General features: G+C 43.8%; 2 protein-coding genes and 4 long non-coding RNA genes across 9 annotated transcripts; 5 read left to right on the top strand and 1 right to left on the bottom strand.

The window, feature by feature from the left end:
- The first annotated feature begins 12,833 nt into the window (after positions 1–12,833).
- LOC120752441 (uncharacterized) lies at positions 12,834–33,185 on the top strand. Of its 4 annotated transcripts, none has more exons than XR_005700707.1 (6): positions 12,834–12,894; positions 18,532–18,851; positions 19,586–19,742; positions 25,746–25,878; positions 28,678–28,767; positions 31,273–33,185. It is a non-coding gene; the product is annotated as an uncharacterized LOC120752441 (long non-coding RNA). The 4 variants fall into 4 exon arrangements; XR_005700709.1 differs by having other exon boundaries at positions 28,675–28,767; XR_005700708.1 differs by lacking the exon at positions 25,746–25,878.
- Positions 33,186–34,140: 955 nt separating this feature from the next.
- Positions 34,141–168,599, top strand: TMTC1 (transmembrane O-mannosyltransferase targeting cadherins 1). The gene is made up of 20 exons (XM_040061107.1): positions 34,141–34,448; positions 46,023–46,200; positions 47,815–47,888; positions 49,049–49,225; positions 51,162–51,368; positions 85,023–85,104; positions 86,071–86,174; positions 96,524–96,713; positions 108,312–108,433; positions 121,314–121,478; positions 129,658–129,771; positions 144,917–145,060; positions 151,445–151,553; positions 156,513–156,615; positions 159,571–159,706; positions 160,466–160,610; positions 160,723–160,860; positions 161,243–161,365; positions 162,531–162,608; positions 163,330–168,599. Exons 1-20 carry the CDS (start codon positions 34,141–34,143, stop codon positions 163,468–163,470), a joined length of 2,838 nt encoding a protein of 945 aa, XP_039917041.1. The 3' UTR covers positions 163,471–168,599.
- A 950-nt stretch (positions 168,600–169,549) lies between these two features.
- Positions 169,550–186,738, top strand: LOC120752276 (uncharacterized). Its single transcript, XR_005700657.1, has 4 exons — positions 169,550–169,672; positions 183,885–183,950; positions 184,937–185,009; positions 186,595–186,738. It is a non-coding gene; the product is annotated as an uncharacterized LOC120752276 (long non-coding RNA).
- A 3,978-nt stretch (positions 186,739–190,716) lies between these two features.
- On the top strand, positions 190,717–195,181 carry LOC120752277 (uncharacterized). The gene is made up of 4 exons (XR_005700658.2): positions 190,717–190,900; positions 193,766–193,889; positions 194,493–194,633; positions 195,061–195,181. It is a non-coding gene; the product is annotated as an uncharacterized LOC120752277 (long non-coding RNA).
- A 4,516-nt stretch (positions 195,182–199,697) lies between these two features.
- On the top strand, positions 199,698–211,493 carry LOC120751965 (uncharacterized). Its single transcript, XR_005700560.2, has 3 exons — positions 199,698–199,850; positions 204,113–204,237; positions 211,402–211,493. It is a non-coding gene; the product is annotated as an uncharacterized LOC120751965 (long non-coding RNA).
- Positions 211,494–219,165: 7,672 nt separating this feature from the next.
- Positions 219,166–234,814, bottom strand: SVOPL (SVOP like). The gene is made up of 11 exons (XM_040062528.2): positions 234,743–234,814; positions 234,514–234,638; positions 233,204–233,267; positions 231,686–231,811; positions 230,220–230,348; positions 228,539–228,612; positions 225,788–225,993; positions 225,128–225,239; positions 224,643–224,724; positions 219,738–219,827; positions 219,166–219,371 (listed from the first exon to the last, which is right to left on the bottom strand). Exons 1-11 carry the CDS (start codon positions 234,812–234,814, stop codon positions 219,210–219,212), a joined length of 1,242 nt encoding a protein of 413 aa, XP_039918462.1. The 3' UTR covers positions 219,166–219,209.
- Positions 234,815–240,211: the final 5,397 nt, after the last annotated feature.

Raw genomic sequence — 240,211 nt, 5'->3', positions numbered from 1 at the left:
AGCCTGGCCAAGGGGGAATCTATGCACAAGAAATACCCTAAACATTGATTTCACTGGAACAGCAAGCATGGAAATCACTGTAAAGAAGAGTGACTACTCCAGAATATTTATCCCAATGTACTGTTAATCAAAAGGTTTACTGGTTACATGAAGGTAGGACTAAGGTAAAGAGGTTGCAAATACTTTCCCATTGTGCTACTCTGATCTGTAAGTACTTTGGAACCCAGGGCTGTCTGAGCCACCAGGCTGAAGGCTCTAAAGGAACTTTCCTGGCTGCCAAAGGTTGTTCTGTCAATAAGAGAGAATTCTGCACAGTCTCAGGCTGCCTCAGTTATTGCAGTTGCTTCTTCCTAAGTCTGGTGAAGGCTCATTTAATTTTTTGGTTAGTGGGATTTTCTATTGGTAATTTATATTCTTCTAATAAAATACACAAACCACTGCCATTGTGTGGCTGAAGTAGCAGCTGGTTTTGGTCACATATCATACCTGGCTGCCTGTCGCAGAAGGAGTGCTTGTGTTCATCTCTTGTCTGCTCTCATTAGGCTTTGTTACCCTCTCACTTTGCTGTCTGTTCTGTAGCTTCACAATGCAATGATCTTCCAGGGCATCAGAATGTTGTCTTAGATCTTCAGTTTCTGCTTTTTGGAAACACAGAAATCTCACTTTATTGTGATTCTGGATTCCTCCATCCTCTTCTCACACATGCAGTTCTTGGGGGTTTGTGGCTCTTATCTGTTGAATTAGGAAGAACTGTGGAGTGGTGCTGGATTTTTCTGTCAATAGATACTCCCATAAAGCATGGATCGTGAGATTCTCCTACTGTTATCTTTCTTTCTTTAGATACAGTTTCATGTAAAATGTTTTCAAGTATATTTTGTGCAATTTTTTTTCAGTGTTTCAGGACCACATTACTGAATCCTTATATGATGAAATTCTCTAACTGTACTGCAGGTTGGGGGAGGTACAGAAAACATGAGGAAACACATCCAAGATTAACTGTGACAAGAAAAAAAGAGTATTACTTTGCTTATAAGCAGTAAATACTTAGTATTTATATTTAAAATAGCTCCATATTTTTTCTCTGATCCAGTTTTCGGCAGGGGAAGATTTAATTTGCTTCTACTTTTTATTTGGGTGTGGAGCTGTAGTTGACTTTTAACTCTGTATTTTACTTTATGACAGTATTGTGCAGGAAAATATAGCACCGGCTCACCGGCTACTTAATGTCAAGGAATGTGTGCTAGTTTATTTTGTTGCCATTTTTGTGGCTTTTATCCAAAGTCACTTGTGTCATGGGACACCTGAGTCCAAGATCTATTCTGCTGCAGGAGATTGCCTAGCAGTATGCTAACAGTTCGTAATCTAAAGAATTTTTGATGCTATATTAAAGCATGGGGACACATTTCATCCCTCTCTCAATGGTTTCTGTTTCACAACATAACTTTGTACAATAACATTTTCCTACTTTTTAAAAAATATCCCCCTTTTGGTTGAGGAAAAAAATAGAGGGCAAAAATCAGCAACTGTGGACCTTTGAAGATATACGAATGAGCACTGGGATATGGAATGCTAATAGGTAGATAAGGAAAAAAATAAGCACACTACCTCATTTTAGGCACCTAATTTAGATTAGGAGTCTTATCTTGTTGAGTTTTTGTGGGAGGGTGACGGATAGCCTGAGTTGTGCTCCTAAGGCATCAGATGCTTGAAGTCATCCTCTGGCAAAGCCTGCTTCCTTCTCATAAAGCAAGCTTAGGGAAATGGACCATCCATGTTGGGTGGGGAATTCTGCTAATGTGAGTGCACCCCCAGTGGGTTTATTTTAAGGGGAAAGAGAAACACTCAGAAGGATTATAACCTACAGTAGTTAGAGAAGAAAAGATTCCACATCTTGTTTGCTGATTGTGTGCAAGTGGATAGTTGGTTTTGCTGATGTTTGTGCATAAGAGAGATTCTGAAATATGACTAATTTGATGCACATGCTTTGTCTTGCCATAGTATATTAGGACCTTTCCTTGCCCAGGAGCTGAGCTGTCGCTCTTCTTCTTGATTTAAAGTGTTATTGTGCCTTAATTGTGCCATTTATCATGACTTTTTGGTGCTTTTTAATTTTGCTTTTTACTGTGGATTCTCTAACCCAAGTAAATGATACTACAACATTCGGAAACTTGGGGGGCATTCAAGTCAGCACTTCATCAGCTCTCTGAAAGATAATCTATGAATACCAAAGCTGTAGGATGTTGAAGAAAGGCCATTGGCATGAAGAGCTTGGAACTCTGTGGGACAGAAGCACTTGAAGGTATGTAAAGTTCTGATTCTGAGTTACTGAAGGTGTTGAGCCCCTGGGCAGGTGGTGTCCAGATCTTTTGGAATTAGGGAAAAGCCCTAAAGAAAGGAAGCAGAGCCCTTGAAAGGAGTGTTACAGAGCTGAATTTTCCATCAATTTCTATTACTATCCTTCCTGGAAGACTTAGAGCCAGACCTTAGTTCAGGTTAGAAGGGAGCTTAGGAGATTCCTAATCAACCTGCTGCCCAAAGCACAGCCAGCTAGGAGATCAGAGAAATGGCTCAGAATTTTATCCAGCCAGTCTTTCTGCTCTTTCTGTAGGATGGGCGGGGGGTATCCAAGGGTATCAGAATGGTTTGGTTGGCCTGTGTGGGCAGAGATCATTAGGAGGGCAGGTGCTTGACTTGATCAAAATGTGATAATGGTGATAATCTTGAATGAAGTGGCTCTGCGTCCAGCAGACGATAATTAGCCTTTGCATTTGAAAAGAAATGAGCAGGAAAAGCAATAAGCATTAGGCATGAGTCCCACTGCCATGCAGTTTCTAACTCTGGAAGCCACAGCTTGCTTCAAGGAGTGTTGGCTTCAATCGCAAGGGTATGTCACTTGCTCAGAGCAGGCCAAAAGCTGAAGCACGAACTGTAGAGTTCCGTGCCATCACAAACTATAGAGCTGTGGGGGAAGATGTAAAGGCAGAACCCACATGAGAAACCAGTGGCTGTTTTGACTGCAAAGTGTCAGCAGGTGTCTGGTATGTCCTGCTGGCTGAGGGAAGCAGGTGGCTTATTATTCATAGGAGAGAAGAAGTATCTCTCTGACAAAAGATCTAAGCATGAGAGAACCAGATGAACTGAGGGACCTCCGGAGGTTTCAAGGAGATGGGTTGTGATCCTCATGTTCTTTTCCAAGAAGACAGAGCATATTGGTGAAGGTGAAAAATCTAGACAGGGAAGTACTGGCTTTTGAGGGCTGTGAAAGGCACCTGCAGGCATTTACTTTGTGTAACTGCCAGGGAAAGCATAGGCACATTCCTGACCCTGACACTGCTCAAAATGTACCATGGAGATGTGCCGGTAGACCAACCGTGTGTTCCCAGTCTCCAGATTTGCTATCAGACTTCACTGCTCTGCAATGATCCCTTCATGAGAGATGCAAGTACATACTGAATATACTTATATAATTGCTATAATGTTTATTTGTACAATTATTGCCTCTTTATGGATGGACTGAAAAGCCAAGTAGGAGAGACTGGGCTGTGGGAGAGTCTGGATAACAATGTGGCATGGAGGAAGGGGGAATACACAGGTATAGGCAAGTTTAGGGAGTTTATTGGAAACCTATTAATACAGCTACAGAACCTGTTCTTCTTCCGGTTTAGAAAACATCTGTAACTCCTCAATCCTAGTGGGGGAAAAGCTTTCCCTCTGGTACCAAAGAGAGATCTCCACCAGCAAGCCAAAGCCTGCCACGTTCAGGTCCAGCCAAGGGACACGACACGCGTGGGGGGCAGTGTGGAAAGCCTGTGCTGGGATGAGGCGGAGTGTCAGCCGTCTGCCAGCTGTGTGGGAGGGAGGGAGAGGGAAGGTGAGTGTCAGACACGCGTGGGCAGTGCGGGAGCACCCGTGCCGCTGTCCGCGGTGCTGAGCACACCACGCCGGGGCTGCCTCTGTTGTCTTGCCTCGTCTTGAGAAGATGGGCCGCTCAATTATCTTCCTGCCTGTAACATCTCTGTGTTATTTCACAAATGGTGTGGCCCACTGGAACGCAAGGATTTTCACCGTGGCAAGTAACTGAATATCTCCACCTAGAGCCACGTTTCCTATTTCCTCACAGAAAGCTGCTGTTACAGAAATAACTGTCTACTGAGCTGAGCACAGTGGAGTGTTCTCAGGAAGATGATTCTTCTGAAAATGCCTGTGAAATTTTGCTGAATATGCTACACCAAAGCAAGGAGCAACTCCTCTCTTACCATCCCAGCACATCAACTGACAGACTTGCAAAACCTGAATCCTTAAAATCCCGACTGAACTGATGTAGCTGAGCTTCTGTATGCTGTTGATTGCAATACTTGATTGCCTAGAACTGCTCACAGTACCTAAAAATATCTAATATATTCAAACTATCAGCAACACACCCAGCATATAGTACTTGGTGCCACCCACTGGCTTGAAATTTTTTTTCACCATGTGCCTGACTTGCTACAGGAGCCAGAAAGCTGCAGGAGTGACATTGAAAGGAAGAGTGTCCCTCATTACTTAACTAACATGTTGAATATGTTTAGATTTCAAACTTCTGTAGTACTAAAAGCTCTTTGTGAGGTGTGACTTTAAATGGTTGCAGTCTCTCTGATAGTGTTGAAGTGCTGCTTTGAGTCCAGCAGTTCCTAGGAAAGCTGATTGCAAAAGACAGTTCTATAGGTTTTATTACATACTTCTGTCATGGTGCTCCATGTTGGGCTAAGCTGTACCATTCTATAGGTGAGTAGCATTTAGAGATTTAACCTTTTTAGAATAAGATTTACTTTTCACTAGAATGTGTTCTTGGGTTTCTTCTGAAAGAGTATGTATGGCAGTCAGGCTCACAATCTCAACACTCATCATCGCCTTGATTTCCTAGGCCAGCTGAGCATCCAAGGAAGGAGTATGTGAAAGAAGATCTTTCTGATGCTGTAACTTCTGTCAATCATCCCTTTTGGCACCTTTCTGAAAAGCCATTGCTAGTAGTCTAGGACTATTTTCCCTTCTGTTCCTACATTTATCTTGCATTAGGTCCTCTTTCAGCTTAACGCGGGGAATGACAGAATGTCTTTATTTGGATTGGCAAAGCCTTGGCTGTAGGAGTCACAGTGTTGATTTGCAGCCTTTGATGTATAACAGCTTTATTTCTGTATGTGTTGTTCCTTGCACTTGCAGGAAGGAGGTGATGGTTCATCTACAACAATCTTACTTTCAACATAAGGACTTGTCCTCAGGAGTATTGTTAGCATGGGCCTCTTTTTTTGTTATATGTTAGATTTCATGTGATTCTAGAAATCTCTACTTCATTTTTCCTACATGTTCAAGTAGTGGTTCTACAAAGGAGGCTACTCATCTTGCCTGCATCAAGCAAGAACTCATTTCAGCAATTGATGTACCATCACCCAGTCTTTGCCTGCAGGACTGTGTTCTGCATAGGGAGAGTCAACCGTGGAGGAAAAGCTCCAAGAGTGGAGTACAACCATTTATAAACCTGTGACAAAAAGCAAAATGTGTTTCCTATTAAAAGCTGTGCCTGAGGATGCCTAATGTATATTTTTTTCATCCTGTGATCTTCAAGAATGATGTACACATGATATATATATATCTATATATATATTTTTGTGTGTGTGTGTGTGTGTGTGGTCATGTTAGGAAAATCAGGTCAGACAGATCTCAGCTACCTATCAAGATGATTTTCATTCTGTATGTTACCAATTTGTCAAATTTTCAGTCCTAAAAGGCTAAATTTTTTATTAGGTTTGATTGCATGAGGTGATAGGCATGGGTTTATTTTCCCTTTTCTTTGCAGTATTCAAAGCCTTGTTGAGGGTGGTTGCAGGAAGATACCTGACACCTTCAGACACTGAAATGTTTAAGTGAAGTAAGAGATGGTTGTCTGGCAAGCATATTTTGTCAAGTGGAGTAGAGTTTTGTTAATGCAGAGCAATATCTCTTACGTCTCTGCTATGAAACACTAGTTTTCTGATCTGATTATTCATATGGAGATTTTAGAGAGAGTCAATAGTCTCAACGTATTGCTCCCTTTCCAGAGCTATTTACCACCTAATTTCACTGGTCTCTGGTGTGCCTAGACTGCAGGGAAACATATTAAGTGCTTTTTCTTCCCTGCAAAGCAGGAAATTGCCGATTGTGCGTTATAGAAGGAATGAGAGTTTGATGGAGAGCTCTCTCTGTGCTTCACTGATACAGTTATGCAGTAAATTTGCTGCCCAGACTTCTGCTGCCCAACAGAATCCACACCCTAAGTCTGTGTAGCAAATGTTCTGTTTTTAGAGAACATGTCTAAATGTAATGTCTCTGTGATGTTCAGAGGCAACAGACTAGCTGTGGCAGTGTGTTCATCCTAATGGACAAGGGCAAGACCTGCCTAATGTAGTTGACCCTGCTTGGAGCAGGACATTGGCCTAGATGACATGCAGACCTCCCTTTCAGTTTTAAATTGTTCCATGATTCCAATAAAACTGCCTGATCATGTAGCCAGAATAAAAGGTACAAGCTCTGCTGGAGCCATTGCTGCTGCATCTGCCCTTGGGCAGAAGTTTGTCCCCAAGTGGTGCCTCCACTTCTTGTGAGGAGCATGGAGGCACTCAAGAGAGACAGTTTTGGGGGACTGTGGTATGGCGTGCAGGGATTGTGCAGTCTGAACTCTCCAGCACACTGCAGCCCTGACATGCCTCTGCCTCCCTGCATCCCATGCTTGGTTCACTGCTTGCTCCCATGGATGTGGCAGGATGGCTGCTTTTCTGCAGGGCTTGCTCTGAGGAAGAATCCACGCAGCCAAACAGAGCCCCGTTGGGCACCCCTGGTGTTTTGTGAAAGGCTCCAGGTATGACAAGCTAATGCCACCTGTCACCCCACCTGGTGTTGCATTGCTCCTCACTATGAGTCGGTTTTTCCCTGGGTTCCTCACAGGCTTGCTGGTTGCACAAGCCAGCACCAATTAATTTGGGAGTCAATTCTGCATCTTTACTGGGATGCAGGTTTCACATGCCCCTTTCCACTGCTTTCAAACAAGATAAATCACACAAGACTTTAACCTTTATTTTCTACAAATTGTATTTTTCAGTGCTGTATGCCATCCCTATAAACAGGCAGGAGCTGAAAGAACTGGAGTTGCCTTGAGTTATATAAAAACCAAGTTTGAGCCCAAATAGTGCCATTTATAGAGGCAGGTGGCTTGTTGAATAGTATGCTCAACTACAAGCCATGATTCTAAATGTCAGTCTGGGAATGCTGTAAATCTCATTTAAAATGTGCTCAGGTTGTTTTATGTTTCGACATGTTAGCCCAAAACTCCTCAGACAAGAAAAGAATAAGCAGTGTGGGTGGCATAATTGTTACTTTTTTAGATCCCAAACATATGCTTTTAGGAATCAGGACATCATAAATATTCCCTCAATGCTTGTCAGTGTTACTTAGGTTTCCAGCTAGGGGCTTTGAACTCTGCTGGCCCTTCTCCAGAGCTATCATCATGCTTGCACTGATGTCTGCAGTTTTGGGGGTCTAGTGAAAATGCTCCTGAGGAAAACCCCACAGCCTTTACTGGTGAAAGACTGAACTTGACAGGTAGGACTGAGACTTGTACCCATTTTAAATGGGCCTTCCTTTACTCATCACCCTCTCCTTTCTACTCCCACCCCTGCCTCAAGCTGTGGTTTTCCTACAGTTTGGTCCTTTTACGTTTAGCCTTTGGCAGCCTGTGCTGCTCCTGTACTAATTTCCTCTACGAGTTTCTAACCAGGCTGGGATTTGGAAATCCTGCTCACCCCCACAGGAGGATCCTGCTCCCCCCACAAAAGCAGTGTCATCACATTTCAAGGTTTTTTACTTCAGTGGCCCATTCTAGCCTGCAAATAAGCCTCTGTGAAGCCTGCTGGACACAGGCTGCTGCAGGGCTTGTAGGAGTTCTTCTCAGGGAAAAAGGTTTGGTTTTGTTTTGGTTTCATATGAATTCTCTGTGGTTTTAACCACGTTTTAAAATTTGGGTGGGGGAGGGACAGTGGGCATGGAGTTGTGGTTTTTGGGGGGTTTATGTTTTTTAACCTCCTATTCCTCAATATTCAAAGCCTTTTGACTGGGGTCTCCAGTAGGCTGGGCTCTGATGGGTTCTCAGCAGTGCCTCTAAAGGTATCCCTTACTTTTTTGGGGTGTGTCTGATGACAGAGGACAGGGGGCAGAAGTGGGACATGGGGTTGTTTGCAAAACCCTAAACACATTCCTTCAGAAATATTTTTTCCTCCTTCTGCTGAAATCAGATTTCACCTTGGTAAGTCCAACACTGCAGCAGACCCACCACAGGGATTTATGTCATTTTTATAGAGGAAGAAAAATTGCAGGAAGAATGATTTAGTGCTGCAGCTTTCCAGTGTGGTAAATTTAAAGTATTCAATTTACACCATTATAATTCTTCAAAATGATCTAAGAAAAACACCTCTGAAGCACAAACTTTGCTTACTTCTCAAGTGCTAAGATTAACTTTTTGTGAAATCTTCATGTTAAACCTAGCTGCAGTTTGGCAGAAGTTTAGGGATGAGAGAATGAAATGGTCTGGAAAGATGATCATGATTTAAGAAGCTGTTCTCAAAGTGGGCTCATTATTTTATTTCTGTTTATCTAACCTGTCTTCCAGAAAGCATTTTTTGGCTATCAAACCGTATTTATTTAGATCTCTCTTTTGTGGGACCAAGACATTGTCAGCCAGTTCCTGGCTTTTAACTGCTCGATTCTGCAACCTTAATTTTTTTTGTTTTAACGTTGGTTTGTGTATACATTCATACACATAGTTTTAGGAGCAAATTGAAAAAGACAGCTTTCCCAGCATATGGAACCATATGCACCCTCACAGGGGCCAGCAAAATGGCTGAGCTATTTAGACTATCTAGCAGAGACATCCACTTGAGTTAAGAGTGTGCAGCCAGAGCACTGAAATGTTGTTTTCTCTGGCAGGGTGGTCTGCAGCCCGCGTCTGTCAGTGGCTGTAGTGAGTGGTCAGCAGCTCATCTGCAAGAGTTGTCTTAAACATCAAATTAAATGTAAGTTAAAGATGGAATATCCTGTTTGAAGAAGAGAGGGTGTGCTGTGGGTTTACTGTAAACCACTGGGCTGCAAGGTTTGGGAACTGCTGGTCTATGTGGACAACTGATAGAAGAAGGTGGGTCACCTTCTTTGCTAGGTATTTCTTCAGATCAGTTCTCCAGAGCTCTTCTGGAGAACATGAGCTTTGATTCCAGTTACTGTGAAAGAGTGGATCCACAGACATCCCTCCTTTCTCAGCTCCTGTCCATCAGCACTCTCTTTCTTGTGAAGATGCAGTCTCCTACCTGCACTATCTAGGTGCTGTCACCAAGAGAGAGGTGCCATCTGTGTGTGCTGCTGGTTTGTCATATGTCACACTGACCCCCAGAAGCAGAGAATTACGGAAAATCCTTGCTTGGTGCTTGGTCCTTGGTTCTGTTTTTAGTTGGTGGTGGGCTGGTAGACCTTTTAACTCCAGAGGTCTGATCCTGCCAAAATGTTACTGTTTCTTTGTTGTCTAAAGATTCTTCGTGTACCAATGACATTGTTCTGCAGTATTTTCTGTATTTCCTTAGAGACGAGCAGCTGAAATTAACGTCTCTGCCTAGGCAAAGACAATAGAAGGGACTTTTTTGGCAGTGCTATCCAAGGCATTGCTGGTAGTTGTTTATTAAAAAAAAACCAGAGCAACAAACCTCAAACCAAATTTAAAAAAAAAAAAACAAGCAAACAAAAAGCCCACACAACCTCAGCTTAGGGCAGGTTTCTCACTGCATTATTCTGTCTTCCTCCAAACTCTGCTGGTTGTCCATATTGCCTAGCTGCCAGCTCTAGTCTTCTGAACTCAGCAGCCTCTGTTCACTGCAGCCTGCAGAGCAAACACGACGTGCTTGTGTCCCAGAACACTTTCAGCATTGATCACTCCTTGTAAATGGTGCTATAAACACCCAGTGGGGGTTTGCTGTGTGATGATGCCTTGTGTAGCACAGAGATCTCCTCTCCACACGTGGGTGTCTGAGGGCCTGGTGCACAGGAACAGCTAAAACTGCTGGGTTTGGGCACGTCTCTTTTGGACTGTGGACAGATTTCCAAGGCAGCAGCACATCCGCTCCTGGGATACAGCTCAGTGCTTCCTGTCAGTGTTTGAAAGCCTTGCTTCAAAGCTTCAGAACTTCTAAATAAGGCAGGCAGAGCCTTTCTTAATATTAGTGAAACTCTGTGGTTTTCCCTAAATTCATCCTCCAGAAGGCTGGGCTAATTTTGCTGGAACTCTCTGAAAAATATTTAGCCTGAGGCAAGCATATTACAGGGAAGATTTCTGCCTGAACACTGAATGTTTGACAGTTGCAAGCAACTGAAATTAGGGTCTTGTGAAAGGGAGTAGGAAGCAGATTTAACTATGTCATGTGTGCCAGGTGTCTGCCTGTACTAACATTTCTGGTTGGATGCATAAGTAGTATGTGCAAGTCCATAATATATGCTTTCTTTTTAGGAACCATCTTTATTCTGGTAAAATTCATTTAAGTCTATGGAATTACAAGATCATAAACCTCGTATAACATTGGAAAATCAGACCCTATGGATGTGCTCTCTGTGTGGTATCAATCAAACAATGTATATATAAATAAGGTTTGTGGTGAAATGAGAAAAAACAAGCTGCTTTTATGTCATCTAGGAATGAGCCCTATGTTATGCTTAATATTTTTGAGAGGCAAATGTGGTGACAGACTTACCAGAAACACTGGCTGAAATGAAGCTGTTGGTCCAAACATCCTCATCCTTTATCCTAAAGCCAAAGCAAAAATGAGATGTCCCAGTGGGTGTGGGTCATGGTAACATTACTTTTTATCATTATTATTATTATATTCAGATGTTGGTTTTGTTTACAATGACAGCGCTGGCAGATGGACTCTATTAGAACTGCCAAATCTGATCATCTAGCCCCAAATCTGATCATATTACTGAGAACACAGTCTGGGATTTTATGGGGGCCGGAGACAAATTGGCTCCTTCTTCCTTGCCAGCTCATCTTGCCATATCTATTTCAGAGTAAAGCACATTCATTTTATTGAGCCTCTGCCACTTGCTCTGGATCCTTCTGGGTGGCTGTTGGGCAGAGACCAAGCAAAGCCAGTGGCTTTGCACTCTGGAGGGAACAGCACATGAGTGTCCTTATGGATTTGGCAGGTAAGTGAGCTCAGGTTCACTGTGCATGAAAGATGAACAAGGGTTTGCTTTCCTTTTTTTTTTTTTTTTTTTTTGTTAAAAAAAGGAGATGTGGATTTGAGGAGAGGAAATGCCTGACAAGCCAATGTATGTCATTTCTCTGTGGTCAGGCTGAATATTTTTCTGTCCCAGGAACAAAAAGCCCACAGCACTTGCCTGGTGTACTTTTTTCACCCAAAGAGTAAAGTGGGCCCAGCAGCTAAACTGGGACAAAAAAAAAATCCTTCAGGTAGGTCTAGCTGCCAGCACTTCAGTGAGTTTCCACTACACAGACTGTTCCCTGGGTTTGATGGCTCACTGAGTGAAAGTGAAGAAATGAGAAGGTTAGCTTGCCCTCTGCAGAGAAAGAAATGCTCTTTGGAAAGAAAGCAAGGTAGATGCTCTGATTATATGCAAACAAGGAAGAGCCAGGGAAGCAGGAACCCCGAGGAAATCACCATGTGCCAAAGGATTATTCTGATGAAACACTGTAGGGTAAACAGTAGAGCAAAACTACTTGATCGTGACTCCAACAGAAGATCTGTTTTCTACTCTTGGAACTGAATATTAAAGACTATCAAAAGTCATCAGAAACCTTCCAGTCCTGCTTATTAAGTCTCAGGACAGGAGCTCATGGGGCTCTGTGACAGCAGCCATTCTCCTGTCCCACAAAACAGGGAGATTCCAAAACCTCCCCATTTACCTGACAGGGTACTGCAAGGGCATTGGAGTCAATCAGCCCAGCCCTAGTTTAGGGAAGGGCATTTCCAATATCCCACCTGACTGCCAAAACTTGGTTACTGAAGAGTTCTGTGGCAGCATCTCTTTCTTTTTCAGGCTGGCAAAGGCTGTTGCAAGTGGAGGTCCTCTAAAGGAAAAAGTTTGTTTTGATGAAGATGAAATTTATGGTCGTGCTTTCTTCCTTGGAGAAAACTGCTTGCAGATATCCTGGGGTTTCAAGGAAATTGAAATTGCTTTTTTTAGCAAAATTATTCATTGCATCCTACCCTGCATTGTACAGTGCTTATGGCATGAGGAGCCTTGGAGAGGGGCTGAGGCTGCAGACTCAGCAGGGAACACTCCCAGGAGAAGGAAGAGCCAAAAGCAGCTTCTCCTCACAGCAGAGAGATGCCATGGGAGACAGGAATCTGCTGAATCCTGAAACTGATGGGAGACAGGTGTCCAGAACCTGTTTCTTGCAGAGATGAGATCTACCTTGGGTGGGTGCAAAGGGTTTCTGGCACACAGTTTGCAGGGTATCCCAGATTCCTGAGCAACACAGTTGGTTGTCCCTGCCATTTGTGAAGGCAAGGTACCCAGTGGAGCTGATGCAGTGCTGCCAGTTCTCTCATATCAGCAAGACCCTGGATCCAAAAAGCCTACTGTATTTTGAGTTCAGGAAAAACCGTGGTCTTCCTTTGAAAGTGGTGGGATTTTCCTGATCTATTCAGCTCGAGAGCATGAAGGCTGGGCAGGGGGAGGGGGGAGGGTGGTCCACAGCTGCTGCCCCTCAAGGTGATTTCTGGCTGCTCAATAAAGCTGTCAACCTTCAGATGGCTGAGTCCTCACAGTTGCTCTTCCTGCCTTCCAGGTCTCGCTACTGGAAGCTGCACCATTTCCCTTCAACTGGTAAGTTTCTTCCAATTTTCCTTTGGATTTTTCTAAGAATGCACTTTTTTTTTTTTCTTTTTTTTTTTTTAGTGGATTTAATTGATTTTTTTATTGATTTCCTGCATGGTGTTTCAACATAATGTGGGAGACAATCCAAATGGGCTGAGTCAAAACCACTGCTGTGTGTGCTAGGGGAAGGTGTAGATAGTGCTTTCAGCACAGCTCATGGAGAGGAGCCACTTTCTCCTTTGCCCTAAGCAGTAGGTATTTAGGTTTTGCAGGACTAAAAATGCAGCATTATCTTCTCCTTAATTCTTGCTCATTGCTGCTTAGCTGTTGTCTTTTAACTTGAATGAATAAGCAGCTCTGAAGAGGAAATACAGTTGTTTGGTGTTTTCCTATTTTTTTTCCTGTGGAAAAATGCAGGGAAGCTCTGATTAGATGTTATTTTAAGCAGCCCATTTTTGCTGCCTGACCTATGTGACTGAGTTAAGGTCACAGGAAAGTGTATCTTTTTCCCCAGATTGCATGATGTGCTTCATGCTTTGGGCTATGCTAATAATTTTGATTTCTGGGACAGAAGGTAGAGATAAAAAGGCACCTTAATTCTACTAGTCCTTGCTAAAGCTTCTCAGAGGAATTCTCTAAGCTTCCTCTGTAAACTGCATCATCCTTTAGTTTCATCTTGAGAAGTAAGGGCATCAACTACCCCGTGAAGGACAGCAGCACAGGCTGTTTTTCAGCAGAAGGATGAATGTAACAGAGCTTCAGTCCTGCTCCATTCTGAGTTTGTACAGTACCATTAAGCTGACTATAATTTTTTCCATGTTGTTGATTCCAGTTATTTCCTATATTGGCAGTACAATATGCTGGAGGCTGAGGCTGCTGTCATTCAGGGGGGACATGAACAAGCTGGAGAAACTGGATGACAGAGGCATGAAATTTAAGAAGGCAAAGTCCTGCAGCTGTGAAATAATAATCTCATGCAGCAGTACAAGCTGGGGACTGGTGTGCTGGCAATCAGCTTAAATTATAAGGACTTGGAGGTATACTGATGGACATGAAGCTGAACATGAGTTAAAAATGTGCCGTTTCAGCAAGGAAAGCCAGCCACACCAGACACGAGGTGCAGTAATGCCAGCACAGCTGGGAGGTCAGGGCAGGGATTGTTCTCTGTTAAGAATTTGTGAGACCATGCCTGGTGTAATGCACCTGGTCCTGGCTCCTAAAAACTATTGATAGAAGCACTGATAAACTGGAGCAATGTGAGTAAGTGGCCACTCATGTGGTCAGCAGGCAGGCGTTCCAGTGCTTGAGGAAGGCTGAGGGAGATGGGTTTATTCAGCTTTAAGAAGAGAAGACTCTCTTCTTAAGAGAAGACTGGGACTTTATGGTTACCTTGAACTACATAATGGGGGTTGCAGAGACAACAGAGCTCCTGAGAGTTGCCCAGAGAGGAATGACAAAAGGCACCAGGCACAACTTGTACCAGGGGAAAGTCCTACTTTGTCTGAGGAAAAAGTTTTTCACCTGAGAAAGATGCATAGCTGAAGAGGTACCCAGAGAGGCCAGAGACCCTGAATGTTACCAAAACATGACTCTGCAAGACCCTGAGAAGATGTTGGAGCTGGTGCTGCTTTTGATGGAATGGTTGGACTAACTGTTCTCCCTATTTTTATATGTTGCCCTTTTATTTAGTGCCCCCTGTATTAAATCTTCCCCTAGTTGATGAGATTTCTCTATCAGACAGTTAAGATATTCAAGTTACAGCTGTTCATCATGATCTCTTGCAGAGGAAATATGTGTGGCCTACAACTTTTGCAACATACTGAGCATGTGAACACCTGGGTATGTCCTGGTGCTGTGCATTGTGTCTCACTCTGCCATCACTGAATACAAGTTAAGAAAGGCTGGCTCTATTGCTCTTAATATTTATATTTAATTGATGTAGTTTGGACCTTCTTACAGATTAAAAAGTTAACTTTTTACAGAAATGAGTGGTTTCAGACACGACCTCTTGCTTTACATTGAAGGGCTACTTCTTAAATGCATTTCATAGGAGGTGTGTTAATTTTGTCTTGTAATCTTAATTACCATTTGATTCCCAAAATGGATTTTGGGGAAAAAAAATACCCTTGTTACAGTTCCAGCTCCCGCACTAGTGGTTCCCGCTCCTTTACTTGTCTCCCAGTCCCTGTAACAGTAGACAGGACTGTGAGAAGGTCGGAAGGAGTGGGGCTGTGGAACTTCTCTGTCTGGAACCCCTGTGCCCCACCATGCGTCCCTGCCCCCCTCTCATCACCTCACCCACCCCAAACATCAGATCAGTCACTTGTCCGGCCCTGGTACAAGCTGAAGGGCAGAGCCCTGTGGTGAGGGCTGGTGCAGACGGCTGGAGGAGAGGTGGGAACCCCTTCAAACTACCACAGAAGGCGAAGCCCGTGGATTCTTTCCCGCCCGGGCACCAGCAGGCAGGTTACTGTTTCCCAGCTCTCCTCGGTGTCAGGCAATGTGTCATTTGCAGAGGCAATTACAGAGCGGGGCCTGCTGAGCTGCGCGGTGGCAGCGTGAGGTGACGGAGTGAGGTGACGGTCCCCGGGAGCTGTGGGAGGCAGCGTGAGGTGACGGTCCCCGGGAGCTGTGGGAGGCAGCGTGAGGTGACGGAGTGAGGTGACGGTCCCCGGGAGCTGTGGGAGGCAGCGTGAGGTGACGGAGTGAGGTGACGGTCCCCGGGAGCTGTGGGAGGCAGCGTGAGGTGACGGTCCCCGGGAGCTGTGGGAAGGCAGAGTGAGGGTGACAGAGTGAGGTGACGGTCCCCGGGAGCTGTGGGAGGTGCTGGCCTTGGGCCCGAGTGATGTCAGCGGCTCGGAGGTGCCTGGAGAACATCGGGCGCTTATCTCGCTTGCGGCCCGTCCTTGCTGAGCTACAGGAAAGGTCACACTGCTCACTGCTGCATTAGGCTTCCTGCAGACCCTGCCAGCGGCTGCGAGTGGATATGGAAGGGGAAAAAAAAAAGAAATTAAACCGGAAGCCAGCCTTGGAAAGAAGGGGAATGCGCCACAGCATGTTACTGCACAGAGAATGCAATGTTTGCCAAATACATCCTGCTGCTTTTCCACTAGCAGATAAACCGCAGGGGAAGCAGGCCTTGGCTGTCAGCTGATGAGGTTACTCCTTTGGTTCCCACTGAGACGTCTGGGGCTGGAGTTCCTGGAGTTCTTCTTGCTTGTATTACCTTGTATTGCCAGGGGAGTTACAGTGGCTGTAAGCTTCCATCATTTGTATTTCCCCTTAAAACCAGCCAGGCTAGTGACAAGGAGATGAAAGAGAGAGTGAAAAAGATTTCAGCTTGGTCACTTCTGCTTCCTTGGCAATGGTGCAAGAGTTTTTTAGGAGGAAGTCAAGAAACTTGGGGTTCTTGAGGGCAAAGTTTCATGAGGTCCTTCAGACTGATTGTGTGCTCTGGTGCCCTTCTGCAGGGGAAGGACACTCTGTTTTCACACTAACAGCTCTATACTATCTCACGCCTCTTCTTGGTGCATCTTGAATATGCCTTTTCTAATAAATGGAGAAAAAGAATTTCATTTTCTCTCAAAATCTAGATGATAACTTTGACCAGTGCCTCCTTCAACAAAGCCATTCTTAATGTAATAGCAAATACTGAGATTTTATTTCTCTGTTTTCTGATACAATACATTTTTACTTTGCAATAATGTGGCACAGCAGCTGAATTTTCAGTGCCAGTGTAAATAGTTCCTGCCTCATATTGCCCATGATTACATGATGCTTTAACACATCTCTAAAACTCACCTGCTCTCTCAAGTATTTTGGTATTCCCAAATAAAGCCTGAGGAAAATCTCAACCCCATGGAAATGCATTCAAGGCAAAAGTGCTTTGGACATGTATTTGTTTCTTTGGACTGCATTAGAGCACCGAGGGTAGAGTAAAGCTGGGAGCAGGATAGAGCCCCCATATCCTCAAGTCTCTGAAATGTTTGCAACCAAATTGCAGTACTGATCTATGTATTTTAACTGGGTCACTGAGAGAGAGAGCCATTTGAATGCTTCATGCTCTGTGTCTTCCAAGTAATTGCAGTTTAAGGATTCATTTTAATGTTAATTTTGCAATTTAGATGTTGGAAGCCGAGGTTGGAGCTATGCAAAAAAGAGGCACATCTCGATCTGTTTTGAATCTGAAACTAACCAAGTGTCAGTGTAAAACCAACCCCACATTATAACTTCACACATTAAAAACTTTTTACATTGTGCTTTTGAGGTGGTGAGTGACAAAGTTTTCACTTTTAAAAGTTATTCTGTCTTCAAAAAAGAAATTGATAAGTTCTTTTAAGAACCATAGAACAAGGTGGTCCCTAACACGTTAATGTCTAAAACGCTGGTTGTTTCAAAGCAGAGACCGAATGTTTACACTGCTTTATCTGACCCACACTCCATCCAGCTTGTCTGGTTTTTGGTGTTGGTTGTTTTTTTGTTTGGTTGGTTGGTTTTTGGTTTTTTTTTTTGGAATATATTCCCAAAACATGGCTCCTAAGATGAGTCCTGTCACCGCCAGACATGAGAGCTGACAGGACCTTTAGGAAAAGGAAAACCAAGAGAAACTTTATGATGATCGAGTGAGATTTAAAGCTGAGGGCTGGGGCTACTTCTCTAGTCTACACACCAAAGCCAAAAGCAGCGTGATTATCTGGCTCAGGGCATCCTCCCCGTGTTCTGGCTGTGTAAAAGGGGAATTACAGCAACGAGGAACTTCAGCAAACCAAGCCTCTTTACTTCCTTCTCGTGGCAACCAGCACAAAGTGTTTCAGCAGCTGTTTCCCCTCCCTACGCAGCCTCGAGGGCAATGCAGTTCCAGATTGCACTCGACTCTTGTAGAGTCTGGCAAAGCTTTCCCTTGGATCGGATGGGGATTACTCCGTTGGCTTCGCTGTAACGCTGAGCTGATCGTGTGTTAAAGTCCTTAAGGGAGAACGGCCGCTTCCCCAAAAGAAGAGAAGCAAATTCCATCGACAAAGGGGCTTTGTTATGTAAAGAGGAGCTTTTGCCAGCTGGCCACTGGGAAGAGGCAGCTTCAGATGCACTTGGCATGCTGGTGGGGTGGCTCTTGGGGCAGTGGGACAGCCTTAGTGAGCAGAACGATCAGAAGTGAGTCGCAGTGGTCACTGATGGAAAAAGTGGGAGGCACAAGTGGGATTGTTGGGATGGACAGAATGAGGAGAGGCTCTGAAGATAAGGAATAAGCAGCTGAATTAGATTAGGGGTTCAAAGGAAGTGGCAGTCTTTGAATGACTGGGCAAGAAATGCACCATCAGAGAAAATGATAGCTGGACAGTAAAGAGGGCCAGTAAGTGAACGATACAGACTTTATTACAGAAATATGCAGCAAAAGAATGTAATTATAGTCATGATTTATTAAAATGAGCTGGGAAGCATCCCAGTTTAAAGAAGCTTTTTATAGAGGAGGCAGCCCACATATTGCCTATACAATTAACAAGAGAGATTTGTGGACATAGGATGTGGGAACTGGCAGCCACAGGGTGAATGGAAGTGTGTCTGTAAATCACATTTTGACAAGCGAGGGAGAAGGCCTGGCTCATCACAACTAGTCTGCTGTCTCTGTCTCTTTTTCTTCCAATCCAGAACTGAAGGGTTTGTCCCTTCAAACAGCTGTCCTGCCTTTGCTTCTTTTGATGCTGTGAAGTTCATCAATATTCATCAGAATTGGAGAGAGAGAGTAATTTTCAGCAGAAGCAGCTGAATGGTGCACTGGCAACAAGGCTAGATCCTTTACCTTGTGGCATCTCCCACCCTGGACACTTACCCTGACCCCACAGTGCTGCTGGCTGGAGGAGGTCTGCCAAGGATTCGGAGGTGATGCCCACACTGATCCTACCAGCTCCCAGTGAGAGCGCAGAAAAATCTAAGCAAGCTTGCAAGGTGATGGGCAGATGTTTTAAAAGGTGTGCTGTTGTGTCTAGCCTGTTGGCTAAAACAAAGCCTTCACAATTCTTTAGAGAGCTTGTCAACTAGCTAGTTGGATTATCTTTTTTTTACTTTTCTTTTTTAAAATCAATTATTATGGTAATTTAGTTTTTAAATAGAAATGAAGTTTTTAAACCTGAAAATTTCTTCTCCAAAGTTCTGGTCTGAGCAGACCAATCCATCTTTATCTTGCTGTATGAAGAAGCTTCCTAGCAATTAGAGATGATAAAACACCTGCACTCATCCTTTGCTAATGCTTGTGTTATGTGCACAGCTCTGTATTGGGGATGAGAGTGTAAAAAGAGCTTAGAGCCTGTTCCAAAAGCATCACTGTCACTCAGGGCAATGGCAGTTGTTACAGATCTGCAGAGATTTGTCACCCTGGGAAGAGAAGCCGTGGGAAGTGTTGGGCAGAGACACCTTGCAGGCCTTGCAAGACAGCTCTGTCACAGCAGCAGAGACCAAGCCAGCTCTGAAGCTGTTGGTTGCACCATTCAGTGCTTTCACTAAGCAGCTGTGGTGAGGTGGGATGGTGAGTTCAGGGACAGCAGGAGCTGCATTTAGCAATGTCAACCCAAGCCCACAAGACTCTCCTGCTCCTCATGATGGTTTTACTTGCAGTGGTTCCCTTCAGATTTAGGGCTTGGGACCCTGCCTGGACTCTGCTGGTGTCTATGGGTGTTACAGGTGGATGTCTACTTATTGTTCCCAGGGCAATGGCAAATAACTTGGCTTTTGCCAGGTCTGGCTGATCCGTGCTGGTTGTAGCAGATAGATGTGATTCCAGACATAACACATCCGTTCCTTCATCAGTTTGCCACTGCTCCCTGCCAAGGAGAGTAAAATCTCACAGCTGAGCTGAGAGCAAGGTAAACACATTATTATTTCTTTACTACAAGTAACTTTTTTCCTTTTTTCAGGAGGCCCTCTATATCAACCAAATAAGACATTTCTTCTATACAGTCAGTGTCAGTCCAAAACCTCTGATTTGCTCTTGGAGTTTCCAGTGAAATTGTTGTTCCCTCAGGCTGTAGCTGAGCGAACTCTGGTAGCTGCTGTTGGTACCCCAGAGTCTGAAGTTTTACATTAGCTACATGCCTACCTTCCAGGATTGGAACTATTAATGGAACAACAATATTCTTGTCCACTTGAAAATCTTTAAGAGATGGAGATTTCCATAATTCTGCATCCATAAATACAGAGAAAGACAGAAACGAATTCCTAAATGGTTAAGTCCTTTCTGCAACTGTCCAATATTTAGGAATCTCTATTTTGTGAAGGACATGCAAACCTTGTAATTTTTTTAGGTTGGTTGGTTGTGGTTTTTTTTGTTGTTGTTTTTTGTTTTTTTTTTTTTTTTTCTTTTTTTCCCCCAATCCAGATTTGCTATGGGTTTGGGATGTAAATGTGAAATTGACCCAGCATCACTGAGATTTGCCGGGTTTCATGTCTGAGTTGGACTTGCCTTTGGCAGTTGGGCACCTGCAGCTGATCCAAACCCATTCAGAAGCTCAGCAGATGCTTCTCTGAGCCTCTTCTGTTTTTTAAAATGGAAATGAAGCAAAAAAACAGGTGCTTTCTGTGCTATCCTGAATTATGGATTTTATTCTTCTTGTTAAAACACATCTGACGCATCTTCTAGTTTATCATTTTCAGACGTGACAGAGTGTAAAACACCAAGTGCTACCTGACAAATGCTGCTGGGACTCCAGGAACTGCTCTTTTTTTCTAAGGCTCTGGTCCAGTTCTCTTGAATTCAATAGCAATTGAGTTCAATTGAGGGGGACTGAATTCAATCAGCAGCAAGTGAGGGCTCTGTGTGCTGCAACACTAGAAATAGAGCTGAAATTAGTCATGGACTTTGCAGAAAACTCACACCCTGCATTATGCAGAAGTTCCAATAAGAGGATCTTAGAAGTCACTTTTAACCTAATTCTTGAGGAAAAAGGAACCCACATTTTTTGAGATTAGCCATGAGAAAGGTTAAACCAATTTTTTTATAAAAAGTTTTCTGAGGAGGCAGACCCCTCCTCTAATTATCTGGTTTGAAAATATCAGCTGGGTTTTTTTGCTTTGTTTCCTTTTAAAAAAACAAATAAACAAACAAAAAACCCAACAACAAATATGCCTTGAAAATGGTGAAATTGTTGCTGCCATGCCTGCAGGTTTGCAAAAATCAAGGGAAAATGGGCTGCCATATCCTAGATATTCCGCAGGATGCTTGGACATAATAATGTAATGATAGGTTTTGCATTTACCAAGAATGATCACCTTAATACTGAGCTAAAATGCTAAGTGGAGAAAAAAATATTACTGTCACAACTGGCCTGAATCTGGCAGGATTCTTTGTTGTTTGTGGCTTATATAGTTGAAATTGTTTTCCAGCTTCTAGAACTATGGATTCTCTGTGAGCTGAGCTCAGAGAAGGAAGGTCAATAGCAGGAAAGAAAAACCTGCTGCAAACCCATCTGAAGGCAAATGTTGGGATATCTGGCTTGCAGCAACTTGCAGGAAAGCCACCGTCGTTTTGTTTTCAGTGATTAAAAGTGAACATCTTAGCCCTGTGTGGGATTTCTTGCCTTTGAAATGCATTTAGTTAATTACGACATCCTAATTTATTGTCTATTGTGGAATAAACCTTGCTGTTTATCTCAGTGGCAGAGCATAGGAAGCACAAGATGGTGCTTTTCAGTGGCAAAGCTTCAACTCTGGCATCACTTTTTTGCAATGTTAAGCCACAGAATCCACAAGGGAGGTTCCATAATAGCAAAATGTTGTTTAGAATGATGATGTATTTTATAAGGGCTTCAAGTGCCTCTCATAATATTTGCAGATAATCTCAGTTTGCCAATTTGTCAAGTCATTATTCTCCATCTGTGATACCCAGTGACAACCGAAGAGATTTTTAATCCATTTTTATCAGCATTGGTGAGTTCATCACAAATATGTTGGTAAAACAAGATGCAGGCATTAAAAGCAGTGTGAAGACAATATATTGTTATTCCAACATGTGCTCAAACCTGCAAATGAAAATGTTAACAACTGCAAATTAAGATGTTAAGGTCTTCACTTTAGAAACACAGGGAAATGATCTGCCTTTGGACACTACTATCCACACATATTTTGATATTTTCTTTCTAGGGTGAGTGATCATGAGCATATTTAGTCTGGCATGAGGCAATTTCACATAATCAGGTGCAATTAGGAATTCATACCAAACAGGCTACCTCAAGCCAGTATGAGCACACAGCCTTAGACCCACAAATGGTAGGCTCTTTGCTGTCCTTGGGGAGAAGCAAAGTAGAAGTTTAAACCTTTTTTCTGCAGTCTGGACAGATATCTACATGCATCCTCTCCCCACAGGTTGAGCAGGAGCTACTTCAGCAGTACAACAAAATTTTCTATAAGGAATGGGAGGAAAATGATAGGTGAGAATGAAGGAGACCTCTGTGCTGAGTCTTAAAACTTTTGGGTATTGTATTGGTTTGGACAATAGTGATGTTGAGTAGCACTTTTTGCACTGCACATTAGCACCGGGGACCCAAAAGAGACCCAGGCCTTCCTCTGGCACATATGTTGGGTCAGGTTGTCTCCTCATAGCATCCTTTCCCTGCGCTGCACTATTCCAGCTGGACACTAGAGAGCTCCTTGTACCAAAAACAGCTCAGCAGTGCGAGGGGAGGCTCCTCGAGAAGCGCCTTCCAAGCAGTCCCCGCTTTGTAGGGGAATTTTACTTGGGTTTTATTATTGTGTTAAAAATTAATATTCTCAAGGGAAAGCTGTCTTTGCCAGAGCAATGGCTGCAGCTGTAACTCCACACCTCCTACCCCCACCAAGACAGTTTTTGCAGTTGTAACTTGGAAACTAATTACATAGACAGCAAAAAGTAAATCAAATGCTGCCAGCTTGGAAATTATAATTAAGTTTTCCTTGCAATAACAAACGCACTCAATATGTGATTTATTATGACTATTGCTGTATTAATGATCGTAATAGTCTATGTCATGCACCTATGCAGAGTACATGTTTTCATTTAAATTGCCAGATTACAGTCCCAGATGCAGGATGAATTCTAACTAGCTTTCTGCAGTCATTCTGCTGATAACCTTAAGCCTTACACCACACAAGCTATTGCCAAACACTACTCTATTAGCAAGCAATAAAACAGGATGAAGACTGGGGCTACTTTTTCCCATTAGCTGTGTTTGACCTGTCTTCCACCGTTGCCTTTACCCTATCAATCTCTTAGTCAAAATCAAAACAAAATTCCCTATGCTGTCACTGTAAGGGCAGATGTATTCCTGCTTTGCACACTCTGACACAAGCACAGGCTGCTGCAAGATGCTATAGAGAAGTAACAGTCCTATTCTATTCCCAGAGGGATTTTGCTCAAGGGTTGATTTGCAGTTAATCATGTCCTGAGGTCAGCAGCAGGAGGACACAGAATTTTAGTGGGAATGGCTCAGGATTTTGCCTCCCAAACAAGTCCTGTCTCAAAATCCTGGAACATAAAGACTGAAAAAGTCTGTATGAAAACTTCAGAAAGGCTGGGGCAAGCCTTGTTCCAGCCTCTGCTGTGCACTGTAGCTGTACTTGGCCAGAGCAGAGACATAGCTGCGCTCTTGGGACCTGTAACTGCAGTTCTGTTGAGAGGCTGCTGTCTGTGCTGCTGGTGGCACAGCTGGGAGACCAGGCTGGCACAGCTGGCAGGGTGGGGCCCGAAGTTGGAGGCTTGCTGTTGCAGTTGCTTAGTGACACTGTCAGCTAGATGGACCAATTCATTATGAATGATAATGTTCCAGATCTGATTAGATTACTTGCAGGCAGCCTGACGGGGCAAAAATAGTTATTGCTGTCTTTGCCTGGATGTTGAGGAGGATATTCTGCAGGAATGAGTCAGATCTCATTGGGCTGATGTAGAAAGCCAAGGAATCAGTTTTGAGTTCTGAGGAATCTTCTCTTTCAGGACAACTTGACTGTGTTAGTGACAGTGAACTGAATTGTGTTGTGAACATCTTGTCTCTTGATTTCCAAAATCAGCATGTGACAAAGATCACTGAAAGATGAAATCTACTGTTTGTTTCTTCTTTTCAACCCATGGTCTTCTGAAAATGTATAGATAACTGGAAAGAAGGAGTAATTTCAGTGCAGGGCAGCTCTCAAGAAGGTCAGTGTGGGAGGTGAGAGGCTGCTTTTTGATTCTTCTGAAATCCTCTCTTTGGAACTGTGGTGTGTGAGCCTTGGATGTGCTATTCCATACTCTGGCTCCCACACATAGCAGAGCAAGTCCCTAGCACGGCAGTTATCAGCTATTTTCCTAAATGATTTTGAGCTACCTGGAGGATTCTCTCCTATTCTTGCGAACAGAGGGCTCATAATGATAGAAAATGTAACAAAATCCAGCAGCAACTTGCTGAACTGGAGCTAACAAAATGAGAGAGTGTAGTGAAGTCGGAGCTAGCAGTCTCTTGCAAAACCCCATTTCTCAGAAAATTGTGGTTTATTGTTTCCATCCCTGGGAGCTCACATTACACCCCAGCTAAACCTAGCAGGGCCCTGTCATTCATCAGGCAGTTTTATGACATGACAGGAGTCTGCAAAATTAGAAGCCGGTTAAACAAATTAAAAAATTTAATAGAATCCTCTGTCTGTGTCTTGCAAAAGAATAAAGGAAATGCCTTGGGATATCTTTTTCTCATAGGGAGGATCATATTGGCCTCCAAAAGACAACAACATTAAGGTGGCCACTGGAGAGAGAGAGAGAAAATCTTGCAAAATTTTATGAAGGAAATGAAAATGTGATTCCTCTCAAGTCACCCCTCATAACTCCGTCTTTTCTCATCAACATCTCGTGCCATGCGATATTGAGAAAAAGTGAAAACACTAGCTGTGGCTGTGAACTACTTCTCTCCTCTAATTTTATTTTGATTCAACTGTCCAGAGAGCAAATCTTTTGGGAGGTATCCAAGACCTCAACGTCTAAGGAACCCTTTCTAGAATCCAAATATAATAGCTTTGCCAATTTAGCTGCCACATGTGGTTATTTCAGTGACAACTCTGGGACCTTCTAATCCCTTTCTCATAAAAACAAAACCAAAAAAGCAACAACTAACCAAAACAACAACAGAAAAAACCCAACCAAACAAAAAACCCCCACTCCCAGTATCATTTTATTTATCTCCCCAATATGTTTTGGTATGTGGTCTTTGGGAAAATGGTGAATTTAAAATCGTTGTTTTAAACTGTTAGTGAATGGATGGTGATCCATAGGCTATTCCTTTCATCAAGATGTCACCCACTGTCACGTCTGACTAATAAGGGTTTATAGACCAGTGCTGAATTTGAGTGGTCTCAGTGACATGAATTCAAACTCAGCAGCTCAGCTTACTGCAGCTTAGCATGGATTAATTTCCCATGGCAGATCCCAGCCTCATGCCAAAAAAAGACTAACCCCCATCTTTATGATTTTTCTCTTCTTCACAATTGTCAATCTATGCAAGTACAGAGAAAAAAAGAAATAGGCCCAAATAACAAAGTGTGGATTTCTGCAGCACTTCTTTGAAGCTGGGCTGTGCCTGAGTTTTCCTTTAGGCTCCTCTCCAGTCCTTTCCCTTATCAAAGTATTACTTTTTGTGTGGTTTTACCCTTTTTACCAATAGGTCTGTTTAGGCAGCAGTGATACAAATGAAATTGGCTCTCAGGTAATTAATTTCTTTCTCTCTGTCTTTTTCCAAGGAAGGACTAAGAGTACAGAGGTGTAGTGTGGTTTGGCAGAATGGTTTGTTTGCTATTATATTTTTTGTTTATACTGGAGAGTTTTGGCCTTTTTGCCCTGAGAAGGTGATACTGATGAGAGTCACAAAAATCCTTAGGTCTTGCAGAGAATCATTATTCCTGAAGCAGCTTCCAGAGAAGCTCTGTCTCAGTGTACGTGACCTCTGATCTACGAAAGAAAAGGTTGCCTTGTGCCTGAGGAACAGAGCTGTGGCATGAACTTGGCAGTAGGTAAGATAAGCTGGGCTGTGGAGCATCTCTGGAAGCCTCTGGACCGTGCACAGAAAAAACTAGGAAGGACCTTGGATGTTTCAGGGAGGTCAGATGAACCTGAGATGTGCCCCTGAATTTGATGTGATGTGCCAAGGATGGAAGGAAGGGGCAGATGCAACGTGCTAGGAGTGGCCTACTAGAGGTGACAGAAAGCCCTGTAGAGATGTGTTGCCAAGCAGGTTCAGTAACACTGAATTTGCTAGATTTGCTCCCAAACTGAGACTTGTTTTGATTTCTGTGCCTTCCCGGTTTCAAATGCTGTCCAGAAAGCTTCCAGACTCCTATTGAGGGATCCTAGGAGTGCCGATGGCTTTGGGCTGAAGCCATGGGAAATTTTTTAAGCTCTAAACTAGGCAAAGCTCAGTACCTTGTTTTTTAAAATGTTTGGCAATAGAAATGCAAAGGTTAGAAGTTCTACTGGCTGAGTAGAAAGCTGGAGCGGAATCAGGCAGAAGAAATTATCTGAAACATTGAAGGGAGTGTGAGAGGGCATAAGAAAGCAAGTGAGACTCATCTCCTTGGAGAGACTGAAGGAGGGAGTTCTTCAGTCCCCATTAGCAGGAGGAACTGGGAACCCTGAGCTCCTAAGTGTGCACTTGTCTTAGGGAAAACTGGGGAAAGTCACACATATGTCTCTCTAGAGCATTTCAGGAGAGCCAAGAGTTTGCATTCACTCGGATAAGAGGTGTGTAAGTATTGTTAGAGCATATGGCTCATGCATGATTCTTTTCATCGCTATGTTTCTAGCCCCAGAACTGTGCAAGTTATTATGTAACAAAGCTCACTGTGAGCTAATGGAAGAGGGAAAGGTGGTTTTAAGCCAAAACAAAACAGGAGCACATGCTCTCACACCCTCATGTGTTCTTCATCCTATTCCATCCATGGATTATGATTTTTTTTTTCTCTTTGTCTGGGTGTTCAGTGGCTCTAAGCCTGCTCTTTTCTGCCTCTCATCACTTCTTTAGGGCTTTGGTCTATAGCCTGTTCTCTGTTTCACTCTGATTTGCAATTTAGGGGGCTCCTGTTAAGCTGCACATAGATGTGCTGGCATCTTGATGCCCCGGGTGCCATCTGCACCTACCATTCTCACAGCACTTCTACTGGTCCTTCTGCTGCTTCCACATCTAAATAATCACTTCCATTCAGAATGGGCTTAATATTTTTATTAAAAATTCCTTGAGTATTACAACATATTTTACCTGCCTGCAGCGGACTCACAAGAGTGCAGATCAGTGCTGAGGAGCAGGGATCACTGGGGAGTGATCCTTTTATCCTACCACCAATTTGAGGGTCACTTAGATGCATGGTCTGTGGAAACAATGGAGAGGGAAAAGGGAACACGGAAAAGCGACTCCAATCATTCCCAGCTGCCTCCTTCTCCATCCTGCTTCCTCCTGATGCTACCCCCCTCAATCAGGCTTTCAAATAGTTTCCTCTGAGAAGCTGTACAGGGTTTTACCGCTTTGATTTTTAACTGATTTATTGGCTGGCTGATAATTTCTCAAATGCCTTGGGACAGAAGCAGTCAAAAGCTAACTGGTGGGATAGCTCCCCAGACAGCATAGCTGGCTTAGGCTGCTGTGACTGTGCTTGAGGACTTGCTTTTGCTCTAACACAGCCAGAGCTGCTCAGTACACCTCAGTGTAAGAGAAGCAGGGCCCAGAGTGAGTGATTGATGCATTGTTTTATCTGGAGTGTTTGTTCAACATAAGCACTAGAAAGTTAAGCTTTTTTGAAGTTATTTTATTGCAAAATAAAACTGTAGCTGCTTGCAAAAATAAAATCCAAAGAAGTCACCTGAAAAAAGATAATGTCATATTCCTTTTGCAGTCGCTTTTGTGGAAACTTTCACCCTCCTCAAATTACAGTGACTCCATGTGACTTATTCTACAATATAAATTTTAATAATTGTGCTAAAATATATTCCAGCTGTTGCTGATAATAGAGATATGAATAATATTATTACAGATAGTCTTGACTGGACTTGGTAAAGATTTATTAATTTGTAATTTTTCCATCCTAACCCAAATATTAAAAAAATGATGAAAAAAGAGAAAGGTAATTGCAACCACTGACTTCTACTTCCCCATGATGAAATTGAGCTTGCCCTATAATCAGAGAATAAATGTAGAGATTTCCTGATTTTATTCAACAGTCTGATTTTATCAGAACTTTTGCAGTGAATGCAGTTCAATCAAATGTAGGGTTGCCAGAGGATCTTTTGTATAAATCAGTTACTTTTAGGAGAGAACTGCTGCTGCATTCCAGCTCAGAGATTCACAGAAAGCAAAAACAACTGAATCTGAATAGGGAACAGACTCGGGGTCTTTAACCTCTGTTTTTATTTTGACATATGAACTTTCAAGAGTCAATTGCACTGGGGAACCTACAGCCAGCTCTGAAGACAGAATAGGGTCAAATTAACTGTTTCAGTACAGTCCAAGTTGAAAATGCCTCCTTTATCTCAGCAAACTCAGATCCATCTTCCAAATCCAATGTCTCCCTACAGGAGCAATAGGAATTCCAACCCCTAAATATTGATTAGAGGTTTTTACCCTGCACTTGACCTCAGCAGCTCAGCACCCAACTGTACAGCCACAGGACTGTGTGGCCGTATATATATAGATATATATAGAAATATATATATATAGACATGTGTCCTTGCACAGCCTCGTGGGAAGCATATGGTGTCTGGGTTACTAATGTCCATTCCTGAGGAAAGCTATCCTTTTAAAACAATTTCTTTCTTTCTAGCAGGATTTTCTTTAAACAGCCTCACACACTTTCTGCTTGTAGTTGGAAACAGTGTTCCAGGAAGAGTGAAAATGTCATCCAGCGCTATTCAATGTAAGTGAAAACAATGTTGGGTCATTTAAGAATACCTCATTTGCTTATCCAGAAGTGGGCCTATCTCGGGTTGGGTCTTCCCCTTTTAATTTTTGTGGTTCTGAGTCATTAACTGATTTCCATGAAGTGTATAAAAATTCAGCTTGAACTGTCTTGTAGTTAATCAGCAATAAATAGATGACTGTTACAAGAGATAACTCTTATGACTCAAGCCCTACTGCCTGCACTTTTCTCTTGCTCTGATGCAATTAAAAAAATCTGTCAGGCAAGGGCAAGGCTGAGGACTTTCTTTGGCAAATTTCTGCAAAGCTTCCAGCAGAGGAGAAGTGCAGGTCCATGCTCAGTAGGGAAAGAAAAACGCTTTTGTTCCTCCACTCCCCATTTCATCATGGGTTTCTGAACACCCAAATCGTGCACACAAAAATGGAAAGTACTGATCTCAGCTGATGAGTGAACCTGCTGGAGTGGGCGATCTCAGCTGCCTATGCCATACTCTGCCTCCTCTCAGTAGATGGAGAATCCGATTATTCTCATTATTGGGGCTTGTCCCACCTTTGTATTGTCCCTGACATTTAAACTGAGATTACATAACACAAGTCACTCTACCATTTGCTGGTAGTGTCAGATCATGGATATTCCATCCACTGGGGGGTTCCAAGACTCTGTACAACCCTGCCCATAGACTAAGGCTTAACTCAGGTCTCTTCAAAGGCGGAAAATGCATTTGTTGTATGAGCTGAAAAAGAGATTCCCTCTAATCCAGTAACAACTATGGCAAGCTTTTTCTGAGCTTGAAATATCTCATTTTGTGCAAGCATATGAAACAGGTGACAAATGGATGTGAAAATGGGTCACAGAGGATTCTCTGTTACTTGCCATCTGTGTCAGGAGTGGGAAATGAGCATCCATGAGGATCCACCAAGCAGTGCTTAGCATGTGGTATTTTCTTGTTGATATCACTTGGTAAATACTGAGGGGTTGGAATTTTCAGGGCTAATATTTAGCACAGTCCGTGACTGCCGTGGTGAGAAGGCTTACTAGGGGGTTGTGGGCTGAACTTGAAATACTATATCCCCTTTGAAAAGGATAGGCTACCCTGAGGATATTGGATTTCTTTTTCTCCTAAGGATCACAGGACCAAGGTACTAAGTTTTCCTCTCCTGCTTGTTCTGGCTTTTGGCCACAGCTGCAAGTGAAAGCAAAAACATAGGAACTTTCACTGGGCTTTAGGAAGAATTCACCAAAGAGAAACTTTCTGTTGCCTGAATAGGCTTAGAAGCAATTTGGTAACAAGGAAAAAGGATCATAATTAGGATTTTCCCAGCAAATCTCAGTACAGCCTTTCACTGTTGCAGTGCTCCCAGTAATTCCAAAATGCAAATACTACTTGACAAAACAGAATTCTACATTCACTGAACTCCTTGGAGGGGTTCAGGCCCACATGGATTGCTCTCTGTCTCTCCAAAGCTCTTCCAGCACAGACAGCACACTGGATTTAAGATGCCAGACTTGGTTTGTTTTTAACCACACGAACATAATCTGTATCCACTGAAGATTCTATGTGTGGCAGATACAGAATTTCATCCTGGGGCAACTGAAATGAATTGCAGTAACTGACTACAAGCAGAAATCAATTGGACCAGTTACCAAATGACTTCGTTTAAATGTAAAATTATTTGCTCAGACAGCAAGAAACTATTTACATATGCTACTTTTGAAATTTACCTCTAGCTATGACCATATGGTAATTTAACTTTTAAATTGTATTTACTGCATTCTTATACTTTAATCAGTCAATGCAAAGCTTAACTCTTCAGAACTCCGCATTTAAGCTTGAAACTCAAAAACATTTGCAGTTTCTCTCTGCCTTTGAGCAGTTGCAATTGTCAGATAATAGATCAATCAGTGCTCAACCCTTTGAAGTGTAGCTGCTCAAATGTGTCTTCTGCATTGCACTGCCTGCCGTATGTTTTACTCCAAGTAGAGGCAAAACTTTCCTGCTTTTAGTAGTAACGAGCTCTGCTCAATTAGCAGAACAAGGATTTTTTGAGCATCGTGCATAATTAGTTTCAAGGTCTCTAGTTTAACAGCCATTTGTTAATCTTTTTTTATATAGCTGGCACAAAACTTGTGATTGAAATACAAGGAAGCAGGCAAATAGCTGGAGTACTTCAAGTACACACAATTCCAGAACTCAGCTCGGCTTTTCTGAGAAGCATTTTGGCTTCACATTTCAAAAGCAATGACATGGCTACTTTAGGTAGAGAAAGAACCAAGGCTTGCAGAAGAAGGAAATACTTCTTGTTAGATAACATATTTCTGGAAGTGGCAAAGCGACTTTGGAGCAAATCATCCCATCTCTGTGTTCTTTCTCTCTCTTTTCTCTCCCTCCCATGTGTCTATGACTGCATGTATATATGTGCAGATCTGACATCCAGAATATAGCAGTGTTCAGTATTTGTTCTTCTGCTCTCTGAATTCTTTTTGCTGTTATTTTCTTCATAGGTGGACAGGGCTTCTAGCAAAAGGCAGCATCTTGAATTCAATCTGTGACGGTGACAGCTGCATGACGAGGTTATGTTTCCCTTTGTGGAGAAAGTAGAAGATGACGTGCTACTATTTCAGTGGGTCTTGGTGTGAAGAATGTGAGGTCTTTCTTGATGGCTGGATGAAGCACTGCTTTGTCTCTTTCAGATGTTTGCTTGAGGGAAGAAAGGAAAGAACTGGTCTGTCTTGGAGAAGTGAGAATAGATCTTGTCATATAAGGACTTGGCAAATTAGTGTTAACTACATGTTAACATGTAGTTAACATTTTCAATAAGCACATAAGAAAGAGTTTAAAAATAATTGGGTTTTTCTCCATTACAAAGTCTAGGTCTCTACGCCAGATGAAAGCCAATGGCATGTGTAGGCGCCCTCCTAAAGACTGTGAGGGGAAGGAGTCCTGAGCGGGTCAGGACTACCGTCTCTCTCTTTTGGTGTTAATCAAGCATGGGGGGTTATGGAGGAGAGCAGGCTATTGTAGATCTGTATGAGAAGCAATGTTATTTATTCCAGAGAGTGTGCCTGTTGTACTATGTGATGTTAGATGGCTGTGTATGATACTGTCAGAAGACATTGTCAGGAAATTCCTTAATAGGATTTTTTTTTTTTTTTTTTTAATCACCTCTTCATCCTTTACTGGTTTAGAACACTGCATTTTTGGTGAGCTTTTTTTAAGGAACAAGTTAAGCTCAAGGAGTGGGCAGGAAGACTTGTGACACAGCAGGGATGTGTCCCACAGTCTTGGATTATGAATCCAGGAGAGACATGTCCCTGCCCGCCTGCCAAGCTGCCTGATTGCAGCCCTGGGCCCTGTTTTGTGGCAGGAGCAGGCTGTCAGTGGGCTGCCCCCAACCTGTGATGATGGAGAAGGCTTCAAGGATGATGGAGAAGGCATCATGTTGATGAGAATGGCTGTATGGACTCTGATCCATGGAGGTGAAGGACCAGAGGTACAGGGGTCTTGTTGGGAGGTACAGCCTGCTAAGGCCCAGCTGGGTTAGGGGAGTGCAGATTTTGTTCAGCTGAGTAGCTTAGGATTTCAAATATTATCTGCAGTCTACTGTAAGGCAATTTCAACCTATAATCTTTCACACTGTTTTTGCTTTCCTTAATGTTACAGTCCATATCTCTCCATCCCCTGCCCCCCCGCCCCCCTCAAACCACTATTTTAATTTATGTCAACAAAATTTCCTGATTCCACCTCTTAGACAGGTGTGCAATAGTGAGATTGCTTCAGAGCTGCTGGGTCCTCGTGGGATCTGGCACTTGAGTGCCCCCGGAGAGCAGGCTGTTTCTCTTCCCGTGCCCATGCATTGACTTTGGTAGTTTAGCTTTGCATGCCTAGGCTTTGAAACTTGGGTGAAAATGAAGACTAACACACTACCACGAGTGGTCTCCCACCGCTGATGAAAACTCCAATGCAGCCAAGTGCCTTAACTTCATCAGCTGCTTAAGGATAAAGTTTGAATTGATGGCTCTGATTGTGGTGGAGTTTCCTTCTGTCCCGGATATAAACACACTGTCCTAGGCAGAGTTAACTGTTATTTTTAGCTATAACAAAAGCACATCTCAAAAGCCAGTTCTGTTGCACTTGGAAAGTACCAGATCACTTGAAGTGCCAAATACGCTGGGGGAAAAAGCTGGAGCGGGCTTGCCCCGGACAGCCTGCACGAACTTTCCAAGGCTTCCGCTCCCCTCTTCTTCCCACACGCGAGCAGGCACACTCACACGTACACACAGGGAGCGGCTTGGAATTGCACAGGCTGCTGGCGAGCCCCGCTCAGCGTATCTTTTCTCACGATCAAATTCATAGTATGTCCACTATGTCATTAACCTAATTGAATCAAAGCTTCTTTGCCAAGTGGTGTTATTGTTTTGTCTGGTTATAAGCAGAAGGTTTTCTTTAAAGCGTAAAACCCCATTAATAGAGTCCTTGTTTTTCTGGTTTTTGAAAACTCTATGATTACATAGTTTTGATACATGAGTAAATAGATGGTCTGACCATGGCTTCTCCTCAAGTTATTGAGGCTTGTCACTAACACAAGAAAGGTCATCTATGGGAAGGTACCGACACACTAAAGCTTTCAAGTGATTTTGGAAGAGGGACAGGAAACAGACCAGAGCAGAGCAAACAAGTTCTGCGGCACCAAAATACCTTTCCCGCCGGCAGGACACAGTGGGGAAATGTTTTGGCACAGCCGATACGCTGCGGCGTGGAGGACGTGGGCCAGCACGGATGCCGCGGAGCAGCGTGGATGCTGCGCAGCAGCATCGATACCGGATCGGCACGGACTCTGCGTATGCCGCGGAGCAGAGCGGGTGCCGTGGAGCCAGCTGGGACGGCCAGGTGAGCATGGGGAGCTGCCCGCGGGGGCTCGGAGGCGGCGCTGGCACCAGGCGGCGGGACAGCCCCGCGCCCGTCTCCTGGGAGAGCGGGGCCAGCGGCGACCCGAGCGCCGCAGCGGGGCTGCGCTCCCCGCCCCGCAGCGCTCCCCGCCCGCGGGCGACACGGCCTCGCGTGGGTGCCGGCGTGCGGCAGAGCCCACCGCGCCGACGGGCCGAGGAGGCGGCGGCGGTGTGACAGCGCGGCAAGGAGCATGCGTGCGGGAGGGGGAGGAGGAGGAGGAGGAGGAAGAAGAGGAGGGGAGGGATGGCGCGGGGAGGCGGCCGCTGTTTATTTGCAGCCGGGCGGGCTGCGCCTCGGCAGAGCGCGAGCGGCCGGCGGCGGTCCCGCTGCCCGCCCCGCGCCATGCGGGCGCCGCTGCCTCCCCGCGCCGCGGCGGCGGCGGAGCCGGGGCAGCCGGGGCAGCCTGCGCGGCGCCCCGCGCCATGGTGACGGGCTCGGCGCGGGGCTCCCGCAGCCGGGACCGAGCCGCGCCGGCCCCCTGCCCGTCGGCGGGCGGGCGGCGCGGCGGGCCGGCGGCGGCGGCGGTGCTGGCGGGGCTGTGCGCCCTCTGCTACGGCAACTCCCTGCGGGGCGAGTTCGTGCACGACGACGTCTGGGCCATCGTGAACAACCCCGACGTGCGGGCGGCCGCCCCCGTGTCCGCCGCCTTCGCCAACGACTTCTGGGGCAAGCGTATGGCCGAGAACACCAGCCACAAGTCCTACCGGCCCCTCTGCGTCCTCACCTTCAAGTGAGTGTCGGAGGGGCGGGCGGGCGGCTCCACCTCCGCACCGACCCTCTCCCGGCTCCGCGGACGGGCGGGCGGGGGTCGGGGGGAGCCCCGCGCCCTCGGCTTCGTGATTCAGCATTTCTGCCCGGAGCCCTGCGGGACGGGGTGCGCCCGGAGCGCGGGCGGGGGCTCAGCCGCCGGCGCGGTCCCGCGGCCCGGCCCGGGGCAAGTTTGCTGGAGAAGGGAAGCGACTAGGCGACGCTCCGGAGGAGTCCGCCGCTCTCCCGGCAGGCGCTCCTCTTTCCCGGCCGTTTAGGAGCAGGTGGCGCCTTTTCCCCGGGCTGCGGGAGGGATAAAAGGGAAAACGGAGCGTTTCGGAAAGCGCTGTTGACTGGCGAAGGTGCTCACGTGAATTCCCCGTGAGTTTCTCCTGTGCTTTTATCTCGAGTACCTTTTCTCCGCAATTGAGTGATCGTGCCAGCAACTTCCCGCGTTGTGTTTTGAAATAGACCCGTAGTCATCTCTACCTTTGTTCTTAGCGCTGAGTGCAGGGGTCAGCCCCGCGGGTACCGCGCCGTTCCGTGCATCTCTTCTGGCAGCTGCCAGCCTCCCGTGTTAGTCACGGAGTTGCAGCCTCCCTGCTTCAGATGTTCCTTCAGTGTGTACCGGGCAGAGTTGTTGAGGAGGAGTTTCGGTTTTAGAGGAATAAAGGGAAGCTCAGCAGCAGTAGTGACAGCTACCTTCGCTAATCCTAGAAAGAAAACCTTCGCTGGTCTTTCTCCCTCGGGAGAAGAATTTGTGGCAAATTAGCTCAGTTACAATCCATACAATTTGTCACTCTTTCGATTAGGTTGTTCTCTGTTCAATTTATTCTGATGGAACATTAACGATGATGAATATTTAGAACGTTTTAGCGTTTAGAAATGATATGTGTGTTTGCAGAGAGCTGTGCTGAAGAGCTGGTGATGTGGCTGAGTGATGTCTAGTGCTCAGGGATCGGTAGATGCTCATCACAAACTACGACAGGCATTGGGAATAAAGGGTATGGACACTGGCAAGGCTGCCGGGGGATGTGTTACCGGTTCCTGGTTCCCTCTGCTGATTGAGTAACTCATTAGCACACCGGATATAGAAACGGGCAAGAGCAGTTTTGGGAAATGGAACATCCCCTTGGCGCTCCCACAGAGCACTTGCTGCTCTTTGGTTGTAAAGGTGGACTTGGAGCCAAGAGCCATCAGTACTGGCAGTCTGGGCACAGGCCAGCATGCTCCTCATAAAGGAAAGCTGAATAGCACAGACCCTTGTAAACGGGATTTTTTAGAACGGGTTTTGTACCTTCTCCTTGAAGGGTCTCTCAGCACATTTCTGTAAAGAGCAAGGTGGGAGTAGGTAGTTGCAGGCAGAGCTGGCTTCGTGCACACGGAATGCCTTCTCCATGGCGTGTCCAACCAAACTCTTGTAGTTTGGGGATTGGTGTGATTAATCCGTTCCTCCAGCAATGCATCTGGGGGTAATTGGAGAGAGGAGTGAACCTGTGTGCATCACCACTGACCTAGTTACATGGAATATTAGCACTGGAGTGCTGGACTTGGCCTCCTAGATTGCAGGGTTGAGATTGTGATGCTAATGAGCAAAAGAAACTTAAACTTTAATAACAAAATGGAAACTAAATGTTCTAGTTCCCATTTGTATGTATTTGAACTGGTTTTGCCTTTGCTATTTAAAGGGGTGCGTGTCGAAAAAGGATGAAGTGCTCTCTCTGCCTAGTCCTTTCTGGAAGGGAAGTGACACTAATTTTGTGAACAAGATTTCATCCTCTGTGCTTATAATAACCATACTGCCAAGACATTGGGTCAAAGGCAGAGTCATTTGTTCACCACTTGGCATCGCATTTGGAAAAGGGAAGGAATCGTTTATCTTCCCTGGCTGCAGAGGAAAATTATATCCACCGCATCCCAATTACCCTTCCCGCCTTCCAGTTTCCACATTCTTCCCATTTCATTTCTATCGGTAGAGGAAGATGTTAAGAACTGGGTGGAGTGAATCCTCCAAACCCCGTGCTTCCACAGAATCCTCGGGCAGCTTTTGCTGAGCTGCCCTGAGCCTGTGGCTGCGCTGTGCTCTGCCTGCCTGAGCCATCCGCCCCTGCCTTGCCCAGCAGGAGGTTGCTGGTTGCTCTCTGTCTTCCAGCAGAAGGAAAAAAGGATTTAACCTGATTCTTGTAAAAAGCTCATCAGAAACTGATCGGTAACAGAATGGAAATGAACGTGGCTAATACTCTTGCTAGAATTTACTCCACCCACTTAGAATACTCGAGAAAACTGTGTGGTGTGTGCAGGAAGGAGGGAAGAGAGAACCAAAGTATTCTGGTGTGTTTATTGTTGGTAGATTTGCTTGTTTTATTTAATTTATCTTGTTGTTGTGCTAATTTGGTCAAATCCAAGGCATTTCAATAGCAGCATGAATCTTTATATCAGCCTAGTGGCTCTACTTCTCTTGCATGAAACTTTCATCTGTAAAGGATTGTTTCACATCTTGTTGTATCAAGATTAAAGAATCTGGGAGATCTCCAAAATGCCTGTGCAGAACAGATGTGAAGGGTGGGCTGCAATTTACATCTACAGATTCATCAATCTACTGAAACTTTGTCTCAGTCTCTTTTCTGACTTTTGTGGCTGTGAAGGTGAGAGGCAGGACTCAATGCCCTATGGACTTTTCATTAGGCTGAACATATCCTACATATAAGCTACATATTCCTGAAATGATCTCAATTAAAAAAATTTATCACTCATCTGTCAGAAAAATCTGAAGCAGACATTGCTGAAATTGTGTAACAGTAGTTCAGTGTCCCTGATGAATTGGAAATCATAAGTGACAGTCCTCATTCCAGTAGACTAATGCTCTGGAGCCAAACAGTGAAAAGAGCTCAAGTATTTGACATTATTCACACTGGATCTGACAGTATGAGTGATCAGAGGAAAAAAAGAGTGGCCCACTGGAACCATTAAGCAAAATTTAAAATATTCACAGAATTGCTGCACTGTTTTGTGTGGGTTAGCATCAGAAGGGGAAAAATTATCCATATGGACTGTTGAATTAAATAATGTTTGCTTTGCGTCTTTGAACTTCTCTTATCTTTTCTCTTGACTTCTATAAAATAAGGGAATGTTGAATGTATTGGTTCCGAAGCATTCCTATTACACATGGGTAACTGTTATATGACAGGTCTGGCACAACTCCTCATCTGCACAGGAGTTGAGATGGTAGGCAGTGGTTTTGCTTAGTCCTTAGTCAGAAAAACTTACTTCATACTCTCTTCTCCAGCTGCTGTCACTTAGAGGTATTTACCTGCAGGTGTTTTCTTCTCTAAGAAGTGATTCAATATACTTCTTTCTAAAGAAGGCAACTTTCTGGACTCAGAAGATACTATTTTTTTCGTGTCTTCCTTATAAAATGTTAAGATGAAAAGTAGAAAAAAAAGGTGAAAAAAAGAGGACTGCCAGTTCTGTAATTCACTCAGGATTTTATATTTAAACTGGGTGCTTCTTGTCTTACACCTTGCCTCCACTGGCAGAAGTTCACTGAATCATTTATTCCCTCACTTCAGTTGCTCCTTGTTTCCAGTGGTTTTGCAGAAATGTTTCTCAGCTGCTAAGGCAGAAGGTGCAATCCTCTATGCTGTCTCCCTCCTTCTTTCTCTTTCTGTCTGCCAAATCCCCATTTAGATAGAGTCTCCAACCCAGAAACAAACAGGTTATGAAGATTTGGTGTACTCAGCAGCACAGTGAAGGTATGCAGTGGTAGAAAATGGTGAGAATGAAGCCTTTCAAATCCCCTGTATACCAAGACTTAAAGGTGTTTAATCAGCTATGAGCCCCCTGGTTTGCAGGTGGCCGAGAAGTAAAGGCCCTGTGTGCTCAGCCTTGGTGGTGGTGCCAAGGCAGATGCTGGTGAGGGATGCCTCAAGGAACAGCCCAACAGGGACAGAAGACAAAGGTGGTGACAAGTCTAGGACACGCGGCGGTGGCAAACGCTTGGGAGGATGGCATGGCAAGGAGGCACAGCAGATACCTGGTCTCCCTCGAAGGAGGTGGCAGTGGCTGTTCACTGGGAATGTGCTTGGCTCTGGGAAGGGTGTAAGTGTCCACTCCAGCTGCTGCTGGGTGCCTCTGGTGGCCTAGGAGGGGAGGAGCCAGCAGGGCAATAAGCTGCAAAGGGGAATGCAGCTCTCCCACCAGAAAAGACACTGACACGGTTTGTGCAGAGCCCTGTCCCACTAGTACTCTAGCTGGAAAAAAAAATGGGGTAAAAGATAAATTAACAAGTCTGGGCTGTGCTCAGGTGCTGGCTGCAGGATGGTTAACCTTCCAGGTCTGCCCACCAAAGCTGCTCGCCTGTTGGCTTGGGTGTGTACCTGCTGGGGAAGTAAATAGGGACCTTCAGCAGTGGCTCAGAATTCTGGGTTGGCATCAAGAGCCTCATGTGAGGCTCCAGTGGCTTTAGATCAAAGCCTTAAGTGAATGTGAGCTTGGGTTAGATGTAAATATATAGCCAAAGAGAGAACAGATTCTATAACTCACTGTCAGCCTTCTGATCTATCTATTTGTTTACAGCTGATCCTTCTGTTTTTTCAGCTGTATCAGTGGCATAAGTTTCAAGGACAGGGAGCTTAAGAGAACCAAAACAACCTGGGGAAGGAAAAAAGGCCTTACATTTTCTTTGTTATTGATTTAATGCTATATTACAGCTTGACATCACAGGGTAATATGGTGGAGCTATAATGTGTCAGGTTAAATACACAGCGCACAAGTATTTTCTTCACTCTGTACATCACAGTGTTTGAGATTGTGTCAGTATTTCTCTTGTACAGCTTAGTCTACTATTTCTACTCATGCTGTGGCAGTCGCTCTCCACACTGCTACTGTGATGCTTGCCATGAAATTGGTGTTGTGCTGGTGTAGCCACACTGGATGAGATGGACTCTGTGAAGAAAAGCAGATGCTTTTGTGAGACTGGTTGTGTTATAGCTGGAATATACAGACACATCTCTAAGCACATGAGGTTTTCTTTTGACCCAAAGCAAGAATGCCTTGCTGCCATTTTAGGTGTCCTCCAAAGCTTGGTGCCTCAAAACTTAGGTTTTTTCCCCCAGTTCCAGGCGCACAAGAAGTCTCGCTCACAAATGTAATTTTTGTAGCAGGTGTCTATTGGTCGTGCGTTTGGGCTGTGTTTCTCTGGGGGTGCTCCCTGCAATGAGGACAGGACTGCTGTGGAGGGGAAGGGGAAGCTCCCTGCCCAGGGATGGCGGGTGCACACCTGGCTGGGGGGCTGTGCTGTCATGCTGCTTGCAGCCAAGCCCAGAGGTGAGGATTTGCCCAGTAGGAGGGATGTGTACAAAGCCTATAGGAGTCTGCCTTCACATTTTCTCAGCCCTGTATAAAATTTGCCTGTCTCTTGAATTTAAAGCCTTTTATGAGGGAAAGAGTTCTCTAATTCTCCTGAATGACTTGGCTGAGGTGAATGCAATCATGCTTACCTTTGCTGCTTGCTTCAGTAGCCTCTTGTCTCTAACACCTAGCAATTCCTGGGGATTTTCTCTCATTGGGTGTTCTGTTCCACTTAAACAATGTCACCATTAATTTTCTTTGGTCATCTTACCTAAAAGTCTCAGCTTTTGATCAGTCTTCTTACCCACAGGAGCATCCTTGTCAATACTCTTTAGAGTCCATGAAAATAAAGTACTCTGGCTGCTGCTGGTTAGCTAAAGGCATTTCTCTGCATTTCCTCACTCTGTTTCTGACTGCTTTCCTGGGCTTTCTCTTTATTGTCTCACAGACTTAAAAAAAGAAAGGGAAGAGAAAAAAAGCTGTTCTCTTTTAACTCACTATACCTTTTCTTTTTCCTTTGCTTCTTTGTAAGTTAGAACGGCATTTTCTTACGGTCTTCAGCTTATTTCAAACTTACTTCAAATTTGGTGAAGAACTGTATGCATCTAGTTTGAAACACTGTCTTTAGGAGTAATAACTTTATACTAGATTTTGGTTACTATTGCATTCTCTTCTTGATGAGTGACTGTCCTAGCTTGGTTTTTGATCATGTCTCACCCCTTTCTCTCTCCACAATCTGATGGATGGCTGCTGAAGGATTTAACGAGGTGTTCATTTCCTTGGCTCTTGCTGAGATGATACTTAAGAATAATTTTTAAGGCAAATTGCATTTTGTTCGCTATGTAGATAAAATGACACCTAGTTTGTCATTTTGTTTGTTGCCGTCATCTGGATTTTTTTCTTCTCTAGTTTTCTAAGGCCGCTTGTTGAGGCAAAGCCGTGTGAATGGTGCTCTTGTTATTCAGAACACAGGAATGATCATCAAACCACACTTTCTGTGGTTTCACAAGAAAATTCTGCCCTGGCACATTTGTCACTTTCAAGGTGCTGCTTCTTCCCAGGCTAATTGTCATTTTTCTTTCTATAACCTGCTCTGAATGCCTGCACTTAACTAGTGCTGTTGTAAGTGGGGACTTCTGTGCTCTGAGGCAATTGCTGTAGCTTGGGAATTGATGCAGCCTCTCTCTTCTCACCTGTCCCCCGTTGCAGCAAATCAAGGACCAAACCATTTAAGCCTTATTGTCCATTTAATTCTTAGGCATTGTGCTTCAGCGTGGAAAGATTATCAGCACAAATCAGAACGAAGTGCTGTTGGCTTCGTGGTGGAAACTGGCCATTGCACGAACGCCACTGCAGCATTTCTGTTCTTATTTTTTGTTTACTTCTGCAGGTTTTTCATTAATCTTTGAGCTGTTTCCACATAGAGCCTTAACTATTATTGCCACTGATGCAGCTGCACCTCTTTTGGAGTGCAAATGCTCGTTTTCCTGGCATGAAGTACATGCATCTGTGGAGTTTATAAGGAGATTCCACCGTGCACTGAAAGTGGGTATTTCTTTGCATAAAGTTTGCCATATTTAACACACAATTGGAACAGGAAAAGATCATCACAGGAAACTTAATCCATCCTTATATATTAAATTAATTTATATAAATCTGCATGTGAGCCTTCCTCATAAAAACTGTGGGGGGTTTATGAGGTATGGGATGCTCTGAGACTTTCCATTAAGTGTTATTTGCTATAACAAATTACCATTATTATCTTGTGCATTTCTATTTTGTAACATGTTGTGTTTCGTTGTTAGTCTTTTGAAAATAATAAAACAGATTAAACTAAACAAGAGTTGCCCAGGGATAATAACAAAGTCTATAAAAAGAGAAACTCTCCAATTATGGTTTACAATATTATTAAATCATAAGAGGCTTTAAAAAAGGTTGAATAAGTCTTCATGTGTACAAGTGGATAAAAAGCACTATATTAGAGCTGGGGGAGGGGGGGATGGTGATTATATGCTGTAACTGGGTAGGTATGGAATTCATCTGTGAGCCTGTGCTCTTGCAGCATAGACCCCTCTGATTCTCTCTGTGAGGATGAAGTCACTGAGCCCCACTCCATTTCCACACCCTCTCTGCGGGGAATTGATGTGTCCCTGATAATTTCTCTGGAGGATGTCTGAGGGTACTGCTAGAGGTTACTTTTAAGAGATAGAAAGATTTGCTTTCTTCTGGAGAGCTCTTGTACAGGCTCTACTCAGTGAACCTTCAGCAGCTGCTGCCTGTGGAAGTCTTTCTGAGAGTGAAGCTGTTTAATTCCTTTTTAGAGAGTGGATGGTGGAGGGACGGTAGAAAAACTACTGCAGGCAGCAAAGCAAGCTATACTATTCCACTGTTCCTGGAAAACATCCATCAGCCTTAAAACCAAGGGATTTCTTATTTTGGTGTACCTCCTGCATGGGCGTGTAGTTTGGGCAGTGCTCTTCCTTGGGTGTGACTTGCTGAGCCACACTTGCTGCAACACTTGGGCACGAAAAGTGTCGAGTCTTGGCTTGAATTCACGTTTCAGTGCAGCCTCTCTGCCCTGGTGGGGCATGTGATCAATGCTGAGATTTCTGTAATCAGCTTTTGTTTTGGTGGTGGCTCAATTAGAAGATCCCTGTCAGTGTCAGCTGGTATGGAGAGGCTGCACTTTGGTGCATGTGCTCTCCTCCTCCTTTCCCTGGGCCTTCTGATGGTCTTTGCATTTGAATTGCCATGGGTAATTTTGCAGGAGGTTTAGCTGGATTGTTGCTTCCAGGGACTCTTCCAGCAGAGATGCTAAAGCAATAAAAACTCTTCTCCAAGTGTTTTGCGTGTAGCTCATCTGAGGAAAAACCTCCATGAGGTCTGAGATGGTTGGATCTCCTCTCTCAAGGGTCTCTGTGCCTAGGAGTGTTATCACTTACTGTGTTCAGCCCCAGATCTTTAGGATGCTGCTTGCAAACATGTCTCTGTTAGGAGGAGCAGACTGTAGTACAGCCTGGCCAGCCCAAAGCATCTCCTCTCCTCCCTGTGTGCTCTACCAAGGCCATAAGATGTATCTTACAAGTTGTGCTTTAGCTCAGACAGGTTATGATCTTCATGCAGAAAAGACTACATGATGCAATTTTCCCTGTTTGTGGGGCAGTGTAAGTGTGGAAATACAAGGACAACAGCACCCTCACCTCCCTCCAGTGTAGTACAGTTTTTGCTTGCCAGAACTTCTGTTTATGAACATTATGTTGGAGAAAGACCACTTCTTCCTTAATTTTGAGATTCACATCTCTGTTTGACTTCCTTTGTTTGCTGAACCATCTGCTGTGTATAATAGCTGCATGCTTCTGCTAGTAAACAAGAATGACTCTCTCTGTTAAGGTATTAAAAATTAAGAGGGGAGAAGTAATTTTTTATTAACCATTCCCTTCTTGACTCCCTTGCCCAGAAGTTCCTCCACAGTTCCTCTGCAGTGGAGCAAATTTGGCATTCCATAGTAGGCTGCCTTTTCCCCCCCATGGCTGTGTGAGCTGGGGAGCTTTGCAAAGTCCTTGTGACTTGGATTAGAGCTGTTTGAAGACCCAGATTTGCTCACCCGTTTGACATACAATAAATTTAACCACTGCTAACATTTCAACATCATCCTGCTGGGGTTGTTTCAGGACGAAAGAATGTTTCCTTCATTGCCAGTCAGCCTAATTTCTTATGACAAAGAGCTTTAGTAGCAAAAAGCGCTGGTGTGAATGTAGCACCTGCATGCGCTCACATTTAGTGTTCATGGACCACCAAAGATGGTAATTAGAACTTGGAGTCTGATTTTGCTGTTTAGTGGAAGAGTTACCTGAATAGCGTGGTATTATGTTTGTGTTTTGTTCTGCTGTTCTTTATTTGTTTAAGGAACACACGGGCGAACAGCCAAGCTGCGAGGCTGATGCTTTTACAGAACTGTTCTCAATAATTTACGTCAGGTAACTCACAGCTTACAAGCCTCATTGACTTGATGTTCACCCTAAGAAGGGGTGTGAAGGGCGCACCCAACCTTTGGGATAGGGGACCTTTCCTATAAAGTTCTGCCTCCTGCCAGCAGACCTGTTTTGCAGGATGGGAAGTGATCAGACATGATCCATGGAGACTAATGATAGATTTTTCAAGAGTATTGTCAGTTGTCATGGGTTTGCTGTTTTGTTCTCACAACTTGGCCAACTCAATGGGAATCTCTCCCATTTTGGTGCATGAGTTTATATCACCTGGTATCCTGAGCACTTGTCCTCACCTGCCTGCATCCGCTTTCTCCAGAAATCAGGTTCCCAGATCACACTTTGGCATTTGAGGGGGAGCAGTGGACTGTGCTCCAGCTAATTTATAGCCAGAAAGGATTCATTTGTATAAAGAATGTCTCCTGCAGAGGGTCCCTGTCATTGTGCACATCTGCAGATGTCTTGGAGTGAACTGTGGCTCCTTTAGGGGCAGGGTGACCCTGTGCTGCCCCTTGCTCCCCTCATCATGCTGAAAAGAAGGTTCTGGCCTGGGGGTTCCCACTGCTGCTGTGTATTTGCAGCTGAAGCTCTGGCTGGATGTCTGTTACTGCCATTTGTTGTGGTTTGTCATTCAGTGCTGGTAGAAATAAGGGAAAGTGATGGATGTTGCTGCCATGAAGTGGCTTGCAGGAGAAATGGGATAAAAAAGGAAAAACCTCCAACTCTTCATGTATTCTTGAATCACACAGACTGATGTCTTGTCAAAATGTAACTGCATCAACCCATACTTCAAAGGGAAAGGTCAAGTCATGCCAAAATCTCACTTTTTCACAAACTCTTTGGGTTTCATCTGTTGCCTCCACAAATACTCCAGGGAGAGCACAGCAGGAATGCACATGTCAGATTCTTGGTCTGGTAAAATTGGATTGTCCTGGAAAATTCAACTCAGGACAGATAGCACTTCCTTGCTTATGAATAAGAAATGTAGAGGGTTATTTATAAAAAAAAAGTTGTCTGGCTCTCACAGACCTCTTCACACCTCCTCTGTCTCACAAAAAAAGCCTAAGGTGTTTTTTAATAGTAGCAACAGCTCAGTGGCCTTGCCGTCGCATCGTGCTTGTCATGGGAGACCTGGAGTCTCTTAGTAAAAACAGGAAGGATTATTGACCCTACAGCATATTTACAACTGCATGGAAAATATTTAGATTGAGTCTTCTTTCCACTGGTTGTCTTGCCGTTTGTTTAAAAAAAAATCCTTCAGCGTTAGTTAAAGGACATTTTTCCAGATTCCTTGTTCATATACAGAGTCTTCCCTAGATAGGCACCATGTGTATTTGTGTATATTTGTGTAGATACATATATATTTGTCGAAATGTACAGATGTTGTTAATACCTAAGAGAATTATCTTCAACTGCATGTAAGACAAAGCTTGTCAGCAGCTGTTAACCAAGCTGGCTGTAAAAAACAGTGGCCAGAAGAATGCGTTATACATGCTGTCAAACAAATGTCATAACAGCTTGTTACATTTTATTTTTTTTAAATGATTGACACAAATAATGCTCCCTAATTGTCTTACTGAGTCTAGGGTGATGTTAGCTAACTTATCTTTGTCATCGATATCCTTATAAAAATGATGCAAACTATTAGACAAACTTCTTTATGCCAGTAAAACATTTAAATAAAGGCTTAACCTTCAGTGTGTGACACTATTTTGAAAATTAAATGGGAATAAACGTCCCTGTTATGCCAAGCAGATGCTCCAGCGCATTACCAAGTCCTTGTCTTGGCTGTTCCTGGGCAAAAGCATCTATTCTAGAGCAGAAAATAACTACCCATATTGTAAAGCTGCCACGTGGCCAGCAGAGCCCCAGAAGGTGCCAACAGGGAAATAGGACAGATGCTGTGATGTTGGCCAGGGTGATTTGCTGCTGAGGAAACACAGGCATGGTCTCATTGCCGTGAACTGTGCTGGGAGGGCACAGGACTCTCCCATCTCTGTCAAGAAGGTTGCCAAACACGACCACATAATATAAAAATTGTGGAAATGGTTTCTCTTTAATCAAATAAACCAGAAGTTTAGAGAGATTTTTCAGTAATTAGTTTAATAGCGCTAACATTAGATGACTGTAAATGGGGTAAAAGGCATAATTTAGAGTATTTGAAAGATGTCTTTGAAAAGATCTCTCCAATTTAACAATGGTTCTGTTTTGTTTCCTTACAGGTTAAACATATTGCTGGCTGGCATGAACCCCTTCTATTTCCATGCAGTGAATGTAATTTTACACTGTCTGGTGACTCTTGTGCTGATGTATACTTGTGACAAAGCTGTTTTCAAGGACTGTCGACTTGCTTTTGTCACGGCGCTCTTCTTTGCTGTGCATCCCATTCATACTGAGGCTGTAAGTATGTGCCACCAAAGCTAAAAATAAATTAATTCTTCAAAATTTTAATTTTTTTTTTTTAAGGAAACCTCTGAGTCATACAGAATGTGGTATTTGTGAATTTTTGCTGTGGGGGAGCAAAGGTGAGAATGTACTCTATTTAAAATAATTTGTAGGTGTCATTAAGAAAAAAGCGCATTCATACTTGCAGTCTTCGTGCTCTGGAGCTGAATTCTAAATGATGGTCCTAATCAGCCATACTGGGAATACATGGACAGTCGTGAGTTTTCTGAAACCAAATACCTCAGGGAGGCTGTGCTCTCCTGCTGAGGTATTGTTGCATGCCTTCAGTCATCTCCTATAGCCATCGGTTTTAGGGAGGAAAAGCGAAGGTTGCATTAGTGTGTATTCTGGAGGAGCTCTCTCAGACAGAGGTGATGTGACCCACGGGTTAATTTATATTTATTTCAATTAAAAGCTAGGAGAATCATCTTCCCAAAAAAAAGTTGTTTACAAACACCAGCATAAGTTTACAGAACAGCAGTTCATACTGGAAATCTTTCTGTTCGTTATAAGGAAGCATTTAAAGACATAATCATTCCAAAACTGCAGTCTGTTAGCACGAGGAGGCACTTCTGTAGCTGAAAGGAGTCTTGCTGTCTTTGAGAAGGAAAGGTAATGTCCATCCCTCCACCGTGTAAAAGAGAAATGCTCTCATTAGCTGAGATACCACTGACACCACACTGCTCTCATTCCAAGCCTCTGTAAACGAGGGAGGGAGCAGCTCCTGTGGCTGAGAGCTTTTGAGGAGAGATTACCTTAATAACAAAAAGCCACAAGCTTTGGAGTTACTCCCTGTGCTGTGTTGTGTGAACTAATCAGCTAGGCTCCTTTTGATTATGCAGCTTTATATTTTAAGGGAGGTTTTAGAAGAGGCACTCTTGGAATTTATTTTTGTCTGGGTCAGAACTCTAAAAGGTTAAAATAAATGCCAGAGCTCTGAATATAACTTAATTATGTAATCTCAAAAGGGGTGAAATTTCAAAGTGCCTTTTATTTGCTTTATGGGTGATTTTTAGATCCTTAAGAAATAGGATATTGAAATAACTGTAAAAAAAAGTGTTTATCCATTCTTCTTCAGTATTCCCTTTTTTTATAAAAAGATTTTTTTAATTAATCTGTAGAAAAAAAACTCTCACAAACTCAGATTGTTCAGGAGGAATAAATTCTATAATTCTGTCCCTTTTTGGTGATAAAGTTCATTCAAATATTATTTATATAATAAGTAATTTAACAAATTTCAGTATTGGGAGTTGGATGCATTTCTCATCTAAGCCTTATTATACAAAATTAAAACAGATCCTTAAAACTGGTATTTTCTGTGTAGCTTTATTAATATTTTATTAAGTAAAGCATGACTTCACTGTTGGCTTACTCATTCGTTTTGCCAAGCTAGAAATGCAGCAGACAAAACTGAGCATATCCTACACTCCTTATCCAAGTAACATTTTGATATGCCAAGGGAGGATAACACTGGAAGATGAAAAGTGAGCATGGATTGCTGAGGCAGTCACTGAGTGTTTTTACATTTTTAGATGAGTTTTTACACCTGTGTGTCTCCTTTCCTTTCAGGTAACAGGCATAGTAGGCAGAGCAGATGTCCTCGCCTGTCTACTCTTTCTGTTGGCGTTTCTCTCCTATAATAGGTATGTGATAACATGAGGTTCTTTAGTCTGAGGAGGGGGCCAAAGGCAGCTGTCAGTGTTTGATGGTTGTTGGCAGAGGTACTTCCCACAGCTCTGCTGTGTGGAAGTGTCCTGGCCCCTGCTTGCAGCCATGGAGATGCTTATGAGAGCAAAAAACCACTAAACCAAAAGTCAACCTTGACAATCTATCTTCCACTGACATTACAGCTGACCATACACCAGAGGAAGGGTTATAAAAATTATAAAGAAATGTTTTCAATGGAGGGGAAATTATCTGTATGTAGAGTGAAGAGCATACAGATGAGTGCCTGTCTTTCAAATGCATGCTGTGACTGTGGGACTCTGGAACACCTGGTCTGAGAGAGTTAAGGAGTGTGTCTAGACCATTAGTCATCCTTTTCAGATGAAAACTTGGCACTGCTTGCTGCTCTATGTTCTAAAACTGTAACTGAATAAGTATAGATACAGAAATGGCTTACTTGGATGGGGTTTCTGCACCTTTTGCATTATTTGCAGTTTGAAATAACATTGTTTGCGTTCAGAAATAGCATCATGTCATCACAGCCACCGGGAAAAACTGCTTATACCCCTCTGGGGCTGTCTGCTACAAACCCACAATGCTGTTTTCTTCAGGTTTCAAAGGTGTGAAACATAGTGACCCCACAGGAATCTGCCTGTTTAATTTCAGTTCTTTCCTACCTTCTCCCCTGTCACAGGGGTTTGCTGCCCAGTCTGTTAATGATTAGGACACATCTCTGACTCAGGGGAATGTGGGTGGGATGGAGGAATTTTTGCTTGCCTTGCGCTTTCTGTCCCATAAGGAGAATTAAGCATGTGTGTTCCACATGACGGAAAGCAGGTGTTTTTCTACCCTCTCTGTACTTACTCTGCCTTCCTCTGACTATTTCAAGTCTACTTTATTTTTCTGCTTGTCTTTGTCTCACCTCTTGTGCACCAAGAATTCAGCTCCCCCCCATATTTGCACCTTCCCTTCCTGTCCTGTGTCTAAACCTTTCCTCATTTTAGGTTGTTCATGTATTAACATGTTCCTGTCAGCCATCTTAAGGCGTTAAGGAAAAGTGTCTCAGAATTTGTGTGGCTGTAGTAAACATGAAAATAACAGAGAAGTTAAGATATTTTATGCCAATTCTGTTTTTCAGGAGTGTGGATCAGCTTTATGTTGGGGAACATTTCCCTCCCACTGCCTCGCCATTCTTTTTGCTGCTTAGTTTATTCCTTGGGACGTGTGCAATGCTGGTGAAAGAAACTGGAGTCACTGTGTTTGGTGTGTGCTTGGTTTATGACTTCTTTTCCCTCTCCTGCAATGGACTCAAATTGTAAGTAACTTGTTATGCTCACGGTGCTTTTCAGGTGTTTTTCACCTGTTAGTCTAAAATATGTATTACTATGATATACAGCACTGGGGAGATGGACTTGCCCTGCTGAATTAGATGGGACACATTAGATAAATTTGGAGGGGCCCACGGTTTCATTCTATGGTTTGGGGTTTGTTTTGGGTTTGTTTTTCTGTTTTGTTGTTTGTAGCTCTTTTTTTTTTTTTTTCCCCCTCTTGCTGCCTGTTAACTTTTGTTGGGTAAATCAACCAAACATGAAGAACTGATCTCTAAAATGCTAAATTCACCCTGGTAAGGCTAACATTTATTTTAGTGTGAGAGTTCTGAATGAAGCATCAACATCTTAAAATTTCTCTGGCTTAACTCCTTCCATTCACAATGTCTGCTTGATCATTCAGTCACAATGCCATGAGTTTAGAAATATTCTATAATGTTTAGTAGTAAACCCAGGTTTGATATTTTTCCTGTCCTTTTAGAATGGAAAAAGAGGGAAAATACCTATCCAATTCTGGTTGGAATAATTAGCAACTCTCAGAAGTCACTGGAGGAAAATATTTTGAAGTTTGTACCCCTCACCCACTTAGTGTCACAAATAACTATGCTATTTTCCATCTCCTTTCAAAGTGAGAAGTCTTGTTTTTCGTTTCTTCTTGTTTAGAAGCTGTTTTTTATCAGTTTCTCTCCCAAAACATCCCTGCTGCAGATCTGTGAGTGAATGTAAGAGCTCACTGCTATTGAGAACAGGAGGTCTCGCTCCTCGTCTCATTTCTTGTGTTTCCACTGGTGCTGCCCCACCAGCTCTGGTACCTGTGTGAGCTTGCATGTATCTGGGTTATAAAAAGGACACTGAATTTGTGTTTCTGCAGTGAATTAAATGAACAGAGCTAGCATAAGGTGAGAGCAGCAACTGCAGGGAGGAGAAGGGGAGCTCTCAGGAGCATCCTGGCTTCCCTCCCTTTGTGGCCCTTTCTCTAGGCCATAACGGGGCCAGACCACATTTCAGACCTGCCCCTCTGGCAGCAGTAGCAATCAGCAGGCAGGTACAATGCATCGGCAGGGGATTCCTCCTCTTTTCACAGGATAAGTAGTTCTTAGTGGTGTGACTGGTGGGCAAGTAGCCAGGGAGATTTCTGGGGACTGACAGCCAGCTTGCTTGTTAACACTTGCATTTACACCCTGACAGGCGTTTCAGGAGCTGCCTGGCTAAAGGGAGTACAACTGTTAATTAATTGGAGGGAAATCTGTGCCTTCCTCCTCCCTCCTTTCCTCAGTCTCCCCCTTCCCATAGGCCCACATTCCTGGGGGCCTCTTCAAACTATTTTTTTTTTTTGTTTCAGTGGTGGCCAGTTGCCCAGATGTGGCACTATTTAGCTTGTAGGAATGAAGCTCTTTAGTCCAGATGTGCTCTATTTTCATATCTCCTCTGGTTGCACGTATTGTGCATTTATCTCTCTGTTTGTGATGCTCCAGATTTTACAACTGCATTTGACTTTAAGGGGCAGCAGAAAACAAAACGGCCTTCTGTGTGCTGCTGAAAACTTATCTTCTACTTCTTCCGACCTGTACAGATTTGTTTTCTGTTTAAAAATGGTGGAACGTAATTTGTTTCCTGGAGCAAAAAATTAGGATTGACACCACAGTGCTTCACATCTTAACAGAGGTCCAGAGAACAGCTTGATACAGGAGTGCTCATCTTCTGTTGCTGTCAAGTGTCTAGATCTAGTTAGGAACTAATACATACTGTCCTCTCAGCGCACAAAGGCTTTGGTTAGGACTAAAGAAACGTTGTCTGTTGTGGTTTGATGCCGCGTTGTGCCGATTTCATTGCGTTCGGCCTTTTGATGAGTAGAAGTGCGAAGAGTAAAGTTCCTTAAATCCTTTCCTTTCCCCTTTCCCTTCTCCTTCTCCCTTTTCTCAGGAGAAACGGGGGCATTCACCAGAGGCCTGCCCGGCTGCCCGTGTCCTCTCCGTGTGGCTCTCCGCAGGTGCCGCCGTCGGGCCGGGAGAACGGGAAGCAGCGCTTTGGTCACCGCGGCGCCTGGAGCTCCTGCCACCCAGCCTCTCCCCCGGGCCAGCGCAGCGGGGGCCTGGCCGTGCCCAGCAGAGCCGTGTGGGCCATCTGCAGGTACTGCCGCCTGCCCCATTGCCCCATTCCCGTGCGCCCTGCGGATGCCTTAGAATGCCGCCTCACTCGCTTCGTGTTAGCCGTTTTTATCCTGAAGTTGCTGCAATTTTTTTTGTGCTACTGGAGAGGGTGTTGCCACATTCTGTGAGCTTTGCGAGATGTTTACGGTTCTGTAGCTGGGTTCTCAGCTGTCTTGGTTTGAAAAGACAGGTGTCTGCTAAGGAGAGGCAGGCCTCTCTAGGAAATGAGGAATTTAAGTCTTTCTCTCCGTGTTATTATAATTTGGAAGATTAAAAAAACTTTTCAATCAGAGCTATGGGGAAAAGGAATAACAGTCCTTTACTAGTAAATATAACAGGACAGACAAAAAAACCAACAGCAATTATAACAATAGTAGAACAGAACTAAGAACCCCGAGGGCAAACGGTGGAAGCTCCGGCGCTGATGGCTGGAAGCCAGGCGCGGTGGACTGTCCTCTGCAGGCAGGGGGTGTCCTGGCAGGCAAAGTTGGCAGTGCTGGAGAAGCCGCAGCGGCTGGACCCAGGCTGACCCAAAATCCAGCAGGACAGCGAAGAAAACTCTGAATTCCTGGGTGCTCCAACAGATGGTAGAATTCCCAGGACCAGACTCCTCCATTAACCGTGGACTCCAGGCAGCTAGCAGCTGCACGATCTGTGCTTCCCGGAAGACTGAGAGCCGTGAGACCACCACCTTCACCTCTCTGGGAGCTTTCTCCCTCCCCCAAAACTAAGTGGTCAGCTTCCTTTGTCCAGGTTAAGCACTCTCTAACTATCAGTATTTAGTCTTCTAGCAACTTGTGGCGGGGGGGTAAATTCTACAGGAACCTTAACCCTCAACATTAGTGTTTGCACCATAAACAATCGTTGTTTTCTACATTCCTTTCTGATGAAAGTCATCTGATTGACTTCTGGCCTAGCCAGTGGGATGGAGAAGGGGGTAAGCTTGTTCTCTAATCCCTAGTCATTGTTCAAAATCAATATAAGTGAAGTCTTAGTAAACAATAAAGGCTTTTTCTTCAGCCTTCTTGGAGTCAAAAGATTGTGTGAGTATTCATTTCTCTTTGTGTCCTCTAGCAACATAGAGAAGACAGGAGATTTAAGACTTCCGTGGCACATCTTAAGGCCATTTCCTCTTGTCCTTGCTCGCTACTTGGGTAGCAAGCAAGAAAGTCACTGGAGGGGGCAGGAGGTTATCAATATAAAAAGCATCTCATGTCTTGTTCTTGTTCCTTTTTTCTTTTACTCCTGTTTCTTCCTTTCTTCCTACTGCTCCTTTCTCCCCTCCCTCCCTCCCTTTGTACTTTTTCCAGACACCTTGTCTCTGCCCCCGCTTTTGGGAACATCCCTTTCTTGCACAAGGGGAAAGCCTCTCGTTTTCCAGCCTCTTCAGGAGAGGCTGCAGAAGCTGTGTTGGGGAGCCTGTGCACGTGGGATGGCTTCAGAGTGAGCTCCTCCATGCTGCCAATTGGCATTTGCTTTTTGGCAGCTGCCTCTTCAAGTGTTGTGAAGGATTTCTGCACATGGCAAATCAAGCCTTGCATGTACATAGCTGCTTTCTGTTTGAAAAGGGGCTCTCATGGTGGAGTAAGCTGCTCAGCTGCTCTCTTCTCAAGTGACTGACTGTGTGCAACACACTTGCAACAACTTGCTGTGTGAGGGTTAGCTGTGGGATGCCAAAAGTGGAGCTGGCTTGGTCCCAGTGGCTGAGAGGGAAGCGTGCCTGTGAGAGTTGTGCTGTTGACATATTATGTGATGTGAAATAGGAAAAACTCGAGACAATTTCTCTATTAAAATATATTCTGTATTAAAAGCCCCCAAAAACGTAGATCCTTGCTATAGAAGAAAAAAGAAAGAAAAAAATGAAGTTGCTGTCAAATCTATAAGATTAATTACGCAATTTTTATTTTTCTTTTTTTCTTTTTTTTTCCTCTTTTTTTTTTTTTCTTTTTTTTTTTTTTTTCTTTGTAATTCACATTTGTCTGAGTTGTGTAGGTCTTCTTGCATGGCAAAAGGATGGGGGGAGGGGAAAGCTTTAAATATTTCAGAAGCTCCAAAACTGGTGGATAGATTTGGCACAATAAAGTAGTTTCTGGTATCTTATTTAGTCTACCAGATTACTAATTGTAAAGTTTTAATTAGAATAAAGTAGTAGTGCACTGATCTACACTTTTAAGTTCTTGTAATGTGATCAAGTAGGTTTCTATTTAATAATAATTTATTATACACCTTCTTACTAGAGCTAACTGAAAAAATGCAGGAAGATGTAATGGAGGAATTAAGGGAATTGGTCTAATTAGCAGAAACTGGAGCTAGTTATGTAAATTCTTGCTGTAGAGATATTTTTGTTCTTTATTGTCACTTGCTCTTATCTTCAGCTCTCCAGTGAATATGTGGGTTGCAGTCCCAGGAGTAAGGAATGAGATAGTCTGGAGGAAATTGTAGGTTTTATCACCACATTTTATTGCAATTTTGGGGAATGTTGGCATATGCTACTGAAATGAGGTAACTAGAATCTCTTGTGGGTTTGATCCACCTCCCTGAGTTTTAAAACCTGAAAGAGGCTTGTGAGTGTATGTGCCTTTCCATATGATAAAAATGGGGAGGAACAGACAGGAACTTTCATGTCAGACTTGTCCTTGTGTTTGTGGTAAGGCTTCAGTGCTTTCACTGTGGTGTGGTATGTGTCCTGTTGAAAATCAGTATCAATGGCAATTACCACTCATTCTCTTTTTCATGATTTGTTGAAGCCACTGAAAACTGGAATCTATTTTTTTACCTTTTCTTTTTATAATTGGTTTTGGTTTTGCCATGTCCTATGTGCCTCACACTCTGCACTGCTAAATGTGGTCCAGCCCATGAACGCCTCCAAGCCACCTCATCACTATGAAGGTTTTGAGCTGTATAAATAGCTGGGGACTGCAGTCTAAGATTCTTGAAAAACAAGGCTCCACAACAGCTTGCATACTTCTGAAACTGAAATCTCTGTTTCTCTTTGGTGTCCTAGAAACTCATTGTGTCTGCTGGTGGTGAGATTCTTCCCTTGAAGTGGACAATAGACTGGAATTAATGCTGCTAGTTTCCATGTATATGAATGGTTGCATGAGGTTCTTTTTGTGGGTTATTTTTATTTATGTATTTTATTTTAATCTTTTTTTGCCGGGTTACAGAAGAAGCAGGTGTACCTGGAGCTATGCCCAACAGCATCACTCTAAATCTGTGTTGTATACATCACTTATAATCTGTGTAAAAGAGAATGTGGGAGCTCACTACTCATTAGCATTGTGGGAACCAGGCCCAAAACCCCATTGATCCAAAATCCAATGAAATCTTAAAGGCTATAGCAGGGGTGAATGTGATCTGATGACTAAACTGGCAGCACTGTTGTTTCCTCTTACAGTAGCAAGGGAAAGAAGATGGAAATGCTCTGTAGAATGTGGTGCATTCCAGGGATGTCTGCACCAGCCCTAAGTTTGATAGACTATGAGGAAAAATATGCTGAGGTCGTAACACATTGTCCCTGTGCAGTGTGCGTGGTCAGGGTTTGAGCTGAAACAGATGTTGTCCTTCAGCATGAGGGAAGAGCTGAGGGGAGAGGTGGAGGAAAAGCACTGGCACAATGTGGGACTGTGTAGCAATTGCTTGGCTTTTCCTCACTGGCTGCTTCTATTTCCAATCCTTGTGTAGCAATGGTTTTTAAATTTTTCTTTTTTTTTTTTTGACTAATACAATAGTATAGCACATCTCTGCTTAAAAAATGAATTTACTGTTCAAAAAGCAGAAGTCTCAGCTGAATTTCTGTTCCTTGTCCTGGCCATACAGTGCAATGCTATGTCCTAGATTTGTAACTGATGTAGACAGAATAGTGTGACCCGTTTCCAGATGTGGGCTTTCATGTATGCAAACTGCCTTTTCTTGAATTTGTTAGAAGGTGTTTGATAGGAAAGTGGGAGTATGAAACTGCCTGGGTTATAAAAGCGTGAGGAAAACGCTTTCTGTTAGATGTGGTACAGCATTCTTAAATTTTGGTAAGTTGTTCCTAGTAGCACTTACATACCCTGGAGGTCAGCAGTGGTTGCTTTCATATGCAAAGCACAACAGCAAAAAGCAGTGCATGCCTCTAAGAAAAGCAGTAAGGGAACTGTTATTGATGTTGTATGTTTGCCCCTGACCAAAATAAGGCAGAAAACCTGGATACTCGTCTCTGGCCTGAAAGTTCCTTGCCGTGCGACTGTGAAACAGCAAGGAAGTGTTAGAGGGCTTTGCAAACACCTTTTTGCAAAAGCTGGTGGAGAAATTCCAGGGCAGTTTGAGATTGTCGGTGGTGAAAATGGTCTGGAAGCCTAGCAGCCAAAATGCTTCACTTCTCTAGGAAGGCAAAATGAGTAATCTGGAGCATTAAGCAGTAGAGCCAGCCTAGGCTTTTTCCTTCCTCTCTCTCACTGGTGATGTCCTCAGGGTTGTGATCTTGCAAATAAAGGATTAAGCTCTTAGTCTGTGATGCTCTGAGCAAAGGTTGGCGTTAGAATGCCTCTGTGTGAAAGCAGAGAAAAGGAAGTGCTGCATTGTCACTGGCTATAGGCTGATTTATTATTTTTTTTTTCCTTAATTGATATTTGAACTTGAATTTTGAGTAGGACAACGCAAGTTTGCTCCAAAAGGCAAGCAGGGCCCTTAGTCCCAAGGCCTAGGGAGGCACAGTGTGTGCTGAAAGATGGCAGATTAGGTAAGAAGTGTCGTTGCTATCCTGGGATCTGTGGGATGCTGCTTCTGTGGTGTTGAAAGTTTTTTAATTCTAGCAGGTTTGCTAAGGTTCTGCCATTCTTGCTATTTAGTAAGCTGAAGTTATGAATGAAGATTGGCTGTCTCTGGGGAGGTGGATTGCAGAGGTGGATTTGGCCTGTGCTTTATTCTTCTCTGTTCTCAGTTCTTAAGACGTTTTTTCCATTGTGAGTCTGAGCAATAGCTCTTTCTACTGCTGTGTCTGTACAGTCTGTGTAGGAAATGTTGAGTGAATCTTTCTGAAGGCTATGAATTCTCCTGCAGTCAGTGACAATATTTATTGTCATGCACAGGTGGTACCTGAGGCCACCAGAAGGCTCTGCTGGAGTCTAGAAACGTGTGAGATGTGGGTGCCCCTATGCTTACAGCCTCGGATTCAGCCAAGGATTTACATGCTCTGGCCTGCAACTGTCTTCCAGAGAACCCTTGTGTAATCTTGGGAAAATAATTACATCTCTGTTCCCATGGCATATGCTGGAAGATGAGGCACAGTAATGCATGCTGCTTTTCCATCTCCTTTTGTGTGATGTGCTTATTGTCTTCTGTTCCCCTCCCAAAAAACCAACAAAGCCAAGGATTCTCTCTTAGGCATTCTTGTGCCATTATGTGTCTTAATTTTTGAAATCTTCAAGTGCTGTTTCAGTACAAGTAACTGAACTCATTGCTTGCAGACTGAAGTTTAGTTAAGAACAGCACTGCTTTGTTATGGTGATGACTAAGGTTGTATGCATGCAGAAAAGCACTTGCTTAGACCTCATTGTGCTGCAGAAATATGCACTCACCAGGTAAGAAAGATCTGCTTTAATTTTTGCCTTTTTGTATGTTTTTATTGTGACAATCTTTAATTACGCTATCACACAGCTTTTTCTTTTTTGCACAATCCCTGCTCAATTCATTGCCCAGAATGGATGGTGCTTGCTTAATGACTAACTGTTTGATATTTTGTTTCTTCCTGGTCCAGAGCATTGCCCCATGCCCTATTTACTTCATGCTATTCAAGTCCTGCTCTGAGACAGATTTACAGCTTCTCAATAATTCCTCTGTGTACAGGCTACCAAGTGCTGGTATTTCCTTGCAGTTTGTTACTTAGGTCTGTAATCTTCTAAAGTACTTTTGGCATAGTTTCTGGATGCGTAACTTCCTTACTATTCAGAACAAGTAAAGCAAATAGCCAGAAATTTTGTAGCGGGGAACCACATGGATGTTGAGAGTCGGATTCACCTTTGTATTTACTTGATGGACATCTGCTGGTTGAGCAAGCCGACTATGTGGTGACAGCAGTAGGCTATACTTTATAGGAGTCAGTATTGAGAGATTTTTCCTTCAGATATTTGCAGATAAAGGAGGTACAATGATATGATGTTCCCTTCCAGACCCAGAGAGGAGTGAACCCGACCCAGCATGTGCAGCTTCTTCTGGCAGCCTTTTCCTTCCTCTCTTCCCAGTTTGTTGTCATGCCTCGTCTGCTGCAACCTGTCCTCATCTCTTCTCTTGTTTGCTTTTCCTTAGTAATTTAATTCCTTCCAGTCTTTGCTCCTCAGGCTTTGCCTTTTGGATTTTGCTGCTTTCCTCGAGAGCTACTGTGTTAGTCTCACTCCCATGGTCCCTCCTGTGCTCCTGTTCCCTAAGTCCTTGCCAAGCCAGTTCGAGGGCCCCTGATCTGTGTCCTTGCACTGCCTGTTGCATCCTCCATGTGCTCGCCACTCCTCCCATCTCTCCAGTTCAGTTTTCTGCTGTGGGAGCTTTTCCCAGCATGGGAGCAAGGTCCCTCTGGATTCTTTAAGCTTTCAGCACTCACTGTCTTTGCTTATCTCCTCCTCCCCTCTGCATGGGTTTCTGTTCCAAGGGCTGCAAACCCCAGTTTCTTTTTGACCTCATCTCTCCAGCTTTGGGGGTTCAGCCCTCCTCAGCCCTATAGCTAACTCGGGAGCTTTCCCTGTGCTTGCTGCCTGGGTTTGAGGAGGAGGGAGTGTGGAGAGCCAGGCAGAAGCCAGGAGCCTGCTCCGCTCTGGTGCTCAGGGTGGGTGGAGCCACAGTTGATCTCACTCTCGGTTTCCCTGAGCCTGGAAAAGTAGGCACTTGTGCATGCACTTGTTTGAAAAGAAGAGGGTTGGTTTTAAATTTGACACCCTTTGTTGGATCTGTGTTTCAGCCACTGTTCTGGATAGCACTTTTCTTGCAGTACAGAAAAACACCTCTCTCCCTCTTCTTAAGTACTTCCTAGAAGGAAGAGGAAAGTAAATAATTTCTTCTGGACTATTTATTTATGACAGTACCAAGAGGCCTTGCTTATTTCAGTGAGCAGCAAATAAACTAAGTAGTTTGCCTTCATGTACATTGAATGTCAGAAAAAAGTGACAAGACTTAGTCTGATGTTATTTTTCTTAGCTGATGATGACTTAACATGTTCTAGCTTTTTTTTTTTTTTTCCCTAGAGAAGATTATTTAATCTTTTAAAGATTCTATAGACTTTGATTTAGTTCGTGAAGATCCATTTTTGTGGAAACTGTGCCTGGGGACAAAGAGTGGTGCTGCGCAAAACAATCAGGAGGAAAAGTTAATGACTGGTTTTGGTGGTTTTGGGTTTTCTTTTTCCCCATCTTCTGAAAGATGCTGATCGCTCATTCATTTGTGTGCAGAGAGAGAAGGTTTTTTTCTCTCATTAATGGGAATTGTGTTGAAGCCCTGCAGTTGCAGTCACTTCATTGTACGTCAGCCTCTTCTGTTCCCTGTGCTGCTAATTGGAAATCCCCAATTTGTAGGTGCAGCCTGTGTGTCCCAGAGCTGACTCACAGGAGTCTCTGTTCATTCCCTTCACTTCACAGGACTGCCTTTCTATTCACAGTTCATGGCAGTCTCATTAAACCAGTGTTTGAAACAGCAGCGTGCCCGTGTTCATTGGCTTTCTCTGAAAGCCCTGTAAACCAGTGTCAAAGAATTAACAGCAGCTGAGAAACAGGAACACACTCTAATGGCTTGCCAGGTCATTTTCCTTGCAGTAAATCTGGGTTAGTTTGGCACAGCGCAGTGTTTCGGTATTTCAGTCACCCAGGAAATTAAAAAAAAAAACAAAACCCAATCACAACACCTGAAGATGGATGATACCGAGATTATTGCAGGTATTTCCCTGGATAACAAATCCAATTGAACAATTTCTCTCTTACGCTTTGACTTCTAGGCACATTTTTTGACATCTTTGTGGAAATGTTTAGGCTGTTCTCAGGAGTAAAGGACTCAGCTGTAACTACCTACCTCATTAATGACTGATGCTTTCCAAGCTGGTCCATGTCTCCTCTGTGAAGCTGGTAATCACAGCATGTATTAAGATAGGGACAGCAGACTCTCAGGACTGAGTTACTTGCCTTTAAATGTTCACAGGCTGATACGAGAAATCATTTGCTCAAAACCACAAGGACACCAGTCTCATCCAGTGCGACTTTAGGTGGAAGGTTTTGGTTGTGTGATAAGTGTTACTTTGATTTTTTTAATATGAGATTAATGAGATTTTTTTTTTTTAATATGAGCTGTTGAGATTAAATATTTGGTTTAGAAAGTCTAAAAAAAAAAGAAATCTGCTAGCATGTATAATGTTTCTCCCTTCCTCCCTGTATGCTTTCCAAGATGAACAGATTCTTCCCTGACTAGAAACTTAATCTTCAACTTAATCTAAAGTAGAGTAATAAATCCTCTTTCACATTTCTAATGCAGTTATCCCAATATTCTTTTCCAATGAGTGCATTAGAAACCTTAATCTTCTACTTGGCTTGGAAGTGCTGGAACACACTTTTCTCTCTTGATCTTTGAAATACAGATTTTTTTGTTTCTATTCTTTTAAGCAATTTCCAGAATGTGAATATCCAGGAAACTGCAGTGCAGAAGGGACCCTTGTAAATGCATTCCACATTCCCAAACATCCGTGCTAAAATCCAGATAGTGGCCAAAGTAAGCCGTGAAAGGCAAGGTTTGTGCTTGGGCTGTTGGAATGTTGCTGTTGAGTGTTTGCTTTCCAGGTCTGACAGCATCTGGGGACACCCTGCTTTGCCTTACGAATTGTCATGGCCTGCTACGACTGATCATGGACTGGTTTAAATGATAATCTTCCACTGGAATATGCTGTGGTGGTTGTTTTGATTTTTTTTTTTTTTTTAACCTACTCTCTAAAAGTTAGGTTTGGTTGTCTTAAGCAAGTGTCATTCCTTTACCATGTGGATAATGCAGTTGTTCCCTCTGTTTAAAGCTTTGGTTGGCAGCCTGTTTGCTGTAGATCCTCTGCTCAGGCTGGGGGCTGAAGTCTGCTCAAATCTCTCCTTTTGTGACCTGTGTTTTGCAAATCAGCTCTGACATAAGGAAATATTAAACATAAAATTATTTCTTTGAAACTAACTATAGTTGCACTTTGGTTGTGCATAAAAAATATAGAATAAAGTACAGTTGCATTTAATCTGTGAAAGATGCCAACAAACCCTCTGGGTGTTCTTCCAAAGAGGAAAATTAGCAGGAAAAGCTTGACAAGAAGGTTTTCCACCGATTGTTCAAAATAAAATTCAGGGAAAGAGTTAATTATCAGTTAGAGGTGGAAGGGAGATAGAACACTACCTCTATATCCTTCCCATAAAACACAACTTTATTGCCTGATACACCACTGTTACCCATACAGTTCCTTCAGCACCATGCTAGGAATTTCTGTGGAGACCGAGCTGGTGTAAAATGATGGCTGTGGGTTCTCTTGGAATATTTTGGTATTAGCTGATTTAATTGCATTTACCGTAATCTCTGCCTAATCTCATGACAGCAGCTTGTATGACTGCACCTGTGAGTTATCTGTAAAAGTTTGAAGCAGAGTTGTTTCTTTTGTTTTCTGGTAGTAAACTCAATTAATTTGTTGTTGTTGTCCCTCTTCTCTCCTGTTCTCTCCACTGCTAATTATGTCACATATTCATTTCATCAGATGAATTGCATACAATACAAATGTTTTTTGTAAAAGCATCAGGAATTTTCATTTTAGAAAGCTGACACCTGGTCTGTGGTCTAAATAGCTGCTAATGCTGGTCTTTCTAATCTGTGAAGATCAGCATTCCTTTGTTGATCTTGGCTGGAGTACTGTGGATTCGCTGTCATGACCCTGCCTGTGGTCCTGAATGGTATCTCCATCATGGAATTGCTCACTATGGAAAATAAAATTCTTTCATTCATTGCCCATACAAACTTTTGGAGATGGTGGATAGCTTTCCACCCAGAAGGCATTTGTTCATGCATTTGGTCTAGTGCTGTGTATTAATATAAATAGAGGAATTTTTACATGATATTTCTTCAAGGGGAAAAAAACCAAAACCAAACAAAAACCAACCAAACAAAAAAACCCCCACAAACAAAAAAACCCACAAAAAGCCAAACCAAACAAACAAAAAAACCCATAAAAACACAAAACCCCCCCCCCCAAACAAAACAAAACAACCCCCCCCAAATAATTCCTTTTACTTTAACTTAGGATTTGTCTGTTGAACTCCTATCAGTGTATTTAACATAATAGAAGAACATTATGAACACCATATCAAACCAGTGATCCATCTAGCTCTGTGTTCTGACCGTGGTCATTACTTGATGCTTACAGAGAAGAATGGGAAAGGGCCAGGACAGGGTTATCTCTCCTTACTGTGGCTGCTGAACATGTGCCAGCCATTGCTTTAGAGTCCAAGGATCTGGATGCTGTATCCAGAGTAGTGTGTTTAAGACTCTCTGTGGACCTGTCCTCTGTGGAGTTGCCTAATTTCCTTTTTAGAACCCTTCTCTCCTCTGACTTTGAGGGCCTCTTGTTGCTGTGGGTTCTGTGATTTTAATTACACACCATATAAAGGAATCTTTTTGTTTTCTTGAAACCTGATAATTTCTTTGGGAGCCCTTTGACTTTTTGTGATAAGAATTAGAAAGTAATTTTGCTGGTTCCCTTCCTCAGGCCCTTCATAATTTTATAGCATCTCTATGTGTACTCCCTTCCCAGGGTGGAGAGCCCTGTTCTCTTGACTCTCTCCTCACGCAGACACCATTCCATGTGTCTGATGAGCCTTATTACCCTTCCCTGTACCTCTTCAATCTCTATTAGATCCTTTGGGAAATGGGCAGAGGAAGGGAAGGACTAAGGAGATCATGCAGTACTCCAGGTGCTGGGACTTAAATTTTTATTCATTGTATTACTCTGTTTTTCACAAGCTGTTTTTTTTTTTTTTTTTTTTTTTTTTTTTTTTTTTTTTTTGGTGCTGATTTATGGCATCCCTTTTTTTCTTTATTTTTTATTCTTTTGTTTTGACTGGAGTCTGTTTAGGTAATATGTACAGTAAAAACCAGAATGGAAAAATCTGAGTATATTTTATTACTATGTTTTCTATTGTGTGTACTGGCTTTGGCTGCATCTGCCTGGCCCGTTCCCCATTACAAGGGAAAGGCTGGAGTGAGATGCTGAACTAAGCTAAGATGAGCCAGGCTGATTTTGGGGCCAGAGATGACACCATCGCAGTCTGTAACTGCTGGCTCTCTGTTACCTAGATGGGGGTTTACAATATATCCTTCCCTTCTTGACTGCTCTTTGGGGATCAGTAATATCTCAAAGAAACCTTGGGCAAGACTTGTGGGCTGAGTAGAAGGGCAGAGTTGCCTCGTGTCTATGCTCTATCAGTCAGGGAGAAGCATTACCTCTCTTACACCAAAGGGCAGAAGGTTTGGGCATTTGCCCAAATTCGCAAACATAAAATCTGACATAAAGCAGAGACTTCACCCAGGATTTCCCAAATCTTAAGCAGATCTACCTCAACAAAATCTTCCTCCCAGTAAATTGACAATTTCTTTCTTAAAATTTGCTGAAAGAATAGAGCCCCCCCTGTCATCCTCTGCTTTCCTGGAAGCTGAAAGCTTCAGCATTTGTTGCTTTTGAGTACCAAGATCTAGACAGTGCAAGCCATGAGAGCTGCTGTCCCAGGGCTTTCATGTCACTATTTGTTGCATTATTTACTTTGATCTGATTTGGCCTCTTGACTCCATCAAAAGTGCCTTTCAGTGTGAATTAATTAAGAGAACTGTATTTTCTTCTTTTGATTGCCTTTGAAAGAGAAATGCTTGCAGGTGGCATTAAAGGAGAGAAGTGGTTGTTTTTCTCTGCACAAGATGTGCTTTTGTCATGGACCAAAGTCTTTCTCTGCCTTCCCTTACACTATGGGAGCCTGGTGTTTTTATGGATTGAAGGTGCTTTTTCTTGGGAGTTTGGAAATGCCAGAACCAAATGAGACCCCCTCAGTGGCCTACCAGCTCAAATGAATTGCTTTCTCATAACGAAGATGACTTTAATATTGCAGCAGAACACTCAGTTAATTATGAGGTGTGAATAAGGAATATGTTTCACAGTGCCTTGGCAATTTTCTGAGTTCACTGATCCATAAACAAGATTATTCCCTAATAGTCCTTCATCTCTGCCATTATTGCACAAGGATATTCAACTTTAAATTAAATTAAAAATTATCATCGTTAAAGTTAGTTGAGCCATGGCTAATCTTTTGAGAATGTTTCCAGGATTAACTATTTTACATTGGCTCAGTCATTTGGGGAAGAGAGAATTTTTTGTTGTTCTTCCTGTGCCCTTTTTATAAAGACCACGCTGTAGCAACCCTCTGCTGGGAAATACGAATTAGACCACTTTTTCTTTCTTTCTTTTCAAAGTCCTTGACATTTCAGGCAGCTGATGTTTTAGGGGGGAAGTGCTTCTTCAAGGTACGTGGTGATTTTTTCTTTCAGCTTTTGCTAACCCAAGAGCAAGGGACTAAATTTGATTCCTGTCTGCCAGCTGTCCAGCCCTGCTCTGTCTGTGGCCCTCAGCCTGTTTGTGTGGGATGGAAATGACACAGGCTGTTGGTTCAGAGCTGTCACACAGTTTGTGATCTCTCTGGATTATGCAGAGCTGCGACCCCTTGAAGTAATTTTTACCATTACTTGAGCATCACTGTAGATTTTTAAGGTCAAGAGGGACCATTTATGATCATCTAATCTGAATTAGAGCGTGGTGCCAGAGACAGAGCTCCATGTAAGAATTACTGCAGGAAGCCTGCATTTCTGTGTGAGCCGTATCACACACACACATCTGTCAGGAGCCCTGACTTGAAAGACTTGATGTGAGGGAGTATTTGAAATAATCCTTAGGTGGATGGTTGCAGCAGTATGCTATTCTCACTATTAAAAATGTCCCTATTTCTAGTCTGATCTATCCAATTTCAACCGCCAAGCACTGCATCTCATTATGTCTTTTTCCAGTAGATTAAACAGGGCTCTCCTTGCTGAAAGTTTTGCAGTCTGTGATTGTTGTTTTATTGTTCTTCCAGACAGATAAAAAGCTGGGCCTCCTCTGGGTACATCTACTCAGCAGTTGCTGTTGTGATGCACTTTATGTATTTGGATTGGAAGAAGACTCACATTAGATACTTAGGTCGTGCTAATAATATGTCTGCCCTGGCATGGAGATCAGAGTGGGTGAAGCAAGCTTTCTAAGTGTTTGCCCATCTTTGTTTTGCTTGTTTTTTTAAATTTTTTCCCTTTGGATGGCATGCTAAACTGTTTGAAAGCAGTAAAATACAGTTATGTTTTGCAGTGCAAAATTGGCATATTGTAAAAGCTATGCTGAGTAAAACCAACTAGATTAGAGTAAAATTAGTGTATCTTTGATGATAAATCCCTGTGGAGCAAGAACAAGCTCTTCCCGTGTGCTTGTTGTGTTTTTAGTGCAACAGTGTTTCAATCTTAATTGGAAAATTAGTTATATGAGGGGGTGCACTTAATCTTGCATCTGCATGCACAGATGACATTTGGATGGTGTGCTGCTCCCGATCTTAGGAGCGCTGCTACGGATCAGCAAATGCAAGTGCTCGAAGCCTGGAGCTGACATTTTGTCTGGAAGGGCTGTGAGTGAACATGTGGTCTTTGAAATGCTGCACTGAGCCCCTGGTCATAGTGGTAAAGTTGGAGGAAACAGGATGGAGAAAATTTGGAAAGATCGTCCCTTTTAACACAAGGTTATCTCTCACAATATAGTTCCTAGCAGGTTTTATATTGAATTTACTTCTAGAAACCAGAAAATAAATAGATTGATACCTTTATTTCATATCCAAAGTGTTTTATAATCAGGAAGCATAATTTCAGAGGGGAAAAATGCCTTCTGCTGAGTTGCTGGCAGCCTTACCTAGAGTGTGTAGGAAGCTGTCAGGAAAGCAGGGATGTCAGGTGTTGACCTACACAGATGATGCTTCATTTGTGAGATTCAGTTAGATTGAAGTGCAAAGTAATATGAATAATTTGGCTTCAGGTTCAGTGTATAAGAATGGATACGACCAGAATATCTGCATTGTGCCTTTATACTAGCTGAGACTGTGACCCAGCTGTCAGACTACTCTATGGTTACCATTATCTTCTACATAATGACTTTTCATATTCTCATATTTGATTTTTTTAAAGCATCTGTCATTACCTCTCCAGAAACCCCTTACAAATTAGGGGTGCATCTTGCATAACTGAAGAGCAATTATTGTTCCATTACCAAGTAATGAAGTGCACACTTGTATGAAAAGAACGATGACTCAAGATTTGGTAAAGTTCAGTAAGATTCTTAATTCTAATTTCTGAAAGTGTTTTCTGCCTGTAAAGCTTATATTTTAGTAGGTGGCAGATCTTATATCTTATTTTACTTAAAAAAGGTATCAAGGAAGAAAAACCATAATGTGAGAGCTTGAAAAAGGGAACTGTTTTCATATCAAACTCAAGGCAGATGTTTTGACAAAAGATGTCCCACTGCCATGGGAGGACACAAGAGTTTGTGATTACTGTTGTTGATTTAGTGTGGTGATTCAGTGTGTTCTTGTCCCCCTGGTAACTGTCAGGACATGAGGGAAGCTTCAGGGAAGGCAGGAGTCCTGGGAATTCGGTATGGCGTGGTCATCCCTCAAGACACGTTTGAAGATAACTTTAGTTTTCATAGAATTGCTAAGGTTGAAAAGGACCCTCAAGATCATGGAGTCCAGCCATTAATCCAGCACCACCATGTTCACCACTAAACTATAGCCCCAAAGTGTTTTTGAACACTTCCTGGGCAGCCTGTTCCTATGCCTGATCACACTTTTCAGTGAAGAAATTTTTCCCAATATTCAATCTAATCGTTCTCTGGGACAACTTGAGGGCATTTCCTGTTGTCTTACCACTTATTACCTGGGAGAAGAGACCGACCCCCTGTTCAGTACAACCTGCTCTCAGCACTGCAGGGCTTCTTGTGACCCAAAAGCAGGACCCAGCACTTGGATTTGTTGTGTCTTACACTGCTGACTTCAGCCCATTGATCCAGCATGTCCTGATCCCTCTGCAGAGCCTTCCTGCCCAGATCAGCACTCCCTCCTAGCTTGGTGTTGCCTGTAAGCTGACGGAGGGAGCACTCAATCTCCTTGTCCAGATCATTGATAAAGGTATTAAACAGAGCTGACCCCAACACTGAGCTCTGGGAACACCACCAGTGACCAGGCTCCAGCTGGATGTGACTCCATTCATCACCACACTCTGGGCCTGGCCATAGCCAGATTTTTACCCCATGAACACTGCACCTGTCCAAACCATAGGCTGCCAGTAACTCCAGGGAAACGCTCTGGGGGACTGGCTCTTTGACAGTGTCAAAGGATTTAGCAAAGCCTTTTCAACTGGATAACATTGCAGGGCTCTTGAGGGAGTCCAGATGGGCTTCCAGGGCATGCTTTTGAGTTGTGGGATTCCCTGTGCAATCACTTGCAGGGTAATGCTCTCTGGCAGTTAGGAATTGTCTTCTCTTGGGCACCCCAAACACTTAAGCAGGAAATTATTTTGGACGTTTAGGCCCTTATGTTTAATGCCTATTTGAGTAGAGCTTAGTGAGATGATCACAGTCTGCTAATCCCTCTAGCACAGACCCCAGTAAGTGGGACACATAATCATGATGATTACTGGGTCATTGCAGCAGAACAGCTGGTGTAGATTGCTGTAGTTCTGTTCGTGTGCAGCGCAGATGAGGCTTTCACATCTCTGGTATCCTCATGGTAAAGCTGCAGGCTTAGGGAATGGGATGGTTGGCAGTGCAGATCTCACCAGCTTGCTGAACCTGACTCTTGAGATTCTTCTCACCTTCTTAAACTAGGCTTGGTGAATTTTAGATTATTGATTTTAAAGGCCTTTTGCAATCGGTTCATGCTGATTTTCTTGGACTGCCTCTCTGATGGGACTTGCTGTGGCTTTAGCAAGAAAGGAGATACACTCTCTGAGTCGGTAAAAGAAAAAAAGCCCCAAGCCTAAAGAAACTAACACAATCCAGAAGATAATCTGCAAACAGTCACTTTTGTCAAATGAACATCAGGTAGTAAGGGACTATTTGGCTTATCAGACATAGAACCTCTTATCATGCACAGCCAGTTATGTAATTCCTTTCACAGACTAGCTCAGTGCTTTGTGTGTCCGGTTGGATTGTCTCCAAGGCTCCCCTTGGAAGGCTATTTGTCTGACAAGCTTGCCTGGAAAGCTTTCTTTGCCTAAAGACCTCAATAGCCATTTTTTGCCCACTTAATCCTTATGTTTGTGCATCTCTTTTATCCTTCTTCCTTTTCCTGCCTGCGTGTTAATGTGTGGGCACACAGAACGAGAGAGACTGTCAAGGAGCAAAACTGGGGTTAAAGTCTGAGAATCCAGCAGCAACTCTTTATGTTGTAAGTGTTTCTGAGGAGGGGACACAGGATTGCCATTTCTTGTTACTAAATAACATACTAACCTTCTTACTGGCTTTGTCTAGGCAGGTTTTGTGCAGTGACAATACCTGAGACTCTCCAGAGAAGCTGCCTTTGCTTCTGCCAAAGAGAAGGGTATGTTAGGAGTGCTTGTTTTCATTTTTATTTATGTCCTTTGGTCAAGTGCCGTGAGAATCTCAGCAGTTTCAGAAACTTAAGCTTTTAATTCTGACTTGCAACCATTTTAAGAAAGCACAGAACAAGGAACATCAGCAACTGCAAATGTGAGGGATGAAGAAAATACTGTCGGGATCTCCACCAGATATGTTTAAGGTAATTTTATAGGTGAGTGAAGCACTAGAGAGAGCCTCCTGCTCCATCCTACTAACTGGCATGCAGGAAAAAGGAAGTTGAATTATTTTGTATAGTGGCTCATGCTTATGCTTTGTACACATGTCTAAGTGAAGTGAGAACTGAAACTTAACACTGGACCAAAATTTAAATATCAACACTTTCCCCACATATTAGTGAAAGGACTTACTGCTTCTTGTTTTCTTCTGGACTCCCAAGGGCTTTAGTTCTCATTCTGTCAGGCCTTTTGGAGCCCCCAGCTCCCTTTCCATGGGTGTGTTAGATAGGCTTTGCCATGCCAATGGAGTGCTGCTTACCTGTTACGTCAGTCTGAAGGACTGTGAAAATGATTTAGCCTGTAAGCAGAGATAACATAATCATAGTTTAAGAAAAGGATAATTATCTTTCCTTTCTTGGTAGCGTACTTCTATGTCCCAGAGGGTTGTCTTCCCAGAGAGACATCTGCCTTTTCTTCTGTCTTTGCCATGGATTTCTATCCACAAAGTCCCACAGAAAGATTGCCTGTTACTGGATGAGGGTGATTTGCTCTTTTTGGCTAGACAGTCTGAAAGGGATGCTAAATCTCCAGGGGAAGGGTGTGCACTTCTTTCATCTCTGTCCCCCTTGGAAGATGTGTAGACACAGTCATCCCCATGCTCAGCCCAGCCCCTGGGCTGACTGACTGTTCTTCAGCCGTGAGGTGAAGCTGGGGGCTTTCCTTGGCTGCTGCTGGTCTCCATGGACATGTGAGACAATACAGCAGCTGCTGTTGGATGGGCTGGAGTTCAGATTGCTGCAGGGTGAGGGAAGTCTTCTGTGGGCTGGGTTGTTCTGTCTGTCAGCTGCTGAGCATCAGCTTCAGGCCAGTGGCTCTCCAGCTCTGACTAAGAGGCACCCATCACCCAGCAATGGTACCAACTCCTTTTTAGCTAAAGGAAAAAAAGCCAGAGAGGAAATAACTTGGAGCTGCATGTATTAGTGGTCTGAAGTGTTTCTGGATCAGAGGAGACAAAATAAACTTTTTTGCATGAGCTTGGATGTGTGGTGCTCGACTCCCTCACCATGCTCTGACAGCAGAGTGATATGAAGGCATTTGACACCTTCCAGTACTGGCATCAGGAGGAGACTCAGTCGTCTTAACACCTCCTAGCAGTTGGGTAAGTAATTTCCTGAGAGCAGAGGAAGGAATGTTGTTCTTCCCTCTCCCTGGCAGGCTTTGGGAGTCGAATTCCTTTGTTTTGGAAACAAATTTGGTCTGAAAATATTATTTTCTGTAACAAAAATAGACTCTGTGGTACAGTCTCTTGACCTGGTGTGAAGACAAAACACTTCTGTTGCACTTCTGGAAGAGCCTTTGGTGTCGGGCAGTAGATGATTTCATGCATGGATGCCACGGTATCTGCTCTCAGTATCAGCCATGGTGTCAGTTATGTACTGAGGTCCAAAGAGCTGAAAATGTGCAAGTGTGAGTGGTTACAGATTGCTTTACTCTTCTGGTGCTCTGGTTCAGTAAAATGTATTATATGGAGCTATTTATGTTAAGAAACAGAACCCAAGGAGCTCTGCTCCCTACTTTCACCTGCTTTATTCCTCCTTCCTGCCCACATGCTGTGGTGGCTCAAGTGGATAGAACCTTTGCTTAGGATGTGTGCCAGCCTCCTGGGTAGAGAATCACAATGTTCTCTGACCTGCTACCTTCAGGAAAGCATTGTTGTTCTGCTGAACTCACAGCTTTGCAGGCTGTCTTTTCTGCCTGCAGGAGTACTGGGCAGTGACCAAGAACCTGCTTTTGGGGTTTTCTTTAAGGGAAATAACAATTACAAAAGCTGGAAATTATGTCTGATGTGAATGAGCCCCTTTATTTTCCTTTCTAGCTCTGCCATGGTGGTAAGGATTTATTAAGAGCTTTCCTAACCTTAGTTCACTTTGAAGGAATGGTGCTGGTGTATTATGAAGTAATGAGTGTGTAAAATTAAGTAGAAATTAAATTGTCCCTTTAGTTCTACTTTGCTTTTGTCCACAGATTTGTTAAGCAAGTGGATGTATATTTATGGATTAGGTACTATATTCCCAGAAGACATGAAGAAATTAATACACACAGATCATGTTGCAAATTGCATTTAAATAGCTGTTGCCTTATTTTGCCACACTTGAATGGGAAATCATGCTGCAGAGAGGAATAATGGCTGTGTGATAGATCTCAGAAGAAGTTCAGATGAGATGTCCTTGTAACTAGAGATGATAATTAGCAACTGCTTTGTTTGGGATGTGTGGATGGCGTATTTGGATGCAGCAATTGTGTGGGTGTGGTGAGAAAGCAGAGGAGGGCCAGGAGTAAGCAAACCAACTCTTCAATCACCATTTTCAATCTCAACCAACTTAATGTTGCATAATAGGAGCACAGTCCAGCAAAAGCACTGCCAGGAGATAAAATGCTGGATTTTACTCTTCTCTGCCCTCCCAGCATCCTCTCTGCTGTTCTCTGCAGCACACTTTCTCTGAGATGGCTGGAATCTTGTCAAATCTTTTTGTCCCTTTTTTTTTGGTGGCGAAGTCTTCCTTGCTGTGAAATAAAAGATCCTGCCTTACTCTCTTCTCACTGTGTGAGTTTTAATTAATGTTTTTGCAAAGCACGTTAAGATCCTTGAATAGCAGTGTGGTTTTGGCAGTGGTTCAGTCTCCTGGAGAAAAGTGTATGCCTTGAAGTCTAGGAAAAAAATAATCTAAGAGGTTTTTAGGTTTAGAAAAAGACAGGTAAAAAACCATGCTTTTCTTTAACTCACATAATCTGAAACTTTAGTCTCATAAAAGCTTTTTTTTTTTTTTTTTGGTGGAGTCAGGTGTCTTTCTTCCTGAAGGTGGGAGTCATCCCCGTTGAAATCTCAGGAACAATGTTCATACTGCACTAGTTTATTTTGAAAGCAGTATTTCCTTACACAGCCTTCCCATTCTCTGTTCTCATGATAGAAATTAAAAGGAGACTTTGAAATGTGTCAGCTGTTCTCTTAAAATATGGAGCACATCCTTTTTTTAAGCAGCTGAAGGAATGGAAACCCCCAAAGTTCTGGATTGCTTTCAGTCCACAGTAGGGTAAAGATGCAGATTGTGTCCCACATAAACTATGCCCGATCAGGCTGACTGGGAAAGCCCTTTTTCCCAGTCCCCATTATGAATGCTTTGAAGCAGGTCTCTGTTTCAGGTTGTTACCACAGTGCTGAGGTGTAAATCCACAACAGGACAAAACTGGAGAAGGGGTCGCTTCTTCTCAGCGTTGACCCAAGCGTAAGAAAAGTGTTTGCAGTGTTGGGGGATTTTTTTTGGCATTTTTTTGGTTGACGTGGTTGCAAAATGCACTTAGGGAAACCAGTGTTAGGGATGTTAGGAATCACATCTGTGGTTCCTCTAAAACGGTTGGCTTCATCACGGGAACAGTTCTGCATTTTCCACATGCTTGCTTTTAGAAGTGTCCATGAAGCGGCTTGAGGACATCTGGGAGGCTGGATAATGGATGCTTCTGGAAATTGCAGGGAAGCCATTTGGGATGAAAAGCTACTTGTTACAAAATATTTATTTGCTGGTGAAGGTACATTGTACCAAGCACACACACACTAGCTCATTTTTTTGAGTGCACAAGGAATTTTGTGTCCTACATCCTCCCATTTAATTTCCAGTGGTGGTGATGTTATCATTTTTTTGTGCTAGGCACTGCTACGGATTGTTTGATATAATCCACTCTGCCATTGTGAAGGTGAAATCCTCAAAACTTCTGATGGGAAGTATGACCATGGTCTTTACGTTCCTGGAGAGCCCTTGGGTAGGTAGTGTGGTGGACTGTGGGCTGGACAGCTTGCCTACATACACAGAGACAGAGGTGACAGCTACCAAAATTTGTGTCTTTGAGGAGAAGCCCAGCAGTGCAGCTCATGCTGAACTTGGCAGTGATCGAGGGCTGGATGCTCTGGAGGGTTTCAGTGGCTGTGGAGCAGCCAGGTGCTCCTGCTCAGACCTGAGGTGTGTGGTCCCAAAGAGCCTGCCCAAGTTCTGCATCCGGGAACTGTTTGGTCCCTGGGTTTTGGCTGAGGTGTGATTGCATTGACACAGACAAGCTGCAGGCCATTAAACAAGTATCTCCACCTTGTTTTTCCAGAGCTGCCTCTGCCAAAGTGCTGGCAGGCTGGCACTTAGGATTCTGGATAAGCTCTCCTCTGGCCTTCTCATTATTGATTTTAAACATGTGTTACCATATCAACGTTATTTGTAGTCATCTTATTTTTTTTTCCTGTCAAAAGGCAGCCTGTGTGCTGGTATTGTGAGATGACAGAAGTTTTTCCTTTTATGAATCTTTTTGATTGACCCACAGAGCACCAAAGGGAAAGCTTAGCCCTCCTGTGCTTTTTGAGGCTCAGAAACGTATTTTTCCATCAAAGCTGGTATCAGTTGCTGTGAGTTCAAAGGCAGGCGTGCCAAAAAGGTGAAGGTATCTTGCACTGTTGTGCACAAGAAATACCAGATCCAAAAGGTGTTTTTCTCCAGTAGTTGCTCTAATTGTTTTTTGTCAAGCCTGAGCTGCGTCTGGACAATGTGGGGCTTGGGGGAGCTGAGTCCAAGGAGATGAGCTTTCTGTTGCTTTCACCAGGATTTTAGTGTGTGGCTTGGGGTGCTTCATATTGTGAGAGTAGATTGATCTGTCAGATTCCCACTGAGTGCTGTCCAAGGCAGAGCAGAGAGGGTGGGAGAGGGAGTATCCCCTCTTGGGTGGAGGGTGATGATCCTGAGCAGTGATGTGCTCACAGGAGCATTGTAAATCCTGAATGCTGGCTTGGTCAGTGCCAGGAATGCTGGCAGGACACTGATGGATAGCACCCGATGGGATTGTCTCATTCTTCATCAAGTGTTGGCTCCCTACCAAGAGTTGTTCTGAAAAATAATCATAAAGAAGGGGAAAGAAGTTATGGTTCCTGCTGTGAAGTCAGCAAGAGCCAGCTGTTGACAGAAGTGAGAGTGGAATAGGGGTCTGTAGGGTTTTGACTTCCTTTACCATAACTTGCTGGATGCTGATATTATTTTTATCAGATCTGGCCTTACAGAGTCAGGAAGACAGATCAGCAACAGAGAAAGAGAAATTGAAATAAATGAGGTGTCTGGCATGTTTGATTTTTAAAGTGAGCTTGTGTGCGACTGGGAGATGGTTGGCTGAGGCAAGGGCTGTGATATGGTACAACACAGATGTTGTACTTCTTCTGCAGATGTTACTGGAGGGGCAGACACGGGATCCTGATCACATTTGCAGCAGGTCCAACCCTGCAGATGGCCTTCAGCCTTGCTCTGTGCCCAGGGACAGGCACAGGGTACAGAGGACAAGGAACCAAAGCAGAGGGTGGCCTGCTGATCTTGGAGGAAGGAGGGAGTGAACTCCTGCTGAATCCCAGCAGGATGAAAATTAATTTTAGATCCTTTCCAATGAAAAAAACCCAACAAAACTCAACACCTGGGCATCCTAGAAGGCTTTGCTTAAATGAAACTGGTTTTTATTAGCCCTAACCATCTGCAAACCCCCCTCCCTCTCCAAAATGCAAAACAAAAGAAAGGATTTCTGAGTGAATGACATGTTTTGTTTCTATTTTGGACATTGTCTAAATAAGAAATGTAGAAAAAGAGCTAGATTCGGTAACAGTCAGTAACAGTCACACTTCTCTTAGGGGTGGAATAGAAAAAGGAAGCTGTTAAGATGTTCCTTCTTGTTCTTACCAGCCTGGGTTGCTGAAGGCTGGTCAGTGCAACTCCATGCACTTTTCTTGTGGAGCTTAAGAAAGTGCAGTGTGAGGCTGGCAAAGCTATTCACAAATCTGGCTTGAAGTAACTGAAAAGTTTCAACTGAAACAAACACTTCTTTACTCTCCAGGCATTTTAGATATGTTACTGCTCCCCTGCAAAACTTCTGTATGGCACATAGCTAATAATAGCTAAGCTCGTGTAATAAAACAGGAAAACCAAACGAAGGAGGTAAAGAATTAGCGCCTGTTCTCTTTGGGTATTTCTGGGAATTGCTGGTACTTTTCTCAGAAGCAAAAGTTACCTTTTGAACTGGGGCAGAGTGGGGTCAGTTCAGCACTTTCCTGGGGAAATATGAATTTATACTTGAGCGTTTTCCTGCTGTGGTCAGTGGAGTTCAGGGTGGTTAGGGAGCTCAGTCTATTTTGCTTATTTGTGCATGGGTATTCCTTAAGCCATATCTGCAAATGGATGCAGTAACCTCCTTTCTCCCTCTATACTCTTCCTCCCTCCCCCCATTCTCATCTCTGCATTAAATGCTTGAGAATAAATTGGTAAATCTGCTTCATGGGGTACCTACAGCACTTATGGTTGACCTTCAGAAGTTTCCCTTTTTTTTCCTCTTTCAATATGTTTGTAAGGAAGCCAAATCATTTAAACCAGCTGGAAGATCCCTGAACTGCTACAGTTCTATAATGTTCTATAATCATTTCCCTCCCAGCTTATAAAACTGGCTCTCTGTAGTTTACTGCCAGGCCCTTTCATTGCAGATTGAAATAATAAAGGTCTCTGAGGACTGTGTGCTTCTCAACTCTCCGAGAGATCGATCGGATCAATTTGCCTCTGTGTGTTTCGATATCTCTGTCCTAATTCTGGAGACAGCTGCTCTGGTGTGCTGTCAGGTGGCTGTTTGCAAAGGGAGGGACTCCTAGATCTGCTCAGAGCTCTAAAACAAGAGCATTACGGTGTAAAAAAACCTTCAATACCAAAAAAAAAAAAGGAGCAGGGCTTTATTGCTCTGTAATGGCTGAGTTGGGCAGAACTTTTCTTTGTCCCGGAGTGAGCAGCCCATGAGGTAATGCAGCACGTATGGTTTGGGCAAGAGTTTAAATTTATACAGACAGTTTATAGTGATTTTTGTAATGTGAGTTTTATTAAGTTGCCTGAAGCACAATATGTTCATCAAGGCTTTGCCTTGTTTCGCTCCGTCCGTCTTGTAGAGTCCGTTTCTTTCTGGCTCTTGTGAAAGGTGCCCTTTTGTGTCTTCTCCATCATAGCCCTGAGCTAGCAGTTAGGGGAAATGAAGCCAAAGCAGATGAAATAGCTTTGCTCAAGTAAAGTGCACTTGGGTGAGCTGGTGCTTTCTGGAGGAAGCTTTGACTGGCAGCAGCCACTTAGGTAAACTCCACTCCACTGCTTCTCTGTTCCGCAGAAAACACTGCAGCAACCTCCTGCCCTGAGACATATTTTGGAAAAGGGCCCTTTTGCTTGACCATAAATAATACACAGACGTGTAACCTGGAAGTTTTTTCAATTACTTACAAACACCAGTCTGTATTGACACTTCCCATTTTTTAATTATGTTTTAAAAATCCTACCTTTGTTTTTACTCCCCAGTTCAGCTTCCTATGATTTGTTTTTGTCTGGCTTGCAGGTATATTGGATCCTTTACTTGTTTAATTGCATTTTAACCACAGGAGTGTATGTGATTGGCACTTGGAATAAGTCTATTTCTCTAGGAATGTTTGTGGAATAACAATTCTGATGGCTGCTTCATGGATGTTACATTTAATCAATAACTCAAATACAGAAATAACAGCAGCTCTCTGTCCTTCTTGGTTGGCAATTTTATCCATGCTGGCTGGTACTTTTCTCTTAGTTATTCAACAAGGGCTATTTTTTGTGTTTAATGATAGGATCAAACATATGCAGTGTAAACATTAAAGGAGAACAAATAAAGAAAAAGAATCTCTTTGATTTAATGCAAATTCCTGTTTCCTGTGAGTAAATCAAGCAGGAGCCTCTGGACTGGTTTTTTTGCAGCATTGGAAGGTAACAAGCCTTGAACAAAGTTCCCGGCGTGCTTTCCCTCTAGCCAGGTGGGTGATGTGCTTCTGGCCTGGGGCAGAGGCTCTCACTCAGGTGGGAAGGTGTGCTTACTCACTGTCAGCTCCAGCCCCATCCTGCAAAAGGCTGGCGGTGTGTTACAGGCTGTGGCAAAATCCCCAAGGCAGAAGCTGCTTGTATTTTTGGCTGAGTGCAATATTCCATAAACTTTCGTGACAAACTCTGCAGGATCTTTCATGCTTGCCAGGCTTTTAAATTTCAGAATTTAAGCCCACTTCTGTGGAAATGGAGACTACAAAATCGTGTTGTTTTCTTGCTACTGCTTATTTTTTGGAAGTTACCAGTGCAGTTCAAAGTGAATATATCTTAGTGACTTAAAGAAGACTGGAACATTTGTGGTTTTATTTTTCTGGCAATAGATGAGACTGAATTGTGGTCAAAATAGGATGAAATGTAATTATTTTTTATAATTCTGCCAAGTTTCAGAATTATTTTTTTTTATTGATGTGCTTTTTGGCTTTTATCATTTATTATCTTTTTAGATGAGATATAAAGAATAGCTTTGCAGAGGAAAATCCATTTAAAGTAAGCCACTAATCTTTACCGGCTATTGCAGATTTTAATTTTTATTTTTCACAGATGAACCCTATCATAACTGAACTGCAAATGTACATGATGAAAGAACCAGTCCACTTTTTATTTGAAGAATTTAAGGATTTGTAGATGTTTGTACAGAAAAGCAACAGAGATAAAAGTTCTTGGAGGTATAGTGTTTGGTATTTCATGCCAACAGTAACAGTACGGGCACAATTTACTTGCAGGGCTGCTGACAAAAGAAGTAATTGGCTGCCAATTTTTGAATTGTTTTCTTTCAGATTCTCTCTGTGTTGCAGTATAACTTTGGCACTGAGTTGCATTTGATTGCAAACATCAAAAAGTTTCTCTGAAGGGATATCAGCTCTGAAGAATGTTATTTTGATTCTTCACTATATTGCTAACAGACTCATGTCATCCATGTTTAAAAAGAGCAAGCTATTTTTGAGGATGTTAAAAACAGCAGACTTTTTCCTAAGAGAAAAGAGTGAGGAAGGTTGGAGATTTTACCATTTATTTTGTATTTAGAGATGTCTCTGGCATATTTACGGATTGCTTTATTTAATCTGATAGAAGCAAAGGGACAGGGTAGAGAAAATGTCAGATTAAGAGTTTTCTGTAAAGGAAATACCTTCTTCCTGAAGTATTTAGTACCGATATGCAGTAAACTGTGTTTAAAGTAGCTAAAGGATGGGAAAAGTTTTGGAAAAGGGACCAATCTCCCCATACACACTTTGTTGTGCTGTCCACAGTCCTCTTCCCCCATCAAAGCAGTGTGATGACTGCTCCTCTATTCATCCTGATATCTCAATGGTTCAAATTGTGGATGCCTGATTTTCCCCCCCTCCTCAATTAAGTGCAAAATATAGATTTAAATTGCGTTTTGCATGTCGTTTCATATTACAAGTAAGTTATGTAAGAATTTTTAAAAATTCCAAACAAGTAGGTTTTGAAATAAAGCAATACTCTTCAGACTACGTTTCCCCGTGGTTCAGGTGATCTTCTCCCTGCACTTCTTTGCAAATTGTGCCCATATTTCCTTCTGAAACCAGACTTTTGCTTACCCCTTTTACTTGATTTACCAGAAATGTTCACAACTAAAACATTATGTGCCTCTCCAAACATTTCCAAAAGGGTTTTTTGGGGGATGACCTGACCCCAAATGATGACTTATAAAATATAATTCAGTTGAGCCAATATATTTAAGAAAAAAACCCAACAACCCACAGCTGACCATTTGCCCTGATTGAGAGCAGCTTTGCCTGTGAAAGTTTTCTTTCTTCCCCTGCTTCCTCAAACTCTACCAGTAAAATGTTTTAAATTCCTTAAAAAGTTGTTTCAGGTTTGGGATCGGGACCAGCTGACTCTTGCCTACCCCTATGCTTCTCATAAGTGCCTATCCCATTTTTAGGGGTGATGCACGGAGTGGAAGGGAAGATAACCAAAACCAGTGAGTCTCACAGACACTGATTTCTCTGCCCTTTCTCTGCTTTTTTTTTTTTTTTTTTTCTTTGTTGGTTGTTTTTCTTTGTGAAGTTTGCTTATTGGCATCCTTGTCAAAGACAACAGCAAAAAATTAGATCCTTAATTCCCTAACTGGACATATATAATGTTAAAGCTACCATGGTTCCTTTGGTAAATTAACAGACTAGCTGGACCGGTGCGTGTTTAGTGACATGAAACCCTTTACAGACAGCATCAAAGCAAGGCAGCAGGCTTCCTCATCTTTTATGGCTTGTTCGTAAATTTTTACTGGGACGCTTGATTCCCAGGGACACCTCAATAATTTACACTCAGGATAACTGAGTCTTGGGCATGAGAGGAGGATAAGCTCCTTTCTTCACATGAAAGCTGTCAGGTAAGGTAGCTTTTTGTGATTAGGGAGTGTTTTAGATGCCGTGCAGACCCTGTGCTCTCTGCCTGTGCAAGCGGCCCCTTTAGCAAGCCTGGGCATGCAGAGTGAGCGTGGTCCATGGATGTGGGGCTGTACTTTGGGGGTGGCTGTATTCCAGGGCTGCCAGATCTCCCCTGCACAGCCCCAAAGGCAGCAGCCAGTCTGTTGGAGTCCTCTGTGGGTTTGGGTTCATCTGCTCCTGCTAGGCTGGTTCAGGGAAAGCACAGCTGCTTTTGTGAGTGGAGCTGCTCTGGGGAATGCAGGCATTTTCCTGCTTCCCGTGCTTCAGTCCAGCTCCTGAGTGCTCCCTGGGGACACCAGTGAATGGAGCTCCAGTGGGAGCAGATTTTTTGGATACTGTCACTGGATCTCTGACTGCAGCAGAGGGCTGAATATTGCCGTATGTATTTTCCTGACTCATCTTTTCCCCCCTCCATTTCATCTCTGTGCCTCCCCTCCTTTCTTTTCCCTTTATCTCCTCTCTTCCTTGTAACACATACTCAGCCTCTTTTTCAGACACATGTTTTCAGCCCTCTGCAGTCCAAGCAAATGGTCTCCAGGCTGGATACAGGCATTGCAGGAGAGTCTCCTATATCAATAGCTCTGCAGGAGCAATGCAAGGAGAGTCTGATGCTCTTCCTTCACAAATGGTGTTTGGTAGGGCTGGGGACCCTGGGGAATTGCTACAGATCTCTAGTGAGCATTGCAGATAGAGATTTTTTTTCCCGGTGGCTTGTCACGTGCCCAGAGACAGTCAGTTGTCACTGAAATCAAAACCAGCGCCATCTCTGCAGTCCCTCTCCTAAGCAACAAATCCTTGCTCCAAACTGGAACCGCTGAGTTTTCCCAATAAAGTGGTTTCAGAACTTCATCAACGTGGGCAAATCTGTCCAAATGCTTTTTCAGGAAAAGCTGAACTGTTTTACCTGATACTTTTGAGGAAGAAAACAGCTTCAGCTTAACATAAACTCCTCAAAGAGAAAATTTTCAGCCTGAATGAACAAAGCTTGTCAAAAGCACAAGCAGCTGTAAATAGGGATTTGTAGCTTGATGTGGGGAGCAGCCAAAGCTGCTATCAGTGCTGCTTATAGTGCAGTTTCTTGAAATATAAGAGCTCTTCACTGGGCTAGGGAGAAATGAGCCTATGCCTCAGGTGTGTGTGATGCAAAGGAAATAAAATGGCTGAAATCAATGGAAGCTTTAAACTGCAGACTTGATGCTTTGGTTTCCCAAGATCTGGCAGATCTGGTGGCCATACTTCAATGAGGTCTTATTTTTCCTGTTAGCCCTCCTCCACTTTGTCTCCTCCTCACATCAGTGGAATGTCTGGTATGAAGAGAAACCCTTTTTCGTGTTCTTGATCACATCTTTGATCTGTTAAGTGCATTTTGCTATTTTCCTTTTTGTTCTTTCTATTCCTGATGCCTTACTGTGCCTCTCTTCTCCTCCTCTCCCTGTTCCTCCCAGTTTTCTTCCTCTACTTTCATCCCACACAGGATGAACTATGTACTGCCTAAGAGAATCAGGAAAAGCCATGAGTGGGATCCCCTTCTCTGCTGTGTATGCCCTGCCCTTGCTTTTCCCAAAAAGCCAATAAACAGAGAGAATTCCAAATACGGTCACAATTGAAAATGTATACAAAGGATACATGACATTATCAGTGAAAATGAGTTAAAACAGTTGTGACTTTAATAAAACCTCTCCATGGCTCCCAAAAGAGCCTGTAAAACTGCTTCTGTTTGTGTGTTTATGCATCTAGGTCTGTGTGGGTAGTGGTTGCTGGTGTTTAAGGCTCTCCAGGGAGATAAGGAGCAAGGATGCCACACACATGCTATGGGGAAGGTCAAGACTACTCATAAAGAAGGAAGCAGGAGGGCTTTTCTTCTCCTTTGCAAAACCTGCAGCTATGATTGGTGTTTTACTTTTCTGAATTGACAAGTGCTTTAAGCAAGTTAAATATTGAGATGTGGCAGAATATATTGGTTTTCTTTTTTTAAAGTCAGTTCTTTTTGCTCCATGATGGATTTTTGTTCTTGTTTTCTCCCTGGGATATCGTGTACACACACTTACTTTTCAAGGGCTGTCTTCAAGGAGGACTATAGGCTGAGCTAGGTGGAAAAGATATATTCTCCAATATAAGATGGAGCTCTCTGGACAGATGATAAGGAAGTCTTCTTTAAGTAGGAAAGGTAAAGTGGTCTGTATAGACAGAATATGGCTCCTGTAAAACTTGCTTATTCTCAGCAGGGGAGTCTGTCAAGCTGAGTTAGGATTAGGTGTGCATCTGTCAATTACCTAAAGCTTTGACATGTGCTTTAAATACCCCCTTATAAGTTTAAAAATGTTCTTGATTAGAGGTGTCTTACGGTTATCAATAATTAGGAATAAGAGAACAGCCTTGCTTTTTTATACATACTTCCAATATCTTCCCGTAGGATTAGGGGTTTGAAAGTGCTTGTTCAAAACTCTGGTGGTTGCTGGGAGCTGGATCTGTTTCCTAAGAGGAATATAAATGAGAACAATGATGCTCTCAGAGTGAACTCACCTGGCCAAAACAATCTCTTGATATACCAACACTTGTTCTGCTGCGTACTTATATTGGTCTTTTAGACATTCCTGATGGAGAGTCCATCGTAGATCTTAATTGCTTATTTGCTTCCCTTGAGAAAACCTTCAAAGAGGCACAGAGCAAGCTCACATCATTTTATGTCACAGCCGAGTCAGCTGCAGTGTGGGATAAGCCTGTTTCCAGTAGTGCTCTGCAATAGCTCACAGAGCCATGGCAATGAACAACAGCTGAGGGGCTGCTCCACACTGTTCTGTGAGCTAGCGGTGCCTCCAGTGGCACAGGCAAATTAAAAAAGCTGCCTGCTTCTTAGAGAAGTTTGTTTTGATTAACCCAGAGTCCATCTGGTACCAGCAAAGTGGATGTTCCTGTAAAGTGCACCATATTGAATTTTACTGGGCCACCTACCCTGCTGTCTTGAATTATAAAACCTCAGAGTGCCCTGATGATGTAACTGATTCCAGGATGAGCTGTGCTTTTCAGGAAGCTGGGGCTGCCAAATATCTGTCTTGGCCTCTGCTCCAACTGCACGAGAGAAGTCCCTGCCTTGTTAAGCTTTTCTTGGATTTATTGTTTGTTGTGATTCTGGTTGCTTTAGGAAGTATTCCTGAAAGGCTTTTAAAAGATAGCAAGCAGGCAATTACATGCTGGGTTGCTTTGTGGGAAAGCTGGCATGAAGCAGAAGTGGAACCTCTGCCCAAATGGGCTCTTTTTGCACTTGTTTAGCGAACCTGACGATCTGGATTTTCTCCTCTAATTTTATAAATTTCTTAGGAAGATCTGGAAGGCCCGTACCTTGAAACGTTCACGTACACTGCAAGTATCATATTGCTGTGTGGTGCTACCATCACCAGGCTTTACCTGACTTTGTCCCACACCCGCTCTCGTGTGGGAGTGAATGCACATGTGTGTTTTGGCACATTTCTGGCACCGCAGTTGTGCTGGTTGGGGTGGAGTAGGTGATAGGGAGTGGTTTCCGTGAACAGAGGGATGTTTGGCAGCCTGGAGAGGTTGGCAAATGCATGGAAATCTGACCTGCAAATGACTTTTTACAAGACAGCTGTTAAAAAGGGGTATAAAACAGTTTAACTGTTAAAATAGTAATTTCTTTACTTCTCCTAGCTAAAGACAAAATTATGAGCTTTGGCTGATCTTAAGGTTGCCTAAGCGAAGTTCAGTGTAACCTTAGATATGTTTGCAAGCTGAGATTTTGTGTGGAAAAAGCTACTGCATTTTACATGCTGTGTGTCATTGACATTTAGCAAACTTCCTCATCCGTGTCCCGTTTGCAGTTCATTTGGTTTTAATACACAAACTGTGTGTTGTTCTTTCACCTGCACCAGATGTCCGATGTTTTACTAGCAGCCTTCCTGACACAAGTGGTGGTGGAGTAAGGTGCTCTTGAAAACTACGTGGTTCTCCTAAATCTTTGAAGCATTGAGTGTGACCTGTCCGTTTGTGCCACTCCTGCAGGGTGATCTGATGGGAGGAGAGCAGGCTTACTGAGCAATGAACCATATTATCTTTTGTGATTTCCAGACAGACTTCAGGACAGCAGCTTTGTCAAAATAGAAAAGCTTCACTTTTTAATTGAACTATCCATTACCTGACCACAGGTGGCTTCTCTGCAGGAGAGCAAACACATGGCCTGGAGATGATGACTACCTCACAAGTTTTGGGTCACTGGTGCAAGGTGATGATGCTTCTCAAGGATGAAGTTGGCAGACTTCTTGACACTGATAAAAGTGCTCCTCTGTCTGTAATTGAAGCCTTGGAGAAAGAGCTGAACTGTTCTGGTTGATCTTTTCCCAGAATAATTCTACCTAAAGCAAACATTTGTCATGGAAAATTCCAGCCTAACGTGTTGCAGAGAGTTAAAAGTAAAAGCGAGTGAAAACAGGTTCTTGAAAAGAGTCAGTGTGATGAATAGAGGGCTCTTCTCTCTCCACACATAAAAATGTAAACAGAGTGCAACCAAACACTTCCTGATGCAAATCGCAAGGGGTTTGAGTTTCATAAAGAGTTCCAGTAAGGGACAAAAGCCTGGGGTTTGGTCCAAATGCTGTTAAAGTCAGTGAGAGGCTTTCCCTTTGGTTCCGGTGGGCTTTGGAGCCGGGCCATGGTGAGCACTTGAAGGCCAACCTGACCTTTCATGGGGAGACAAAGCTGAAGGCTTAGTTTCATCTCCCTTGTACTTGCTGCAGCCTGATTAAAATCAGTGGGAACTCAAGAAACTTTGCACTTTGAGGCGTTCAACGCTTGAAGACTAGTCTGACATTTAAGTCAGGTTTGGTGCTTAAATGTCAACATTTCACAATAAGTAGACTCCAAAGACTGGCTTGCTTTGAGCTTTGTGGTTTAGTTCCTTAGTTTTAGGCATGGCACTTAGGGAAAGTTTTCTGAAGAGCAATTCCTTTGTGCAGAGCATCCAGTTGTACTTCTTTCATCTTGGTAAATGCTGCCTCTGTTTCTTGCTGGCTTTGCCACGGTGCTTTTTTTCTGCAGTGTAATCTTTTCTTCATCTCGCCATGGTGACCAGGCTTGCAAACTTCCTACTATAGAAAATTTGAACAAAGCCCCAGGTATTAAAGACTCTTGGCTGCATTAGGAAGTGCTTCAGGCTTGTTTTTTCAAAGACTTGAAGGGTGGAAGCAATCAGGTGATAGACTAAGGAATTGAAGGGTGGAAGCAATCAGGTGATAGACTTAGGAATTTGGGGAGGAAATAAGATGTGGTTTTTATATGCTCGGTGTTCACAGGAGAAACATATGAGAATTTCATGCTTGGAAAGGTAGCTTCCTTGAAGGTGTTTCAATACAAACTGCAGTTTATGCAAATCATTTAAATAGAGTGTCCTGATACATAGTGAATGTATGTTTTACAGAAGAACCTGCAAATGTTTTCCTTCTGAATTTATTTTGTTTACTTGATATTTGTAACTTCTTAAAACAAGTTGTCATGTTTATCAATAGTTTTTTACCTACTATATGCTTTAAAAATTCCTGTTGTCTCTTCTATATTTCTTTTTGTCATTGCTTTATTACAATGATGGAGCATATGTAAAGTTCAATAGAAATGGAATTATCATGAAATTAATGTCATGGATATGGCACTGTTATATTAAGAAAGTTCCTTAGACTTTGGCAAGTGCTTCTACTCTATATTAAAATAAATGCATAGTTTTGGCTCAAATACAGTTTCATTTTACTCATTGAGAAACAGGAAGGGTTTTATGAACATTCCTACAACACTAAGCCACCTGTGTGTTTGTCTCTGTGCAATTAATTATGATAGCACTTTGTCAGCAGATTTGTGATGAAACTTAAGCATGCAGAATATGCTCCCAAAAAAATGCTTAGAATCAGTTCTGCTAGGTAGTTATTCTCCTCTCTAGAGACTGAGCAGAGAACTGGGAACAAGGAGTTTTTTGCATTTTAATCATGGTCTAAAATTGAATTGCTCTGTTTGGGTGACCTTTTAAAAATACGTCTGCATGTAGTCTTCTGGGAGTCTGAAGACAGCGATCTCACTGAGACACACTGGGATTTTTCTGAGGATTAAGGGGTTAATTAAAGATTAAAAAAAAAAAACCAAAATAAAACCCCAATAAAACAAACCAACAAACACACCAAACCCAGATTTTGACGGCAAAACTGTAATGTATTATAATGTGTATTAGTTGAACTAGTCTCAATATTTTATTTATGTGAAATGACCTTTGAAGAGTGGGAGTGATGTCATTATTATTGCATTTAGGGTGGTTAAATCAATGTACACATTTTTCTCCATTTGAAAAATGAGTCAGTGTTCCAAAGTACTTCAACAAACATTTGTTTCCTTATATTTCAGCTACCTGACTGCAAATAACAACCAGAATTTCTTGTATACTGCAAGGCCTTTTTTGAAGAGAGCTGCTTTGGTGATAAGCTATGTAAGTAAGAATGGACTTGACCATGTATTTCTGTGTATTTGATGGAAATGAACAATGCGTAGTGGTATCCCAAAAGACTCAGAAAGCTCAGATGGTAGATCTTAATACAAAGTCAGGCTTTGGAATTAGTCTAGAAAGCTTCAACTGGGCAGAAACAAGAATATTACTGTGTTGTCACTTCAAACCTTCTTTTGATTTATAGTGGTTGCCCTTGCAACCATGTGACCATCTGCAGGTATTTTCTACCCTAAATACATGGGACCCTGTGGCACTGGGCTGCCTTGTCAGTGACATGCTGTTAACGCCAATGCAGGGCTCAGTAAGAGTCGTATGAAAAACTGCTGCTTGATGTGCTTCACGCAGGACTCAACATGTTGCAGAGGAGAAGACAAGCACTTCCGTGGGAATATTCTGGGTGTGCAGCTCCCTGTGCTGCTCCAGGAGCCAGATCCCCTTGCTTGTCCTTTGACAAGTGGTTACCAGAAAGGTGGAGTGGCAGGCTTGCAGAAGTCCTTCCAGGAATTAGGATTGTGTAGCATGAGACGCACCGGTGGAGCTTGCCCGTAAACCTATGCCAGCGTGGATAAATGATAAGAACTTCTAGACATCACCCGTGATTTTTCCCGCTGCATTTAGGTAGAGGTCAACAGCAAAATTCTGCAGTCTATGCTGCAGCAGAGTGAGAGATTTGTCCTTCAGAATGCTGCCTTTGTGGTGGGTACTGAGATGTGTCAGTTGCTGTCAGTAATGCAGGCATGGAAGAGGGACACACAGAGTCACTGTGCGCTGTCTGTGCTGAGGGTTGGCAGGTTTGTCACCCTGTGTAAGGTGGCAAACTTGAATTTTGCCTAAACTGCCGACTTGACTCGCTTTGCACAGCATGGAGAGCTATCACAACAAAACATTTGCTGGAGGTCTTAGCTTCTTTTAGTAGTGCATTGCTGACTGAGATGTTCTTCTTTGAAGGTGATTCTCGTGTTGTATTTCCGCCTCTGGATAATGGGAGGTTCCATGCCGATGTTTTCAGAGCAGGACAATCCAGCCTCATTCTCACCATATATACTGACAAGGTATGATGACAGCCGTCAAACAAAAGTTGTCAAAAGTGTGGTTTTGATGCTATATTTTCCTACACTAAAATGGTTTGCAGATGAAAAAACTTGTGTTGTCTTAACTTAGTTACCTCTTGGTATTGCTCTGTCTGAAATAGAAACCAACCAGAACTGTTTGAACCCCAAAGCACATTGCAGGTCCTGTAGGGTTGTAGTACAGTTGCTTTCTTACGGAAAAATGTGTGCTTATTTTATGCAGAGCCCAAAGAATATAGTTCAGTTGCCTAATCACAGGACTGGAAAGCCCAGTAACTGAGGCATAATCCTAAATCTTAAAACTGGCTGCTCCTGAGATATGGGATGTAAGCATTCAGAGTTTTGGCTTCAGCTGAAGTTAGTATAAAAAGGGGGTGACCATGCCTCTTGGTGTAATATCAGTGACTGAACAGTGAAAGTGGAGTGGCCATGTGCAGGAGTGTTTGCTCTGTTTATCTAGACAGTAAAGACACTTTGGAGCCTTCTGGAGGAATTTCCTGATGTCTCAAAGAAAATGGGAGCAGTCTTCCTGTGTGTCAGTTCTGGCCTTGCTGGCTCCTCATTCCAACAGTGAAATTGCAGCTGAGACATAGGTTAAGATCAAGCAATTCTTATTCAACATCTGCTGCAGAATTGGACTGCATCTCATTTGGGGAACCTTTATGATAACATGGCAATAGCTCCTATTACCATCAAGACTAAAAGTGCTTCCAGGAAGCATATTGTCTTGTTTGGAAACCTCTGACATGTTTGTTTCTAATGGAGTTATTAATACCAGACTTAGTGTAGCACAGCATGAAGGATTTGCTGCTGTACCTTTTTTGATATGTTTATGCTGAGATGGGGGTCACTGAGTCACAAATGATCCTGGCCTAATTTCAGTTACCTATCCTGTGCTGCACATGTGCTTTTGTGAGTTTGTCTCTTTTCCTCTTGTAATGACATGGGAGGGTTTTCTAAACCCAAAAGCGAAGTCATTCTCGGGGTATGAAACAGTGACTATTTTTACCACTGACGCTGCGGATTTTATTAACAGCCTTAGGAAAAACAAGTCAGAGTGCTGCTGGCTGAAGTTCCCCCTTGGCCCCAGCAGCAGCCCTGGCTTCACCTGTACCTACCTACTCCAAATGTAATTAAGGAAATCCATTCCAGTAAAAAGCAGTATTACTGTTCTGAAGGGATTCTAAAACCCTTTAATTATCCCAGTTCTGCTGAGCTTGATCTTAATCCTCATTTTAGCCAATTTACCCAGAAGACTTTACCTTCCATTCAGGAAACGCATCCCTTCGGCAGGTCTCAGTGTCAGTCCTGCAGGTACACTGAGACACAGTGACCATCTCTGAACTGACAGCCCATGATGTACTTTTGACCACACCCTAATGTTGGCAAGAAAGCTTTTCCTTCCTCCTCTGTCAGACTCAAACTACAGCTCTCACCTGAGACTTTCTTGCTGTGGTCAGAGCTGAAGCTATTGCTGCTGAATTGGCATTGTGCCGGTCATCCCAAGTGCAGGACTGGGATGTCAGGTGGAGCTAGCAAGGTTTGAGCGGCATAGGTGTGGTTTCCAGGAAGCTCGAGGAAAACGGTTCTGCCCCTCTACTCTGCTCTTGTGAGACTCTTCCTGGCACACTACATTTAGCTCTGGGGTTCTTAGCACTGTAAATACATGGACCTGTTGGACTGAGTCCAGAGGAGGGCCACAGGAGCATTTGTGTTTATGGTCCAGCTTCAGAGAAGCTCCTAAGCATTGTGTGTTCCTCAACTGTGGACAGCCACAGTAGCAGCAGCATGTGAAGAGCTCTGGTGTAGGAAGCTTTTAACACAGTTTTGAAGGCAGTAATTAGATTCAGCACCAAAGCCAATATGTTAACTGCAAGGTGGGTTGAGTTGGGAAGAAGGCAGTGGAAGAGCTAAGTTTGGTGTCCTGACCAGAAACTAAAAGAAAGATCAGTTTTGGGTAGTGCTCTTGAAGTGATTAGTAACACTATTACTGTAATTGAAGCAAGGGTTAGTCTCAGGCAGTGGGCAAGTTGTTTTGTAACTCTGAAGATCATTTGGGTCACAAATGGGAGTTTTCTGTTTTCAAAGAGTTGTCTTTATTTGAGCTGGAAATGTGGTTTTTGTGCATGTCTCGCCAGGGTAAATGTTATGGTTTTCAACAGAGTTGAAAATTATTCTAAGACTTGGCCAGCTCTGTGGGACTAGAAGGAAGGCAGATAACAGTGGAATAAAAAAGAAGAACAGTAGTTTGGAAATGTGTGTCAGTCTTTGTGAAATTCATGAAGTTCGATCTGGAGCTGAGGTCTTGGCTGACGCAGGATGAACTCAACTTTCACGGGGTGTATTGGGGCCAACATTGGTTGTTGGTGTAAACTGGGGGGTTGAAAAAGCAATGACTTGTGGGTTCAGAATTTGTGATCCCTTAGAGCTGATACAGCATACATTACAGGATTGGGGGTGTGAGAGGTCTATGCATCCATGATTGTGTGGAGGAGGGGGGCATGTAGAACTTAGGGTGTTTCAAATGAATCTAAGGGAAGACAGGTTACAAGCAAGCCAAGGAAGTGGCTCGCAGCAGGTAGCTGAGCTGGGGAGCTTCTTCCTGCAGGACACCAGGAGTGTGCTGAATGTTTATGCAGGCTCAAAGAGAGATTGGCCAAGTTGAAATAAGGAATCCAGACTACTAAATATGCAGAAACCACATCCAAGCCAGAAACTCCAACTAATCCAGTTCCCTAGATAGTAACTGGGGGAAAATTGTCATATATGCTTTACTTGGCATTGACTTTCGGTCACTGCTAGATAGACCTTTGATGTGGCTCAGTTTGGCCCCAGAAAATGCCTATGTGTTCTGTGTAACTTGTCTCCAATCTTGGACAACACAAATGTATAAATTAAAGTAGACATATAATGATTTATTTAACAATTGGAGGACATAATATGCTGAAATAATGACAGTTTTTCAGTCTTTAAAAACAGTCATCTGTTCAGCATGCTCTCTAAATTACTATTGTTAAAATTACACAAGTGATATTCCCAAATACCTCAAAGCTTAGTGACATAAAAGAGAGCCACATTTCCATGGCCTTCATTGTGTTGCTTGGCAAAGGTCTGAGAAGATGAGGTGTGTCTATCATTGTCCTTCCTCAGTGGAGGCAGAAATGAAGGTGTTTGGAATCCTGCTATTCCTAAGACCTGCCGCAAAAGCCTATCCATCCAGGCTGTCGTGCACTGCAGGATGTACTGTCTCCAGTGGCCTTACCTTATAGAACACAGACTTTGATCTCAAAATTTGCTATGGGTAAGCAATATTTGAGATAGAAAAACCAATCCCAAACTGCTGTTCAAACATTCTTGCTCATATCAGACAGAATTTGAGGGAGAATGCAACTAGAATGGTTTTGAGGGCTACCCAGCTTTATGGTACACAGTGTACCGAAAGTGCAGCTCCAGAGTTAGAAGGGTGTTGAGAAGAGGGCTGACATGCTTCAGACGTTTTGCACAATGGTTTTTCCCTCTGCCCTCCTTGAGGGAAAAGAAGTAGGAGGCCTCTGGATAAATAGATTTTATTACCACCACTGGGGCAGGACAAGGGGAATATCCATTGTGCAGCATGTCTCAAGATGTGAAACATAAAATCTTACCTCTAATTTCTAACTAAAAATCTGTTTTTTAAAAAACTGTGTATTTAGGAGTCAAGTTATATTAATTTCTGCTGACATTTGCCTTGTGATCTCTGGTGGCTGATAACCCTGGGCGTGAGGCAGGTTATTTGTGGTGCTTCCTTAAATAGTTAATGCATTTCTACTTGGACTGCCTTGAGATAACATTGTCCTGTGTTTGAACTGCTCTCTCTGTAAGCTGGCTTTCTGTATTGCTTTGCTGTTTCAATCAGGTAAATGAGAATTCAGTGCTGCAGAAAGCTGAAGAAGTGCTTATACATAAAAACTGGCACATAATCCTTTTCACAGAGATTTATGACTGTTTTCTGAGCAATGCATTTAATCATCCCAGTTGTTAACTTCAAAGAGAATGAACTACCGAGAGGCAAACCATGGACCTGTGCAGGGAAGATGGGTCCCTGTGCCAGCCAGTTCTGCCAAGGAAATAGAAGTCAAGTGTAGCAACTACTTTGATATGGAGTTTTCGTGGACCTTAGGCTAGAAAACAGCATTAAAATAGACCCCTGAAAATATCAGCTCTTAATCAGCCAGGCTTGCCCACGCTGCCTGAATGGTGGAGCTCTGCCTGCTCCGTCAGTGCTTTCCGTCGTGTGCTCAGAGGTGTTTAAGCTCAGCCCCATGTGTAATCTCTGCAGGCACCCAGCATTCAGGGATCACTTCTAACAAAAGGGAGAACAACAGTGTTGGTAAAAATTCCTCTCGTGCCTACCCAGGGGGCCAGACAGCCTATACATTAAGTGTAAACTGTAGTTTTTGTTTTAAGGGGTGTTGGGAGGTGGGGGAAGGCCTGGCTGGAAGATGGTGCTCCAAAGCAAAGGCCTGCACAGAAGGTGGCACTCCCCGAGCCACAGGAAAGATTTCAGCATCTCTCTCATACAAATGTTCTTGGTGTGATGAATAGACCCCGGTAGTGCTGCTCTGGGATTTGATAGGCATTTTAATGGGCCATGGTGCTTGCTGCGAGTGCTGGTTACACAACAAGCCTTCCCTGCCAGAGTCTGCATATGGAGTACAGAGCTTGCAGCCAAAACAGAGGCCATTGACTCCTACAGGCCGTGCACTTTGCTTTCCAAAATACTTCTGCACAGAAGGGGTAGAGAGTGGCCAGTCTCTGAGGCAAAGCATGGCCTGAACATCCCTTTGGCTCCCACCAGCATTGGGTGGGTAATGCTCTGGGGTACAACGAGCCATTTTCAGAAACATTATCCCAGAGGGTTTGTGAGGTCTGGTTTTTAATTTCTTGAGGATCTCAGTGGCTGTCCACGGAGCCCTCCATCTGCTGCTACCTCAGTGATCCTCTTCTGGAGCAGTTGCCCACAGCTGGGCGCTGCTGGGGAATTTGGGCTGCATGGCTCTGGAATGTGCTGCTGTCGAGAGAGCTGAGGATCGGATGTAATCACAAGGCATCTCCTCACCCACAGCACACAGGGGTTTGCAGAGGGAAGACAGTGCGAGATCGATCCCAGGCTTTCCAGCACCGAGATTCTGACAGGAGGCTTGGGTTTCACTAGAAACTTGCAGCCTCCTTCAGAGTCTTTACTCTTAAAGATTCGGTATTTTTCAGATTCTTAGCTACAGAGTTGAAACAGCTGAGAGAGAGCCAATCACTCGATTAAAGCTCTTCAGACTGTGCAGCTATAGAAGACAACAGAGTCTGCTTTTCCCCATGTCCCTGGTGCACACAAGCCCACCTTCCAGAGGAGTCATCTTGCTGTTTGTCAAGCTGCAGCTCTCTGTTTATCCCTGTGTGCCTTTCTCACTCTTGTCCCTTGCTGATTGGCAGCTCTTTTCCCTAAATGCAAAAGGTTTGGCGAAAGGGAACACGCAGGTACTTTTCTAGTTACAAGTATTTTCTGTCTAATTTAGACTCATATTTGGATGTTAAATGGAATTTGTCTGCTGCTTGTTTGTGTAGTTTACTCCACAATCTCTGAATGAGCTGGATAGACTGAGTGGGATTTTTTCTCTTCTACGGCTCTTAAAAGAAAATGTTTAGGCTGACAATATACAGAGCAGAAAAATAAACTCGTGTGGGAAGGTATGACTGGACTAGGAGTTCCCAAGGGGGAGTGAAAATACATACAATTTGGAGACAATATCCGAAATACCACCGCCTGGTTGTAATTGCAGCCACATTTGTCCTAGGAGGGCATTATTGTGAAGTGACTTGTCAAACACACTTGGGTTTAGGGCTTCATAAGAGGATGAAGATGAGCCTTGAGCCAAAATCTGTTCAGCTGTTGATATAAATGAGAAGCTCTTTTTGCAAATAAAAAAGCTCTTCTTACCCTTATAGTGAACTGAAGCCTCCCTGAGTGGCTGGCAGTGTGCAGGTCGTGGGATGGGTTTCCCAGAACTGGGGGGCTGGTAGGTTGCAGCACAGTAGGCACTTAGGAAAAATAGGATCACTGGCCCCCACTTTTCCCTGCAGCTTTGGTGGGCCGTGGTCAGAGTTTTGTGATCACTCTTGCAGCACAGCTTTAGAAAGAAATCTATAATCTCAGTCCCTGGGTGCTGTGGGGAGAAAGCTTAAACTGCTCCAAAATCAGACGACAGGAAACTCCTCAATTTTCTGTAAATGTTGTATTTTTTTTACCTAGTCTCACATTCCTTGTGCTCTCATTGCCTGGGTTTGGCAGAGCTGAGATGAGGGCTTTTCCAAGCTCATTGGTCTCTCTTAGAGCAATGGGCAACAGAAAATTCCTCAAGTATTTTCCTGTCATATTGTTATGGCTTTGAGTAGTACCCTTTACGTTCATTTTTGCAGCAGAAACTATCAGTTCAGATAGTTGTCTTCTGCAACAAGTTCTAGATAGGAGTCATCCTGTATTCATCTCAAAGCATGCCACAGAACATTGAAACTAAAAAAAATTAAAACTAAACAAACTGGATTGCCATGACAACGCTGGCTACCTACAGGAGGAACTGTGTTTTTCTGAGCATGCCAGAAACGATGAGAAGTGAAAAGAACGCTTGATACCCACTGAAACTTAGATTTCCATGTTCAATTTGCAAATAAAAAAATTGCTGCAATGCAGGTGCTGTTACCTGGCCTGGGGAAAAAATGCCAGTTAAGAGGCAGAATCTTCCAGTCACCTCACGAGTAATACTCTGATTTTCATGGGATTAACTGAGAGAGTGGGAGATGCTGCAGGCAGGAATTTTTCTTCCTTGGAATTCCAGCAGACACCAGAAGCAATATCAAGAAGATCCTTAATTTAAAATGTAATTCACTCAGTCAACTAATTAAAAGAAAATACTCTTGCTGCCATTTGCAGGTAGGCTGCTGAAGTGTAATTAGCTCCTGGAGTGATTTCAGAATCTTCAAGTCTTTTCAAAATTTTCAAATTAGTTCCTTGAGGTGTCAGCTTTGGTAAGAAGTCTCATCCAAACTTTCTTCTCTTCCTAGCTTTCTCCTTAGGCTTGTGATATGAGAGCCACATAGATGTGAAGGAATATCATATGCTTTTGAGAGCCTTAAATAAAAAACAGCACTGGATTGTCAGTAACTATTATTAGCATCCTGTTATTTTTCCGTTCCTTGTACCTAAAATAGCGATAGTTTATAAGTGCTTTATTTTATACAGCCATCCATCATGTTCAAGGACAGGTTACCAACGCTGAAGGCATATCCAAACTTTTGCTTGACTCAGAGCCTGCTCGAGGCTTTTTTGCTGCTTACAAATGCCTCCGAAAGTCAGGCAGTGCCTTCACGGATCTTGGTTACCATGACTGCCAATGTCACATGCCTGTTCTGTGAGAGAGCTCGGGCTCGGCCAGGAGATGTGGCCAAGGGCTCTCCAGCAGGGTGTCTGCAGAGGCCAACCAACTGACTGTACACAGGTGGCAATGATTGTCACGGGCTTTAAAATATATCACTGCTGTTGGAAGAGAGTATTTAAAGACTAAGTATTGCCATAGTGGTATGGACCGATTGTGCTGCTCCTTTGGGAGCCACCTCTGGCAGCACCTTGTGCACATGGCTCCCAAGGAAGACTGAAACCGCACAAGTTTCAGTGGAAGTAGACACTGTTTACAAACCTGTCCTGATCAGTGAGAGGCCTGGAGTTGTGTTCTCATCTTCAACAGCAGCTACCTTTCCAGCAGAAATGCATTAAGTCACACTGATCTGGCTACTCTGAATACCTCTTAAAATAAGCGGACTCAAGTTGTTATGGCAGCAAATTATTTATTCTGCGCTGTGTAAGGATATATCAGTTCCTGCCTTATCAGTGAAGATTCAGAAAAAGCAGCTAGTCCGTCCTTAACTGCAGTGCTGCAGTTTGCAAAGATCCCAAATGTCATCTTGTTCCTTCCTACCCAGCAGCCCAGTCTGAGTAAGCAGGGGAGGGTTTTCTTGTGTGTGTTGTGGTTTGCATGCAAACTTCTATGAATATTGTGATGAATATTGAAAATGTTAATACGCCAGGACATGAAAGGACACTCCCTCCTAAAACTGGGCTCTGCAGTTTTGCATCCAACTAACATGCAAACAGTCAAACATGCAAAACGAACTCAGTGCTTCTGGAAATCCTGTCAAATACACACATTTGTAGTAACAATATCATATGCCATGACATTATTCAGATTCATCTAAATAGACATGCTTTTGTTTTAACAATAAAGCCAGAAATGGATCTCAGTTTGACTTTGAAGTAAGTAGCTGGCAGCCTTTTCTGAGCTGATGCGTTGAGGTTGATGGAGAAGTCTTTTTTTTGTGGCTGAGCAGAGGTGGGTCAGGCCACACAGAATGCCTTGTGAGTGCCTTGGTGTGATTAAGTCTCACCAGATTTAGTGTTGCTACGTTTCTCTGTAATGTGTGCCAGAGGAGATTGGGTTGGTGACTAGAAAACACATTTGTTTCTTTAGAAAGAGTGAACAGTCACAACTTTAAGAATAATTTGAGCAAAATTAGGTTATATTTTTGAGGGATGCTCTCTTAAATAGGAATTGGCTTTTTAATCACTGCCTTTGTTAAAAGAAGATAGATTTTCTTGCTTTCCCTTTTATTTGGTACCTCAGGGTGGGGAAAGTGAGGAAAATGAGGGGGGGTGCAAGAGAAGTGTATCAAATGGCTGAAAACCTTAAAAATATGGGAATACTCCACTTTCCAGAACTGAGAGTTTAGAACGATCTGTGGGGAAATGACAATGTGCCTCTGTGACTGTTTACAATGAAACATTCCAGCTCAGCAAGCCTCCTTGCCTTTGGGTCACTGTGCTGCTGGAGACATTTGTTTTTTGGATGAGAAGAGAAACTGATATCCTAACTTTGTATTTATTTAAATATGTTTTGACAGAAATTTAGGGCCCAACACCCATCTGGGAACTTCCTGCCTGGAGTCTCACTTAGCTTCAGTGTCTTACCATTCTGCCACAAATCTAATGTTGTAAGTGCTGTTGTTAGGGGCTGCATTTTGACCGCAAAGGGCCATGTTTGTAAGTGGCAAGTGAGACAATCTTGTGTCTACATGCCTTGACATTTCTGCCATCCTTTGTTACCATTTTGATAAACCTGCAAGGTACCATGGCAACTGTGCGTGATAACAGCTGCCAAAGCAGGCTCAGATGGAAGAAATCCCATGCAGGATAGAATGTAATTCTTTTCCTTTTTTTGAGTATTTGCCATTTTTGGTGCTGTGTACAATGTCGACTTTTCCATTTGCAAGCCGAGGAAGGGTTTGTCCCTTCGAAGGCTGTCACAATTTTACTTGGTTAACTTCATGATTATTAGAATAATCAATCTGCAGTCTCTTGCACTTGAAAGTATTTGAACTTTAGATGCACTTTTTCGGCAAGTAGATTTCAAGAAGCAAAAGTTTGGGGCAGAGAAGGATGTTGGTTTGATTTGGTGTTTTTTTTTGTTTTTTTTTTTTAATCTAGTGGCACACATGCTGTTCTTTTTCAGTCCTTTGAAAGCCTTGTATAATTCTCAGAAGGCAGCATGCTCCCCATTTCTATTCCCCATTAATTTCCTCTCTGTTGAGAATAACAATTATTGAAGATTACAACAAATTGAAATCCCTACTTCCTCATCACTTCTATGGCACATCTCGTGCAATCTGGCCCCAGCCCTAAGAAACTGTGATGGGATCAACTAAGAATCACCCTGTCCCTCCTTTCTTCTGTATTTTCTCCTTGTGCCTTGATTTGCTAAGAGAAAAGAGAGAAGGGTCTGACTTTAATTGCTCCATGTTGTGCAGGTAAAAGAAATCCTAAACTGTAAGTTAAACTCATCTGTAAGGATATTTTGTATTGCAGCAGTGACGCAGTGCGCTGTGTAAAAGTTCAGTATGTATGTATGTACCTGTGTAGTTACTCATTTATTGTTTAAGCTGGCAGAAAGTCATTTCAAAAATCTGACATTCAAATGGAAGTTAAAGTTCTGATTGTTTTCCAAAGGCAGTTTATAGAAACCGTGTAAGTATTACTAATCTTATGTTACTTCTTCAAACTACCTTACAGTGCCCCTCACCTGTGGTAGCATCACTATTAACAGAGAAGTGTAGTACTGCCTGTTGGTGCAGTGTTGTTGATTAGTTTTTTTCACTCTTTCCTTCTCCTGTGTGGTGTGTGGTAAATGCCAAAGGAAAATGTTTTCTGGGCTGGCAGTCATTCCATGTATTACATTACCTGTTTCCATTTGCAGGTTTTTAACGTATTCCTACCTTCTGGCCTTCAATGCGTGGCTCCTGCTGGCACCTATCACCCTGTGCTACGACTGGCAGGTCGGCAGCATCCCTTTGGTCGAGTCCATCTGGGATGTGAGGAACTTAGCCACAGTGTTCCTGGTGCTGGTGATGACATTACTCAGCCTACACTGCATTGCTGCCTTCAAGGTAACACCAAAAGCTGTGCAATACAACATAAAAAGAAGAAAAAAAAAATCTGTTTCCTAATCTTCAGATGAAATGCATGTTTTCCTCTGGAATGCATTGGAGTGAGGTGAAAAACCATACCAGTAATAATTAATGCAAGCAAGCTCAACTGATGAAAATGTCTCTCTAGTTGAATGTCTCAGTCTTTAATTAGTTTGATTTGAGGGCAGAACTTGGCCCGGACTCCATATTCAATTATCGTTAATGATCCAAACCCCAGTGAAGTTAAGCATCTCTGCCTCTCCCATAGTCATTAGGATTTTTGTCATTTACTTCAAACAGGACTGGGGACTGTCATCTGCAGAGGCTTTTGAAAATAAAATCAATTCCTCTATTTGCACTCTTGCTACGCTTCTAGAACCTAAACATTGGATACATCTTGATGAGAAGATTTTTTTTTGTCAGCAGAGTAATGGAATGTGGGAAATCAGAAATGACCTGGAAATTGTTCTTTAGCTTAAATAATATTGTTGGTAAGCCATACTTTCCAATTCAGCATTTCAGAGGTACCATTAATCTTATTGCAGAAATGAAAGTGAGGTTGCATAAGCCTTTTCAGAAGTCAGGAATGCACTTCCATGGAAGGGGTTCTTTTGTGGATCATAGGGAGTTATAGGCTGCTTCTTTCAGTTGAGTTGTGGAACCCTCTTTAGGAGAGGTGATGGTAGTCACTTTGGAAATAGTACAAAAGTTTATCTTCCTTAAATGTATGTATGACTGAAAAGTATAGTTTAAAGGTATCAGGTTTTTAATACCTGTGTTATGCTAAAATGTGCAGGTCATGTACATTTTTAGTCTACCCTGGCAGTCTTCCCTCTGCTCCTGATAAGAGACAGAAAATGAACCAAACACTTTGAGACTGCAGAGTCATTAATTTAGATAATACTTTGGCAGATGCTGTATGGGAAATATGGGAAAACACCCTATTAGGTATTCACCAATTCTACCTGCAGGTTGTACATCATCTCATATTCCTCCTGCCTTCATTACTCACTGCTAGAGAATTCAAAATTGTTTGTATTAGACATAATCCTGTTCTAAGGGAAGTTAATGATAAAATTCTCATTAGCCCTGTACCAAAGACTTCTGAAAAATCTTATTCCATGTTCTTTGAAGTTTTGTTTGCTTTTTATTTCTTCTCCTGCTGTCAGAACTATATGTAGGATTAATACTGTTGATTTGCTTGAAAAAGATTTTATCATCTTTTTATTACTTTTTTTTAAAAAAAAAACCAATTCAGTCTGGATTTATGAATATCACTCTTTGATTTGAAACTGCAAGTTGTAATTTTTCTGTGAGAAATTCAGTTTTGCTCTTGACCACTGTTAATATTAAACAACATGAATTTTACTCTTTGGGCACTTACTACATACTTTGAAATTAATCTTAAAGATTCCGTTGTGTTTATCCTTGAGAACCCCAAACACTGAATAAATTGGATCTGAAGTGATTTGCTTTTGTATCTAATCCAGTAAAACTAGAACCATATTGACAAAGTGCTCTTATGAGCACTTGCAGCCTCCAAAAAACCCACTGTGAACATGGAACTGGTGATTGTTCCTGGGGATCAGCTTGGACATATTTCCCTCAGCCCCTGGTACAGAATCACAGAAGGTTGGAAGGGACCTTAAAGATCATCCAGTTCCAGCCTCTCTGCCATGGGCAGGGGTGTTTGCATTACACCAGGTGGCTCAGAACCCCATCCAACCTGGCCTTGAACGCTTTGAGGGATGGAGCATATAAATATACATGTATATAATTAGAATTATAATTGGAAATATTTTGCTTTTCAGGAAATTCTACATTTCTGAACCTATTTTTTATTTTATTTTCAACAACTTACACAATCTCTGAATCGCAGTACTGCCATTCAGTGGTATGAAGATGATTGTGTTGGACTGAGCTGTATGAATTATCGAGGAAAGCAAACAGGAAGCAGCACTTTTCCTGGAAATAAATTATGCCATTTGACTTCAAACAATCCCTTTTATAACAGGGAGAGGAAAGTTCAGGGCACATGAACTGCAGGCGCAATTCATTGTATTAGAGTCTTAGGAAAGCATCTTTCCAATTGCAGCAGCAGTGGCCTATTATAGGTCATTGCTTCCCCCAAGAAGGACCATCCTTCAGTCAAGCCCCAGACAACCTATTACTCAGTATTTTACAGCTTAGAGGCAGCATGAGATATATCAGTTGATTTCTCACATTTTGTAAAGCGTGAGATGTTCTGCTTTCTGTTTGGAGCAAATACAACAGTCTTAGCAGCCATTTTTCTCTCCTTTTTCATTACAAGGTCTAACCTGCAAGAGATAGTTTGCAATTTCCTAAGGAGTGATTGTACAGTGAAGAGGCATGCAGTCTGTGTGCCTCTCTTTTTAGGGTGTAGGTGTGCAGGGGTAAGAGAGAACAAAACCTCATTTTCATTCTCAGTGGCACCATTGCTTTCCTTTCTGCAGCATGGAGAATGGAAATGCTATGAAATGTTTAGGCAGCAGTGAAGACATTGGTCCAGTGAGCATTGAACTGATTTTGAGAGACAAGAGGTGATGTGCGTGCATCCGTAACACAAACTCACAGGAGACTCACAGAATATTTTGTGTGGACTGTAATTAGAGAATTCATGGATTGGATTTCCGCCTTTGTTGTCACTGAATTTTAAACAGGGCTAATTTGTTGACGTTTGTGTTTAGGGTAATAACTCTGTTGGGCATGTATGTGTGGTGCTGATAAAAGGACATCTAAGGCATGAAGCTTTCTTGTTTCATTTTGTGAACGTTGTTATACCTCAGAAAGAGAAGAAACAGTGGAAGATTTCTACCCATGGGTGCTTTCCTTGGAACATTTGTTACTAGATTGGGATTTAAATGCTGAAAACTGCAGAAATAGAGAAGGCAGCTCTCCAGTTTGTTTGGAGAGAGAAGACTCCCTTCTCATGCTGCTTGTTCACCTTCACTGTTGTCCTCCTCTTTACTTAATGAGGTCACTTAAAAAATGGCTTTGTTAACTCCTTGTGTAATAACTTCCATTCTGTGGGTCATTTCTCTTATGTAGTGTGAATCCCTCTCACCAGCTGGAGAGCTCCCTGTGAAAATTCTCCAAGTAAGACTTGTTCTGTTCAACTCTTTGCAGTGGACTTCTTCACACAGGCTTCAAGCAGTGTTCTGGGGATGTGACAAAGGCTGGGGGTGCTCTTGAAAATGCCTGCATCCCAGAGAAATTTTAATACTTGGGAAAAGAGGATGGCATTTATTTATTGCTCATTGTCAAAGAACATAGCCTTGGCTATGAGGAATGGATGTGGTGTAACTTCCAGATGGATTACAAAGGTACCAGGAAAAGGATGAGGCATTCTCTCAGTGGATATCAAACATGCCGGTCACAAGGTCAGAAAAATAATCTGGTGCTTTAAGTGGCCGCTGGGGTACCCAAGGGTCCATGGCACTGCCTTTCTTTGCTGGAGGATGCTGGGAGCACCTGGTGAACTGGAGGGAGGACAATTCTTGGCATTGTCATCAGGATGACAGTTATTTCTTTGACGTGCCATAATAATTCAATGAGCATGAAAGGAAGACCCTTCAGATGTTTGAAGCGCCACTCTGCATGGCATTTTTAGGTCGCTGCCTAATTAGCATCTTGCCCTGTTGTTTTAGCTGTGAATGTATGTGTACAGAGCACATGATGGATAGGATTCCACTTTCTCTATGGTACTTGATATAGGGAGGGCTGATAGTGGGAAACCCCATGTATGTAGTGGGCTAATTAAACAGGGTGATTTGGAAAATGAACTTGAAGCAGTAGCTTTTGCACCTGGCCAATGTGAGGGAGTGTATTGCACCTCATACTGATGGCCCTCACACATTTGTACTCGTGACCAGCACTATAAAGTTGCCTTCTGGTGTTTGACAGCATCTTCTTGTTCAGCAGGAGCACGTGATGTGCAGCAGTTTGCTCATGTCCAAGGAGGGAGTGCTACTAACATTTCACATCAATTAAAAAAATACATCTAGTATGCTCTAACTTTTTTAAAGAACATACTTGGCTGTTCTGTGTGATGAGGCTACATATGGTACAGGAAATTGTGATGGTTTTCAGGTTATATTCATTGCATGTGACTGACATATGTATTATCCTGATCTGTCATATGTCACAGTTGGTTGTTTTTTATTTCAGATCTAATTTTAAAGGTGATGCTGCCTCTTTGAATTTCCCTGCATGGTGCTTCTTAGCCAAGATGAGGCATTTTATACCATATTGTGATGACTTTATTTCGTTCTGTAATTGGCATCATATTGCCATTTATCTGGTGGATTATATGTATGGATATCATCTCAGCATATTCTTCAGTGACTTTCAGACTAAATTTCTTAGCTCACAATGTTCTGTATCATCCAGGAGAGAAATTGCATTTGCATCTTCTCTTTGTGCTTATGTTTCTGTTGTTTTTGCTAGCAATCACTATGTGTGTTCTGTCATGCTATTTATTTTACCCTTTACATTTCATTAATAAATCACAGCTTATGGACCTTGCTGGGGAACAATTGTCTTTTATAATATTCTGCAGTAGTACCAGCGTAGTTAGAAAGTATGCCTAGCAAAATTTATATGCCACAGCACTTCCAGAACAATACCTGCTTCAATGGGACAGCAAGGTGAATAAGGCAATTTATTGATGGAATCTATCTGACGAGCTGGAAACTACACTCATTTCCATAAAAAGTCCATTTAAAATAAATCCTGCTTTCATTATCCTGAGGGCCACTTGAATTCTTTCCACACAGAGAGAAGGTCAGGACTGATGTTCTTAATCTTTAGCAACGAGTTTTTTCTGTGCCGCTTCTGTTGTTAATATTTGCTGCAGGGAGAGAGAAATAAGCCAGAATGACTCTGTTTAGTGAAATCTAAAGGAAGGGGGGAGCCCCTTGCAGGCACCCCAAGCTCGTTGGCTGCGTTTCTGCTCTGTCGAGTGCTGCAGCCTCATCAGCTGTGTGTGGGTCCCTGGTGGGGCTGGAAGGAGCAGGGAAGATTTCCAGGGAGCTCGCTGTGCCAGCTGACAGACTCAAGCTAAAGGGAAGAGCTGCCTTAGCCTGTATGTGACTGCTGTTCTGGATTAAAAAAGCAAATACAAGAAGTGTCAAAATACCTTTTGCATCAGATTTTCTTTTGCTCAGTAGATGTTTGAAAATAAGAGGTTTGGAGTGTGGCACTCTGGGTAAATGTAACCACTGATTTGGCTCACTATGAGTATATTCAGCATCTCAGTAAATGGGCTCTTACTGCCTGCAGTGTGGTGTAGGTAATTATCATGAGGGCAGGTAGTTCTGCCATTTTCAGCGTATTAATGCTGAATTACTGTTTTTATTCTGCCATTTCCTTCTCCTGATTTAAGTTAGTATTTCAAGGCCCACTCAGAGCTGAAAGGTTTTGAAATGGCACAGTAGTAGGGGTGAGCAGGAAGAGTGCAGGTGAAAAGAGGAGCAAGAATTTTACAGCTGGGAGGGTTAATGATTGCTCATTGTGGCTAGTTGGCCTAGTTAAACCAAGTGCCAAGCTGTTGTGTGGGTTTTGTTTTATGTTAGGCTCCTCTTGTTCCATGTTACCTTCTCAAGAGCAAATTAACCATGAACTGAGTTGCTTTTCCACAGATTATTCTTTAATGTACTGCAAATCTGTGCATTGAATTTTCATCTGTTCTGTTTTGTTTTGTTTTCCCCACCTAGTCAAGCAGCCTGCAGTCACAGAGTGAAAGCAAAAAGGGAAAAGCAACCACAAGGTCAAAAGGATTGTTCTAATTCCTGGAGCAATTTGTTGATTTTCCTATTTCCTTTTGGAATGTTCCATTTCTCTTTCAAAGATTTGTGTGCTTCTTCATCCTGCTCAAATTGGCTTGTCAAGTGGAATTAGAGGTTGCAGAGATTAAGGATTGGGAAAATGAGTTTATATCTTAAGGGAATTTCAGAAACCTAGGTGAGAAAGACCATAAACACACAGCTGAATGGATTGGTAGCTGACTTCTATAGAGGAAAAGAAAATAGTAGGTGCCAAAATTTTACTTCAAGATACTAATATAAAATGTGAAATATTATGGGATATATTTCTGTGCCCTGTTATGGGAATAGGAAAGGACTGCTTTCTGCTTTAATTCCATAATTGAAAGCCAAATTTGCAGAGGTGTTGGGCAACTCCAGTTGTCATGCATGTAAAGTTTTTGGCATTTGCAGCATTTCTGAAAAACATGCTCTTTTACCTGGTACAGACCAGGATTTCCTTCCCTCTGAAAATGGGGAGGGAATGATCTTGTAGGGGTTGTCTGTGATGTGCACCAAGGACTTCTCTTCAGATAATCCTGGCTGAGGAAGTTAGTGCTCCTTTCCAGGGTTTTGGTTTCAGATTCTGACTGGTGTATGTCTGTGCACCAGTTCCTGAATAGGTGCTGCCCCTGGTGAACTGGAAAGTAGTTTCTGTTGTTGCCAAACACTTGAAATAGTTATCAGTGTGTCAGTTATTAATAAACAGTCAGCAGTGATTATCAAAATAGCATTAGAAATCTATGGCTATTTCTATCAAAACTAGATGATCACCAAGAAAAATTTAGTTATTTTACGAAATGAACGAGTTACTAAGCCTGGCATTCAAGTAGCTGGTGCTACTGAAAATGCTGATTTATTTATTTATTTTTTTTTTAAAATGAGATGAAAAAATAAAACTCCTAATAAAGTGTAGTGATTACAGAATTTGTGGTGCTTTTGCTAGGAGCAAGCTGATTAAGACAGGTGTCTGAGCCAGTTTTGAAGGTGGTGAGTTACCTTTTGCTTACCAAATGCTTGAGTTTTTTGGACCATCTGTTGACACCTGACTTTTGGCATCATTCACTTAGAAGCAGTGGCACAGGCAGCAGAATGAAATAACCACCGCTCCACAGTGCCCTCCTGTTTGATCACAGTAGATAAAGGTGTGTGTGTCCCATCCGGGTTTCTGCTGGTGACCTAAGAGAGACCATGCTGATGGTACATGGAGCACGGTACAGCTCTGCCATGGCCCATCTGTGTGCGCATCAGGGAACTGGGACTTGGAAACACTCAGTGCTTCTGTGAGCTTTACAACCACAGAGGATTTTTTTCCTTTGAGGGAATCAATCCCTAGGGTGAATTCCTGATGAGCTTAATGCTTTCTTTTTATCACCTTATGCATGAATGGAGAGTGAATTTGACATGCTTCTATCCATCCCTTTTATCTTTAATGCTGTATATATGGAAAGTGCTAGAGTGGGTGTTTGCAGATGCTGACCTCTTGCCAGGTGAGGTGCTGCCCGTGTTTTGATGCAGGCTGGTGAGGAGTCACATTGCTGAGCCACTTGTGGCTTCATGGGAGAGTGGTGCAGCTGGAATAGATGCAGTAGGGTTTGTACAAATGGATGTTAGGAATAAACTGAAGAAGTGTCATCCTCTGTTGATGGTCTGCAGAGAGTCATGCAGCTTCTTTGAGTCTCTGTGTCTCTTTTGATGGATAATGCACTTACCTCCCAGGCCTGCGAGCATTTGAAAAGGTGTAATAGCAATCATTGCTTCTTTATGGCCGCGTGCTACCAACTTTCCTGGGTGCAGCTTTTCTGCACACGCAGTCAGGTGTTCCAAGCACAACATCTCACTGTCTGCAATGGGCCATCCAGAGCTCACTGTCAGAGGGATTAATGCCTTTGGTAGGAAGGAAGTCTTTACTCTGTGGAGCTGTTGCATCTAAATGGTGGAGAGGTGACACTTGCCTCATTCTCAAAAAGCTGTTAGAGGGAGGAATTAAACCCATTTGATTACCTTCCCATCAAACAGGCAAGCACGTATAAACACCTTCAGAAACATTCAGAGGTGGAACAGAATGGAATTTGCTTGGATTTGTTTGCCCAGCTGCTGTCTTCCCTGAGGTGCAGCTTAGTCCAGCCAGGAGAAATGTTGTCCTCACAGCTCTGCTTTCCAGTGCCTCGGCCCTTGGAGGGGCCAGGTGATGTCAACATCAGCCCTGTCAGCACAGTGTAGCCTTAATGGATCTGGCACCTCAGACCATCTTCCTTGAGAGGAAAAAAAGGAATTTGTGGTGGGTTTACGCAAGTCTGTAGTTATGACAATTATGTTGAAGTAATCTGTGTACCTCATGCACTCACGCTTAGAAGGCTCTGCCTTGTAGAAGACTTGTGCTTTAGCAGTAGTCAGCAAATACTTATTTATGGCTCAGGAATATGCCTTATATGTAAAATGGAAAGGCCTCTTCACTTGTAAATTCTAGAGTTTCTTCCTTTTCCCCCAAATTGCTGAGGAAGCAATTTTTTGAAATTTATTGCTGTATTGATCATGTTTGACCTTGGAGTGATACTTTGATATTCTGCTCGAGACAGTGAGACACGTTTTTTGCACTGCCCTTGGGAGAAATAGTTTTCTTTGGTTCTTTGATAAGTCTGTGAAAAAGTTAGAAAGCCTTTTTTTTTTTTTTTCTTCTTTTTTTTTTTTAATCAGTGTTTGGTTTGGTTTGTTGTTTTGTTGGTGAGGGTTTTTTTGTTACAATATAATAAAGGCCTAATTGTAATGAGTTAGATGTGAATTTCAAAACTCCTTCCTCCCACGAAGTTATTTATTATAACAAATACTATTTTGATTTGAAATTGATTTGTCTTTGACAAGAGAAATCATTCTAAAGTTAATCCAAACGTTTTTGTTGATCTCCCCCACCACCAGAGACTACAGCTTTGTGTTTCCAAAAGAAAGCACTGTCTTTAAGAGGAAAGGAATTGTCTCTCTGTAAAAAGAATGCAGTGATCTATAATTTCTCGTCCTAGCTATTTTATTTTAAGGAGAAAGGAAGACAAACAAAATTGCCTATTACTCTTTAAAAGCTTTTACTACTGCTCTGGGCACCTGGAAGATGCTGATTCTGACACCTTTAGCTCAGCTATCTCAAGTAGGATCATATGAACAAAGTAGCTAGACCAAATAAATGGGCCTAATATTTCTTTTATTTCTTTGCCTGGAAAATGTAACAGGTTACGTATAGGTTGGATTTGTTTTGTTTAGAAAAACACGTGGAGGGAATTTTCTATGGCTTGTGTTGATTGGGAGATCCTGCTGCCCTCTGTTCCTGCAACCCTACGATTGGCACCCCCACAGGTAGCACAAAACCAGCTGAAGCCTGGCCTTCCAGGACCAGCTCTCTTCCCAAAAGCCTGTGCCTTAATGGAATGCTTTAAAAAGAGCACTGCCAGGTAGTTTTTATTTCAGAAATAAGGAGCACCTGGGAGGGTTCTGCTGCTCCCTGAGGCCGGTTTGTGTGTGCTGGGCTTTTGTCTCTGAGCCCTGCCCAAGGGACTGAGCTGGCAGTCCTCAATGGCATTAGCATGGAGTTGTGACTTGTTCTAGGGGGAAAAAGGGCATGCAGAATCATTTGATGCTTCAGCTGAGGTAATTCCCACATTTTACTCTTTCCCATTTGATGTACAAGTTTTATTTGTCTTTCTCTAGCATTCAGTTTCCTTTACTTATCTGCAGTGCTGCAGCCTTGAATTAACACTGTGTCCTTCCTAGAGATGTTTGACTAGAGATTGTTTCCCCAATCATTGATTTAATGATCAGCTACTGGAGAAATATTTGATATCTGGTTTGTTTGAAAGCAACTGCATATCTTGGGGACTGAGAATGTTGTATTTGCTAGCAGTGCACTCCCTTAGGCCCAACATACTTTCTTGTGTCTCTGCGATTTTAGTGTCAAAGCCCTGGGGTTGAGTGGTGGCAGAAGATTAGGTCAGACAAAGTGGAAAGGGAGAGTCAAATGGTAGGAGAAAAATGGAATATATTTCCAGACCTGGGTGGGGAGGGAAGTTGAAGTTTAGCTAGAACTGGTAATTTTAATTCAGAGTTGAGAAGAAATTTTTAATCCTTTTTTTCTTCCTATTCAATTTTCTGTTGTAATTACCAAGCACGTCTGCTCATCATCTTTATGGATTGGATGTCTCCTTCAGCTCTGAGAATAATGTACTTTAGATGCTGTTGTGACTGTATGTAGGCACTAGTAACTTGTGAATCCAAGATACTGAAAAAGTGAATAATAGAAGTACCATAGATAGCCGTGGTGCTATTTAAAACACATATTGATAAAGAAGCCCAGAGATGTGAAGTAGTCTGGAGGTTCTCTTTGCCTCATGATTCCTCTTTGGGCCAGGAGAAGTCTGTGGACTTTTTTGTGATCCTGTGGTTCAGCTCCTTTAAGGCGATATCAGAGCCTCCTGACTTGTACCCTTGATTTCGGTACCCATAGAAAAGACTTGTTGTCTTTCCCATAGATTAGGATGAATATATTTTAGTAGTAGGACCTGTGAATTTCAGCCACTGTCTAGACCAGTGGAAACTGCTGTTGCTGTCTGCAGCTGTGCAAAAGCAAGACAGTTTGTACTGCTTGGCCCTGCATCATTGATTGGGCTCCATTTCTCTACTCAAAATCTTGTTCAACGTTTCTAAATGTAGCTCCCTCCAGCAAAGAGAAGTCAATTTTCCAAAACTGAGAAATTGCCCGCAACAATTAGAAAGTGCTGCAACCATTAAGTGATTCTGGTTGCATCTGTTTCTAAGCGTGACAAAGCTTCTCGCGATGCTTGCAGACAGTGAGAAGCAGAATCTGAGCCAGGAGTGCACAGATGTCTGCCTGGGTGATTGAGCTGGCCTAAAGCAACACTTCTATCCTGGTGTCATTCTTTGAGAAGCAAGAGCTGTGGTGGAGCTAAACCTGGAGCTGAGCTTGCTCAGGAGATTTGGGTCTCTCCATGGCAGGATGAATGGCCACTGCATCCCCAGATGCCTGTGTTGGCCCCACAGATCACAGCTGGCTGGAATTGCATGTGGTAATTCCATTTCTCCTCAAAGAGTGAGCTAACGTTAAAGTGAGTACAAGTGGAGGGCATTAACTGAGCTCAAGTGAAAAACATTAATTTTAGCGTACAGCATGTCTCAAATTTCTGACTCTGTATGAGTGTGGAGACCTTGTGTGCGAAAGTATCATTTCAAGTGTAGATATTTTCCTTGAGAGAGATAAAATGACTGCATTAATGTGTCACTTGGGGCTAGTTTTCTTTGCACAAAATGTGACCGATTGGACAGCTTTTTCCCTGTTATGAGCATTTAGGATTGAATATAGCAGTCTGTATGTATGTGATATACATTTGTGTATTTACATTCTGTCGTAGACACTAATGTATACATTCACAGTACTCTATACTTATATATTACCAACATGAGTTATATCTTAGGTGATAGCTGTGCCATGCATATGGTAGAGCTGACCTTGGAAAGGATAGCAAGGGTAATAACAGACCCAGTGTGTAGTGTTTGTGCACTTTCTGGGCATTTTAGATGCACCAGGAGTGCATAAATATCAAAGTGTCTTGTAAAAATTTCTTTTAAATGCAAACACATGCCAAATGTTAATCTAAGTTGCTTTTTTAATGACCCTCAAAAGAAAGGGGGAAGTTAGAGGTGAATTAAGTTGGATTTTTTTAGTTGATACTTGTTTAATTTTGTATTATTGCAGAAACTGGAACACAAAGAAGTTTTGGTTGGCTTGTTGTTCCTGGTTTTCCCATTCATCCCAGCCAGCAACCTCTTCTTCAGGGTGGGATTTGTGGTGGCAGAGCGAGTCCTTTACATGCCGAGGTAACTATTGAAACTGAATTTTTTTTTTGCTAATGAGACCACCATCTCATTTTCTGAAAACAGGCATGATTGCTTCTTCTCTTTGAAGTAGTTCAAACATTATTTTGTGAGTCAGTGTGTTCTCTGCCTGGGAGTTTTGGCGTTTACAGCATGAGGGATTTTATAGTCATCTGAGAGCAGATTGCTTGGCAGGAGCAAAGCTACTCAAAATCCTTGGTTTTCTTTTTAAACACAATTTTTTTGTGTGCTTGACACAGCTCAATACAGAGATGAGGTGTTGTTTCTTGAGGATTGTCCTGCAAGACTCTTCTTGGTAGCATTATCAAATTAAATTCCTCAATGATTTTATTTAAAGATAGCAGATGGAAAGTTAGCCTGTCATGTTTTTATTCGGTTCTTGTTCAGTTTCCCCGCTCCATTAGGTGGTCAGTAAATACAAATGAGAGTTTTGCTGCCTCAGAAGGCTCCTTGATTCAGTTGTGGAATATGAGCATGGGCTCCTGCCCGTAGGCTACTGACTGCATACACATCCAAGAGTGGAGATTTGCACTTGTTGAACAGGAGGAGGAAAATCCAGCCACATCTCCATCCCTCAGCCAGTGCTCTGAAACTCCCCTCAGCTTCCAGCCTCTGACAATTGTCACTTCAGCCATCTGGGTGCTTCCAATTGCATTTATGCACGGACATCTTTGAGATGTTACTTGTGACATCTTCACAGTACCCAGACCAGAGGCTGCGGTGGCAGTGAGAGGCCAATCATCCGAGATGCACCAGACCATTTCCCATTTGACAGAAACAGGCTGGAAAGGACCTTGAGAGGTCTGGTCCAAATCCCCATGGCAAGCAAAGCCAGTTGCCTGGGACCAGGTACAAACAGCTTTTGAATATGTCCAGAGAGGGAGATTGCATAACATCTCTGGATAACTTGTACCAGTACAGTTTGTTTCATGCATGAGCTTAAGCGAATGAGGTATCTTGGATGCTGCAAGCTAGAAATCCCAATTCTACCCTTGGGTGCTGGGGGCCAGCCTCTGTTGTATCTAATGAAGACTGCCATTGCGGAGCTGATGACAAAACAGAAGTCCTCAGTTTCACCCTGGGTGACTTTGTGACAACTGAAGCATGAGTTTTATTCCACAAAACATTTAAATTCTATTCCTCAGAAATTGTGCATCCAAACGTCCTAAGAAAAATGCTTTCAGATAGTCTTTTGAAAAGCTGTGCATACTCTGATTGTCATTGGTGTAAGGACTGTCACAAAAACGCTGCTCATCAGTGTAAACCTCAGGCTGTAGAGAGCTATTGCACGTGTTATAAGGCTCTTATAGCTGTATCCCTGTGCCTCTGTACGCAGACATGCTTTTTGGGTCAAATTCTGCTGACTTTATTCACATCACTAGCCCTGCCTTTGGTTGCTGAGGGTACACCTGAAAGTATAGTGAGTGAAAGTTGTCTCTAAGAGTTATTTTGCAAATGATACCCTCAACTAATGGATCCTGCATCATTTCAAATTAACTTGGAAATCAGATTGCTTTAAATTCATGTAACAGAAAATGAGGAAACACATGAAAGAGCAAAGCTATTAAGGAAACAGTCAGCTGAACACAGGGCTGTGTTCAGAGTGGTTGCATTTCTGAATCTCAAAAGAACAACTGTGGAAAATACTTCAGCTGTCAGCAGTTCCTCGTCCTCCTCCAGATGAGACTGCTGATATAATGAGAGGAGGGGCAGTGAAGAAGAAAAAAGGGTATGTTTGCACAGAGAAAATTAATCAGCGTTAACATGTGTGCATATAGTTTGTATAATGCTTTTCATCTCCCTGAGGGCTTTGCAAATATACGACCTACAAAGTAGGTGATTGATAATTGCTACTTGTGGTTTATTTATTTATTTATTCAGTTAGTCTCTACTTGGTTTTGTGGGGGTTTGTTTGTTTGTTTGTTTGTTTGTTTGTTTCAGTTAGACCGAGGTAGAAGGATTAAATGATTACTCTGGCATAAGCCTGTGTCAGAGTCCCTGGATCTTATACTTGTCTCAGATCACTCCTGTCCTGCTTTGCAACATTTGGTTTTTGCTCTTAGCCCAGGCTGGCAAACAGCTGGGGTGAAACGGGAAGGCAAACCCTGGCAGTGCATGGCAACGGTGGGGGGTGTCTTGCCAAATGATCTGGAGAGAGCTGAGCCTCTCTTGCATTCTCCAGGTCCAAAAGAGGGGGACTTCTGCTAACATTCATGATTATGACAGCACAAAAATAATGTGCTTTTGTTTTGTTTTGCTTTTTCCCTTGGGAGGATGGCACTTTAGTAACGATGGCTTTAGGAAGTGCTCGTGTTCTTTATTTAGAACAGCCTGTAGCAGTTTCCTCAAGTTACATCTTGAAAAGGGATTTTCCTATCCTTCCCTGTTTGGTCTCTAAAAGTCAGCAAGTCAGAGGTTGCCATGCAATTTTATTTAGACAGAATTCCTCAAAGAGATGGAGTGGATTTGGTGATCTATGCTTTTGGGCTTATGCTGGAAGGCACTTTCCTATCTCTGATTCAAGCTATACCCTTTTATTGATATTTATGGATGTGACACTTGCATATTTATGGATGGGACAGAGGTATATGTGTGTCACAACCTGAAGTCCTAATTCAGTGTTACTCAGTAGGTGCCTGGGAAAATGTCAAGCATTTCCTCTTCAATAAAAGTTAAGTAAGGACCCAAGGATTTGTGTAAAAGATACTGTAAATAGAAAGAAGAAAGAAATGAGCTTTTTGCTCAGTGTCTAATTATATGGCTGGGCCTTGCCTTCTGGGGATTGATGAGTCTTTGGAACAATTCCTCTTCTGTCTGCAGCCCTGCCTCAGGGGAGAAACATATAAACTATGTCAAAATGTTGGAATGTTTTCTTTAATTGTGTTCAACTAAACAGAAATATTTGGAGAAAATATTTCTTGTATTTATTTTTCTTTTGAAGGTTACAAGCATGTACTTGTTTAATAATATTAATTATTATTTTAATAGGATTTTTAATTGTAGTATTACTTTAGCTTCAAAAATTTAATTGGAAAACAATTTATTGTCTTTTAATTTTGTTTGTTTCTTTATTAGCTTTTGGGTTTTTGCTGGTTTTTCTTGTATGTAAGATGGAAAAACTTCTTTTCAGGAGCGCAAAGGGTGTGAAATACCTGGGGAGTGATGAACAGGATACAACTCTCTAGGCCAGTTTTCCAAAGTGGCATCACTTAAAAAGTTGAATCAGTGAAAGTCTTAAATTGCAGTTTTTTCCTCTCTTCAGAATGTCGATGCAAACACTGAGAATCCCACAGACAGTGTAATTGCTTGAAAATGCAGAATGACTGGGTGCAGGCCGTTGTTCTGAGTCGTGAGCAATTTGTGCTCACGCGGGAGCAGCAGCTCTTCCTCTGTGTCGCCCTTTTCTGCGTAGAAACAGGAGTAGCAATGCACACTCCTGGGCAATCCAGGAGCTGCTCTGCTGATGTTCCCACAGAGCTGGGAATGTCACCTCCCCAGATCAGACCTCTCCTACCAGAGCAATTTCTGTGTCTTGCTCATCTTTCACTGCTGCCCCGATAGCTGTGGCTCCTGGCTGAGCTGTTGTGTTGTAGCTGGACAACTTAAGCTGTTTTCACAGGCTCATATGAACCAACAAATCAACCAAAACATCGTTCTGTGGGTTATTTCCAATTTGCTGAAAGCAATAGGCAATCCAGTGGTACCTGCCCCATTTTTATGGCCGCTTGTTTGTGGTGGATATTGCAGTGAGTGGGTTGCAGGGTGCACAGTTACTCCTTCCCAGCACAGGCAATTACAGCTTGCTGTCAGGTTTTTTTGTGCCAGTTCTTCACTATATCGAGAGCTGATGTTGCAACCTTAATTGACAATTCTAGGAGATGAGATCACTGCTGTATACAGGATGGCATTTACTTCACCATCTATTGTAAAATCTGCAAGAAAGCCAGCATCCAGGAAAAAGCACACTTGTATTTTTCAAGAAATTAATACATCACGGTAAATTTTTCCTCATGCTGTAGCAAAGCAGGGACAATATGAATTTTTGCCTTTGCACAGACCATGTCTTTAATCCTTTTTGTTAATGCATTTTTTCCAACTATCGTAAGCCCAAACATTATTAACTTATGTAATTGGAGAGGGGGAAAAAAAGAAACCTGGTAGGTGGTGGAATCATCTGTGACCTTTATGAAGCTGATAATTTCTGAGCAGAAGTGCCCAGTGTGTACAAGGCAGCCAGCTGGGGATGGTGCTTACTGGTGCTTCTCTTCTGGGAGCGTGTTATGTACTCCACATTATCTTAGTTTTCCTAAAGACCAGGTGTGCAATGGGGTTTCAGTTTCCTATGCCACTCCTTTCTTTATTGTCATTTGAAGCTACAAGTTCACCAGGAGCTGAATTTCTGTTTGCCTTCCCACATTTTTTCAGTATTAGATCAGATTCTGTAAAGGATTATCTGATTTACATTTTTTTATGATATAATGATTTTTCATTTGGAGTCAAACACTGACCCAGTAAATTCAGCAGTGAAAGTCTCATTGGCTCTGTGGAGGCAGTTTATCTTCTCCCTGATCTCAATTCAGCAACACAATTAAGTGTTTTGCCAGTTTTCAAGTTAAGTCCACAAGTCATTTGGGATTTGTATATGGAATCCAAATTACACCTGTTCCATTTACTAGAAACAGACATGATTTCATTGCCTGCTCTGTTGCTGCCATTCTTGTGGGGGGCCACAGGGCAGCCAAAGTTCAAAAGAAGTGAACTGGATTGTATTCCCTGTAATTCAGGTGCAGACCTGAGGGCACTGGGAGTGAGGTGGGAGACCATTATGTGATGGCAATAGGCCAGACTGCAGCCCCAGCTTAGCCCCTCTTTTCTGTGAGCGATGTCCTCACTGTCCCCGCTGCAGGGTATCAATTTGAGCAGCACTCTGCAAAAATGGCTCGTGGCTGGAAGCGAGGTGGTTGGGACTTCAGCTGAGGCAAGTGACCCAGTTCTGCTTCCCCATCTGTGAAACAGGGATAATAACTCCACTCTTCCCTTCAAAAGGGGGCAGAGAGAGTTCTCATTAATAAATGAGAAATAACTCCTTGTAGGAAGGCTGAATGCCAGGAGCAGCTACCTTGCAGATGCATGTCCGAACTTAAGCTCCTACCTTTGGATGCTTGCTCCGTCCCTATTAAACACTTCAAGGAGAAATCAAAGCAGGCAACCTCTGTTAATGCAGGCAAGAAATGCTGAGATGCTAGTGCCATATATTTTGGCAAAAGGGCATAAAGATGTAGGAATAGAAACCGAAATGATTTTGCAAAGCTGAAAAAGATGAGCTCATGGCCTGTTTGGTCTAGACTGCTGTATTGCGTTGTTTTAACTGATTTTAGAAATTTTTTGAGAAATGTGTTGTGTTTTGGGCATGTACAAGAAAAAGCTACGTTTTTGTGGAGTTATGGGCATTAATGGCTATAGTGGAAAGGTTTCTGGTTTTGTTGTGATAGATTAACCTAAAGGAAAACATCTAAATGCATTTATTCTGCTCTTGAAAATAATAGAGATAGGTAAAGATATTGGTTTTAAAAATAATAAGTTAATGTCATCTTGTGGAAGTAATGTACTTGGTCACGTTGATCAAAAGCAGAATTCTTATTTACAAGGTACTACACTGGCCTTAAGATGATGCCTTGTGAAATTTAATAGATAATATTCTTACATGGAATTTCTGGAGACTTGTGATAGAACTGAATGGGAAATTATTTCCTATTATAGAATTTCAGAAGTTATGACCGTATTTAAATTAAAACTGTAGCATACAGACCCATCTCCACTGAAGTATAAAACATCTAGGGAAATTCCTGTGGAATCCTCATGGAATTATATCAGATTTTTCATTTATAAAATGTTTTCTTTCCATAATTCATATAGTAATTAGAAACCTGGAAGGTTTCTGTATTACCTGTAAATATTTCAGGTAGGAATCTGTTGGTTGTGAAATCTTGGACTCAAAGACTAATGAAGGGGGTTTGTTTATCACGTGACTTTTTGGAAGGAAGGGGAAATGTGTCCAAATGTTGAATTACTGTTTAAGGGTTAGTGAAATCATTAATTTCTAGCATATTTTTCTCTCTAATAAGAAAAGTTCCTGCATTTTCTCTAATTACATCACATTCTGCCCAGAGGATCACATTGCTAGTGGAGGTAAATCATTTTGATTACTTAGCTGATCATGTCTAAGTATCTTTAGTACAGGCCTACATAGCTTTTAATTTAGAGCCAGTGACAAAGTTTTAGCACTAACTCATAAGCTACCTTTCCAAGTTAGATATATTCTTCCAGTGTTTATAGTTCAGTGTGTCTTTGTATTATGAGTGGCAGACTATTCCAGGAAAAGCCTGCTTAATTCCAGTGAAAATTTGATATATTATTCAGCAGGCTCAGTATACTTTGAGTATGTTGCTAGTTCTTGGTTGTCACACTGATACGTCCGAGCTGTAGGGATTGCTTTTTTTCCAGTGGGTTTTTTTTGGTACATTAAATATTATATCTTGAAGATCTTCCTGAAGTCTTTCCAAACCTCTAGTGACCAAGAAAAAGTATATCAATTCCATGTCATCCTTAAAGAGAAACAGGCAGTTTCCCTTTGTCCCCAACACTCAGTACCAGTGAATGCTGCTGTCTTACTCTGTGGCACAGACACACCCCACCTCCTCCTTGCCTTTGAACATTTAGTCCAAAACATGACTGTTAAGCAGGTTTTTCCATTCTAGTACCATGTGGTTGAAAGAGTTTTGGTACTTTGATACTCACATCTTCCTGTGAAAAATACCATGTTTTAGATAACCCAAAACTTTTTGCCAAGATGTTCTGACTGTAGTGAAACTTCAGACAAAAAGATTAGGAACAAACGACTTCTCCAACCCAAGATGAAATTTACAGTCAAAAGGAGATAGACAACAAAAAGAATGGTTGGGAAGAGCAGTCCAGAACTGCCCCTTTAGAAGGGGACACTGACCTGAGAGTTGGTTTATCTGACATCAGGATTTATCAGCCACACCCCAGCATCGTTTTGGGATAATTAGTGCTGATCTAAGCCCTTCTGGAACACTCAGTGGTGGCCGTTTGACGTAAACCTGATCTAGGCCCATGCCTAAACTTTTGTTACATTATCCAGCCTGTAACTTGCTGAGTTTAGGCTGTCCTTGTACCAGTTGCGAGGCAGTTTCAATACAGCAGTAAACTTGGTAGTGCAAGGTAAACTTCTCTGAATTTCTGCAAAACTTGGGCCAGTGGAGTTTGGTTATTCCAGATCAGCACATGGGCTTTCATGGCTGGGGTATTTTGAGGACTCAAAACGCTACATGTGCACCCATTGCATCCGCAGTTCTGAGCCTGACCTGGCACAGTGGTTTGGATGCAGGTGGTCCAGTTTGCAGGAAGTGCCGCAGCTTCTGAGTTTCTGGATTTTTTGGGTGACCCAGAAGATGGTGGGTTTTTTTGGTCTAAGGTTGGGCTTGATGATCTTGTCCAACTTCAATGTTTCTATGATTTTATGACCCAAGTGCAACCTTGCACATACAAATACACTCTATTTCCAGATGGAAACATTCTTTTTCAAAGGCCAGATTTCATTCTGGCCCAAACAGCTCCGACCTTGAAAATCTTGACATTTTTCATAAAACAGCATCTTTGCTACTCGGCCAGCACAGCTCGGCACTGGAGCTGCATGCCTGGGAGTGCTTTTTGGGGCAGTAAAAACCACTCTGGATATGCTTATTTTTGCCAGTGCTCCTTTCCACATCTGACTGTTATAGTGAGGCAGGAGCAGCCCAAAGGGCATGCCAAGTGTGCTTTTTGCAATCAATTACTCTCCATTAGAGAAGTGTGAGCAGAGCTGACGAGTTTAGCAGGGACGAACTGTCTTTTCCCCTGCAGCAACAGCCCTGCCTGCAAGCTGCATTTCAGCTGGCTTTGCCTTTTCCTCTCAGCGCCTTTCCTCTGCTCAGGCTGCAGAGCTGGAGTAGCTAGGACTAGGAGTGTGTAAAGCGTGTTGTGCCAGGTAATATTTGTGTGGTGCTGAGGCTTAGAAGCTTGTGGGGAACTATAAACTGAGAGAATCTGAACGTTTGTGTTCGGCATTTGGACCCGGCAGCAGACGCAGTCTTTCTGAAGGGCTGTGCTCGCTGCTCTCTGAAGGGCAGCAGCAGACCATGCATTTAGTCATGAACACAAGGGTTAAACTTGCTTCAGAGCAGCTTGGAAGCGAGGGTTGATTTTTATGGAGGGAAAGGGAGTCATCTTAAATAAGTGCTGGAAATCAAGAAGGAGTTTTGCAGCCCAGAAAGAGCCTCCTGGGTGAAATGTCGAAGCCAAATGCATTTTCTGGTCTCAGTATACTTTTGATATAATCCCTTCTGTTGCATTAGCAGCCCCTGAATATGGCAATGTTTCTTCCATGTCGAAGGCTGCTTACAGGCAACTCCTTCCCAAACTGATATATATGCATAGATGCATCTGGATTCTTATCTAGGCTGAGCTGTGAAATCTGGAGTAACTGCTTGGGTGAAATCAGTGGATTTACTCCAAGTTTACATTAGTGTAGTTGAGATTAAATCAGTTTCTTAAAAACCCTAAGCAACAAGTTCACAAGATTTGACATCCACAAAATTACAGCATCTTTTCTGCATAGTTTCTCCCAGCCTTTTAAAACTCCTTTTTCAGCCCTACCTGGATGTGTTAGAAAAGGCTGGAGCTGCAACTGCTGGTGTCCAAGCTGGTTCTCTCAGAACTTAAGGTCTCAGCCTGCTCTGATTGTGCACTGTGCGAAGTCGCTTGGAAAATGCAGTAGAAAGCATGACTAGAGCATGCCTTGCCTTTCAGGAGTTTTCCACAGCAGTAGGTCTCCTCCAGGCAATTTCTGAAGGTGGTAAAATGGTTTCTGATGCAGACAGTTTGCTATAGCAGAGCATCCTGATGATCCTGGGCTGTGGCATATGCAGCTTTGATTAGATGCCATCACCAGAAGAGCCAAATGCAGTGAAACCATTCCTGACTTTTACTAAAAAGGGAGAAACCTGATCCATAGAGAGCAGAGCTATGTGCAAGTATTGTCAGTAACAGCCTCACCTTGGGAAAGGAGCCGTAATGGCCAAAGGAAAGGTTGAATTTGCAATCCAATTACCCAAGATGTATTTGCAAATATTAAGTATATGCTGTTTTGACTCTGGCTTTAATAGGGCAATACATATAGGGCACCATGGGAAGTAAGATCTATATACCATCACATTTCCATCTGCTTGTACCTCCTATCACGTTGCTTCCTTGAAGGTGGAACAATATTAACAAACCACAGGAATTATAGACAAAAATGTGTCATTACCCAGCTCCCTGTGTGCAATCTGCCAGAATCATGTGGCAGTAGCACAGAGGGTTTCCCTGCTGGGCTGCCTGGCCCTCGCGGCAGTTCAGGACGTGCCTAAGGTACCACATTAATACTGCCAGAATCTGAAGCTGAAACTGTGAGGAATCATGAAACCCTTGGCTTCTTGGTCCATCTGCCAGGCTTTTCTGCTGCATCCTGGAATTTCTGAAGTTGCAGGTTCTCCTGTAATGCATGCTCATTGTGAGTCCAAATGAAGTCTACTACCATGTTAACTTGGTGGGCTGTTTCTCAGGGCCCCAGGAACCAAGCCGGCATGGACTTTTCACTGCTGTAGCAGGCTGTTGCTTATCCTACAAAAGCACAAAAAAAATACAATAATCAAGTGGAAAATGAACTTAGAAAAGTGGTTCGGGGATTTTGCTTGTTTCCCCTTGTTTTGGTTTTCCTACAGAGTATTTCAGAAAAGTGCTTGTATGGCAATGCTGAGAGAAAAGCCCTTCAGGAGAAATGGTTTCCTCCCTAGGAAATGCTAGAGTTAACTGAGAAACCAAATAACCCCCAAACCTGAAACCCTGCAGTCTCAATACATATGCAGTTAGCTACTGAGATGTCTGGAATGTAGTACTTAAGGGTAAATTTTTCAAGTGGTGAGCAAGTCTTTGATGAAAGGTCCTTTTGAGATATTTTCTTTTTTTTTTCCTGCGTCTGAGTAAAACCCAGTTTCCTGGTGAGCCAGTGGTAAGGTTTGATATGGAGTCAAGTCCCCCATCACTCTGAGAAGAAAAGCAAATGTATTTGAAATGTTCTCTGTGTTTGTAGGCAGTGACAGGGCCACAGCAGAATTAACCACATTGGAAGCATTACTTGGCAAGTTACCTTCATCATCCGAGTGCAGCCTCACCTGTACAGGCTCCTTCCAGCAGGGTACCACTGCTTGGGCTGCTGCTGGTTTGATAAAAGTCAGAGGAGCTTCAAAGGGCTCCTCTGAATCCTGGTGAGGTCGGGATCAAGGGAAGTGGGATGAACTTGCATCTGGGGATGAAGCGTGGTGGGGTGGGGGGGCTCTCCATGTCCAGTGACTGATAGAGCATCTTTGCAAGTTTGGTGCTTCACTGCTTCAAAATGTCATGGTCTCTGTGATAGAGTTAATTTCTGTACTGGGTCTGTTGGGTCTAGTGTGAAACAAGTGAAGTAAGGTACGACAGATTATGTGGTTTTGGAACTTGGAAACAATAGTAATATCATTATGGTTTTTTGACAGATGCTTTGATACATTGGTGTGGACACTGTTTTATTTAGAGCAGGTCACGGGATCTGGAGGAGGTGTAATGTGATGCTGACTGTGCCTCAGACTGAGTACTGCTGCTCAGGTTGAAATTCCCAACAGCAGGGACAGGATTTGACATAAATACCAAGACACTGACGTTTGCATATTTGTTTTCTGGATGCATTCACAATTCTGTAGAAAGGGTCTATTCTTGAATATGTGAAGGTATAGGGAAATTACTTTGAAAATGGCCTTGTGCTAAAGTAATTAAATAATATTTATTTCAGGTAATTAATTCCAAGGGAAGGATAAAATTGAGGAAAGGCAAAATAAGAGTGAAAACCATCTGCAGGCTTTTGAGGCATTTCTTGTTGGAAAGGGAGGGATTATTACCGAGATTAGTTTTTCAGAGGTTTTAAAGTAGGGTTCAATAACTGTAAAGGCTGGATTGTTTGGCACCAGCATCTCTATAGTCCTATATGTCTGCTTGCAGTTAATGTAGGTGCAATAAATATGTATGTGCAAAAGAGTTAATGGAAAAACAGCACAAGTACAACAAGAAATGTGTTACAGCAAAGTGCAGGCATAATTGAGTGACATAAATATATAGGTAACCACTTCTGAAAAATGGGAGAACTCAAAAACAACAGTGAAAGGGTTCTGAGTGATCAGCAGTGTCTCTGGATTTGCCCCATATGTCTATAAGGCACCTGTACTGTGCCAGAGACAATGCAGTGGTGCTAATCAGTATGTACAACAGAGGCAGGTTTTTCTTCAGTGAAAGGAAGAATTCCTGTCCTTCTCCATCCTTGGGAAGCCTAAGCAATAACAATGTGTCCAGCTCTCCAAGAGGGCAGAGACCATGCCAAGATGCACACACAGAGCTCCTCAAATATGGAACATTTTCCTTTTTCTGATTTCCACATTGACTTTCACCATATTGCGTGCTTGCCTGCAAGGTCGCTCCTGACAGGAGTATTTTATTCTTGGTTTTTCTACCTTGTAGCGTTCTCATTGGGAAGTTGCTCAAACGTCTCTGTACAGGCCAGGAAAGGCTGTAAACCTCTGGCCAGAATGTGGGCAGGTGCAATGATCTCTCTGCCTCCAGCCTGCCTGCTTTTAAATGTGGATTCAGCTGGGGTTCAAGGTGTGCCAGTGTTTGGGAAGGGCTGTGCTTTTGTCCCTGTTTATTGATCATCCACAAGTGTTATTTGAGATCCTTCTGCTCCCTTATTTCACCAGGGAGAGCTGCCTGGACTAAGATAGGTTTTAAGTCTAGCACTAAATCAGGTGCTAAGTAACCTAAAGAGTTCTAGATAAGCTAATAAAATTTGTTGAGCAACAGAAATTTAAGTTCCTGGTAAAAAATTACAAGTAGAATTAACAATTACAAAATACAGCAACCAAAAGCACTGAATTTCCAACTCACAGGGACATCATTGGAGGAATTAACATAACCCTTGAATTAAGGTAAATAATTACTGAATTGATTTAAATTTATTCAGGAGTAAGGCTTCAGTCCAGATTTGGCTTGTGAAAATGCCACAGTAGTTATTCATGGAGAGCCATGGAAGTGCCAGGGGCTGGAGATGACTGTGTATCAGTTCATGGAAGCGCAGCAAGGCAGATCTGCCAGCTCATCCCAGCTCTTCTGGGCTGGGCACTAGAAGGAACAGGCTGACATTGATGTAGCAGTGCAAGACCAGACAGGCCCTTCTGCCTTTTGGTGGTCTCTGTCACCTGCTCCTGCGGCAGCATTGATTACAGCACTCACTCTCCTGGCTCAGCTTTGCACTCTGTAAACTGGAATTAATAGCAGCCACCACTGGGATTGTTTAGAGACTTCCCTCTGTTAAAATGCCTGTCATTTCCACACTGCTCCAGTAGTGCTCAGTATTACTGTTATTACGTGATGCTTTCTTAGTTTGCTGTTCAGAAAAGCAGCTGCCTTCTGTGGCTGGTGTAAGCTACCATTATGCTGGGTGGTATTATGTATGCGACTATACTTTTGGCATCCAGGTCTATCATTTAGATTAATTTGGAAATTGTGTAGTGACTTGAGGAAAATCGCTGTTGAGTTGAAATTTTGTAGCCCAGAAAATATCATTAGCCCAAAACCCCCTGTAATTGTATAATAAATGCAATACTGGATGGTCTTGCATATAAACCAGATGCTTGAAATGTAACTTTTGCTACATTTTGCCTTTCCTTTTTCTTTTTTTCAGTATGGGGTACTGCATTCTTTTTGTCCATGGTCTGAAAAAGCTGTCTATGTGGCTAAATAAATGGAGAATTACTGTTCCCACCCTCTTTGCTTTGCTGCTGCTGCTCTTCTCTTGGAAGACTGTGAAACAGAATGAAATCTGGCTGTCACGAGAATCGCTCTTCAGGTAGGAGTGACCACAGGAGAACACTCGCATTTTTATATTGTTTAAAGTAAGTTTGTTATGTGGAGTAGTTTTCTTTAGAAAAAGTTGTGCTATTGATGCATTGATCTAATCAACATTTTTATTATCATAAAATAACACTTTCTTTCTGTTGTCTGATAACTGTACGAAAACTGGTGTCAGCAGTTTATATGCTGATGGACAAACTTTGGTTCTGACAATCACATTTTTAAGACATGCTGTTTTTAAATAACTTTGGTCCTGTAGATTTAATGATAGTATAATGCTTTCATTTCTAAAGACATAGCAAAAGTTTTTTGCAACACTCCAGAATGCCATAGTAACGCTACTGAATATATTGAAATTTCTTTAGCAATGTTCTAATGACAAAAATAAAATGCCACGAAGTGCCAAACTTAATGTACCATATTTCATTTTATTTGATTACTCTTTGCCAAACAGCTCTGTTAACAACCTCATTTATGTATTTTCTTGCATTGAAACAGACTGTTTCATTTTGTGTTTTGCTAGAAAATGTATTGCATTTGCCTCCAGCTGCTTTCAGCAGTTGTCTAATTGTGAAGTAATTGCAGAAACACAGGTGATCTGCACATGGGTTGAGCTTTATTTCCTAACTTACAGGCCAGAGCAAAGTTTAATTTATGCAGCACTAAAAGTATGAAATTGTTTTTTACGTGTACCCTTTGATCTTTAGGAAACACTACTGAAGTGGTTGGAGTTTTCTTAGTGGGGCTGTTTTTTATAAAAATCTGGAACTGGGGTTTCTTCCCTGTGCATAATTCATGGAATATTCTGCCTTGGAAGGGACCCATCAAGGATCACCTGCTCTTAAGTGAATGGCCCATACAGGGATAGGATCAAACCCACAACCTTGGCACTATTAACACTGCACAATGACCCACTGAGCCAGTCTCAGTTCCCTGCCTGTCTCCCTCAAACACTGTTTGCTGTTCAAGCAACAGCAGCCATGGTGACTGCTCTGGACTCACACAGCACATGGGACACACCTCCAGTCCAAACCTGGCCACTTGGAGGAAAGTAGGCAGATTTCCAAGATCCACTCTCTTACTGAAGGGGAGGTGGGAATATGACAATTCCATTTGCAAACTTGCAGGCGTCATATGGTGTTGTGTTGTGTTGTGTTGTGTTGTGTTGTGCACAGCTGTGGTCACCCATGTTTAAGAACAATGAAGTCAAACTGTAGCAGATGACAGGAGGACATCTCTTTCTACTAAGGGGCATTCTAGGGACAATATGGAGTGCTGTGGGGTCTGTGGCAGAAGAGAGGGATAAGGTTATGTCTGCTTAGTTGTATACAAATGGAGTTCTGTCCTTCCAGGCTCCATTCAAAGCAGGGTTACCATTTACTGCCAGCTCCAGTTCCGAGGCTGTGCCACTGCTGCAGTGCAGCTCTGAGCTGGAACTAATAGACCTTTACCTCCAGGGAGGGACTTGGGGTAGCCCAGGGCAGTACTCAGGGCTCAGCGCTTTAGGTTGAGCTGTTTACATCTTCAGCTCAGGCGTTCTGGGGACAGTCCCAGGAGAGAGAGGTCTGCCCCAGGCTTCTGAGGGGATGGCAGAACTCTTAAATTCCTGCTAGGTCACTCGTATTGTGGCCTGCCCCTGAGAGCAATCAGCAGCAGCAGCTGCTGAAAAAAAGCACTGTAAGAACAGGGCCAGCAACAATAATGCTTCTCTCTAGTTCTTTCCCAGCTTGCAGTAATCTGCAGTTTAAAGACTTCCTGAGTCAGGAGTTACTTGCTATTTTTGCTTTTAACAGCCACTGATGGACTTTTCTTCCATAATGTCTCTGACTGCTTTTTCAAATCTATTTATAGTTTTGGCTTCTATAGCATCCTGTGCTCTGGGCTCCATCATTAAATTACAGAGTGTGCACACTTAGATTTCCCTCTGTGTGCTTTGAGCCTTCTGCCTGATTATATGGTATAGTGTCCCCTAGTTCTGGTGTGCTGAATGAATTGTGAGTACCACCCCTTGTCACTTAGGATAAAGGCACTTCCATGCCTTGAACCCCTTCATGTCTTCACCTAAGGCTCTCTCCTTCTCATGCTGGTGTCAGCTGTTTTTGTACTTCCCTCACATGGAAGCTGTTCTGCATTTCTGATTCCTCTTGTCATTCTTCTCTGGATACTTTCATACTCTAATCCTTTTGAGAAAGGCCAGAATCACCTTTCCAGAGGTATGCACAGCACAATAACATAGGACTGCCTTCTGGGTTTTGTTCTCTTCTCTTCCAAGTTCCTAATCTTCTGCTTGCCTTTGATGACCTCTCCTAAGCAGTGAGTGATAATTTCACAGCACTCTCAATGCAAATTCCAAGACAACCTACTGTGACTGGAAATACCAGGTTTTTAGACATCAGTCTGTTTGCAGATTTAGAGTGCATGTGTACACACTCTCTGATGCTTGTGTCTGTACCAACACTGCGTTTCTTCCCCCATCTTTTTTCCCAGTCTTCAATACTGTGAGATCCTTTTGCAACAAAGTATAGTAAATTCTTGCAGGGTGATTCACATTAGTGTCATCAGCAAACATGTCCCCTCCCTATTTGCTCCCTTTTCAAGATCCTTTGTGAACACCTGAAGTAGCTCAGGTGCCATTGCATGTCTCCTGGGAACCCGGCTTGTACTCTTCTCCAGCTGTAAAAACTGTTCACATATTCATGCTCTTTGATTGCTGTCTTTCAACTAAGTATTGATTCATGAGAGGATTTTCCCCTCTTACTCCATGATGCCTTGAAGAAATTGTCTTTAGTGAGGGATTTTATAAAAAATAAACCCTTTGAGCATTTAAGTGCTCAACATTGGTGAATGTGATTTTGATTGACTGGGCTATGTTTGGATATTTATAAAGGCTTTCCATAGTTCCAATAACATGTATGTACCTGTTGAGTTTATAAAACACCAACAGAGCTTCCCAAGTAACTTCTTTCTGCAATATGCAAGGCTAATTCTTTGTTGGACTGTAGTTATTCAGAAGTGTGCTCGAATTAGGATTTATTATGGTTTCCCTAAATTACCTGAAGTGAAAATCAGACTTTCTGGTCTGTTTCCCCCTCAAGATCCCTTCCCCGGAGCCAAATGAAGTCACGTTCATCAGCTTCCATTCCCCTAGTGCCAGTCTAATTTAAATTATAGGCTACCTACCGCAGCTAATAGCTGCGTGTTTGATTTCCTTTGGATGCATTCTACCAGGCCCAATGGATTCATAACTGTTCTGGGTGTTGATTGTTTTAAAGCCTTTTTTACTGCCACTTCAGTTAGAGACAGTGCTCCGGTCTTGCCCTGTGAGGAAGGGCTCCTATGTGGCACCTCCTTCAGTTTCCCTGTAGTGAGCTCTGGTGCAGAGAATCCATTTAGCTTTTCTGCTGTGGTCTTTTCTTCTTCAAGCACTACTTCTAGACTTCCATCATCTGTTTGCCTTAGGGGATCTTTGGCAGGTTTCCTCTATCTGATGTATTCCATTATTAGCTTTGATAGCTTTAGCAAGTTTTTCTTTAAATCTCTTTTGGTCTGCCTAATTACGGTTTATGTTTAACTGGCTGACGTTTATGCTCTTTTCCTTTTTCCTTCTGTAGCCGTTCCTTTTAAAAGAACGGTTTTCATTTCTCATAGCTGTCTTCACTGTGCAGTTTACCCTTATTGTCCTTTTGCTGTCCTTTTAAGATCTTCTTTGATAGGTGTTACACATCTTTCACAAGTCTGTAATGTGGTAGGACCCTTCTTGTTGATGGGAAGGAAATGCAAAAGAGGAGTAGTGTAGCAAGAAAATAATGTCATCCCAGGAGTGAGAGATCTCCTCTTTGGGGCACAGGGAGGAGGCTGATGAGGGGAGGTGGGAGAAGTGGATGGAGGTATGTGAAACAATAATGGACAGGACAGGAGGATACAGAGCAAATCTGTAGGTGTGGAAAGGAGACATAAATCAACCTACTTGGTATTCTCTGTATGTGTTGATTTTTTTTAAGAAGTGTGTGCTGGGAGAATCTTTACTCACAATCCTAGTTCATCATTCTCCTTTCTCCAGTTGCTGCTTTAATTAATTACTACTTCCCTTCTCTTAGTTTTTTTTCCTTTCACCTCTACTTTTTGTTCCTCCATTTGCTTGTTTGTGCAGGATTGATCTGCCTTGATTTCCTTGGCTGAGGCCTGTTCTGTTAAATACACTTCTACTGTGCTGGTCCAGGAGACGTTTGTGTACTCAGTGCGTTCCTAGTTTTGTGCTCGTACTCCATTCTGTCCCTTTTTTCAAAACTTAACCCATTTTGACATTTTGTGACACTGTTGCCATCTCTGGGCCACTGTGACCACCCAGTCTTTAGCCCAGGGACCAAGTTTTCTGGATGCAGAAATCCTGCCAGGTCCTGGCTGAAAGCAGCAGTGTGGGCGAGGATGCTGCTGTCTGAGGAAATGATGCATCTCCACCTAGATGCACAAGCATGTGTGCAAGGACTAAATGAGAAGCAAATAAACCACAATTATAAGATGTGGCCAAATATATAGAGAGATATTTGAGGCGTATTATTCCAGGACGTCTCTGGAAGCCCCAAGCAGTTTGTCTTACTGTGTTGGCAGGCGATCAGGGATGACTTACTCATTAATTTTTTAAGGAACTACCCTCTGGAGTGAGTGCACAGGCCAGAAGGTCAGACTCAAACTGTGGTCAGCGTTGTCCAAAGCCAGGGAGAGAGGGAGGGGAGAGCCGTGGGCTGACCTCTGCATCCGCTGTGCTGACCTTTCCAAGGCTTGTCAAGCTGCCATGTTTCCTGTGGCTCCTGGAAAGTGTCCGCACGCACTGCCCATGTTTGTGACAGCGCCTGGAAACCCAGTTGTAACCAGCAAAGGAACTGTACTAAAATGCTTTCTTAGTCAGCAACTCTCCTTCACAAGCCAGGTCTGCTGACTTCAGGAATTTGCAAAAACTGCTCCAGCCCCAAAAGTGGCATTTACTGCTGTGTTATTTTATTAATTTTGAAAGCTGACTCAGCTGAGGAGAGCAAGACCTGTTGCATTTTGGGCATCTTCTACAGGACAGTTTAATATGGCCCAACACAGATATCTGTGAAATCGGTACAAGAGTAGGAAGCCAAGGAAGGTGGTTGCTTGTGTCATCCAGAGAATAATTTGCTGTAGAGAACCTTTGTTGATGACAGCCGTTCCCAAAGCAGAGGAGACACTATCCATTTCCCAGGGTTCCTGCTGAGGCAGGAGTGGTCTCATATTCTTCTAAACTGAGCACTTCTCATATGGATATCACAGAAAATCAATGAAGCCCAGCCCTGCACCCAGTCACTTTGGAGAACAGAACACGCACTTATGAAAACAAGAGAGGGGATCACAGGGCTTTTTTTTTTTTTCCCCAGCTGAAGTGGAATTTGGATGATGCTGGTATTTGAGGTTGGAAAATACCAGTGGTATTTTATTTCTCTTATTTATGGCTAATAGATTTTTCTTCTTCCTTGGGGAGGAAGTCTTACGTAAAAAGGTTTGCCTATTGTTTATTTGTGTCACTTACTGCTGTCGTAGAAATCTGAAGGGAAGGAAATCCTCTGGAGAAGTGACGTCCAAAGTCAATGGTCTCGTTTCTGGCTGGAGCCAGAACAGTGCCGTAGGTTTTCAGAAGGGCATGTGTGTGACAGGCTGGGGAACAGGGAAATAGGAGAGGTTGGAAAAGTACATTGGAAAATTATATTGAAATTGTGAGTGACTATGAGCTTGTGGGAAGCATAAATGGAAAAACATTGTGTTCTGGTTTGTTATTTATACTCCACCCTTTCCTGCTTGGCTTTCACTGTGGACATCATTGTTTCCTCTGTCAACGAGCAAACAGCATTCTTGACTGGTCAGGAATCACTTAGCAGGAGTGTTTGCCTAACTCTCCCCAAAATTCCCCTCTATATCCAGTGCTGTGTTTGCTCCCTCCCCCAGCACAGAGGCTCCAAGCAGCCTCAATCATTGCTATGTGCATTTGCAAAATGAAACATTCCCCCTCCCCGCCCATTTGAGGAGAATAAATAGGTCAATGTGAGCAGTGTAATGCAGAAGAGAGCGTCTTAAGAGCCCAAACCCATTTCTGCCTTTCCTGTGTCACCCCTGCCACCAGCAGAATCACACAGATGCAAGAAGTTTTATTAGTGTTTTAATAAATGGGACCAGCAGAATTAGTGATAAATTCTACTTAAAGGAAAACAGTCCAGAATTAAAATATTTAAACATATGCGTCTTGCTGTTAAAACTGTATCTCATTAGAACTGAAGTGCTCGTGCATATGTAATGTCCTCCTCACTGTTAGCTCAGTCTGCTCTGTTTCAGCAGAGGCTGCAGCAGAGCAACTCCTTGCACACAGCTCTAAGAGAGCAGCCGTTTCGAGTGCCATGTCTCTGCCTGTAACACTGATGCTGATGTAATGAAACCCTCTCTGTATAAGAATTAATATTCCAGTAATGCCCAGAGGTTGTAAGTGTGTAGTTAATAGCTCCCAAGGCCAATGGAAATTAACACAGCCATAGCAGTCACACATTACTTGCTGCTGGTGCAGTATATCTTTGTGAAAACTAATATAGAAAATCATTCTCTTAAGAATAGCATCAATTAACTGATTTAATTCAGCGATTAGTCACAAAATGTCTTATTCCTGTAGTGCTCCCAGTAAGTAATTTGGAAATACCTGATGATTAGGAAACCAAATGCAAGGTGTACTTTTAATTTTAGTAGGCAAACCGTGGCTGTGTTGAGCTGAACTCTGCGAGGCAGCTGTGGGCGAAGCTTTGGAGGCTCTCACAAGTAGGTGTTAGTGATGCTGGATACCACTGGCTGCAGATAACCGAAAGAGTACCATATTTGCTGCTGCAATTCCTCAGTGCTGTTCTGCAATGAAATCCCCCTCAAAGGGTTTCTGCAGCTCTAGCTGCATTCTTCCCATGCAAGAGGGTGTGCACCCCACAGCAGGGGCTGCCTGTGACCCTGTCTCGTTATGATTAACTTCCATGCTAACCAAAGTTAAACAGGAGAGACAGACAAGCCAAAGCAAACAAGACTTGGGAATCTTCTAATTGCTTTTCCTACCTGTGGTAGCAGGGTTGGAGGTGCTGGGGATAGAAAAGAGAGTAGCTGGCAGGAATCTGCTTGTGAGAAAGAAAGAGCACTTTGTCTGCTTTTACATGAACAGATTCATCCATCCTTATTTCCTGTTACTTCAGAGAGCCCCTATTTATGTGCTGGAAAGGATTCCCCCATTAAACGGGGTACTGACTTCTCTGGATTCTTGCAGGGGAAATGTTTCCGTGGTGTACGTGCTCCTGTGATTTCTTTCTCTGTTTAACCTTGAAATGGCATTTCCTCTGGCTGTGCAAGGTGTACCTTGCTTTCTGTGCTCTCAATTAAGCGAGTAAGCATATGCTTACTTTTGTCTTTGTGCCCTCATTATTAATTCCAAATGTTGAGTTCAGTCTACTACTCATGGCAGGGGAGACAAAGGGGAGGGATGGGGTGGCTGTGCAGGCAGATATCCTCAGTCATGTATTATAATGCCAGAGTGTTATTTTGCCACCTAAGGATGAGAGTCCCATTAGCCCTCACCTCCTGGCCATACTCTGCTCAGCCTTAAAGCAGTGCACGTATGCTGGTACTTGGAGTATGCTATGCATTCCATCTAGTGGCTGATAGATACCCTCTTTCTGGTATCTGCAGTGCTAGGTTTAAATCAAGATTTTCCTAAGATGCTTCATGACTCTCAGGTTTAAGCAGGCACCCTGTTTTTAGGAAGTACTACATGCTTTCCCTCTACATACTAGCCATTTAGGTTTTGGTCTTTTTATTTAGTAATTCAGATTTTAAAATACAGCTGTGTCTGGCCACAGGGAGTGTTGCAGTGTTGCCGCTGGAGGTGCCTGCGGTGACAGCGACCAGGATGAGCTGAATTGCTGCCACACATTTATGTCTGCCCGGGGCACTTGGCACATGGGACAGGCTCAGGGTTATAACATGAGCTGTGTTGGCACAAATGCACAGGAGGTGACGAGGTGCTCGGATTACGAGCAAGCTTTTCAGGAGAAGGGAGGGACTGCGAGAAGAAGGTGGACCTGGGGGAAGGTGGGGTAACATGGCTGCTAATGGTGTCCTGCTTCTGTTCCTCTTCACAGCTCAGGAGTGAGGACCCTGCCCCACAACGCCAAGGTGCACTACAACTATGCCAATTTTTTGAAAGACCAGGGCCGTAACATTGAAGCCATCTACCACTACAAAACTGCTCTCAAGTAAGTCCCTCGGGGGACTGGTGGGGTTCCTGCTGTTAACCCATCTCCTTCCTGACAGGCGTGGGGCAAGTTGGCTGCTCCTCGTCCACGGCTCCTTGGGAGCAGCTTGGCTTTGGGGGCCTGGGAAAGTTCCCTGCCTGGGTGTTTGTGTGTCATGAAATGAGGTAGGCTGGCTTCCCTCCAGCTCCACGTGTGTGTGTACACTTCAGTATATGAGATCGAAATGTTACCATAGCTACACGTTGAGCGATGAGGTGTCATTTACGCAGCTGAATGTATGCTGGTAAGCAGGAGGTAGTTGTCCTAAATGCATTTTCAGGTTCCTGGGCCATTTATCTTTGTAAATTGTTAATGGTGCATGCCTGGAAAATGTCAGTGCGGTAGCCATCTGAAGTGCAGTAACAATAATGGTGCTTACTACTTGTATTGAGGTTTCTGTCCACAGAGCTTTGCATGAACACTAAACTAATTGATCCTGAAAATGCTCCTTGGCAGTAACAGGGTAAATATCATTGCTGAGGTTCTGTACAGGGGAAGCTGAAGCAGCAGGATGAATTGCCTTGCTTTAAGAATGAATGGTAAATCAGGGCCCAGGGCTGGGCTATGATATGGGATATGTCCTGTGGTATCTGTGAAGGACCCTACCTTCAAACACAGATAGGATTGCTCCCTGTGAGCAGTTTCTTTCCACTTACTGCTCCTGCCAGTGCTGTTCATGCAGCTCAGCGGCTCCCCAGGCAGTGCTCAGTACACTAAGCAGGTCACCTCAGTTCCCCAAACCTCTCCCCTCTGGTCCTTGGGAGAAACCACAAACCCCTCTGGGGAATGAATGCAAGGAGAAGGGCTGGGGGGATGGCATGGTGGCCAGGGAAAGCAAGCACAGAGTGTGCAGATAGAGTTTTCAGGAATAGAAGCGTGCTTGGGAAGGACAGACAAGGTGAAGAGTGGCTCTGATGGACAGCAAGGGCAGAGCTCAGCTCCATAGGGCATACCAGGAGGTGGAAGAAATGTTATTGCCTGACATGTGATGTGACAGGAAACTCCAGAAATTACATGTATGTTTTGTCTTTTGGCCAGCTGACAGGGTTCTGATAAAAGCTCTCCTAGGGCTCCTAACCCACCCAGACTGACCTGTGAGACAGGAGTTCATTGTCACTGAGGAGGGACTGAACATGGGTGAAGGTGATTTTTAGCTTTATTGAGCAACATCCTGTTCTGTTTTGCCACTCTGGGCATTTCAGAAGTCATTTAGAAAAACCTATTTTTTTTAAGTTTCCAGCAATGGAAAATCCAGCACAACCACCAGTAAACTGTACTGAAGGTTAATTACATTGGCTGTTGAAAATGTCCTCCCGTATTTTTAGACTGATTTATTTAATGCCGGCTTCCAGTCATTGAATTTGTTTACACCTTTCAATGCCACACTGAAGATCCCATTATCAAAAGTCTGTTTTCCACAGAGTGATCAACTCCTCCCTTAACCTGCTGCTTGCTAGGTGCTGGTTTTTTCAGCATCACAAGGTTTTGCAGTCCTACAGTTGTTCCTGTATCTACTCTCTTAACCTTTTCCAATTTACCAGAAAAGCCCATTGCAAGTTAAAAAGAAGAAGGACTGACAAAAATTATCCAAGCCCCGCGGTGGAGTGCACAGAGTAATGTAGTTGCTGATACCAGCATTGCCTCTGTTTGTGTAAATGGGATTTGCAGACAAAAGATCTTCTCTAACTCAGCAGCACCCATTTATTGTAATTATAATGCTGTTTTCTGCTCTGCAGTATTTCAATTATGAAAGAGTCTGTTTTGAGAACTGATTGCAAACATTTTCTCAACTGTATTACATAGCACTGTTTATGCTGATGGTGTTGTTTAGAGAGCGTCTGAAGCCTTGTTGGGGCTTTGAGTCCCACAGAACCAACCGTGCTCTTCTCTAGGTGCTAGCACTTGACTTGCTTCGGTAACCTCAGCATTAGCTGGCAGTTTGGAAAAGTGAAACTCACCTTGCACATTCTCTTTTTGACCCAAAAGTGCAGGCCGGGAGTTGGAAGTTCGCTTCACTGGGAAGCTGCACTACTTGTTCTTGTCACATTTTATCTCTGCACTTACGTTTTCCTTATATTTACTCCTTCTTCCTGCCTCTGTCACAGGGAAATTATTTGGGGTCTGTGTAATAAGCAATAGAACAGTGTAAGTAAAAAGTGCACTATGTTCTTCTGTTGAGAATTACATTCTGTAATATCTGTATTTTCCCCTCAGACAGACAGACCCTTTCTGCAGAGCCTGGGGTTGTGTGGGGGCCCAGCAGCCTCTGCTGGCCTATTTTGATGGCTGTGTTGAAGCAGTGGAGAAGCTGCTGGGTGTGGGACAGGCAGCCTCAGGTGGATACAGTGGCAGACCATACACAGGTATCACAGAAAACAGCTGTTGTGTCTGAGCTGTTTACCCATCCTCACAGACACCACCTCCTTACAGACTGCTCTGAGTGTAGACCAATCTCCACAATTAGAAAGAAGGAAGTAGTAGCTGTAATATCCTGAGCAGATTTTGATGGTTCATGGTATTTTTGGCCTCTTGCTTGACTTGGAAAGATGAATTACCACTCTGTAAATTTCCACATCAGGGAGTAGGCAGACCAGCCGCTGAGGTATTCGCGCAACAAGCTTTCATGATTTCCCACAGGTACCCTCACTGAGTGCCTACTCTCCCAGTGAGTGTGGGTGGATCCATCCTCCCCAGGTTACAGAAAACCCAAGCGACTCAGGAGGCTTCACAATCCAGTGGCAGCACAGCCAAGAGTACAGAAGATAAAAATATTATTTCTGCCTAGTGCTCAGTGAGCAGATCAATAGGGAATTAATAAGGAAATGGAGTCGATAAGGACACGGCTTGCTGCCTGGGAGCTCCTGGGAGATAGGAAAAGGAGAACTGCAGTGCCTCAGTGGGTGATGGCTCATCCACTATTCCAGGTTTGTGCCAAATGTGCTTGATCTCTGGTGAATGAGTTTAATTGTTTAGTAAATAAAAGTGATCTTGTCAGTCTGCACGCTGCTGCTTGAACTGCGAGCAGTTGCCGTTCCACCAACTTCACCGATGTAAGGATGTGCTTCCATGCAGTCCTGCTCTGCCAGAAGTGTCTGCCACGTGTCTGCTTGGCAAAGCAACACATTGCTCCTGTGGAGTTGTAACTGTGGGAAAAGGTGTTGGAGTGCACACACGTCACCTAGTGAAATACTAGCAATTGATACTAAATCCTGGGAAAGTTGATCCTCAACGCTTTAACTACTCCCTTTCCTGCTTTCAGAGACAGGTGGGATTCACTGCTGGCAAATGTTGGTGTACCTCTGCTTCAGAGCAGAAAAGTGGTGGAGCAGAATAATGTGACAGTGAAACTGCAGGGCAGGTTTCCAAGGCAAACTTGGCAATCAGTCCCAGCAGCCACCTGTTGGTGCCATTGCAGGTGGCCCATCAGAAAACTCATTCCTCACCCCAGCCCAGAGACCAGTGACACAACACCCTGACCTAGGCTGACTTGGGTTATTAGTGCAATCTAATTATGCTCTCCCAAGAGTGGGGGAAATGAAAACAGAAAGGAAATACAAAAATGGAGAACAACGTTTGAATTGGAGATGGGGAGAATGAAAAGAATGAAAATTCTGTGTATGTAGGAAAAGCCCTTTCTATATGTAGTTCCTGAAAGGGGAATGAAAATGGAGCCCTTCAGAGATGCCAGATGAGCTACCCGTAAAACAGCCCCAACAAACAGCTGGCGTTCAGCAATTGTAGAGTGGGTTATAAACCTTCCAGCTTACCTACAGTGAAACAAGAAAAACACACTGCTGGATTAGACTGCTTCACTGGTTTGCCTGACATATGGTAGTGACCCCAGGAGATCCCTGGGGGTTTTTCCTTCAGAAAGTAATGGCTGGAAATAGTCTGTCTGAGATGTGAGTTGACCACGGTTATTTTGAAAGCTGGTCTTAACATTCTTGCTGCTGCTTCTGCTGCAGATTTACAGCTGTTGTTAGGAATTCTGGAGAACCTCTGCTCCTGGAGATCAAACAGTGCTGATCTTATCTGAAATTTATCTCACCACTTGTCTCCCATTTGTGAGTGAGAATATGAGGTCATGCAACCTCACTCAAATATGAAGAACAACTCTGATGTGCTAATGAAGACGTTTTTGCTGTTGTTGATAGTTACCAAGCTTTCGTCCTGCTTCTCCTCAGCCTTGTGTGCTCAGTATTACTCTTGAGACTGTTATATTGCCCTTCAGCAATGCACACGGGCTGACATGCAGAGAGAGAAAAGCAGCAGAGCCTTAAAATCCAACTGGTGAACATTCATTATCAATTAAATAAATCTCCTTTTAGCAATGGGGGGGAGAAAAATAATTCACCTTACGTCCTACAATTGCACTGATTCAACGTTTTAATTTCCAAAGCAGTTCTTACCATCCCTCTCTGTGTTTGTTGCCAGGGCAGTGCTTGCCATGCAGGGCAGATCAATGTGAGCATCAGCGGGTGGGGCTGAAGGAGGTGGCTGAGTTCCTTGCTGGAGCTGGCTGGATAAACCTGCTGATAGTAGCTCTGTGCTATCCAAGCTACATTTCTGTGTCTGGAAAAAGGTCATCGTCGAGAAATTCATGTTTGCCTTCTGGATGTTAAAACATACCTGACAGTAGAGAGTCCTGCAGGAGGTGTCCGTCTTGTGTAATGTGACACTGTGGATTTATTTACATAAATGCGCTGGTGTGTGTACAGAAGTGTGTGCACACACTTCTGCAGCGTTACCTCTGTGTGTGTACACATCCATCAGCAGGTTCCTAGCCACAAGCTCCCCTTGGACTTCACCTGCCAAATGCTGCTAACCAAACAGAGCAGGAGGGGGACCAGACTGCCATGCAGGCACCTTCATTCCCTCTTGCGGCATCTTCTGGAGGAGGGATTCTCTGGACAGCAAGTAGGAACTGTTGGGCTGGTTTTCTTCGCAGTTCAGGGAGCTGTTCAGGTGTTCAGCCTTGAGAGAGAGGAGAGAGTGGACCAGGAGGCAGAGAAACCAGTATGGAAACACTTGGTGCTGCAACTTGTGTGGTCTGGCTCTTGCAGAGCTTGCAAGTTGATCTATCTTAGGGCATTGCTTGCAGCATGGAAATGGGGGATGCTGGTTTGTGGCATCAGTAAGGGTCAAGAAACCATGGTTATGTATCCTTGGTACTCAAACACAGGCTAGATGGAGAAGGGAAAACAGTGTAAGCAGCTTATCTGTAGTTCTCATTTGAAGGAGCAAAATTGATTCATAACGTCACTGGAGTGGGTAGAAAAGAAAAAGAGCAAGGCTGTTCTTTCACCTCACTACACTTTAGAAATAAAGCCCTAATGCTGTAAGGGAGACTCAGGTTTCTTCCTGAGTTTTCCCACATACCTTCCTGCTGGGTTTTTATATATCTTAAATCAACGGTATCTGGGGTTTTTTAAATTCAGTTAAATTGCACTCTCCATGCAGTAAAAAAATTGTGTTCTTACTAGCCCTTTATGTGCATATGTCAATGTATTTGCCTTGAAAATGCCTCTCAGTGTGGACTGCAGGTGGCCTTGGATACCATCTGTGATTTATTTCTGGGAAGAATTAAAATACCAGCACCATTTTTTAGCCTGTTTTTACAGTGGGTAAAAAATGTGCAGTGCTGCTTTGCTGTGACTGCTGTGGCTGCTTTTGCTCCCTGGACCATGAGTGCCCTTCTGACATTCTGATATTACTTAGGTCAGGCCCTTGGAGCAAGCCTGAAACATCTTTGTAGAGATTTCATCTAATACTCTCTGTTAGTGGATGTTGTGGGCTGGAGGTGGAGCATGTCCAAGCAGTTGGGAATATCTTTGTGTGGTGTTCTGATTCAAGCTTTGACAGTAGGCTTAAGGAGTATTGTATAGGTATGTGGTGGCTGTCATGAAGCTGGACAGAATTCTTGAGTATTTTAATGGTAATTGGTGGCTGAAAGGGCTGCCTTATAATTTGAATCAGAGACTTAATGGCTTTACAACACGTTGCATGTGACAGTGGCCAAGTTATTTCAGCCAGTGTAATTTATTTTTGAACCTGTCCTCTATAAGTGCTAATCCCTGCCTGTTTTGAGGGTTGCTCCAGCTCTGCTCAGTTTTTCTACTTTTTAGTGACAAAATAACAATCAATCAACAAAGCACAGGCTTTTATTTACTTGAAAACAGAACTGGTATAAGTGCAGCCATGAGCCCTGATGACAGTATGTGTGCATTTAGAGCCATAGAAGCTGTGTGTGCCTGCTGGGATGGACAGATGGATGTGTCAGCCCTGGACAATGATGGTTACAGGTGGGGTCCCTTCCTACACTGTGGTGTCTTTTTGTGGGTGCAGGTCCTTCTGTGCTGCCCTTCAGGGGCTTGCTGGCTTTTCAAATACATCATCTTAGAGAAAAGCCTGCATCATCTCTGAGGATGACAACTCTATAGCCTTCCTCAGACTCTGCATCAAAACTCTGCCTTATTATATATTGGGGACTGATGAAAAAAAAAATCTGGGTAATGAAAATTTCTCCCCTAATGAAAACTGGTTTCTTATTGGGACAAGACATCTATTTTGATTTTTCTAGGGTATGCAGAGAGACACTTATGGCTGTACTTTGCACGTGTTCAAGCCTACCTTTCAGTTTTGGCTAATGATAACCTCAAATCCAGGGGTTAGTTACTCATTCCCACAGCCACTGCTTTTTTCTTAGCCTGCTGTCCTTGTTTTTATGAAAACTGTACAGTATGGAGCTGTACAGCCTCCCCTGGCACTGGGAGCCTCGGGAGATGACAGGCGTGATTTCAAATCACCCCCGTCTGCTTCGGGGAGAGCATGTTGTTATTTTATCCCCTCATGTCACAATTGATTGAAGGGCTCACCTGATGGTCTCTTGTTTGCTGTGGGGTCCCTCAAGATTCTGTGTGCTCTGTGGAGGTGCCTGCATTGTTCACACTGTCTATAAGTCAGGCATGTTGTGAATGATTAGTCTTTCGTAGGGCTTTGGGAGTGTTGTGGTTCCTGGGATTTTCAGGACTTAGGTGGATCCTGCATAAATTCTTTATGTGAGAGAAATAAGCAGACAGCCCTGTTTGATAACCTCATGTTGCCTCAACACTTCAGGGAACATATGAGTATAGCAGGAAAGATTTTATTTATTTATATTTAGCTGTGGTACTGTTTGACTTAAAATCCTGTTTTTTTCTCCTCAACTCTTAACTCTCAGGCTTCTATCCCTGCTCAAGTTTGAAAATCTAATGAAAATTTGTAACTTGTAACATTGTTTCATGTGCTACTGGTTGGTTATTTGATGGCATGCTTTTGGATATTGCTGTAGGTTGGGAATATTTTTTCCTTAATGGTTGTCAAGCTCAAAGAATTCACAAGGCATTTATCAATATACAGATTAAATATTATTTTTTTCCCCATTTCTGCCCTGTTGAGGTTTCCCTCAATATCAGGGTGCTCTGCAGTTCAGCCTGGGAGGCTCACCCTGCTGAGAGCGTTTGCTGGTGCCCAGGGCGCCTGTGGGCTGCTCTTCCCGCCTGCTGGGCTGGTGGGCGCGGGGAGAAGCCATAAAACCAGGACCATCCTTCCTTCCACTGATCCCTGGCTGTGAGGCAGCGCTTGCTGTTTATACCAAGCCGGCCTCTGGAGATCCCAGGTTGGATCAAGATCCCGCTGTAGACACTGCTGATCATTGTCTTGGTTTGGGACAAATTTGGGAGAAAACCCCTGTATAGGATCCCTCTAAGGAAGCAAACCCACGTGGCCCCTCTCTCCAACTGGTCTGAAAAAAAAACCCAAAACCCTCTTTGGAGAAAAGTGGAAAAAACTATTTTACTAAACAAATGAAGTGCATACAAGTATAAAGAATGAATAGTATGAAACAATGAAACCTCTCCTTCTGAAGTGAGATGGCAAATTGAGAAAGTCCTTGCCGTGGGTGTAGCTCGGCTCTCTCTCAGCGTCTCCTCAGTCCCAGTCCCTCCGGCGCTGCTGGAAAATGCCGAGGTCCAGGCCCCGGTGGGCCGCAGGTGCAGCCCCCAGTGCTCCCCTGGGTTTTCAGTCCAGAGCAGGTTTAAACAGTTCCAAGAAAAAGGAAAAAAAACAGTCCAGGGAAATTCTCTGCCCTAGCTAGCTGAAACTAACTAAAAGCAAAGAAAAAAAATCTCTGTCCTGCAGTCTCTCCAAGCCTCCGCCGAACACGCTGTCCGCAGAAGAATGTGGGGGAGTCAGGCAGTTTTCTCAAAACAAACTCCGCGCTTCTCCTTGCTCTTAGAACCAGTCTTAAAGGCACAGGACTCAATATACAGCACAAACAGAACAGACGATTGGGGATACAGGCATCATAAAGTTACCCTAGGACAATCATGCACTGACTTCTTGAGCAGGACCTCCTTCAGGAGCTGAGCTGGCCCATGCCACAGCGATGAGAACCCACAGCGCTGCTCAGGAATGCTCTTCGAGCCCCCAGCACCAGACTGGGATGGGATCACTCCCTGTCTTATTCCTGGCATTGTGTCAGGACCCCCTCACAGCTGAGTGTGTGGAAATGGGCGTGATGTAATACCCAGCTCCGGGCTGTGCTGTGTACGGCCAGGAGTCTCACTGCTTTGTCACGCTTTCACTGAACAAGATTATGCCTGAGGGTTTCAAAGGAACCTAAAAGCATTAGATCTCTCACTTGCCTGACTTTCAACAGGATTTCCAGGTGCTTCTTTAAAGACAAAAAATATCAGCCTGTCACAAACTTTCTGCCAAGCTGAGGGGTGTTGCTTTTGAGGAAATAGTGATGCAATTACTAGAACTCTTCAAGAGAAAATGAGCTGCTGCTTGATATCGCAGGATCAGCTCTCCTTCCTTGAAAGAAATTCAAATGTTGCAAATTGAAAACCTTTTTGAGGAAGACACAGGATCTGTCATCCACATCTCCACATCATGTAGAGCAGCTCTTGAAACAAGGTGCCATGCCATCATGAGGCCATGACCCGAGTTGTTGCCAGTGCAGAACTGTTCCCAGTAGGATGACTGTCTCAGAATTACATCAAATCATGTTTTAATTCAACCTGACACAGAGTTTTATTGAGAACTTACATAAATACATGAAAATGAGTGTGATGTAATATTAAAATTGGAAAATTGGCTTGAAATAGTATACTGGAGTAAATATAAAATGGGCGGTATTAAAACTTGGCACAGATAGAAATGTTATTCGTATAACATTCTTACTTTCGTTGGCAGAACAATGCCAATAATTACAGTGTATATTGGAATGGGCAAAACGTGCCTTAAAAGCAAGTTGCCATGCTGCCAGCAAGTGATTGGGCTGGGTAAATAAGGCCTCTGAGTCCGTGTGCTTAACGTGGCTGCAGGGAGCCCCATGGATGCTGAGCTTTGTGGTGGGCTTGGACAGGCAACGGGAGAGCCAAGAGTGGCTGTCAGGGAAGTGTCCTCCTGCATGGAGGAGGGATGGTGAGAGGTCTGGCCCAGGGAGGTGACTTATCACAGCTGCCTCAATGGTGGTGTGGTCCCTGTGGGTGCTAAGTTTAAAGGCATTATTTAATCAAAAGATGCATTAACAAAAAACAGGCACATCAGATCTCTCCAACTGAATAATTTATTTTTAAATTATTTTTCACTTACTATTTTAATTTATAGAAGAAACTAATACGCTTGGACCCCCTTTGAATATTGTGCAAGATGATGCAGGCAGGTTTCTTCTTTCTGCTGCTGCATGTTGCTTCTTTCATGGCATGGCTGTTGGGTTAATGATGACCAGGGTTGCTTACAGGTTTTATAATGGTTATAAGAACTCATGTTGTAAGTCACTGGGAATGTGCTTTCAATAGTCTTATTGTCAACCCTTGGAGAGTGATGAAGGGCTGGGGCATCAGGTAGAGTCACCCTCATGTGACATCTCAGGACTGTCTCAGCTCTGAGAAGTGTCTCTGGGCTGCTTTCAATAATATCTGATACCATGCAGTGATTGTGAGGGGATGCCTAGACCCCCGAAAGATGACATTTGCAGCCTTTTCTGTGCTGTCCATGGTAGTTTTCCAGGCTAATTGCATGTTAGTCTGGCCCCATCCCCTGCTGCTTGCTATCCACACAGCAGTGGCTGTGCAAAAAACACATAATGATCTTGAGGGCAAGTGGGTAATTGTCACAGTAATGCCTTCCTCCCCCTGAATACCCCTGGCACCAGACCAGGGGCTGTTGAAAGGCAGGACTGTGAGCAGAACTTGCCAGTTGTTTAAGTGGTCTCTCTCGATCTGAATTAAAAGAACTAAAATTCTTGGTGGATCATAGGTTGCAGTCATGACAACAAATTTCCTCCCTTTCTCTTCTTTGTATAATTGTCTTGTAATTCAGATATGGAGCCAAACAAAGCCCTTCAATTTTTTTTTAAGAACCCCCATGTTGCGGATAATAGTGGCATTAGATGAAAAAGCAGAATAAATGGTCATCAGTGTTTTGATGACTGTATGTTTTATACCTGGTATCATCTTGGGAAACTAGAAATCTCATGACTGTGCACGTCAGTAGGGCTTTTGTTCAGTGGTATTAGAGGGAATTTTGCTAACGTAAAAGAAGTGGGGATAATTACTAACAGGAGTTCTTGTGCAGTCTAAACCTGTAATAGTTAAAGAGAAGGCTGCTGAAATTTATTCTGACAATTGCAGATACAGCATTGGAGGAATCATTTGAATTATTCATTCTACCACAAGGAAACATCCCACTTGTCTTCCCTTTAGAAATGAAATCTCCATCTGCTTTAAAATATACTTTTATAGGTTGCTTTCCCATAATTTTGCTATTTCAAGACTTCTATCATAATTATCCTTGAATGTAGATTTTTAAAGAAAATTATTCTGATTTCTAAAGGAAAGGATAAACTGATTTCTTACACGAACTGCTGCTTGTAGAATAAGTTTAATGAAATTCAGCTTTCTTTCATAAATAATGCAGCTCTTGCATTTGATTAGGTGAAGCCTAGAGGAATTTCTACCTAATCAGATGCATAGCAAGAAGGATATTGCCTGCAGACTGTTACCATTATCAGTGCTGGTGGCAAGGAAAATACAGCTCTATATATGTCCAGATAGAAAGCCTTGTTTTTTAAGAGAAGTTGCAAAACAAGTTAGATACGTTCTAACAATTGATCTCTCCCATCTCGGTGTCTTCAGAGTGTTGGTTTATAAAATAAAGTCTGTATTCTGAGTATTGTCATTATTGTGGCATGAAGAGAGTCCAGGTTAAGGAGACCTCCTTGTCTTGGTAATGTGTTTCTAACCCTTCTTAGAAATAAATACGTCCTTCATATGAATGAAAAAATGGGAAAAAGACAATGTTTGCATTAGAGAACTTACAATCAAAATAAGTTAAAGCTGATTATCAGGATTCATTGAGACCAATTCCAGAAATCTTGATAAACAGCACAAATCTTCTGATAACTTCAAAATAGGAGAAGTATATGTGTTTCCCTCCATTACAATAACAAATCACCTACAGCAGAAGCAAACAAGTTTGGTGTATCTACAAGTCTTGCAGAACCATTTTGAACATTGTTGAGTAAATGTTGCTTCATTTGGTAACTTGTGGTTAAGTTTTATGCTCCTGTGTAAATCCTGCCACAAGACTGTTCTGCTGTGTTTTTATTCCCAGGGAACTGTTACTAACAGCAGTGGGTGTGCCTGAACAGAGGGTGGTTTAAATAGGGCTGCTAGTCTTTTATTCAACATCCATATTAATAAATATTCTCTAGCCCTGAGGTCAACTGGCATAACTTGACCTGGAAATATTCAGTAAATGTTTGTATCCTCTGAGAGACCATGGCCAAATTCAAGTTAGTTTTTGGGACCAAACCCTGATCTGGGCTCAGGCCAGGACCACTCCTGGGAACTATTTGAGGGTGGTGTGAAAGCAGCATAAACTCAAAGAGGGGAGGTTTAGATGGGATATTAGGAAGAAATTCTTTACTATGAGAATGTTGAGGCACTGGAACCACGTTGTTCATAGAAGCTGTGGATGCCCCATTCCTGGAAGTGTCCAAGGCCAAATTGGATGCAACTTTGAATAATCTGATCTAGTACAAGGTGGCCCTGCCATAGTGGATGGGCATTGGAACAGATGGTCTTTAAGATCCTTTACATCCCAAAACATTCTATGATTCAATGATTCTGTAACAGCATGGATGGTCATGGGCTCAGACTATGGCTCTGGTTACTTTTCCAGAGGTGATGCTCTCTTAGGCTTGGTTGTTCTACTGAACTCAGTTAAGTGGCAGCTTGCTCTACCACCATAATAAAGTAATATTCCAAATAAAATATTTGGAGAGAAATAAAAGAGCTGAACTCAGTGGCAAAGCCCAACACCGCTGCCTTATCTTGCTGTGGTCAGAATTTCTCATAACTTTTGTTCAGATGTGTAAAATTGCAGATGTCGTACGTTCTTCAGGCCAGATGCTAAGCAGATTTAAGCCAACAATTTGTGCTTGCTGAGGTTCTGGGTTTTCACTTACATTTCTTGGAAAGGGCAATGAGATGTAATGAATAAAAGTAAAAGACAAGAAATAGAGCCCAGGATACATGGGAGACGTGTTTGCGTCCGTGATATGCTGTTGAGAGGTTTTAACACTGAGCACAGAATTTATGGACCTGCTGGTCAGAACTGTGCAAGTTAAAGGTGAAATCAGTTCCCTTTTTTAATCTTGAATTTTCATTCCACTCCAAATTGGTGCAAGCAAATCTCCTGGACTTAAAATGCTATAGGAGCACTAAAGGCCAAGAAGAGAATTAATTTTTGAAAGTTTGAGAGAAAACCCATCAGGTTTAGGGCTGTAAAATGTTAATCTGTTTCTGACTTCCCCAAGAATTGTCTGAAATCCTTTTGCCCACTCATAACTCAAGAGACTTTGTGTCAAATATTAGATCTGTTTTATGTGTGAGTAGTGACAGAAGTAGTGCACCCTTTTATCATAGCCATGTGGTAAAAAAGGCTAAAAAAATACAACTCCCAGACCTTTTTCTTGGTCCAAAACAATGTCAAAATCCCTTGGAGGAAATGGGAAACAAGTCTGAGCCCAGGGTCATTTGCTCTGAGATGTTTTTTTGCTCAAGATTTTGGTCAAGGTGTCACACAGAGCTGCATCCCAAGTGCTGAAGAGCAAGCAAGCTTGGCCCTTTCCATTCCTCCCTGGCTGTTGCTCTAGAAAGCATTTCTCCCAGCCTACTTCACCTGAGGGGACTTAGACTAGATGACAGATGGATTTGAGGGCCAAGGTCAAGACTCCACAGTACACCCTTCTTCAAGCACAGGATGCCTCTAACACCGCAAAATGCATCAGGCTCACTGGGGAGCTTCAGCGATGGAAAGTGATGCTATTTCTATGTTAACTGCCGTTCTCACCACAAATTTCCTACTCTTTGCTACTCTGTGACAGGTTCAGTTAGGGGTCTCTTCACCAGTCACCTGAGCAGCGAAAGCAGGTGGTGGGGGTGAGTGTGGACACTGGGCAGTGCACCTGAGGGCTTGCAACAGAAGTCGTGACCTCTGAGAGACGGGATGCTCACCTGTGTGGGAGGGATGGTGGCACTCTGTAGTTGTTATTTGCTGTGAGTGATGGTCACTACATTTATCTTTTGTTATTATAACAGGCCAGCTTTTAAAAAACCACATGGCTGCATCCCTGAAGGATTTCTCCTCAAATATGTGGCTTTGCAGTCCTTGTTTGCTAGGTGGAAAAAACAACTTTGGGTTTTCTCTTACTTAATGGTAGGAGGCATCCTGGTTTTGTTAGCGGTGCATGCCCATTTCTCCCAGAGTTCCCTTGAATGTTTCCAGCTTCACCCCCAAATAAGACCTTGCCAAAATCGTTTAGGAGCTGGGGAGTGAAAATGTGACTGATACAAATGTTGCAGCAGTGTATAAAATGCTAAGTTACTAAAACACAGAATATCCTAGGGCTGAACTGACATAGTGAAAAACTCGAGGCAAAAAAAACACCTACCATGGAAAGTCTTGGATTAAAAACAATTGCAAACTTTAGTCAGGCTATACTATAGAGTCTTAATCCCTTCTACCTTTAAATGCCCCTTCTCATGCTGTGCCCTGTGCTTTCATAGCCGGCTACTTTTAATGTAATTATCCACATCACTTTCCTGTGATCCGGGACCTAAGGCAAAGAACTGTCAGATGGCTTGTCCTCAGAGCCTCAGACCTTCTCACACAGCTGGTCTCCGGGGACCTCTGTGGGCGTCTGTCAAAAATTTATTTCCTTATCATAAGGACTCTCAGTTTTCACCTACCTATTACACAGAGGGTCCTGGATACTTACATTGAGCCTGGATCACTTCCACCTCTGGAGTTTTCTGGTGAAAGACTTCCAAACTAAAATATTAATGTAGGAGCACAACTTTGAAAATTTAAACTGCTGAATGGACCGTGATCTGCTGCTTAATTTGTGGAGAATTTTAACAGAGATGCACTGGGCCCAAAAATGCAATCTTGTAACTGAAACAGGCAGATGTGAAGATCAACAGGTCAGATAAAAGGAGAACTGTACTGAACCAAATGCTCATCATTTTGCTTGGTCCAGAAAGCATTGTTCAACAGTTGATTTCAGATTTCCTTTTGCACTTTATTATCAGTTTTATGGTGGAAAAAAAAATATTTCAAAACCCAGCAAATAATTTTAAACAGTGATGTGTTGGATTCTGTGCATATCAAAACACATTTCTATTGGAAACCTTTTTTGACAAGGCAATTCTTGCTTGTTGCAAAAGCATTTTGGAAAAAAACATTCATGCTGCTTTAGTCACTATGCCTTTTGCTTGAAGGGTAAGATAGATTTTCAAAGCTGTTCAGAGTTCCATTTTGCCCTGGAGATATATAGGAACCATAGGAGAAGACCTGATTTGCAATCTCTTTGGGAGTTGAAAGGGGTCCTCAGGATCCCGTCTGACCAGCAGCAAATGAAGGGAAAGCACGGTTTTTTGGCTGACATTCTCCCCTTTATTGGGTGCCAGACATCACCGGTGGCAGACTCAGTGGCATCAGCTTTATTTATCAATTCATGAGCACCTGTAACTTGATATTTCATTGTTCCCAGGCTGTACCCTCGTCACGCAAGTGCTCTCAACAACTTGGGGACATTGACCAAAGACGTGGTGGAGGCTAAGAACTACTACAGACGGGCCCTTCAGCTCAACCCCCAGCACAATCGAGCTCTCTTCAACCTCGGCAACCTGCTCAAGTAAGTTGCGTGCAGGTCTGGCACCAAGAAAGTCCCCGTTGTCCCTACATGGATCACCAAAGTCGTTTTTTTCTGCCAGCTGGTGAAGAAATGGTGTCATTTCTTAGTGCTATCCAAAAATGCCAGCATGAAGGTGAGGGTTACTTCAGATATCCCTGTGCTGTCTGCCACATCACTCCAGGTGCTATTCACAAGTGTGTTTCAGGTGTAGGAAATTCATTTGTTTGTAAACAGGCATCAGAAATGAGTTGTCTAAACCCAGCTAGTCACCTGAGATCCCTGTCTTGGCGGAGATGTGTAAATGTTTCCAGGAGAGGAAGCTGTATTCTTCGAAGATAGGCATCAGATGCCGAGCTAATAAATAATACAGATCCAAAAAAATCCCTCTCTTCAAGTTCCCACTTCTCCTCATTAGCTGTATGGGGAGTTGTTGTATAGTTTAGGCATAAGCACCTTATGCTGAGATGCTCAGAGCAGCAGACGGTTCATTGCAGAGCAGGTAGGTCTGGATTTGAGGGGAAGGCTGGTTTACATCCCTGGACTGTTAAAAACAAGTTGATGAGCTCATTATTTCTCTCATTGTTATTTAGAGTGTCAGCCTTTAGCAAGGAGAATAGCAGACAATCATAATCATGCAAATTAATTTGACTAACCACATCTAAAGACTAAACTTAGATCTGTACAAGAAGCCAGTATGACAAGATCTGCAAAGGGTTCAATTAGAAAAAGTAAAATGTCTCTGTTTAGCACCAGCAAAAAGATCCGTGTTTTTGTGAGGATATTGTGGTATGTTTACTGAGAGAACTGCATTAAACTACAGCAGTAAAAGTATATTTTTTAGTACATTTAAAATAGTATAAGTACATTTTTACATTTAAAAGTAAAAGAACTGCCCTTATTTTGATGGTAATAGGTAAATCTTTTAGAGCAGGCTGGGCTTTGTGCTGGTTAAACCATGACAGGCGTGGTGTGAGATTGGTTTTAAAGTGCACTGTGTCATTAAAACTTGGTCTTTCTGGTCTTGAAATTTAACTTCGAGTGTGGATTTGTATAAAGGATGTTAAGTGGGCTGCTGTTAAGTTCTACCTGGTCTGTTCCGAAGCAGAGACATTATCAGAATAATATTACAAGTAAACCTGGTGGTTTGAGGTTAGAATATGGGAAATGAGTCATCTTAAATAGAAAGTGGGTAAGTGCTTTACTGGAAATACTCACAAGGAAAGAAAATGGTACAGTCTTATTACAAGAGAAAAGAATAGTCTTTGTAATACTAATCAAATTTTGCTTATTGAAATTAATTTTAGGGTGGCAATGGTGTTTAAAATACATATTGTCTTTTAAATCCATCCTGTGTGCCTTAGTTATTATTCTCTGTTACGTTTTGGAGGGTTTTTTTTTTTAATAAAAAATATTAATACAAAAGGATCTAAGCCAGAAAAAGTACCAGGACATTCCATGTCAATTATGCTTAAATCTGACCCGTCAAAGGGCTCTTATGACCTAGCAGAAGGATAAAAACTGCATTTTCTGCACTGGAAAAGCACAAAGAAGACATGTGGGGTAAATTTCTTAGAACTGCTGTTTGTTTTCTGTGCAATATGTCATGTTTTTCACATTGTGATACTTAAGATATTGTGTGTCCTGTTGGATTGTGTGTGTTCTGCATCCTTCTGTGGTGCCACATTTTGCAGTATGTTAACTGTGTGATGCTTGTGCTAAACTTGTCAAATGAAAGCACTCAGGATCCTCTTGCACTTTTCCCACATACATTTGCTCCCATTTTCTAAACTTCCTTTAGGCTTCCAAAACAGTGTAGTGCATCTGGACACAGCAGTAGCATTAATTGTACTGGAAGCTGAGTGCCCTCATGTCCCTGTTCAGCTTTAAAAAACTTGGTAAAAAATAGGTGGAGTTCACAGTGCAGGAATTGGCACATATGTAAAGCAGATGCTGCATGGGCAGATCATATATGAATGTCTGCCCTAAAAGGGGATCCCAAACCCTTTGGCCAGCACCTTTCCTAGATGATCCAGCAGCTTAGCAAGGAACATCAGCTGGAGTGCGAGGTAACTTGTGAAATGACCAGGCAGATACAAGGCAGAGATTTCACATTTCCCCTTCTTACAACGTCTTTATTTTTATTTTCTACCTCTGTCTACAATTATCCTTTCATATATATATAAATGTGTATATATGTATGGCAACCAGTATTCTGCAGACACTAAATGCTAGTGTAATATGGGTAATAAATTAAATAAAATGGAAATCTGCAGAATGTTACAGACAGATATTACTTTCTGGCTGTGTTATGAGATTATGAAGTGTTTTGATTTTTAAACATACGTCAGAGAGAAGATAAATGGTCAAGCAATAAAAGCATTTTCTGTCCTCTTTACAAAGGCTTCAGAGCATGGGACAGATCAGGAAGAGACAGATCTGCAACACTTAAGGCATGTCCAGTAACAGCACTGCTTGTACTGGGACATGGGGTGAAATTGTCCAGCATGGGGAATTCCCAGTTGAATTCTGCTGAATTTCTTGTACCCATCCCCGCTCATAGTGTGCAAATCTGATGGCAGATACTAGATTTCATCTCCTCTGGAGTACTGAGAGAAAGGAAATCCAGGATTTTGGAAGGATGAGTTTGTCATTCCCATGTGGGAATCTGCCTTTCATTATTCCATGCAAATAAGTTATTTAAGCATCCATTGCTTGGATTTGAACTTGAGTAAAAACTGTTTTGAGGACACTGGGTAGAATTTTTAAGTTGTTTCTGTAGAAGTTGTAGATGAAAAATGATGTTTCCATTTTCTGTTTGCACATAAAGAAGACAGCTATGTGCCAGAAGATGAATGTTCTCAGGAAGTATTGCAGGATAATGGCTAAATAAGCCTCTGGTTTTGTTTACATATCCTAAAATAAAGTTGTATGTCATAATTTTTGTGCCTAATATAAATATTGGAGAGCAGATAATTAAACAGATTTCTTACTTAAAATAGACCCAAAAGATGGCCTACCTAAAAGTAAGAAATCTCTCTGCTTTCATGGTCTGGAATCAGTGACACAGAGCAGCCTGTTGCTTTCTTGTGTTTTTAGGATTTGACTCTCCTGTATAAAATCAGGTTCCTTGAGATACAGATAAACATTGTTCAGAATACCTCGCAAATTTATAGTGTGTGGGTATTTCTGTAAAGAGACAAGAAATAATATATTATGAACATTTGAAATAAATATCAATCTCAGCTTTCTGTTGCAAGAAGAAAAGATAAGAATTTATTTGTGGTACTGTATCAATCCACACCTAAAGCACTGCAATATCCCATACGCTGTTCCTTATGAAGAAAACACTCAGAACTCTCACGCACTTTGAGTGTTACGGCGTCATTTTCAAGGGGAAAATGAAATGCCTGGAAACAATCTCCACTGAATCTTGAGTTTAGTCAAAGAACTGTTTTTTTTCTGGATGTAGAGTAACATACAACATATCCCAGGTGTTGTTTGTTGTTGTGATTTAGTCCCAGTTGAGCAAACCCATCTATTCAGAAGAGGAAGTCTGCCCTCTCTGATACAGGCTTCTGGATGTGAGTGTGCTGACACAGGCTTCTGGAACTGTCTGGAGATGCTGAAAAACATCAGATAGAAATTACATGTATTGAGATTTAAGACCTTTTAGTTAGTGAAACATTCTCTCCTTTCATTCAGCAGCAAACTGAGTGGCGATGTTCAGTGATGCTGTGGCTGGCTTTCCGAATGGTCTCTTCAGGATACTCTGTGTCTCATGAAGTGGTGCAGTTATCCCTCAGTATCACATACATACTGGAGAACGTGCTTGGGAACCCCCACAAACTCCGGCAGTCTATTTTTTTGCAGTAGATTGGAAAAATAACTTCGGTTATAATTATAACCTAGAGTCTCTGGAGATCATTTGGAGATCAAACTAGCTGCCCAGAGCAAGTCTGATTGGATCAGATTGTTCAGGTCTATATCTAGCTGAATCTTGGATCCCTCCAAGGACAGAGATGCTGCAATCTCTCTGTGCAACCTGTTCCAGTGTTCGACCACTCTTGTGGTGAAAAGTATTTTTTCCTTATATCTAATCAGGATGTTCCATGTTCCCACTCTAGCACCTGTTGCCTCTTGTCCTGTCGTTGTGCACCTCTAGAGGAGTTTGACTCTGGTTTTTCTGTATCCTTGTAAAAATTTGTTCAGAACAGTTGTGGAGCCTTTGTTGAGTTCTGTGTTTCTGGCTTTAATACAGTCTAAATAACTTCACAAAATAAAATAGGAAAGTTACCAAGTCCTTTAGAGCACTAATTCCCAGGTTGCTCTCTGTTGCATGTGAAATTTGCTCCAGTGCTAACAGCCTATGCATCGCCAGACTTTGGCAGTGTGGTGTACCCTGGTGCTTCTCCAACTGCAGGACACTTGCAAAAATATGGAAGATATACTCTCGGTGGAAAGAACTGTTCCTTGTTCTCAGCTTCAGCATGCTGATTGTAGAGGCAGGCTGTGAGCTCCAGTGGGAGAGGGAGTCAACAGAGGGCATTATAAAGCAGGGTAATTTGGGTAAAAATTGGAATAAGTGGTCACAGATTGCTTCTGTCAGTTGAATTTTTTCTTCTCTCTGTCACAGTGAAGATGTAGATTACCTAACTATTCCTGCTCCAGATGCCCAGTTTATGGTAAATTAGTATATTGGACTGTTCTTTCAATGCTTTGTGCTCTCCCACATTGCAGGAGATTTGTATAAGAGATGGCCTTGATCCTGCAAAGTGTTGGCCTTGAGCCAGGAAAGCACTTCAACCAGTAATTAATTTTCAACTTGCATACATAAAAGTTAAGTACACGTTTAAGTGCTTGGCCAGAGCACTTGGTATCTTGCAGGCCTAGGCCCTCTGAGCAGTTGCTGGATCTGCTTTTTTTAATGTAATTCAGTCTGTCACATAAAAAGATGCCATAATCTTTCCCTCTTTACCCCCACTTTCAGGAGACAAACATTGTTCTTGGATCAAATGGAGAAAAAAAGAGGCCATTTTGGAATAAAACAGTAATTAAGAGGGTTGCCCCATGTTCAGAGTAAATGCTTGTGGTTAATGGGAACTTTTACTGCTGCTGAGTGGATCACTTAATCCTTTTATTTCTGTAGCGGGCATTTCCTACATTTTCTGCCAAACATCAATACCTTTATTAAGCAGTCATCTGGTTTTGATTTATAAAAATGTGTCATGAAACTCCAGCCAAGGGATCCCAAAGTTTTATAAATTGACAAGCTAGCTAGGCTTTAATTAGTGTAGGAGAAAAGTGGTCCTTTATTTGTTTTTGCTTCATTCGTGTAATTTATATGCAACACCACTGGAAGAAGAAAAAGACTAGCACAACTGGTTTTACTTAGCTTAATGCACAGGCAAAATACTCTTCCAATTACACAACTAGAAAGGGAAAAAATCTGCAAAGCCACATATATTATCAGCTGAAATTTGCACCTTATAAACAAGATCTGGTTACTTGACCATGCCACTCAGATGAAATCTAAGGCCAAAGCAGCAAGGTGTTCACGTATTTTCTGTTTCCCCAGAGCCCTTTGTTTCTTTTTCTAAGCCCCGCTATTCGTATTCTTTGTACACCCAGCGCAAGGAAAATGTTGTTTCAGCCCAGCTAAACATCCTTAGATGTTTGTTCAGGAAAGCTTCTCATTTTTCAAAGGAAAGAAATACAGATACTGCAGAAATTGTAGCTCAAATAAATAAACATACCAAGATTTTTGTTAGGGAAACCTTTTCCATTTTCCATAGTAATAAATGCAGAACAATTCTGGGGAAAAAAACCTAGCTCATTAGCACAGCTACCTCTCAGCTATCTGTTCATAATCCTTAAGATCTGAAGGACAGAACTCTAGCCTAATGATCAACTTGCTAAGGAATTATTTAGAGATCCTAGGCAGATTTAACTTGGAGATATTTTAATTTCAAAATAATGGAGTTGCAATGGGATCTGTGAGAGCACTTGTCTAGTAACACGCAGAGACTCTTCAAGGTTTTAGAAAAGGAAATGAAGTGTTGCAGCATCTCCAGCCTACTGAAGTGAGAGGGAATGTCCTGTTCCCAGATCACAGTGCCTCCATCCTCTAGGCACCCACCCTTCGGGTACTTAAGTGTATGGATTCCTGAAAGCCTCTATCCTCCAGCTGCTGGAGACAGCATGGGCTGAGGAAATGCTGGGTGCTCACACTGTGGAGAGGAGGCGTGAATGAATCATTCAGTCTTTGTTGAAAAGGGCTCGAGCCGGGCACTTCCACGTCTCTTTAAAGTCGTTAATCAGTGGGATAACCTGAACATGTACCTACAGGAATATTCCTTTCTGGTTTTGTTTTCCTCCTACCTGCAGGTCCCAAGGGAAGAAGGAGGAAGCTGTAATCTTGCTGCGGGACTCCATTAAGTACGGCCCAGAGTTTGCAGACGCTTACTCAAGCCTGGCCTCGCTGTTGGCTGAGCAGGTAACGGGGATAGCTTGGGTGCTGTCCTTCGTGTGCGTGCACTGCTGCCGCAGCCGCAGCACCTCCTGCACCTCCCGCCTCTGCCTCAGGCGTGGGTCCACACCGTCTGCACAGAGCTCTCAGCTGCTCTGCAGATGGCTTTTCCAGGATGGGAGGCAACTCCTACCCGGTGAGTAATTACACCCGCATGGTGTGGCTCTGAATTCAATCCCTGCTGAAGTTGGGAGTAAATCCCCTCTCTGCGGCTCCCTGCGTCTGCGGCGAAGTCTTAATCCATCGCACCTTGAATGTTGTGACAGCAGGAGAGGCGAGCGCTTCCCCTCACACACACACACACACACACACACACACACACACACGCCTACACAGATAACCTTGAGATTGCATAATCAGTCATTCCAGAGCTAGGGATTGTCAGAAACCAGGTGGCCTCTGCAGCCCAGATTCTGCCCCCCACACACACACACACGCACACACGCAGGGATACGGCCCTCGATGACCGTGGTGGGTGATCACGAGCAGGGAAGTGAAAGGCGCCCTGGCTTTATGTTGTTCTTAATGAGCGGCTGTTCAATATTTTATTTAACCTCATTGTTCATGTGTCTCCAGGCCTTATTTGCTGTGCGTGGCCCAGGCTGTGCTCTGGAGGCAGGATTACTCATTTCCTCTCAGGCCTGTTCCCCATGCTCATTACTCAGGCTTTCCCTACTCTCCGTAGTTAGATAATTTATTTCTAGAGCGTCCCTGTGAGGTGAAATATTGTCCCCACAGAGGAAAAGAGAACTTGAGGCACAAAGTCCTTGAGTTCAGAAGGAGCCATGGGGCATGAGTGCCCACACTGGGACCACCAAGCTCTCCTTTCCTCCACACCTGCAGCAGCAGATGAGGGATGCTGTGCTTTGTGCTGTGGTCCCACTCTGGGGCTGTGGGGGTGGATGACAAGGTCTCTGTAACTGCACAGCTCCAGCACACCTCTGCAAACCTTTTGAAAACTGATTTTTTTCTCCTTCAGTTTTCAGATCTAATTGTTCCATAGCATGGGGTGCTGAAGCTTTTTTAAAAGATTGCTGAATATGAATACGGACAAAACAAAATGGTATCTTTTGCTGTTCTCCATTATTCTGGTTAGTGAAATCTCTCTGTAAGGCGAGGGGGTGAATTTCAGAAAAACTGTAGGCTGAGGTCTTGTTTAATCTTCTTTAAGGATGTAGGCACTCTGCAAAACTCACCTATGTTGTTTGTGAATTACTGAAAGATGTTCTATTTTATTTTCCCTTTTAAGAGAATTTCAAATATTATCAATATTATCTGCAGGGATCTTGAAATGTAGTGTATAAATTTAAAGACAAGCCTTATTGAATGGGAACTCTGCTTTGAATAAGCCCATCAATGCAAGATCTCCTGCAAGTATAGGAAATGTGTCCTCTGTAGTAATACCTGGTTTTAATATTAATTGAAATTATTAATTAGAACAATCGATTGCAAGGTCACCAGAGCAATAATACCATTATAGAGTCCCGAGACTTTCAGCCCAAAGCAAATGCCATTAATAAGTCCAGCAATAATTCATCTCTCTTACATATGGATTGTTCATCCTCTTGTGACTTGAGTAAGTGGTAGGCGAAAAAGATATTTAGTACAATTCTCTCAGAAAACAGCAATTTTTCTGCAGGCTTTTTAACACGTTCTCATGTTCAGCCACAGCAGATGCCTACCTTATTGTGCACCTCCTGCCTCACACATTCATCCTGGTGACCACAGCAGCGTCTGTCCTACAATACCTGCTGCTGCCCGTGGCTGGGAGCTGCAGAATCACACCCTCTGGGGGTACAGGCAGAAGTTTTGGCATCCTCAGCCCAAAGGATGATGACAGGAGCTCGTTTTTTCAGTTTTGGTTTTTCCTCTTTGTCTGAGCAGTAGTGTTCAAAACACTAAAAGTTACAAGAAGTATTTTTTTGTCTCCTTGTGGCCCAGAGCCTGTGTCACGGCTGTAGGGGTATCTGTGAGGCCAGGCAGTTACAGGATGGCAGCACAGTGGAGCTCTGGGGAAGGCACCTCTGGGTCCCTCTTGCTGGGATGTGATAGAAAAGGGGCTGAAGTGCCACGTTAAAATAACTTGCATGAGGTGACCATGCCCATGGTAACTTCTGCTTCTCCAGCTTTGCTCCAAGGCTGAAAGGGAAACGTGGACACAGTGGAATAATGCCAAGATTGCCTTGGTCAGTCCTGCGCAGCATGTTCCCCCATGTTAAAGGGGATGAATCTGAAATAGGCCTTGTGGTTCTTTTCCTTCTATACCTGTAAAGAGTGCTGCTGAGAGGAATGTTTCTGATGCCAGGGAATTAACCTGTAACTTGATGTAATTGCCCTTTTCTCTCCTTGATTGCTGATTCTGAAGCCAGAGCTGACGTGGAAAAAACCACTGCTGCATTGTATAGAACAGTTTGGCTTGTTTGTCCCTTTTATAAATGCTTGCCCTTCTGACTGTTCTTTCTGCTTGGAATTGTAACTCAGTTGCAGTATATTGCAGTTTTCCTTGATTTCTTTAATCACTGCAGTGTTGCTGATAACAGAAATCAAGCATTTTTACTGCCTGTTTTTACAACATTCTAGCATTAGTTTCCCATCTTCCCAGCTTCCGTTTCATCCATCATTTCATGCTACTTAGTGGCTCTTTTCAGGCCCTAGTTTCAACTGATTTTGTGTGTGTTTCTTAGAAAAAGAAAATTTTTAACCCACTTGGCTGCAGAGGAGAGCCTACTCAAAAACTGAAAAACTGAGCCTTATGAGAAACAGACCTAAAACCCTGGAGTTCAACTGAAAGATTCTCATATGCATAATTGTTTTAATATCATAAAAATCTCATACATTTTTTATGCCAGTCTTCTGAGTTTTTGAGGTTGATGAATGTTTCATGAAGGTCTGGGAGTGGCATTATTAAGTGTTAATGAGAATCAAGCCTTAATGAACTTAGAGCTCTATTTCTGCTGAGAAGAGGCGAGGCTGTGAGGAGGGAAAACACTGGCAGGAATAGCAGGTTCCTCCCTTGCCACTTTCTGACTGTGCTTAATGCAAACACTTTGTTAGACTGGGCAGTGAGCCTGAGGCATGCAGGGTCAGGATGTTAGGTGTCAAAAAAGCAATGCAGCCATGATAAAAGTGCTAGAAATGCTCAATATTGGTGAATGTTTTGACATGGGACACTAATCCAGCTTGCCACAGCCGTTCCTCACTTTAGAAATTTGGTTTATGATCAGTAAATGAAATTAGCTGACATGCATGCATTCATTGCTAAAAATTAAAAGCAGAAGAAAAGAAAGTAATACATAAATCTTGGAAAATATGCATAAAAAATTGCTCTTCAATTTAGTCAATTCTGATGATCACTACATTTTTCCACGCTCTGCAGGATAATGTTGTCAAATTCACATCAATATACCCAAAATTTCCAAAGTTAAGCACTTTTTAAGAACATGTTTCTGTGCTTTATTGCACACTTACCTTTTTTTGCTGGCTGACCTTTATCATGTAAATGTGAAGGGACTTAACTGTGGCAAACGGGGTGATTCTGCGATCAAGTCATACTCTTCCAGTGCAATTTATTCCAGCTCTCCAGTTCTGAAATAGGAGGTGAGAAAAGAGTCCTCGCATTAGGCAGCTGTGGAGCAAAAGCTGCTGTCAGGTACAGGTTCTAAATCCAGGGAAAGCCCAGGGGGCTCTGCCACTTTCAGGCTTTGAGGAGAGTCCATAGCTGGGAGTGGACCAACCTCATATTTCAGTGTGGGTTCACTCCTGAGGATGGGAGCTCCAGGCCCTCCTCAGTGAAGAGCCCCTTGGCTGATTTTGCTTGGGAGCTTCGTCAGGAGGCTGTGGCGTCTGTCGCTGTAGGGCTCTGCTGCCCAGTGGAAGGAGAAGAATTGAGAAAAGCATCTTTGGTGCTGGAGGCTTGCCTGACACCCCTCTGCTCTGGGCTTGTCTCTTCTGTTCACAGCCTCCTTCCACAAACACACCTGACAGCCAGGCTCTGAGAGAAGGGGGGAAGGAAGGCACCCGTGCTGGTGAGCAGGCGGGCAGTGAGCACACGTGGTCTGACTGGAGGGAAGTGGAAACCTTTTTAAGTTGCTCTTTGATCCAAAGGAGAAACCTTAGATTGTTGTTTCAGGACCAGGCTGCCCATAGCTTAGAACCCAGCCAGTAGGATGCTTTCTGTAGGCAGGGTGTTCCCAAAGAAAAGATCTATATTTTCTAGAAATGTTCAGCACCAGCAAAACTCCCTGAAATCTATGCAAAATGAGAGCTCAGTGCATCTGGGGAATCAGCGTGGTGGCATGTCCTGTCAGTCCCAGTGAACTACACCTCACACACTGACAGCGCCTGGTTTTAACCCAAATCTTTCAGATTTTCCCTGCTCTTTCACCACCCTCTGTCTTTTTCCAGCTTCCTTTATCCCCTTGCACTTGCTCCCTAGCCATCAAACACAGCAAGCTTTCATTCCTCATATTTTCCTCAGTGCTGAAGGAAAAGAACAGCAGACCTCCAGAGGGGAAAAGATAGCCAGTGAGATGCTCATTAAACAAATAAATTAGAACATATCAGCTTCCAGATGACAGATATTTCTCAACAGAACCAACCCAATCCCTGTTGCTGTGTTTTTCCTGCCTGGGCATGTGCCCAGCTGGGAGCTGGGGGCTCACTGGCCTTGCACAGGCACCACCCTTTCCAGGTGTTTCACAGGTAGCAAAGGCATGGGGGAAAGCTGTCTGAATTGCTCTGGGATACCAGATGGCAGCTCCATCACATCCATGCCATGGGGTTACGTTTTGGCCTCTTGGAAGGTGGGGTGAGTGTGGATTCCCCAAGCTTCCCGTGCAGTGAGGGAGTTGTCACAGAGCGCAGGTGTGCAGCAAATGGTGCTGGCAACCTTTCTGCCACGGCTAAGAAATCTCCTTGTCTTTCAAGGAACGGCTTAAGGAAGCTGAGGAGGTCTATAAGGCTGGCATAGAGAATTGTCCAGAGAGCTCCGATCTGCATAACAACTACGGTGTTTTCCTGGTTGATACGGGTAAGTGAGAGGGAGCAAGGGATTTTTTCCCCTCTGTGCCTTCTTTGCTTTGATTTATTTTATTCAGCGGTACACATCTAAGAGGGTGTCAAAAGCTTCCAAGGCAATGTGCCTCCATGGTAGCTTGGAAATAAATATCCCTGTGCTGCTGAGAGGGCACAGCACACTGGAATTCGTAATCAGTGCAGGCACTGTGCAGCAGGAACATTCAGCCCCGCTGCTCCCTTCAGTGTTTCTCACCATCTTCACACAGGCAGTTTCCCTCTTCAATGTGAGCTGGGCAGCACCCTGACAATACTGCCTTTTTTCCAGCAAGGCATGGCCACATCAAATCAGATCAGAGGCACACAAATGGATCATTATGGTCTCTGGAGGACTTGCAGCCCTACTTTTTCACAAAGCGGCTCTTTGACTGTAAGGCTTGAGTGCCACCACTATGGAAAGGAACATGGCTTTTAAACCACAGTCATCTGTGAAAACAAAACCTTATACACTGTGGGGTGAATTGATTTTTGAGGAGCTCTGTAATGGCATCCTTTTTTTTCTGGGCTTCTGGTTCCCATCCAACTTCCTTGGCACTTTCTGGCATTCACATAACAACAACAGAAACGTCACTTCAATTGCCACCTTTTATTGACAGGTTTATAAGCAAGGCTTATAAACAGCTTTATAAGCAAGGCAATGACAAATGACTCGTGGAAACTGACTGTTGTCTCACTGTGGTGCCTCCAGAACAGAGCCAAGACTCAGTGATGAAATAGTGTAGGCTTGAAGTGTGTGGTTGCCACCCATTCTTTCCCCATCACGTGTGCCCAGCTCTAGTGGTGCTTGGGAAGAAGGAACGATAGTGTCTGTCCGTCTGCAACTGGCTGTTCTGCCTCTGAGCTGATACTTGGCTATCACCCTTCTCTAGTACCATTCTGAAACAAATAGACAAAACCAGAATCAATATTCATAATCAAAAGAGGGATTGTGGCATTAGCAAAAGAGGTTCAGGTTCTGAATTTCGGCCCTGGCAAAATTCAAGCTCGCAAACAATAAAAATTCCTGAGTAATTTCCCTCTGATGTTGTACTCATCTTTGCTTGCCAACCAAGATAAACTCCTATTCCTGCCAAAATTTGTGGTTCAAATGTAGTGCAGAGCACTTTCTGGTTTTTGCACTTGTGTACTCTGCCAAAGTCAAAGCTATCATTTCCTGGAGTACTCCTACACTTCCCTGCAGACAAACAACTGGAAAAAAACCCACTGACTTTTGATACTTGGGGCATGATGTGTCAATAACCCTCCTAGAGACATGACAAGGCGTGAAGGAGGTGGCTGGTGGTGAGCCTGTCACAGGCTGCGCTCTTCGCCGGCGGCACAGGGAGATGCTGTGAAGCACCATGCCAATTAACTTGCAGGATTTTGTGCAACAAGCCTCCAGCAAGTGTCTTCTCTGGGGAGCCACAACTCCAGACAGCTCTGCAGCAGTCACAGACATTCAGTGTGTTTCCCTTAATGATGCACATTACCCCTGTGTGCTGAGCAGGGGAGGTGCTGGCTGGCTGAGGGGCCGAGGTGCGTGCCCAGCTGCTTCCCAGGATGTTTTGTAGATATAATTTTCAAAAACGTCTGCCTGCTCAGTGGTGGGGAAAGATCGAGGCTGCTGCTGGATGTTTTGAAAAAGTCATACCTTGAACAACATGTCCTCAGCCTTGGGCGAATCTTGAACTCTTCTAAACCTCTCCACAGATGTTCTTCCTCACTCCTTTAAAGGAGATGCTGAGATGTGTCCATGCATCTTTTAAGTTGCATAGATGATTTCAGAGAAATCAAACTAGATCTGTGAAGCTATGAAAACAGAATTCCCACAGCAGCCTGTTGAGTGCCCCAACATGCACTGGCTGTTTTCGAGATGTGTTTTCCAGCTCGAAATAGAATTAAATACATTGTGAAGTGAATAGGTTTAAAAAATGCCAACACTGAAAAGCTTTGTTGGTGGACAAAGCTCTTTGAATATTGGTTTTCATCAGGAGATTATCTGGAGTTTGCAAACCAATTAAACGAGCCCTGGGATTAAAAATGCAATGTTTGCATTGATGAAAAGCTGGAACTTAATACTTTTATCATTATTTAGCTAAGTAAAAATGCAATATTAAGAGTAGAGCTTTATGCATTAGGGTAGTGATCTTGCACCTCTCTTTTTGCTTGTATTTTGTTGTGGTGCTTGGTGATGTCATGGGCTGCAGGACCTTGCACATTTTCACGCAGCGAAGCAGTGCCACCCAATGGCTCCTGTGCAGCACAGAGATGGTGCCTATGTACTCCAAAATAGGCACCAGAACACCTCTGCTCTGGGATTTATTGCCCTGAGTGGGAATTGGCTGGTCCTTGGCAGCTATTCCTAGTCCTGTTGAGCAATACACAGAGACTAAGTTGGAGCTCAGAGCAGCACAGTAGAGGCAGAGGGAATAATCTCTGTTTGGAGAGAGCTGAAACGATTTGGTGTGGGGAATACAGAGGGAGTTGTTCTTCATTCTTTATTGTCCATTTCTCTAGTGAGCCAGGGTGAAAGGATGCTCCACCAGGAAATGGCACATGTGCCCTAGCCCCTTCTCTGGGGTGGGTTCGGTCCTTAGCACAGGGGTTGTGTCCCTGCTGGATGGTAAAGAGGGTGCTTTCAGTCAGGAGTCACCTTGTTGTGACTACATCCTCAACTTGCAAAAAATCCACCCCTAAAAAATCTACTTCTCAGGATCGTCTCTAAATATTGGGGCCTAAATCTTAATTTGGGCAGCAATTTCTCTTACACTTAGATTCAAAATCCTGAGGCAGGATTTCTTTCTCAAAAATGATTCCCTGCATAGAGCAATTGAAGAAAGAAAGCCAGAACATTACTGTGTGCTGAGTTTGAGACAGGGTCTTTCTGATTGCTCAGGGTTTTTTCTGGTTTAATGGCTGTTTTCCTCTCCAGGGTCTCCCGAGAGAGCCATGTCCCACTACAGACAGGCCATCCTCTTGAGCCCCGCTCACCACGTGGCCATGGTGAACCTGGGCAGGCTTCACCGCTCCCTGGGGCAGAACAAGGAGGCTGAAGTGTGGTACAAGAGGTGAGGATTGGGGATGGGAGACAGAGGGTTTCCTCCTGCCCCTGTATGACTTTTCTCTGCTAAAGAGGTTCTGATAAGCGGATCTATCAGTGCATGCGTGGGGTTTCCTCCCTTCATTCTCCATCTGTTTGAAACTAGATTTGGCTATTTTTGGGGAGTGCTTGGAAAGACAGCGTGGGCTCAGGCAGTGTTGATTTCCCTGGACTATTCCCAAGCCCCCAGGATGGACACTGCTGCTTTTGGCTGGGGGATGCTCTGATGATAAAGGTGGAGGTTTCTCAGTGGCAGGAGCAGGCTGCATTACCACAACTCCCACCCTGCTTGAAGGTGGTTGCTGCACCAGTAACAGCCATAAGTGCTGCACAGCTCAGCACCAAACCCTTGTCATCATTAGGAACTCTGGCCCTTCCCAGCAGCACTCAGCGGTCAGGCTCTGACTCCTGGTATGCAGCAGGATGGATTGGGTGGGAGTATTTTTTTGCCTTCGTTTTGGCATATAGATTTGTGCTCGCATTCCCCAGGTTTCATCACTGTCAACCATCCCCACCCCTGCAGCAGGCTTGTGGGCACTTTGGAGGTGGCTCTTTCTCTGGTGGCTAGAGGGATTACTGCTGTGGGCTCATTCATCCCTCCCCAGGACTTGAAATTTGTGCTTCCCAGGTTGGGATGCTTTAGTTCTCCATCCCAGCACAAGCCCACCTCACTCTTCCGGTTTGCTCCTCACACCATCTTGAAACATCCCTTTTTCCCCAACTCCAGGGCACTGAAGGTATCCCGGAAGGCTGAGATCCTGTCCCCACTGGGGGCTCTCTATTACAACACGGCCCGATACGAAGAAGCGCTGCAGGTTTACAGGGAAGCGGCAGCGCTGCAGCCTTCCAACAAGGACATCCGACTGGCGCTGGTGAGCGTGGGGCCAGGGCAGGGCCTTGGTGGGGAGCAGCAGCCACTGGGTGCAGCCCAGCATATGACAGGGCTGGGTGTTTCAAACACCTCAGAACGTGGCTCTGTTATAGGCTCAGGTTCTGGCGATGATGGGGCGGACGAAGGAAGCCGAAAAGATGACGAACCATATCCTTAATGAGGATGCAGCGTGTCTGGAGTGCTACCGCCTTCTGTCAGCCATCTACAGCAAGCAGGAGCTCTATGCCAAGGTACCGTGGCATGGGATGCCCTTGTCCCAAGGACTCCCACACAGGTGGAATTTTACACTCCATCTCTCTGGGTACATATAGCATGCCTCAGCACACATTCGGTAGATTATTTCTTCACTAAAACCTTCAATTTATCTACATACTAAGACTGAAACTAAGCAGTGTGGTTTTCTTATCACTTATACCTCCTGCTGCTGTCAGGCCCACTGCCCATCAGCCCCAGGCATCTAAAAGTCTCATTTTCCTGTGTGTTAATGGCGTGGGGCAAACAAAGGAAGAAGGAAGATGATTCTTATGCTGGGAGTCCATGGTGGTGAGGAAAGAATGGGAAGTGGGAAGGCACCGAATGGAAGGCACACAATGTTTTCTTGCTTTTTCACAGGCACTTGAAGCTATAGAAAAAGCGCTTCAGCTAAAACCAAAGGATCCAAAAGTCATATCAGAGCTCTTTTTCACTAAAGGAAACCAGCTAAGAGAACAGAATCTCCTTGACAAGGCTTTTGAGGTATGACTGCTCTAAGACCTACCGGTGGTTTTATAGGCTAAAAGATAGAGTTTGCTCATTGTGCGTGAAACTGCCTGGTGCATACACCCTGGCTGTTGGCCTTAGGATCTCAGAGTCCATCACTGGTACAGAGACAGCTATGAGACAGCTAACTTTACCTGGCTTAATTGCAACTTTTTTCCGAATGAGGAAAAAAATATCTCTGTGTGGAGTTACCACTCCCTGCTCTGAGAGGTTAAGTACAGAATTGTGGTGGGATTGACCCTTGCACCATCCAGCCCCAGCCCTTCTTGCTATCAGTGACAGCTCCAGGGCTTGGGGACCTGTGAGAGCTCACCATATTGTTATATTTCACCTCAGAAGCCAGTAACTGAGAAGTTGGTTTATCCTGTGAAGCAGGATGCTTGATAGCTCAGAAATTATGTTAGCATTAATAATAGTAACGAAGCAACCTGATCTAGTGGAAGGTATCACTGCCTGTAGGAGGGAAGATGGAAGTGGATAATCTTTAAGATCCCTCTCATTCCATTGTTCTCTGATTCAGAAAATATTATTTGGACTGTTCTGAATAGTCTCAGTATCCCTAGAGACGTTTAATCCTGATTTGAAAATCTTTCCTGTTGTGACAGTGTTAAACAATGCTGTTTGACAGACTCCAGAAGGCCCTAATGACTTCTTCTCCCACACTCAGCGTCAGTGGGGATGGAAAGCACTGCCCTCAGGTCCTTGTGAAACCTCCACGCCAGTGGCTGTACCAGAGTCTGCCACCAGCTCTGAATTAAACCTTTGCAGATAAAGAGCAACCACATGGCCTGTAGTTGGCTGGCATTGTGTTTGGCACTGCCTAAGGAAATTACCTTGATGTGCAGGAGACCCCAGTGGTGCAGTGGGCAGGGACAGGGCTGAAGATGTGGCTCCTCTCACAGTGCAGGAAAAGCCCATATTGGCAGGGAAAACCTGTGAGATGAACTGAGCCATGAAGCAGTACATTCTATGCTTATTTTGCAAAGAAACTGAAATTCACTTTGTGCATTGTATATGAGAGGAATTTGAATTACATTCTGAATGGCTTCAGGAGAGGAAACTGCATTTCTCTTTCCCCTCCAGCACTGGTTTTGTTTGAAGAGTCAGCCTCTTAATCTAGAAATGTTTCATGTTTCTGTAGAGCTATAAAAGGGCTGTGGAGCTCAACCCAGACCAAGCACAGGCCTGGATGAATATGGGAGGCATCGAGCACATCAAGGTATGACAGTTTTGGTTTTCCTTAAGCTGCCAGGTGCAGAGACTACTACTCAGGACAAACTGGTTTCAGACTGCCAAGAGTTGCATGTTTGTGAGCAGCAAGTCCCTTGACATATTTCATCCAAAAAAGAGGGAAGTCTCTTCACCCCAGCTAGGATTCCCGACCAAGTTGCTTGGTAAAGCAAATGTCATATTTTAAGAGTGCAGGGTGAAAGGAACAACCTGCTCCTCTCTAAAGCTTTCCTGCTTCAGCTGTTGACCTACCTTAGAAAAATGCCACTGTGAGTCGACTTTTAAAGTTCTTCTCTACTTAATTTAATAAAGATTTGTAATGCATGATAATGGCATGAAATTATGGAAATAGACAGCCTACCCTGTGGTTGCTTATTCTTTTGAATATTTAGCATATCATTATGATTTGGGTCTTAAGGAGCCACATTGAGTGATGTCCCAAAGCTGTCCTGTTGCTGAGTAAAATTAGCTCTTCTGGTGCAACATAACAGAAAAATGTAAATCTATTTCTTGCTGCGTGAGTTTCATCTTCAGGTTAACATCCCTTGGTGAGCTATTTCATAAAGAAGAAGTATTTTTGTAACCCAACAACGTCAGGTTTTTTAAACTGTGTTTCCCCTGTATTACATTTTTCACTTTACTCTCGGAATGAACTTTCTCTGTGTAAGAATGTGAATGAGACCTACTACTCATTTTCATTTCCTTTGCAGGGGAGCTACATCACTGCCCGTGACTACTATGAGAAAGCCTTACAACTGGTTCCAAACAGCAAGCTGCTGAAGGAGAATCTGGCCAAGCTGGATCGCTTGGAGAAACGGTTTCAAGAAGTCCAGGAGAAAGACCAAACATAGCAATCAGTCACCAGCAGAAAGACACTCGTGCCCCTTGGAGAAGAGCGTGGTGGAAGCCTGTTGCTCAAAGTGATGCTGAAGGAACTTTGATAGGACTCAGAATTATGGAAGGCAAACTTAGAATGCATGCTTAGGTTTGATCAAAGTAATGGGAGACACTCGGGTCCCGTGGAACGTGCTGGAGCAAGAATGAAAACCTTCCTTTAATTGAGATTTATGTCTAGGCTGAACCCGTTTTAGTCACTCTGGGAGTGTGGGTGGGACATGTACCTTCAATATCTTGGTTGTCACCAGGGAAACCATGGAGACAAAGCACTCATCCATTGCAGCAGGGGTGAAGTAGCAGCTCCTGTTACTCCGCACAGGCTCACCTCATCCATGTAGAGCACCACTGATGGGCTTCATTGCAAGTGCTGCAGACAGGAAAGATGGTCATAATGGTCACATAAAAAAGGTTCCAAGGGGTTAATGCTGAGGAAATGGTGGTCGCTTTTACAGCTCTAAATGTGACTTGAAAATTATTCTAAAGAAAGGGAAAACAATTTAAATATCACCCTGGAAGGATGATTCTACAAGTAGGACAGATGATCCTTTGAGGGAAAACCTAGCCTGAATGTTTTACTCACTAGACAATAATTTTGTAGTAATTCAGGTTCATGATGTCACTTTAGTCAAATATCATATGGCTTTACCCTTTGCCCTCTCCCTCCAGGCCAAATAATTATTACTTTGAAAAAAATGAAAGTATCCAAAGGTGATGGGAAGCTCTAGGATTACTTGTCCTTCTGCTCAGTCCCCAGTATGGAAAACAACCAACCTATCTAATCAATACAGGAGGTAAAATAAAGCCACAGAGAGATTAGGGAGCGTTTCCTAGCCTGGAAAGGTACGAAGGAGGCTGTTTTATGGGTGTGCAGGGACAAAGCCCATTTATCATGGTGATAACACTGACAAAATACTTGGTCAAAGTGTTCTCACTGCTCCCCTCAGAGATACAGAAAATGACCTATAGCTGATCAGTCATAAATCTATATTTTTAAATACTGATGTGGGAAAGCAAATTCTCTTCAGAACTGGGGGCTTTTATTTTTGAGCTTTATTTATTTAACTTATAATAATCAAATAATTAATATATTTTCTCTGTTTTATACGAACTGGGCAATATCCTTCACAGACTGGCCACATGGTTGGGCATTGTGACTCATATTGTCTGAAGTTAGAGAAAGGGAGTACCAATGAGGCAAGCTGGAATAATTCCCTCTCGTGATTCTAAGGCAAGTGGCTGCAGAGCACACTGGACCACACTGGCCCTGCAATAGCAGCATGTTTGCTGCTTCCACTGGGGTTTGTACCAGTTCACAGGGAGCGTTAGTGGGATCCTGCTTCGTGCCTTTGGGTTTGGACATCAGGGTAGATCATCATTTTGTTCTTGCAGCGCTAAATTGCTAGAAAAGTTGTTTTGTTTGAGCTTGACTGTGGCCAGCAGCCCTGGTTTTGGCATTTTTAGTACAGTTCAATTTGGTGTGCGATGCCTCGAAACACATCTATCAGGAAAACCCCTGTGGGTGCCCCGATTTAGCTGGCCATGGCAGCTCAGCCTGCTCCAAATTCCCTCAGGTGGGATGGTTCAGCCATGTGCTGGAGCTTTTTCTGGCTTCATTTGAAAAGCCTGGTGTCCTGCTGCAGGTGATGGTCAGATTACTGAGGAATTACTGATGTGACTCCAGCTGCGTTTGGAGCTCAGAGGGAGTCCAGGTGCAGTTGTCTGCCCTGCCAGGGTTTATGGACCTGCCAGAGCCACGGCTGTGCACCCACTGAGAGCAGGCTCGATTGGTCCCCCCTGGTCAAGGGGACCAGCCAGCTACAGCTGGGCAGAAGTGAGATACTGCTTGGGGGAAGAGGTGGCACCACAAGTGTTTGGGTTCTTTCCCTTCAAACCAGCTTCCCAGGGGAGCACTGGGGTCAGAATAAGCGAGTTGTTTCACTGTTGAGTTTTCTGCTCCTAGCCCAAGCAGCCTACTTTACTTTATGGGGCCAGGGGCAGGTTTGAGCTCCTGGGCTGGGTCAGCAACCCTCTCTTGTTTTTTCACACAACTTGTGGCCGTGGACTGGCTGAACTGACATTTCTGCGGGTCCTCAGTGCAGGTGCTCTGCTGGCTGCCATGCCCAGAGTAGCTTTGTAGATCCCTGGGCTGCCAGGATGGCCAGAACAAGGTGGCATCATGCCAGCACTGTCCCATGGGATGGGGAAACCAAAGCCTAAATGGCCTCTGACAGCAGTCTGCTCCCTGGCATGCGTCGCAAGGTTGTACGTTGTTCCTTACTGGGATATTCAGAGGTACCTGGACCAGAAAGCTCTCTGCCTGTCCCCAAGGTGAGCTGCATTTTTGGGGCAGCTTCCCAAAGCCCCGTGTGCCCAGGTTGGCTGTGGTGCAGTGAATTTGGGGGCTGGCAAAACAGTGTTTGGTACAGCTCTGACACTGGTGCCGTGCAAAGCCCCCCAGGGAGGAGGCATCTGCAGAGTGCTCTGACAGCCAGCTGAGGCTTGGGGAGTAGTGTGGAGGGAGATATGCCTCCTTTAAAAATGTGTATCAACTATGAACTTTGCCTCATAAAGGTATATTAAATAAATACTATATATTCTACAGGCCTCACTGCAGTTTGTGGCTTTAAATAGTGGCCAATGAAACATATATTTTCAAATACAGAAGTTGTATTTTTATAGCAATGCTTTGTGAGAGGAAAGACTTAGTTTTATGTTTTTAACTTCAGCATAAATCTTAGTTTGTCTTTCCTGAGAGACCTGGTAGAAATTACTTTCTCCTGCTTGTCCTAAAACCTTGTCACAGCCATCCTGACCTCCTAAAACTAGTGTACGTGTAGAAGTATAATACAGCTTTGGATGTCCCCCTCCCAAATCCTGGAGAAGGATTGATTACCATTTGTGCAACACTGTCTTACTTGCAGAAAACGGAGGAAGATGGGACCATGCTCCCAGTAAGGGAGGTGGTTTGGTTGGAAGGCAAGGCATATCCACTTGCCTGAACTAGGCAGATACCATATCCAGGGATTTTAAGGCCAGTTGAACCAGTTTACATTTCCGTGCTGAAAGGCCAGCTCTCCACAATTTGGAACTGAGTTTATGGTAGTTCTGGAGAGAGGAGAGCTCGATGAGCCCCACCTTCCTGAACCAGCACTTTATACCCCATCTATGCAGGATGACAGTCTGCAAACTGGCAGCAGATTTGGAGAATGGCTCAGACCATGGGCTACCAAAGCAGTTAAACCCTTGTGAAGTTCTGAGCTGACTCCCTGTCCTGTTGGCGCCCATGCTGAAGCCCTGCGTTTGTTCAGGGCATTAATCACATCAAAGGTTTATTGCAGGCAAAGAAGAACAGAGTTTGAAATTAAATGAAATGAAATGGGTTACCTCCACCAAAATGGAATGCTATTGTGAAAGATAAATCGAGCAACTTACCTTGTGATAACTTTATGTTATCTTAATTAATCATAGGAAATGTTCTCTTCCTCTAGCATTGCACAGCTTCTAAAAAATTGAGTTATAAATACATTGTTTTTTGCCAGCTCCAGTGCTCAGCATGGTTAGCAGAGATTGCAAATTAATAAATGGCTGAAGATCTGCCTGGTGGGGGAGAGTTCATGCTCTCTGCAAGTTGCATTGGCTAAACCTTAGTGCTCACTAATTTTAAAGCAGAGAATTAATGGAAAGCTGGTTAGACAGGACTCTCATGTACTCACTGTGCATTTTAATCCTAAATGAGAAACATAATAATTGTGTTGCTTTTTCCTTTCTCCATGAATAATATTTGCAGCTGATGGATTTCATTTTATTGCTTATTTAAATTCCAGCATTCTTTGCTTCCATGCCTTTTCTGTCCCCCAGGATAAATGATGCAGTGGCGGCATTTTCCTTCTCTCATGGACTCTTTGGACTAGATTTTCCTACAAATGTGCAGGCAATTTGTTTTGACCAAACAGTAAGTGAATGCAGCAGTGCAAATGGCCTTCATTCCAGAGATCTCGAGGACAGGGGGCTGTGCATGCATGCATGGGGGTAGGAAGAAGTATAAGCAAAAAACCCTCGAAATAAAGAGCCTAACTTGCAGGGGAGGCTGGACACCCCTAAAATGATCTAAAAACTATGAAAGCTTCTCCACAGTTACAGAAACCAGGCCAGATATGGTGTACAATATTTGGTGAAATAAGATAATTGTCAGTCTAATTTATTAATTAAGCAATTTAGAATATTATTATGTGGTCTTTTTCCCCACTTGTCCTCCAGCTCATTGAAAAAGCTGGTGTGTGCTTAAGTCTCTTCAATCTTTATGTGATTAAGTTGACCAAGTGCTCAATTTCTACCTTTCATATATGCAATTATGTACAATCTTTTGAAAAAAATTAGCCCTTAGAGGGTTTTTCCTCCAACCTTCAGTTTCTTGCAGCAGTTTCAAAATGCACGATTTTGCTTTCATGTACATTTCAACCCAGCAGCAAAAGAGGAAAAAAAAAAAAAAAAAAAAAAGAAAGAAAAAAACAGCGCTTGGCATTCACTGGTGTTTTAATGTGGCAAAGTTGCTTCAGGTATCCTTGATAACTTTGTGCAAAAGTTCATTGCCATGTTTGTACTGACTTGCTGAATTTTTTTCTTCTGGAAAATACCCCCAGTGGTATCCTCTGTAAAAGTTACAGCTTCTACAACTGTATTACTGTAGAAATTCTGCCTGAAGTGGATGTCATGCTGCGTGTTTCTCTCAAGCAGTTGTTTGCATTGCCTGTTGTTCATATGGTTCTTATTTCTGTATCTAGTTTGGTTTTTTTTTTTTTTAATTAGCTGTGCATATCTTAAAAAAACCCAAAACAACAAAAACAAAAACAAACCCAAACCAAAAACAAAACCACAAGAAAACAGCCCATGGATGAGAAATATTTTAAAAATAAATTCACACTTAGCAGCAGCTGGATGTACGTCAGTGATGCAGGAATTTGCAAAGTCTTTTCTTTTTTCACAGTGAGATTTATGGCTAGATTTCACATCACGGAGTTATGCTCAAAGTCTTTGCAGAAGAAAATGTATGTAAATGTCTATTTTATATAAAAAGTAAGAAAAATAGGTGCTATGCCTGGTTTTGTTCTTTTTCTCTGGGACCAGCCATGAACAAGTTCTTCTGGAGGTGGAAGGGCCGAAGTTTCTTATTCCACTCGACTTGCATTTTATTTTACTTCTCCTGAAATCCAGGTTATTGGCCATGTAGGAGCAACTGTGCAGCATGTGTGTTTGAGTCTGGGCATATAAAAATATCGGAGCAGGCATTTTTTGGAGCCTGAGCATGAGAAAAGATGTGGTGGGCTGGTGCTCACACAGTCTTGATGATTGGACATGTTATACTGACATAAGCTCTTCACGTCAGGCTCTATGCCTCTGTCAAGAATGTGTCAAACAAATCTACAGAGTGGAAAGAGAAAAAAAAAAAAAAAAAAAAAAGAGATTAAAAAGAAACTAATTTTGTTGTAAATCCCTTCTTCCTGGCAAGCATTCCTAAATGCTTCTGCATGCTTCCAGGGTTTGAGTTCACTTGGGATAGTAATGGTGATAAACACCTCTATTGAAAATGGACCCGAAAGGGAATCAAATGCCCTGACCACATGCTGTGGTGTTTCCTGACATCCTGGTGTATCCAAAATGCTCTGTAGCATGAAGGGGAATTGCACACTCCAAAGTCAGGCTATACACCCTGACTCCCAACAATGAAACTTCAACCCAGTGCCTCTGCAAGGCCTGAGGCACCTCAGGTCTGGTGACAATGATGATGGGGGACATTAGATCCTGCTGCTGACCATGGAAACAGGCAGTAAACCCAGGGAGCTGGGAGCCCCAGGTGAGGCATGGTTGGAGAACCTTCAAGCCCACGTGTGTTGCAGCTCTGCAGCCTCAGCTGCCAATACTGATTGACCCCATAGATATTAAAAGGGCTCATTAGGTGATTTGTACCTCCTGAGGGACATGGAGCATAGCCTCTGCTTCAGCACTGGTTACTTTTCCAGAGCTGTGGTGGGAGCAGGACCTCTCTCTGCTCGTGTGCTGCCTTCTTCTGTGTGGCCAGTCCTGTGTGTGGTCTGTGGGGAGACCTGCCCCACTGTGGAAGCTGTAGCAGTGAGCACTGGTGTCATCTGCCCTTTGGAGGTACTAAAAAGGTGGAAGTAGCCAGTCAGTTATGGGTTGTGCCAGGGCTTAACGTATTTGCCCTGGTGAGTGATTTTCAGGCTGCCTTTGCTGTAGCTGTGTGGCGACTGGGGGCATTTTGTACCCCCTCTATGAAGATGCTACTCACCACAGCCCTCCTTGGCTGCTGAGGTAAGTGACCCAGTCCCTGTGCAGACAGCCCAGCTGCCACGTGGTCCCTTGGCTGTGCAGGTCAACCTCAATCAAATAGCATCACCTTCAACACACAGAGGGCATCAGCTCCAGGTTAAGGAGGGCTGGAGTGCTGTCACTTTGGATCCAGTCTCAGCCTTGTGGTGACTCTAGTGAATTATTCCAGGCTCTCACCACAGCAAGTATGTCGGGGGCTTTCCCCAACATTCAGGTGGTTTCAGGGTCCTTTGCTCCCCTGCACAGCTCTGAGCCAAGCCGAAGGAAGAGATGGAGTTCTCAGGTTTAGATTTTTCAATGTTGCATACTTGGTTTATTTTTTCTTATCTTACAATTTTCTCGGAGTCCGACAAGATGTTCGCAGCTGCATGGATTCCTCACGTCTCCTCCCGAGCTGGGCTGTCCTTATCTTTTATACTAATTACTATGTGTTTCTTGTTTACTATTTCTTACCAATGTCTATCACTATTACTAAAAAGGTCATCTTTACTTTGACCCAATCCTCACTAACTACTTTGTGCCACGTCAGTGCAGCAATGGAGTAAGGGAAGGAGAAGAAGAAGGAGACAACGCCCCAGATTCTCCATCTTGTCCCCATTCAGTTCAATGCTAGGAACCTAAATTTACTATTTTCTCACCCTGTGATAAGCTAAACTACTATTTTTTCACATTCTTGTGGCCTGTAAACCCTCTCTCAGTGTAGGAAGTTTTTCCCATGGACTGAGATCAAAGCCAGTGTCTCTCTGAGCTCTGGGCTGGGGTCCCAGACCCCCCTGCCCAGGTCCCTGACCCTCCAGGGCAACCAAAGGAATGCCCTGGACTCCAACACAAGTAGAGTGTGAGTACCTCCTAAATCATGGGCACTGTATTGCTTATGTTTGTGTGACTGGTGACTGGGAACTACAATCTTATCCCAGCCTTGGCTTGGGAGAGGCAGGGGACCCCTCCTGTTGGCATGAGAAACATCAGATAGCAGTGAATAACAGTGATTTTTAGCTAATACAGATGCAGGCCAGCTGAAAGGAACTGAGGAAGAGCTGCTGTCCTCTTCTCAGCAAGGGAGCCAGAGGCCTGATACAACTCCTGTCCCACAGCCCCTAGCCTGGAGAAGCCGACCTCCAACTGGTGGGAGAATTGCAGCTCTTTTTTTCCTTTGTGTCCCAGGTGTTTGAGATCACTTCTGCTGTGTAATCCTGGTTGTGATGGTTGTGTTCTGGGCTGGCACAGGAGAGCAGCACCCCAATGCTCCCCCACCCAGCACGGGGTCTGCCAGGCCTGTCACTGTGTGCATCACTCCCTGCTGGGTGAGGACTGGAGGCATTTTCCATAGAAAACATGGATGGGATTGCCACAGATTTATTAAACGGCACAGTTCAGTGAAGCATCTAAGCCTTGATCAGACCCAGCTGTCCCAAAGTCAAACTGTCCCCATGCTCACTATCCACATTCCTAAGGCACAACTGGTGCCAAAAGTGATGTAAGAAAGTTGTGTCTCCTTGGGGTGTGTTTCAGACCAAAGCCAAGACTGAGGGCTGGGCCAGTTCAGTTAAGATGCAACATCTTTCATGATGACTTGACTGGCACAGTTAAAGTACCCCTGGGCACTTAAGGCATGGAAGATTTTTAAAATAAACTTGGAGTAGTCTGGTGATGTCATTACAACCTGTTGCACTTCTTAATTTTGTTAGTCCCAGTTGCGTCTCATTAAGAACAATTAGGCTACTGGATGAAATCTAAATTTGTTTGGGTTTTTTTATGGCTGTGCACACACATCATGAAAGCACCTCACAGGAGACCTCAGCTTTGCACACATCAGCTTCTTATAAAGAATTGCAGTTTCTCTGTGTTTTCATTTATCTCCATATAACTGCTTTCAGCTTGGAGCTCAAGCTGGAGTCAAGAAAGCTGTGGCACCTGGGATTTGTCTCATTGATTCCCTACCTGCCAGAAGAGCCTGGGGTAATGCATTTCAGCATGTGGGGTCTTGTTTCACTGAAAAACATTATTTTTTTCATGTATTCTATGTAGCCTGAAGTGTGTGTGTGGAGTTTATCCCACAGACCGGGAGAGCCCAGAGGATACTCTGCAGCTGAGATTAGTTTTTGGCAGAGTTGGAGGGCAGCCCTGGCAGGTCTGTGCTGCTGCGTGTTCCCCCCTGTCTGGGAAATAGGAGGAGAGGCGGACACCATCTCTTTTTCATCCTCCAGTCACTGAGTGCTGGTCACTCAGGAGAGGAACGTCCTTTTTGCACAGCTTTCCAAGTCTGGTCCAGGGTGTGGCAATCTCCATGCTACTGTGGTTCTTCTAAGTGTTTCAGCCTCTAATTCTAAACAGGTTTGTCATTTAAAGACCCTGCTCACATAAGCAGGCATGCAGAGAGCATTTCTGAGGCAGGAGGAGACACGGTGCTGCTTCCTGGCAACAGTTCCATTGCTCTTAGGAGTCACGTTGGCTTCTGTACTTTAAATGCAAGATCAGTTTCACAAGCCTTGCTAAAGACTTCTTAATGGGCAGGGACAATGATATAAGGGGCCTCTTTGCCAGCCTTTTTATAATCCATTATATTGTAATTGCAGACCAGTCATCTTCACATCTGTTTCTTGCTCAACTTGAGCATCCTTTTTGAGGACTAATGTTGAATAATGAGAAAATAGCTATGGTATAAAAATTTCAATGTGCAAGATTAACCTTCATAATGAGGCACCTCCTTGTTTCTCTGTTCCATGCAAAACCAGTCAGTGCTTTTACTCTCCGCTGTTACGCTGTCAGTGCTGTTGCTGCGCTCCCATTGCTGCAGCATTTGCATTGCAGCAGTCCTGGTGTCAGACTTTGCTGGGAAGCATGGGAACTTTCCATTTCCAGTAAATAGCCTCCTGGGATTAAGGCTGAGCTGTGCCATTACTGGGTCTGTTACTTATGGCTGGAAGTGATTAGAAAATGAAAGTAAGGCTTTCCCTAAGTGGGGAAAAAAATAAATCTTAATTTACTTGAAAGCATTGAAGCAAGGGCTCATGCTGAACCCTTGATACCTTGATTCAAAACGCTTGAGGCCACGCATCAGGGGCAGACAGCCACAGTAGAGTGAGTGCCTGCCAGGCTGCCATCCCCAGAGGCTGCATGGGTGAAATGGCATGGTGGTAATTCAATAATTAAACAATAATTCAGCAGCTGGACTTTTTTTGTCCCACCCTGCACTAGAGCACTTGCTGCATCCCTAGAGGAGGGTAAAGGCCTTTGCTACAGGTGAGATCTACTGCTGGTCTGTTCATTGGGTAACTGCCCTAATAGTGGGTCTGTCTACTAAATTGCTAAAAGAAATGCTGAATGGAAACTCTGCTGGAGCTGATTGCACTGAGTTTAACTGTGACATTATATTGCTTATAAAATATGCAGAAAACCCATAATGGGCATACGCTTGTCGAGCGTTAATTTAAACTACATGTAGCTGCCAAAAATCACCATAAAGCTTTTGGATGTAGGTCTCTGCTTATCTCCTAAAATGCACCAATAACAAAATTTGGATTTATGGGGCCAAAAAGACTTGGCAATCAACTCCCATTGCTTTTAAGGCTTCTCATGTGCCTTTTAGGATCCCGGACTGCAGGTCACCCAAGCTGAGCTTGATGTTTCAAGGTCAAAAATGGCAGGGAGGCTCTGTGAGAGCCAAGGTGAAGGATAAACTATCCTTTTCCCTCTACCAAGCTGGCAGCAATCTGCTGGCAGCTCTCCTGGCAGCTCTGTGCTTCCCAGGTACAAACAGTGGTTTGATGGATAGCACAGGAAACAAGAAACATATTTATCCATTTGAAAGAACATCCCAGCTTTTGCAGCTGGAGGTCAGGGAAACCTCTGCATTGCTGCTAATGTGAAACTAGCCCGGCTGGAAGTCCTGTTACTGAAATCCAGATCCCAGGGCAGGACCACGCTGCAGGGTTGCAGACTTGGTGTCCCCTCAGTCATGCCTTTAATTCTTACTGAAGTGGCAGAGTTAGTTTAATTCTTATCCTAGGCTTCGATTAATTGTCCCAGAAGTTTATCCTTCAGGGTCTGTGCTCCGGCTCTGCCTGTGCTTGCTTTGTGAGATTCCTGTGTGTCCTTGCGTTCCCCTGTTACAATGGTTCTGTTTCCTTCTCAGGTAGCTACTGGAAAGCCACTGCTTTCCCCGTGGCCATAGCCCTGGGCTGTAAGAATGTTGCCCATCAAGAAGCAAACTGGATTAACATCTGCTTCCAGTACTTCTGCAGGCAAAGGCAGAGCCCACTGAGGCAGCTTCAGGGTGTCAGAGCTAAGGATGTGGCACAAGTCTCTAACTTCCTAATCCTTCCAAAGGCATCCCCTGTGTCTCATAGGGATAGGCTGGGCTACAGCCAACTGGCCATGACTGCCTGTGGCCATCAGATGGCAGATTAACCAGCATAAAACAAATCTGTCACTCTGGTGTCCCAAAATACTGGCTGAGGTGGTGGTGATAGCCCTACAGTTTGGCCATAATGGCAGGAGCAAGGGAAGTAAGCCCAGAGAAGTGCTCACTTCAGGGCTCAGACAGCCTGGCAGGCAGTGTAAGGAAGGCTGCCTGTGTGCCTGTGCTCTGTGGTTAAATAGGGTTGTGTCTCTAGGCATGGACTGGTTTGGACAGCTTCTGTGGATGCTACAGGGATCCCTGCTTTGCTCCCCTGAGGGCTGGGTGCTGCCAGTGCCCCGTCAAAACTTCCAGGGAGATCTGTGATCCATTTTTCTCCTGATATCAAGGGAAAGCAAACCAATATGACTCTGGATTGAACTGAGTTGAATCTTGAGTTTTGCATGACCTGCACAAGCCTTTCGATCTGATCAGTGCTGGTCTTTGGGGAGAAACATATAAAGAGTTTCTCACAAGCACCAAGCCGTTCCAAGGTGAGTGATAGAGGCAGTCCAGTCTCCTTGTCTCTGCTAGGCTCCTCCACCTCTTTTGTCCTCTTCCCAAGTATCCTTCTGCTTACATTAACATTCAATCTTCCTGATCTCTGCCTCTCAAATTGGCACGTACATGTTCTCAATTTGGCATGTATATATTCAACTACATGTGACTCGTGCTTTTGTTCTCTTTAAATAAATGCCCACATTTAACTGTGATGTTTTGGGAAGGATATTATTGGAATAGTATGGCTTGAAGGAAGTTTGTGCCTGTAAATCAGTCATGTCCCTGGAAGCATGTTATTCATGCACTCATTTGAGCACCCTTTCCTCTGCAGGGGATGGGGCTCAGCCCATCTGCTTTCCCCACAGGGATAAAAGCTTCTAGGCTGGGACACTGTGTGTGGCCAGTGGCTGGGCCAAGGGTGAGTTAGGTGGCAGGATCTCCTGGTCACAGACACGGAGTAATGGATAGAGGAAAGGAGATTTTCACAAACAGAAATGCAAGAGAAAGTGACTCCTGCCAAATGGAATATTCAAGCATCCCTTAATGCATCGGGTCTCCTCTGCTTGTCAGAGGACCAGCCCCTGTAGGGATGTGCAGATCAGCATTTTGCTGCAGCTAGGGACCTTGGAGCACATTAGGGATGGTTGTACTTTGCTGCTGTGAATATTCATGTGTGCATCGAGGCGCCCGTCACAAGCAGAGCCATCCTTACAGGGTGGGGGCACGGCTCCTGTCCCTCACCTGTCCCTCACCTCCAGCCAGGTCTGAGTGGCAGGAATCTGCCCCCTGTGCTGTGCAAAGTGACAGCTCACCTGCCCTGGCTCCTCAGTTTGTCCTGTTCACCTGCAAACCTTCTCTCCTGGGGAGAGAGGGAAGCAAGAGCACTGAGAATGCTGTCAGCACTTTGCTGAGCAAGGGCTTTACAAGGAGCTTCAGGATAATGAAGGCAGGAGCAGTCTTTTACAGGTGGGAGTATGGATGTGAGTAGGAGACTGGGTTGGCTCTTCCCCAGACCTGTCCTGGGCAATTCTAACAGCAGCACCTCCATCCCTGCAGGTGCCACCACCTTTGCTGAAACCAGGGGGGACCTTCACTGGCTGGATTCCAGGCACTGGGCAAGGGAACCTGGCATGGGCAGTGCTACCAGAAGGCAGGAAGGAAGGCAGTTCCCACCTTCTCCTGGATGTCCCCTTGTACACACTCAAGCCTTTTGGTACCTTTGCTCAGACAGTCCCACTGGGCAATGGGATGCAGTGGAGGAGTTTGCTCAGTGCCAAACTCTTCTCTGCTGATCCTAACAACATGAACAGGGCCAGAATTGCCCTGCCTTGGGGTAGGCTGCTGGTCAGGATATCATTTGTCTCCTTGGGATGTACTTGCATGAATGCTTTTTTTTCAACCAAACAGTAGCTTGAGAACCTCTCTACTCTCTGGTATATTCATACCTTAAATGAATATTTTCAAATCAATGCGGCAACTGATGGCAAAATGGCTTCCATTCTTTACGTTCTTCATGGAAAATATGGGGTTTGTGTATGGGAAAGGGCAGGCTGACAAATTACAAGTCAGATTGGGGACTGTAAAAACAGGTCTTAGATTTGTGGGGTTTAGGTTAAATGGTAACAGCTGAATGAGCAGGCTGGTACCAGGTTCTCATGACAGAAAGAAGCAAGCAAGGTTGTGTTGGCATCTGTGGAAAAGCTGGCATGTCATGGAACAGCATCAAAGGTTGGGGCTGCTGGAGCAGGAATAAATGTCACCTTTTCTGCCCAATGGAATTTAACTCTGGAGGCCCCTTTGTGCATCAGAGGACTGGTGGCACCTGAGCACTGGTGGGGTGTCATTGGTATCAGCTGTGCCAGAGGGTGGGTTACTCTTGTGGAGAGCACCATGGCCCAGAGCTCGCCAGGCACCTTCTCTCAGGGGGCTGCATTTGTGGCTGCCCTGCACAGGACATGGCACAGGACAGGTGTGAGTACTGGGAGGTTTTTTCCACTGTTCAGCCCTACAGGGATCCAAATTGCCCTGCTATTGCTGCTGCCCTCCTCTCCACCCACAGCGGTTCTCTTCAATTTCCAGACACTGAATCAGCAGGAAGCTATATTCTCTTTTAATCTGGGATGGCAAACCCAGAGGTTTAAACATATAAGCCCCCTTCAGAAACCATGTTATAATAGCAAGTCTGACCCTTGCATCCCCTGAAGGAGAAACAGAAGGTGCCTCAAGCTGCCCTTTTTCTGGCTGAATGCAGCCCTTCCAGTTCGGTGAGGTGCCCCTTGAGCGCTGCATATCAGCCCTGCTCTCTTAAAAGTCTGCTTTGAAAGCTTGCCAGCTAGAAATCTGAACTGCTGTTGTGCTCCTGAAGCAGCGTGCAGGACTGATCAGTGGTTGCCTCCTCATCAAATACAGCTTTGAACATGAAAGGGAAGAGGGGCATGATATTAATGCTGCAGCTCTCGTGGCTTATTGGAAGAGCCTTTTATAGCTGGGCACAGGTTTAGTGACTCCCCATTGGTCACTCGTGTTTTTCTGTACAGATAATTACAGGGCTAATAAGAGTGATTGAAGATATGGTGTTGTTTCTGTCATAGCCATCAAAGCTGAGGTGTTGGTATTAAGTAATACCCAACCTATTATGGCTTTCCTAGGGATCCTTAACGATTATTCTTTCAAAGGGGCACTATCTGCAGCCAGGAAGGTACCTCTGAACTGGAGCAGTGCCTGCTAGGAGCAGAAGCCACCTGGCTGTAAAGTGGGTGTTCCCTTTGCAAAGCAGAGCTGTCAGGGTCTGTATGCACCAAGTGCCCATAGGAGAGGAAGGGAAGGCTGACATAAAAGTGGTACTTCATTAAAAATGAGCTTGGAGTAGCCATGTCATGTCTCGGGAGGCTGAATGAATATGAACCCGTTGTGGGACAGCTGATGGGACAATTCCTGAAAGTTTTGGGATTTTAGAGTAGGACTTTGGGGAGGAAATTGCATTTTCTCCTCTGAGGTGTCTCTCAGCTGTGTGTTAAGTCCTTTGTGTTTGAAACAGCTGCAGTATCTTAGCCTGTGCCTTGGCCAGTTGTGCCTGTACTGCAATACCCCACATTACCTTTTTTTCTGCCCGGGTGCTGTGCCAAGCCCTCACCCTGCACCAGCAGAGTGAGGTTCCCAAGTCATCCTGCTCCTTGGAGAAGGTGGGCTCATTCTGTACCCCTGGCTTTGGAGCATATTGTCCCTCACAGCAGGTGGCTGTAGTAGCCAAACACTGAATTTTCCTCACAGCACCCCAAAGTGTTTCCCAGGGCCTGGAAGCTCCAGCCAGCACCAGACTGGGCACCGCTCTCAGCAGTGCCTGGGTGACAGTGGCTGTGTGCTCCCTGCAGTGCAGATCCCCAGTCCTGCTTGCTGAGCAGGATAATGCTGTGTGGGAAGGCAGCAAGACACAAAGTCTATTTGTAATACAGATTCTGTACAAGCCATGCTGGGCTGGAGAGCTGTGGCACCCTTTATCCTTTGTCTGGGTATATCAGTGTCAGCTCACACAAAGAGGCTTTCAGCTCCTGCAGGATTCAGGAGAGTGAGATGGACAGGGCTGGAGGTGTCACACACCACAAGGATATTGCTGCTGGAAGGCAGCATAAAGGCCCCTCTAGTGCTGAGCAAATTCATTGCAGTCCTCTGCTGTTGGCAGCTCCCTCCCCAGCTGGCTGACGCTGAGGGGAAGATGATAAAATTTACCAGGTGGGGCCAGTGACATCAGCTATCAGCTTCTGTTGTGCGACATCCCCAGCCTGTGTTGGGACTGACAAGGCCGAGCTCAGCCATGCAGAAACCTGCCTTTACCATTGCTTGCTTCTAGCCTGTGCACCTGTACTGTGCTAGAGGACAAAGTCACCTCGAGACTCTGCACTAAACTATATATAGGGTACTGGCTTGCATGTGACCCTAAATACGTGTCCTCTGTTTGAATGGAAGAGGGCAAATCAGTAAGTTTGGGTGCCTTGGAGGTGTGAGGGTTTCTGGGTATAATTTCATGTAATTCATTGTCATGAAAAACAGCAAATCCAACTGGCCCTTGAAGGCATTTTGTGTTTTGCGGTATGAATCTAAAGAGCTAGAGAAAACATGCAAAAGGAGCAGGGCAGCTGGAACTGAGGGGGATGTTCATATTTGTGCTGGCATTCCGTCCTCAAAAATGGCTTTCAACTGTGCATAAATATCTGCCCTTTTGTGCCTTGTCTCCAACCTATGTTGTACTCTCACAGACCCTGGGTAGCAGAAGAAATGGAGTGCTTAGCCTTGCTTAGTTGGCTATGTCCTGATCAGCTTCTCATGTGTTAGCATAGCCAGGAATCTGCTGGAGACACAGTTCAGGTTACTGGGTAACTGCAGATGAGACAAAGAAATGTTGCATGTTGTCCCTCTGAAGTGGTAATAAATGTTTCCTGGGCATACTGACTGCTCCTGCAATTTAATTCGGTAATGGTGATGTGTTGGTAATAATGTTGATCCTCAGTCATGCAATTCATCCTCTGGGAATATTGTTGGTTGTGTGGTTGAACTTGTGGATTAAGTTCTGTCTCCTCAATTTCTTTGTACCACCTCTCAATATTTCATAGGTAATGAAAGTCAGAGAGTCTCTCCTCTTGATCCGAGACAAGGCCTTCCCCAAGGGCTGTAACCTGGAGAACCACTGGGAGATCTGCCTGGACACACGCATGTTTAGCCCACCCTTAAACTAACTCCTTGTTCCCCTTGGGTAAATCTCACAGGGATGTCTTCCCAGGGCCTCTGCCAGCAGAGTTGGACCCGACCACAGTTGGTTTCTGATGGAAGCAATGCTGGCTGTGGCTATACCTCACCTTCATGGCCATCCATAAGGACTCTGAAGCAAGTGACTCCGTTGATGCTGTAGCAACTCTCCTCCTCTCCTTCCTGACCCCCTTAACACAACAACTCTCCTTAGTGTGCCTGGCTTCCTTAAAAAGCAAGTTGTTGATTTGTGTTTATTGAAAGTACCATATGTTAAATTGTCTTCTGTGCTGCCTGAGTGTTTCAGGCTCGGGCTGCGGCAGTGTTAGTGGAAGAGGTGAGGATGGAAACTGCTAATTAGCCTGGCTTGCATCCCAGGGACATGAAGTGCCACTGGCTCATTGAAGGTCCAGCAGAGTATGTCATAAAGGTAATAAAAGGAGAAGCTGCACTTAAACCTCTGCACTAAGAACTGTTCAGGAGAGCAATTCAATAAAATCCTGCCAGAAACATCTGTGACGCACAAGACTGTAAATTGTAAAATCCAGGTCGCCGATTCTTTGCAGGGCATATTTTGTCAATTAGACATCACCTTTGAACTCCTGTATGAGGGAGCTGTGACTGTTTAAAGTGCTTGAAACCTGTAGCCACCAGGTTCATCTCAGGATAGCTTTTTCTTGAAGTCCAGCATAGGTGTGTGGGTAAAGGGAAGGTAGAGAGCATGTTGCAAACAATAGAATCAGCCTTTTTCTCAAGGTAGAGTCAGCCCCCCACAAATTACTCCTTACTCCATACCAAAGTGTCTGCTTCTCACTGCGCATGGGCTGTCTGATACTACCTCCCACTCCTAGTACCAGCATCTCTCAGTTCTTACTGCCTGTTGCACCCAGCAGTACAGCCTGTGTACAGCACACAGCCCACCAAGCTCAGCGTGAGCCCTGTTGCCATTTACACTGTTCCAAGCAGGAGCATCTTCCCTCTCCTGCTGGGAGAAAACAGGTGGAAAACTGTGTCCTGGTTTCATCTAGGATGTGCCTAGAGTTAAATTGCTTCCCACTACAGTTCTGTGTTTTGGATTTGGGATGAGAATAGCGTTGATAACACAATGATGCTTTAGTTGTTGCTAAGTACCCTGAGTCAAGGATTTTTCAGTGTATCATGCTCTCCCAGTGAGGAGAGGCAGGAGGAGCTGGGAGGGAGTGTGGCCAGGGCAGCTGACCTGAACTGGTCAAAGGAATATTCCATACCATGGAATATTGAGCTCAGTATATTAACAGTGGGTAGCTGGCTGGGAGCTGCTGATCACTTCTGAGGGATGGTGGTGAGCAATTGCATTGTGCATCACTTGTCTGTCTTGGAATTTATCCCTCTCTCTCTATTTTTTGCTGTCTCCGCTTTCATTACAATTATTACTACAAATTTTTATTTCAACTGTTCTTACAAGACCTGTAGATTTTTCCTTTACGTTTCCCCAGTTCCCTCCCTCATCCTCACAAAGGGGGGGAGAGGTGGTGGTTCATGAGTGGCTGTGTGCTGCTTAATTGCCTCCTTTGGTTAAACCGTGACACAGCGTTACACCTCGGGATGCTCGAGGTCATGGAGACCTTTTCTCTGGTTTGCTGCTGCTCTGTTGCTGTGAGAACCTGCGGTCAGGATTAAAAACAAAATCAATGAATGAAAAATCACACGCTTCCCATGCTTGGAGGAAAAGCTCTTGGAAGGGCAAACCATATGGGGCACTGACCTTTCAGAAGTACAAAGTATTGAGTGCTGCTGCATAAAGATGACAGCTAAAATGCCTTAAGACAAAGCTTAGGCCAGCATCATCCCCTGCACACCTGTCTGTAGCCCTGCACAGGAAGGAGCAATCAGACTCTTGACAATCAGAAGAGTGCCAACAGACTCTTTTGATGAAAAATGGGACACACTCACCAAGGGAAGTCTTGCCCAAATTCTTCCAAAATCTACTTTTTCCCTATCCCACGGTTAAGAAGTTTAAGCGTTTCAGTCTTGAGCATCCTCTCTTTCTTGTCCACTTTGCAGCTGCAGTTTGAAGGCACTGCTGTGGAGCTTAACCTGGGCTGAATTTATGGCGCAGTTACTATTTATTGTGAGGAAGAAGAAAACCAGCTGTGTGAGCACTAATTGTTTCAGACTTAAATTAGAAATCCTGTGGAAACAGACATGTTTTATCACCAAAATATGCTGTCTGGTAACATGGTACCCCTGGAAGGATTTCTGCAGCAGCCTTGAGACTTTGTCCTTTGGTCTTGTCCCTCATGATGGCCCTGTGTGCCGTTGGCACAGGAGATCCCACATCCTGCTCCAAGGTCATGCTTTCCCATAAAGGCCTGCTGCAGTTGCAGGGCTGGATATGGGACCATGGCTCTCATTCTGCTGCAGGACCAGTGGGGTGCACAAATGTGTGCTGCTGGATCTGGCTTTGCTCTCTCCCAGGAGACTGAGAGAGAACCTTGCTCCAAGTGCCACTGAAAAAGACAAATGTTCAAAGAAAGGCAGGTTGTTGTTGCGTGTTTAATCCTACTGAAACAGATTCTTAATAAATTGAACTAGTTATGTTGGAAGCTCATTAATGAAAAATTGTTGACCTGAGGTATCTCTTTCCCACACTTTTAGAAGGAAATATTTTTATTTTCTCACTTTAAATCTGCTTCAGTTTTATCAATATGAAAATCTTCAGTGAAAGAATTTTTTGTTTGGTTTGGTTTTTTTTTTTTAGTTTCTGTATTTCCAGGTGTTCTTCCTACTTGGATAAAAAGAAAGCACATTGTAATGGGCTGTCTTTTTTTCAAAAACAGTTTCCAGGCACTACACTCACTTTTACAGAGCTTGGTATTTATTCTTGAAGAGAAAAGCAATCTTATGCTCAGAAGTGAAGATATTTGGGTTGAAATCTTGTTACCTCTTTACAGACCTGTGCGTCAACCAAAAACCAGAGCAGAGTGATCAGGGGCTGGTGCTCTTTCCTTTTTACTGGATAAGCTGAGTCAGAGGTTTGGACTGTCTTGGGTTTGCCATCCACACGTGATCTTTGGCAAGGGGTTCTATTTTTTTCCCTTTTTCTCTTTTTCATTTGGTCTGTGTGAATGTGTTTTGTGGTGGTAATTTAGTTGCATGTGTTTACCAAGTGCTGCATGAGTATTAGCACTACAGCTGCGAAAAGAAATCTAGTTTCCACTGGAAAAGACTATTTAAGGGGGGGGTGGGGGGAGCGGAAGACTGACAATTTTGGATCTGGAATCTTTCATGGGAGAGCTTTCAGTATCCTAGAGCATTTCCCTTGATGCTTTCTAGCACTGCTTTGCCATCAGAAATACAGATTCCTACAGGAAAGCTCCTCTGGAATGAAGTGCAATTTTCCTATCCAGATGCAACTACAGGACCTTCAGATGTTATGCAAACTGAGAGCCCTCAATAGGAAGAGCAGCTGCTCTCTAGTTCCTTACCCTGGACATATGGACTATTCTAGAGAGACTTTGCTTGGTGGTGGTGAATTCAATTCTCAGGTGTGGTGTGTTGGTTTGGAGTTCTGTTTTGTGCAATAAAGGGCATTACATTACTTGTAATTCCTCTATAAGAAAGTTAGGATTGATTTTATGGACACGTGGCATAACTATGGTAGATTAATTCTGGCTGCTCTCACTTTCTAATCAGAAAGCCACCAAGTCGCTGTGGTTTGGGATTTTTTAGAAATCTAAACTAGCTGAAGCCACCACACATGCTTACAGGATGACATTTCTCATCTTATGATTCTCATGAACATTTCTTGTTCATCCCTGCAAGTAATCTCTGTGGATTCTCAGCTCCCAAACCAGTTCTGAATTCAGGGAATACCATGCAGACACATTTTCAGAGTGATGGGGGGAGCAGCTTCAGAGAATTTAGAGTCTGGCTCACTTTTGTTCATTTGTTAGTAGTGAGATGTTTGCTGTGTCTGATGTCCACATCATCTGCAGCTATTCTTCGATGCCTGTGCTTATTTTTATGGCTAGTCTTGCCATATGTCAAGGTAACTTTGAAATGGAATAGTTACTTGTGGCAGGGCTCCCCTTCCTCAATAAGGGAGGCAAATCAAGTGCTTTTTTTCTTATTCTCACTGAAAAATGAGATGACCAATATCTGCTACCTGAAACAAGAAGTCTTGTTAATTTTGTCAGTCTGATAACTCTTTGAAAACCTCACTACAGAGGAGAGCCTTGATCCTGGGAAAGCTATTGTTGTTTCCTACTTTCATGAGTGTGTGCCAGCTGCTGCTTGAGGAGATGGGTAATTTTGCCTTCCAGAGTGGGGACTTTGTTTGAGGGAACAAGCCAGAGCTATTCACCCAAGTCAGAGCTAACTCCTCTTTCCTTCCTCTTACAGAGGAGGCACGAAGAGAAGGTTCACGATTAACTGCACCAATGTTGCATCTACAGGGTGTCCCCTGAGGTAAAGAAATTAAATTTGGTTCAGTTGCTTTGGTCTGAGGCTCTTTCCTCTACCTTAAAAGAGGATTATGCACTGAGGCAGATGCTTTCTGACCTCAAGTCCCCTTTTTGTGCACTCATGTGGATGAAAAGTGATTCATAGGTGCTCCATCACTCATATCCATATTTGTGGCACATCCTCTCCATTCTGGTTGCCTGCACTTCCTACTGGGAGCAGGGACACAGGGTGGAGTGTGGAAGAGATCCTCTTCCAGTACCTGAGCCTGAAGGAGCTCCTCCTTAAGATTCAAGTTTTCATTTACTGGTTTTTCCAACTCCCCCTACTTCCAATCAGAGCAGACAAATTTTCTCTCTCTTACATCTTTGGCCTTGCTGCATCCATGGTGTGAGGTTATCTAGGAAAACAAGAAATTTGCCTGTGAAATTATGGAGAGTTTTCTGGCTCTCTTGCCCCGTTTTTCCCCAGTTACTCCCCAGTGACTGCTCAAGCACGTTAGTGGGGCTGGGGAGGCTGTCCTCACTGCTGCCCTGAAGCTACCTGGAGACTGCCAATGTGACAGGGCTGTCATCAGCCTGCCCACTGTGTGTGGCTGTGAGTGTGAGATGGTCCCAGGCCCCCCCTCCTCTGCTTCTCTCCCCATGCTGTGCCCTCACCTGCTCCTCCAGGCTGGGGGCACAGCTATAAATTATATTCAAACCCTTTTGTCCTCTGCAAAACCTTTCTTCTGCCTTTTCTCCATGAGCAGTGATTTTCAAGATAGGAACTGTTCAGTCTTCCACGTAGGAGATCCATTAAAGTTAATTGGGATATCTGCCATCAGAGCCAGAACTGATGCAACACAGTTGTCACAGCGAGAAGCTCTTGCTCAGCAGTCCTGGGAATAAGTGACTAATTAGAGAAGAGCCAGAAGGGATGTGGGTCTGCTGAATTAGGAGGTTCTATGGCTGACTGTAAGTAACTCCAATATGTTTGCTTTCACCATACAGGTCCAATAAACCCTTGCACTGGACTGTGACAGCAGGAAACCATTGTAGAGCTCTAAAAGAATCAACAGAAGAGGTAAAACCCAAACAATACCATTAAAAGTGCTGACTTTGGTGTATTTGACCCCATAATATTTCTCAAAACAGATCTATATGTACAGAAAAAAGTGATGGCCGCAAGGCAAAATGACTGATAAGTAGCACAGGCTGAAGAATGAGAAATGAAATCCAGTAACTCTAGCTTCATTCAGCTAACTTGCAGTGTAAGGATGTTTTACACCTGGTTCTTACTACTGGCAGTAAAAAGTCTTAAAATCTAATAGAGATGACTGTGTATCCTCAACATCTTACTCCCCTAGTGCCAAGCAATATATCTGTCTATAAAAACCTTGCTGACTTTCTCTTCCTAATGGGGAAGAGGAAGAAATATGTCAGAAAGAAGCTCAAGTGACTCACACTAGGCTTCTGCAAAACCTTAGTGGCTTGTGTTCGCATTGGTGAAGCCTTCACTTCAGTCTCAGGAGGTCCATGTAATCTGTCCCAGTAGTCTTCTCAACTGAGTGGAGAGGTAGGGAATTTGTTTTTTAAAATCCTTGCACCTTTGTAATTTTTTTTTTTTTTCATTACGTCTTTGGAGGTTGGTCATAATTTGTGGGATTGGTTTCCCCTCTTGCTTTACAAGTGTCCATTCAGGCGGCGCTTAAAAGGCAGGCTTGTTCCTCTCTGCCCTGGTCACAGATGAGACAGGTGAAGACCACTGTGGTGCATCCCCACTTCGGCTGAGCTATGACTTCAACATTTCCCTTGATGCTACTGAAGTTACATTTCTCTCAGAAGTATTTTCGTCTTCTGCCCAAACCTAACCTCAGATTTATTTCCCAGCCAGATGGGAGCTGAGCTAGGTAGTTGCAGCAGACATGAGAACCTGTACTTGAGAATGAAGTGAGATAAATGAAGTGAGATAAATTACTATTTCAGTTACCCTGGAGAGATCACTGCCAGGATCATTTGTGCTGGCTTTGTTTCTGTGGGAGAGCAGGACCCCTGTCAGGGAAAGATATATTAGAAGGGAGCGCTCTTGAATGTGTCAGCATATGGATGTCTGTGGATCACTTAGGGAAGGGGACTGGAAAGGACTTGCACTTCCCAAGGTGCATTTATGATCCCAGTATAACACTCCCCACTGTCCCTTGCTCGGAACCCTTTTTCACAGCACTCTTTTGTCAAGGTAAACTATGACTTGTATTGCTTTTATAACATTCTTGTAGCACTGTTGAAGAACTGACTAATCCCCCCAAAATCACAAAGCAAGTGGGTAAGAACAGCTGAGTAAATAGAAGGCAAAGTAATTCTGACTGAGGCATTGTCAAGCTAAAATGTGAGTTCTGCTCAGTATCACAATCTTAGGGTGGACTAATAAATAATGTGTAACATCAGAGCACACTTTAATAACATTTTGTTTCAGCCTGTGCTCAGCCCTCATTCAGTGATAACCAAGCCTTTAAATCAGTCTCTTTATTGCAGGCTGAGTCGCACCAGTAGCTCTATTCCCAGTTCCTGCAGGAGGGCTTTTCTGGGCAAACATGATTCCAGCCGTTCTCTTCTTACCTGAAGCGGTGCAGAGGCCAAATGAGATCTGAGTCCTCTCTCTTGGTTCCTAGGATGGTGCTGGTGTCCCTTTGGCTTGGGAAATGGACCATTTACACTTCACAGCATTGTCAGATGGGGTGTTGGCAGTGCCAACCCAAAGAAACCAGGGGTGTACTCAAGAGTGAGGATTTTCCTGGGCTGGATGGGACTGCTGAAGAAAGGTGAGTTGTATGTGTCCAAGCTGAGTGATGAATATAATGCCTGTGTATAAAATATCTCGAGTGCATTGGGATTTTGTCTGGTAGGCTTTTTAAGGCAACTTAAAATGAAGGAAAAAAAATCCAGGTGATTTCCTACAGCAAGTCTTCACTTTCTCCTTTTCCTCATAACTTCCTCCTAAACAAAGTTTACTTGAAATTAGAATGGGAGTTTCATAAGCATGAGACTTGTGTTTTACACATCTGACTCTCAAACTGAGTATAAATCTTGGACGGATACTTCTCACAGTAAAAAGCAGCTGCTTGTGAAAATGCCTACCAGCCCCACACTTTGATGGGCAGGAGAGTTTGGGAAATGCTCAAAAATGAACTTGTGCCTTTATGTATCTAGATATAATTAGCACCACATTCAGATGGCTGCAGGATAAATTTTGCCAGAGAAAGAGTAGAATTTGCTAGTGAATAAGCACTGATTGCATGAAAGTGATGGCATTTTATGAAAAAAGGAAGCCCCTGTTCTTAAACGGGAGTGCTCTCATACAGAGAACCGGGGGAGAAAAAACCTGTTTGAAGGACTCCATGTGAACCCAGCGTTGTCATACTGCTTCCCTGCACCAGCTCACTCTCTTCTTCCCCAAAAGTTTCTTTCCTTCTAAGCCTACTCAGGTCAAGGTGAATTTGGCTTTACAGTTTCACTGGCAAATGGAGAAATCCACCACTTCATCTTGTGTAATCTGATGGGATTTGAGAGATTTCAGAAATATTCTAGACATGGCTTCAAGTGTCTTTTTTACCTTGTTAAATAAATTAGTCATTCTAGAGAAATGTTTCCCTTTGGCTCGAAGTAGTTGCATCAAGAAACTGCTGATGCAAACCCTTTTTTAGTCCAGAGCTTTATCCCTCTTCCTTCCCTGCATGTGCACACGTACAGCCAGCTATGTTAATGAATAGGTGTGATTGTTCCTTGTCATTTCTTGAGAGGAAAAACCTAATCCTGGACAGAGTGTTCGTGTTTCTGCCCATCCTACATTTTATCCTATTGCTGCCAGCAGTAAATGGAAGACTTCTGCTGATAGGAATAAATGTCATCTTTTTCCCCCTGCTTGCTGAATAAAATATGCTGCAGTTAGGAGGAGGAAATTAAAGTATATATTAAAGGAAAGAGCATGTTGTGGATCCACTCTGAGGTCAGATGCGCACTTGAACCCCCCTGCTTTGTGCTGTAGTTTCCTGTCTTTCTGCCTTGTGGCATTTTCACAGCCCCACACTGACCTAACAGAAATATTAATACAGACACTGTCGAAGGGAAAACCTTCTCCTAAGCTAAAACCGGTCACCAAAACAAATCATAATTTGTACGGTAGCCAGGCCATCCTCACAGATAAGCTGGGAGCTGGCGGGACCATCCCCTTGGATCTGACACCACTGGCTGCTGACCACTGACTCTGAAGGCAGTGATGGCTCTCTGGCCAGACACTTGACACAGGGAGTTGCCCAGCTCTGTAGTGTCAGTCTTCTCAAAGGTGGAGGCAGTGCACACACCTCTCACATAAGCCTTCACACAAAAGGTTCAAAGCCCTGAGGGTTCTTTGAGTGAGAAGTTGACTCGAAAATTCAGTATACAGGTAGTTGCCTCCTTTATCTGATATGATTGTCTTCCTATTGTGGGAAGTAGATGAGCAGAGATTTGTTACCACCGATGCTGCAGGTTTCCTCTGTGTTTGGGTGTGTTGCTTAATCTGTTTTCTCTCTCTCTCTCTCACTGTCCTTGAAATAAGGTATTGTTTTTTTATCTTCCATGTTCTGGACTGAATCTCTTACACACGTACTCTGCTTAAACAGAGCTGTGGTTTTGGACACTGTCAGCTTGCTGCTGCCTCTAAAGCACAGCAAACAGCCCAGTCCTACTAATGTGCCTCCTCCTGCCTATTGCACATCTATATATTTCTCCACATCCAATGCTGAGTGGGAGGAAGGATGATGAAAAGGCCAAAGGACCCCTGAGCTGCTGGCTGACATGAGCTTTGGCAACAAATCAGAGACTGCAGTTGCTCACGATTTAAAAAGCAATCTGTTCAGGAGGGACGTGCTACCAGCTCTGCTCACAGCCTGGTGCAGTAGCCAGCTGCTTAGCAGGCAGCTTTCCTCCTCTTCCCACTGGCATCCATGCTGGTGCTCCACAGCACCACACCACTGAGATAAAAATAGGACCCCAAAGTGGTAAGCAACCGGAGGTGGGGATAATTTCTCTCCACAGGGAAGTGCAGCACAGTCAACAACTGTGGGACCATCATTAGCAGCTCAGAGGCTGGAACCATGCAAAAGCCTCTTGCTCACCCTGAAGCAGGCTTGTCCAGCTGAGCTGCTCATCTCTGGATGAGCTCGAAGCCATGGCAAGCTCAGTAACCTGAATGCAAAATCAGCTATTAAAATGAACCCAGAGACAAGCCTTTGTGCCTCAGCCTGTTGGCCTTTATCATCTTCCAGGCTGCAGCACCCTCACTACACTGATGTCCCCTGATGCCAGCACAGGGATCACATCCTCTAGAAGTGCTGGGTGTGTGCAGGAGCCCTTGTGTAGAATTATGTGATTGACTCATTGCCTTTAACATAGACTTGGTGAAAGAGCTTTGGGTTTTTTTGAAGCCAATTCTTGGTGAGGAGGGGCACCTTCCCTGTAACTCAGCTAGGCTGAGGGTTTAGGCATGTACCCCGTGTGTTCCCTTTCAAAAGTGCTGCTGTGCAGAGCTGTTCACACAACAGCACCTTCCTCAGGAGGCAAATGTTCTTCGTCTCCCTTCTGGACTGGAAGGATTTCTACCCAGCAGGAGGGCTCAGCCTTCCCTCCCTGCACTCTCGGTATCCCGAGCAGGTACACAGAGACACGGCACGGTGTCAGCATCCCATCTGGGCAGAGAGATCATAAAACCTTGGTGTGGGAGGGAGCACACTTACACAGATTTTAAGCCGCTCTGCAGAGGGTATGATTTAAAAAATGGCTGCCTTGGGAGGCAAACAACCCTATTATGCTTGGTACTAAAGGGACACACGGTTCTCATTAGTGATCTTGTTTTCCCTCCTCCTGCTCTGTTATAACCACTCAGATGCTTCCAAATATTTCCCTGTTGATTTGGTCTCTTATTTAACGAGGGCTGAATCCGAATGCACTGTGCGTATATGAACCTATAGGCTAGGCCTGCTCTCTGGTGTATCTGGAGAATCAGGGACTTTATAGACAAAAGTAAAGTATTTCATAAGTCTTCTCAAGGGCTGGTCACAAGGTCAATTTAAAAAAAGAAAATACATTTCTTCCCCAGTAGTGAGTATTTGAGGTTGGTAGTTCTTTTAGCCCTGGTATGTGACCAGCCCGGTATCTGTTTATCTCTTTTCCAGGCACTGATTTAAAGCACAGCTCAGAGCAAATTTGTAATAAAATCTCTTTTCCTCTAAGGCCCAGCAGCTCACCCCCTTGTGCTTCTAGCCTGTGTCTCTGCCTGGGTCTCCAAGGTTCAGGCTACAGGGCTGCCATGTGATCACGTACACTCTGAGAGCTCCTGCAGCCTTGTACCAACTCGAATGCTGAACCCTAAGAAATTATCTAACTGGTCAGAATGGGTTTTAATATTTATATATATATAGAGAGAGATGATGTATGTGGGTTAAGCTTTTTATCCTTTTGGCCTTTCCAGTAAATAACTGTGCTCTTGCTAGTGATATCAGGATCTTCAGGCTTCTACCAAGTCCAGTAATACTGGGGGCAGGGGAGGAATAGGTTTAAAAAAGAAGAAAAGAAAACTAAATATTGGAAACCCATAAACCACTGATTTTATTGACCTGCTAGATTCTCTTCAATCATGGGCAGGACTGCCAGGTTTTGGGGAAAGCTCTTACTGTCTTGTCTTAATGCTTTTATCACTGAAGCACACATTTATCCACAGAATGGGCATCAGAAGTGAAGCTAGAAGAGCCCCAGGGATTTATATCTGCTCCTTCCTCATCACATTATGTGGGAAGCACAGAGTGCTCTTGGATCCTCTGACTGTCTCTGAAGGCACGGCAGAGATTATTGTAAAGTATCCGTCAATAACATTGTCGCTGAACTGCCAAGAGGAGTTTCTTGGGATTTATGAAGAGACTCAGAGAGGAAGAAAAGTTCCAGGTAACAACAAACAATCCAGCTGAGGACATTCAGTCCTAGAAATTTCCCACTTTCACTTGGGCCAGCTTCAGAAAGCCCCAGTTGCACGGCTCCAATGCGTTGGCAGCCTTAAGCTAAGCTGCAGAGCCCAGGCTGTAAACTTGGCTGTAGACCTTAATCCTTGTGTCAATGTGCTGCACTGATCCAGCAGAACAGCCCTCTTAGGGCCTCAGAGAACAGTGAAAGAGACTACAGAGAAATAAGCTGTGATGTGGGGACACTTGTCCACATGAGTCGATGTTACCCTGGTTTTTCTGAGTTTTTTATAGCCTTTGGATTTTCTTAAATGGAGTCAGATCTTTTTAGTTACTGTAGAATATTAGAGCAGTTTTCTAACTTTTCCCACAGATGTAACATAAACAAATCCTCTGTTTTTCATTCTCTGTCCTTTGTTTGCATATTTCTAACCTGAAAACAATTGTAACTGACAGTTGGTTTAGCCACTTGGCTGAGGGGTGAAAAACCCCAGAAGCCAATCCACAGCCAGACCCACAAATGTATAAAAAGTAAGAAATAAAACAAAGAGGCTCTCTCTCTCTGCCTATCTTGCTTTGAGCTGGATCGGAAGGACCTCTGCCCTGCGAAAATCTCTTGTCTGCGTGTGACTGCTTTGTGTGTCTCGGTGACAAGTCACCTGTGATTTCCCAAAGTTTCAGCTTCATTTTCAAAGGTGAGCCCCCATCCACCGTACCCTCTGAGACAAGGGTGGTGCATGATTTGCCTCTTGGAGGTGGAATGGGTGACACTGAGGCACTGAGGGGTCTGGTGTGAATCTTCACGCCAAAAAATGGATTACCTTCCATGCAGTAGGCTTTATTTTCCTCGCCTTGATCCTGCTGAGGTGCAATCCCATCCCTGAGACAGCAGTATAGAGAAACACAATTCCCAAATTAAAAGAAAGCTAAATTAAAAAGAAAGTGAGAACTTTAATGCTGTTTACTAGCAAGTTAAAGTTTCTGGAGGCCTTACTATCTGCGTGTGTACAGGATGCTGTGCAATTATGCAAAATCTCCTTGGAAAGGCAGTGAAGCAGGGAGCAGGAGCACAACAAAGTAATTAAATTTTAAAATACATGGAGGAAACGCTATTTGTTTCCTGTTTTAAAGGGTCTGTACACAATGTAGGAGAAAAGGAGGAAGGGGAAAAAGCGCTATATCGAGCAGCAACTTGGAAACAAAAGGAATTAACGGGAACTTGTTGGCACAAAAAGTAAATGGGGAAGGAGGAAGTAACAGGAAAGGAGTGTGGAAAAAACTCAAGAAACTTGATCTTGCACAGATTTTATTTGGTATGCTGCAGATGTTCCTTCTCTCAGCATCTCCTCACACCATTTCACTCCGGGTTTTTTTCTTTCCCTTCCCTCATCCCCCTTTATTCTTCATCTGTGTGGGTTTAGTATATTGTGTTTGCAGATGATATACAGAAGAACTTCATCTCTGTAGGTATCCACCCTGATTTGCTGGTTGACCAAGTGTGGTGGAGGAATCTACCACCAGCCTTTGGGAATACTGCAGGTCAATTTTAGTGTATGTATTTCTCCAAATATTTTCAAAATTAAGTGATGCTTCTGGAGAGAGCTTTTGAGTAATAACTGTTCTGCATAGGCCCTCATCCTGTCAGCATGACAGCCGTGGTGATGGCTACTGCTCTAGAGAAGAGGCCCTGTTTAACTTCTGAATGGGTGTGGTTGAGGGCTATGTGCGTGATCGTTGTAGCTCTCAGATACGGGGAAGAAGCTGTTTTTTTCCCCTGACACTTGAACAAGAACACTCTTTTGTAACGAAACGCAGTAGTGATGCTTCCTGCTGAAGACTATTAGGGTAATGGAACATGCTAGGAATATCGTTTTCATCAAGAAAACACCCACCAAATCTACAGTTTAGCATGTCAGTTAACTCCGAGTTGGGAGTGAAAGGACAGGAGAGGGGGAAAGACAGAGGAGATGCTAAGGAGCTGTTGGAACACTCCACAATTATCTTCCTCCAACAGCTAATTTGTAAAAACACACAAGAAATTCTAAAAGTACATCTATTACAGCTGAGAATGGCAGTTTAGCTATCATAACTATTTACATGCAGTAAAGAGGAAAATACTATCAGAAATGGGGCCATCAGTCAAAGTTTTGCCTGAATAGGAGCCTCACAGACAGCTCCCTGGAGCATCCTCCGGCACACAGACTCGCTGCTAGGTAATAGCATTTGTTATGGCTGGCAGTTTTTCAAGACTTGTTATATTAAACTAGATTCCAATGTCTATTTATGTGCCAACATATTGAAACAGCCTGTTTTCTTCTTCCCCCCACCCTTCTCTAGAGCTGGTAAATAACAGAAGTTTGTGGGTGCCTGTCTCTAAACTAAGTTACTTTTACCCAGGAGCTAAAATATAGAATTAGGCTTTAGTGTCAGAATGAGCTAGAACTTTAGGATGATGTTATGATGGGAAGAAGGAGGCTGGGAAATTCAAAGAGTCAGAAAGTAACCAGAAAACAATTTAGTGTGCATAATAAGGGGAAAACCTATCTGTGGAGATGCAGTAAGGGCAAAATGCTGAAGTTTGAAACAAGGCTGAAGTGAAATTTGTGTTTTGTAGGATTATAATGAACAAGGCCTGGCTTGGTAACATAGGAATGTGGTAGTTTTCCTAATTGGTTTGCCATCTAACTGAAGACTTTTTTTTTTCCAGATGAACTTAAAATGAGTGTTTTAAGGTTTTGTTCTTCAGACTGTCTTTGGCCATGATCTGTGTTTCAATGAGGGTCATATATAGGTTCTTTTAAAACTCAATATTAAAGCTGAATTTAATATTCTGCATTCTTATTCTTCCTAGGACAAAACCTATCACTGCTCCAAAAATTCCCGAGGAGATGATCTTGACATAGATGTCATCCTTCCAGACTGGGAAGGAATCCTGCAGTCACTGGGACACCCCTGTGAGACCCAAATGCCACCAGGTGAGCATCCAAGTTCTTCTGGCTTTTGTAACTCCCCTGTGAAAATATGCAACATCTGTGGTGGGGCTTTTAATGAACCCACGAGTGCTTCAGTGCGTGTTTGAAAACTGGGCACGTTCCTCAAAGAGAGCTGGGAAACCTGGTGGGTGCCACTGTCCTGCTTCCAGCAAACAGCAGACAAACCTGGCACCTCTGGGCAAAGCTCTCACCACAGAGCTTGTCAGAGGCCTGAACGTGGCAGAACTGAGGGGCTAACAATAGCAATGCCGAAGTATGTTGCTGAAAATCTCCTGGCGCTTTCATCCGTTTCCCTTTCTTCCTCCCTTATTGTGCCTGCTTTTAAGGTAAGAGTTAAATTTTCATTCATGTGGCAATACCATAGACTTTTAAACCATATGAAAGGTTAACTTCAGAAGTAATGAATAATATGACCAAAATAGATTTGGACCAGTATCCCATCTTTGATTTTTTTTTTCTTTTCCCTTTTTAAAGGGCATATCAATCTTTCTGCCTTTGCTCACATTTTGATAGCTAACCCTAGGAAATAAGAGCCAATTGTTAAATATGCAGCATTGTGACTTTGTTCTTCGCTTTGCGCTACAGCTGCCACAGGAGACTTGTAGCCCTATTAAAATCCATTATTCTCCCTGAAGTCGTGAACTTTCTGGACTGAAAGAAACCTGTCTAATTGTCATGGCAAAGTGATGGTGTGCGAAGGATTTGGGCTAACCAAAGAGTTACTAGGTGAGAGAGCTCACATTAATGTTGGGGTGAGAGAAATTGAGGAGCATAACCAATTTTTTTTTGCTGAAAGACAAGGGATTTTTATATGGCACACTTCCATACTTCCGGAGGGATTTCTGATAACTCTTGGAGTTATGTCAGCTAGCCTCATACCTTTCCCTTCCTGGCAATGCTTTTGCAATCAAACTTGTTGGACACAAAGTCCTAATCATGGCATGGCTGTGCCTTGGAACCATGACAGTCTGTGTAGGATACTCTTTCCCAGGCTTTAACTTGCAGGAGGACAAATTGCGATGTCCGTCCAAAGCCGCTTGCCAAAGACAAGGCAGCAGGCCAAAGAGAGGGGGCCAAGGGAGGGGACAGCTTTTCCTACAGCTCTGCTGAGTGTGAGGAGGTACCTACCTGACTAAAGAACTTGATTTTGTAGGACATTGTGCGGAAAGGGAAGCTGTACAAGTGTCCTCTAAACATAGAAGAAAAAGCATAGACTGGAAATTTAAGTTGTTAAAACATTTATGAATACAAGGTTCTTCAGTGCCAGCTCTCAGTGACGTGAGACACTCCAAGTGATTTACTCCCCGGAGGATATGGATGTCCTGCAATCCTGTGAGCATTGCGTGGTGTCTTGCACACAGGAGCCTGAGGGAGGGGCTGCCTGTCAGGGCAGGGATTTCTCCTGACCACTGTGGTCCGGGCAGTGGGCATTTGCCACTAGTGACTTGTAGTGGTCACAGTGGGTGTCTGTAACTATTGGTCTGAGGACAGCCAGCAGTCTGCTTACAAGTATAGCCAGTTCTCTTCTGGCCATGTCTGCAGCCTGATGCACGAGCTCAAAGCTGAATGACATTTTGAAGATTTTATATTAAGGGGGTTTTAAAGAGGGAAATATTTTCTGACCCTGCATTTTGAAAGACTATGGTTTACAGCCCTCAAGAGAACAAGGTTCACATCCCATTCTGGTCTTTTTTACAGGCAACTTCTGTGGTGACACTCCCATAAAATTTTGAGGTTCAGCGGTTCGTGACATTCCTTCAAAAGGGTTGTGGCAGCCATGAAAGGCTTTCTCTCAACTTGCTCTACTCAGAAATCATCATCTGGTAAGTGTTGGGGTGAGGATGGAGAAGTAGAGCTTAAAGTGTGGCTGTTCTATTTAAAAAAAATTCATCTGTCTGCTCTGAAGAGAAATGTCCATTAATAAGAAGAGATCGATTTGAGATCTTGAGTGTTGATGACTGAATGCATAAGTAGTGATCTAATTACTGTACTCATTTCCCAGAACCCTGTAAAAATGAGATACTCTCTTAGCTGTTGTTCTTTATCTGTGAGCATACCCCTTTGCATTCTGCTCTACAAAACCAGAACCCCCTGTCCCCCTGCTCAGTTTGTTAATGCTTCTATAACCTCTCTTCTGCTTCTTCCCCTAGTTAGGCACTAATGCTGCCAGGTGCTGCTGTTACCACTGCTCACCTCCCCAGCCTCTGCCACACACCCAGGGACCCACAGAGTTAACTGGGCTCTGAGCTTAAAGACAAAAGGAAACCTCCCTCACTCTCGTTTCCTAGGCAAGGGCACAGCTGGTGACATGGGTGGACAGTTTTCTCTGTGAAGAGCAGAGCTGCCTTGGCAGCATTAAGCAAATTAGTACTTTGATCCTGTAGATCAGAGAAACTTGGAGCTTGGAAAGATGTGTCCAGTCTGTCTACTCTGTTTTGTGGAAGTAAACTGTTTTGCCTTTCTAGCAATTTGAGCCATGTCTAATCTTCCCCCAACCTGCTTTCTTCTGTCTTACCTGTGCTCCTTACTGCTGTGTGGATGAGCACACCTGTCTTGGGCTTCAGAAGAAAAGCACAGCAATTAAATTTCTCATATTAAAATACATCAGACTTGCAGCACCATCAGCATGGATCTGTTTGCTTTTACCTGTGCACACACATGTTTCCAAGGTGAGTTTCAAACCCTAGCTCTGAAAATTATGAAGTACCTTTTCCATTCAATGCCACTGTGCTTCTTTTTAGCTGGGGTAGCATTAATTTTCTTCACTAGAAAGTAGCTAGTAAAGGGCTGTGTTTTGGATTTATGCTGGAAAAGGTGTTGGTGATAGAGATGGTTTTGCTGCTGCTGAGCAGGGCTTGGCCAGAGTCAAGGCCTTTTCTGCTTCTCATACCTCCCTGCCCGTGGGGAGGCTGGGGCTGCAGGAGGAGTTGTGAGGGGACACAGCCAGGACAGCTGATCCTAACTGACCCAAGGGATGTTCCATACCTTGTGGCATCATGCTCAGCTTTAAAGCTGAGGAAGTAGAAGAAATATTTGGAGTAGGGATGTTTGTTTGTCTTTCCAAGTAGCTATTACCTATGATGAAGTCCTTCTGTCCTGGGATGACTGAACACCTGCCTGACCATGAGAAAAAGTGAGTTAATTCCTTGTTTTACTTTGCTTGCATGCATGGCATTTGTTTTACCGATTAAACCACCTTTATCTCAACCCACAAGTTTTCTCACTTTTCCAATTCTGTCCCTGATCCTGCTGGTGGGGAAGCAAGCAAGTGGCTGTGTGGGGCTCAGCTGCCAGCTGGGGTTACACCATGGCAGCCACAAAGCAGTGTTGCTGTTATAAAAACGTTGATTTGCTGAATGTGCTTTGCCTTAAGCTACTGTCAGAGATCATTCCAAGATACTCTTCCATGCTCTGATGTATCCAAAACTGCAGCAAGTTAATTCAGTGCTCACCCCAGGTACTCCACATAGGTGGTAGTCCTCCTGTCTCTGCGGTTTGCAGTGCCACCAAATCAAGTGCAGAAGCATCCCTGAGGAATGACTGATTATGTAAACTCGTTTTGAGGGTTGGCTTGCACTTGTTTAAAACAGGTGCTTATTGGGAGGGATGATTGGTCTCAGCATGGAACTGACCCCTGTTTAATTAATAACCCCTGTCTGGAACTTCACACTCTAAACAGGAAGTAGAAAAATAAACAGCTTAAGCCATCTGCGCTAACATTTTCTTGAGGGCTTGACTGCTCTTATTAAATGGTTGTGCCTTTTCCTGGGGCACACAGAAGGGGTAGAGGGAGCCCATTGTAAAAAGTCAGTTCCAAAGGACATGACCCAGAACGCCACCACAAGAGGGGAAGCAAAGGCATGTGTTGTACCCTAATATTCTCAGTAGATTTCTCTGAACAAGCTCTGCCAGTGACAATATTTTAGTGGATTTATTTTCCTAAACTTTATTTCTCCCCCAGATTCATCGTCCGCTTTCCTAGTTTCTGAGGAAAGTAAATATTCTTCACTTCCAGTTTTGTTCCTTTCTCATGCCTCTTGTGATCAGTGGAAGCTGGTGGGTGTGTGATACAGGTCATTTATGTAGTGTTTAATTAGCTGTTGTTACTTGAGATGGTTGGAAACACTTTGGCAAAACGATTTTGCAAAATGAAGACTTATTGTAATGGAAACACTTTATAAATACCATTTTGACTGAAAGAGTCAGGAAATTATTCTAACCTGCAGCACGTGGCTCTCTGAAAAATCTGTGAAGGGCTGGTTACCCAGGACATGTTTCCAGCCTGTACACATCCTGCTAGCCCCCAGACAAGGGACATTCCTAAGCCATCTTGTCAATCCTGGCACACAGATGGGCTTACTGTTTCCCACAGGTCTACATACATCCAGAGCTGTCCTTCAGCAGTGTAATCCTTCCTGTGCAGCATCCTGTGCTGCTGGCAGTGGTGGCAGCAGGGATGGAGTACGTACTTTGATGTGTACCTGGGAATAATATTAGGCTGAGGCACCACATGCCTCTGTTGAGCCCTCATCTCTATTTTATGGTATAACCCAATGACGATGGCATAGGTCTAGAATGTTTCATCAGGGTCTGTGGATTTGATGTAGGCTTGTCCTGGTTTAGGGCAGATTTATGAGAAAACCCCTGAATAGGGTCCCTCTGGGGAGCAAACCCAAAAGCCTCTTCCCCCATCTGGTCTGGGAAAAGAACTTCCTTGGAGAAAAGGGGAAAAAACTATTTTATTTAACAAACAAAGTGCTCACAAGCATAAAGAATAAATAATATGAAACAATAAAACCTCTCGTTACTCTGAGATGGGATGGTAAATTGAAGAATTCCTTGCTGTGGGTAGCTCAGCTCCTCAGTCTCTTATCAGCTCTTCCAGTGCTGGAAAAATGCTGTCCTAAGTCTCGGGGGGTGCAGGCATGAGATTCAGGTGTCTCTCAGGGTTTTTCAGTCTTGGACAGGTTTAAACAGCCCCAAGAAAAAGGAAAAAACAGTTCAGAGAGCTTCTCTGCCTCAGCTAGTTAAACTAAGAGCAAAGCAGGTCTCTGTGCTGCTGCTTGTCCGTGCCTCAGACGAGCACAATCCAGGAGCAGAAATGCAGAGGAGGGAATGCTGTTTTCAAAACAAACTCTGTGCATCTCCTTTCACCCCCCTCACTCTCAGAACTAGTCTCACAGTAGTGATTCTCTCCCCAGGATCCTGCTTCATGAGTCTGTGCTTCATGCTAGTCAAGGTTGCTCCTCTATGATCCTCCCCTTACCATCTAACCCCCTCTTTTACCCTACTCATCCTTATTGGATATAGCTGTTACTCGTCAGGGGCAAGGCTGTATTGGTTAATTAACACAGCTGTTACTTATCAGGGGGTTACTTAGCCTTAAATGTACAGAACTAAACATAGAGCATAAACAGAACACACAACCGGAGATACAAGCATGAAAAAGTCACCCCAGGACAAGGCTCCGTCTCTGTTGGGGTCTGATGGCTGAGAAGGTGAGTGACTGACTCACCTCTGCACTCCCTTGTGTTGATTGTAATAGCAACACATCTTTAGAGAGTACAAGTTAAGCTTCTCTGTCAGTACAGCACGCAGAGCACTGGGATCTCACTGGTATTCCCAAAATGTCCCCATGGTGTCAGGTTGTAAGTGTTGAAGCATGAGTATTATTTGGTAGCAGATGTTAAAAGTGAAATTTTGACTCTTCCTGTTGTCTGAATCATGGAGGGGTTTTGACAGAAAAAAATGTATTCATTTTCCTTCTTCCTTGCCCGATGGCAGACAGAACATTTCTGTGGAAAGAAATACTTGTTGCCAAATGAGAAGGATGTCAACTCCCTGCTCCCTGCTTGTGAGAGCTGTGTGCACACACTGGTTTGGGTGGTTTTCCTCCTGGAAGTGGCCTGGCACCCCTGGAGCTACAGAAACTCATTGCATCAGGTACCATTTGGAGTCCCACCACGTTCAGCTGTGCCAGGGTTAATGATTATAATAACACTGACAAGGGGCCCAGTGCTTGTGTGTGACGCTAAGAGCAAAATGAACAGCAAGCCTTTGGGCAGGCTAGCTTTGTATTATCTGGTTAAAACACAGCGTGAGGGTCAGGAATGTGACTTTAAGGTATAATTGCAGGCTAGACATGATCTAGAGAACAGCAAAGATCACCTATTCTACCTGTCCTTCCAACCTGTCGGAGCTGTACTATGACATTAAAGTTAATGAGCCAGAAATGAGCAGGCACGTCCCTAGAGAGCTGTCTTTTTTTTCTTTTTTTTCCTCCCCTCCATAGACTGGAATGCACAGCTCTAACATAATATGTGCAGCACCTCTGTGCTGGTGGTAAATTAATGCCTGAGATGGCAGGAGCTGAAATTTAGAAGAAAGCTTTTAAGTTGCCTGTACCCATTGTCTGAACTCCAGGATATTCTTGTCAGAGGAATATTTTGTTGCGGCATATAATTTAGATTCTATATATAAATATATATATAGTGAAAAAGTTGGACAGAGCTGAGAGAAGTTACCCCTTTCAGTTTGCTGCGCACAACTTGGGCAAGACTTGGGGGAAGGGAAGGAAAGGAGAAGAACTGAAGACAAATACTAAGCAGTGGAGAAATGTGATCTAAAGAGAGCCAGTGCATGAGCACAGAGCATGTGAATAAGGAGTCTGTAAACACAAGGATTTCACCATATCCTCTTGGAAAATTCCACGGTTCTTCTAAGAACTGTCTAACTATATACACTGATGATGGGAGGCTTCTGCACCCGAAGGAGTGATGTCCTGGGTCAAACTTGCCTGAGGAAAGTGTCTTCCCTCAAGTCCCTGAATCCATGTCTCTTTGGAGTGTGTCATCTCTTATCTTTGTAGAAACAGCCTTCAAACTGTGTTCAGTTCGACTGTGCTGTGGCTCCAAACAATGGTATTAGGAGAAAGCCTCTTCTGATTCATTAAAACAGTGCTCTCAGGCATCCAGCAAGTACAGCAAGGGAATTTATACATTATTAAAGCTCTGTCTCATCTGTTCTGCAGTGTTGATGTGGGATGGAGAGAGGAGGCAGTGAGCTAAGAACAAGAAAAGCAGTGGGCTGACAGAAATAAGAGCAGGAAAGTTGTACCTGGGGTTGATGGGAATTTGCTTTCCAACAGAGGCAGATCTCTGACAACAACCTGCTTGCAGGTGGTAGGGATGAAGCAAACACACTGTGAGATGCTTAACAGGATGGGGAGAGCCAGGAGCTGGCAGTAAGTGTGGGTTACTCTGACACAGAAAACTGATGGAGGTCAGTGACAGCTTAGACCAGGACCACTGCCAAGAGAGATTTCCCCTGCTCCTCAAAGCTTGCCTGCAGTGTGTGAAATATTTTTCACCTGGGAGCCAGGCTGTCTCTTCTATTGGGAAGCTGGGAAACTTTGGTAAAGGCAAAGCCAAGGTGGAGGCTAAACAAAGGGCAATGAACTCAAGGGAGCTGAGATCACTCTCCTGGTATCTCAATACCCAGGGCCTCTGGCCCATGTCCACTTTGCTGCTGCTCAGCAGCATGGCCAGCTACCTCGTGGTGCCAGTGTCTCCTTGGGACACCTCAGTGCCTGGAGGGGAGAAACCTGTCCCTTCATCTGCAAATTGAAGAGAGCTGTACCACCTTCAGTACAGCTCCCACCCTCTGCCAGGAGAGGTGGGGTGCACATGTTTGAGGGCAGCTGGCACTGAGCTGGTCTCTGTCCTGTCTGAACAGCCCCTGTGCCAAACTTGGCTGTCTCCTTGTCCTTTGTCAGGGAGACTCTTGGTGGCCATGCATCTATTTGTTTGATAGACGTGACAAGCTGGCCAGTATTGCAATCTGAGGCTTTTGTGAATTTTTCCTCAATGAAGAGGTTGTCACATGTACTGGGTAAATATTCGTGAATTGGGTTGCTTCTCTCCAAACCCTCCCTCTTTGGAAGTCCAGACTTGAGCACCCTTTTTCAGAAATCTTCTTTTTACTTCAGTAAACCTTGTGGTGCTGTAGTGCTCATATCTGTTCAGTTCTTGAAAGGTACCCAGGAAATATTATCCTTCAGCATCTGGGTGCATGGCTAGTGTCAAGTCCTGTACACAAGTTGTGCTTATCTGTCAAAACAGAATTGGTAGCCCTGTTCCTCTGGGATAACCTGATTTACCAGAGGGAAGTAGCTGCTGCAGGGGCATGGGGAGCTAAGATGAGCTGCTCTGGCTGCTGTGTTATCTTGCTGGAAAGGAAGCGATCTGGAACTTGGTGTGCTGGCTTATCCATTTCAAATATGCCTTCAGGTTCCAGAGAGATTTATCTATGCCAAGCTCTTAATCTTGTCTCTCACGTAAGGGAGGCCCTACTGACATGATTCCAGTTGCCAAGAGGTTGGTTTTTTTCTCTGTTTTGAGTGGAAGGGTTTAGATTTACCTTCTTAGGGGAGCAAAGGGTGGTGTCTGACTCAAAGTTTCTTTTGAACTGGTAGCTAAAAACTAGATTTGGAAGTGAAGTGTATTTGTGAAGAAGGATTATAATGCCCAGCCCTATCAGCATGTATCAATGAACTATGAGCCAGGAAACCTCTGCCTGCATCCATCTCCTCTGGTTTCAGCTCTACTGTGCACTACATACACATCCATTCTTTAAACACAAGATAGGGAGCCCTATTCCATCTCTGTGTTGCTTATCACAGTCCACATAAATGTTAAAATATAAACATAGGAGTGTATGTGATGACGCAATGCGGTGTCATGGAACCAAGAGAACCTGGCAACCACCTGCTGCTAAATGGCTGAAGAACTTCAGCCTGCCCTTACACCAGGTCATTCTGGTGCAATAGTTAAAAAATCATAGGGGTAACTTTCAATTTATTAGACATGCCAAATACTGGAGTCGTTGTTGCTTAAAAGAAACCCTTCTTTCTCCTATTTTCATCTCATGCTGCTTTTGGAAAGAAAACCTCATATTCTAGCACAATTCAGAAAACATCAGTCAATCCTTACAAAAATAATAGTTCTCCTGAACTAGCAGAGCTGTAAATTGCAGTATTTTGTCAGGCTGCTGTGGCTGATGACTGAGTTGTGTTATAACCAACTTAAAAAAACTGCTCTGCCATCATGACAACAAAAGTGTTGGGGTTTTGGCTTAAAGATGTGATTTCCCCAATGTGTCTTCAGCTGTGCAAATAGAGCAGCTTAGTGTTTGTAATTTAGTGCCATATCACAGACCAGGGAGGTTTCCTGTTGTGAAAATGTGTGTGGCATTAGGGGAATAATATCCTGACCGAAACCTTCCAACAAGTGGGGCCAGGATGGGTTACCATGCCTGCTCCTGGTGGCAAGGAGCTAGGCAGAAGGAACCTGTTCTCAGGGCTCCTGATGTTCCAGCCACCACTTCTTACATATGGAAAGAGGATGTGCTGCCCAGTGAGGTGACAGCCTCATCCTAGACATGGTCCTCCCCATGCCTTGGGAGATGGACAGAGCTGCAGGGTCAAACCCGGCTATCAGGCAGGCTTGTGGTGGTAACAGAACCCTCTGGCCTTCCAAAGTGGACTTTATACTTTAAATTTCACTGGAGGAAGAGGGTTAGGGATAGCTTCTGGTAAAGCTGAAGGACAGCAATCAATACTCCTCTGAACCTTTTTTTTTTTTTTTTTTTAACCTAGAGAGTGGCAGCCAGTTGCAAGGGGTGTAACTACTGACCTGCTAAGGAAAGCATCATTACGTAAAATAATTTGGTCTTCCAGTGCAGAGCTAGAATTGAAATGCATGTAGAGTATCTGCTGTTGATTTTGTCCCTGAAGATCTGTTGCATGGTCTCCTTTTTGACCATCTGTTTGATACAGAGGCATGTGGTAAGAGAAGAATCACACACAATCCAGGGTGAGGTGCAGCACTTTGTGCAGGGGAGTTTTTCCTCTCCACCTTTGTACAAGTGATTCTGGCTCTTATATTCTAAATATACGCCTGAGGGAAAGCGAACAGCAGAACCAAGAATTATGTATATCTTTTGAAGGAAGAGGCACTGCAGTATTGAGGAAGGAGGCATAGATGTTGGGGGAGAGTTGCATTATTTAAGTGTGACAAGTAATTCCCATTAGTGTGGACTCAAATGAGCTCTTTTCTCTAGTTCTAGGCTTGTTTGAAGCAAGGGTAAATCACAAATTAATCTACACAGCATTGCTGCCTTTTTTTATTTTTACATATTTTTTTCAGAATAGTTCTTCACTGCAGGACAGCAGCTTTACCATACTGCAAATGTTGTTCCTGATTCATCCCTTCAGAAATACCTCATGCACAAGTCCCACAGCACTGATGTTTTTTGGCTTAAAGAGGGCACAGTAAGTGTTTATTGCACCAGTAACTCTTGTATGCCGTGTGACTGTAGTGTCAACATAGGAGTTCAAAATCAGGAGAAGGTTCTCCTGACCACCAAATCCTCCAGGAGCCCAAGCTGCAGTTCAAGCTCACCTGGCTTTCTGGGACCATGGGCTTCAGAGGTTGTATACTGAGATTGTGAGAGAATAGACTTCTCATCACAATTTCTCAAGCAGCCGTCCTGATGGCACCAGAAATGTCCTTCTCTTTGCAGTTACTGCACCAAGTGGGTTGTCTTAGCAAAGAAAGAAGTTCTGCTTAATTGCAATGGAGATGTTCTCCTGATTAATTTTTCTCTCTTTGTGGATTTTTTTTTCTCTTTGCTTAGAAGTAGCTTAGCAGTAATCCACAGGCACTGGTTTTATAAATAGGGGTTTTAAAAATTTTACTTAGTGTTGGATTAAGATGAGTGATGTGAAATTTTTGTTACTCTTTTCCCCAGAATATCTTGTGCTTAATGTTGGGGCTCAGATTTCTTACTTTTCACACTCTAAGTAGCCTACCACATTTGTACATGGACTGAGAAGAACTCCTAGAAGAATCTGTACCATTGGCATAACTAAAACCTTACAAACTCAAAAGCACATCAGAATATCCTTGAAGTAAAATAACCTGCTCTGGCTGGAAGATGTGTTTTATCATCTACATTTCCTTGCAAGAGCCAGTTCTTTGTATGTATTTTTTTTGGATGCAGAATGAATGCTCTCACACACCAACAAGGATCAGTTGCTATTTCCTTCTCGAGACCCATACTGCGTTTGATCTATGCTGGCTGCACTCTCTGTTCTCCCTTAATTTAGTGGCACTGTTTATGTAATTGCTGCTTTTCTGATTAAAGTGCATGAGTACAAGCTGGAGGTTTGACACAGGCAGCCAAACTTTTTAATTGCCTTTAGCTCATTTCTAGCTGTGGCACATCTCTTTGAATGCAGCTGACTCACGGGAAAGTCTGGGAGAGAAACTATACCCTTTTTATTTATGCCTTTTCTCTTGCAAAATTGCTCTGTGAATTTTTATCACCTAATGGTTTCTCTGACACCCTTTAAAACTGTTCAGCTTCTCACCAAGAGACTATTTTATATGGGACTTGGGCCAGTAAACCATTTCTGTGATCTGGGAAGTGCTATGCTTCCTTCACAGAGTAATCCATTTTGAAATTAGCTGGGCTTGCCTGCTCAAGAGGAGCTCACAGTTGCTTGGCTGCCACTCCTGAATGTACCTATTAAATGCCATATTTCTGTAAAAAAACCAGCAAAATCTATTGCTGACTAGCAGGTCTTGAAATTCATGCATGTCAAGGGTAGCATAAATAATTTCAGTGCGCAGTTTTGGAGACAATAGTGGTTTCTGGCTTAGTAAATACTCACATCTAGTCTATTGAAAAAAAGGTGATTATATAAGGTAGAAATCAGCTGGGGCTTCAGCAGAGCTGGGAGGAACAGACTTCCCTTTCATTCAAAATGCCTTTTAAAATTCAAAGCACTGAGTGATATGGATGTTAATTGACTTATCCTGTCCTAACCTATGTCCAGCCTTGTTTTGTTTCTCCCAGGTGGTTCCAAAGCACAGGTAGATTGAAACTCCAGATCTTTTCACTTCCTTGTCTAAGGCATCTTACAGAAATGCTATCACTCTGTATTGCTCCCATTCATGTACAAGCGTGATGGGTCATTGCTGCTGCCTCTGACCAGCCCAGTGGAATTGTGCCAGATTTGAGGACTTTGAATTTGAGTCTGTGAATCTGTGTGTTATGGGTAGCTGCCTGCTCACTACAGCAAATTATAATGGCAGGCTCCTGGCCCAAATTCCTTTTTAAATGTCCCTCTCCTCTCCCAGCAGTTGCTCAGGAAATACAGCTCCTGTGAAAAGCCTGAGGAGCTCCTTACTCTATGACTCCCTTCTCTAGCTCAGGTACATCCTTTTCCTCCAAGGCAAAAGCATGAAATTTAGCAAAAGAATACGCTGTATCCTGCTCCTTCCTTGTAACTCCCTGGGAGATCTGGCTGGAAATATCCACCTGGCCCACTACCAGTTAGAAATCTGGGGACTGCTGGAGGCCTGGTTTGTCTGTGGGAGCCTTTCTAAATGGTGAGGCAGAAGGAAGAATGCACTCACCCAGCTTGCAAGAGGGAAAGCAGAGATGATAACTTAAAAAAAAAAAATACAACAAACTCAGCCATACTGCATATTTCTCAGACTAGAAAACCATGATTTACTTGTTTGAAGGTTTTTCTTGTCCACCTCTGTTTCTGCTAAGCTTGTCTTTCTTTATTCCTGACCTGTGACAGCTGAAGGAGTTTTCCTGTTAGAGAAAACATGAATCTGGGCTTGCATACGGTGAGGAGCTGGGGAATAGCTGTTGTGCCAGATTGTTGTGTGGAGAGTGCTGGACTGCTTAAGTTCAATCTGGATCACCCTTGTCTTGCCTCCACGTGAGGCTGGGAAGCCAACACCCTGCAATTTTTTTAAATTTTTTTTTCCCATCAGCTCTTCTATCCCACTTGACCAAAGGCCAGCGAGCTGCAGGTTTCCTTAAAGTTGAGATTTTTTACTTCCCAGAGTTACAAGCAATGGCAGAGACTCTTAGGAGCAAACGCCACATTGTCGATACGTGTGGCAGGCTGCACACCGCACTGTGCTTGTACCTCTGGGCACAGAGGGAAACCCTGGCAGTCCTTGCCTGCTCTGGCTGCTCAGTTTCCAGCTGAAATTTGTGCCTCGCTTCCAGGTGCTGCTGGCTGTTGGGAGAATCTGTGAGGCGTAGGAAGGAAAATCAATCATAGAATAGTTTGGAAACATTAAAGCTCCATCTTGTTCCACCCTGTCTGCCATGGGCAGGGACACTTTCCACTAGACCAGGTTGCCAGAAACCCCATCCAACCTGGTCTTGGACACTTCCAGGGATGGGGCATCCACAGCTTCCCTGGGCAGCCTGTGCCAGGGCCTCAGCAGCTCTGAGTAAATGTGCTTTTATGGCTGGTGGCATGGTGCTCTGCAAACTCAGACACCTGCTTTCCCTCTTTAGGGCAGTCTAAGGATCCTAGGTAGTGCCAGGTGAAGATGTGCTTGCTTATTGCAGTGGTGTTCAGACCTCATTCTTCCAGCTGGGTTTGGGCAGTCACGGGTGCTCGGCACATTGGATCACAGCCCTCATTTTGAAGGTGCGTGTTTTTAGGTGTGCCCTTCACTAAGAAACGCTTCAGCTCAGTTCGTCTTCGGGCTTCCCGTCGCTGTTTCCTCACTTTCCTCCTCTGCTGCCACCACGTGGACACGGCTCGTGTTCATTTAAGGTTTGTATTAATCTTTTAAAAATACCCTCCACCCCTGACTGTGCACTGTTTTCAGCTGTGCACAACATGTTCCTTCATTTGCCATCAAGTTCAGCAGGAGGGAATCTGACACATTAAAATAACAAAATAAGGAGAGAGAGCACCTCTATCATGTTTTCCTTCCCCATTCTTCTACCGAAAGTCTTGCAGGTGTACATTTTTTTCCTCTAGAAAGTTGTGTAGAAGTAACTAAGTGTGCATGGAAAGTTGCAAACCTCAGACAGAAATTTCACAGGCATCTCAATCAAAAGCCAGGCTCAAGCCTTAGCAAAATTTTTCCAAAGGGCTGTTCCTGAGGCAGTTTTTTGTAGAAGACTCGTGTCACTGAGGGCTGATTGATTGGTTTTTATGTGCCATACATTCAGCTCTGAAAATTGCTCTTGGGACTCAACACCATTTATGCATTTCTGGAAATATAGTTTTGAGAGCAGACCTCTGTTAAAACTACCAAAATGGAGTTCTGGAGTGGAAGAGGGACTATTGGAGATGTCTGGTGCAGTTTCATGACAGAACAGCTTTGGAGCAGCAGTGCAACCTGGATCCTATTCACCTTGGGGCTTAATCAGGCCAGAGCCACAGGGATAACTGTATTTGAAACTGAACACACAAGGATAATCTTAGATATCCTAATTTTAGATTGAACTATAACTTATTTTTCCTATATTGGTCCATCAATAACATTCAATTTATTGTTTCATCAATAAATGAAATGTTTGTAATCCACTGCCATATAAAAAAGCAGCATACAGATGCAACTCTGTTAGAAGTGATGCATTATGCTGGAGTAGGCCCTGAAAATTTAGCTTTTGTGGGGTTAATTTGTATTAGCACATGAGCAAACCACTCATGAGGTCCTCACCTTGCCAAGTGGTTGGGCTTCAGGAAAGTTCTCTTTCCCTCTGCCACCAAATGTTGAAAGCAATCAAAATTTGGGGTGAGGGGCTGATCTTCTCCCCTGTGCTCTTTCAGTCCAGGGATAGTTGCTGGAAGTAAACACCTGAGCATGCTTTCTTTCTCTTCCTATCAGAGAAAATCCTTGTGAATGGCTGGAGCACATTTGATCATTTTACTGTCTTGTTATGGCGGGGGGGGGGGGAAGTTTAAATGAAACACAGACTTTAATGCAACAAATGCAGCTCTGTGTGTGTGGAAAGTTGTGCTGAGTCTAGTTTTCCAGAGTCATAGGACAGCTGCCAGGACAGATTACAGCTGGATTCAGCCCTTGACATTAGCTACATAGCAGGATGTTCAGTGTGGTAACAATATCTAAAAGAATAACTAAATGTCAAGCAGTTTTATTTGTTATAATAGCTCTGACAGAAGAAGTTTGGCCTCAGGGCTGTGAAGTCCTGATGCCTATGTGATAGAGAACTGCTGTTCAGCCGCAGAGAACCAAGAATGATTTTCCATTTTCTCTCTCTTTTCTCCCTCTGCTGGCCAACAGAAAAAGATCATAAAGCATTCAGAGCTTTCTTTTGGTCTTCAGAGACATTCTGATCTAGAATTCACCCAAACTCCCAGCTTTGACTCATCTTGAAGGTAGAACTAAAAGAGCCAAAACAGCCGCATCAAAGACCCACACAAGGTGGTAGACAACGTGCTCTTCTGAGGCCAACTTTGGTTTCAGCCTTTGTCTAGCAACTGTCACAGGACTATTCTGAAAAGCTCCATCAGTGCCCCAGAAAATTCCTTAAGATGAGTCTGGGACACCTGGGGCCAGCTGACCATTATCAGCCTGGCACTGCAGGTGTGAAGGCGCCTCTGGAAGTCTCCAGTCCAACCCCTGCTCAGGGCAGGGTGTTGTAAAGGACTCCTTCAAGTGAGGTTTTGAATATCTTGAGATGGAGATTCCACAACTTAGGGCATCCTGTTCCAGTGTCTGGCCACTATTGTGATAAAAAAAAGCTTTTTTTCTGTTTCATTGCAATTTCCTATGTTTGTGCTGGTTGCTTCTCACCCTTTCAGTCGAGCATGCCAAAGGGAAACCTCACAAATACCTGGTATTGGTGTTAAATGCTTTTGCACCCCAGAATTTTAGTCTTTTCCTCCTAGGTTGCCTACTGCTTTATATTTTCTGAGAAGCAATCTCTGATTATAAAATGAGATGATATAGCAGTGAACATTTTAAAATCTGCTTCTGCTGAAAGAAAGCCTGTCCAGCTGTATTAAGAGAAATATGAGCCTCTTAAAGCTGCTCACCCTTCAGACAGAAGGAAGCTATATTCTGTTCTGCCTTTAGAATTTAGAGCAGCCATTTCAAAAACAACCTTTAGCATCTTGAAAGCAAACATCCACTAACAAGGATTCTAAAAAATAAAAAAAAATAAAAAAAGGAAAAAGACTCCCATAAAAAGCATGAGTAATAAAAGATATTCTCTTACAACACCTGGTGAAATAATGGGAGGTGTCCTGGACTAGAGTTAAATTCTGCTGTATTTTTGACTACTGACACTTCAATGCATGGGGTTTCTCTCTCTCCTGGACTGCGGGGGAATAATTTGGAGCAGTCCTGCTTTAGATTTAGTACACTTTTTAGACTGACACTGAGAAAAGCTGTCTTTAACCATCTCTTTCACCCTCAGGAGGGCATTTTGTCTTTCTTCCCAACTTCTTGGAAGGTTTTCATCTGTGGCAGACAAAATGTTTCACAGCTTTTCTTCTGAGAGACTCAGAAGTATCTTGTGTATTGTGCTAAGATGAAATCCTCTGTCTTGCAGGTTCACCCTTGCAACTACGGAAAGCAGTTTTTGGGTTTTAACCCACAATACCTTTGGCATTATTTTATATGGTGGTTCTAATATAGCACTTAGTAGTCTCTACCTCTCCTCTCACCAAACTGCAGTTTTTCACAGGGTAATAGCCCTGCCTCCATAGATCACAGGAAATCCTGTGTACGAAGTAGGAATATCCCATCCAGGCTGTTTGGGACTGGCATAATTTTCACCATTGTAATACTTGCTGGTCTGAGGTATTTTTTATATTTCTGCAGAGGTTTGTGGTGGGGGGGTAATTCAGTCATTCCCTTGCCAAGATAAAAATTAAATATCTTGGTTCTGATCTGCAATGTTTGCAGTGAAGTGCTGCCAGTAGGATAATTAGTCAGAAGAATATAACTTGGATATTCATAAGCAGTGATAACAAATTTTTTGGCCTTTTTTCCTGGTCAGGTATGAACTGTAACAGCAATGCAGAGGGCCCTTGAAGCACTGGTTATTCTGCAGTGCCTGTTGTGGCTTCAGAAAGTTGAATCCTTTGGAAACTTTCTGCAGAAAAAAGAATACAAAGGATTTTAAGGTGCAGCCATGTCTGAGAGATGACATGTGATGAAAAATGCCAAAGTTCTGTACAAAGCTTTCAGGTTCATTTCTCTCCAAGCACATCATCCATCAGATGATGAGCTCAAAAATTATGGACTGCCACATGAAACATTGGAGAAGTAATCCCTGGAGAACTAAACAAAATCTGTGAGTGTTTCTTACCTATACAAGAGAATATGAAGTACTGTGTTTTCCAGTCATAGTGCTGGTACGTTCTCCTTGCACTGGCTTTCCAAGAGATCCAAGGGTATAATGAATTGTACTGGAAAAGCAGAATTGGCATTCTGTTGGAATACCCAGGTGCAAAGTCTGGAATACCAGATTTTGCTGGGAAGAGTGATGAAAACCTCCCTGTTTCTGGAAAGCATTGCACCAGAGTGTTGCAGCCATGGGGAATACTCACTCTCCCATGTGTGGGACTTAGGAAGACATTCCAATCAGCTCAGTAATAACCACTGCCTTCTTTTTTTTCTGTTTCTAGAGTTGTGGCCCTCTGAGTCAAGCAAACCTGATTTGTACTTCTTCAGGGTAAAAACTCTTTGTTTTCCCAGTGCCCATCCTGATGTCCATCCACTTGAGAACTGTGGGAATAGAAGTTGTTGTTGAAGACAGGTAAAAAAGCTGTTCAGTACCTCAGCTTTCTCCTGATCTATTGTTATCAGTCTTCTAGCATTGTTTGTTTGGGGGAGAGAATTTGATATCAGTGAATAGTTGTCCATAACCTTACTCAATGCAGTGTTCATTTGACTTTGGAGGACTTCATTTGTTTTCAGATGGTTCTTTTTCCTAAAAAGTCAGAATATCTCTTTTTCTTAAAAAAACCCCCAAACCACCCAACTTCTCATGAGTAGTTTCCCAAGTCTGCTGGGAGCAGGAGGTAGGTGCACCCTCAAGGCTGCTGTATGCACTTCTGTGAGACCTGCAGTTCACTCTGCGTGGTGATTACTGCTAACAAATTCCATGGAGCAAGAAGTATTGCGTGTGGTAAAATACTTCTGCATACTAGATTTTCTAGTGCTTTTAAATTGCTTTAGAGCATCAACTTTGACCTGGTTATTAGCAGAAAAGGAGTGAATGAGGTGTTTGAGCATTTTTCCTGAAGACTTGTTTGCAATTCTTTTAATCCTAACTGCACTGTAATTTGTGCAAAGAGGGACCTGCCTAAGTAGTGGCAATGCAGTCTTCCATCTCTGCATTTATCTGAAGAGTTTGGCTTAGGAGTAGTAAACAGAGCTGCTACCACTCCTGTGATGTTCTGAGAAGCAGCCAACCCAGCCCCCTAAAATTGCAAATGTCGCACGATTTCTCCCAGACCAAAGCTGTCAGCAGCTCAGATTCTGGCTGCCCGTGGAGTCCCAAATGCCACCTCTGAGCTGACCCTGAGCCAAGACACTGGGGGAATTAGTATTGTTTCCCATAGAAAAGGGCCATTGTTTGTGTCCAGGCACCTGTGGCCATGGGACTGCAGCCACACCAAACCCCCAGTCTCACTTCCCAGGGGTCCTGTGTGGGGCAGGGAATGGTGCAGGAGCTGCCACTCCCAGCTCTGAGCCTCTGCGCTCTCCCTGATCAATACCACAGGTAGGACAGCCTTGTCCCAAGCCAGAGTTTCATCAGAGGGTCATCAAGTCCTTGGGAATTGCTTGTGGGTAGGATTGAGCTGGTTTCTGCCCTTCCTGTCTCTTTCCCACATGAGCTGAAATGTCAGGTCTGGGCTGTTCAGCTGCGGAAAAGGGGCGATTAAATATTTTCTGTCTGATATGTCACAGGCTGGTTTAAACTTTGACTGAAATCTCAGGCAACTCTTGCCTGAAATTGGGTTAAGGGAAGATACCTACACACAGACACATTTTGGCAGCACTTTATTAGGAATCCTGGTGAGCCATAGGTTTTGAGCTGCCTTAGATTTGGAAATAAGTCCCTGTTTTAGAAGCTTTCAGCAAATTACTGAAGTTTTCCTGAGGTCAAGCTTGTCAGTAGCAGCTTCCCATCCACCCTGGGAAACTAGGCACAGGGTTTTTTTTCCCCTGGAGAGATACTCCAGCAGCACTTATTGTGAATATTGGGGATTAATCCATCGGAAGGATTAAATCCATGATCACTGCCAGGCTCTTGGCAGCACTGAATTCCCAGCTTAAGAGGAGAGGAGCCACCAAAATGCCCCTTCCAGTGCAGCAGCTGCTTTGTGCCAGTACCTATAACTTGGGATTTATCCTGATTGTCTGACTCTGGAGTCATTGAAGTGCTGGATTATGGAACAAAGACAAGACAGTGGATCAACCACTTGTGTCATCTGGTGATTTTTGGGCAGGGCACAGCAATTGGCTGTTTAGGGAGAGGAGCCACTGCTTCCCAGTGAAGTATGGGAAAGGGAGCCCAGAGGATGTGGCTTGGGAAGGAACTGCAAGCTGAGAAGTGGCTCAAACCAGCCTTAAACTCCTGAAATTATCTGCGTTGGAAAGGACCTTACAGATAATCCTATTCTAACCTCCTGCCATGATCAGGGACACCCTCCTGGGATGTCCATGGAACACGCTCTGTGCCAGGCTGATGGAATGGGTGGGGTTTCCTCCCTGAGCCCAGTCCCAGGCAAGATTGGGGTTTCCATGGGAAGAAGCCTGCGAGCTGCATTTCTGGAGCTGGGAGGCTCCATGCCTGGAAATGTTTCCAGTCCTGCTCTTTGTTTCTTTCCAGAACTGGGCATTATGTTTCTCCCCAGAGTGAGCTGGTTTTCTCTGGATTGTTGGGATTACACACTGCGTGTTTAAGGGCCCTGCTGTCTCTTTCTCCTGAATGGAAGAGTGAGGAAATGGAGATACTTCAAGACTGTCACCAAGGTGTGGGAATAGCCCAGTTCTAGTGAGAAATGTGATACAGGGCTCATGGTGTGTGCCCTGGGATGGTCTTTCCTGTTGTTCAGAGCCCATTGGACTGCTGGCCTGGGTTTGCAAGAAGCCAAGCAGCCTGAAGCTGTGAGGTTTTTCCTGTCAGAAATCCATGATGGGGATGTTTTTTCCTGGCTGTCCCAAAGGGAAAGAACAGCTTTCAAGTTGTTGCAGCCACATCTCCTGAAAACGAGTTCAGGATTGTTCATCTGACTCTGCCCCTGACCCGTGGCTTCCAGGGAGTCTCCTGGTGTTCTGGACATTCCCAGGAGAAGATATTCCAACACCTGCTTTTTAAGCCAGGAATTCCAAGCCCGGTAAGTCAGTCACATTCTATGTGAGCTGTCCCAACGGTGGGACAGGAGAGGGAACATCCTATACTGCTGTTTGAGACACTACTGCCTGGGAATTGGGGCCAATGAGCATTTTAGAGCAATGAGGCCATGAGGTCAGCCTTGAACTACACCCCCAGGGAATGCTGAGGCATCCCATGCCTGTGGCACTTGGCAACACATCCTTGATGTGGAGCAAAAAGAGGTGGGGGAAATTTAGGGTTAATGGGAGGAACGGAATTGGGTTTTCTGGCATGGAACTGGGATAGGTGCTGATCATATGGAATCATAGGGTGGTTTGGCTTGGATGGGACCACAAAGACCCTCTGGACTTTGTTATCCCACCCCAAATCAAAGAACACATCCAAAACTGCCTCCTCACTTTTCTGGAATGGCAATGGCTGTTGGGAGCTTTGGCAGGAGCACCTGGGGACCAGATAAGATTGCCAATGGGATTGTTTTGGCTGCTGTTGGATGTTGTTTTCTCTTTTCAAGATGTTCCTCTGATCGATGTTTTCACGGTAGTTTTCTAGGCCTTGTTTGAGGCTAATACCAAGAATTTGGAAGTAGTTGGAAAAGAGGGAGGAAAAAAGGCGAACCTGATTCATTTCTAGCAACTCTGAACTTCTCCCACAACACAATTCTGGGGGAAAGCTGGTTAAATCATAAAGATACAGAGGAACAGGTGTTGTAAACCATCCTGGCTCTCTGATAGAGCAAACCTTCCAGTAATCCTAGTAGATCTCTCAGAGAAACAATGGCATCATGAGGTTTTCCAGGAAAAGGAAACAAGGACAGAGATGAGGGAATAAGCTTCCAGTTAATAATGATTTGATGGGCATAGGAATGACTCTTGTATGTTTGATACCCCCCTTTATATTCCTGGAATAATTATGACTTATTCCTTTAAAAAATCATTTACATTTGGGAATTCAAATTTGAAAGGAAACGATGTGAAATAAACACAAGGAGAGATCATGGAATCATCCTAGAATTGTGGAATGGTTTGTGTGGGAGGGGTCCTTAAGGATCACTTCATTTCATCCCCTGCCATCCATCCCATCCACATCCCAGGGTGTTCCCAGCCCCATCTGGCCTGGCCTTGGACATTTTCAGGGATGGGGCAGCTATGATTTCTCTGGGTTTATGGGCACAAGGACAAAATTTTTAGTAGGAACTTAGATTACTTAGTAGGAACTTTCATTACTCTGTCCAGACCCAGCAGGCCTTTGGGAGGCAGAGGGTGTGGGAACAGGAGCTTTGGTAGGGTAGTCTCTGATGTCCCAAAATCCAGCAGAGCAAACATTTGTGGTTCAAAATCCCATTTAAAGGAGACATCAGTCCAGGAATGGGAATGGACTGTGGAGCAGAGATTGTGTCCAGCATAGAGGTGACCATCCAGAGGGTCCCACCAGTTCATCCCTGCTGCCCAGGTTTGGGATGTGCAGGCTGGTGACTGTCCCTATGTTTGCTCCACAGGATGAAGAAGCCAAACCTGCCAAGCAGGGAGATGAGGAGGTGTGGGAGGATAGAGGCAGCGACCACCAAAAGCACAGGTCCAGGTCAGAGATGTTGCCTTCCAAGCAGAGGGATGTGTCTATCCTGTTGGAATTCAGGGTGTGAGACCGAAGGAAAAAGAAAAGGGTTAGATTCAAATTTCTTGCTCGAGTTCTAATGTGTCATTAAAGAGATTTATAAAAAGCTCATTATCCCTAATGGAACATCTGAAAAACAGAAATTGAAGCTTTCTAAGTGGCCTGAACCTGTCTGAATGTATCCGCATGCAGCCATCGACCCATGTTTCTGAGTAGAATTGGGATAATGCCACATGGAACTGGACAGGCATGATGGCAATTTTCCATGAGGCAAAAAAAAATTGATCCCCCAGTGAATAAGGATCAGCTCAGAGGTGGCATTTGGGGCTCCAAGGGCAGCCAGAGTCCTAGTTGCTGACAGCATTTTTCCGGGAGAAATCCTGCAACATTCGTAATTTTAGGAGGCGGCACCTCACTCTCAGCCAGAGCAACAGAATGTGAACGGTGGCCATTTTCCATGGGAATAAAAATATATTCCCCCAGTGTCTTGGGGTCAGGTAACAGGTGTCTTTGAAGCTCCAAGGGCAGTAAGAGTCCTAGTTGCTGGCAGCTCTGGTTTCAGAGAAATTCTGCGAGGAGATGGCAGCCCACTGTCAGCCAGTGTGATTAGACCAGAACAGTGGGTGTTTTCCATGGGGAAAAACCTCATTCCCCCAGTGTCTCAGGGTCAGGTCAGAGGTGTCTCAGGGTCAGGTCAGAGGTGGCGTTTAGGACTCTGTCTTCAGAGCACCAGTTGCTAGCAGCTTTTGTCTTGGAGAAAACCGCTTTGGGCCACTGGATCTGGTGTAAATCTTATTCACAGGTCTCACCTGGAACTCACTTTTTATTTCTAGCTCACACTTACAAGGAGACAGATTGTGCAGAAGGGTTAGAAAACTGCTCATGCTTGGCCACAGCTTTCTGAGGAACTTCCAGAAGCAATGCCAGTTGTTCCTGGCCTCTGATCCAATTTGCAGCTTGAAGTAAACACAGAAACCCCACCATACATTAATCTTTCCACCTGATTGATAAAGCCTTACTGTGAACAAAAGGGGCAGCCACATCAAGTTCCCACTGGGAATTTGCCTGGATTTACGTTCAGGAAAACACAGAACAGTATTTGCACTGAAAATAGGAAGCACAAATCCCAGCTTGGAAAAGGAGCCAGAAAGCACACAGGAATAGTAAGGTATTTTCCATTTTCTGAAATGCCAGTTTGTGACACCTCTAACAACAATTCATTTGTAGATTAGACCTTGCTTTGACTTAATACAAAAAATTCTCATGTTCCCCTGAACTGTCCAGTCTCTTTCAAAGACTTAGGCTGATGTTTCTTGAGGTGACTGAGCTGATGGAAGGATTAGCTTTGTCCATTTCTGCTCCTCTGTGTGTCCCTGGTTTGACATTTTGACCATTTCCTGCACGTTCTCTACTGCTTTTGACTAGCTGTGTAGTCCCGGTGTGGTGCTGTGCACAGAGCATGGAAGAAGCTCTGTGCCTCTCTGCTGTGTACATGTGCAATGAGAAAAAGACCTGGTTTTGTCTCTCACCTGCTGAACCTATCTGTCTTTGTCATAGGGTGGCACTGCACACTAAAATATAGTGGACACTCCTAAAAACTACTCAGTGGTGTTTGAAGCTGGCCTTTGACATAACTTCTGATCATGTGGTGGATTTTTAGGATGCCTAAAGTCTTGGTTTTTTACTTTTTTATATTGCTGTTGTCTTTGTGGTTTGTTTTGTTTTGTTTTTTTTATGGAAAGAGAGTTGCTTGCAAGTGATATCATCCCTGAGTACCAGAAAACAGTACAGAGAAGTTAGGGATGAGAACGAAATGGTGAGGTAGACTGTTCTAGCAACATAGGGTGTGATCAGTGTGTACTACAGTAGCTGAGAGTTAAAAAAATAAAGAGGTGCTGCCACCACAACACTTGAAGTCTTAAAGAACCAACTTCACACATAAGCTGTTCTCCCAGTAGAAAATGTTGAGGAGAGAAGAGTGGATGTACTCTACATCCAGTTACTTACCTGTCTGCTGTAAACCGCTTGGAAATATCTCTCTTTAAATAATCCACTTGAAAAAAATCTGACTCACCTTTCATTTAGTTCTCTTAAATATCACCCTAACAATGATCAGAAATCATTACCGCATTTCAGCTGAAGATCCAAATTTTACTACTTCCATGCAGATGGTATTTGCACAAAAAGTTGAGGAAAGTACTATATCCTTTTAAACTGCTATGGCAGAGACTGTATCTACTTTGTGTATTTTTTCCCTTTGCCTCAATTCACCTAATGATTTCCCTGGTTTTTTTCAATATTATGTATGCAGTGTCACTACTGATGGCACTAGAAATAAAGAGTCTTCATCTCACTTCACAGGAAAGGTAGGAAATATCTGTTTATTGCATCATAAGAAAGGAAAGGTCCTTGGGAAATTTACCATTTGTCCACAGAAATCATAGCTCTTACACTGTTCAGTTGCATTTTTTTTTTTTTTTTTTAAATAATGGAAACAGTATGGAGAAGCAATCAACATCAAATGCAGCTCACAGGAAGTAACAGATTCCAGGGGTTTATTTTTCCTTTCCTACCCAATCCAAAATCAAACATTCGCTCTCATTTTACTTGCTAAAAAGGGGGAAAGAAAAAACAATACATAAAATTAATAAAATTCACATAAAACCCAACAGGAATGGATACAGTGAAAAATAATGTGTTTGGATATGCCCAAAAGGTCTCACTTCTGACAGGCAATCCCTGAGTTTGTAGGGAAGGGTTTTTAGAAGTCTGGTTTGGAAGCCTTCATAAACTAGTTTGATCAAACATCTGCCACGCTCTAGGCTGCTAAAGAATATGGATTATTCTTAGCCTATTGTCTTGTGGTCTATACAGGGCAGACTGCAGAGTGATGCAGAGTGGTGTGACCATGCTGCTGCATGCCGTGAAAATCTCCAAGCTGGTATAGATGAAGCTGTTGGAATCACAGGACTGATCACCACCTGCTCTAATTTTACTGGTGTGACTAGCACATGAGAGACTGCTAAATTTAAACTTTTCCCCTTAATCTTTGGTCTCAGTGTTTTGGCTGACAGCTTTATAGAAAACAGTGACCACAATGGCTTAGCTGATGGGCGAATGAAGGTGAGACTCTTGCCTTGAATTTGATTAAGAAATTACTTTGGTAGTTTAGGTGCTCTGTGCCTCTGCTGTCCTCTCTCCTTGCAGTATAGGCAGAGCAGAGCATGTGCCTGGGAAGCTGCACCTTCAAGTCAGGATTGCAGACTGATGCAAAGAGCCGCTTGCACAAGCTAAAGCTCACACACTTACATGAGGTGATTGGAGCTGGCAGCCTGGCTTGTTCTTTTGCAAGAAACAAGCTCTTGGCAACTGGCTTGAAGCTGCTGCAGCAGCACATCCCTGTGAGTGCCTTTCAGGCTTGTGAAACCTCAGGAAGAGTTGGGTTTGGATTCTGGCTGCATCATCACCTACCAGTCCCTAGCAATCCCAACAACGCACAGGAGTTCCTGGAGTGGTGGTACCCACCTGCAGGGCCCTGCCCTTGGTCTCGATGGGCAGCGTGACTGCAGAAACGGCACAGATGATGCACACAGAAGAGAAGAGACAAAGGGCCCCCAGGAAAGAAGCGCTCATAAGAACCTGCAGGCCAAAGAACATCAAACAGGAGATCGCTGGTGTGGGGGGCTGGCACTTTATTAGCAATTAAGAGTGCACAAAGGGTCACAAATGTCTGAGAGAGTCCACAGCAGAAAAAACAGTATCTTGTGAACCTTAAGAGCTCTCAGAAAGTGCCAAATACTAATGAGCTGAATTCTGTGATGAGAGTTACTCAAAGCTACATCTGGCAAAGACCATCCAAGTACTCTGTATATGGGATTGGGAGGGACTTAATTACATCCTCACCCCCCCCTTTGCTTTTTTTTAATGAATTTCAGGGATGTCTCTCTGTATTTGATGGCAGTGTTCAGTGCAATGTTTTACCAACATTATCAAGCATGCTCTTACTTGGGATATAAATGGAGCCACCATTGCTCCCACACGGCACAATGACCCACTTGTCCCCATCCCCAGCGCTCGCATTGTGGTGGGATAAACCTAAAACGGGCCAGGAAGAAATTGGATTAGTGCAACAGCAATCCACAATATCTGTACTTTTCTTTTTCTTTTTTAAAAGTTTTTAATTACAGCAACTCATTGTGTTATAAAGGGCAGCTAGTGGGATAAGATATGAAAACAAATAAAAGCTCCCTTAGGCCTCATTTGAACCATTACAAATCTGTCATTTTTTTTGCCTCAAGTAAAGTTTTAGGGCAAGTCAAAGCTGGATGTGATTCCCTGTTGTTTAGCACCACTTAGTGTGAAAAGCAGGCCCTAGGTGCCTTGCTTATTTGGTGCAGAAGAGGTAAGCACGTGGAAACATAATGATGAGGACTCAAAGATTAGGAGATGGGAAATTCATTTTGGACATCATGTTATGAATTATCCAGGGTGCTGGATACAGGGGGAACTTCAGGGGAAGGTGTGCTGAATTGAGCGCTAAAACAAAAACAACATGGAGCTCTGAGAGGCAGAGTCGGAGCTGCACAGAAAGCACGTAAGAGAGGCTTGTAATAGCCAACTAATGCAACAAAAACTGATTAAAAAAAAAAAAAAAAAAAGGAACGAGAGAATTTAAGTGGTACTCTTTTTCACTGCTTTTCCAGACACTATAAATCTTGACATGAATAGCTTTTGTTAAACAACTCACTTTGATCACAAAACATGCAGACTAAGTTGGTCTAAAGTATTGCTGGAAGAGAAATGGTAATTTGCAGATGGCAGCAGCTCTGCAGGGATAAACTGAAACAGAAAGGTTACCTGGAATAAGGCAGGTCATAAGCTTAAAGTCTATTTCTTAGCTCCTTTTTTACCAAGTTTTCAGTTATCCCAAGCTGCTGACCAGAAACATGCTGCTCTTCTAGCATGTGGTGGGTCAGAGATGCTTTTGGTATCTTAATGGTCTCCAGACATGTTCTGGCACACTTGAGAAGATCGTTTGCAAAGACGAACAAATTACATTTAATTTGATAGTGCCTCAAACTTATGGTTGGATAGGGTGATTAATATTACATTCCAAAGAAAAAAAACAGGCAGCCAACCTGAGTTTTATCCTAAAGAAAAAAAGGGTGTAGATCAATGCAATAGATGAATGGGAGTTTTCCTGATATGCTATGGAGATTAAAGAACAAGTTTATTTTCTTTGTCATTGAGGATAAATAGTATGATCTGCAGATAAAGGTTTATATGGCATGCTATAATTAGCACCAAGGCTGTGTTTAGAGCGATGTGAGTTTGTTCCATAAATGTTTGCTGTGAGTTTGAGAAAGGATTATAACTTGGAATTGGATAAAGGACAAGGAATAGAGTGCTAGATCTTGCAAAGAATGAGCTCATTGAGGAAGCTGTAATAGGTCACTTGTGTCTTCTTCAAAGCTCTAAGTGTGACGTATATTGCAAATTAATAAATATGTGCTAAGACAAAGTGGAGTACAGCACAATAAGGTTACTTGGAAAAGATTGTGTCAAGGCATTGTATATATTCAGTGATTTTCTTTGTAATCCTGCTCTATTTTACAACCCAATCTATTCCCCACTAAGATGTGCTAGAGATAAACATTGCAGATGCTTTTGTGTGCAGAAAGGAAGGGGAGGCAATTAAAGGTCTGCATGATGTGAAGGCTCTGGGTAGCAAGAGTGTATAATGTGGGGAAGAACCTGGGGCAGGGTTATCTGATATTGACCTCCACCACAGACAAAGAAAAGCACGGAAGGACGAGACTGCTGGCCATGGTCTGGGTCAAATGAGGTTGCTTCCAAGAGTAGCAAGTGAGAGGGCTTTTCTTTCTCCAGACTTGCTCCCTCCTTCAGTATTACTGGGCTGAGTAAGGAAAAAATTTTCTTTTGAATAATAACAAATGGGATACTTGTGACTTGAGGTATAGAATGTTGACAATATTTAACTGTTTGAAATTTTATAAGATAATAAACTAATTTGATTTAAGCTTAGCCTTCTCCCATTGAGCATATGAAAATTAACTTTTACAGTCAGTCATGTTTGCAAAACTGTGCCTTGTATTGTCTTTTTGGTTGAGAATATTGTATTTCATATGTAGTTTACTCATTTAGTAGCCAGCCATCCCAAAAGGAAAATCAGTAAGACAAGTAGATTGTAACATTTACTGCAGTTAAACAAAATCAGAACTTGGTGTATGATTACTTCTTGATAGGCCAGTGTGGTACAGTGCATTTTGCTATGTTTGTCTTTCCCAAACTTTGACATATACATATTTGTATACACAGCCTTAAAACTAATGCAGAGCTAGGGAACACTGAATGGTGAAAAAACAACTTATAATATCTTGGAACTCAGTACAGTATATGGATGATGTCTTAGTTGCTATATCAACTGTAGAACAGCTCACTGTGGCAATGCCAGTAATGCAAGAGGCTGTAACAAGTTATAGTTTGTATGTTACTCCTGGGAAAGTACAACAGCAAGCTCCCTGGAAGCATTTAGGGATTAAAATCTTGTACCAAACTGTTAAACCTCAGATGATGGCTGTTCAGCACTCTCTACAAACACTGAATGACTTGCAAAATTATTAGGTACAATTAAAGAGATTAAACCATTGTTGGGATTATCAAATATGCTGTTGGCACCACTTTTTGATTCGTTAAAAGGTAGTCCTTCCTTGTTGTTTTCCAGGAGCTTGTCACTAGAAACACTTGCTACATTGAGGTAAATAGAATTAGAATACGAAAGGGAAAAGCTTGGAGGGTAGTTACCACCATACCTCTCAGTATATAAATATATTTCACTATCTCTGGACCAACCTGCAGACCTCATAGCCTGATGACGTGACAGTTAGTATGATCCTTTGCATTTCCTGCAATGGGTATTTCTATCAGCGCAGAAAAACTGTTACCACTTGCTTACTCATGTTTCTGTGGACACTTATTCTAAGGCTTGTTGAGCTTCTGTACATACAGGAGAGAAGGCAAAAAGATGTGATCTTGCATTGATGTAATGTTTTTGCAGCTTTAGGTGTACCGTATATTGTCAAGGCTAATAATGGACCTGGTTATGTAGTTCAGCACCCTCAACAGTTCCAACAATCTTGGAGTGTTCAACAGGTTATTAGTATTTTGCAGTCTTCAACTGGTCCAGATATTATAAAACATTTCCATTCTACACTTAAAGCCTTTCTTTAAAAGCAAAACAGGGGGAATGGTAAGTGAAACCCCACAGGCAAAGAGTTTAGAAAGCCGTGTTTACACTGAGCCATCGTACTATTCCTCCCTTGTGTACAATGCCTGTTATTCTAATGCACTTTTGTTACCAAGTGACAGGACTCGTGGCCCTGCTCCAGTCTGTGTTCGTAATTTGCAAACACGAGCCTGGGAGGGCCCATGGGATCTTGTTACCTAGGGACACCAGGGATGTGGATATGCCTGTATCTCAACAGATACTGGAGTTCAGTGGGTCCCTGCTTGTTGCATTCAACCTATGTTGGGTAATGCCCTCAAAGCAACAAATCTGTCTATGGCTCACCTGACTCCTTGGAATGAGCAAAGACATGTGGGTGACGGGAACATACAGATTGTGTCTTATCCTTGTAGGTTACTTTGTGGAGCTGTATAGTTGTTGATGTTGTTAAAGTTGTATAGTTATTTATAGAATTATATAGCTGCTGATTCTGTTAATGTCCTAACATGCAGCCTTTGGCTTATTTGTGTATGTTGCTATTGATATTGTCAATATTCTATAAATGTAGGTATAAGGATTTTTGATTGTCAATATTCCCTAAGTGTAGGTATAAGGATTTTGATGAAATGTAATGTAGATTTGGGGAGTGAATCAAGGTCGGTACATGGATGCATTCCAGAGCTAGTGGAACCTACATAAAAAGATACTTGTACCATGTTTGCTATTTCTTCCGTAAGGGCCTGTAGAAGGATGATTTAAAAGAAAAAGAAAGGGGAATTGTAGGCACACAGCTGTGGTGATTGGGAATGGGGCTGTGGCTGAGCCTCATCCCTAATAGGCTACAACTGTGTAGGATAGGTGAACAATATTGAAGGTAAAGAAACATGGAATGCTGAGGTGTACCTGACCAACCACAGAAGGGTAGACAGGGTGCACAGGTGGAATTCATGTAAGATAAAGGGTATAAAAGGCTGTACTGGAGAGCCATAAAGTGCTGATGCTTAAAGCCTTCCTTGGTGTCAGTTGTACATCCTCCATCAGGGAGCTACTTCTGTTTGCTTTGGATCACTTTAGTCAATTAGCAAGGAAATCCATTTAACTACATACAACTGTTTTTTTAAAAAAAGAACAACAATAAACCCCAACAATTTATACTTAACTCACAGAACTCATGGCCGTAAAGTTGTATGAAGGAAAAGCTCTTTAAAGGATCAAAACTTTTTGCAGACAGAACATAGCAATTTCCATTAAGTGAAAAGAATCATATATGTAACCCCATATACTACCTCATACAGCCCCTTAAGTGCTGGAAAATGTTCCTTTTAGTGGTAGTCTGTTTTCTCACTGTGGGGGTTAGATAGGGGAAAGGTTGTGGGTTTTGGAAGGCAGTGGTACCCAACATCCTCAAAAATAGCGTTTTATAGGAGCTGAGCAACAGCTGGCTTAGTAGGGCACTCCTCTTTCATCTGCTCCTGTCATCTCCAGGATGGTTTTCTGATTCCTTCTCTAATCTTGCATAAAACTGTTGCCAAGATGACAGAGATGCATAGTTCAAGGAAGGTGACTCTCAGCTAGTCCATAAACTAGCAGGCACCATTCCTGGGTATACACAAATGGTATCCGAAGCCCCCAAAGCAGCTCAACGTACCTCAAGGAGAACCCACCTCTGCTGTGTAAATGTAGATGGTGTTGAAGTTTGCTGAAACCAAGGCACGCAGCACGAAGAGAAAGCCAACCATGCCTGCACTAGGGAGAAAGTCATGTGGAGCAGAGTTAATGTCACTGAGCAGCATCAGCAGAGATGCCAGAGAGAAAGGGGAAAAAAGTGAATGAAAAATATAACTTCTTTCTGGTGCATGTTGTTCCTACTTTTTTTTTTTTTTTAATTTTCTATACTGTGCTAGAAAGCAGCTTGTTGGATGCTTAGGGGAAGCCAGGTGGGCTCAGTAATACAAATGAACCCCTCTGCACATCACTGCACCATAGAATCTACTGCCACAACTTTAGCAGGAAAAGGAGAGTCAGTCAGAGGCTTTCCTGAAACCTACAAGAATTACTGGCCTGACAGACTGGTGACCTGAGAATCCCAGAAGTCCTGCCCTCAGCACTGCATACCTTCGAACAAGACCCATAGTCTGAGCCAGAGTACCTTGAGGTGCAGATATTAAGGAGAAGAAAGAATAGAGCTGTACATCCCATGGTGATACACAGGCTTAGACGTCTTCCAAGGAGATTGATGCTGAGAATGTTCACAGGATTTACTGGAAATAAAAAGGGAAACCATAAAACATTAGATGATCTAACTGTAATGATTGCCTTGACAGACTTTACAGAGTGTGACTCCAAGATAGCTGTCTGCATCCCCAGTGCCTACCAAACATCCTGTAAAATGAAGAAACCCTATAATTTTATTCCTGCACCCAAAGCTTGTGACTTGCCCCCATGCCCCTTTTTTTTTCACCCTTCCCCCAGATGATGAAGCCTGTGCTTCTCTGAAATTGGCTGTGCTGAGGCAGGACACCAATGTCTGCCCTGAGCTAATGCAAGGAAGGCACGGCTGGGTGAGCAGCACAGGCCTGGGTGGTTTTGCTCCCTCTGACCACAACCCAGCCAAGCACCAGGGCATGAGGTGTGCTCCATTGTGTGCCCTGCTGAGCCAGGAGCCACAGGCTCATGGCCTGTATCCCAGAAGCCGGCAGCAGTGCGGAGTTTGTGTCAGCCCCTGGCGCCAAGGGCATGCACAGCTCAAACCTTTGCAGTGAGCACTGTGAGAGGGGAGTGGCAGGGCGAGGGCAGGGGAAGAGCTTACGTGCGATCTCCCCGACTGTGCTGATGATCATGGTCTGGTAGGCAGCAGGCCCAAACAAGTGGCAGTGGCAGGGGCTGTGGCTCTCCTCAGAGTCATCGCTGGAGTCGTCCTGCAGCGGTGGGGCTGCAGAGCCACAGACAAGGTCCCGCTCCAGCAACTCAGCACTGGCCAAGATGACACCGTAATAAGCGAAAGCTATGCCGAGCCTGTGGGGAGAAATGCTGCAGTCAGGTCTCAGTTTTTTGTTCTGAGATTCAGGTGGTTTTAGAGTCTTTTCGCCCTCTGCAAAACTCTGAGCCAAACGCAAGAAAGAGATGGAGTCTTCAGGCTCTGATTTTTCAAGGTTGCGCGCTTCATTTATTGTTTCTTATCTTACAAATTTCTCAGTGCCCAACACAGGTCTGTGCAGCTGCTCGGGCATCTGGTGACTCCTCCCGAACTGGGATGTCGCTATTTTTTATACTAATTGCTGCGTATTCTTTATTTATCATTATTTGCCAATACCTATCACTTATACTAAACAGGTCATCCCTACTTTGACTCAATCTCTTTAAACTACTTTGTGCCACCGTCACTGCAGAAAATGGAGTGAGGGAAGAAGAAAGAAGAAGCAGGAGACAACGCCCCAAATCCTCCATCTTGCTTCCATTCACTTCAATACTAAAACCCCAAACCTACTGTTTTCTCACCCTGTGATAAGCTAAACTACTATCTTTCACACTCCTGTGGCTTGCAATCCATCCCGCAGTGCAGGAAGCCTTTCCCATGGACTAAGATCAAAGCCAGTGTCCCTCTGGGCTCTGGGCCAGGGTCCCACACCCCCCTGTCCAGGTCTTTGACCCTCCAGGGCAGCCAAAGGAATGCCCTGGACTCCAACAGTAAGGTGCAGCTATGATGGGGAAGGTGAGGAAACTAAAGTGTGGCAGGTTTTTGGGTGCCCTGGAATCTCTGCTGCTGCTTGCAACAGCTCTGCATGATGGAACCCCTTAGCCTGAGCAGAGAAGTGGCTTGGGCATCCACCAGGCCACTGGTCACCTGTCCCATGGCACTCCCCTCCTACCTATGTCCAGGCACTGCTCTTTCTCAGTAAACCTCACCCCAGCTCAAAGTTCAAATTTGTTTTGTGTTTGCATGGCCGAATTTTGGTTGTGGGTGGGGACTACAGGGGTGGCTTCTATGGGAAGCTTCTGGAAGCTTACTCCATGCTTGACAGAGCTGATGGCAGCTGAGCCTGTCAGCAATACTGTAGTGCCTCGGAGATAATATTTGTTAGAACTGCAAAAAACTGTGCAAGAGCAACAGGAGCCAGAGAAAGAAGTGAGAATACGTGTGAGAAACACCTCTGCAAACACCCAAGTCAGTAAAAGATGAAAGGCAGGAACTGCTCCAGGTGCTGGAACAGAGATTCCCCTGCAGCCCATGCTGCAGACCATGGTGAGGCTGCTGTGCCCCTGCAGCCCATGGAGGAGCACAATGGAGCAGAGGTCTACCTGCAGCCTTTGGAGGTTCTCATGCCCAAACAGGTGGATGTCTGAAGGAGGCTGTGACCCCATAGGAAGCCCATGCTGGAGCAGGCTCCTGACAGGAGCTGTGGGTCCCTGCAGAGAGGACACCATGCTGGAGCAGGTTTACTGGCAGGACCTCCCCTGGAGGACCCACACTGGAACAGCTCATAAAGTACTGCAGTCCATGGGAAGGACCCACATTGAAGCAATTCATGGAGGACTGTTTCCCGTGGGAGGGGCCCCACACTGGATCAGGGGAGGAGTGTGAATGTCCTTCTCCTTTCTACCCAGGGATTTTCAAGAGTAGTTTTCATTAACTGGCTGGAGAGGCTCTCATTGCACCATGGCTGACTGTCAAAAACACAGCATTGGTGATGGCAGCTTTGCTTTGTCATTATCAAGTAATTCAGAATACACCTGATCATAAGCAGGCTGAAAAGAAATTTTCACTTTTTTATCCCCCCTGGCAGTTTCAGAAATGTGCAGCAGAATTTGGGCCACCTGGGAAGGCAGAGAATGCTGGGGGGGATGGGAATGCAGACCCAAGAACACTCCAGGAACTCCTGGGATGACATGAAGACAGAGAAAGATAAAAAAACCCCAAAAGATATTTCATAGCACTCACAGAGGTCAAGGGGGAAAAAAAACATTAAGAATTCAAGGCCTGACTTTGCAACATTTTGGGTCAATGGGTTCCCGCAGACTTATTATTCATGCATTTCCATTCCAGACAGCAAAGTCAATGAAACATGTATTACCCTTGTATACAGCTGCTGGGAACACTGCATATGAAACCTGTCCCTTCAATCTCTATTTCCCCCAGTGAGTAGCACTGGTAATGGTGAATGTGTTTCTGTCAGATCCCTGTCTCACTGGTCCTTTGGCCGTCCTTGGGGAGAACAGGTATACCCCGAGCAGGGAAGGAGAGCTGCAGGCACACAGCTGGTCCCACTGCAGTCAGGCGTGGGCTCTACCCTGGCTCTCCCCTGGAAGGATTCTTAGCACCATCCTGGAATTCCAGCCCTTTTTCTGCCTAAGTTAACAGGAACTGACAGTCAGGGTGTCTGAGGTGTGGTCTGAAAAAGGACAAACCTATGGTGATGCCTGTCCCTCCAGCTGCCAAGGATCTGCAGCCACCATCAGAGGCAGAGTGGTGTCCTGTTAAAGGCAGAGTCAACGGGAGACTTCTGCTTCCTGCACACTGTCAACTGAGAGAATGAGGTGATAAGCAAGAGAAAAAAATTACCATATTATCCATATCTGCAAAGTGGTTCTGAGGTATTTGGAGTGGATGAGGTCCTTGAATCTTCCCCTTCTTTCCTGAAAATCATACAATAGAAACAGAAGTTTCTAGAAAGGCATCTTTTATACAGGAGCACGTGTTCCCTGAGAGCACTTGGCACTCTGGGCTGCCCTGTGCTCCCCCTGTCCCCAGGCTGCTTGTGGCACAGGCAGAGTCACAGATGGTGCCACACAGCACTCACCAAACCTCCAGAGAGCAAAGCCCCGCTTCCCAAAAGATACCCTCAGGAAGCTGCACTGCAAAGGATGGAGAAGGGGAGAAGAGAGCGTCCTGAGCTCTCCTGGGCCCGAAGGACCCCCCAGATCTGAGCAGTCTGGTCCCATTGTGACTGTGATGGTGCCAGAGGGAGCCCTGGTTTCTGTTGGGGGGCCAGCATTGCTGGTGCCTTGTCAGCTCCCACTGCCCCGCATGCTGCTCTGCCTGTGAAGCAAGCTTTTGGACACATACATCTTTCTGGGAGGCCTGAAGTGCCAGTGAGCACAGACTGGGAGGCACTGGGGGCCCTGCCTGGCCTGCTGCTCCCCAGAATCCCACCACTGAGGGGAGACAAGTTCACATGGGTTGACTTTGTTTTTATTTTCCTCATCATTAGTTGAGCCTCAGAGAGGGCAAAACTGAAAAAAGCCCCTCCCAGATCCAACGTGGGTCCATTACATAAATTCAATTAAATTACAGGGAAGCTTTAATCCTAACTAATTCCAATACAATAGCACCATCTTGCATGAATTCCTAAGGACAGTACTTGGTGCCTGTGAGATTGAATATGCAGGAAAAAGATCGAGGTGAAGGGATTTAAAAGAGCTGGATAATTTTGAACAATGAATTTGTCTAATCTTCCAGTGTTGGGGGTCAAAGGAGGACTTAAGTCCTCCCACCCACCAGTCAGCAGAGCCCAGACTGGGTGAGAGGGGGAGGAGTCTGAAGGGAGGGTGGCCCTCCTGCAGCACCTACACGTATTTTTGGGCATTTCAGTCCAGCAGCAATCCACTCCTGAGCTGCTCAGGTGCTTACAGGTTCAGGTGGTGGTACCTGTGAAATGGTCTCTCCTGCTTTGACTCTTTTCTGCTGTTCTGTGGCTCCACACTCAGGGATCTGGGGTCTTGGGACACAGTGGACAGGCCAGGTCAGGGGCTGGGAAAAACCTCTGGGAGCACTGGGTTGACCTCATGGCAGGAACCTTTGCAGCCAGCCCAGTCACAGTCCTGAGAGACCCCAAGGGACAGTTCCCAGATCTCATGGCAGAGGGAACACTCCTGCAGGATGGAACACCCCTGTAGGATGTTCAATAAGGAATAGCATGCTTTGCTGGAAGCCCTTTTAGTGGTAAAGGAAGCAAATATTTTCTTAGACCCATATTTTTCTGAGCAAACACAAACTGAGGAGGGGAAAAAAAAAAAAAAAAAAAAAGACAGAAAACTCCATTCCATTTTGAAGGCCAAGATTACTGTTTCTCCAAAAGAAAACTGACATCTTCATCATCACTTTCAGCAATTGTTTGGAAAAGAGCCAGGCAAGGAGGATGAGAGAGGCAGAGCAAGATGTGGTTGGCAGTTCCGCTCCCTCCCTGAAGCCCAGACGCTGGCAGCCCTGCTTGGGTTGAACAGGCTGGGCAGTCTCCACTTACCTTGGCAGGCTCCCTCAGCTGCCCCTCTGGCATGGCCACCCCATTCATCCTGGCTATCCTCTGCAGCGTGGCCAGCGCAGCCTCCGTGTTTCCCGTGGACACGTTGTACCGTGCTGACTCTGGGATGAACTGAAAGCAGAGCAGGAAGCCTTGCTGCACCTCTCCTGTCTACTCGCATCTCACACCACACCCAGGAGCCTGCTCAGGTCAGCGCAGGGCACTCCATGAGCTGGAGCAGCCTTTTGCCTGTACTTCTCCCCAGCCCTGCCCTGGAGTACCCCACGTGTCCCAGCCCCCCATGTTGGGGGGCTCACCCTGCCTAACGAACACATTTGTTGGTCCAGCTCCCAGGGGTCTGCCACTGAGCCATCTGTGTCAAGTGCTTATGAAAGGTGAAAGACAAAGGCACAGGTTTAACAAAAACACTCTTGAATTAATTGACATTCTAAAATGAGATGAGGCATGTATTACTTGCTCAAGCAAAAGTCTTGGAAGGCACAACAAGGCCATATTAATAAAAAGAGAGAAGGGGTTGAAATGTAACTCATCACTAGTATTTGGTACTCTTTCCAAAATATATATTTTTTAATTATTAAATGGTGGCTCTATTTAATGATAAAAAATTACATCTGTTTTAATGAAATATGTATTAAAGAATCCTGTTTTTAAAGGCATGTATACTGACTCTGTCTTTTTTCCCCTCTGGATTACAAACTTTTGCTATCCAATTTTTCTGGAAAAAATAATCAGGGAAAGTAAACATCCAGGTTATACGAGTGCACACTCACAGCAACCTTACATTTGCCTGCCCAGGTAGCACCCCGGATGGACTTGTGCATTCACTCAGCTGCAGGAAGAGCTTTTACACCCACATAGCCTCCACCAGCCACAGCTCAGCACTGCAGTGCACATGAGTACCGTAAGCAGAGATTTTCCTCATCACCCTCCACAAGTCAGATGGTTCTCATGTCCAAGGCTGATTTTTCTACAGCAGAAGGAAACCTGGGGAAGCTGTGGTTTATCCTGGCACTCTGTGCACCCTTTACTGAGGCGACTTTCCTAAGCCCTAGAAAATGTAAAGACCAAAGAGCGTGTGTGGTGCCCAGCATTAGACTGAAGGTATTATTTGTCATTTTTTTCATACACTATGTAGCCTGTCTTCCTCTTGTTGCGTGGCCCATCATCACAATCTGTGGGTACTGCTGGCACACTGGAACCTGCGCTGCTGGAGGGCTACAGCAGACCAGTAAAGACAGGCCATCACCAACAAGGTGGCACCTCCCCAGCAGCTGGTCTGCAGCCCCACCCGGACTTCAGGACCTTACCAAGCTGCTGTGTGAGAGGACTGAAGAGGAGAAAGGACACAAGAAGAGCCCCAAGATGAAAGGGGTGGAGGGTGACGGTGCCTGGGGAGTCATCAGGGCAGTGGCAGTACAACAGGGAGTGGGGAGTGGAGATCTTCCTACCTTGAACACCAGGATGAGAAGGATGCCAGGGATGGAGGCAATTCTGATCAACCACCGCCAGCCAATGGTTGGGTTCACCACTGATGCCAGGCCAATGATTAATAAGGATCCTGCCAACCAAAACACCTTTCCAAGGGAAAGAAAGGGATTAGAACATGAACACATGGCAATGGTTTGTTTATTTTCTTCCCTTCTGGTCCAGTTCTGTGGATAGACAGGGATCTGTGCTAGGGAAAGCTGAGGTTCAACTGAGCCATCCCGTGGCCATCTGAGAAGCTGGGCTTGGGTGGGAGGAAAGAGGGAAAGATGAGAGTTTGGGGAGGGACAGTGAAGGTAGCCTTAATTAGCTCCAGGTAAAAACCAGCAATTTGCTGTGGATACAATTGAACTTAAAGCCACTGCTTTTGTCCTTCCAGTCACTTCTCTGCTAATGCTCATGCCCATGAATTTTCCTTTTCTCTACGTCCCTTCAGGGAAGCAGCAGATTTGCAAGCTCAGAAGGCAAAACCAGGCCAGATTTCCACTGCTGAAAGTTGGTGGCTTTCCAGTAGACTCGATGCTAATCTATACCAACAGAGAATCTGGCCTCTGATCTGCAAGGACACTCCTTTCTGAAGTTCACTTGTTAGGAGACACATCCCTTTCCAGGGGACCACCCAAGGGAGCTCAGCCAACACAAATCACAAAAGCTGCAGCAAGTTCATGAAAATGTGGGTAGAAACAACAAATTTCTGGGGAGAAATACAAGATTGTTCTTCCATAAATCTTTGTGTTTCTGATGACACTTTGGTAATGATGCCCTGGGATCAATGAGGCTGCAGTAAAAAGCAAATTATCCCTGTCATGAAGAATTTGGTTCAGCAGTGAGATGAATTTTTTCGCTCAGAAGTGTCACCACTGATCACCTGCACTTGCAGCAACTGCCCACTGCAGAAGTCTGCAATAAGCAATGACCCAGCAAGTGGGCACAACTCTCCCAGCACATGTCAGGCCAAATTTGGGACTATCTGTGCTAACCCTCTCCTGTGCAAAGCCCCTGGCAGAACGTGAGCAGGGAGAGGAGCAGATTAAGACTTGGGAGTCACTGCATAAACCACTTGTTATCTCTGGGGGCCCAAAGAGGTGGCGTGGGGGATACACCTCAGCTTGGAGTGGGCTGGGAATGCCACTAGCTCCAGTGCCTGCCAGTCCATCAGCACTGACCCCATTGGACCAGGTAGCCCCACTGTCAATAAGACAACCAAGAGGCTGGGTGTCAGCCATCACTCAAAGTCCCTATACAGTGTTTGCAGCATCAAATCACTTGAGAAGATATTGCCTCTGTCCCGTGTATGTCTTTAATAACACAGATGCCACACTCTGAGGCACGGGAGGTAGTGGATGCTTGCTCAGACCCAGAAAAGTGTGATTAGTATGGGAGAAGCACTGATGTGCTGGAGACTTGGCTTCCAAATTGCAGGGCGACAAAACTCCTGGGACACAGAGCTAGAAGAAACAGTGATATCCTCACTTTTTTACCTGAGATAGAGGCAACATGTATCCCCGGTATTTGGTGGGCAAAAATTCCGTTTTTATGATAAGTCTAGCAAAAAAGGAAAAAAAGGCAGAAACAGAGTTGCAATGAGAATTTCCATACAAATCAAGTAACAGTTCAGCTCAGCTCATAGAATGAATACCTCCCTCCTCCTCCTTGAGCACCCAGAGACAAGGAATCCCTGTGTAATATGCCTCCCACTGCAGCATCAAATTACATGCAAGGGAAACACAAGGCACAAATCTTTTCCAGCCTATGGCTGTTGGATACAAACAGGTAAATACTGCAATCTCTACATCAGGAAACCTATGGGAAGGTCCTGTGTGGTGACTGAGGTTTCAGCACAGGCATAGATATGTTCATAGAAATGAACATTTTTGTAAAGGGTGCTTTTCCATGAAATAATAATAAACCCCCCCCCCTCTGTTTCACTTTTTAAATGGTTGGAGTGCCCTTGGGGCAGGAGGCTTGTGGCACAGGCATCCCTCAAAACTCCCAGTGTGAATTGTGTTTCCTTAGGAGGACAGAGAGAGAGGTGGGAAGAGACTCTCAGTGGCTCCTTCTGTCTCAGCCAGTGAAGTGTTTTATAAAATGCTCAATTTCTTTCCATCCTCATGAGGCTCATGAGCAGTCTCCAAGACCAGAAAATGGGGGCCCTCCTGTGAGGGAGGCAGTGCCAGCAGATGCATGACTCAGGCACAGGTGCTTTCTCCTCCCAAGAGAACCTCTCTCCCCCATGTCTTTTCCTTTAGCAGAGGGTTGTTGGGTCAATGTGACCAATCTGGGGCTTTCCTTAGTGGGCAGCAACCAGGCTTTAAGGAACCATGGAAGGCGATAAATATTTCATTTGTTTCTATAAGTGAGTAAAATAAATAAAAAATTGTTTTTCCAGGCCCCTAGTGAAGTGTTTTTTAATATTGCGATTTTTTTTCTCCCCACATCCTCCTTTCTGCCCCAACAAGGCAAAAAATTCATTTCAGTGGGAATGTTTTACATAATTCAAAAATAATTTTCTGCTTAAGCAGAATTGTTGTGACTTTTTCTTTTTTTAAGGAGGAAGCGGCCTTTACTCATCTGTTACCTGTCTAATTGTTTTAATATGTGCTTAATAATCCCTCTGCCACCAGTTTAATGTAAACCAGCTGACCCCTCTATTCCAGGCATGAGGAGCCCTTGGGAACTGCAAATGAGGTCAATTGACCAGTTTGTTTCAAGGCAATGTGGGAATGTGGCCACCTTTCCCCTTCCAGCCCCTCCACTCCCTTCCCTGGGAAGGCGGCTTGCACGGCCTTACCCTTGTGCGTGGCCCGACACACCACCTCCTACCATGGCCCGCAGGAACACAAACCAGATGTAGGATGGGGCAAACGAGGTCAGCAGGGAGAAATAGGCTGCCCAGAGGAAGGAGAGCAGCAGGATCTGCAAAATGATAAGAATTAGGGTCATTGAAGCACAGGCTCAGCCAGGCATGTGGCCCCTGTGGAGTGCAGGAAAAGGATGTGCAGCCCCCCGCTGTCACTCACCTTCCAGCGGCCGTACCTGTCGGCCAGGAGCCCAAGCACTATGCTGAACACCATGTAGCCAAAAAACACCATCTGAGGGGAATGAAAACACAGCTGTGGAGGGCCCATTCCCGTCTACATGAGGCAGCTCTGCTCTTTGAGCTGAGCTGCAGGTGAGCTGTGTGTTCTCAGGGCAGCAGGATGAACTGCAGTGCCCAGAACCACAAGCGAGCAGCTTTCAGGGGATGGCTTCCTTTGTGTAGGCACTCACTGCTGCAACCCTCAAAGCTGGGGGTGGATGGCAAGGCTTTCAAAATAAGAATGTGGAAGTGGGGATTTGCTTTGGCTTTGGCATTACTTCCTCTGGGTATGGACATCTGCTCTCATCAGCTTCATTTCTGATGTCTACAGTTGTGGCATCATTCTTGTCCCTGTAAGGAGGCCCTAGGAATTTGTTTGCTGCACTGGGAAATGTGCTTTCCAAAGCCCCTGGTGGTACCCATGACTATAACCACATGGTGGATGACCTGTCTGGAGGGGAACACGAGTCACTCACTGTTGTCACTAAAGCCACCTGCCAGTCTTGGAGCTGCCACTCGCATCGGATGAGAGGGGACACAACAGCTATCAGCATGATCTCCATGGCTTCAGCCACCTTTGGGAAACAAGTCTGTGCATTAGCAAGAAGGGAAACTGCAAGAAGCCCACAGGGAACAGTCTCTCAGTCCTACAAGGCCTGCAGCCATGGCAGTTCCACTGTGTCAAAGCAGTCCTGTGAAGCCATGGTGTCTCCACAGTGGTCTGAGCCCTGTGCCTGACCTGGAAGATGTCTGCAACAGGGAGAGGAGGAGAAAAAGATGCACCTGGAAAGCAGGTACAGGTACACTGTACATCTGGGAAGTTTGGAAAGAGTCATCCTTGGCAGAGAAGACTCTTGTCCTGCTGTGTTGGTAGTTGATCTTCGATTATCTCTGGAAACCAAGCTGCTTAGTTGAGTACCTAGCTGTGGATTCAGGCATCTAACATGAACTCTCAAAACTGATTTTGGTTAAAAACATAATTGCTCTATTGGTTGTTTGCCCCAGCAACTGGCTTCAGTTAGGAATGAGCTGACTGTTTACACACAGCTTCAGACTTTTTCACCTCAGCTGCAGCAGTCTTCATGGACGGACCTTCATTGCATCTTTACCCCAGGCTGGCCTCCAGCTTTTGCCCAGGTTCCCAAAACAGATACACAATTAACCCACGACCATGAAAGTTAGGAAATTTTTCAGGTAGCCAGGGGTAAGAAGATGCCAGGCCTTCTGAGCCAGATTGCACAGGATTTGGGTGCCATGGGGAGGACATGAAAAATGCTGTTGTGAGGGTGAACCTAACCTTCAGGCACTAACTGAAGATGTGCTCTGACAGTGTTCCAGGACAGGGGCCAAACCATGATGCCCTTGGCCAACCTGCTCAGCTTTGCCCTGAAATAGATCTGATGGGGCCAAAATCTGCTTTCACCAATGATGAAAATAGCAGAAATCCTACCTGAGAAGGTATGTAATGGAAAAAATGGGGAAAAAAAATGGGTTGGCAGGAGTGTTTATGGTTCTTATTGCATGGCAATGAGAAAAATGAGAAGAAAGCTTTTTTCAGGCCAGCATAGATGGCTGCAGGTACCTACCCCAGTGCTGCCCATTATGAGGAAAAGCATGATATGGAACTTCCCAAACCCAATGGTTTCCACAGCTTCTTCCACTGTAAATGTCTTCTGCCCTAAACATAAAAAGAAAATTAAGATACAGAAACAGTCAGCAGTCAGATTGTATCTCCTCTTAATAAAAAATATCTTTCATGCTACTGTGGGACTACACCAGGGAAAAGCCTGGAATCATCTACTAGTTGTATGTCCACTGAGCAGCCCTTGGATGTCCTGGTGGCAAGGCACAACAGGGAGTTGCTGAAAGAGCAGTCTGTGCAAACGGAGGAAGGACAGCCTTGTACAATTTAAAATGCTTTTGGAACAGAGTAACATTTAAAAAATGTAAAGTAAATGAAGTAAATGAATCCTCAATATAATTAAATGTTTACACAAAACAGAGGCCTGAGAAAAGCTAAGCCAGCCAGCTCTTCCCAGTGCCATAGGCAGCAGTCCCCAGCCTGGAAGGTGTGGTGGGAGGGGAGTGTAGGATGCTGATGTTGTGGCTCCGTGTACAGAGGTTTTAAGTAGCTGGAGTGGCACAACTGGGGACCCTCCTCTACCCCAGCTAAACAAAGACTCAAAACAAGTCCTGTCAATACAAACCCACCTTTTGGTGGTTCTTTTCTCCCTGTGTGGATTTCCTCCAAGCCAATAGCATTTTCTGCCTCTTTTGGTGCAGTGGCCATCTCAGCTCCTGCTGGGACCCACTGTCACTGTGGGCAAGGCTAGGATTTACCTGTGAAACCTCACAACAGTCACAAAGTCACCTGAGCAAGAAAACAGCAAGGCAGTTTCTCACAGTGGAGTGGAAACATTCAGATACAGACAAATATGAGTTTGTTTCCTGCAGCTACTGGAAGATATCCCTTCCCATTAGGGTTTTGGTAAAAAACACATAGAAATATCACAGGGTAGGTTAGCTAAACTGAGAGACATCAGTCATCACATCATACTGGCTGTTTTTATGGAAAGTCTGGGGATTGCCTTAGGGAAGACTGGAAACCTACTAAGATAAGAGAACATGTGGCAACTTCCCCAGCCCAGAGGTCAGTGAAATGCAGTGCCAGTCTAAAAGATGCTGCATCTCCAGGAGCCAGGACATGATATAAGCAGTAGTTGTTGTCCCTGTTGGAGGCTCCCCAGTGGAGCTGGTTTTGAGTGGGCAGTAGAGGTGCTGCACTCTACAATTGCACAGCCTGGTGGGAGCCCCCACTGAGGCAGAGCCAGGTGACACAGCCAGCTCCCTAACCCCAGGATCTTGGGGGTGGCAGGGGTAGCACTGAGCTCCTCACCCAAGCAGCACACTGCTTCCTGCTGCAAACCAGCCCCTCTGCCTCATTCCTTACCATGATAATCCCCATCCTCTCAGGGCATCCATAAACACAGCCATGCATTCTGGATTGCAACTGGAAGATGGATTACTTTGCCAGTGTTTCTGGCTTTCAGCACTAGATCTTTTGGCCTCATCACTGTTGCTTTTTCCTCATCAGAAAAAACCCTCATTTTAATCCCGGGACAGGAATTAAGCACACTGATTGCTTAAACCCACTAGCTCTCCTGCTGAGTACATGCTCAAGCACTGTGGAGGGGGGCTCAACACATCTGCACTTTGCTGACACCCCATCCTTTGACTGCCTCCCTCCAGGAGTGCTGGGCTTGGCCCACACTGACCAGCAGTGACTGGGGAGGCTGCAGAGGGGCGAGAGCTGGAGGGAATTACTAGCTGAGAGCATCTAATGGAAAATACAAAATTCCATTTGAGATAGAGGACAGCGTGAACACAGCATGGAATTACAGTACTCCAGGACAGACACCTTGATCCTGTACTGACACACAATTAGAAGGGGGTCATTAGAGACTAATGGCAGATTAGTCAGTCAGGTCACATACACTGACCTTGCTGTCAGATCATTACAATCCATCATCCAAGAAGATGCAAAGGATATTGGTTACACCTGTCTCCCAGCAATGTCCTCAGAGGCAGCAATAGCTGCCTGCAGCATGCAGTGCCACCAGCTGATTATGATGGCCAACAGCTAGAGATTATTTTTAAGTGGAACCAGCTCAACAGAAACCAAATAAGGTGCCTGGAAGAGCACACAGGAAGAGGTAAAGATTTACTGTGTGTCTGAATCTCCACAGGCTTCGCAATAGCAAAATCTGGGCACCTATATTTCTCCTTTTCTGTTCCTTTACGTCTAGGGATCTGTAAACGTGTACTTCCCTAAGCTGCCACATCACACCTTTGCCAGGTTAAACAGATACTCTCCTCTAAAACATCCGTGGCAGGCACAGCCTGTGGTGCTGGCAGGACAGGCATCAAGTGTGGCCTTTGCCCACCCATCCTGATGCTGGGATACCCTGCTACTGTTTGCTGAGGGGTGTTGGAGCATTTCACTGGTACCCCCTCTGGCCTACAAGCCTTCCTTCTGGAAAGTGCCATAACTCTTCCACAAAAAGTGAGGGGAACCCAAATCCCTGGTGTTGCTGTGCAGAACTTGCATAAAGGGTCGGGTGCTCAAGCAGAAGACTGCAGTGCCACCTCCAGCACCCCACAGTAGCCAGACACCCTTAGAGGCAGCAGGACGGTGGATAGTACCTAATGTGAGAACAGCACAGAAGAGTCTCAAATAGCAGCTGGCAAGCAGGTGGGATACACTCTCCAGCACCTCAAATAACACTAGAAATCTATGCAGACATGGTAAACCTCCTAACAGTTCCTACCAAACATGTGTTTTGCTCATCCCAAACTTTTGCAGCCCTTTTTCCCTTGATGAAGCAGCTAGTGTTTATCTTCAGGAAGTCACAAATTTCCCTCTATTTGTAAATCCAACTAAACGCCAATTACATGAGCCAAAAGAACAGCAGTGACAAAGCTGCTGCTGGCAGGGAAAATAAAAATCCTCCAACTGAAGGGAGCAACCAAGAATACAGTGAAACTGCTGCTGGGACCCATCGGAATGATGTTGTGACCCCCACCAGAGGGCTGTGAGGCACAAAGGCCATACAACGCAGTGCTGCCCAGGACAGTGCCCAGTGACACCACCAGGGAACATTGTCAGTAAGGTCAGAGACCTTCTCTGGCTGAAAATTTTCCCCACAGGTGAGAGTGGGGGTATCTGATCATACATATGATCAGATGCCCCCAATATTAAGCAACATTTTGCTAAATATAATTTTTAATTTAGTGAAGCTTTCTTACCTCTGTGGTGTCTCAGGCTCAGAGAAGACCTTCTCTCTTTTCTGACTGTTTCTCCTCTGCTATGTACTTCTTTCAGTGTTGATGGTGCTTGGTGTTTGTTTAGGATCCAGCTCCCAGGCATCAGGTTTCCTCCTTGCTGGGCACAGGCGGGTCCCTCTCCACCCACCTCCAGCACCCAGAGGTAGGTGCTGTAGGCAGGGTGCCCAGGTGCTGGCCTGTGTTTGTCTCATTGCATCTGCAGGTCCTTCACAGGCACTGTCCACCGTGGGTGTTGGTGCTTACCCGTCCCTTCTTGTGAGGATGAAGGAGGGTGCTGGGTCACATCATTATTGAAACACCAGAAAGATTTTAGCTCATAGGTTTCAGAGGTAGATCCTGCAGCAGTCAGTACCCACGTAAGGCAACTTTGCCGTCCCCTGCCTGGGCACTGCAGCTACCAGCTCTTCTTAGGCCAGATGAAGCCAACTCAGGCACCAGCTCCATGAGAAAAATAAGGTCTGCTACATACTTTTAAACTTCTTGATGAGGTAGCAAAGTGCAGAGAGCATTCATGGCTTTACAGCCACAGGGGTCCCAACCTTGTTGTGCAGCAAATCTCAGTGCC

The sequence above is a fragment of the Hirundo rustica genome, chromosome 4, assembly GCF_015227805.2.
Source record: "Hirundo rustica isolate bHirRus1 chromosome 4, bHirRus1.pri.v3, whole genome shotgun sequence".
NCBI lineage: Eukaryota > Metazoa > Chordata > Aves > Passeriformes > Hirundinidae > Hirundo > Hirundo rustica.
This window is presented reverse-complemented; position numbering and strand designations above follow the sequence as displayed.

What these genes read in the sequence shown, in the direction of transcription:
- TMTC1 (XM_040061107.1), top strand. Translation starts at nt 34,141, where the DNA reads ATGGTGACGGGCTCGGCGCGGGGCTCCCGCAGCCGGGACCGAGCCGCG. An exon ending in CTGCTTTGGTGATAAGCTAT is followed by an intron (nt 85,105 to 86,070) that starts GTAAGTAAGAAT and finishes TCTTCTTTGAAG; the next exon opens with GTGATTCTCGTGTTGTATTT. An exon ending in CCTCGCTGTTGGCTGAGCAG is followed by an intron (nt 151,554 to 156,512) that starts GTAACGGGGATA and finishes TTGTCTTTCAAG; the next exon opens with GAACGGCTTAAGGAAGCTGA.
- SVOPL (XM_040062528.2), bottom strand. Translation starts at nt 234,814, where the DNA reads ATGGTGTTTTTTGGCTACATGGTGTTCAGCATAGTGCTTGGGCTCCTG. An exon ending in GTGTCGGGCCACGCACAAGG is followed by an intron (nt 233,268 to 234,513) that starts GTAAGGCCGTGC and finishes CTTTTTTGCTAG; the next exon opens with ACTTATCATAAAAACGGAAT. An exon ending in TTGCAGATATGGATAATATG is followed by an intron (nt 225,994 to 228,538) that starts GTAATTTTTTTC and finishes TTCTCCCCACAG; the next exon opens with GCTCGGCATAGCTTTCGCTT.